General features: G+C 41.2%; 5 protein-coding genes and 2 long non-coding RNA genes across 8 annotated transcripts; 5 read left to right on the forward strand and 2 right to left on the reverse strand.

Moving 5' to 3' along the window:
* Nucleotides 1-24,463: 24,463 nt before the first annotated feature.
* GJA8 (gap junction protein alpha 8) lies at nucleotides 24,464-33,331 on the forward strand. Its single transcript, XM_059872507.1, has 2 exons — nucleotides 24,464-24,628; nucleotides 28,416-33,331. The coding sequence occupies exon 2, from the start codon at nucleotides 28,426-28,428 to the stop codon at nucleotides 29,623-29,625; it is 1,200 nt and encodes a 399-aa protein (XP_059728490.1). The 5' UTR covers nucleotides 24,464-24,628; nucleotides 28,416-28,425; the 3' UTR covers nucleotides 29,626-33,331.
* Nucleotides 33,332-37,613: 4,282 nt separating this feature from the next.
* Nucleotides 37,614-54,307, forward strand: GPR89B (G protein-coupled receptor 89B). The gene is made up of 14 exons (XM_059872522.1): nucleotides 37,614-37,737; nucleotides 40,208-40,267; nucleotides 41,039-41,142; nucleotides 42,652-42,758; nucleotides 43,544-43,645; nucleotides 46,448-46,568; nucleotides 46,816-46,896; nucleotides 50,112-50,221; nucleotides 51,157-51,245; nucleotides 51,627-51,719; nucleotides 52,053-52,148; nucleotides 52,705-52,794; nucleotides 53,451-53,516; nucleotides 53,665-54,307. The coding sequence occupies exons 1-14, from the start codon at nucleotides 37,696-37,698 to the stop codon at nucleotides 53,869-53,871; spliced, it is 1,368 nt and encodes a 455-aa protein (XP_059728505.1). The 5' UTR covers nucleotides 37,614-37,695; the 3' UTR covers nucleotides 53,872-54,307.
* Nucleotides 54,308-55,275: 968 nt separating this feature from the next.
* PDZK1 (PDZ domain containing 1) lies at nucleotides 55,276-62,392 on the reverse strand. The gene is made up of 8 exons (XM_059872534.1): nucleotides 62,183-62,392; nucleotides 61,264-61,504; nucleotides 60,095-60,231; nucleotides 58,695-58,890; nucleotides 58,268-58,464; nucleotides 57,603-57,797; nucleotides 56,526-56,819; nucleotides 55,276-55,565 (listed from the first exon to the last, which is right to left on the reverse strand). Exons 1-8 carry the CDS (start codon nucleotides 62,390-62,392, stop codon nucleotides 55,488-55,490), a joined length of 1,548 nt encoding a protein of 515 aa, XP_059728517.1. The 3' UTR covers nucleotides 55,276-55,487.
* A 16,798-nt stretch (nucleotides 62,393-79,190) lies between these two features.
* LOC132341181 (cell surface glycoprotein CD200 receptor 1-B-like) lies at nucleotides 79,191-96,862 on the forward strand. Of its 2 annotated transcripts, XM_059872541.1 has the most exons (8): nucleotides 79,191-79,630; nucleotides 80,193-80,301; nucleotides 85,452-85,533; nucleotides 86,263-86,571; nucleotides 87,408-87,656; nucleotides 88,689-88,784; nucleotides 89,561-89,607; nucleotides 90,842-96,862. In XM_059872541.1, exons 3-8 carry the CDS (start codon nucleotides 85,473-85,475, stop codon nucleotides 90,974-90,976), a joined length of 897 nt encoding a protein of 298 aa, XP_059728524.1. In that variant the 5' UTR covers nucleotides 79,191-79,630; nucleotides 80,193-80,301; nucleotides 85,452-85,472; the 3' UTR covers nucleotides 90,977-96,862. The 2 variants fall into 2 exon arrangements, with proteins under 2 accessions (XP_059728524.1, XP_059728532.1); XM_059872549.1 differs by lacking the exons at nucleotides 79,191-79,630; nucleotides 80,193-80,301 and adding an exon at nucleotides 80,335-83,369.
* Nucleotides 96,863-111,834: 14,972 nt separating this feature from the next.
* Nucleotides 111,835-216,429, reverse strand: HTR1F (5-hydroxytryptamine receptor 1F). Its single transcript, XM_059872563.1, has 3 exons — nucleotides 216,247-216,429; nucleotides 167,441-167,541; nucleotides 111,835-115,816 (listed from the first exon to the last, which is right to left on the reverse strand). Exon 3 carries the CDS (start codon nucleotides 115,776-115,778, stop codon nucleotides 114,675-114,677), a length of 1,104 nt encoding a protein of 367 aa, XP_059728546.1. The 5' UTR covers nucleotides 115,779-115,816; nucleotides 167,441-167,541; nucleotides 216,247-216,429; the 3' UTR covers nucleotides 111,835-114,674.
* LOC132324237 (uncharacterized) lies at nucleotides 170,074-175,879 on the forward strand. Its single transcript, XR_009485542.1, has 3 exons — nucleotides 170,074-170,226; nucleotides 174,206-174,290; nucleotides 175,722-175,879. It is a non-coding gene; the product is annotated as an uncharacterized LOC132324237 (long non-coding RNA).
* Nucleotides 176,836-212,668, forward strand: LOC132324238 (uncharacterized). Its single transcript, XR_009485543.1, has 3 exons — nucleotides 176,836-177,011; nucleotides 179,609-179,710; nucleotides 210,945-212,668. It is a non-coding gene; the product is annotated as an uncharacterized LOC132324238 (long non-coding RNA).
* Nucleotides 216,430-288,358: the final 71,929 nt, after the last annotated feature.

Below are 288,358 nucleotides of genomic sequence, written 5' to 3' on the forward strand. Positions count from 1 at the left end.
CAAGTCTCTTGATGTGCCTTCCCACCTGAATGATGCTATGCTTGTAAATTGTTGGGAGCAGATGGTCTGCAGCAGGTCAAGGTCACTGCAGCATCTTCTATACTGGTAAATCATATCAATGTACAGAATTTCTTCAGCATTTCAAGAAAAGTAGTAAAAGGAGAAATTATTTGTGTTATTAAAAAAAAAATCCTCAGATTAGGCTGTTAAGTGGCCTTGGTTTGAGAATGAAGCTTTGTTACAAATCATGAATAAGTGAAAAGAAAGAAATTAATGAAATAGTTTGCCAGTGTGACACAGAAAAAAAATAATAAAGGGACATATCCTAAAGGACAGTTTAAAATATATGGTAGCAACCTGAAAAGGAACAAGAACATGACCAAAACTGTAACTAGCACAAATGTATCTACTACCCATGTATGTATCTGGTAGGTAGTGTTATACATGGGCACACGTCCCACAGCATCAATAACATTTTTTATTTGGGGGGTTAAATTGCTCATTGAGGAGGTCTCTTCCACGTTTTAATACATATTTTATTTACTTTTCTAGTTGCATATCTGTCAGAGTGGCCTTTTTTGTTTTGCTTGCGTGAGTTTTCCTGGTTAGAAATAAAGATATCAACTTTTATTCATGGCTGGCTTTTCTCAGTAAGAAGAAGTCCTGAAAAACGGATACAGACATTCTGGATTTGTTTGCTTTCCCTGGAGCATTGTTCTGTGGCTGAGACTCCTTTGGCAGAGGATGCTTTGTCCCCAGGTTCCACAGGGACTATTCCTGCCTCCAAGTTCCCATTCCATTTAGGGAACAATTGCTGAAGTGCCTCGTAGATTGACATCTTTCTTTTCATGTGCCAGGGGGTTTCTGAGGCTTCCCAAAGAGCTCTGTCTCCTGCTCTGAGACACCATGGCACGAGTCCTGTGGGGCTGTAGCCTGGGCTCCTGTGATGAAGTAACCTAAAATGGCCAGGAGACAAAGCAGTAAGGTAGCAGTGGAAACCCCTGGCAGGAATATGAGCTGCTGCACTGGCAGAGGAAGTGTAGTGATCTTTAAGTACTCCAGGCTGCAGGGTAACCTTAACTCCTCACAGAAAAGCTTGTAGGAAGCATTCTTGTGAGCAGCTCCATGACAAGAGAGGCATGATTGCCCAAACACAGGGCTTATTGCTGGAGGTGAAAAGACAGTGTCTTAATATTGATGAGAGACTGCTCTGCTCATTTGAGACAACTGATGTGGCACAGCTCATGTCCATTTGGCTTTCCTCTGCCTCCCCTCCTCCCTCAGACCCCATGCTGGGTGTTTCTGTCCATCCTGTCTTGTGGGGGCTGTTATTCGTCAAGCCAAGCTCCTGAATCATCCTGGGAGAGCATCACTGGCCTGTGAATAAATGGTCAGGGAACACACAGACTGTTCAACAGTACTGGTGACAGTGGGATCAGACTGGAACCTGTGCCTTGGTCCCTTTAGTTTGTTAGTTTTAGCTGGACCTTCACTGTCTGAGAGCACAGTGGGTTTGGAAGAGAAGGAAGGTCACAAAGTAAGCAATGAAAGTGTGACCGCACCACTGAGCTCAGGGGGAGAGGAAAAATTAAATTCCTTAAATTCCAGCCTGCTGCATTTATTGGACTGCTTTTTGGTAGTGGATAAGGTGATGGATTCCTCAACTCCTGGCTGCCCAAATAAGTGGGTAAGGACATAATCAACACCTTTGCTAAACTGATGAGCTGATGCAGTGGCTGCTTTGTGTAGCTCTGGACTGATGTGCAGGTTGGTGCTGGAGTAGGGTTGGCTTTTGCAGAGCCAAGTGGCTCCGGCCTTTTGTGTCTGTGGCATCTCCATGAGCAGAGTGAGCCAAGCTCTGGGCCCAGAATTCCCAGCTGTGCATGGCTTGCTCTGTGCTGGGCACTGAGTACAAGCTGGCAGGGAGGCAGTCAGTCCTGAGACAACACATCCACCAGCTTTGAAAAACAGTATTTGTGCACTAACTCTGCTTCTTGTAGAAGGGAAGCCATCAGCTATTAAACATCTAAGTTTAGCTTGGTTGTCCACTTGTCACAGATTGGGGGAAGAGAATATTGGCTGATTCCTGACTGCTTTTCAACTTTGGGAAGGTGAAAAATTCGTGGAAAGAATGAAACTGGAGCATGGAAGCCTGCAGAAAAAGTTGGTGCAGTCACACTATTACCAAACTGTGCATTCTTACACAAACAATGTTGCAGAGCATTTTTAGATGCTGGAATAAATATCTTGTGTCTGCAGAGAGCATGTGCTGTGTCTGGAGATCCACTCCCTAGTGCACTGTGCTCTTTCAGTTGGGATGTCTTTGAAGTGAATTTGTATATTGATGTTTGTCCAGGCAGCACCTGAAGGACTTCCATTTTTAAATTTTATCTGAAGGGTGAAAATAAGGACCACCATGTGTATACATAAGGTGGTTACAGATGAGATTTTTTGCAAATGAAGAAAAAACCTACAAAGAATATAAAATCAGGAGCCAACAGCAGGGCTCTATAGACAGCCAGAAATATTTTGGCTGGCTGAAAACCTGGCTCTTGGTCACTGCTTGTCCTGTACTCAGCCAAATCAGAAGTGTTCAAGTACTGAACTGTGTTGCTTTTTAATGCACTGAGAATTACCAAGAAACCAAAGATTTTCTTTATTCCTGCCTGGAGCTCCCAGGAAGCTGTGTAAGTGTCTGTCAGTTCACTTGGTCAGGACTTGTGTTGGCTTGTTGGCTGGCTGCAGGCAGCTGGGTAATTGAAGGGGCAGTGATGTGTAACACCCCACAGTTGTTTGGTCTGTTGAACAAGAAGGAGATGCCCTCATCTACTGACATCATTGTGGTAGCTAGTGCAGGCTGGAGCCCATCCTGAAAAGAAATCCCTGCAAAAAACTGGCAAGAAACCTGCTCAGGAGGAGAGATAAGGACATTGGTGGTGAGCCTGTTATCTGTGCTGTGCCACACGAGTTACAGAACTCAACCGGCTTCTTTAAAAACAAGGTCTGGTAGGAGCAGTCATCACAGCAGCTACTGCATCTGAGGGAGAAATCCAAGAATTTTTAGCAGACACAGGTGCTTTCTTCCTGCAGCTCTCTGAACTCACCAGAACCTGAACACAGCTCAGTAGAAATGGTGGATGGGTGATGTGCTGCACAGTGTTGGTGTGCCCCAGGACCTCAGAGATCCCAGAATAAGGTTCTCGGTGTGAGTACATTCCCTTGACTATCAGACACAACCATCTCTGGTTCCCAGAGACCCCTGTCCTCAGCTCAGTGATAAAAGCACTTTTTAACACCAAAGCTGCTGTGTTCCCACGCCTGTGGCTGTCATGGGGGAGGCCGGTCTGGAACAATAGCAGAGGAATAAAGAATGGCCCTGCTAATCAATATCCTGCCCAGACGCTGAGTCAGGTGGCAGCTCGGGCCTCTTTAAAATTCCTACATTGTTCCTGATTTCTCATTTGACTGGGGTAAAGTTTTATCTTTAAGGAAAGAAAACACACAGGACCGAGTGTCTCTGCCTGCTCCACCATTCCCTTCCCACACCACCCCCACTCACTTTTGCTGCCTTTGTCCTGTGGACCCTCCAGCAGTGAGGGATATGGGTAGGATTTGCCAGTTTGGACTTGGAGCTGAGTGTGATGTGCTGTGGTCAGGACAACAAGGTGACTGTGGTCTGAGCAGGGAACCCTGAGTCACACACACCTGCAAGGCTTTAGATAATGCACTCTTTCACAGCCACATTTCCATGCCAGCTCATATTTATGTGTTTGGTTTTTAAATGGTCGAAAGGCAAGACAGGGATGCAGGCACAGGTTTCCAGAAAATTTCTCCACAGATGAATGTTTAGATCCCTGGCAGGATGCTAAGACAGTCTGTGTGTGAACAGACATTTGGAAAATTGACAGAAGTGATATTTGCTTAAACAAACTGCAAGATCCAGTAGCTCAAGCTCTTGAATCCACCTCAGATGCACTAAAAACATTTTCCAGAAGGAGAAGGGGGCCAGCGAGGCTTTTTGAAATCTCTGGATCTCACAGGACCTTGTGGGATCCACTTTGGGGGTTTCACCCAGCTCCTGTCATCCCTGAGCATCGCCCAGAGCTCCTCTCACCAGCCTGGAGTGGGGCAGAGGAAAGTGTGGCTCTGCTCCTTCACCTGCACCAAAGGCTGCGGAGGAGGAAGCTCAGAGACCTTCAGGATTTTCCTCAGGGATTGGGGGGGTCCCTAGGACATCTTTGTGGCTCTATGGCCCTGCTTGCCTCCCACTGAAAGGCCTCAGCAGAGGGGGAGAGTGTGGTCCTGGCTGTGCTGCTGGACAGGAACTGCTGGAGCTGCAAAGGGAACCGGTAAGGGTTACATTTGCGCGTGTAGATAGGAGATAAGAGCTGACCTACCCTTCACCCCAAAATGAACTCTCTGAAGCTCAAACAGGGTAAGCAAGTGCTTGTGAAAATGCTGAGGGGAAGCCTGGCAAAATTGCTGCTCCTTTCTGGGGCTGGAAGCAGACCTTCATCCACTATCCATGGAGTCCATGAGGAGCTTGCTGGGCTCTCGACTAGAACGCCCGAGGACTGATAGCACAGAGGAGTCAGGAGCTGAGGATGCCTGTCAGAGAGAGGGGTAGAAGTGGAGAGAGAAACAGAAACTACAGACAATGGTGAAATTATTTCAAATTGAGCTGAAATAGCATCTCCAAGATGTTTGAGCAGGGCCTTTCCTGCACGTAGTCTCTGTTGCTCAAAGATATCCCTACAGCAATACACATTACAGACACCATCACAGCCTCTTCCCCCTGTGCAAATGTAAACAGGTCAGCATCCCCATCTCAGTGTGTGACAGAGTTCCCACATAGGAAATCTCTTTCTTCTGGGAAAGAAACATCTCCCTTTACTGATATCCCTGCATGTTTAAGTCTCCTGGGAGCCTCGGATGCGTTTGTCACAGCACGGGAAGTGGAGCCTGCCAACACAAGCATGGTATGGCATGGGGAGGGCTGGCCTGGCCCAACAGCAAGCTCTAACCCCAAACCCTACGTGCCTGCTGTCCCAGGAGCAACAGGAGGATCTGCCTGTCCTGCTACTGCCTGTGAGGTGCATTGGTGAGATGTGTTTTGTCTTGGATCTCAGGGAGCTGGGAGAGACTCTTTTGCCCATGGTGTCTTTATGAAAACTAGGAAACAGAAGGCATGGATATCTCAGGAGGTGGTTTCCAAAAAGGACACACCAAGAAAAAGTGACTCTCTCTTCTCTCTCAGTGTAAATTCAGGTGTCAGAGGACCTCACAGCTGGGCTGGTTAAATGCTCAGTGCAGCTCAGCCTTGCACAGGTGGGGACTCCCTGGAGGTAAACTGGACATTTCTTTCAGACCTGGCTGTCTCTGCTGAAGCTGCTCATAAGGGCTTCATTGGCACCAGCTGGGAAAGGGAGCAGCTGAGCCAACCACACTCACCTCCTGGGAATAAAAGGGAGTCCCTTAGCTTCTTGCAGAGCTTGTGGGAGTTCGCTGTGTGTCTCTGCCTGGTAGCAGTGCTGTGGTGAGTTGGTTGCTCTCCAAAGTAGTGTTGCTTGAGCCACTGGGCGCTGGCTGTGGTAGCTCAGGTAGAGGGGATGTCCTTGGTACACCTTTGAGTCCAGATTTCTGAGTTACAGGCTGTTTTGAAACATTCCAATCAGTCTGTGGCTAGTTGGGCTGTCTCTGCTCTTGCCATGTGGAATTAATGGTCACTGTAGCAAGGATGGATCCAGGATGTTTTTGCTCCAGCAGCACATATTGCCCTGTGAGCTGGTTAAACCTCCTGTTCTTTTGTGGGACTCAGCTCAGGGACCGTGGGTGCACAACAGAAATAAATTTCTCATGAGCTTGTTCACCTTCCCCTGAAAATCTGGTGGAAAAAGACTTAAGTCCTAATCGAGCTGCTAGTCACAGCAGGTTTCCCAGGCCTTGGGGCTTGCCTGGGCAGGGGACTAATCTCTGTGGGGTGCATGCCAGGCATGCTGCTAGGGGCTCTGCTCCAGGCATACGGGAATGCTTGCCTGGGAAAGAAGTCACTTCAGGCAGCAAATCTTTCCTCCCTGGGAGGGAATAGTGGGCAGGCATGAAGCAACCAGGAGACACGTCCATCAGCGTGTTTGAGCAAGGAAAAATCTCTTAAATGCTCACCAAGGAATCCTCAGGCGTTTCGTATGAAAAAATTTGTTCACTGCTGGGCTGGAGTTGTGACAGCTTCCCGTGGAGATGGGATGGATGGATGGACAGGAGGCTGCACACCGAGAGGAGAGGGTGAAAGGCGCCTCCTTCCAAGGCAGCAGCTGGTGAGAAGGAGCCTGGGCTGCTCAGTGTCAGCACACACGTGGCCCTGGGGAAGCGTGAGCCCAGCTCCAGGCCTTGTCAGTGGCACCTCGTTGACTTTTAGCGCTTCCTTATCGTGTCCGTGCTCACCTCGTGCGGCGCCGATAAAATGCCGCGGCCGGGGGATCTGTGGGCAGCCCTGCAGAAAACCCTGCAGAGCATGGGAGCCTGAGCTGCCAGAGACCAGCCCCGGGCTCCAGGGCACAGCAAGGTAACGAAGGAACGCTCCCAACCTGGGGCAGGGCGAGGGCGGGATGATCCCCAAGGTGAACACCACGGGATGGGCACGGCAGCAAGTGAATTGTGGGGCAAATAGGGGTTTGAAAAAGTTGGGCTTGCTGGGACTTTCCCAGACCTGGCAGAGTTGGAAGTGTGAGCCATGTGAAGTGATTGCAGGGTGTTAGTTCTCAGAGCTATAAACAATAGAGTTGGGAAGGAATGCCCAGGTTTTTTTGGTGGTTTTTTTTTTTTTTTTCTTCTTTCTTCTCCAGTAATAACATTTCTTTCTCTTGGGGTATTAAGCACCTAAGTAGTTCTGGTACTTTTTTAGTTATCACTAAAAAAAGGTATTATTTTCCCACGTGTTACTGCTCCCTTACCTCTAGGCCTACCTGTGGGCCCACAGCAATTTAATTAATTTTTTTTTTTTAACAGGTGAGCAGCTTGCAGTGATACTCCTGGGAGAGTCCTCTTGATGGTTTGAACTGAGGCTCCCTGAATATAAAACCCTGAGCATCTACTGAACTGGTATGTAATTTTTGAAACCTGTAACTGCTGCCAAACTGGTGAACAGTATCTTGCCACTACAGGAGAACAACCAAATCTGACCGGCTGGAAAGAAGAATTTTCCTTCTGAGTGTGAAATTTAGATGTTATTTCCCTTTATTTTAATTTTAGTTTTATTTTGTTAAAAAAAAATTAAAGGGTCTTAAACTTAGTGTCCTTCTTCCTGAACTGGAGAGAAAAATCTATGATGCCAGAGTTCCTTGCTGAGAAAAACCTCTAAAGTTTTTACCACAGAACATGGAGTCAAAGTCCTTTACTTTTTTCATGGTTGAAGTTTTGACTTCACCTTTACTGGTCCAAATATTCTAAGTGATTAAAGGTGAAACAAGGGACTACTTTAGAGAAAGGCATTATAGTTAACAACAGAAACTTGCAGTGAAATCAATGAAAGGTTTCAGTTTGACTTGCTGTTCTTCTTTTATGTCTTATTCAGAAAATAGGCTAATGCAGCTCTTGGCATATTTTTTTTTTTCTTCTTTGGCTACAGCTCTACTCTGTACTATGTTTTTCATTGAATGTTATTAACCCAGATCTCTTATATAGCATTGCTCTTGGAATCATCCCTGTAATCACTTCCACATGCTGCAAACTTGCAGAATGGAGCAAACTCCTTCCATATCCCCTGTATTGACATGAAGTTTGCCAAATTCTTATTCTGCAATACTTGCTGGGATACCTCAAAGTTTATTTTCAAAATCATAGTCCCAGAGCTCTTCTCACAGGAATACCTAGTGTTGCCCCAGTCACCTTTAGGAGTCTCTCACTTTTTTTTTTTCACCAACTTTTATTTTTTTCTGTACTTTTGAAGTGTTCTCCTCTTCTGCTTTCTTTTGTTTCTGCCCAACATCTTGTGCTAGCATCTCTTTATTTTGAAGCCTCATCATTTCTCCAGTGTTCTATCATCCCCCACCAGCATCTGGAACTCTGTGTGGAAAACCTGGGCCTTTTCCCAAGAGCACCACTCTCCATCACCCCAAGCCCTTCCTCTCTTCTCCCTGACAGTGACACTCAGATCCCCACACCTGTTACTGTATCCAAGCCCTGCCTTGCATATGAAAATATGAAATCTCATCATTTTTTTTCCTCTGAAACCTAACTCTGTCTGTACTGTCTGATTAAAAAGCTCCTCTATGCCTTTATTCCAAGCCTTCAAAATTTATTATACTGCATGTCAATACTGTTGGTCTTTTTTTTTTTTTTTTTTTTGACTCTGTTCTTACTGGGCAGGATTGAGACCATAACACCCTGAAAGCAGTGAATAACCAATTCCCCTTGACATGGATACTGATGGTCTGCCCAGCTAGGAGTTGGGCAAGGGAATCTTATAAGGTGTTTGTTGCCAGTGTGCCACCTGGCACCCACTGTTAGCCCTTTGAGAGCAGTACTTGGGTTCACAGTGCTGCTGATGCCACTTTGTCTCTGGTCTCTGTCAGTAATGCCCTCAAAGTCTGAATTTTGTAACAGCCTGAGGATGGTATCTAGGTCTTGCTTCTCTCCACTGGGATCCCTCTGCCAGGGCTAGATCTCATACAGGTTTTTCTTTGACATTTTAAGGAGTTTCCACTTCAGATTTGAGTCAATTTCATTCTAGAATGTGCTCCAGCCTGAAGGGCAGAGCTTTTTGTCCAAGACACTCGAGGTCAAATGGAGAAAGTGTTGATCTTGACTCTTTTCTTTTTTCCCACATTCTAGTGAAATGTCCTAATTAGTGACCTATTGGGCCACATCACCACCAGCTTGACTTACTATAATTTTATCACATTTTTTTTCTTGAGTGCTTTATGACACCACTCCCCTGCATTTTGTACATAGACCAGGAAAGACAGTAAGGTGGTGAGTCCCATTTTCAGGATACACGTACTACAGGTGGGTGTGTGATATCCATGTCCTTATGAAACCATGCCCTCAGCAGCTGTTTTTCCATGGATATCTGATGTGGCATCCCCTAAGGGTGCTGGTATTTGCTGGTGCTCCTCTGAGGCACCCAGTGCCAGCCACCTCCACTCTTTGTGCAGCAGTGAGGGGGTGTGAGCTACCAGCTGAGCTGTTCCTGTTTGCTGCTGACCTGGTGAAAAAGTTCACAGTGCCAGCAAAAAAGGGAGGAGGAGGAGAAGAAAAAGAGACTAGAGAAAATAAAAAGCAGAGCATGAAGTTAATGAAAGTGGGGGAGTATTTCTGGTATTATAATTTTGCCAGAATTAGGTTTCTTTAGCTCCTGCTGTGCTTTGCTAGAAACGAGTCTAGTTAGCAGCAGCAGATGTAACAGCTGCACAACTGTCAGGGGAACAAGAGAAGCTATGAGAGCTCCATGAATTAAGTAGATTCTCTTACTTTCTTTGTGTGGAGGTCTTAGAAGTGGAAGTTTTCAAAGTGTGTCCTGCTGGCTGCTCATGTGAAGTGATTGGGATGTTGTAGAAGGTGAGAGAAGGGTACAGCAAGCAAGAAGCATGGTATGTTTTCAGTCAGGAAAGGGAGAGCATTTGGGGAATGGGTTACTGGAGCTGCTGGGGATGATGGGGTAGCTGGGAGGAAAGATGTGCCTCGGGAGTAGACACTAATGTTGCAGAAGTGGGGATGGGAATTCATGCAGCTAAGAATAAATGTGTTTGTGGAAAGGATACTGATGGTTATTTGGTAACCAGAAACTTAAGTGATCAAAGACTTTAGTAAGACCTTCTGACTTTGCCTTGCCCTTCCCAAAAATATATCATGGCTGTGTGGAAGGTCACCTCCCATCCCTTCTTAGATGTTAATCACCCCCTTCCGTATAGGTGGCCTATCAGATTGCATAGGCTGGGTAAACCCTGGGATATGTGATAGCATATTTGCTGGGCTGCAGGATCTAAAGGTAAGGCTGATCTCTGGAATGCCAAGATATTTGTGAGGGGAGGCAGGATTCCTGCTCTCTTCAGCTGCTTGCTCTCCAAGTGGAAGGAGGAGGCATTTCAAATTCCTGGCAAGCTCCAGGCTATAAACAGGCTTTTCCTGTGTGAAATAATGAGGACCTAACAGTACTCAGGAGCTGTCTGCTTTTCTGAACAGGTCTAGTACTACTGAGATATGCTTTTGTGGGGAGGATGAAGCCCATCACTTGTGGAGACAGAAGTGCCCAGTGCTACTGGTGTAGATCATCCAAGAAGATGGTATTGAAAAGAGAGGAAATCAAAGTCCCATCAAGGTGAAGCAGACAGAGACACAAAGGGGGAGGAGTCAAAACAAAAAGCAGGAAAGAGGAAGAAAATAATTAGGCAAAGGTGGGAGAAACTATTAGCATTGTTTTGCACAATGGAGAAGTGGCTCAGCCATTAAATACACTCCATGAACACTATTTTTTCAGCTAGCTAGGCTAAGGGCCTCTGTGGGGGCAAGTACACAAATGATGGGTCCCCAAGCCCTGCTGCTCTCTCAATGAGAGTGGAATTTATCACCTATATATGATCCTGAATTCATCTGGGGGGATGTGCTGTGGCTCTAGCATAGTCTGGCTCCTCTGTATCAGGTTTCTGAGAAGGCCTGTATTCCCCAAAGTAATGTGAAGGTTGATATGAGCAAGGGAATGCATTTGGTATTTTACTTTGTGGATCACAGGGCAAGTGCCACACGCAGTAGTCATGGGTGCTGTGTTTATCCTTACCCCTCTTGCTAGCTTGAAGACAGTAGTGCTGCAGCTTGAGTGTCTGAAGCTGTTCTTGGCATGTAGGCTTTTGGCATAAAAAGAAATCTCTGTGGGTCTGTCACCACAGGCCACAGCCATTCCTTGGGGTGCAGAGTATGCTGGGTGTTGGTGCTTTGGAATTACTTGTAAGGCATTGCTCTGTTTTGCCTGGTCCTAGTCAGGGGACTGAAGTGAAGGTTACTGAAATGCAAACCACTTGGATCATGCAGGAACACAAGTGACCCTTGCAGCTAAACTGAAATCTTCTAGGAGGTTGGTTGTTCTCACACTCATCAGCTATGACAGTGGGGGGAAAAGTGCCTGTCCAGGTAGGACCTGTTTCACCTGGACCCTTTGTTTACACAGAGCAAAAGCATGGGATTTCATACCTTCTTGTACTGAGATCCTACAGTAAAATGTGAAACTTCAGATATTCCTTTTTCCCAGATGGGAAATCTGCGCAGAAAGACTGCGCAGATCCATGAGCCCTTTTCCTCCATGGGATGAAATTCCATTTTTTTCCATTGTGAATCTTACCAGCCAAGGGTGTTGCCTCACCTTATTCATTAGCCAGCTAGTGTTGGCGTAATTAGGGGTAAGTAGATAATCTCAAAAAATCCCTTGGAAGTCAAGGAATCCATGTATTTGCTTATTTGTAACTTGTATACTGCACCTGAGGCAACCAGGCATGGAAATGTAATCCCATATTTGTGTATTTAACAACTGAAAAGATGATGTGAGAAGAGGTTTGGGTATACAACATTATAAAGAAAACTGTGAGTGTCTAACCTCCTGATTCACCTCCCCTGTGGTAGGTCATGCATCTCCCTGGTGCCCAGTCCTGTGGAAATCCTGTATTTCAGTGTGCATTGAGGCTGTTTTTTCTGATACAGGATGGAGCTGAGAGTGTGCTTAAGCTTGTTTTTGTCCCAGCCAGAGAGGGGGAAACTTTCTTCATTAGGGTCCTGTTTGTGGTAGGCTCTACAGAAACACTCATCAAATGTTGACTTTACTCAAAGCTCTGAGAGTCAAATTACACGAGGTAGGCTGAGGCAGGATAGGTGGTGCTGCTACAGTGCCTCTAGAAAGCTTTGTTGTTGCTGGTTTTTTGCAGTGCAGATGTTAGGACTTTCCGGGAAACCCATAAGTGCTCCAAATGGGTGGAGATGTGTAGTTGCAAGGAGGAGTAAATATTGGAAAGTTGGTCATTTGTGGCTCAATGCTATTGAGCAAGACAGCAAGATAGTAACTGACCAGTAGGAATGACTCAAAAATCAGTGATCTAAAAAAAAAAAAAAAAAAAATCCCGACCACAAACCAAAAAAAAACATTACTGCAATAGTCTGGATGACTCAGAAGGATGGGGCCAAGCATAACATTAGCTGCTGTAAGTCACATGTCAAAGAATAAGGAATACAGGCTACATTTATCAGTTGGCAAGTTTGTCTTGGGAAGGAGTGGGGGCTGGTGCAGCTCTCTGGCCGAGTACAGAATTCCAGGAGGATGCTGTAGCTGGGGGAACTCACGCAGATTTCAGTAAATAACCTCAAACTGAACGGTTCTAGGAAGGGCTGAGTGTGTGTGTGTGTGATTTAGCACTAACATGTCACTTCCCATGTACTCTGTTTAGTGCTTTTGTTGGTAATTCCTGGATGGAAGAGGTTTCAGGGACAATGCCTGAGGGTGTTAAAGAATTGGAAGTGTGCCTTCCAGTAAAAGAGGTTGAAGAGGTGGGGTGGAAAGGGAAAGCTGAAGGCTAACTTTTCTCAGTGTCTAGATATACCTACAAGGAGAAAAAACTTCCTGTGGTCTAGCAGACTGAGGGGCACTAAGACCCAAAAATAGGAATGTGAAACTGGATTTAAAAAAAAATCAAAAAAATGATGTGAGAAAACCCACTATTTTTAAACATCATCTGTAACTAACCACTAGAAAAGCTCAGTGAGGCTTTTGGAGGATCCTTCCCATGAGGCTTTAAAGTTGTGGCTGGATTATTGTCAGAAAGGGGACCCTTGTAGAGATGGGAAGGATTTCTGCCAAGTTTCCTGACCCAAGTTTGTGAAGATGTGGGTCTGGATGATCATGCCACTTCTTTCTGGCATTACTGTTGGATGTTGGCTCAGAGCTGTTGGCAGCTCTGGGGTTGAGAACTGGGACCTCAGGGGGCAAGAGGCAAAGGCATTCCCCCTCTCAGCCCAGGCATTGCTCCTTTTCACCCTGCCTCAAGCAAACACTCACCAGTGTTTGCTTCACCTTCTTATTGGATAGTGTTGCACTGATATCCCAAAGTAAATGAAGCTTCATTAGTGTCCAGTGAAGTGGTCAGTGATGACTAATTGTCATCTCTCACCGGTGCTTTAATTCTCTTCAAGCCAAATCAAGGCATTCCTTTTACATCCCATCATCTATGGCTCTGTCACCCATTTCAGACTTTAAACCTCGTTACTCTCTTGTATTTCTTAGCCAAACTAGAATGAGTTTTTCCTTCTGCTACCTCAATGAACACCTTAAATTTTTTTTTAATTTTTTTTTTTTTTTTTGGTGGAAAACCTATAGTCTCAGGAAGCCTTCTTACCTTATTCCCCTCAGACTTAAACTTTGTCAGAGGCCAAGTCTGTGCCCGTGGAACAATGAGAGGTGCAATGTGCCATTAGAAATGAGGTCTGAGAGCAGGAGAAGGATGGGTGTTGATGCAGGTGGAGGCTGGGACAGCATCAAGAGGTGCCAGCAGAGGCTCTGAGCCTTTGCACACAGCATGCTGTAACAGTGACAGAACTTCCTGGGAAACACAATGGCCACTTGAGAGCCAGCCCTAGCCCAGGGCAGCGCAGGAGAGCCAGGCAGGGCAGCAGGGCTGGCTGGGTGGGGCGTGTGAGGATCTGTGGATGTGACTGCCGAGGTTGTGCCGGGTGGGAAGCTTTTTCCTCCTGTGACTTCACCTGGACTGCGTGCCAACCTCGGCACACAATGTTATCACTGCACGCCAGCACGCGGTCGGGACGGCTGTGCTCGCACACAGGGCCCCAGGAGACTTTCTCCAAGCCTTGCAGCTTCTGGCCTTGATGGCTCTTGCCAGAAATATGCCACAGCTCCCTTCCCTGGTTTTGTTCCCAGTGGTACCGGAGCTGGCTGTGCTCCTGGTGCCACCGAGGTGGGGATCTGGTGGTGAGGAGTACAGGTGAAAGGTTTTGTCAGGACCTGAAGCAGGGACCTCTGCTCTACCCCACCCCTCTCTGGCAATCAGGGCTGCTCTTGGCTCTTTCCTTATCCAGGGCTTATTGCTGTGCTGAACAGCTGAGTTAATGAGTCATTAAGAACACTCTGTCCCTGCTGCATGGGGACTTTGCTGCCCGGATGGAAATCCTTCCCAAGAAATCATTCCCCTCTCTGTAGCAAACACAGCTGTTGAAACCTCTTGGATAAGTAAATGCAGTCCTTCAGGGCTCAGGCCCAGCCTATGGCAGTGGTTTCCATGGGCCAGGGATGAGTGGTCTGCCTCCAACCATCTTTACTTTTGTCACTGTTAAATACCTTGCCTAAAAGGGAGAGTTGGGCCTGGATCATCAGAATCTCTTGGCAGTTTCATAGATCTCCTTTCATGGCAGTCTACAGAAGCTCTAGCTTCTCTCAAAGAACACACTGTAGATCAAATGCTGCCTCTAGAAGTCCCAGCCTCAGCCAGCCCTCTTCCCTGCAATAGGAGAAACCCTATATTGTTTATTTTGTTCTGTTGTTCCATGAATGAGACCTTTCTACCCAGACAAGCTTAGGCATCCTTTCCTTAAACAAAGAACATTTCCTTAAATTCTTTGGCAGCCTTTGGTTTTTCCAGGACTGATGTTTTGAAGACATCCACGTTTTTCATGCTTTGACATTCAAAGAATGCAGCAGCACTGCAGTACTTGGCAGAAAAACGTGGTGGTTCCAGCCTTTGACCTCTGAGATTCATCACTGGCTGGTCTTTGGCATTAGGGAGATGCAAGACACTTGTTCATGAAGGTGTCTGTCCCCAGGTGGTCCAGAAATCTTTGCAGGTTCATCAACAGCTCTCCAGGATTGGTGTTTCTGCTCCAACGGAGTTGAAATGGTGCAGTAAACAAACAGGAGGCTGCTGGCACCCTTATGCTGTGTAAGAATCCTCAGGATGATGCAGCACTTCATCACTTGTGACTCTGCTTTCTGGGCTACCTCACAGATCATAAATTATTTTTGGGAGGTGGACTGGAGATGAGCAGGTTTGAACCCTTAAAATTACATACCAGCAGCCCATGTGTAGATCTGCCATCTCATGTGATCAGTATGAGGTAAGAGGACACTTCTGGGGGGTACCTTGACACCTTCTTCATTCAAGCAGGCAGGTAGTCCTTAAAATAAGCTGGCTTTTGAACCAGAAAATAAGCACTATTTTTCTAATTTGATGAATTAGGGGTCATGGAGAACACGTAACAGGAGCTTTAGACAGTAGAAGGCTTCCAAATTGGAGGATAAACTAGGCAGGACTGAGGTGTGTCCACCTCGTCTACAAGATGTGCGGTGGGAATTCATGCAGCTCCTCAGCTGCCTGGAGCTCAGAGCCTTCCAGGAAGTCACTGCTTCCTGGGACAAAGTTCTCCACGGCAGAGCTACAGCTGGTCTCCCTGCAGAAGGGCAGGAACTTCCCTGTCCCTGTCCCTTTCCCTGTCCCACCCTCTATCAGGTGTGCTCTAGATCTGCAGTCCCCTTTTTATGATCCACCCCTCTCCAGGACTTGGTGACTTTTGTAAAATGTTTGATGTTTTCTTCCAGATTATTGATTACTAAAAATATCCTGATGCCAAACACCCTCCAGGATCTTGGTACAAACGTACTACAAAAAACCCCCAATCACTTCTAGTTCTCAATTGTGTTCTGGAACCAGTCTGATAGGTCATTTATAGTGTGTTTAATGACTGCTGTCTTATTTTTATGCCAAGCAAGTTCTTTAATCATAGTGCCACATGACAGAAGGGAAACTGCCTTCCAGGATCTCAAGTATTTTGTACCAGCTTTGTTATATTTAACAACTGTACATGCAATTTCCTCAGAGAAAAGTAGGAACACAGTTCAGTGGGGGTGAATTTTCTATAAACTCGTGTTGGTTGCCCCTAGTTATGTTTCCCTCTTTTTATTCCCTGTGTTCTTTGTTAGCTGCTTCGTTATTTAGTTCAGGTCTAAGATCCCATCACAGGTCTGTAGTTACCTGTGAGTAATTATGAGAAAATTATAAAATATTTATGCCCTTCTACATAGTCTTTACAAAATGCCAGACTATGGGATCTCTTCTTCTCCTCCAGGACTTACCCATTGCACCAAGAAGTACAGAAGATCAACATAATAATGGAATTATGTATGCAGCTTATGAAAAAAACCCCAAAACTAAAGAAAGTTAGAAATTTTCAATGCCAGGTACCTAGTCCTGGTGATTTAAAATGCCTGATTTAGTAGGTGTTATTTAACTCCTCTGAGGTACTACAGGAATAGACATGTCATTACCAAGGTCTTCATCAACTACTTTCCTCTCAGCAGTAGGATAGGAGTATTTATTGATTTATTTTGTTCTCTGCATTGCTATTGAATAATCTAAGATTTCCATCTGATAACAGATCAATACTATGAGTCAGACTCATTCTGGTCTTAATTTACTTTTTGAAAAGAGACCTTTGTCAGTCTTTTTTTCCCCCCTTTCACCTCCATCTTATTTTTTATAATTCTTATTTTCTAATTTATATTCAGCTTCTCTCATACTGCTTGTTACATGTGTTATACCTTGCTTTAAGCTGCCTCATTTCAATTTTACATTGGGTTGTGTTTTTTCAGTTGCATTATTCTTTCTTTACTGGGGAGTTGTGTATTTTTGGTGCCTTGTAAGTGATTTTTAAGCAGTTGCTAGTGATTATTTATATTTTTGTATTTAAATGTTTTCTTTGTGTTTATTTAGCCCAGAATTCTCTCCAGGGCTGGGAAACAGGCCTTTTAAAAGCAATATATCTTTTAAAGCATTGCATTACCACTTTGGACCTCCTTCTGCTTTCACATAAGAGTGCAGCAAGTTGGGGATCAGTGAACTTGCTACCAGCCTCTCATTTCTGCCATCACTTTACCCATCCTGATAAGGGAAATACAAGTTTTGTTCAATTAGGATTTAAAGTTTGCCAAATGAGGAAGATGTTAAGAACATTTAAAAATCCCCAAGGCTGTTTATTGAGTCAGCAATATCATCATGTGTTAAGCTAAGCAAAACTTAAGTTTTTTCTTTGGTGGGTGCTTGAGTAACCTGTGCCATAGTCCAGTATTTCTTGGTTATCCATCCAAATCATCAATCTTGTTACTGAAGCACCAACTCACAAATATTGAATACTCATAACTAGGAAATTGGGATACAAAATCATAAACAAGCCAGCAAGTACTTTTATTTTTGCCCCACTCAGTCTGTCTTAGGGCTATGCCTATTGATTTTAATATTGTCTTACAAACCATGCCAGCATTTATTGCAATGTAGCTGTAGTCCCCTGGGGAGGCAAAGCCTTGATGAATATAAACTGGAAAGGAATGCCACAATTGTATGCAGCTAAAGAGGATGTACTGGAATGGACTCGACTTGTATATTGTGTTCCTGTAAAGGAAGGCACACTTTTGTGTGCAGAGTCAGGGCTGCAGCTGCATAAACTCAGCACTGCTCAGGGGGAGTAGAAACACACCAAACCTGCAGCACCCTGGGCCGGAGCAGGGGGGAAAACAGAAATATCAGAGCTCCTGTCCTTGCTTCAGAGCTCTGGGGACTGGAGAGACACAGCCCATTAGAAAACGTGCCTACATTTTGCTGAGGAGCTACCTGTTACAGCTGCATTCACTGGGATGGTGTGTATCAATCAGACAAGAATGGGGCCTCATGATTCAGGGCACGTGGAAGAGCATTCTACAGTTGCTGTACCAAGGTGGGATTTAGAAGTTTGGAATGGAATGGAATTAGCTCCTTAAAATTCTGCCAGGTTTCACATAGGACAGGGGACCCCCAGAGAGTCTTCATGCTTCTTTTAGAAGGATCCCAACATGCTTTAAACCATATTCCTCCTAAGAATATCATGTTGACTGAGCAGTAACAGGGCTGCAAGGGATTGAGCTTGCTGGAAATAATGAAGAAAAACATCTCCAGGCCTCTCCAAACTGGAGAAGCCCTTTGGCTCTCCCACCCATGTTTTCTGGCCGCTCTGTACGTAGATAATCCTTGACTCCCTCCATCTGGCTGTTTATTAGTTTGAAGCCAAGTTGTCTCAGTGAATGCTGAACCCCTCTGGATGAAGGATGTGTCTATGGGCAGGTTGTCTTCTTGATCAGGAAATGAGAATGAGTGGCTCAACAGCTTCCAAGTTCAATAACCTCCTTTACTTCTTAATGAATTGCTGAGGCATGAGAGGCTTCCGTTCCTTGCTGGCATCTTTTACACTGTGCCCAAAGAAACAATCATATCAGGCTCAGGAAGACTGAAAGGGCAGGGAAACAGGAACCATCCCCACGGATGTCCTCCCCAGAGAGGCTGGGAACGCGCTCTGCTGTGGGAAATGGGAAGCTGAGGTCAGCCAGAGTGCACAGCAGGTATGCACATCTCTTGGGATGGGAAGAGGAGATAATGGCCTGCTTTGCCATCCCCATCCCTGCCCTGGCCTGCTGGTGAGCTCTCCTGGGCCACCTTCACACCCTGTGTGCAGAGCACACCTCCACTGTGTGGTTCTGTGGTGTGGAAATGAAGGCAGGGAGATAAAGGTGGAGAGAGGGTGGTGACAACACTCCTGAGAGCCCTGAGCCTACCACTCAGCAAGGCAGGCCTTGGTCATGTGAGAAGAGCCCAGAAGAAGTGAGAAAGGAGTAGGGAATGAGCCCACATCAAAAACTGGAAGGCAAAAAACCCCATGGACAGTGAGGTAACAGGGGATGCTTCCAGACATGCAGACTTGTTCCCATCTTTCAGAAGCTTCATCCCTTCTAGCTCCTTCTGCCTGGGAATGTTAAGAGATTGCACAAAAAGTCTTGATAAAACAAACATATGGAGATCCCCTCAAGAGGCTGGGAGATATTATTAGCTCCTCTTTTACTGGCAGGCCTGGAGCAATTAATTACCAGAAGTATTATCAGGTACTTGTCACTGCTTTCCCTGGATCCACTTCACATAGCCCAGATTGGCTGTAAGCAACATGTTCCCTGGCTGGCCTGATAGCTCACAGCTCCTGATAGCAGCTCCTCTGCTCCTCTCCTGAGGATCTCAGCACTGGTGGAAGGGCCATAACCTCGAATATATGCTGAGAGAAATCTGAGTTCATGGACCACTTAAGTATGCGGCATGCCTGTGTTTTTAAATCTTCTCAGTGATGTGCTCTACCTCTGTGACCAGGGGGAAAGTTTTGGGCAGGAGGCAGACAAAGGGACAGGTAAGAGGAGGTTATATGGGGACCTAGGGAAAGGCATTTTGTGTATGATGGCTGCATAATGCATGTTTAACAATTTACTTATGAGTTCTGGGCCCTGTCCCAGCGCTGCTCTTCAGAAATGCCACTGCAGATGCTCTAAGAACTCAGAATTTCTAACCAACACACTCTTGTAAAGGTCTGTGCTTCCAGAAATAGTCTGGTCAGGTTTTAAGTGAAATTATGCTGATCCATGAAATGTGTCTAAAGGAGTACTCTTCTCTTCCTGGTGCTGCTGTAGTAGTACAGCACCTACCTTTGACACATGAGAATTCATCTTTTTTGTCTTACTTGTTCTTTGTACTTGTAATGAATTTTTACTAGTGAGGTACTTTTAGTGAAGTTTCTATTATTAACCATGTTATTGTTAAAGGGAAAATCATGCAGGTCTGCTGGTATACCTACGAAGTATTTGCTGGAGAAGGGATGCGGGTTCAGGTGAAAGTACACATTTTACTAGTAAAAAAGGTGCTTTGACAACAAACTTTACACTGAGTCTTCAGGTAAAACTGGAGGCATCAAAATGATCTTCATGTCAGTTTATCTCCATCTGTTTACCTGTTGTAAAAGTAAAAAAAAATCGTATTCAGTATAGTCATTACAGCATCACCTCTCATACAGCATACAACCTCTCATCATACACCTCTCCTGCGTTTGCCGTGCTTAGTTTTGTACCTACAGACGAAGCTTAGGAAGCGAGTGAAGAGGAAGGTGGGGTGCAGCCAGGAGAAGGCTCAGCGTGCCCGTGGCGCTGTCGGTCCCGCAGAGCATCCCTCGGAGCGGGCGCACGGATGAGAAGACACCGCCCGCTAGCGGCCCGGGATGCGGAGCCGCCGCTGCTCTGCTCCCGGTGCTGCACCGCGATGAGGTGCGGGGCCCTCAGGTCAAACCAGCCCCTCTGGGAAAGGCTGAGCTGGGCCACAAAACAGCGAATTGGTGGAAATGGGGTTATGGGCAGCAAACACCTCTAAATCGGCAGCACGTTCAGAGCCATCACTGGAGGCAAAGAACAGGTTTGTGACTGCCCCGAAGGTGCTCCGGGACAGCCCTCCTCGCAGGGATAGCTGGGCTGAGCAGCGGGCAGCAGGACGGCACCACCGTGCTTCTCACTGTCCCAGCTAATTAGCCCCACTCCAGAGGAGATAATTAACTCGAGTGCAATTCCTTGCTGGAACAGCCAGCCTGCTCCCAGATCTGAGCTGGGGTACCCCCAGGCTGGGTTTTCACAACTGGTGGCCACGTAGTTTTTTTTTTTTTTTGTGTGTGTGTGTTTTTCAACTGAAAATATTTCTCTGAGGTTTCTTCAGGCCTTTGGTCCTCCCCAAAACCATAGAGCCTTAGAAAGCCTCCCTCTCCCCTTGCTTGTTTTTCTGCTTATGAGGTAAGATCATCCTTAACAGATGTTTGTTTACCTCTTCATAAAAACCTCCTGTGATTCTACAGCCTCCCCAAGCAGTGTGCTGCTGTGCTTTGCTATTCTTGCCATTGCAAAGTGTTTTTCTAATGTTTAGCTATATCATCTTTATTGCAAATTAAGCTGATTATTTCCTCTTCTACTTTTGGTGAATGTAAGGGACAACTGTTTAGTCTCTCCACCCATTATAACAAATGTTTATGTGCTGAAAGACTGTTATCATGCCTCCCCTCCCGTTCTTCTTTTCCTAGAGAAAACAAACTCAATTATTTTATCAATTCTTTATAAGTCATGGGGTTTTTTTCCACCTCTCTTATCATTTTGCTGTTCTATTTTGGACTTTCTCCAACTTGTCTGCATCTCCTGTAAAATGTAGTGCCTGGGAGTGGACACACTGTTCCTGCTGGGAGCTCAGCAGTATCAAGTAAATGCACAAAATAATTGCTTCCGTTGCCTTATACACAAAATCTGCATTAAAGGACCTTAGAATGAGATCTGTCCTCTTCTGTGGGGACCTCAACAGACACACATTGGGTCCCCCCCTAGTTCTCTCTGCTGGATTGGTCACAATTGACTTTGGAGCAGCACACCTGGTATCTGTGCAGCCACCTTTCCTGAGCTAAATCTTGGTGCAGTCACCTTTGCAGAGGCAGCCCAGCTCCCCAGTGTCTCACATTCCAATCACTTCAGCCTCCTGCCTTCAGGAGGGACTGCTGACCCCCAGCCCAGCTGTCATCCTCTTCCTTTTGTCCTCTAGTCTGTTGTCCAAGACACTCAAGGAAATACTGAACAGCCCTGGAGGCAGAACTTCAGGGACACGATTCTCCCAGCTGGAAAAGTGAAGCCTTGATAATTACCCTTGATTATGGTACTTCAACCTGTTTACCTTCTGCATGGTGACTCTGCTTGCTGCCCTGGGAGCCTGTAATCTAGATATTTTCTTAGTTTTCACTGAAATCAAAGTATTTTACACCTACCTTTCCTCCTCATCTACCAGTCCTGTTAGTCAAAGAAGGAAATTAGCTTGGTTTGACATGATTTGTTCTTCAAAATTCCCTGCCGGTTGTTTCTTATCAGCTTATTGTTCTTTAGCTGCTTATAAATTGATTGTTTCATAATTGGTTCCATATCTCTCTAGGAATCACAGCTAGGCTGACTGGCCTGTAATTCCCCAGGTCCTCCTAGAACAGTAATTTTCAGAGAAGAACTGCATTTAACAGATATTGAAAGGCATTCCACATTTTTCCCTGCTTATCTTTATTAATTGTCTAGTTTGGTTCCATCCCTTAAATTAAAAACACGTTTCCCATAAGTATTCATCCTCCACTAGAGGCTCAGCACAACCCAGCCCTATCTTCACCTCTCCTGTGTTCCTGCCCTCCTGTTACATACTTCCCCAATTTTCTTCCTCCTTGATGCTTTATATCTTCCTCCCTCTCTTTTCTTTATGGTTTGCTTGCACCTCCCTAGCAAAATACATTCCCCAGCAATTCATATCCACCTGGTGCCTGGAGAAACTCCTGGAAAAACCTGGGAGTCTGGCCCTAAAAATGCAGGCAGTGACATTTGCCAGGCTTGCAGGGACAGGGTAAGGTCTGCCTAAAGATTTGTCCAGGGCTGGCTACACTTTACATGATTTCTGAGACCAGTAGGTGGCAGAGAGATGATAAAATCTGGGAGACTGATCCTGGTGGTGAGAGGATAGATCACTTTGGCTCTGGCATGGACAAGGACACGTGCTACTAGAGAGCTGGGTGAGTGTCCGGCAGAGGAGAGCGCTAGGTGGAGGTCCCAGCTTCTTGTAGGGAGGCTGAATGTGCCCAGTGCTCAGCCTCAGCCACGAGTGAGAGGTTTGTGTGCTCAGCAGAAGAACAGGAAGCGTGTGCCACTTCCTAGCTAAGCAGATCCCCAGAAGATAACTTTGTTTGAGGGAGGGGTATCGTTATCCAGGGTTGTGCTCTATATAATTGCACAATCTGCTATCATGCATGAACAGAGCTGTTCAATAGCATGGCCCTGCCTTGTCCTGACATCATGTCTGTGTTGGAAATCCATTTGGAATGAAAAATCCCACATTCCCCAAGTGACCTCGTAGTCTCTGAGCAAAAGGCTGAGTTGCAGTGGAGACTTGACAGACTCAGTGGTGCCAGGGACAGAAGCTCAGTCACCAGCCTCAAAGCGGATAAAGGTTGAGAAGTCAGCAATGAAGCAAACTTCTTTCCAAAAGAAAATAGTATTTGAAAAGTGTAGGAGATTCCCATGATTCTTTGAAGGCAAGAAAAGTCCCAAAGGCAAGGAAAAAGCCACTGTGAGTTAACAGTGTTGCTTTCACCAGCTGATACTATTTTTAGCACTGGTTTTTGGGGATGAAAGTACTCAACACACCTACAGGTTGCCTAATGAGAACATAAATACCAAGGTACACAGGTTCAAAGTGTTTGCCTTTCTCAGTCTGGCACTGTCAGTGCTGCAATTCTTTTGTAGACTCAGTGATTGTCACATGCTGCACATGAGGTCCAGTCTTCTCAACCTTTGCTTTTATGGTCTCTACTCCTTTCTTTCACAGCCACTGCTTTCATGCTACAAAGGTAGCCCTGACTTCCAGCATTACCCTGGTGCCTAAGAGAATCGAGTCTATTTCTTGTTCTTCTCGTGCTCTGCCTTCTCCTCTTCATGCCCATCTCAAACAACCACTTCTCTGCTTAGCCCCAGTACAACAGTAATTCCTCACTGCCCAGCTTCATTTTCATTTAGACCCTTTTCTTTGGGGGGAGGAGGCCCTAGTGAGCTGGAGAACCTGACCCAGAGCTCAGTGGTGCTTTCATAAAAGGCCTCCAGATGAAGAGACTCTGTGGTTTTCCACAAACCAGAAATGTCCTGCAAAACTGCATGTGCCCCATGCTAAAGGCTCTGTACTCTGTGATACCAAAGAAAGTCAGCCCTGATCATTTGGATGAAGGTAACACAGACCTAATAATCACAGACTTGAATGTAATTTCTGTATCAGTTGCATATTGCAAGCTGTTCTGCAACTTGTCAGACAATGTTTGATATTAGGACAGCATTAGCAAAAGGCAGATAGAAGGTTAATGGGAAAGGTCTCTGACAGTAGCTAGATGTAATTTAGAGATGGACTACAGCCATGTAGTTACATACCAGATTTGGGGTTTGGCTCATTATATTAGAGAAAAAAAGGCCTAGAAAGGGATATGCACATTAAGTTAGAGCTGAGTTTTCCAAAAAGACAGTTTTGGTTTGAAAAGGAATGGGCAGTTGACCATCTGAACCACCTGCCCTCTTTGATTCACCAGCCTGCACTCTCTAAAAGTGCTGGGTCCTCTTGATACTGTTTAGTCCTCTCTCTCAACTGCTTCCCAGAGAGGGGTTGAGGGTGGCAGTGATGACCACTCACTCACACATTGATACTAGTTTATCTCAGTAGTATATAGCAAAACAAAACAGCAAAGGTGTTCTTTCCTTCTCCTTACTAATTTATCCAACTGTGCCTTTTCTTATTCATGTTGTCTTGGGACTTGTGAATTCACCACTCTGTGTCCTCTCTCCAGGAAGGCTGTTCCCATGCTTTATGTAAAATTTGGCTAAAAAATATTCTGCTACTGCTTCTCTCTTGAGGAGAGTGATTTTCTAAAGGTGTTCAGAATATGACTTTCAGTCCAACTACGTGCATTGAGGGTGATTTTTCTTTTGTCTCCAGACTGGTTCCTCTTGCAAAATATGATTATTTTCCATCTCTCATGCTTTAGCTCTTTTGAAATCCAGTTCGAAAAACATCATCTCTGCCTCCAGTTGTGCTTTGGACCTTGGGGCTCTGCAAATCATCCTAAAAGCTGTTTGGGAAGACAACTCCTGAGATGAAGCTCTGAACTTTCATGGACACAAATGCCCAGAAACACAGAAGAGTGGCCTGAAACTGTTGGTTTGAAGGTACGAAATTTTGTGTCCCTCGTGTTTTAGTATCTCATTCAAATGACAGTATTTCTGGAGACAGAGTGTCTCCCAATGCCATTCTGGGAAATTAAATTCAGTGTTGAGTTTGCATAAAGAGAGAGGAGAGATACTTGCTGCTTCATCACTTTGAGCCTGGCATCTGTATCACTGCTTAGCAGATCTTGCTTCCAGTAATCCTCTTTTTCTTCAGAGCTGAGCACCAAGAGCACATTCTGAGCAATGCCTCCCGAAAGACTATAAAAACCATACCTCAGAGTAAGGTTATAGCCTTTGACTTGTAATTAAAACTCTCAGAGCATTTAGTTGTACTTGTGGATGCATTACTGAGCCTGTGGTCCCTCTCTTCTCCAGCCTCTCCAGCATTTTTGCAGGTGGCTGGTGGCAAGCGAGTGTGCCTGGGGTAACATTCCTGTGTGCTGGGCTGCTGGAATTCAACTATGGTCCTTAACAAAACAGTTTGGTTTAGACATTCTTTAAGCATGTGCACATGCAAGATGCATTTGGAGGAAAAACTAAGCAGAGCTGAGACACTGAGAGGTGAGGCTGTAAAATTAGTCCTTCTCAGCTTTGATAAATATTCACTGATAATCTTATTTTCCCATTCTGCTGCTTTTTTGGGTAAAAGATGTTAAAGAACAGACCAAAGTGTCTGATAATGCCAAATATAAACCCAATACTTCAGTATCTGCCTGAAAACCAGTAATGCAACTTGTCTGTCAGAGCTGAGTGTAGGGTAACAAATTAATTCAATTAATGCTGCCACTATCAGAGATGTTGGCATTCCCTTTTCACCTGCCACACCACAACACCTAAAGACCAGTGAGCGTGGGCACACACAGAGCTGTGTTGAACCACAGAGATGCTTTGGTCCCTGTTTAACTGAGCAAACTCCCATTTATGGATGTATTAGGTTTTCACTGCCTGCTGCCTGTTCCTCTCCCCCCTCTGCTTTTTCATGTTCAGTGGACTCTCCTCTCTGTGTCTCTGCCTCTCTCTCTATTTTTTTTCTCCCTATTGTTCCCCACGTCACTGACTGTCACTCACTTCATAAAGCCGTCTGGCTCGGAGCTTAAATATTGCAGGGCAACTAAAACCCACCATCAGAGCCAATTCAGTCATATCTGCTCAGTCGTGCGACAAGATTGGGGCTTTTAGGGTAGGGAAGAAGAGAGACAAAAGTTCACTCTTCCCTGCAGAGTGCCAAGAGAGGAGGGGGACACATTTCTTCGGTGGAGCCTCTGACAGCGGCAAGTTGCTTGCTCAACATCCTTAACCTGTTCAGCCTCTTTGGCCGGTAGCGGGCACAGGTGGCGACGGCTGGGAGCAGGGTGGGGGTCTGCAGCCAGCCCAGCAGAGCCCAGAACACCAATCTGTTGGCTCTGAGTGGGCTTAGGCAGAGTCCTGCTCTTTCCTCATGACAGGCAATTTCAGGGGAAAGATGGCTACCTAAATGCCTTGCTTACCCCCTTTTTTTTTTTGAGGCTGGAGGGGCTGAGTGCTTGCAGGTGGAACCCCAGACATTCAAACTGGTTGTGCTGCTCCTCATCCCTTCACCCAATATCGTTGCTTGCAGTTGAACTGACTGAGCAACCTCGAACTTGCAGAAACCAGAGGGGATGGGCATGGCAGAGTTGTGAAGAATGCGGCCAGTTGGAAGGGATCTCAGGGAGGGCTTAGCCAAAAAAGCTGCGAGCAAGATGTGTGATGGAGTTAGACAGGAAACATTTTCCCTTCTCTTGTACAGTGAGTTTTCCATGTGATGAGGTTTATCACACCTAGAATGTTGCTCTTGAGGGCTGCCGTGGAAATGCTCAAATGGTAGTGTAGATATCAGTGTGACTCACAGGGAAAGAAGGGGATGGAGGTAACCGAGGTGCCTGAGGGACAATGAAGCTTGTACTGCGTGTAGTCATATTTTATACTGAGTTGCACGTGATTGGTAACTGTGGGGTGTACTTTGCTCCGTGAATTTGCAGAAAGAGGATGTTTAAATCAGTTTAGATAATGTATGTAAACAGCATAATCTTCTGCTAGACTTGTTAATGTAAGCGCCGACATTAACACACTTCTTTACACGACTTTAATGACTGAGAAAGTAGCAATTTTCCTTGGTGATTAAATTATATGTTTGCCACTTATGTATGTGAGGTGTTTGTGCAAGCTGAAGGAACTGTTTTCTGTTCTTCATTTTCTAACATGGCTGTCCAGGGTAAAAATATTGTGAGGTTTGAAGGCAAGGAATATGAGTCCGTTCTTGCTTTAGAAAAATGCCATCATAAGTTTGAGGGGTTTTTTGTTGGTTTTTTTTTGATTGAAAATTTGTGAAATTCCCCCGAGCCACAGAATTCTCAATATTTTGCGTGTTTGTCTATGTGTGACTATGTACACAGAGTAGTTGAAACAGACTGGTATGCGTTGGTGTGTCATAACATATGGCATTACAAATATATCCCCAAATACGTCTGAAGGAGGAGGGAAATTTAGATACTCAGATTTTCATGCTGTTGACTGTACCTTCCTTTTCCAAGTGCTTGTGTATGTGTCTGCATTTAGGGAACTATAGATGGAGGTAGTATCTAAGAGATGAAATTCTAGATCCCTGTGAACAGCTATTTTATGAATAATGTTCCCTGTTTCACTTGTCATCCTCTATGAGTTGGTCTTTCTGGGCCACTGTAATATTCCACATTCCTCGGAGACTTCAGACTGCTGTGATGTGTTAAATCAACCCATACAAAACAACTTTCATCTCTATTTTCCTCATTCACAAATCTTCCCTTGCTGAAATTATATAGTGGGAAGTTCAGGATATGCAGAATGAAGCCCTGACCTAGGAATAATTTCTTATCATGCAGAAGTAATGACAGATGTATTATTTGACTTGCATTACTTGAAAATGGACGACTGCCTTAGCTTTGCAATAGCGTATCTGCAGCTGGATTCCAGCTCTGTGTTAGCCTGAGATAGTGGCACTGACATTCTAGAGACAGAAAATAGCATTTTAGATCCCAGTTAGAGGCCTTGGTGTTTTCCCCAGGTTGGTTCCACTGTGAGTGTGGTAACCGACTTCAGAAGGAGATGCAAAGAATAGCCCCGATACCACCAAATAATTATATTGCATATAACATATTCTGTCTAGCAAAACTAATCTATATAGTAGTTGTTAAGCTTATACAGAGTTACTACCACAGTAATGGTGTTATAATTGCTGTTCTTACCTTACTTCTACAGTGATTGCTAAAGTAGAATTGACATTTGCAACCTAGAGAGAATTCAGGTATATTTAGGTCAAGATGGGTGCAGATTTGAGATCTGTTTGACCTGAGATGGGTTCTGGTGCAGAAGTATTTGTGTGTTTGAAAGCTTCACCCTCTCTTCTAACCACTGCAGCTGCCTGCTGATAAATCTGTTCCACTGTATTGCTGGTGAGTGTTTGTACGTGTACAAAATCTAAGCAGACTCACAGAACTGAGCCTACAAGGCACCACAGAAGACTCTCACCTGCAAAAGGAGATAAATATACTCCCTGGCTGAAAAGTAATTGCCCATTTAGAGCCATGGAAGGAAGAATTTAGCAGGCAGCTTGCTCTGGCTTCCCAGCCTTTCTTCTGCTAATAAATCATTGTGAACAGGCAAATCAGCAAGCAAGCAACCGCCTGCCCTTCTGTTCTCAAAGCAACAAAAGACATCAGCGGGAAAACCTGTAATCTTTAAAATTTAGCATAATTTTTGGTCTTTCTCTTTTGTTTTTTTCTTCCCTTAGACCGTAAGAAATGGGTGACTGGAGTTTCTTGGGGAACATTTTAGAGCAGGTGAACGAGCAATCCACTGTCATCGGGAGAGTTTGGCTCACAGTGCTCTTCATTTTCCGCATCCTGATCCTGGGCACGGCTGCCGAGCTCGTGTGGGGAGACGAGCAGTCAGACTTTGTGTGCAACACCCAGCAACCTGGTTGTGAGAACGTCTGCTACGATGAGGCCTTCCCCATCTCCCACATCCGGCTCTGGGTCCTGCAGATCATTTTTGTATCCACCCCTTCGCTAATGTACTTCGGGCATGCTGTGCACCACGTCCGCATGGAGGAGAAGAGGAAAGAGAGGGAGGAAGCTGAGAGGCGCCAGCAAGCTGAGGTGGATGAAGAGAAGCTGCCCCTGGCTCCAAACCAAAACAAAGGCAACAACCCTGATGGAACCAAGAAGTTTCGCCTGGAAGGTACTCTCCTGAGAACGTACATCTTCCACATCATTTTCAAAACCCTCTTTGAGGTGGGATTCATAGTAGGTCAGTACTTCCTGTATGGCTTCCGAATTCTCCCCCTTTACCGCTGCGGGCGATGGCCCTGTCCCAATCTTGTGGACTGTTTTGTCTCCAGGCCCACGGAGAAGACCATCTTCATTATGTTCATGCTGGTGGTGGCTTCCGTGTCCCTCTTCCTCAACCTGGTGGAGATCAGTCATTTGATCTTGAAAAGAATCCGGAGGGCTCTGAAGAGGCCAGCAGAAGAGCAGCTTGGAGAGGTCCCCGAGAAGCCCCTCCATGCCATCGCAGTCCCCTCCATCCCAAAGGCCAAAGGCTACAAGCTGCTGGAAGAAGAGAAGCCAGTGTCCCACTATTTCCCTCTCACGGAAGTAGGGGTTGAGCCTAGCCCCCTTCCATCAGCCTACAATGAGTTTGAGGAGAAGATTGGGATGGGACCACTGGAAGATCTCTCCAGGGCATTCGATGAGAGGTTACCATCGTATGCGCAAGCGAAGGAACCAGAGGAGGAGAAGGTACGAGCAGAGGAGGAGGAACGAGAGGAGGAGCAGCCAGGGCCTCAGGAAGAGCCAGGGGTGAAGAAAGCAGAAGAGGAGGCAGTGAGAGATGAAGTGGAAGGGCCTTCAGCACCTGCTGAACTTGCCACTGATATGAGACCCCTGAGCAGGCTAAGTAAAGCCAGCAGCCGGGCCAGGTCAGATGATTTGACTGTATGAAGGTGCAGGATGCGGGGAGCACATGAAAAGGAAAAGGTTGAAGAGAAAAGGAGAGATAGAATCAAAAGATATTTTTAAGCAAAGTGCTAAAATGGCCACTTGAATATTATTTCCTTTTATGATTCTCAACTGGAAAGGTACTACCATGGTAACAGTGCCTTATTTGCCCCATATGTCCCTGTATTTCCCTGTTTCCACATGCCAGCTCACTCCTTACAGTACTATCTACACTGTACACATAACTGATGTATTTTAAAGCCTGACATGGCAGTGATACCCAAATGTTGCCACTGTGATCATATTTACTGAAAGCCTTGTGTTCCACATTTCTCTAGGAATGTGGGGTGGATCTGTCTTTCAGCCAGTGAGGGGAAAGACTGATCAACAACTGTATCTAGTCTTTCTCTTTCTGTTTCCTCCTATGGCTCACTGAGCAGATCTCCCCTTTGCTGTTGGCATGGAATTGCAGTTATTTAATTCACAAAGTGAATTCTATGCTTAGCATCAACACACTAAAATACTAAGCCCAACTTCCCTTCTTTATTCAGAAAATAAAGGCAAAAATGTTCCAAATTTCTCTGTGAATGCATATCTGAGTTAGGTAAATATATTTTCCCTGGTCAAAAATATTTCTACTCTTCAAGCAATATTGACAGTGGGCAAGATTAACAGTAGCTCTTTACTAGGACTTAGCAGATACCCAGAGATGGGTTATTTGTTCCCAAGAGGGTCATCCAGCCCTGAGACTAGTTCAGAATACTGGAAAGAATAAATTCAAGTGATATTTTTTACTTGTAGCCTTGTGACTTAAAAATTTGAAACTAGATTTAGCCAAGCAAGAGGGAAAACTTCTGAGAAAAGAGGGGACAGCTATAGCCCCCAGAGCATGAAATCAAATACAAGCCTTCACGGTATGATCCTGACAAGTGTTCAGTTCCTGGAGCTTCCAGGCTCCCAGGCACTCAGCAAATCTCAGGTACAGAGACCTGAAGGCACCTGTGAACCTAAACCAGGGGTCTAGGTAACTATGTGACTTTTTAAACTTCTAAATACAGAAGTGGTTGGTCAAGTTTGAAAAGACTGATATGGTAAAAGTCTTTTGATGGCCTTTGTTTTTAATTTGACAGACAGGAGCTATTCAGTGGGCTACTTTTCCATTAAATGCCAAAGTCTTGGTCAAGTAAGACAATGCCTTTCAAAAGATGACTTAGACCATTTATGCCAACAGGTCTGTACAGACTTCTCAGAGACTCAAAAATCTTTTTTTACAGAAGGCAGAAAATTATGTGCTTGCAAATGTTTAGATGTCTAATATAGATTTCTAAATTTAGGATTACAGCAGCAACTCTTGGCTGGGACAGTGCAGCAGTGAGTTCAAAAGCTTCAGGTTAACAGCTATGTCCCCCCAAAACTGAGCCCCATGCCAAAAAAGTGCAGGTATGCACTCTGCTCTGTTCTGCTCTGCAAACCTCAGACCCTGCCATCTCAGCAAATTCTTTCTGCCGGGCTGCAGCCCATCCCATTGTTCCCAGGGCAGGCTCTAATCCAGGTCAGAGAAAAAAAGATCTTTGGCACAATGCATCAAACTCATCCCGCCATTAGCTAGAAAAGACCCCCTGCAGCCTCCCATTGTGGCAGGTCTGACTCAAAGCCCAGGAAAGGCAAATGGGAGTCAGTGAGAGGCTTGGGCCCTGTCCCAGCCCCAGAACAGTCAGTCCTGTCGCTCCTGATCCCACCCCTTCGGTGGAGTTCCCTGCCTGGCCGGACTTCACTGCAGAGTGACAATAAGCTGTACATATGTAGAAAGTTTGTAGGGTGCATTGGGATTCTTCAGCCGCCACAGAGGTGCCACATATTGTTTTTGTTTTTTCCTTTTTTTTTTTTTAACACTATTCATCCTTTTGCTCCTTTTGGGCCTGTGTATTTTCCCAAGGTTTGCAGCCTGAGGTCAAAACCTTTTTTTCCTTAGACAAAGACTGTTGGGTGTCCTTCCTTGTGAAGGAAAACTGGAAGGTCCTTCCTCAGTTTTGGGAAGGAATATGACAAAGCAACACATGCAGAGAGAGAGCCTGGAGGCTACCATTTATCCACTCTCTTAATACAGAAATAGGAGAACTGTTATCACAACTGAGGGAAGAGAATGTTTTTCAGCAGGAAGAGTCCACTGTGCCCAGTTCAATATACTAGAACTAAAGAAAGGGCTAAGATTTAGATGAACAACACAATCACCACACTTAGACTAGATGGGATCTATTTTATTTTCTCCATAGAAAGAGACAAGAGTTTGAATGATTCTAAGCATCAACCAGCCCACTTGTTGAAGCATGGTTGGAAACATACTTTTCTGCAGGTAAAAACCACAACCTTGTTACAGTTTATATGAGGTATCTGCATCACAGCATCTGACCCTTCCAGATACCAAGATACTGGACTGGTTGAATCACACCCATCCCTGCTGACTTCGAGTTACTTGACAATTCCACTCCTGATCTCTGTCAGTCATACATTCATTAGATTACAGGACTACTTAAAGATGAGTGCTTGTTCATCAGGAGTACATGATTCATAACATGGCTGTCAGGCGGGGCAGTCTTTAATAACCACATGTTAATTATGTCCTTTTCCACTGGAGAGCCTCGGTAAAATGCACCATTTGCAGTGTGCTCCATGGACACTGTAGTTCTCTCACAGCTGCCACGGGAAGGCTCCTTTCTTCCTCTGGGTCCCAACAGCACAAGAAGAAGCTGGCATTTTCCTCCTGCATCCACTCAACTGCTTCTTGATTTTTTATTTTTTAAAGTCAGTTTTCAAATACTCTGCCTGGCTGGCAGTGAATCTGTAGCCACCAAGCTTGGCCACAGCATCAGGACAGTGTTGCTCAGCAAATGGGGCAGGGAACACTCCGGTCTTGTGGCACTCAGCCTCAATTCTGCAAGGAAATCTCTGTGGGACTGTCAGCAAGTCATTCTTTGTTCTTGTGCAATTGGGAATCATTTCCTACCTTACAATCATGATGTGAGGCCAGACATGTTGTGCTAGTTATGGAAAGGGAGGTCCTTGAATGGAAAGCCTACAGATGAGCAAAGGATTATTGCTATTTCTGGATGTGATAGCACATAAATGTGCTTTATTCCCTCTCAATGAGACAAACTTAATGGCTTATTCAAGAAATTCCTAGTGAAGTTGCATAACAGCCTCAGAGCTGTGGATTCTACTCAAAAAATAACTTAGCAAAACATAAAGTTATATATGATGAATGAGGAATATTATTTCCTTGGGAAGGGGGAAATCACTGGACAATTAGAGCCATGCCTGGATAATTTAAAAGTGTGTTTATCCCCTTGGCTCCCTGTGCAAATAAATTCCCAACTGATCACATGGCTCTCTGCAAGGAGCATAAGATGCAAGTGTCAAAATCACCAAAGGAAGTGAAAGTAGAAGAGCAAGGTAGTCTCTTAGCTTACAATAGCATGTGGGGGTTGGTGTTCTCTAGTGTCTAGAGCAGTGGACCTAGGATAATAATCTTAGATTTATTTCCAGCTCTGCTTCTGACTTGCTGTGATAATCACTTTACCTCTCGGTGCCTTTTTCTCCACCTGTAAAATGGGTGTAAGAATTTCTACCTACCTCACAGGGATGTTGTGAGGCTTCCTTAATTCTGTTTGTAAAGTAAGTAGGAATGATCTGATGAAAAGCACTGCGGAAATTCATGGTATCCTTGTTATTTCTTGGCAGAACTGCTAACTTGGGTAATATATGACTCCTCGACCAGAAGGGCAGTAGTTTGGAAATGTGAACACTGCACTGCACTGACAACATTAACATGGATGTGGATTTGCCATGGGTAAAAAAGACTTCATTGATTCCCTCACCCATGTGTCCCTCCTTAGCCAAGGCCATGTATGAAGCTGTGGTGACAGTGTGGTGATGTGGACCCCTCTTCTCCATGCCCAGCATCCACTCTGGGGCAGCATTTGTGCTTAAATAAGGCAGTTCCTGGAGCACTTGGTTCAGGTTGGTGGAGCTCTGACAGTTTTGAGGTGCTTGCAAGGCATGTGGGAGAGGGTTGTATCATACAAAATATTGCTGGGCTTCTTATTTTAAACCACTCAGAGCAACAGATACTGACACCCACAGCCTCTCAGTGCTGAAGCACACTGAGGTGCAGATTCCTCCTCCTGCAGGAGGGGAGAGATTTGGGGAATCTCTGCTCTCTAGGTCTCTGTGGGCATCAAATCTACTTAATGGTGGGGGAAGCCCTATCTCTCTTGCTGCTCAGTAACTCACTGACTGTGCAGTTTTACATTTAAAGAGCAGCTGTGTCACACAATGCTGAAAAAAAAAGTGGCAGTTTGCTGTTTTGTATAGAAAATGGCTTTTCAGGCTGACAACTGAAAGTAATCCTAGCCTAGGATTAGTTTTGTTTAGTAAAGACAGGAACATCCATGAGTACTACACTGAAGCCTTCCTGTAAGCCCAAGGCAGCTGTGATAAAACAGTATATGGTGCCAGATTTCCTGAGGGCCAGGGCTGGATAAATGTACCAAAATCAGGGGACTTGTCGAAGTATTGGAATAATTTTTCGCCCCTACAGAATCACATTGCCATTCCTTGGGCTCTGTGTGTGCTGTACCTTCTAACATGGCTCAGGAAAGGCTTTTTGCCAACACCAAATGTGCTCACACAGCTGAGCAGTAACCATGGCAAGTGAGTATGTGTCAGCTTTACCAAGACATAGCCTGGCACACAATCCTTTCCTTGCCACTAGCTTGGCACCAGCCTATTTCAGTGGAAGAGGCAAGACTTATGTATCTGTCAACAATTCAAGCTTTCCTCTCAGCAGCCTGCTGTACAAAGAGACACAGGAGGTTTGTTCAGCCTGGAGAGGAGGGGGCTGAGGGCATTGGAAGCCCTAAATGCTTTCTTCAGGTTCCTAGGGGGGGAGGAATTCCAGGGAATATGGAGGCAGACTCTTGACAGAGGTGCGAGGCACCTATCACAATGAGCAGCAAAGGAAAATTTTGCCTAAAAAAACTCTGACAAGATAAAAAATTGTTCGGATGGAGAGTGGTTCAGCTCTAAAGCAGGTGTCCAGAGACATGTGGGATCTTCATCCCTGGGGGATGAAGCTTGGCTGGGGAAAGCACTGAGCATCCAAATCTGTCTGTATTTAGCAGAAGGTTGGGCCAGGTGATGCCTTCCAGCCTGAACTATCTATCCCATGGGATATCCCATGCTGAAAGCTCAGTGCAGCCACTGCAGGGTGGAATGACACATATAGGACACTTCCTGCCTCTCGGGGTGCTCTGGTAGAGCTGGTTTAGGCTGTCCCAAAGGCCACACCACCTCCACAGGCACCAGCAGAGGCTGCTGCACACAGAGTCAGCTGGTGAAGTGTTCAAGGCCTGGCTGGATGGAGCTCTGAGCAGCCTGGTCTGATGGAAAGTGTCTCTGCCCATGGGAGGGGTTTGGAACTGGATGATCTTCAAGGTCCCTTCCAACCCAAACTATTCTATGATTCTGTGATTCTATGAAATGATGTTTGGTAGCTACAAAAGCTGCTTGAGGCCAGAATCGTGTTGTGTAACTGGTTTGGAAAAAGCATTATAAATAAAAAAAAAAAAAAAAGAAAATAGAGAGTATGCTTTTCAACAGATAAAATCATGGAAACATAGCAACTTAGGTCTTTCCATATTTTACCTTCAGCATCAAGTGTGCCTTTAAATCCATCTGAAAGTGCAGAGGACTGCATTTTAACATTCTGTCAACAAAAACCGGTGTGTTTTAAAGCTTGCTGATCTGGGATGAAGCAGCACTGAATAGAAATGGTGATTACAGAGCTACTGACAGAACATTTTGAAAAAAACAAAGAGCGTTGGCCTTTGCCTTGCTAGATCCAGCTTGGTACAGTGAAAGCAAACCAGGCATTTATTGGCTTCCAAGGTAGAAAAGCTATATACAAAAATGCTCAGGTAAGTTTTTCAATACATACATGTTAGTTCACAAAAGAGTCATAGATAACCCCGTAAAGGAATCCATGAATTTCCAGTGAGCATCATCACCTGAACTCATCAAAAATAAACTCAAAGGAAATGCAGAAATTAGAATGATGTGGGAGTGCTTCCAGCTTCAGAGTTCTTGTTTATGAAAACCTCTGGAGAGAAGAGAAAATGGGTGGCTGGCTGCCAGCTAAGGCTATTTGTCATAAATATGCCCTATAGCACCTTCTGGAAACCTGTATGATTTCTAAATATACTCTTGGCCATACCCCATGATTTAATTCAATGTTTTGCACATTCCTGCATTATTTAAAAGGCTTGATTTTGGTTCTCTCTACAAACTGAACATAAAATAGCCTCATTCACTATAATATGTGGAAGAATAACTACAACTGAGAAGCTGCCTTTGTACCTGTGGAGGGCCATGGACCCTTTTCCCCACACATGCACATCAGTGACTGTGTGAGGAAGAACAGCACAAAGTAAATTTCCCATTTTCTTTTCACATTTTTTGTCTTCCCTGAAGGAGAAGCCCTGAGGCTGAGAGATGGGTGTAGGGCTGAGTTTTTCCTGTAGGAATTATTGTTCCCTGTGTTTCTCCCAAGGCCCAGGGATCAGTAATTTACATCTAAGCACAGGCATGTTTCAAGCCTATTTCCAAACACATGCAAAGAAGAAAGTTTAAGACCTATGACCAAACTCTGCCCTGTTTTTTACCCTTGTGTGGAAGCTGAGTTGCTAAGGCATAAACAAGATCAGAATTTGGCTCTCTATAACTTATTTTTTTTAAAGGATTTCCTGGTAACCTTGGTCTCTAAAAGGCAATAAACAGCTAACCTTGCCCCACAACCTACCAACAGAACAAAACAACTACAAGTCCCTCCAAACTCAGAAATCTCACCACTTTAGGAAACAACATTTTTTTAAAATAGCAGATACAGAAAGAAAGAACAGGCAAGACCTGATCTCAGCTCTGCATTAACTGGCAGTGATACCAGAAAGGGTAAAACAAAAGGTCTCAGATCAGATACAATAACCTGGTCCCTCAGTTCATTTCTGCATGAAAACTGAATGTTTTCTTCTCTTTGCAATACTGCAGTCAAGGAGACAAATTTCAAACCAAGAAGTCTGAGAGCATGACAGAAGGCCAAACAATCAGAGACTGAGGGACTGATCTCGTGTCTCGGCACAACCAAACATAGATTTGTTTTCCTAGTGAAATGAGTTGTAATGAATAAAGTTTCCTGATTTTCAGTCAGCAGGGGCTATGTGCTTTGTTAAAACTCACAACTTGATTCTTCTCTTCCTGCTTATTATTCTGAACACAGAGAGTTCTGAGTGGCAATGTTTAGAATCATAGAATCAGAATCATTAGGGTTAGAAAAGGCCTCCAAGATCATCAAGTCCAATTGCCAATCCAGCGCCACCATCAAACCATGTCCTCAAGCACCATATCCATGTTTTTCAAATATTTCCAGGGATGGTGACTCCACCACTTCCCTGCGCAGTCTGTTCCAATGATTTACAATCTTTTCTGAGATTTTTCCCCCCCTAATTTCTATTCTAAATGTCCCTGGTGACACTTGAGGCCATTTCCTCAAGGTGTGTATTTAAGAGGAAAAAAGAAAAATATTCAGATGCCATGAAGGTCAAGTGGGAACATGACTGCGACATGAAGGATTGGATCTCACACCGAGAGCCATCAGGAAATTCCCCGTCTGCACTTTTGCTTCCCTTCTGGCCCCATTCCTTGAAATATTGTAATTGCAAGTCCTGAAAGGCATCCGCAGCCCAGTTCTCAGCGTGGAGGGAGGATGGAGAGGGCTCCAAACCAATCTCCCCTCAAAGAGATTGATCCATCCCCTCACGCCGTCACCCCACGTTCCCCTCCCAACGGCCCCTCCCTCCAGGGGCGGAGCCTCTCCGCCATGGCCCCGCCCCCAATGCAGGGCCCCGCCGCGGGGAGGGCGGGGCGCCGAGCCCGGGACACGGGCCCGCGCGCCTGCGCACCGCTGCGTCCGGAGCCGGAAGCGCGGCGGGCGGGGCGGAGCGAGGAGCGTTGGGCGCCGCCATGAGCTTCCTCATCGATTCCAGCATCATGTTCACCTCGCAGGTAGCCACCCCTTCCCAGCCGCTGCGGCGCGGCGCCTCCGGCCGGGAGAAGGGCGAGGGAACGGGGAGGTCCCGCCGTCACCGGGCTTCCCTCTCCCTGCGCCCTGTCCGTGCGGGAGAAACGCGGGGGCGGCGCCTGGGGGCGCGCGTGCGCAGCGCTCCGCGCGAGGGGCGCGCGGCCCCTCAGGGGCGGCCGGGCCGGACCGAGCCTCTCTTACGTTTAAATTTAAATCTCTCCAGTTGGGACAGACAGGGAAGTTTCACCTTGCTGGTCTCTACCGAGTGCTTGGTTTATTTCTGGTGTTTCTCAACAAGGCTGATCCTGGGCAGTTGGACTAGATGAAAATGCTTTTAAATGGATCGCAGAGGGATCTGATTTAAGCTCCTGAGCTGGTGTGAAAGTTTTGTTCTGTAGTGATGAGCTGAGGAAAAGGAACCTTTCCCCTCTCAGCAGCAGGTAGTTGTCTTAGACAGACTTCAATGCACAACCCTAATTCCTGACAATTTTCAGGACAGCTTCTGGCTGTTTCTTAGAAGGACAGTGCCCTTCTATTTAATAATGCTTTGATTTTTGCTTACAACGTGCTTTTTCACTCTTGGTGGCTTGAAGGTTAGGGCTTGGGTTAGGGTTAGAGCATAGCTTTGGTATTGTTAACAGTTCACCCAGAACAAAAACTCCCTTTTTTTTTTGCTTTGTGTTCTGAGCTCTAACTTATCTAATAGCTCATCCTTCATTTCTGATAGCAGCTTTGAAGCCCCTCATTACCTTCAACACTACCAAGCTAGATGTTCAAGTCGCTACATGTAATTGTCAAATGCTCAAGATTTTGCTGAGTTTACGTGTCACATTCATCTGCAGTGTCTTAGAGTGTGAACTTTTACCAAAATGTCTTTCTTTGCTTTTGTACAGTCCCTAACACAAGGGGAATGTAATCTTGTTTAGTTTTTGGTTATTATTGTACCTACTTATCTCTTCATCTTTTACTTCTTTTTGAAGAGTTTGTCTCTACTTTTTTCCTCCTTCTCACTGTTAAATGTGGAATTACTTGATGTAGGTCTCACTTGCTTATCACACTTATTTAGCTTATGACCCCTAGATAGGAGGCATATGGAATATTTTTCCTTTTTGCTTCAAAGTCTGAAGTCCTCATCAAACAAGTTTTGCCAGCTGTTACAAATCACTCATTCAACCTCATTCCTATTTCAGTTGTTCTTTCAAGGCAGCTGTGTTTGATCTTCTTGCCCAGCATTCCAGGTATTCCTTGTCTGTAAATCATGTTAGTGTGTTACCTTTGCCACTATGGTTACTCCTGAAGTGCAGGGAAGTAATCCACAATAATTCTTTTGGTTTTGTCTTTGAATGTTTTTCATCTCCATGGTTCAGGGTGGGCAGAAAGCTCTGGCCTTTTCACTGTGCTCTGGGGAGATACACTGACTTTATTCCGTGATGTCTGACATATACTGAATTTTGTCTTTGCCTTGGACAAAGCTACTTCTGTAAAAAACACTGAGTATTTCCTGAATTCTCTTTTTCTTGGGTTCTTTTAAATCATTACACTCCCTTTCAGTCTGATGAGGAATAGATGTGACTACCCACGGGAGGCCCAACAACATAGTCCCCTTTTACTCTCTGAAGACAGGTAATTGCAATTTTGGCCACCTTGTTCAATTTGTATTTACTTCATTTAAGTCATCTGCAAAATAGCTGTGATATTAAGTTGATACCTTCTGGAGTGTGAAGAAACTTTAACAAATTTTGTAATGTGCTTTCATGACCACTGAAATGCAAAGTGTTATTGGCTTTTTCTGCTTCACCTGCCTTGTCCATGTGGCTTCCTGCAGCTCCAGGTTGTGGTTTGAGGCATTCAGCACTGCCTTTTCCCCATCTTAGAGATCCTTGTAGCATCTTTCACCCCTCATAGACACTGACAATGTGTCAGTGTCTAACCAGATGTGCTGTAAAGACCTCTACAAAAATTAACATGCACTTCTACTCTACAAGAAACAGCAGATGTTTTTATAAAATTTAGTCATCCCTAGAAGATGTGTATTCAAGTTTTTGCTTTGCCTCCATTTCTGTATTTCCTGTAAAAAAAATCCATGGGCTTTAGTTCTGTAGATTACAAGAGTGAAACAAGAATCAAGAGTGTAAGGGATTTTGGCAAGTCAGGAACTGAGGAATTCTGAGAATTTAGGAACACCAAGATCTGTTGTCTTGACTATATCTTCTTTAAGGCCATCGCATTTTGTATCTGCTTAGATATTTAAAACACTTAGATATTTAAAACACTTAGATATTTAAAACATCATTTTTTCCATGGCACCCTGGCAAGTTTTAATCTTTTGTGGATCTTGGGTGCTTTGGGTTAGCTCTTTTCCTTCCATTTGTTTAATTTGCAGTCAGCAATGCAGTGGGTTTGAGTTTGGCAAGTTGCAGGATGCAGATGTTGAGTGCTTCATCTCTTCTGCAGGTGCTGTTCTTTGGATTTGGGTGGCTCTTCTTCATGCGAAAGCTCTTCAAGGATTATGAGGTGAGAAGGAACCTTTCATTACAAGTCTATATCTTAAAAAAAAAAAAGTATAAATACTCCTAATCATAGAACTGTTTTTAAAACTGCATTTAATCTTTTTCCTCTCTTTAATCCCTTTATCTTCTCTGCAGTCACTTTCTTTTTAATTCCCTCTTGTGCTTCTGTTTGAAAGACTCCTTGATATCTGAGGAAATGGGTTCTTCTGTGGCCAGTGAAAGTTTCCATACTGGCTACTGTTAAATAAAAAGAAATATGCAGGAGATGCAGGGGTAAAAGGAAACTGAGGGAACTGTTTTGCCTTTAAAAGGTGGGTAAGCCCACCTTATATAAGGTGAAATTTTTAAGACAAAATCAAATCCAGCGGTTAACTTTAAACTCAGTGAGATGTGTCAGATGCAGGTGAATAGGTTGTGAGGATTGGGTGGGATAAAAATGCCATTCTCTTGTCGGTAGTGGAGTACGAGGTTGTAGTCTAGGTCAGACATGGTTTAAGTACAAGCCAAATTCAGACCCCAACAGTTTTTCTGATGTGGATTTTGTTTTTAAATCTAAGGTTAATATCAAAGAGCTCTCTTAGTGTATGAGTTTGCCCTCTGTTTTCCAAGAGGCTTTTGGCTTCCTCCTAATTAGATAAAGGGCTTGGTGCCTTTAAGCAAGAGACCCAGTTGTGGGCCATCATACCTTGTGATTTGTTTTGTTATCTGAGGATGTCAGGATGCAATTCCAGAAATGTAAGTGCCTGATGTCTCTGGATTGTTCTCTGCATTGCAGGTGCGACAGTATGTGGTGCAGGTGATCTTCTCTGTGACTTTTGCCTTCTCTTGTACCATGTTTGAGCTCATCATCTTTGAGATTTTGGGAGTGCTGAACAGCAGGTGAGTTCGGGAGCCCACTGGGGACTGGCCTGCCTTGTGCTCTGAAGCATCTTCAGTCTAACTTCTAAATTAATGGATTAGTCTTGGATTGGGGAAATCACAGGAGAAAACTGTCAGCAGCTCAATGAAGATGTTTGTGCAGCAACATTTATTTGTTTGATAGAGCATGGGACTAGTAGTCATAAGCTTCCACTTTTCCATGCAATTGCTATTAACAATTGGTCTATGTCCTTTGGGCAGGGCTTTTGCCTTTGAAGGTCTCCATTTGTGAAGTTAAAAGAAATGATTTCTTTTATGGAAGTATTGTAACTCTTCAGATTGTGCTAAGAGCACTTTTCAGATGCTAAAGACTACAGAATGTTTAAGCACTCGTTTTTCTTTGGTGGTCAGAGGAGTGAATAAGATGTGAAGCTAATTGTAGAGTGAAAGGTGCATCTGTAACAATACAGGATTTGTGAATCAAAGATGAATCCCCCCTTTACAATAGGATGAGAACTTTCACATAAAGGGGATGTTAAAACCTGTCATCTTTGGAAGTCAGTAGGAAAGAGAAGATAGAACAATAACATGTAGAGGCTAAGTTGGGTTTCTTCTTACTCTATCTCATCATACAAGTATAAGAGAGCAGTCAAAGGGGTTGAAAGGCAAGAAGTACAGAACTGATGAAAGGTAATGTTAGTTCTATATGTTATTAATACATGGGGCTGGTAGCCAGAGAGATCACTGAGGAGAATGCTTTTATGAGCTTCAATAAAGGGCTGGACTTCAGTATAGATGAAAATGTTTGCTTCTGAATTCATTAGGAAAAGTGACAAGGATCCTTGTAATTTCTTCTTCCCTGAGCATAAGAGTTAATGTTGAGAATGGGGACATGTATTTTTCTGTTCAAGTAAAGTGAAAGGTCAGTTCAGCCAAGATGAATCTCACCTGCATTTTACTACTCTAATTTGGTCAGAAGAGTATTCATCGTGTTGATCTGTATATGTATTTATAAAACCTTGCTTTGCGAAGTCTTGCAGATGAGACAGTTCACTCTGAAGTGAAACATGCTGACTTACCAACATTAAATATTTTTAGTCTTTTCAATATGAATTAGCTCTTTTTTTGACTCAGCTGTTCATTAGAAAATTAATTACTGCTTATACTTAGTTTTGATTTACTGTTCAACTAGATGAGCAGTCAGTCACATGAATCATGCTGCAACTGGTATTAGTCACCATAGAAAGTACAGTACTTGATAAAAGACCTAGTGTGGTTTTCTGGATAGTTATTTCGTTTTAAATAGACATTCTTGACTTCTGTATTTAAGAATACCATACAAAACCCCAAACCAAACAACACCCTCTCTTCTACCCTAATTAAAAAAAAAAAATCCAGATTATTCCAAATGCTAAGCCAATATTGTTCATTGCTTGATGTAATTGGAAAGATTTCACTGACATGCAGTTTTCTTTGAGAAATTTGTTGTATTATGATTTTGTGCTAATCAGTATTTTGGCTTTATTTCAGCTCTCGATATTTTCATTGGAAGCTGAACCTGTGTGTTATTTTGCTCATCCTAATCTTCATGGTGCCGTTCTACATTGGTTACTTTGTTGTGAGCAATATCAGATTATGTGAGTACTTGGTTTGTGGCAGGCGAGCTGCTAATTTGAGACTAGGAATACAAATGAGAAATAATTTTGGTTACTGTCCTTGTACCTCCCTGCTTGCCCTGATTTTGTTCTGGCTAAATACCTTCTCTTTGGAACTTTATGCTTTATCATGAACCATTCATTGAACAGTCAGGAAATGCTTCACATGACCCCAGCAAATGCTGCTTTTCTTCATAGGTTTCAGCAGAAAGTTGAGCACTTTGGTGTAATATTACTGGGATTTGTTCCTTTGCAGTTTTAAGCTTGCAGCCAAACTCTGCAACCCTTGGCAGGTCTTTTGCTAGGGGGCAAAAGAAATGAGGCAGAGAAGCTCAATAAATCACTTCTGAAGCAGAAAAGCTCAGTAAATTACTTTTGCTGGTTTTGTTTCTGCTGTCTGGATGAGGCCTCTTCCATGGGCTAATGGACACTTAACCCCTGAGCTGTTGATACACATCACTCTTTTGTGTGAAGCTTAGGCACGTAGGTTGGGAATATTAAATATGTGGCTTTGCCATGAAGATGAAATATTTAAGATTCGTGTTCAAGATTGCACAAGGAAGAAGCAGTGAAGTGGTCCCATGTGGACAGCAGAGCCTTGTGTGAGGTGAAGGGGTGCACACTCCAAGCTGTAGCTCTGTCAGGTGACACCTGCTTTGTCCGCCTGTTCTCAAAGTAGTATTTAGATCAATGTAGAAATGTTGCAAGCTATAAAAAGCCCTAAAGGAAGAGCCTATTTTAAACACTCCATTTCTCCTCTCCGTTAGTGCACAGACAGAAACTACTTTTTGCGTGTGTTGTATGGTTGACATTCATGTATTTCTTCTGGAAGTTGGGGGATCCATTTCCTATCCTCAGCCCAAAACATGGTGAGTTTAATTTTCTTGCTGATTTCTTCCTTCCTGCAAATAGGCTTTGTTATTTCACTATTATTATCTCAGCTCTGCAGCTTGGACTGTAGAAAGCAGTTCCTGCAACTGAGGGTCTGCTCTGCTTTGAAATCTGCAATGTAAAGGTTGTCAGACTGACAGAAATGGGTGGATGCATCTGGATTATTTTTATTAGTTTTGTTTGAGTGCCACAGGAAAACTTGAAGTAAGTTCTAACTGAACTTAGACTATATAAGGACATGGTGTTTTTTTGAGGACACAGAAACTTTATCTCCACAAAAAGTTGATCACAATTTTTATTCACCTACTTATTTCTATTGTGGAGACTAAACCTAGTTTATTTAAGGAGCTGATCAACAACCAGTCCTTATTCTGATGTTTTTTCAGTCAGGTTTTTCTTTCTTGTGACTGAAATCAGATGAGTTTAGCATGAGTGGCTGTCCAGTTGTGTCCAAAACACAGCAGTGTGCCTAAACTCCAGAGCTGCACAGACTGTAGCCAGCAAGGGGGCTGGCAGTTGTGCTGGCTTTGGTACAGATTCCTGCTGTGCAGTTGCACGGGACTGGAGTCTGGGTTGGTAAGTCCTGCCGGATGCCAGAGCTGTTTGTATACAGAATTAGCTTGGGGATGTCTGTTGTGGTCATGAGTATTTTCAGTGTGAAGATCCTGTGTGCACTTGGGCTAGTTTGGGTCCAACAGAGTTGGCATGTGCCTGGCTGTGCTGAACCTTTGAGGCACTTGACTGTGCTGAAGGATTGTAACACTGTTAGAACCAGACTATTTGTCACCTCTGTTACCTGTGTAACTTACATTGCCCTTCTATTTCCCCTGCACTGGAAAATTGTTTGGATATTGTTCCCAACAGGTGGAATTCAGACACTTTCATGGGAATTGGTGAATATGTCTGTCTGCATACAAAATGCTCAGTTTAGTCCTTCTGTTCTGTGAGAAGCTGCTTGACTCTGTACTCATATGAGAAGTTGTGGGATACCAACTGGTGTAGGGTCTGTTCACCCCTTCATCTGTGATCCTAAAAGTTTCCTAAGAGAAAATGTGTGTCTGTCTTTTGTAATTATGTCATTTGCCTCTGAAATTCAGCAGCTGATGTATATTGCAGATCCCTCTGCCCAATGTTCCATTGCCAAGAAAAACTTGTGTCCATTGTGAGCTGCAGAAGGTGCTTGAGTTGGCAGAATGTAACAATCCAGTGGAAACTTAGCCGTGGGGTTTGGGTAATCCTCTTTAGATCACCAAAAGGTTCTGAGAGGCTGTGTAACACCTGCAGATTTCCAGAATGGGTAGTAGGGTGTTTTCTGGTTTTAATTGTACTTTACAGGGTGTGATACCTCCACTTAAGAGTTCTACAGTGCCTTATCCTACCAGGTGTAGACATGAGGTTAGAGCAAAGGATTCTACATGTTTATTCTCTGCTGTATTATTGTTGGGATGCTGCTGTCCTGCATGTACAGACAAGGCTGCAGTGGGTTTCTTCAGGGAGTGGTGACCCAATTCAGGCAGGTGGGGATGGGGATGGCAGTGTCCTACAGCTGAGAAGTGCATCATTGAGCAAGGGCTCCCTTCGACTGCAGCTTATCTAACAAACTTGAGTTTGGGAGCTTGTAGAAGGAAGGTTATGCCTAATGACACACCAGTATTCTAATAAAGCTCCTACCTCTATCTGAGTTGATGGAAAATTCATTCACTTTATGTGTGAGCTTCATGGGGAAGCATTGCTCCAGCCAGTGGAATGTCATTTTGAAGGCACCTCTGTTTTAAGTGCTGCAGTCTGACAGTGTGTGGGGCAAAAGGCCAGTGTATTGTAGCACATTCTGTAGCTCCTGTAAATCTCTGTGCAGCTGCACATGACTGGATGTCTCAGTTTCCCTTTGTGAAGTCTTTTTGCCTTGTTTTCATCATTCATTCCACTTCTCTGAAGCATGAAATGTGGTTTGGCGCTCAGCCATCTCAGCTTTGCAATCGTGTAAGCTCTAAATGTGCTGTGTGTGGCAGCTGCTCTATAACCAGCTCCCTAAAAAATGAGAGGTGTTTACTACACATGGCACTGTGTCCTGGAAAGGCAGGTTGAGGTCTGTGGTTAAGAATAAATGCAGCTTCAGTGCTTGGTGATGGTTACAGCACAGGCTTGATGTTCATGTTGAATTACATATTTTAGAGTCCACTTGGTGCTCAGGTAGAAGACCTTGTTGGTGGTCACCTCAACAAAGTGTTTGTGTCAACCAGATGAACACTGAACAGTCAGGAGCAGTTAAGGCTTCCCACCCCCACTGTCCTACAAGCACAGCTTGTATCTGATCTGGAAGGGTCGCTTCTAATGGGATGGGGGTTCAGACGTTTTTAGGCCAGTTTGCCAGGACCAACTGGTTTGGTGATAATTGCAGAAGTGCCTTTCTGGAAGACACTCCTTTATAAGTGTCTGGTGGAAGATCTGGGTTCCCACCTCAGCAAATGACAAACATATTTTATTAGTTTGGAACCAAAATATTGATATTTAGTCCTCTCCACATATCCATATCTGTCTTAAGCTTCTTCATTGCTGGAGTTCCCCATCCCTGTTTCTAAGCAGGGTAATGTGATTTCTGAGGGAGACTTCCTACTCCTTTCTTCTCCTAGTCCCTGTCTGTCCTTCCTGTTACCCGGGGTCATTGCAGTGGGAAGGCAGTCAGATTAATTAAGCAGCTCTGTGTTATGTTAGGAAGGCACCAAGTGCGGAGAAGACTGAAAAGAGCAAGGTTGCTGATGCCATGTTTTTCCCTCCCTCAGGAATCCTGTCTATAGAACAGCTCATCAGCCGTGTTGGTGTGATTGGGGTGACACTCATGGCTTTGCTGTCAGGATTTGGGGCTGTCAACTGTCCATACACTTACATGTCCTACTTTCTCAGGTAACTTCAGCCTTTTGAAATACTTGTCCAGCTTTTGGAGATTTTTTTTTTTTGCTTTTCCTGTGGCATTGTTGCAAGTTTTTTTGTTACTTTTTTTCTGAATCTAGCTGTTGTCATGTCTGCACGATAGAACCATTTCCACTGCTGCTGCATATTCCCCTTACACAGGCTCTTCTTTGCCTCATGGGCATGTGCGCATCTCCTCTGCAATGGGGTAGCAGGCCTAATTGGGGTCTTTATTTTGCAGGAATGTGACAGATGCAGATATTCTGGCTCTGGAGCGACGACTCCTTCAGACTATGGACATGATTGTTAGCAAGAAAAAAAGGTGAGAGGACAACAGTAGCACAAAATTACTTATCTCAAGGATTTGCAGTCAGTATGGTATAAGATGGTTCTTGGAACCTGAATTGGGTTGAGCTGTGTGGTGTTTTGTTCTGGCCTGATACATGACTGTTTTAACACTAAGTAGTTTTAACACTAAGTAGTTTAACACTGCAGTGGCGCAGATTAGGCTTCCAAGACCATTTATAACTCAATGTTGGCACCGTAACTGATCTGTAGGATGGGCGTCTTTCTCTCCTGCTGAGTCAGGGACCCTTAGGCCTTTACAGTCACTCCTGTAGTTTCAGAACAGAAAGTGGTTTGTACATATGGTGGATCCTGGCCAAGGCTGAAGCCGGGTAGTGAGCTGGTGTGGACACTGCTATGTTCTTGCAAAAAGCAGTGTTCATGTTGGTTAAGTTTTGCAGAATTGCAAAACATTGCTAATGTGGATATACTGTAGGACACCAGTGTGCCATCAGAACTCTGCTGGCATTGGTTTAGTTTATTCCATGTCCCCTAAGCTAAAAAAAACCTACTTTCAGAAACAATGTAATTTCATTTACACTGGAAAGATTTTTGTCTGTGTATTTCATATCAGTATTACATATTTCATGTCTTGCTAGTAGTGCAGAATAAATCCAGTTACTGGAGTTACTTCAAAGATGTGACTGTCTGACACAACAGTCTCCCAGACTTTACTTTTGGTGCCTTAGTGTTTCAATGGAACCTTTTAACATGTGCAGGGGAGCTTTTAGATAGCCTAACCTTGCCAAATTTATCACCATATATCACCATATATCTGCCAAATTTATCACCATATATCTGCTGATGAGTGGATGAGTGTTAGCTCATGGAAGTGTAGTTGAAGCATAACCTCCTTCCCCTTTGAAGATGTTAAGTGGTGAACAACTGTTAACTCTGTATTTGTGGTCATGTGTGAGATGGTAAGTAGTGAAAGAATTTAATTACTGAGGTTTAATTGACTGGAAGCACTCTAAAAGAATGCCACAGTTAAAAGATACTGTGTAGTGCTGTTTCTGACTCTGCTCTTTTGTTTTGTGCAGTGTTTTTGCATCTCTGGTTGAGGGAGAGTGATGGGGTAAAAGTCAGGATGCCAGAGGCTTGTAACTAACGAGCACATCCATGCCTTCCTATGGCCAGGAAATCTTCTGAATGTGGCAACTTCCCAACCATTATGAAGAGCCATGTATTAATCACTCGGGAATTATAATGAAACTCCTGTATATGTTTAAAAAAACCCAAGAAAAAACCCAAAACAATGTGCAAAATGAAGTGGTCTCAGAACTGTGCAAGAAGTAGGAGAAGCTTGAGTTCAGTAGATTCTTGTTCTCTTTTTTCTTTGGCAAGGAGCAGTGGGCTTGCATGATTGGACTATTTGCTCATGTAAAGCCAAATTTAAAAGGTTAGATATGTATCCGTCCCAATGCAACCAAGTAACTGGCAGAACAAGTGGGAATAGCAGTATTTTCCAACTCAGGGTAAATGCTGCAGTTCCATAAATTGTCAGTGATGTGCTGGCCACCTTCTCAGTACTACTAATAGTTCAGAACTTAGTGAGCGCAAGAGTTGTAGAGCAATAGAACATAAAGCTTTTTGTTTTCTTTACTGATCCTGACATTTCTTCTCATTATTCATGCTGGCTTTCCAGTCAGTAGGAGATAGCTGGTGAAAGTTGTTTGCCCTGATGGTTTTTGCACAGGAATCACTTTTCTCTCCTTCCTGAGCACAATCAAGTAAAGCCTTACAGTAACTCACCTCTAAGGCTGTCAGATTCTTTATACTCGTTCTTGCAGGTCTGACATAACTAATCCTCAGGTTTGAAATGCCAGCATTCTGATGGCATTGCGTCATTTGTGTCATGTTAGAGTCAGATCAGCTGATGTGCCACACAAATACCACCTAACATCATTACTAATCTACACGCACAGAGTGTGTGGGGTTTGCCTGTGCATCCTTTCTGTGAGGTCTCCAGAACTCCTGGCTTCTGTGTGGATACAGAGATCCCTGCTACCTCTAAAAAGAGAAGATTTGTCTTTGTGTGTCTATAGCCTTGTGTTTTACCTGGACATTGCTGCATTTTTGCTGCAATGCTGTGGATCATTTGGGATGGACCATGTGAATCTGTGTACTGTGAAGAAAGCAAGGATTAAAAACGCATTTCTTACATTTGGCAGCTATCAGGATTCTAAGATCTCTGTTATTTGTAGTCTGTGGCCATAAATGCTTTTATCTGCATGTAGGGTGCCCCAAGGGTGTTTCTTTTGCTGATGTCAAAGGAATGATGGAATGATTTTTAATTTTTTTTTTATTACACTGCTTATCAACATCCTTGTAGAGGGCTCAGTGCCAAATGTAGCAATGCTGGCTGCAGCTACAGGAAAGGAACTAAGCACGACAGAATCATGGATCATCCTGAGAATCCTGTGAATAGTTTTCACCTTAGGAATGGATAACTTGCCCACAAATTTCAGTGGGGAGAAATGTGAGGGAATGAGACCAGAAGCCAACAATGCTTGTGGGGATTATGCTGTGGTGCACATGGAAGTGTGAGGGACGATACGCAGCTGCTGCTGGAGTGTTGGAATTAACTTCAGGAGTCACGTTCAGATCGCTTGAAGCATCCAGTGGTTCGGTCCAAGAATGGATTTGTGTGTTTCTGCTTCACAGCAGCTTGTCATGCAGCCCAGCAGTGAGTGACAGCATACCAGAGAGTGCTCTGCACACCATCCAGAGCTCATAGCTCCATGGAAAAGGCGGATGTGCCGTGATAAAGAAGAGGTGTCCAAGGGGAGGGAGGAGCATGAGAAGTCTTCTAATTCCTGAGCTTGAGATAACACAGTCATTTGTTTGAGGAAAGGAAAGCAACTAATCATATGACTGAGAAATCCATTTGAATTCTGAATGTTTAACTGGGTTTAAATCTCTTTAGCGTTGAAACAGGATCCTGAATGGAAGACTTGGGAAGTGTCTCATTGAATCTCACTTGATTAGATCTGGGCTCTACTCCAGACCTAATCAGGATAATTTTATGTAGCGGGATTGGTGTTGAGGGGAAGAAATAAGGGTCATCTATTTTTGGTGAATTTAGTTTAACAGCATCTTCTAAGAGACTGGTTGGTTTTTTTTCTTTTTTCTTGTTTTGATTTTTCATGAAAATATTATATTCCTAAGGACTTGTGTTTTCTGTTCTTTCAGGATAGCAGTGGCTCACAGGACAATGTTCCAGAGAGGAGAAGTGCATAACAGACCCACTGGCTTCTGGGGAATGATAAAAAGTGTTACAACATCTATTCCTGGCAGTGAAAGTATCCTTCATCTGCATGCTGGCACCTGCCTTGGGAGATGGATCCAGCTTTCTTTATTTTGAGAGGTAGAGTGTTGGGATAGTCACAGGGCATTTGTGTTTCCACACATTTCAAGCCTAATTCTCCTGGGAAGTTTGTTCTTTAGCACTGTCTGACCTTTTGCCCAGGCCTGGGGCACAGTTTTACTGTGACGGGGGCAGAAGTTTTATGTTTCTGCCCTGCTCTATAAATGTTCTGTTGCATCACCATGGGTGAGGTGTACAGCGGATTAGTGCACACTTACTACAGAATATTGGAATGGTTTGAGTTAGAAGGGACCCTAAGATCATCCAGTTCCCTGTAGAAAGAATCTCTTGGGAATGACAAGGGGCTGTACTTCTCTAACAGAGTTGCTTACCAGTGATTTCTGTCAGACCACTTGAAGTGCATTTTGCATATTTGAGGCTGAGGACTCTTCTTCCTCTCCTTTCATGCTAGCTGCTAAAATCAGAATTTGGCTGTTTGACAGACTATTCATAGTAATCACTAATCTCTTGCAGCAGTTACTCAGCAGTTTTGTTTATGAAGATGATCTGAGATGTCATATTGTGAGATGCACTTCAGTGGCAAGGGACACTGATCAAAGGGGAGCAGCAGTTTTTGAGGGTTCTATTCTGTGATATGTTTCCCAGGCAAAGAAATAAAGAGTTTGTTGCACAACTGCCTAAATACTGTGTCCTGTCTACCTCCTTAAGCTGGAGTAGTGTGCATCAGGTTCATCCTTCAGATTTCTTTCTTGCTGTTTTAATGAGGACCATGAAGACTGAGTTACAAAGCTAATCTGGATCTAAGAAGAGACCAGACCATTAGATGTGGCCCTTGAGCTGAAGGTGGGGAAAGTTTTCTTAATTAAGAATTCATGATGTGTTCTAGCCTTGACTATGTTGGTTTGCCAGATCTGTCCCTTATCCAGCAAGAAGTGGATGCCCTGGAAGAATTGAGTCGGCAGCTTTTCCTGGAAACTGCTGACTTGCATGCAACAAAGGTACACAGCAAATAACTGCCCAGATGGGTGTTAGGGGGTCAGAGAAGTTTGAAAGAATACATGTGTTATGAGAAATTGAAACCTGTTCCATAGGTAAATGGTGAAATGTTGTAATGCAGTGGACTGAGGATCTGTTCCTTTAACTTTGGGGCTAGATGATAGTTCAGATCCATCCTTGAGTCTGCCCCATGGCCCTATAACTATTTACAAGCTTATGAATTAACACTTAAGAGTTCAGAAACATTTGAATTGAAATATGTTGAAAGATAGTGCTATGTTTGCTACTGTTGGTGCTCTTTTACAATTTTATGTTGTGGGTGATTGTGAAAGTGACATATTTTTTTAATGTTCTGCTCCCTCTCCCTTATTTTGTAATTCCAGGAGAGAATAGAGTATTCCAAAACTTTCCAGGGAAAATACTTTAACTTTTTGGGTTATTTTTTCTCCATCTATTGTGTCTGGAAAATCTTCATGGTATGTAAATGTATTTTTTTTTCTTTTTTTTTCATGGATGTGTGCAAATATACCCTGCATAAATTATGCTATGCATGCAGTTCATTAAGTAATGCTCTAGTTTCTTTAAAATCCAAAAATTCTGAAAGAAACTGGCCCTCGATTGAAATAAAGCTCTGGATCTGGCTTTTTCTACACAGCATTACACCAGTAATTCTTACATGCATGTGTTTTGTGTTGCCTTTGGCAATCTGACCACCCCCTGCCTTTTCTTGGTGGTACAATGAGCCTCACGTGTGAGAGTGAGAAATGCTTTTGCCTTTTTGCTTGGATGTAAATCCATCTCTCTTGCAGGCAACCATCAATATTGTATTTGACCGTGTGGGGAAGACTGATCCAGTCACAAGAGGAATTGAGATCACTGTAAATTACCTGGGAATCCAGTTTGATGTGAGCCTTTATTAATTCTTACAGCCTTTTCAGCAATTCATATCTTATCTAAATAAAATCATCCTGCTGCTAGGTAGGAAGTGATAGACCATGAGAATATGGCTTTGGCTTTTGACTTACTGAAGAGGAAAGGAAAATGTGCCAGGAATGTTGCTTTCACACTGATTTTATGCTGAGATGGGGTTGTGGTCTTGTCAGAGAGGCAGTGATTTGGGGTTTTTTTGTTTTGGAGAAATAGAAGCACTTTAGACAATCTGCTTAGATTAATACATTCAGCTCCAAATTTTGATTGTGTAAATGACAGAACAACTATATGCATTAAACAATCTATGAAAATGGAATTCTTTGTGATTGGTGTAAACTAAATCTCCTTCTCTTGTGTTTGGAGTAAACAGTTGCTAATACATTTTTGAAAATGTCTGTTATATAAACCTTGTCTACAATAGATATCTGTACAACTAGGAGAGACAAAGACCCTGAAGAATTGGCAGCTATACAAGGTAGTGTAAATGAAGTTAGTGTTTAAGTTTTAACTGTGTTCTTTTTGTTGATACAGGTCAAATTCTGGTCTCAGCACATTTCCTTTATTCTTGTTGGAATAATCATTGTTACCTCTATTAGAGGGTTGTTAATCACACTTACAAAGGTAAGAACCAGGACTCTTAAGTGGTTTTACACAGAGAAATTCATTATCAGATCTTTACCTTTTGATGGAGCAAGTACTGTATAAACTTTCAGTTTGTATTTGTGTTTAAATATCTGAATATAAATTCTTGCAGAGGGAGGAAGGTAGGAAGAATACCTTTTGCAGGCCATTTCCCCAGTCTCTGTCAGGAAGGGATCTAGCTGTTAAATAAGATGCTAAATGTATGCAAGGGTTCAAAATGCTGCTGTAGCCAAGGCTTAGTAAGGTTGATGAGATGGTGATTAAAAGCATTTGCATTACTTAATTTAAGCTGCTGGTAGGACTGAAAGGCATTAACTCAACAGACAAGTGACTCATTGACTTGACCTGGTCTTGATAACTGTGCTTAGACTTCTCTGTATTGTTTTGTGATTTTTAACACAAGGTGCAGCTGGCTGGGGAAGACTGATGCAGACTAGGGTTTATGAAAGTTTATGAAAGGTTTATGAAAGTTTGAGGTTTATGAGAGTCATCTATAGGTAGCTCTCTAGAATGCATGGTTTTGATGGGGTATTTTGAGATGAAAAGGTATTGAATGTTGTGTACCTTTCACTCTGTCCTAAGGCACATCAGACTTACCTGATTATTTCCAATGTTTCTGGTTTTTTTTCCCCTAGTTCTTCTATGCCATTTCCAGCAGCAAGTCCTCCAATGTTATTGTTCTGCTGTTAGCACAGATAATGGTGAGTATGGAGAACCGTGGGCAGACCCACGTGTATTTCTGCATGCACACCTTGTGTGTGTAACACATGGCAGTATCTTTGTGCGCTGCCCTGTTAGCCACAGAGCCTGAGGTGAGGCAGTAACTGCTGTCCCTGTTTTGACTTGCAGGGAATGTACTTTGTGTCATCAGTGCTGCTGATCCGCATGAGCATGCCTCCGGAATACCGCACCATCATTACAGAGGTCCTGGGAGAGCTCCAGTTCAACTTCTATCACCGTTGGTTTGATGTGATATTCCTAGTTAGTGCCCTGTCCAGTATCCTCTTTCTCTATTTAGCACACAAACAAGCCCCAGAAAAGCATATGGCCCTCTGAGGCAGAACTGCAGCCATGCACTGCTCTCTGTCCTGTCAGCTGTGCTGCTGCAGCTCCTGTGGATTGCAGAACTTGGAGAGACAGGACTGCTCTGTGTGTTCTGGCTCCTTGAACCTCCACATGTGTCATCATCAAGCTCCGTGGCTCATTTTGTTCAGTGCCACAGGTAGAAGGGGTGGGGGTGTGTGTATTAAACTTGAAACAGTTAATTGCCAGGCAGTAAAAGCAATGCTGGATACACCGCGATCCAGGGGCATCAGAGCTTGTGTGGTAGGCTGGCTGAGGGAACACCTCGTGCTGTTGGAACATCGTCTTCACAGAAGGCATCAAGAAATGTGATTTTTCTTTTGAAAATCAACTTATAATTGGAATTTGGAGGACAGCAATTCTGGAATTGAATGTTTGAGTCTGTGGAATTAAATAAGCTTTTGTAATATGCAAGTATCACAGTTGTTTTTTGTCAGTCCCAAAGATTTGGCTGGATTTGAGCCAGAAGGTGGTTGGGATTTGCAGTTCCAACAGGACTGGAGTGGAGAGAACTCCGTTTCTGTATGTAGTGTGTGCTAGTGTATATCACTAGCACCTACTATCCTTAGGATTGGAGATGTGCTTTCTCTTACCAAGTGTCAGCTTTCTTTTCTCTCTCTGCATAAGTGGAACTGGGGTTTTGGGTTCCTCTTTGGTAGAGTTCAGTGTTAAGTTGAAGACCGCTGCCATGTTTTGTTTACATTGTATGTTAGGAATTTTATTCTTCTGACTTAAACTTTTAGGTTCTCATGGCCACTTTCTGAGGCTTTGTTTTGTTATTGTTCTGGAACATAAATGGTAGGTGGTAAGAGTAAGATTTGGAGGGGGGAAAATAACCACTCTAAACAATTTATTTTTATATTGTCTTTGGTGTACAGCAAGGAAGCAAAGCGCACAGCAGCAGTATTACAGAACCATTTATGTCACATTCAGGACAACATGATGGTGATTTGGGATTAGACTCAATTACATACCCTATTCTAATCCACAGCTGTATGCAGAGGAGACAAAATAGTGATTAAACATCTTGAGTTTTGAATTACAAAGTTAGCTTAATGTTTCAAGGAAGTTTCTACAATGTTATCAGGAAAAAGGATCATAATGCACAGAGTACCTGGGCTTATGCCATTTCAGAGCAGCTGTACTGCTGTAAGCAAGATGCCACAGAGATTGAGGTGATGGGCTTGGATTAAGGGGAAAGCTGCCTTTCCTGGGAAATGGGCAGAAATCAATTGCTCTTTATTAAGAGCTTACCCATAGCAGCCTAAGATGCTTACGAATCTATAAAACATTTCCAGCTTCTGCTGCAGGACACTTAATGATAAAGTTGCAGTTCTTTAAGCCTTTTCAGAAGTGAGAGACTGAGTGCCCATTTCACAAGGCAGAAATTGTGCCAGTGGAGCACAATTGCAGAGTGTTAAATGGATGCAAGTTACACTGAAGTGTTTATTGCAGCAAGAGTTTGCAGTCCTTTATGGTTCTGGTACTCCTTGGAACAGCCAAGTTCTGAGAGGTGGAATAGCAGAGAAGAACTGAAGAAAAGATTTGGCAGGTTACTTTTTTGTTGTTCTTGGCGTAGTTTTGTCTCTTCACAGCTTTGTGTCATCACTGTTGTCACTGTCAGCTCTTGTGGAGGCTGCTGATTGGGAGGAGGAGGATGAGTCTGCCTGCAGAGGAGTAACAAAGATGTTGTGATTATTTTCAGTTTGTAAACATGTTGGATAGTCTGCACTGTTGCAGACTCCTGTTTTCATCTGCACTAATCACACACTTGTTTAGATGACAGAATGAACCAACAAATACCATTTTTGTTGTTGAAGGGTTTTTTTGTTTAAGTACATTTTCAGAGAATTTTGTTCAATAGAGGGTTTCTATTGTTGAATTCCCATATCTGCACAATTTGAACACAGAAGTAGTGCTGACTTCTGCAAAATGCAGCTTGGGTACTAAGACATTCTTGAAAAAACATGTAGACAAGGCTAATGAAAAAGGAATGGGAAACACTGTTGGTCTTACCTTGTCTGTGTCTTTTGCATGATCACAGAGAGAATAAGCATTTTTAAATTTAGGGCTGACCACAGAGGGTTAAAAGTGTTTCAAGAAGTAACACGTTCTTGCTTTTCTGACTTTAGTCATGCTTTGGATTCTTTCTAGTGTAAAGTAATTTCAAATCAGCACATTGCCTAGAAAATGTCATAACCTATCACTTGCTGTTCCTTCTCCAAAGTGATCCATTTTGAAATATTTCATGTGGTTTTTACAAACATTTATGTTTTCTGTTTAAGCACTGTTTCTGTTTTATTTAAGCACTTTCCCCTCCACTTCCACAATTGTATTGCCCGTTTCCCATCATTGGGATTACTGTATTTGGATTATCTTGTTCCATACAATCTCTTGTATGTGTGTTCTTTGTGTGATTTAATATTGCATTAAAGATACTCACCTGTATTACGTGTGGGGAAAAGAAGAGTTGTTGTGATAGTTAACAGCTTTCCTTTTAATAACTTGCAAAAGTCCAGGTTCAAGTTAACAATCCTAGCTCTGGAAAACTTACTACCTGAAAAAAAAGGTGTTTTTCCTATCCCCTGTGTGATCCCTCAGCATCTGCCTAATGCAGGATTACTCACCCTTTCCCTTGGCTCAGGTGAGTTCCTCTCTGGCTCTGGTGGATGGTTTTCTGTGTGAGAAGGAGGCTCGGGAGTGTCTGACTCTGCCATGGAGGCTGTGATGGGAATGTTTTGGCCTTGGAAGTACCTGTAAGCATCTTTGTTGCACACCAGCAGTGTCAGTCTGTCCCCAGTGCTTTGGATCCTTGCCACCACCTTGTCATAGGATTCGCTGGTCACATTCACTCCGTTCACTTCCACCAAGAAGTCGTTGTTTTCCACACCTGCTCTGCCAGCTGCTCCCTGGCTTTGTACCTGCAGAGGGGAGTTCAAAGCAGGATCTTGGCAGAAAGCTTGGAAAGATGTGTGAACAGCTGAGTTACTGCTTTCCTTAGAGGATGATGAAATAAGCATGGGGAAGGAGAGATTTGTGGGGCAGGAAGGAATTGGGATGGGTGATGGGCCCAGACATAATAAACATGGAACCCATCAGTTTGAGATTTTAGGATGTTTCTTGATCAACTTACATTATAAGAATGTGGCATGGTAGCACCATGCAGACAAGAAGAAAAACAGTTTTCTAACTATTTGGAGGTCTCTGTCCAATAACTTCAAAGTTTAGTACAATTCACAAGTCCCTTAGTAATAAGTAGAACCCCTCCTCTCAAGAAAGCTGAAGTTACAGATGTAACTTGGAACAGAAGGATTTTGGTTTTTGCCAGTTGTGGAATTCAGAGAAGGTGGGTAGAATTAGGGCAAAAGTGTCTCTTCTATAATGAAGCTGTTCTACAGTAAAAACCAATTCTGTCTGAAATACTAATTTGAGTGTGCCAGACTCATGAATAAAAACAAAAATTATGCCAAAGCTGAATTATTCTTCCCTCTAGATGTCTAACAGTAAGAAGGAATGTTTCCTGGTGCTCATTTTTTATCTTGGGCCAACAATGTTAGCCTGACTTAAACAATTCTAGCTCTGATCTGAGAACATTGGAAAAGAGACTTTTGTGGATTTTATTGCATTTGTTTGCAGGGTGGAGGGGAGGAAGCTGCCCAACAGACTACTTGAGCTTCTCCTTGCTTCTCGTTGTTCATTAGTACCTCAGTGATGAACAATCCAGGTTTGTTCTTGATCATGTTTAAACTGAAGCCAAATCCATTAGGTCCTTTCACCATCTTGCAGATCCTTGGCTTGTGGTTCACTTTCTGCTCAGTGTGCAACTCCACTCTTTCCTCCATTTTAGCTGGGGTTGAATCCTGTGCTTTGTAGTAGTATGAGAAAGGGGAAATTTGAGCCTGAAAAAAGTGAAAAAAATTACATTAAAATAAAAGTTTTTGTTGTGACATCTGTTTCAGGCTCTCATGCTCAACATATTTTGTTTGAAACTTTGTTAATGACTCAGACTTTAGCTGCAGTGAAGAATTCTTCCCTATTCTGATTGGAAAACTACAGTGTTGATCTATGCAAGAAGGAAAATTGTTATTTATAAATAGTTACACAGTCATGTAGTTCTGAATTTGATGTCTTAACAGCAAACCTTAACTTGTGATGTGTTTGAATTTAGAATTGTTGCAATAGTGTCTATAAAAATCAGGAAAAGGCCAAAGATTTGGGTGTTAAGTGACTTCCTGTACCAGTGTAAGTGGAGTTGCTGTAATACAGGTGTCTCTTAGACATTTCCTGCAAGTTGAAAAAGTGTCAGAGCAGATTGGCTGTTTGACTGTGATCATTTACCAATTCCTAGCAGTGGTCTGCATTTTCTTACCAGTTTGTACATGCTGTCAGTTTCCTTATCCACCACCAGCAGGGAGGTTTTTTCCCCAGACTGCTTAATTTTTCCCACTACGCTTTCGTGATCCAGCCCATCCATTCGCTCGCCATTGACAGCCACTAAGATGTCATTGTCCTTTAGACCTGCCATGGCTGCTGGGCTTCCAGAATTTACATCTTTGATTACGTGGTCTGAGAAAAGAAGGGGAGAAAGATTGCTATGAAGGCAGAGCTTGGTGAGCTTTAAAGACATTAAAAAGCATGGCAAATGTAAATGAATTGCACTTCAGGTTGAGGCTGTTTCCCCTGAGGATTTCTCCTAGATGGCCAGCAAGATGCCAAAGAGAATGAGGGCTGCAAACATCACATAGGAAGAAATGGTACAGCAAATGTCATGGCCTGTGTGTTAACCTGGATCTTACCACCAGTATTTTGTTCCATCCGTAGATAAAATCCATAACCGCTTTTTCCCTTCTGGATCTCAATAAGTCGAGGTTTGAGGGGAAGCAACCTTAGGCTGGCGCTCTCTTTGTTCAGTGCTATCCTCTGGCTTGTGAAATAGCGGTCTGTTTCTTCATTTGAAAGTAGAAACATAACATGATTTTCAGACTTCTTTACCTGTGACAGCACATGTACAGTCTCAGATGTCACCCCTTCAACAGCACGTGGGAATTGGGGATATTTGGTGACTGGTGCACTGATACATAGCAGAGTCTGGGTGCTGTTAGTTCAGGCCATGCTACTGTAAATTGATTTTTCTTTTCCCCCCTTCCAGTCAGAAATCTAGACCATGACAAAATCAAGGGTATGTAATGAATGAGGAAATTATCCATATTTCATACTGTGTTCCTGATGTGTAGGGATTTACCTGTAGGGCCATGGGGGTGGCATACAGTGCTGTAGAATCCAGGGAGCCTGAGCAGATAGTGTTTGGCTATTCTAAGTGTGAAACTCTACAATATAGACTTATTGTGCCATATATACCACTATTTTAGATTACAGTGACATGAGTCAAGTTTCTGTCACTCTTGGTCCTCTTTTGTCTCCCTGTATTACTGATTCTGAGTTGTGGGGTTTTTTTCTGTCCAACCTCTCCAAGTCTGTCTTTCTCTTAGTCCTTTCTGTTCTAATGGGTGCTCTTTTTACTCATCTTAACCAGTGTCACTGTGCTGCTGGTGTTGCAGTAGCTCAAAGAAACCCAGGTGGTGCACAATTCCATAGTTAGCCAGTGCCCTGAATGCTGCTGGAATGCTGGAGTCTCATGGCTCTCTGAAATCTCTTCAGCTCCAGCTGCGTTTTAGCAGTGCCAGCAGCGGAAAGCTGGAAGCCTCATTAGCATTGTTCTTTGCAGCCAATTATTGAAATTACTTGCACTGTAAATTTCATGAGTTTTGGACTTCTTCACAGGAGAAAGAGGACTACTGTCTAAAATAATGGAATCTTCCCTGCTCCATGCTGGCTCTATCATCAGAGGCTTCCTTCTTCTCGCCCTGGAAACCACATTTGATGACTTGCTCTCCTGCCATTAGCAGCATTTCCAGGACTTCTAGGGAATGGATTTATTTAATAGGGTTCCTGGCAGCAGTAGCCTTGTGTTATTTAAAATCCTTTGGCCTGTCTTGAAGGCAGTGTTCAGTGAGAGGCAGCTCAAGAGGCTGCTTGATAACAGAGCCAGCGCAGAGGGCTACGCTGATGTGCTGGTGGTACATGAACAGCAGCTCCCAAGATTTACTGTGAAGTGCTTAAATCAGCCAGCCTGGCCTCCTCAGTAACCCTGATAGGTTGCTGTGAAAGTAGGCCAGAACAGAAGATAAATCAATACCTTTTCCACCACTTCCTCGTGGGTGTCATTTTCCACATTTTTTCCATTGATTTCAATCAGGCGATCGTTATTTTGGACACCAGCCTTTGCAGCTGCTCCTTGTGATGAAAGCTCTACTATGAACAACCCCTTCTGTCCTAAAATAAATGAAAACTCATTACACAGGGTAAGTCACTGCAACAGGCCTGAATACAGCAGTTAAGGAAGCTCAGCACTGATGTCCTCAGAGATTCTTGGCCCCTGCTTGCATGCAGATTACAAGAGCACCACAAACCTTTCACACAGACACTCCTCTGTCTCTTACTCTGGCCTGGAAAAATCCCTTCAGTGGTGGAGGGAGATATTTGTTCACTATCTACAGCTCAAAATAGTGTTTATTTCCCTACCAGGAGTGCAAAGTGACTGATTAACATAGCTGAAAGAGATTTGATTCCTGTTCCCCCCCGCCCTCCTCTCCCCCATCATTTTGAAGCGAGAAGCTGCTTTTATGTTATTTTTTACATTTAATAATTTCCTGTGGTTGGAAGCCTTCTATGTTTGGTCCTTCAATTACATTGCATTCCAAAATACCCTTTAGAGGGCTCTTTAGAGGGGGTGCTTTCCAGAAGACCTCCCTCTTCCGTTGACTGGCCTTGGAAAAAAGGCATATATGGAGAAGGTTCAAAATCCTTTTATTTCTAAATGAATTAACTTAAAAATCAGGGAAAGTGTTTATTACAGCACCTCATGGGCTGATTCCTGAGGTGATTTTGAGGAATGGAACAGGACTTAACATAGCACATTGAGGGTGTATCTAGTGTTTGAGCAGCGACTGTAAATTTGGTTTTGTTAAGTGGGCTTAAATAACCAGCAGAAAATAGGTTATTATTTTTCTCTCTCTTTTTTTTTTTTCATCTGTTTTCCACTCCATGAGAAGCATGGTCCTCAGAAAACCTTGTACTCTATATGCTGTACAGAAATGTTCTGGAGATGGATCTGAACTCATCCTGCTACTTCTCACTTCCTTTCTGTTAGTAAGAGCAGTTTGTGTGTCCCCACTAGCCCCCACGTGTTAACTGTGGCTACCTCTGTCCCTGCAGCCAAATATATTTATATATATTTATATATAAATATATATTTGTATATTTATATTCATATGGATCTCCAGTTTCTTCTCTGCAGGCTCTCACCTTCTGTGCTTTTCAGGGAGAAGCCGTAGCCTGTCTCCTCCTTCACCAGGTAGCAGAGGCGGGGCTGTGGAGCTGCAGTGGCCGTGGATGGTGGGCACTGCTGCTCCTGCTGTTGGCCTGTGGATGTCTTTTGACCCAGCCCTTCCAAGTTCACTCCCTCCTTTTGTGCCTTTTCATAGGATGCATCATCCAGAACAAGGAGCACAACGGAATTCCCGCTGGCTTTGACCATCTCCACCACCTGTAATGGGCAAGGGGAAATGGAAGCAGGCATTGGAGTGATGGAGCTAAAAGCTTTCCCCAGGAAAAGCTGCACTGTCCACTGCCTTCGTTGTCTCACCCCCTGTTCATGCACTAGGGAGATGTCACCATGATATTTTCTGAAAAATCGTCTTTGCCCAGGATTTTCTCCTGGGAATCTGAGAAGCTTCAGAGAGGAATGAAAACAATAATTACCTGATTGCTGCTCCTGTATTTGCTGCTTTGGAATGTGGCTTGGGCATTGTTTACCACCACCTGAATGTTTGATTGGTTCCATGTGAATTGTTTTTTCTTAATGGCCAATCACAGCAAGCTGTGTCAGACTCTGAGGAGTCAGTCACGAGCTTTCATTATCATTCTTGTTAAACCTTCTGATGTATTCTTTCTCTTTCTTTAGTATAGCTATAGTACAGCATTCTACCATATAATATAATATCATAAAATAATAAATAAGCCTTCTGAGAACTTGGAGTCAGATTCTCATCTCTCACCTCATCCTGGGGACCCTCACAAACACCACAGGGAGGCATCCCAAAGACATTCCATGCCCGTGGTGGGTAATGAATGATGCTGGGGGATAAAAACTGGAAGAAAAAGCTTCACCCAGCAGCTGTGGGCCTGGGGCACGGTGTGGATCCCAGAGTGAGCAGATTTGTACCTGTGCATGCTCCTTCTTGTCCACGAAGACACCGTTAACCCTGAGCACTCTGTCTCCATCCTGCAGGCCAGCCCTGTCGGCCGGGCTGTCGCGCTCCACGTTCCGGATGATGTGTCCTGCCGTGTCCTGCTCAACCCGCAGGAAGAAGCCGTACTTCTTCTGGGGCTTCTTGGTCACTGTGCACTCTCTGGGCTGCAGAGCAGAAGTCATCTCTACCAGACAGGATGGAATAAATACCTGTGAGTAAGGACAGGAAGCTTACCTAGTGTATATTCCCTCTAATTATGTGTCAAGAGTGTTCGCTTCAGAATTCTTGGGTTGGTTTATTTTGGTGTGGATTTTTTTTTTTTTTTTTTTTTTTTTTTTTTTTTTTTTTGGTTTGGGAAATCCAGCTGTGCAAAGCTGAATTTAGTTAACAAGGCTATCAAGAAGAAACCAAACCCATTTCCCTGACCCTCCTTGCTTTTATTTTTGTCGCTGTATCTCAAGTGAAGTTAAGCAAAATGCAGAATTGAAATAAAAAAAGTCTGCCTGTGAAAACATAGTAAGGATTGAGGAGAGGGTGTAATACCAGGATTTAGTTTTACAGAGGAAATAAAATTTTGGGAAAAGGGAATAGAGTGAAGGGATTGTTCCCCTCCCTTTGACACTTGGGGGACCTCATGTGAGTACTGTCCCCAGTTTTGGTCTCCCCAAGTAATTGCCATGTTTGAGCTAGTTTGCAGAGGGAATTTTGGTTCTAAAACACTTATTTAAGGAGGCTGAGAGAGCTGGGTTTGTTCAGTCTTGGGAAGAGAAAGTAAAGGGAAGATCTTATTGATATTTTCCCACTGCCCAACTGGATTGTGTGGAGAACACAGCCAGACTCTTCTTGGAAATTAACAGTGGGAGGATGAGAGGGAACAGACACAGGCTGCAGCACAGCAAGGGAAATTCCAACCAGACATCCACAAGGATGCCCTCTTGGGGGCAGTCAGATACCCAGAAGTGCCCAGAGAGGCTGTGAAATCTCTGTCCTTGGAGATACCTGTATTAGGCCCTGAGAAACCTGATCTAAGCTGGCCCTGTTTTCTATGGGGCATTGCACCAGGCAATCTCTAAAAGTCTCTTCCTACCTAAACTGCTCTGGGATGTAAAGAAACTGTGGTTTGGGTGAAGCTTGTCACCCGGGAATAGCACATATGGATGGTAAACAACAGGTGGGACCAGGGAACATCTCCCAAGACGTTGTCCTGCCAGAGATCCACGAAGACAGGGGAACGAGACAAATGAAGACAAAGTCCTCCAGTTGGAAATTCCAGATAATTAGCAACCTTGGTTATTACTTTACTGGAAAGACTTTTTCTTTTCTGTCTCTTTACTGACAGAAGTCAGTTCTTTAGATCTGCTGGCAGCCAAATCCTTCTGAGAGAGCAGCTTAGTGCAGAGCCAGGGCTGTGGCTACCCATGGGGCAGACTCTTTGCTATGGGAGCTGAAGCTGCAGCGTTGATGTTACTTGGGCAGCACACGGAGCAGCATGGATGTGTGGGGTGAGTTTGGCACAGGTGTCACTGGAGCAGGAGAATACAGGAATTTCAGCTTGCAAGGATGTGCAGCCTGCAGATCATGATTCACTTGTAGTCCACGGTCAGGCGCCTTGAGCAGTTTTGGGTCTCTGTGTATTGCACTGACATTAACTAATAAAGGGATGGACTTTCCTGTTATTTGAACATGGTTTAGAACACATCAGACTGAATCAATTGCAAGTACAATTCAAAGCAGCTTTTCTTGACAAACACTGGGAGTCTGTGATCATTCTAGAAATTAACATGCAAAACCAGTACTACACAGAGCTGGAGAAACAGTAGGTTTCTATGTGAAAAATAATTTCTTCATATTTAGAAGTGGAGGGAAGGTTACAAAGCACTGCATATGACATCTTTTGATCCATGCAAAATTATTTGTTTTGCAAAAAGGAATTTACAAAGGAAAAAGGGATGAGGAAAAAAGGAATTTCTTACCTCTATGTAGAGCAGCCTTCACTGGAGTTCTTTTGCTGCCCCTCCTGTGGCTGTACGTATAAGTAAGACTGGACTTTGATTGAGCAAAGGTTGATTTAAAAGATGATTTATTTAACCAAGTTTTACTGGATGTGTGATACCTTGATAGGCTGTCTTGTCCTTGTGGATAGAAATGCTAATCACGTGCATTTCTCATTAGCTTTGCATTTTGTCCTACTGATATTATACTCAAAAACTCACTCAAGGAGGTCATCTGAGGCAAGCCTGACCTTTGCTCTGGGCTAGAGCCTTCTTCTGCTCTGAGAAATGTCTCAAAGGGAGCAGGTTTGGGTGGTGCTGGATTGACCTGGGCCAGCAACATTTGCTTGCAGGTTAGGAAGTTACTGGTTAAAATCTGTATACCCATTGTTGGATGAAAAAAAAAAAAAAAAGGACTCTGTCAAGTTAACCGTGACTGAGCCACTTTCAGCCCCTTCTTTTACAGGACATGGGGAGAAAATAGGATGAAAAAGCTTGAAGAATTCAAGATAAGGACCATAACTGGGACAGATGCATTGAAAAAAAAAAGAATTTGTGATTGAGGTGTGGGCCCTGAGTGTTGAGGCCATAACACATGTGAAACATGCATTGCCATCAAGCGACCCATGTGGGTAAAATCTCCCTGGAGCAGGTGGAGGGAGGTGTCTGTGATAGCAATATGGTGAGGCATGGCAAACTGGCCACACTGTAGGTGCACTGGGAAAGGCAGTGTGGGTTGCTCTGCCTTGGGAAAAGGAAAGTGCATTTATGGGATTGTCTTTGCTCAGAGACCCAGGTGCACTTGGTGCAGGAGAAAGTGGAAATCTGCTGTGTACCTCGAGGAGATTTATCCCTGGCAGAAAAGAATCCATTATTTGACTTGTATGGTACAGGAAGGAGTACAGCAGGAATCATCTGAATCAACAGAGAATGAACCTCACCAGGAGCCATGTGAGTGCAGTGCTGACCCACCCCAAGTGGTTTTGTTGCTTAACAATCCAATGTGGTGCTGTCCTGAGTGATCCCCTTGACAGGTAGGACCAAAGTAATTGACTGTTCTCATGGAAATTTGGGGGAGGGAGGGCATGGGATGGCAGAATAATATCTGTATATAAGTCAAGGGACAAGGTGTAGTGGTTCTAGAGGATGTGTAAACCTGACTGCTGGATGAAAAGATGGTTTAGGTACACAGTATAAGTTGTAAGTGTTGGTAAGAAGCAGTTTCAGGAAAGATAAATAGATGGAATGAAAAGGTTTGAGTAGGGCACAGAAATGAAGCAATGTATGAGTGGCACAGAGGATACTTTGCTATCTCAGATCACACATGATATGAATGGGTGGAAGGAGGGGTTGGGATTGTACTGTGCCTGAGGAGGAGTTAACTGTCCCCTGGCAGCCCTCGTGGTGCTGTGCTTTACATCTGTGGCTAGGACAGTGTTGATGCTACACCACTTTTTTGGCTGCTGAAGAACACTTCAGCAGCTAAAAAGTGCTGAAAGGGGAAGAAAAGTGAAGGGGAGCTTTTCTCCCCTTCACTCCTCCCAGACTACAGGGACGGACAGAGTGGTGACAGCTGACCTGAACTGTCCAAGGGGATATTCCATATTCTACACCCTCAGCATTAAAAGCTTGCTAAAAGGAGGAGGAAGGGCAGATGTTTGTGGTTGTGGTGGTCTTCCCAAGCAGCTGTTGTGCATGTTGAGCTTTCCATGAAGGTAGCTGGAGATCAGCCTGCTGATGGGAACCAGGGAATGAATTCCCATTTTTCTTTACTTGCATGTGCAGATTTCCTTTCCTCTCCCTACCAAGCTATCCTTATCTCAATTCATAAGTCCAACCTTTCTTTTATTTCGTCCCCATTCAGCAGGAGAGGAGTGAGAGGGAGTCAGGGTGGGTGTTTGGCTGTTGGTTGGGGTCAGCCTGTCACTAAGGCATATTTTATCCATGATCCATGAGCATGTGCAGGATGTACTTATGGACTGACCTGAGCATGTTTCTAATGTTTAGAGGTGGAAGCCTTTAAATTTGAGATACCAAGGTAATTACTAAACTGACTGTGTGAACTTCTTGTTAAAAAAGTCTAATTCAATTTTAAAAAGCTTTAAAACTGCTTATTTCTCTTGTTGGCTTGCTGTGGAATTGGATTATTGAAAGTAATACCTGTGTTTTCCCTGGCTCTCTGCTCTGACTGTTTAATTCCAAGGGAAGGTAACAGAAGTGATCATAACCCAAATGTGCTGCAACATGACAGTCATTGATGTTGTGAAAGCCTTACTGTAATCCACTTATCCTAAGTGGATTTGCAACCTGTTGTGGCTTGGAGTTGTTCCTCTTGGTACAACTTCAAACCCACAAAGTGAAGTAAGTGAGCCCTGGTGTTTTAAGAACCAGACAAGTCAAACCTGCCCTGTCCTCTGCTTGCAACCTTTCCCACAAGTCAGACAGGCTGGATGATGAAGGACATCAGAGTGCCTCATCAGCCGAGGTGGGAACTCTGCCAGGATCTCAGGTCAGCATACAAGGAAACAGCACCTGATCCAAGATTTGTTTTTCAATTGTAGTGCCACTGCCATAGTCAAGTGGGGTAATTTTGGGTCCCGAGAGGATTTTTCCAAGAAAAAGGTGCTACACGAATGTAAAATGTTAGTGAAGCTCAGAAATTCAAAAATTTTACTATCCTTCCACTAGTAGAATGAAAATTACTTGAGAGTTGATCACTGGCAGCTTGTATAAGGTCTCCTTTTCTGGCTCTTGAACCTTTTGCAAGAATGTTCTCAAGCGAATTCATACAGCTACAAAAACGAAGAACATAAAAAAAAGGAGAAGATATCTTACTTTTTAACACTGTGAAAAGTGGTAAAATCTGAAAAAAACCCTCTTAATTTACAATATTCCTAGATTGCAGGAGTTGGTGACAGTGACTTAGGTGGTGTGATTCTATTAGCGCAGGGACCAGACTTAGGGGGTCCGCTTTCTCCAAATTATGTCCCTGTCCAACTGTAGCCTGGTTGGAGTAATGTATGTGTGAACCTTTGTTTCTAGTGTCATGGTGTTATCCTATGGGATAACATTTACAACATATTTTCTGTAATTCTTTTTTGCCAAAGCTTTCCTGATGTTTGGTTAGAAAAATTTCTGTGAAACTCACCTGTGTTAGCAAAAATGGTCAGAAATAAGTGTTTTCTGATAATTCTAAGTGTTCACATTGTTTCCTCAGTGTGTTGAGTGAATGGAAGGAAGCACCTTTGTTCTTAGTTTTGGTACTTGTTGGGATCTCTGACTTTAGTAAATTCACAGGTGAAGTATATCTTTTATGTCTTTAACACAAGAGTAAATTTACAAAGTTCAGTTGACTAAAAGGTGCCTTTTGTTATTAACACCATTTTACAAGGTGTCTAGCCCTAAAACTGAGTGAATATACTTCATATGTTTGGTCCTGAAACAAAATTGTGCTCAGATGATCTGTAACACTGCCAGCATTGTTCTATTGACAGAAGGTTTCTGTGGCTATTTTGTTGTAAAAATGTTCCTTCTTTGTTATGGTGACTCACTTTCTTGCCTGGGAGCATGTACCTCCCTTAAAAATTGATGTGATGAGGGCTTCTAAATAGTGCTTGTTCACCTATTGCCTACTGTAGACTTGCTGACCACAGGCTCACTTCTCTCCTTGCAGTGCCATCCTTTTCTTGGGTTCATAACAAAGCAGGTAATGAAAATTCATGGTCAAATATTTGGAAGCATACTTTATTTGTTGCTGTATTTAACCCTTTCACTGCAGCCCTTTCCCTTTGCCCCTTCTTTTGCCAGTGATGGTTTTTCCACTTCAGTTTGGCAGTTGTTGTATAAAGCACCGTGTGATTTGGTAACAGAAATATTTGGTTCACTGAAGTCCTCTGTGCTCATGAAGCAAAGTCCATTTGAGCTACCAATTGAACACTCATCAGTCATCCTGTACAAAGCCAAGTGGTAATTAATTCTCTCTCTTCTGGTGACCACATGCTTCTGACATGGTGAGGAGAGCAAAAAAATGGAGGGGAAGAAAATGGTGCAATCCTACTGGTTTGCAGGATCCTAGAGGAAGGGCACAATGCCCCTCCTTTGAGCATTTTGGTCTTAACATCTTCCTAAAATCTTGGAGAGTGAAAAAAATTAATTTGTTGTCCCTGTGTTTGCAGCAAAGAGAGGTTCTCTACCCCTGGACCTGTCAGCAAGGAACTACATTGGCAGTCCTCTTGCCCCAGGCTTTGCTCTTTGTGCTTTAAATATTGAATTGTCTTCCCTAGTGCCCTTTTTACTGGAGAATATAAACTCTGAACAATGCTTTCTTCTCTAGAATGTTCGGTATTGATCATGAATTTGGGCTTTTAGGTGCAGAGTTTACTGCTGAGTGAACTATGAGTTCCTCCTTTGCCTCGTACCAGAGTGAAATCAGTGTTAAAACCCTGGAAATTTCTGTTGGCCTTAAAAAGGAGGACTTATGCAAGCAAAGGGGACTTTTTTGGTGGATTTGTTGTAGTAAATGGCAGTACACAGTGGATATATTCACATGCATGCACAGCAATCAGGCTGTGTGCAGCACTGCTTGGCTAACTGGAGCTGATATTGGTGAGATTAATGCTGCTTGAATGGAAATGCCTTTGGAATTCTCCTCTTCCCTCAGGCCCTGGTACCTTGAGAAGATTTTTCTTTCCAGCTCATCGCATTGGACATTTTCTGGATGTGTATTTCTTCAGTTTTGCCTTTCATTTGCTGAATCATTTGGTACTCTTTGGACATGCAGGATGCTGAGACATAAAAAATAATGTCATAAATTTACAAGTCTGGCTTTTCCCATCCAGCTCATGGATTTTTCTTTTTACTACAGTATGTACTCTTATACATTTTTTTTTTTTCCTCTTGACCTATGAAAGAGAAGTGTAAGTTACTTACCTTCTCTGTTGCATGTGCATTTCTTGCCCTTTGGAGACAGATTTCTGAATTTGACAGCAGACTGTGTTTCTTTTCTTTTAAGCTTTTGAAATGTAGAGATAATAACCATGTCTAATTCACTATTTTCCTCAAGGACTACGATGCAAAGGTGCTTATACAATTACCAGAGAAAGCACCTACCCTTGCTCCACAAATACAGCTCAGTGAGACAGGAAGCATCCAGGCCTAAGGCATTGATTTCTCTTTCTCTTCTCTTCTTCCATTCCTCTTCCTGCTCCCTGTGTCCTGTCTCGTCCCACTCCACCCCTAAGTCTGTAATCCTTCAGGGAAATGCCCCTAATTTCTGCATTAACCTGTCTGTAGTAGTCAGTGTTTAGTTTCACTTTGCCAGTAAAGACTCCATTCTGAAATTTCATTACCCTAAGATCAGGCTGAACTGATATTTGGAGTGCTTGGGTGCTTTAGCCTCAGCTAATTAGGACCTAACTTCTGCATCAAATTTCTCTTTGGGTGCACTCACTCTTGCAGCAAGAAGGATTCAAATTGGACTAACATTCATTTACCTTTCTGTCTGAGACCAGTGACCATAATGGAAAAAAAAATCTGAATGTAGCCTTGAAGGCAAAGAGAAATACAAACTTCCTGTAGGTTTCCATCTTCTTGGTTGCTGTATATTGGCTTTTGTGTTGGGAGAACTATTGTGTTCTGCTCTGATGAGGCTTTTGTGATGCTTAGAGAACTTTTAATAGAAACGTGAGGGTGGATAATGCCTGGTCTTTATTAGTTCTTGTCACTTTGTGGCTTTGAAAGGCTTGTTATCTGTTATCACAAAAAGGAAATGGCTACTGCTATGTTTGGCACTGCAGAAATGCAGAATGCAGCCCTTTTCCTGTGTAACTATTGAAAACCATTACTATAAGCTTTGGGAGTGATATAAATCTAGACCCTATTTGAACCCAAGATTAATAAATTTTAAAAAATAGTATAACATTAAATTATTTTAATATAGTGTAAAAGCCAGTAGAATTTGTATGAGCTTATATTTATTCTTTTAAAATTCCCTCCAAATAAGCAAGAGGGAAACCATGCCTAAGTACTAAGGACAGGATAAATCTCAACAAAATGCATACCTGGAAATAAGGTTGGTTTGATTGTAAGAGTAAAACTGGTTTTGGTGACAGCAGAACTCGTGCCTCTGATTTAACTGGAAGATGACACAAACTTCCTAGAAAATACCCACCTACATCTTAGCCTTCTGCCAGCCTTGAAAGACACTCTGATCATCCTGACATGACTATACCTAGGCCTAAAAATGTTCCTAAATGGGCCTGAAATGCTGAACTGGATTGAGAGCTGCAGCAAATGGAACATGCCTTTTCAAGAAGTAAAGACCAGAGAAGGAAAACCAAAAGATCCCATTATCCACAGGCACAACTGGAGCTGGTTCCTTGGCAGGTCATCCAGCAGAGGAAGAATTTACAGATCTCTGTCACTGGGGAAGCCAGCACAAGCCTGAATGCAAATCCTGTGTGTGGCAGTAAATTCAGGGTTTGAGTCCTTATAGCCAGTGACAAGATCCTAAGAAGGTAAGCAGTAAATAATTTATTCTGCTGCCTTGTGTATTTTTAAAAAAATATATATTTTTAATTTTTTTTTTGCTTTGCAGGGGGCACTTACACTGTTATCCCTTGGTTTTCATTTGTCTGTGCACATGAGAGATTCCCAGCAGAGTTCTTTAATGATTTCCTAAACTTAAACCAAAACTTCTCACTGAGTCAGATTTTCTCATAATAATGGTTGCATTTTAAGCTGTTGCACAACTTAACTATTAGATTTTTTTTTAAAGCTCACAGTGTCCTTTTGAAAAAGAGAATTATAGAGTAGGAACCCTCCTGTAATAAAAGGAAAAAAGTAGCTAGTGCACACTCAAGGTGCATTTATATTAAGTAAGGTAATTGAAAATGAAGGGTGTTGTCATTCTCTTAAACTCTCCTAGGGTTACTTTAGTGAGTGGCAATAATCTGTTATTTTAGGTTGAGGGCTTGATCACTTGACTGTGTTACTCTGTTGTTCCACTGTAATACTGTGAAGTTCTATATTTAATTAATTTAGCTAATAGTGCAGTCTTAATTTCTCAAGGTTTGCATACTTTTTATTTGATTGACATAATTAATTTTGTTATATTGATTTAAAAAGTGGTGCATCATTTGACTAAATGGTATCCTGTTTTAATTCAATATAGAACTCATGGGTTTTGATGTTAATTTTTAATTTTTAAATTTTATTTTTCTATCTTGATATCAGAAAGTAAAATTGACAGCCCATCTGTCATTTCTAGAAGCCAATGTATAAGAGATGTAATAATGAAGTGGTACTCTAGAAAAGCAAACCCAGACAACTAAGTCTGAATCTAAAAAAGTGCCTTTTGTCATCACTGAGTTGTTTGGATATGCATTTTTCCCATGATGATTCATTTTTTTTAAACAAAGTAGGATAAAAATATCAGGATATCAATAGCTAAATTTTATCACTGTTTAATCTTTTGATTTAATATAAACACAGAGAACTCAAACCATGTATTTTTTTCCCTCCTCTTTAAGGAGGAGTTGGGTTTCTAAAGCAGGACACATGTAGGATACACGAGGACAGTGGAGAACACACTGTCTGATCCTCTAATCTATGTTTTTCCTAGTCCTGGCTGCCTTGCAATCCTGTAATGAAATTTGTTAACTGTTGTATTGAATCTGATGGATTTACCAAAGCTGGGCTGTCTGAGGAGGTCTCACTTGCCTGAAAACAAATGGGCACATATTTGGATTTACTCATCAAGAGAAACTTTGCAATTTTGATATTTACTTGGTTTTGGTGGTTGAAATAGGAGATTTTTTCCCCCCTCTTTTAAACCCTCAGCCCGTTGTGTTCCTGTGCTACTCAGCTCCAATGGTGTTGAGAATGTGTGTGCAGCTCACAGTGCTGGCTTTGAGCCTCCCAAGGCTTTTCTCAGATGAAAAGGTTGTTCACTACCCTGTTTTTTGAGGGAACAACCTCAGAGACATGTCCAGTGCTGTTTGCTGGTGAGTATAAATCCAGAGGCTTCTCTGAGGAGGCTGAGTAACTGGGATTGCACTGCACTGAGAGAACCAGTGCTGAATGACCTTTGAGTGCACTGCTTGCTCTGCAGGAGAAGGGATGGCTTTGGGATTGCCCTGAGATGTGAGTGGAAGGAGCAGAGAAAAAAGCACCTTGCTTTGCTCTCAGAGTTGTGCATGCTTTGTGAATGGCTGCTGCCTGTGTCTGAGGTCTCAACTTTCATGTCTTCTTAAGGAAGTTTGGAAGCAATTCTGGAAGTGAATGTTTTCCTGCACAGAGAGTTTACCTTTTCAGTAAGCAGGTCTGGGACATTCAACTGCTTTTTGTTAGTAGTAAGGGTTTGGATTGCTTCAATGACTTGCAGAGGCTGTGGGCTGGCAGCTCCCATTATCCCCTTCCATGAACCACTGGGCTCTGTGCACATCTGGAGCTGTTAAAAGAGCAACTGAACTCATGCTTGTTTCCTGCAGTCTGAAACTGAAATGTCTTCTGAGTCTTTTAAGAGTCTGAAAATCACTGGGGCATCAGGGAAGTCTGAGCCAAGCTGCCCTTAATTAATAAAAGCCAGCAAAATCTCCTGGTCCTGGGTAGCTGACCCATAACTGAAAGTTTGACACCAGAGAGTGCAATGTGGACCCTTTTAGAGCCCCAACAGAGAGCTGAAAGATAAGTGAAAAATGCATAGAATGGTTAAAATAACACAGAAACCAACCAGACATTCAACTTCTTGCAAGTACAGCCTACACAGGAATTTCTATGCAGTATAGAAAAGTGCAGATAAATGCTTGTTTGTAATTTTTAATCCCATTTACTGTCCTCTCCTGCCAACAAGATCAGGGCATACCCAAAATAACTGATTTAACTCACACCAGCAGACAGGACACAAGCACGCAGCTTAAAAGGACCAGGCAATGAGGAACAACCAGAAATCTTTCCATGGCTAAGGTGAGAGGGGGAAAAAAAAATCAATCCCAAAGCAAACAAACACTTTCTTTTGATTTTTAGTTTCCTATTGAATCACAGAACCTCTCAAGCCATCTACCCATCTGGAAAAGGGAGGCCAAGAAAATCACTCATGTTTTCTCCTTTCCAGCAGTGCACCAAGTTCCACTTGCTGATCTGGCACTTAAAGATGTTTCTAAAAGACAGCTTTGTTTTTCTAGGAAAAAGAAAAATCTATATTTTGAAGTAAAGCGAGAAGCTCTCCTGCCTCTTAATACTAGTCTGAAACAGGAGGATGTTGTGGTAAGCACTATTCTTTTTTCTTTCTGAATTTCTCTATTTTTTCCCTGATGCTCACATCAGAATTCTTCCACTTAAAGGAAAGTAATTAAGAATTGTTTAAGTTACAGTAATAAGATTTTTTTTTTTCATCATTGAAAAAGAGATGGAGCATGTTTTTCTATATATTCATACTGGTGGCAATCTGACTCTTACCTCTGCTAGACAGATAATTTGATACAGGTGCTCTCTTGAGGAGGAGAAATAATTACAAAGGAGTTTTGCTGGCTTTTGGCTTTTTTCCAATCCAGTTTAGGAGTTCTTGGTGTGGCCAGGAGGTGCTGCCTGGGTTCTGGGAAAGAAGGAACATCTATTGCAATAAGCTTCTGTTGAGGCATGATGTATTTCAGTCTTTTGTTTTCTCTATGCTCAATTTTGCCCAGAGAGCTGGGAGGTGAAACCTGATCCCAAAAGAGAACTATTTTGAACCAATCAGTATTTTTAGATTATCTTTCAGTGGAGCAGCTCAACATTTGATAATAAGAAAAACCTTCAAATTGAAGAAATAAGAACAAAGAGCCCTCCCAAATACCCCTCTCCCCCGATGCTTTCACTTGCTTATTTTTTGAAGAGAGGATGCTTTCCTCATTTTCCATTTTAATGAAAACAGTAAAGCTTATAAAAAATATTCTGTTGGCTGCAAGATCTGTGTTAGGAAATAGATTCTCTGTCCTCTTATATAACGGAAAAAGTACAGTTTTCATTGTGTTACCTGTTCTCCTAGGTGCTCTGTGCACATCTAAAGCACAAGACAGCCCCTCCTTTTACAGTGCATAAACAAGTGGGGAAGAATGGGGAGGGAGGGGGATTGGCCTGGCACAAAGGTCAGCTCAGTTAATGTCTGCACTCTCCCACCACAGATCACAGCATGCTGGAAATCATTTATGCATCTGCCAGGAAATACCTGGAAGAAGGAAAGAACCTGGATTGGAGCTGCCTCATCAGGCACCAGCAGACTCACAAATCACAAATCGAGGCTCACGGGTAAAAAAGAGCCAGTAAGGACAAAGAGACTGGGTTTGGAAAGGAGATGGAAAGATTGCATCTCTCACAAAACTCAGAACCCATGGCAAAAGTCACGTCCTCACTGAAAACTTCTGAAAATATGGGCAGTCAAGCATCAGACAGTGTCTGCTATCAGTGCAGAGCCAAAATCAAGAGTATTTTCCTAATTGCTGTGAGCCACTTCAGTATGGTGAGTGTAACAGGTCAGCTCTATGTGTCCAGGGAGGTGACGAGGTGGTGCCTCAGCAGAAATTTCTGTGTGATAAAAGCCGTGTTCATGAAGATGTATCCTCTCCTCCTAGGGTGTGAAACTGAAATTGATTGCTGCCACACTGTGACATGTGCAATAAGTTTCATACTCCTCTGTCTCTTCACCTGTGTGTGCTAAATGCATGGCTGACATGTGAAAAATGTCAGGGATTTTAGATTGGCTGTGCATTTCTCTGAGCTAATGGAAACAGCCTCCCATGGGATTTCTACTCTGAGCACTGTTACCAGAGCTGAAAGAATTTGGGTGAAAAAGCCAGGTGGGAAAATGTGTGTTAGTCTCGGGTTAGATGCAGGTCTGCCCCAGCTCACTAGCATCTCTTCTGGGTTCACAGCCACAGCTGCATTCACTGGCAGCAAAGTTATTTTACCTAAAATTGAGATCTATGAATTTTCTTAAACTGAGAGCTTTGTGTGTGCAAACAGCCTGGCCTTATCACCTCTGGAATTCATTTCTGTGTAAGCAGAACTCAGGGAGCATTGGTGCTTAGGGCGAGTGGGACTTGAGGTATGGCAGCCACTGCTGGAAATTACTTGCTCTTTTAGAGGTGCCTTTTTAATTCTCCTGCTTCATTGGTTAGAAGAGAAAAATATATTGTGCAGAAAGGCTGGGGAGGCTGAAACACAGTGGCAGGGCCCCTGTGCAAGCATTTCCCTGAGTGACTTACCTGGTCACATGGCGTGCCGTCCTCTACTTGTGCCCAGTGACTTCAGCTCCATACCCCCAGCAAAAGGGAATACCTATTTGGCCTAAGTAGCCAAGGTGATGAGCTTCCAGAGCTTTTTGGGTTGATTCTGATGTGTGTTGGGCTGAGAAACCCGCTCACATTCCTTCCAAGCTGTTCCCCAGCTTTGTTAAAACGTAGGGATTTATATTCACCTTTCTTCTTATAGTTTTCTCCAAAATATTTTGACTAAGAATAAAATGAGAATTATGCCTTCAGTCATCTTTTTGACACCAATTTTTAGGTAAGGAAACATGCAGTTCTGCAGACTTTTATTTGCGTGTTTGTCATTGTAATATCAGGTGTGGCATTGCCAACTCCACTGAGAGTACAGAGGTTTACTTGGAATGGAACAAAGCTGTGAGACTGAGTTCTGGGCTGGAAAAGATGTGGGCTGTGGTCATGATATCCTGGATAATTTTCTGTATCAAAGGTAAGATATATACATATATTTTAATACTTTTTTCTGAAAATAAGGTGTATGATTGATTTTATAAAATCACAAGTCTCTTGGGTGGATTTCTGGAATTGTCTATATATTTATTGAAACCCCTTCCCCATTTTTTTTCTCCAGCTGTACTTTCTGGGACCTGCTTCCCATGCAGGGAGGTTTTCTCCTTTCTTCTGCTGCTTTCTGCACAAAGAAGGATTTCCTCTGAAATATCTTCTGGCGCATTTCTAGTCCATCCTCTGTGCTCTTCAGCTTGCTCTGAGAAAGCTGAGAACGCTCTCAGTGGGATGAGCTCAAGGTGGGGAATGCACAGGAAGCAGAAATGAAGTTAGTGTCAAACTCCCTCTTGTACAAGCAGAAACCAAAATAAGTTGTGATGTTTTACCCAACTCTGGTATTTTGAAAGCTTATTTTGTCTACAGCCTTTTAACACTGCTGTGTCCCTCTCCCCTTTCCCAAGTATTTGCTTTTTGTGAAAGGACTTCTCTCTCAGGCCTTAAAATTTGGTACCAAATGGCAAGGGGAAGATGGTTACACCTGTGTCTGTTTCTGTGGTGGCTAAGGCTTGATGAGCACTGCTGATCTCTGCCATGTGTTTCATACTTGGACATGCGTGTAATGCTTTTGAGTGTCAAAGCAGACACATAAACCAAGTGAAAATTTATCTCCTTGTCCCTTTGCAAGGGATCTGGTTGTTCATCAGTTCTGAAGGGCTGCAATGGCTGCTGCTGTGGGAGCCTTTCAATCACAGGCAGCCTGATTTTGGATTCCTGTTGAAATAAATGTGTAAGCCGCATCTGACAGAACCAGCTGCTTTCAGGGCACCCATAGCAAGCAGTAGGGATGTCTTGCTAGGGGGGAAGGGGATGTGGAGGGGCTCAGGGAGCACTGTATGATGCTGTGTTTTGGGCTCCAGTGAGCTGATTTGGACTGCAGATATTTTTAGCACCATTCTTCAGCAGGCAGCATGCTGTACAACTGCACATCAGCACCATGCTTCTCCCTAGGTTGGTGTAGCTATGTTTCCACCTCCTGGCAACTACGAGGAATAGCTGTGGAGAGACAGACCAAGGAGAATTTTTTTGTTGTTGTTGTTTTTGCAAGGCACTAGAAGATGAAGTAGGAATTTTAAAGAGGCAGTTCTCTTGAGCTCAGGGGGATTTTTAACTCCTTGGCATTCAGTATTCCATGCTGTGTATAGGCATAGAAGCTGCTTCCAAATATTCTGCTTTGCAACAACTGTGAATATGAGTCCTTGAGCTGAAGGGTCATAAAAACGAGGTGCTTGCAGCAGGTCTGTGAGTAATAAGACACCAGAGAGAGACACTTTACATTGAGGGAGGGAGCATCAGTGTATATCCATGGTAACTGGAGACACAAACACACCTAGTGAAATCCCAGCTCCAAATACCTGTGCATTCTGTATATTAGCAACATCAGCTGTTAGAGAGGCACATTCTGTTATGGGAGACACATAATCAAGACTAGGAATTCTGTGATGTGAGTAACAAGAAAATGCTAATGTTTTGTCAAAAATGAGTGTTTTAGGTGGCTCAAAGAATCAAAGGAATTGGCAAAAGCAGGTTTAATATTAAAGTGAAAAATGCATTGGCAAGGCTCACTCTACTGCTTACTAGATGGTTAAAGCACAGAGAAAAATCATGCTGAAATGTAAAATCAATCAATCTAAAAGTAAAATTAACCACAAATGATCTACACTGAGGCTGGGGAAGGCAAAAGGGTAAAGATAGGAAAATGTAAGGCTAGAAAGGAATAAGGAAAGCCTTCCCAATGTTCAGAGAGGTCTGCCTTGCCAAACTTAGGCTGGGACTCGGCCAATGGCTTAGGCCTAAACTCAGGTTGTTATTTGGGCAAGAAAAATAAATTTTCAAAGCTGTTTGTTAAAAACCAAAAGAACTAGTTCCTGGGAACAGACAGTGTTTCTGATAAGCTCAGCCCAGATGCAGCTCACCAAGGCCAAGGCTTAATGAGCATTTTTAAATCATAGTGCAGCCTGAGGAAAGTGGGGGAGGTGTTCTGTGGGTGTCCTTCAGTAGTAAGAAAACACTAATTTTCCCAAATAGGAATCTCTTGCACAAGTCAGTATGACCTCTCCTTGTCCTTGACAAAGGTAGAGCCAGAGCTGGGTTTTCTTTCAGGACCTGCTCAGAAATCTCTATTCCCGTTTCTTGTCCCATGCCAGGGCAATGCCATCTCCCTGTTTCACAGGAAAGAATGACAGTTCTTTATCCATTTGAGAACTGCCCTGTGTAAACAAGCCAAAGACAATTTTGAGTACTTTGTGCAGTACATGTTTCTAGAGCCTATAAAGAAATATAGGCTGTTAGTCCAAAGCTTCCAGATCAAAAGTTGTTTTCAGTGAAAATAGATTTTCACTGAAATGAATGTTCAGTTATGCATTCAGCCAGGATCCCTCACCCCATATCTTCCTTATGCCCTTGTTTACTGCATTAAAACAACTTTGGAGGAGTTTTGCAGCACAGGTGCATAACCCTGATGGAGCAGAGGTGCTGGACTTACTGAATCTGGAGTTTGAGTGAGGTTGTTTCCTTCATTGTTCAGTTGCAGGTATCCCCCATGTAAAATGCCACCAGTTGTCCACAGCTCATCTTCCTTCACATGAGGAATTACCTTATTTGGAGAAGATCATCCTCTTCAAAGAGGTTTGTTGGAAGCCTGTATAGTTCAAAGTTTCTTCTAGTTTATCCCTTTGGATGCATTTTTAAAATCACTTTTTCCAGAGACACTTTCATTACAAAGACATAAACTAGCTTTGACAACAAACCATGTGAAAGCAACGTGCAAAACTTGGATTCCTAGTGGAGGAGACTTTGCAAACAAGCCAATTAACTTTTCCTGCTCTGTCAGAGGGCTGTGAGTGCCCTCTGAGCTCCAAGTGTGTGCATAAAGTTGTACCTCTATATAATGATTGTTAAAAATATTCATGTATGTAGAAATACATGTAGACATGACACAGCACAGACACTTTTAGCAAATTGAGACATGTTTTTTCATGTATTTTAAGTGAGCCCTTAGCTGTGCACAGACACAGCCATATGGCTGTAGCCTGTGTATGCACATAGCCTATACAGGTCTGAGAGCAGGGGTGACAAAAAGGCTGTGGTCTGTGGCATGAGTGCATTCAGAGTCCTTGTGGTGGGGAGCTAGAGGCTTCCTGAGTCTCTGTCTGACACTTCTGCATTCTGTTTGCTAGATGTTGGTTGGTTTTTTGCATCTTGCTTCCCTTTCTCTCATTTGTGTCATAGAGCTGCGCCTCAACTTTTCACACAGTGCCTTTGGACATTGAATCAGGAGACAATGATGTGCATGTTCTCTCAGCCTGAAGGAGCTCTGCCACCCTGCCCTCAGGAGCTTCCTCTCTGGGCTGTACTTTAAGCCATTCTGGGAAGATGAGAAAATGAAGATCTTTTATCAGCAACACCCACAGTCCCATGACAGCATTAAAATCTGTGGGAGATGACCTGAACTTATACTGTGTTTTTCACCTGCAGACCACTGGACTACAAATATGGGGGGAAGTTTGCTTAGAAGAAACCTGAATAAGGACATGGTGTAGGACTCCTCCCACCTACTCCACTCTCCTGCCTCAAACGGAGCTGAAAATCTGCCAGGAGTGCTGGTAACCAGAAAAGAAATGAGGTGAGAAGTTTCACTGGAAACCACCAGGGAGAATTTTTCTACACCATTGACACAGAGCTACCTGGCTTCTGAGAAAGGGAGTCTGTGACAGCAAGGAAACCTACATGGTGAGGAAGGAAAAAGGACAAGCATCCCCCTTGGTGTATTGTGCCACATCAAAAGAGTGTTGGCAATGATAAATGGCATCCTGACCCTGGTGCCATGACTTTACTTAGTATTTGAGAGCTGGGATGTGCAGTTTTTTCAAATGTAGATGTGGGTTTCTATTTTAGGTACGTTTTGTGACACAACCAGTTTATTCCACTTTAAAAAAAACCCACAGAAAGGAAAATGAAAGGAAACTATTTCTCCTTCGCCATATAAGACAATATGTATTTCGCATTTGTGTTGACCTAGCTGCTCTATAAACACAGCGGAAAATATTTTCCCTTCCTTAAATATATAAATAAATAAAATACATATCTTCTTCTAAGTGATGACTCCAGTGAGGGTGGAGAATGCAGCTCCTTGAGGCTGGAGAAGCTGTCTCCCAGCTGATGGGGGCTCTTGGGGCTTCTTGCAGGATCTTCACAGCTGTCTGTGGAATGGGGAAGCTGTAGATTCCAGAGAAAATGATGTTCTCTGAAGTGTGAAGGGGAAGGAGCAGTGAGGAGCTGAAGGAGAGAGGTCAGGTAAGTCCCTGCTTAGCACTGCCTAAACCATGGTTAGTGACGCTGCAGATAGGACTGACTGACAGGTGAGGAAGGACTACCTGGGGTTTTATTTCTGCTCTACACCAGGTCTTTTGCTATTTCTGGGTTTTTTTAAGCAGGAATTACTTGAGGTTTTTGGCTTCTTTTTGTGCAGTTTGGGATGTGTGGTGCAATTCCATCTTATTTGCCTGTGGAGTGGGAGGCCAGTACCTCTGACTGAAAGATGAGGAGAAAACCTTCATCTGGGGAGACTGAGCTACATCCTGATGCTTACTAAAGGAGTTAAACATCAAGCTATAACCATCTCCTCTCTGTTCATCTCTGAATACTTGTATGGAAGACTTTTCCTCTGGCTATCCACAGCCCTGAAAGCAGTAATTAGACGTGTGGGTTGCTAATTCCCAGGTTTCTTTTTCTGGGAAATCAGCAGCAAGAAGCAGTAGGCCCACAAGGGGCAGGAGTTAAAGCAGTTAAGATGATGAACATATGTGTGGTAGGTAGATTTGTCTGCTGCAGTACTGGGATTGAGCAAGAAGCTCCTGAGGTTGAAGACCTACAAGTGATAAAGGGATTCTCTAGGGCCAGGAGCAGAAGTTGCTGAGCATGGCCCTGCTGGCCCAGTGCAATCAGCTACAGTTAAAAAAGAAATACATTTCCTTGATCTCTGCAAATTGTGATATAATTGCCTCTGGATATTTTAACAAGGAAGTATCAGGTTTTACAGGCTTCATTATCAGGAAGGCTTTCCCCCCATCTGTTTGCTGACATTGGTGAGAGCCACAGATGGTTTATACCTGGGAAAGTCAAGGTGTTAGGTACAATAACTGTTTTTTTTTTTTTTTTTCTGCATAAAATGGAAAATGTAAAGCAAATGTCTTCTCTCTTTCTGGAAGGAAGAGAATGAGCTACTAGGGGTGGTGGTGTTCTCATTCATCCTTTGCTCCTACTGCCCCTTCCCAACACTGGATTACTCCCTGAGGGACTGGCTACAAGGCAGCTACAGATGTGAGGAATATGCCTTGGCTTGTGCAATGACTTCATGGGACTAAACTATTTTCCAGATGAGCTAGTGATAAAAAGGTAAATATATCTGAGAAGAGGGGAGATGCCCAACTGCTTTCTGGAATTACAGCTACTTTGTATGACAAAATTTTTTTCCCCTGGAGAAAAATCCACACTTTATAGTGTTGGTATTACTCTAAATACTGCTATCTTGGTGAATTCAATAGATGGCACAAATCTCTGTCTTGCTGTGAAGGAAATTTCAAAACTGTTTACCTTTAGGTATATTTACCTAAACACTGTAATTTTACAGTTGTTTTGTATAACTTGCTTGTGATTGTTTTGAGAGCTCATTCTATTAGGCTAGTTATCTCTTTAAGAAAGCCATCCACCCTCTATTTCCCATTTTGCAGAGAAAGCTTTGTCATTTGGAACTGAATGAAATGAGCTCACAAGCTGGATCGACTAAATTTCAAATCATCTCTGGCTTCAACTGATGCCAGCACCTGTGAGACAAACAGGGAGTCTGAGAAGAAAATGCACCATGGAGGTTCTGATCCATCAGTCCCTGACAGGGCTAACAGTGTTCTGCTGTGCTAGTACAGGAATACAGAGGGCAGTTTTCAGGGTCAGGATATCTTTAAGAGAATAAAAATACCAGGAGGCTCTGAAGTCAAGGCAGAGGTCCATGACCCAGCAGCATTGTCAGGGGCCAGCCACATATGGCTGAGAACAGAGAAAGAACACAGCCTTTCCTCTCCCCCTAGAGCTTTTCAGTTTCAGCTTTGGGTGGGAGTATCTACCTGCTTCCCCTTTTGATATGTTTTGTCTTCCACCCAGGGCATTCTAAGTCTTGCTATATTTTGTTGCTTTCTTCTCAGTGGAGGGACTTGAGGAATTCCCAGCAGAGGACCATTGGTAGGGAGAAATGGGAGCAGAAGAGCCTGACCTGGAGATGTTGTAAATACAGCATAACCAGCATCTCTCACTTCAGAAAAGCTGCAGGCTTTTGAGTTGGGTGCTGTGTGGTCTTAGTGATGAGGTAGAAACATCAAATACTGCATAGAAGACACTGCTGCTGCTCTGACTGCCAAAATTGTGGGTTTGGATTTTAAATAATGCAGCTTTGATTTGCAGAGCAGTTACCTTATCCTTATAAGAGAGTTGATACAGATGTGTGCCACTGCTTTCTCTTCTTGCCATCCCTTGCAGCCCTTCCTTTCCCAAAGACACACATCTTACACAGAACAGAGAGCTTTCTAAGACAGAGTCTTTTGTACCCTTTAAAATGTGCTTTCACTTAAAAACAGAACCATATTTTGCTGAGGTAAACACAGGAATGGCTCAGTGACAGACTGGTTATCCTTTAAATGCTTGTGGTGACAATTGATGGGCTGATGGATACCTGACCTTTTCCTTTTTCAAGTTGTGTTAGCAAATATTTAAATCATGTTGGACATTGCATGTACTTGCCTGATTTTAAGTTGGTGCTTTGCATAGCTCAAGGCTTGTCACTGATGTGTGATGTTTAACAACAGACAGCTAAGGTTGTGACTTGTTTGCCATGTCACAAAGCAGTTTGTTTCTCTCAATTTAACTCTGCCACATCCTCTTCAGGGCAGTGTACCACCAGAGGGTTTTTTGACTCATCTCATTTGATGGGGGGAGGGGGGTGGAGGCTTTATCTCTCTGTAAGAAAAATCAGCTGCATGTTAAGGTCTCAGAAGCAACAAAAGGAAACTAATGAACCATACAGCTGAACACAGGGAGGCAATCTCCTAAACTGAGATATAACTACAAAGTAGGAACCATCTGGGCCTGTGGTGGGGACAGAGAGGGAGGGGAGCTCCAGGTACATCCCTGCAGTTCCCTGGTGTGCAGGAGCTGCCTCAGAATCATCCCTCAGCACTGGGATCCCCGTGGGAGCGGCTGCGAGTGCTGAAGTCTCCCTTCAAGAGGAGAATCGGAGCCCCAGAGCACGCTGGAACTGCTGCTGCTCCTCTCCCAGGCTCTGGGGTGAGGAGGGATCCTCTTGAGCCTGTAAAGTGAGTGGATTTCCCCAGCCTCAGCTCTCCTTGGGATGAATCCGAGCAGGAAGAGTGGCACGCATATAGTGCGGTCTTGTGCCAGCCACCACCACCGAGGCTGAGTAAAAAATTTAATTTATTTTAATGCAGCTGTTGAGGCATTTTAATTCCATCAAAGGCAATAACACAAGGCGAGCCACCAAATATTCATTTGCTACTTTTAAATGGGTTTGATTCATCTCTGCTTGGTTGTTCCTTTATGGATTTTGAGAGTTCCTTCTCGCTCAGAGGCACAACTGTTCAAGGGCTGTGAATTTTAAAAATTGGAGATTAAATTCTGCGTTTCACCCATGAATATTTAAACAGAGTCATATACTCTCTCCTTTCTGTAAGGTCCCACTTTTAATCATTAATGCCTGTTCTTTTGAGCAAATAAACCGCATATATGAGATTTCAATGCATTTAAAAAAAAAAAAAAGATACTTCTCTGGGACAAGTTGCAATATGACAATATTCTGTTATGAATATTTATGCACCCATCAAAATTGGTGAATACTGAATTTGCTGATAGAAATTGTGGAAGGTTTCTTGTTTTTTCTTTTATTTTCCTTTTGAAAGAGGCTGAGAAATTCTTTGCAAATTGGGTCAAGTTCAGTACATAAGTCTGGTCAAAATGTGTATTTTAATTTTTTTTTTGTTAAAAAAATCAGTTTTTAAAGATTCAAACTGTTTTGATTGAAGGCAACTTTTGCATGCATAATGTATCCAAATTGCAATGAAAAAAAATCCCAAAACTTCTGACAGCACTGAATAATATGAAACAAAACAAAATATTTCCTTTATGGCAAAGATTTGATGTGAATGAAAGTGAAATTTGAGATGTTTTTAATGCAAAAATTACATTGCTTGTTACACATTAGTAGCAGAATATAGATCAATGCGGTTGCATTGGCATTTTTACCAGGTGGTAATGAAAGATTTTCATCCAGGTGCATGACAATTCTTTGTTAGAGTTGTGAGCAAAACAATTCTTTGAGGAAAACAATTCTGTTGAGGGTGATGAGGCGCTGGAATAGATTGCCCAGAGAAGCTGTGGATGCCCCGTCCCTGGAAGTGTTCAGGGTCAGGTTGGATGGAACTCTGAGCAACCTGGTCTGGTGTAAGTGCCCATGGCAGGGGTTTGGAACTGGAATATGTTTAAGGTCCCTCCCAACCCAAACCATTCTGTGATTCAGTGACTTGAACACGCACTTGCATCACCCTGTGTCAAGGAAAATGCCATGTCCTGCATTTGGCTTGTGCCTGTGGCAGCTTTTGTTCTTCCTGTGCCACACGTGTGGCAGTGTTGTGGCTTCTCTCCCCTACACACCAGGCATCCTCTCGTGGTTTGTTTCACATTTAAAATGAAATCTTTGACTTGGGAATGAAAACATCATCGTGTCAGTATTTCCCATGGGATGGGAGCACAATTTCCCAATCATCTCTAGCTGTGGGTGCCTGGCTCAGAAAGTAAATTATTAAAGAGATAGAAATGGCAGCATTTATAAGACATGGTTTATTAAAAGGTTTAGATAGTTGAAGAATAGCAGCAGTTACTAGATGCCTCTTTATTTCACCCTGCCTATGAAAACAAGAAACAAACTCATATGGTTTTGATCCCTTGCAATAGGAGGGCTGCTCTTTTTGTTCTGCTCCAAAAGGGGAGTTACTCTTCAAGAAATTAAAAGCATGCAAAAGCTAGGAATAATTTCTTTGCCAAATAGTTGATGAAGTCTAGATTCTGAGTGGTGCCAGAGATTGAGGATTTTAAAAATCTGTTTGTAAACAGTAGCTTGCTTGGGTTTTTGTTTGTTGTTGTGGTTTTTGTTGTTGTTGTTGTTATTGTTTGGTTTGTTTTTTTGTCTTTATTTTTTAATTTTTTTTAAATTTTCAACCCTGTTTTTGCTTTACTTTCTTTGCTGTAAGAGTGGCACTTGACATGGGGTCTTGTTTAGAACTCCTGCTTTCAAAGGAAATGGGTTTTACTACATGTTCTCTTTGAAGGGATGAGCACAACCATTTGTGACTACATGCCATTTTCGTTGCCTTCATTTTCTGCAGTGCTGTTTCCTTCTGCTAAAGATGGCCCAGAAATGGGCAGTTCTGGCTGTGCTCCTTTTCTTGCCAATCAATCTGGTTGAAGGTAAGTGAGAAAGATTCAAAACTACACGTAGCACTGTTTGGTACTCTGCATTTCCAACTTGTCAGGACATTGAAAGTTCATAGCACACCAGAGCAAATTTTGCCTATTGTTCTGTGGGAATGGAAATAGTAATGTCACCTTGGCTGGCAAAATAATCGAGTGCCTTGCAGAGTATCACAGAATGATAAATCTGACAGGAATCCAAAACTGGTCATCTAAAGACACACCTGAATAGCTGGGACAATGGCAGGAGAGCTTTGATTTCTGGAATAAAAGGGATCCACATGTTTCTTACTAAACTTCTGCTCCAATTGATGCTGGTTTGATCATGCCACAGGTGTGTGTTCCACAGCTATACCGAGTTTTACTGGCACTTGAAGCAAGACACCTAATTCAGGAACGCAATGAATTTTTAAAAGTAGTTTCCTTTCCCTTAAAGAATGAATTTTGCTCTTCCCATCAATTTTTCAAAGTCTATATTAAAATGATTTTTGTTATCTAAAATAAAAGTGGAGGACTTGCAGCATCACCGTCCACAACAAAAAGGCACCATCTCCACTGCACTTCCAAACTTCAGGAAGGTGGATCTGGAAGCTGAATACTAATATGTGGCCCGAGGCTGCCAGTACAGTCAGGAAGTATGTTTTTAAGGGTGATGAAGGCAAGAGTTTCCTGTGCTTTTACAATGGCTGTAGCATATTTTTAATGTCTTTTTTTCATCTTATGCAGCTCACAACAGGGTGAGTGTAGAGGCTGGCCGTGAAGCTGTGCTGCATTGCCCCAACACTTTCAAGGTGCCTTCGCTGCTGGTGACGTGGAAGAGAAATTGCAGAAGTTGCTGCTTCTTATCCTATAGAAGGGATCACAATGAGACAAGCAGGCTGAACTGCAGTGAGAGGATCACATGGAAATATTCACCTGGCAGTGACCCTGCGCTTCGTATTTACCCTGTGGACCTCGGGGATGAGGGAATTTACACCTGTGAATTTGCCAACAGTGAAGGGAATTTTGATTTTCTCTCTTCTCTGACTGTGATAGGTAAGACTGCATCACTAAAATAAAAATGAAATTAGTCTATTCGCAACATAGGCAGGAACAAAAGAATATTAGGAAGCATAATGAATACATCAAATCACCTTTTTCATATAGTCAGGTAAATTATATCTAGGTTTCCATAAAAAAAAGGGGAAGATTTTTTGTTCTGTCTATGTTAGTTAAGCCATCTCAATATAACTAAAAATTATAAGAAATTAATTTTGCAACTCTGTAATTGCTGCTATTTTTTTGTTGTTAATTTGTTTTGGATTTGGGTTTTGGAGTATTTTTTGTTCTTCCCTGCAGAATTGTGCCTTTCTGATAAATGTTTAGGTATTGTGTGAGCCTTTCCCTATTTTGCCAAATGCAGAATATGAGTTGTTGGACTTCAAGCAGAACAATTTTGCCCAATTCCTCTTTTATTTCCCTGCTATGAGATTTTTGATTCTACATATCCAAACTCCTAAATATTGTAACTGAAGCTTCAGCAATCTGCCTTTTCATCAGTCAAGATGTAAATCTTTATTGAATCCACGCCTCTCTGTCATCCCATCTCCTGTTAATCTGTCATCACCTTTTGGCAAACAGGAGGAAGCAGTACTTTAGATGCAGCCAGGTAGTTTTTGAGGTGTCCACCTTGGACCTTTTGATGTATTGTTTTTCCTTTAAGATGTGCTAATATTTCAAATTATTTTAAAATCTCGCTAATTGGTCATGCAGTCTAAAAAATACCACATGGTTATCAGTTTCTCAGTTGGCGATTTTATACTAAAAATGAAATAGAAATAAAAAATATGAACAGAAATAATGGTTGTGGCTTTTAAAAATTTCTTCTGCAGTGCCTCCTACAGTGACTCTGACCCATGACAAGAGCAGGGTGGCTGTGTGCCAGGCATCTGCAGGAAAGCCAGCTGCTGACATCTCCTGGATCCCTGCAAGCAGTCACAGCTCTGAGGAAGAATTCCGTCACCCCAATGGAACAGTGACCAGAGTGAGCTACTTTGGCTGGGCCAACAGCTCATTTCCCTCTGTCACCTGCCTGGTCACCCACGCAGCCCTGAACCAGACTCTGGTCATGGACCTGAAATGTAAATAATGTTATATTGTGATTGCTTTTCATCATGTCTTGGGCTCCTCTCTGCTGTTCTGTGCAGCTGTTCCCACTAAATGCCAGGGCTCTGGAGCTAGGTTAGAGTGGTTATAAGGTAAAGTCTTAGTGCATGTTGAGAGATAAATTAATGATTTTGAAACCAAATGTTTTGTGGCTCTGTATGGAGAAGCTTTCAGTGTGCTTTTCTTTCAATTCCTGTTCTGTTTTACAAGAATTCCTTATTCTGCTTTCAGTGGGTTCACCTTGGCTGGCTGCCAGGTGCTCTCCAAGCTGCTCTATTGCTCCCTCCTCTTCAACAAGACAGGGAGAAAAATACAATGGCCAGCTCATGGGTCAAGGTGAAGACAGGGAGAGATCATTCACCAATTACTGTCAAAGGCAAAAAGAGACTTGAGAGAAAGTAATTTCTTGCCACTCAGATCAGAGGAGGATAGCAAGAAATGAGAAATAATCTAAAAGCATCTTCCCCACAATGTTTGGTCCAGCTTTTCCACATTAGTGATGGTCTGGAGAAAATTTCCTTGAAGCATGTCTGTCTGTGACTTGCAAGTGTTCCAAAGGCAGTAAAGGCTAAAATTCAGCTTCTGTGGCTGTGCTGGACCTGTTGGAAGTCTATCACAGTAGGATTTGTAAGAATAGCTAAAGATGTGCTCATATCACCAAAGTATCTCTGCTAGTAGAGGCAGGAAGAACAGAAATCAACATAAACCAGTCATTAATAACAGCATTTTGCAGGGATGGCTGCTCAGTTGTAAAGGGCTAGCAGTACTTGAAGAAAATGAGAATGTAAATGCGTTGAAAATGAAAATGTGTTTGTGCACACAAATGACTGTGAGTGTGAGGCAGCTTCTTATGGCTGGTTGGCATCCAGACATCTCATCTGTTTCTCTCTGCTTTTTTTGGAAGCAGAGGATTAGCTTTTTCTTCCAGATAAGGTAGGCAGTTATGTCACAAGTTCATGGATACTGACATCTAGCTCTGTAACTTACTCTCTTTTCTCATTGCTCAGACACCTCCTATAGGCTTCTCTACATCCTGACAGGAGCAGCTGCAGGTGTCGTTGCTGTCACTGGTCTGACTTTATGCTTGATTTTCGGGTGCAGAGGTGAGTCCTTTGAATCTGAAATATATTATAATCCCATTGCTGACTATGTGCAGGTACAAGGACATGCACTTTATTGCTGAGACTGAGGTGGGAGGCGAGGGTTGAGGAAAATGGTCATATACTGTCCTTTCGGAGAAGTCATAATGAAACAAGGGGTAGCAATTTAAATATGTCTGGAGTTTTCAAAGAGTTATAGGTATTGTGATATTAATGCATTACAGACATGGCAGAGATTCATTCAGGATGAAAAGAGTTCTCTCTGAGAATAGGGCAGGCTTTGAGATTTTAGAATTATTTTGTTTGTTCTGCATTTACTAGCACAGAATTCTATACTTAAGAATGGCAGTTCATAAACTAGTGACTAAACACAAACTATCTTTGTTTCCATGAGCAGTGATAAATTTTCCATTGAGCAAGTGTAATAATAGGCCAAATGTACATTGATATCTTTCAGATAATTGTGCATTGGGCATATTAGATAGCTGATTTGTTTAATTTCTCATACTAAATGCAAAAAACAGCTACTAAGAAAATCAACTCTACCCCAGTAGAAACCCGGGCACCTAGCATGACCAAAAGTTTCAATGAAGGGAGAAATAAAATAAGAGCGTGGTCAATAGCAGGATTAAAAAAAACCCCAACTTACCATGTGAGGGTAACTGTATTTTGAAGAAAGTCTTTCAAGAGCTGGGGGCAGCAAGAGGAGAGCCCCAGCTATAACAGCTGTGTACCCTGCACCATCAAACCATTCTAACTTCCTGACATCCTACTTTCAGCTTGCTGGTTACGTAAACGGGCACAGGGCCCAGCAGAACACTTTACAGTAAGTGGGCTTTGTGTGTGTGTGTGCTTTGCAGGTTTTTGTGTTTTCTTCACTAAAACTTGGATTTCTAATGTGTCTACTCTGACCTACTCCCATACATCTCTGTGAGCACTTGGAGGGGAGAATGGGGAACACATCATCTGTGAGAATGTTGTTTGGATGGCCCTATCTTCATGTATAATCAGGGTATTTGAGCAATTGTTTAAGCACTAGATAGAGAGTGGTGTGGTGCTTTTCCTGTCTATAAGTCGCATTTAAAATACAGAATTTTAACTCTCCCAAAATGTAATATTTTCATATTTCTGCTTCACAGAGTACTTTACTCAGACGTTTTATTTAAGCATGTGTATTCTTAATGGCAGAAGTCTGCCTGATTAAAGCTTGGGTGGAACTAGACATGCCTTTTACAATGAGGGGAAAAAGGTCCACTTTGTGTCACTGTATTGGAGACAAACACAGCTATGAAACTTTTATTTTTATGTGGCAGTTCATATACTTGTAAGCCAGGAAACACCAGGGATAAATCTGCCACCACAACTTTTACTCACTCTCTAATTCCTTTGTGTTGTGATATATATTTAACAAAATGAAAATGTGCTGCTTTTCCTCAGGGCTTCTGCCTCACTTAATGCACATGGAAAGACCAATTACTTCCTATTTTGTTTTCTGCTCATGATTTAATTAGTGGTTGTGTGCCCTGTTGGTTGCAAACCAGTCAGAGTGCTCTGAAGTTAGAATGATTCATTTCCTGATATGCTCTTGTGTGGCATTCAGGACAATTTCATTGATGAGAGGGGGAGTTGCAGAGATCAAAGACTTCCAATGATTTTAGGTGCCTAAATTGGATTGTTTGTGGTCTGTCTGTTTTGTTTTCAGAGAAGCTAGCATTATTCATTTAATCTATTTTGCTGTAGATACCAACATTTCAAAATTTGTTTTTGAAAAGACAATATTAAGAAAAAAACAATATTAAGAAAAAAAAATTCAGAGGCTCTCTTATTGAGGCTTTGTGAAGGCTGTTCTTGCATCTGTCTGCTAGTTCATGTTTCACCCTCTGTGCTCTACCCTTTTGCTCAGAGAGCTCAGAGAAATCACTTCACATTTCTTTTGCAACAGTAACGTTACCTACCAGGTCTCTTCGGCTCTTTGCTTTTAGTTTGGGATCTATAGGAATGACAGTCCCACAAAATTCTACAATGTAATACAATGGTACATGTTTTTCCTCCTGTTGCAGACTAGAGCCTGGAAGGTCCCACCTTCACATGCACCAAGAGCAGCAGGCAAGCCTCCTGACTTTCCAGAGAGCACCTATGTGAATTACAACCCAAGATCTATTTATGTATTCTTATCAGGGTGTAGGCACAAGTAGCCAGCTCAGCTACTAATGATACTCAGCTACTCAAACTTGTCCTCCAACTCTCAAGCCTCAGACCTTACCCCCCAAAAAACTTTCCTGACCTGACTATGGTGGGGCAGAAAGGCCTGTTTCAGTAAGTTCTTTTCTCTTTCTCGAAGTATCAGTACATCTCTAGAGAAAGTTGGAAATTTTAAAGATTGAATTTGGGAAATAGCTTAATTTTGTTAGAAAATGGACTCTGATGTATGGGCTGCCTTTCCTCAAAACAATAATGGACATATTTCTGTGCCTGAGTAAAAGACTGCTTGTGAAAATGTAGCACTTTTCTCTCAATTTTGACAACTGGATTCTCTGTAAAGTTCTGTGTCAGAAACTAGAAAGCGACATGGGAGGCCTCAAAACACAGAAGGTCAAAGCAGTACATCTAACAGAAATAAGAGAGTTTTAGGGTTTTTTGGTTGTTTTGTTTTGTTTTCTGGTTGCAATGACAGATGATCTCGTATTTGACATCTTTGTATTTTTAACATATTTCTTTTTCAATTAATTTTTCTGTTTGCATTGATAATTGATGGAAAATAAAACCAATTTGATATTATACTGGATATGGAAATAAGAAACAGCAATGGACAATTTTGGACACTCTTAATGTAAATATGTAAATATTTACCAGAAGGATTTTTGTGGTTATTAGGGAAAATGTTTTTTGACCAGTTTCTGAGAAGCTGAGAGCACATCATGGTTTTACTGAGAACAGAAGTGTAAAGTTGTATAAAGTGCAGGTGGTGTGCTTGTTTAAAACAAAGGAAAAAAAGACAACCCTAACCACACCATTTATTTCTTCTCATCTTATGTCCCCAAGATAAAAAAACCTCCACAGAGTGGTTGTTAATTTCAGTTTTCATTGGTCAGGTCTGTCAGAGCTTCCAAACACTAATGCAGCAGTAACTGAAATGTGTGTTTTGAAGAGCCTTTTCCTGCGTGTTTCTTCAGGGTCACCTCTGCTAAGTGTTCTTAGCCATGAGCATCTCCCAGTGCCTTTTAAATTGCACTTTATCACTTCTAAATAGACGTGGATGTCTGCTGACATCACTCCAGCCTTTCATTTTAGTCAGAAAGACATGAAGAATGACTCTCTGCCTTAAGGAAAAGGACCTACAGAGGCCATGCTGGTTTCCAGGCTTGGTGGACAAGCAAAGCCTTTCCTGTGGTGTTGAATGTCAGTGATGGGTTGCTCTCAGAGCTGTGTGCAGCATCAGCATGCCTTCTGTAGGAAGGGAGAGGCCCTTTTCATGTATGAAACCTTTGGGAGAAATAAGTGACAGCTTGGAAGTAGTGCAAATAGGTTTGAAAAGATGCTAGATAGGAAAAGTGTTTTGTAGCTCTAGTGAAATCCACAGCAGTGCCTTAGTCCAAGGTGCTGTCAAGGGGTCATTTGTGACTTGAAGCTTCTTGAAATAGAAGGAAGATCTCTTGTTGCTTAAGGAACTGCCCAGTCAGGTCTAAACCTGGGTTCCTGGACTGGTGTTTACTCAGTGTGGTAAATGAGCATGGATTGGTTTTGTGGACAGCTACAGCAATCTGTGCCTTTTTCAGAAGCTGGATCATTGCAGCCACACAGAAGGATGACAGGGCTGTTTAAATTAAGAGAGGCTGTGGAGCAGCCTGCTTCTGGGAATCACAGTGCATGTGTGCTGTGGTCATTAGGGTGTAATGTAATTTTTCCTTAATCCCTTTGCCCCAAGTAAGATGTTGAAGGGTGAAATCTAATAGAGACAGAAAAGATAGAACCTAGACAGGGAGGTGATGGTGTGTGGGGAGAAAGCTCTCAGAAGCTATCTGTGATGATCTGTCCTGGCTGAAAACTATGGTTTTCACACTCATATCTTTATTTTCACCTTTAATTTGCATTTGGTTGAATTGGCCCAGTCACCTGCAATGTGTCACCACTTTTGTTAACATAGAAAGTCTGAGCAGACTTAGTGCTGAAATGAGGTGCTCTGGCAATGACATGGGCTATCCTGGAATAAAATTAGCCCTTATGCTTTTTAGGCTTGTTGTGTATGATTAATAAAAGTTATCAGGCCAAAGAGAATCATGTGGCTATGGGAGTGGTTGTAAGAAAGGCTGAGACATCAATAAAGCTTTTATAGCTACTTTTACTGTTGGTTACGACTGGTAAAAGGCAGGGTTTTGTTATATGTGGAGCTCCTGGTGTGGGCTTTGGTGGCTTCCTCTCTGCCTGCCATGACCAGAGCCATGTTGCCATGCTTCTGGGCTGATGAGCTGATCTGTTGAGTATTTGAGAATGAGAAATAAATCACTTAAATATTTTCCATTATGCTGCTTTTGTATGGGATAGGCAGCTTGGTGTAACCCAAAGAACAACTCAAAATGTGTGTTTGGTGTCTTTTAACAACTTGGTCTCAAAAATAAGCAACTTGAAACGTTTTCATGAGTATATTTATCATGATTTTCCCCCCTCTTAATTATGAGTACATTCTTGGTGACCCTATACTCTTTTTATTTGCACTGAAAGAAAATTGAATCAAGACAGGTATTTTAGACTGCCAAAATGTGTGGGAAAATGCTGACTGTTTGTTGAATAATCATTGTGAGAGAGCTACTAAAAAGTTATGGGAATTGGAGTGAACTATTTGCACATTGTCACAAGAAAAAAATTTTTAAAAAAGCCTGGGAGCGTGACACTGCTGTTTCAGATTGACTGTTTAGACAAATGCACAGTTGACCGAATGTCACTTGAGCTTTTTAGCACCAGATGTGATTATAGATGAAAATGCTCCTGTTTATTGTGTGGATTTTCACTCACATTGTTCATAGGACACTCTTTGTAATAATGATGATGTCTGCTTTCTGATTAATCTGTGAACAATTTGTCTTCTGGAAATAGCAGGTGTTGTGATGCCTCTTTCTCTTCACTGAATATGGAAAAAATGGTGACAAAGCATTATTTAGAGTCTCATAAATTGGAATGTGATTGTTCAGATTATGAACAATATTTGTTTAAAATCACAAATTTCGACACCAGGATTGAAATGAAGAAGGTAAACAGTTTTCCTACAGACTTTGGAAATAGAGCAGATGTCCAAAGGGCATTTGCCAGTTCAGTGAAGAGCTCGATTTTCCTAAGTTTGAAGTTGCAGCTATAAGTTTTGTCTAACCTTCCTGGCATCAATTTGTCACAACTTTTCCTCTCTGATGAGAAAATAATACTTTCCTTGGTTCTCCTCTAGTAACTGTAACACCTGTGATGTCTTTGTGACCTGCTCTTTCTGACTTTGTGAAGTCTTTGCTGTTAATGATAACTTGTCAGCTCCTTGATTTTGTGTCCACAGTCTGTATACACCTGTCATATGCTCAAGACAGTGAAGAGCCCAGGAATTAACCAAGTGGGACTTTTTCCACATTTCCTATCACTTCTCTGTCCTGCTGTAGTTTGAACAAGTAACTACAAGCAAATACCTACTTTTCTGTTTTTCCTCCCCAATCTTTTCATGCACTAGTTTTCTCAGTTTCTTGATTTTTATGTTCTCCAAGTATTTTATTACCTAGTTTTATTTCTTTCTATTTCTGGCGTCAAATACAATTTTATTCTTCATTCTTTTGATGCCTTTTGTATGTGTGTAACAAGAGGTTTCCAATAGTGACTTGTTTTGGAATTTTTTAGTGCTTTTCACTGAACTTCTCCATAGAGATATGCTTACTCCAGGTCTCCTTCATTTCCCCCCCCCCCCCCCCCCCCCCATTGCATAGTAGGAAATCAATCACTCTTCATTGAGAAACATCTGTTCTTAGACTTCTGTGAATCTAAGCTCACTTACCAAATCCAAATGCATTATATGCAGCATTTTATTTGCTCTTGGCTGGCATCTGTCTAACAGAATCACGGAATTGTTAAGGTTGCAAATATCTTCTGAGATCATCAAGTCCAACCATTAACTCAGCACTATCACGGTCACAACTAAACTGTGCTCCTCTGTGACAGATTTACATGTTTTTGAACACATCCAGAGACGGTGACTTCACCACTTCCCTGGGCAGCCTGTTACAATGCCTGACCAGCTTCTCAGTGAAGAAACTTTTCTGAATATTTAATACACTCTGCAGCACCCATGAGGAAGAGGAGTGAGAAAAATGTGAGAGGAACAGCCCTGTAAACACCAAGGTCAGTGGAGAAGGAGGGCAGGAGGTGCTCCAGGTACCAAAGCTGGGATTCCCCTGCAGCCCATGGTGAGACCATGGTGAGGCAGCTGTGCCCCAGCAGCCCATGGGGGTCCATGGAGCAGTAGATTTCCACCTGCAGCTCATGGGGATCCCATCCTGGAGTACACTTCTGGCAGGAGCTGTGACCCTGGAAAGGGATCCGTGCAGGAATGGGTTTTCTGGCAGAAATCACACTGGTGCAGTCTGTGAAGGACTATCCCATGGTAAGGAACTTGCTGGAACAGAAGAACTGTGTGAAGGAGGAGTGGTGGAGGTGAAGAGGTATGAACTGACCCCCAAACCCCATTCCCCACCCTGCTGCACTCCTGGGGCTGGGGAATATGTGGTAAATCTGTGAAGAAGAGGGAGTGAGAGCAAAGGTGTTTTCAATTTTGTTTATTTGTGATTATCCTACTCTGTTATTAATTGCTAATAAAAGAAATCAACTTCCCCAAATCAAGTCTGCTTTGCCCATTACACTAACCAGTGATCTCCCTGTTCTTACCTTGACCCATGAACTTTTCCATCATATTTTCTCCCCCTTGTTACTGCTGAGGAGGGGCAGTGAGAGAGTGTCTGGCTGGGCACTGTCAGGTGGCAGCCAGCCAAGGTCAATGCACCAGGCAAGGCTTAGTCACCAGCAGAGCTATAATAGGAAAGAGGATGCTGTAAACATCGCATTCTACGTTATTAAGGCATTTTTATGCCAATGGTTCCTTTCTAGGTCTTCTGACTTTAATCTCATCACTGTGTACTGAGCTCTGAAAATTTCGTTTCCACTCATTCTATTCTCTCAGCTGTCAATAAGTACTGCTGAGCAAACAAGGCTAAGTGCTTTTGGGATTGATTTTTGTCTCACGTCTGCCACAGTCCAACAGTGTTTATATTGTCATATCATAATGTTTGTATCTAGCTGTGCTTGTATTTTAGATTTCCATGTGTGCATCTGAAAAAGAAACCATGGACAGCCCCCCTGAAATCGTTTCTGTGCTAGATTTATGATCTCTGAAGAGTACAACTCCCTCTTCTGTGTAAAACATGTGGCCACATGCTGCAGAACAACGTGCTTAGTACATGAATGTCTTGTAACTCACTGAATCTTGTGTGAGAGGAGTGTTGCGTGGAGTAAACAGATAAATGAGCCAACTACTGAAAAGCTCTGGTCTGGCTGCTCGTCTTTTTGTGCAACTTGCTTGAAATATTCAAATCAGGAAGATTGGTATCCAACACTACCAGTCAGTGTATTGTTAGGGCTGCCTCCTTAATCAGGCAAGTTAGTGCCTGCAAAGCTCTGATACCTTCAGGAGCACTGCCTGCTCCAGGTCTGAATATCTACCAGCTACACTTAATATCACATCCTTCATCATTGTCATTCCTGTGTAATCAACAGTGGCTGCCAATTTCATGCTGCTATAGATAGCAAAAATAAAAATGTACATCTATATGCAAACATCTTGATTCATAGGTACATTGCTGTGCGTGTGTGAAGCTGTGAATATACACAGGAAAAGTTATGGGTTTTTCCCTGAGAAATTAATTTCTTAATCAACAGAACATCTCCTTATATATAAATGTTGTGAAAGACCTTATAAGACAGATAGACATGTGAGGGATTAAAATGAAAAGTTGCTGTGGAAACCACAACCTGAAATAAATCTTTCTTCTGTGCACTCAAAATCCCAGTCTTTGTCTTCTATTAGAATATTGTTTGCATATCATTTCCCTCTTTTAGAAAGAATCTGAATTTCTGATACACAAATGGAAATGCCATCTTGACAGTGACTGTAAAGTGCATCTTAGACTAATGGAATTTTTTTTCCCTCTCCTGTGAGTATTTTAAGCCTTTCTCTTGTCTTGGTATCAGTCTGGTGTAAGGCAGAAAAAAAATGTAATTCCTGTTGGTCAGTACAGCCTGCATTATACAACCTGCAGCAGTTTTGAACTGATTATATTAATTGGACCTAATTTTGATGTAGGAGATAGCTTGGGGTAGGCTATAAAGGAGAGAATAAGAAACACATAGAAGATGCTAAGGCACAGAGGAAATGTTTTGCTAAACACAAAACATTCTTTAGCTCTCAGCTTGCAGCTGTCATCATCCCTCTATAGCACATTCTTAGAAAAACACATTTCAAATAGGGCCTGTCAAATGAGCAAAAAGAGATTTGAGCTCTGGTATGGAGAGGCTGGATCACGTTCTGTCCTTGGGACTCTCCTGCAGCTGCTGTTCTCTGCAGTCATCTGCTGGCAGATGCATTCACACAGTGCTAGCCTGGGTCAGAAATGTGCTTTTGAAAAGAAGCTCCTGGTGCTCCCGTGCTCACTGTGCGGGGTTGGTATTGTCCAGCAGCCTTGCAGCACACAGCAAACGCTGCATCTTTTCTGCAGCACCCCTGGGCTTCACCTAAAGCTCTCCAGCTGCTCATGGGTGTTCAGCTCATAGGATCAGACCAGAGCTAGCCCAAAATAAAATCCCCCAGCTCATGCTGTGCTCTGTCAAATCACTCCTGCTGAGCTACGCAGCTGATGAGATAAACTTAGCTTTTGTTAAACAAGCCCTTCCTGCAGTGTGATTTTTCTTTTTAATCTGTTTGTATGCAAGAAATAACTTCAGCATCAGCTCCAAGAAGGCACTGAAAAATACCAATTTGCAGTGTTCATGAATTGAAGATCTTTTTTGATCACTCAAAGGATGTGTGTGGAAAGGATGAGACCAGCTATTGAGTGTGTTCCTCTGATTCTCAGTCTAGCAAAAAGCATTGGGGACTGATTCTTGACCTGCTAAAACTGGACTGCTTGGCAAGAAAACATAGCAGATATGGCTTCATGCAGGCATTATTGCTGGCTAAGCCTCATGTTTTCTTCACAAATGCTGAAATAGCACAAAGAATGCTTAAAGAGAAATCTGCACAATGATTTGCAAATGCATTAGTCCCATTTCCTTTATTCAGTGGTTACATATATATATAAAAACTGGCATAGAATTTCTACTGTTATTGCACAACAGCTTGCATTTGAAAGGTCATTGTGCTTAAGTGCCAATGGAGAATTAGCATATCTGTAAAAAAAAAAAAAGGAGGGTATGTGCGTGACAAAAAAATGTGTAAAAAGCCAAATTCTTGGCATACATCTACTAGATGTAATGTCAAAGGCAGTCCCATATCTGGAGTTCACCCTCAGCAAACATTTTTGATACAGACACTGTCTGATGGGCAGGCAATTCTTCTGCCCTTCCAGTTTTAGTGCCATTGATGGAGAGCTCAGCCTGGTAGATTTCGATGGAATTGGGTCTGAATCAGTACCTGAATGTCTCTGTGGTGTCTTATGCCCTGCCCATGACAGGGGGGGCCGGAACCAGATGAACTTTGGGGTTCCCTTCCAACCCAAATCTTTCCATGATTTTATGATTTGAATGAGGAGCTGGCTGTGAAATAAGCCCAGACATTGAGAAACACATCTCTTTTTCAGCAGCTCAGAGAAACGTTCTGGAGATGGCTTGAGACTGTTTTAACTTTGTGAAATATTTTACAAGATGGTTCAGAATGGCCAGAAGAGAAAAGACCATAGGAAACCACGGCTATCTGACCCTTTGAAAACTTTGCTCAGCTTCTTACAGTCAGGGATTTAGGACTTTGTGAGATGGAGGTTGTGTTTGAATAATCTCGTAGCAGCCACTGATAAACCTGCCCTTCATAATTATTTCAATGTCTTTTAACCTTTTTAATGTTTTACATCTGTAAGATAACATCCAGCAATGAGTTCCACAAATTTAACTATGTTCTGTGAAAAAATATTTTTGCTGGTGATTGAAACCCACTTCTTGGTGGTTAAATGCTGAGAGGAGGAGGCATTACTGTGGTGAAGCTGAAGAAAACAATCAACAAGTAGCAAAAGAAATGTGGTGGCAAAGAAGAGGAGCAAAGCACCTCACTCCAAAAGAGAGGCAAGAGTCAGGAAGAAGGATAGTGGGGAGAGGACCTCAAAGATTCCCACCTGCCCCCAAAAGGGCACATCCAGGAGTGTAAACAACCCTGCTACGGAAAAATTGGTCATGTTTTCACTGGTGAATGGAAGACTCATGAACCACATCCCTAAGGAAGGACTAGGACAGGGTGTTGAGGTTGAAAAAGATTCTGAAGGTCATAGGAAGGATCAACAGTGGATTTTTCCCTGTTTAAAAAAACTGTCAGTGCCCAAAGAGAATAAAAAAAATTACCGTGTGAAGTGATATTCAACAAAGACTTGGTTTAGGTGAAATTTGGTAGGAAGGAAGGACAGAAAAGTTCCTCCAGATCACTGCAGTCAGTGCAAGGAGTGTGGTTGGAAGGAAAAGCCATGAAAAGGGGCAGCCCCCATGTGAGGGTGAATAATGCTGAAGACACAGCTTCCTGGAATCATACTTAACAAGGCTTATGAAAAGAAATCGAAATAAAGAAATGAATAAAATTGTTTGGAAAAGTAGTGAAGTCCTTAGAGGTATTTTTATAATACAAGGAGAAGGGGAAAAGGGAGTAAAACTGCTGCCAACTGTAGTTAAGTGGGCAGTATCAAAGTATTTACTTTGATATGCCTAGAAAGTATGGCCAGGAGACAACAGATATGGTGTTCACACCATGCAAGTGTTTATTGCAGGTGTTGTTGGAGCAGGAAACTGAATATCCTTGTCAACTTAATCAATTACATTGAGGTGGAAGAGACACAGGGATTATTACATGACAGGAGCAATCATGTTAGAAATGGGCTGTACAGAAATGATAGAATAATGATTTTAAAGGTATTGGAGGAGTAGAAACATATTTAAAAGATGTTAAGAAAAAAAAGGGAAATGTGGATAACGTAGATTAGTTTCCATCAGAATTATTCCAGGAAAAGATGTCAAAGGAAGCCCTCCTGGGATAGACTGGGGAGTTGAATTCGGATGCAAATAAAGAATTACTGAATGCTTTTAGAGAGTGAAATACTCCAGAGATTTGTGTCACAGGAAATTTTCTTAGTCATCCAGACTGAAAACCATTAGCAATCATATGCCATGGGAGTGACAACAGAAGATCTATTTAACTCCACAGTCAATGAACCAGGGACTGATATGACTTAAAATTTTGTTTCTGAGACTAAACATTAATAACTTAGAGGATATGTAGAAAAACTCTTGAGTGAGCAAGTGAGGTTGATTTAGTTGATGTGATCAGGAACATGGGTATGTGATCCCAGTTTAAAAAGGGAAAATCATGCATAACTAGGGAGAACTAAATGGTGAAGAACAGACCAAAAAAGCTCAAGATTTCATTTTAAATGAAGCTGGGAGTTCCTTTATGTTAAACATGTAGAGATGTTGGGGACTTCTCTCCTAAACCAAAGGAAACATCAGCCCAGCCAGCTCTGGAAATAAGGGAAAATTCAATTAAAATGGATATTAGGAACACGGGGAAACCCTGAAAGGATGGGGAAAGATGATTGCCCTGCAAAAAGGCCTGTCCTAAGGATCAAGAATCTCAGGGAATTGCTAACACCTGTGCAATTGCACAGCTGGTCTTGCAAAATACCTTTAATTGCTAAGCAGGGAGCTTGCTAGGTTTTGGACAAAAAAAGCTGTGGTGAGAGCAGCTCTGAGCCCTAAAGCTCTCATTGCATCCCTGTACTTTGGGAGAGCCAGAGGACCTTGAGGTGTTGGTGTTTGGAGTCATGGAAAGCCAGTGCCCTGTAGGTATGAAAAGGGTGTGTGGGGGTAAGAGCTGCTTCACAAAAACATTTGGAGTTTTTCTGTAATGAGTGGAGCATTTTGGTCCAAGTTTGCTTTTGGTACCTGGCAAGGTGGGCTGGGCCAGGATTCTATGTTAGCCCAGACGCTCCTGTGATATGAGGCACCGGTTTGAGGAAGAAGGGGCTCAGTCTGAGCAGTGAAAAGCCTTGAGAAAAGGTACAAATGAAGTCTTTCACTGCAAAGTGTTAGGAAATTTTAATTATCAGTCTCATCACTAATTTGATGTGTGATGGCTTCACATCAGAGGATTCAGCAGCTGTTTGGGCAGAGATGGAAATGAATCTGTGTTGATGCAAGGCAGACATTCAGTATGACTCCCTTACGTTTTTTGTGTCCATTCTTTGGATGTGTGGGGGGATAAATAGACACACCAAAAATCACCACTTGCCTAAGGAGGGTGTGCCCCTCCTCAAATCCTGTAGTGGCTGAATCTGGATCAGAAAACTACTGGATATGGTAAGAGGTTGACATCTGCTTGATGTTTGGAAGATCACACCCTTCCTCAGGCTACCAAGTGGCAGCCTGAGGAGCCATCTTAGTGTGATGTTGAATGGACAGAGTGAACATTTGATGGTGGCCTTCCACAGAAACCTGCTTAACATTTTTCCTACTGGCTTGATGCAAAATTTCCTCATGTGAAGTAATTTTTCACTTTCCACTATCTCTGAAAACATAAGCTGACTATGGCCTTGTTTGTTTTCACTGATTACTCACAGTGTCTCTGATGTTTTTTGCTTTGTTTTACCTTAAAATCCCCCTTGTTTGAGTCCCACTTTTGGTGTTTGGTAACTCTGTGTTCCTGGATTTTAAAATGACTGACAACCCAGTGGATCTGACACCACAGCTGTTAATGGCAAATTACGCAAACCTCAGTTGTACGATTTTTGAAGCCCCAGCTATGACTTCAAACAGTGAAGCTTAACAATAAGGAGACTAGCCAAAAATAATAAATTTTTATATTCTTTAATTAAATCTCTACTCTAGACCCTGCACTTTTATGTTAAAGAAGGTCCCTTGCTTGTTTCCTTTAACATTTTACAGACTTAAAAATGACATAATGAAGCCTAAGTAGAGAATCAAATCATGTTGTAGCAGGTGAGGAGAACTGGGTTTAGTTCTTTGTAGCTGTTTTGTTTTGTGATCTTGGGCAATAGTTTCTCCTTCTCTGTCTCTCTCTCTGGTACGATTTTTTGTGTCTAACTGAGGACACAGAAGAAAGGAAACTTTCTTGTTTCTCTTGGAGATGCATTCGTTTAATTACTATAAAAGACAATGGAGAGCTCAGACAGTAAAGCAAGGGGATTGCGTTAAATACAAGAGAGGCAGAAAAACCCAAAGCCACTCTGAGGCTTCTTACTTAAGGCTGGATTGTTTAAATATCTCTATCAATTTGTTGTGCCCTCTGTGAAGATGGGAAGTGAGAACACCAATAACATGTGCACCTTACTGGGTAAGAGAGACAACCTCTGCTGCCAACTCAAACCTTGGTCTCACTTTTACAAACATCTTTGCAACTGTTAATCTCTGATGTTGAAAATGACAGTAGAGAACACATCCATCAGTGAAATGGAAGTGTAGAATGAAATGGTATTTTCTTTTTCTGGTTTTTGGTAGCTTTTTATTTTTTTTTTGTTGATGGTATTAAAATAGAAAATAAGATACTTAATGAATTCATCTTGTCCTACTTGAGTTTTGTGCCTAGATGGCTACAGCTTGGGCTTTTTAACAACTTTGAAAAGGAGACGAGTTGATCAGCAAGGGAACGGCACATCACATTGACCTCCCATAACTATCAAGACTGTCCACAAATGGTGCTGACTGATACCTTTGGATTTGATGAACTTCAGGCAGAAGCAGCTTGGCAGGAAGGAGCTCTCCTGCAACATCTAGACAAAACAGCTACCTGACAGAACAAACTACTGGCTGATAGTGCTGTCATTTAGATGAATGTCTGGTTTATTGCCATTTTCTTTTTCTTTTTTTTTTTTTTTTTAATCCCCATTTGCTTGGGAAGTGTTTTTTAACCTTTTTGGGACAAGGTAATATCTGTATTTCTGTACTTGAAAAAAAGTCCAGGTGCTTGACCTTGCTCTTTTGATACACTTGGAAATGTGCAAATGGAAAAACCCACGAATTTGTGGGCAGTAATTCTGCATGTAGAAGCTACGTATCAGATTCTGGCTGCCCTGTGGTCTGTAAAGCCTCTCTAAGTAGTGGGCCACCTGTGAAGAAGAGGGTTGTACTGAAGCAGGAGGAGATCACGGTGATGGGGTTAGAGCAAGGAAATGACCACAGCGTGGGGGATGTGTGAAAGAAGGAAATAGAAATACACCTCTAAAGACCAGGGAGGAAATGGTAGCACATGTCATTCTTTTGCTGCATTAAAAAAATAATTGTTTTGTATTTTGGGTTACTAAGCCATGCTTTATATGTATAGATAGTCAGATCAGAAAATGTGTTGCTGAGGACAGTGATACTCCTCATCCCATTCTGGCAACAAAGGCCAGAGTCATCTGGAGCATATTCACGGTTGGCATTGTTTCCACAGCTGATGCCAAGCAAAGGGCAAGCTGGACTAATTGGTCAGCAGGGGACTTCCTTGTATGAAAAAGGCCCTCAAAAGGCTCAGGAGTGACCATACCTTAATGTCAGCAAACTGTCTAGTGAGCAGGGTTTGTATTTCAGTGGAAGGACTAAAGGGACACAGGCCTGTCATCTTCCTTGGCTGTGTTTGGGCTGCCCTTTCCCTGACTGAAGTGACCCCAGCCCAGTGGACCTGTGAGCCAGCCTGTCCCACACTGTCCTGCTGCAGCTGGGACACCAGCTCAGCTGAACACTGAGAGACCTCTTGGGAGGGTGCTCTCCCTGGGTGCTGGATTGCGGATTTCACTCATGCTGGTTGTGCTCCAAGCCACACTCAGCAGACTGGCTCACCATCAATCTTCCTTTTCCTTACCAGGGCCTGGGGAAGCTCCTATCCTTATTTGTTTCACATCAACTTGCTTCATTTTACCTTGGGGCCTTTGACAGGTACCATGTGTGATGCAGAGATGATCAATCACTCATCTGTGATCTCCTGAGGTGTTGGTGACAATGTTTGAACTTCCCTGCTACAGTAATGAAACTCCAGGAGATGCATTTGAGCAAGAAGACCTCCCATGCCAGAACATTTGTCTGGATGTTATGTAGTGACAGAAAGAAATAAGTTGAGGCAAGGGAATAAGGGAAGGAGTTTACTCCACACATGCTTATTGTATGATGAACTACTGCAGGTAGAAAGAGTCCTTGTGATATTTTTGCATCAAACAAATGTTGAATATTTTAAAGAGCACTATTTGGCAAGAGATCCTACCCACACGTTTCTGGGCAATTGAATAGGAGGATGTGGTTTGCACCGCATCATGGTGGTGCTGAATGCAGGGTTACTATTCATACACCTCTCCAAACAACCTGAAAATGTGAATTCTCTGCTAAAACTAGCTTGGCTTGAGGGTCTCTGAATATCTGTAATTACCACCTCTATAGCAATATATTCCACAGCAGAAGGGAATGAGATGGGATCATACTGCCACTGTGTAGTCCCTTGGAAATGCAGCATGTATAACTGTAACTGGCCTCACAGTTGTGATGAAAGATTTGGATTGATTTTTTTTTTTGATCCTTGGTTTGATTTTATTTTCCCCTCCCCCTAAGAATCCAACAAAACTTGGAAAGAAATTTCCAGGTCTGGCAAAGTTGCTTGTGTGGCTTTTTTTTGTTTGTTTTGTTTATTTTTTTCTTTGTTTTGTGTCTGTATGACAGTGAAGACAGGATACAGGACAGAAAAAAAAAGAGATGTTGACAGAAGCACAGGAGTCAAAAAATCTGTCATAATTTTCCTTTCTTAGCTTTGCAAAGCAGCTCAAGTATTTCTCTGGCTTTTGTGCTGCCTATATTTAAAAAAAGAAGAAAAAGCAAATTCAAACTGCAAGTGAATTGCATAAACAATTCTAGATTTACTTTTCCAGAAACAGGAATAGAATTGGACAGCTGACAAGAACCAGCTGAAGCACTTGGGTATAAATCAATGGTTAGGCAATGCATGAGAGAGAATTTCTTAACATGAAAAATGCCAGGGGAATTAGAAACAGCCCTTTCTAGAACAGTTCCTGAGGTCTTCTCTTGCTCAGAAAAAATATGCTGTCATGAATCCCTTATGTTTGGTAATTTCTAACTCTGAAAAGGACTGTTTGTGGCACTTTAGCTCTGTGTTCATGTACAAATATTTGTGTGGCCTACATGTATTTCTTTGTGTACATGTTCTGGTCTCAGTTGAGACTTTAAAGCTCCTCTCCTCAGTACTCAGAGTATGCACTGATGTACTGCTGCCCAGTATTCCAACAAATTCAGACATGCTGTTGGTAGAATTTCACAGAAAATGTATGAAGACAGTAAGAGTTCAGTTATTCACACTTCAGCATAATTCTTCTTTCCTGGAATGAAATTCCAGTCATTGGCCACTTTATAATTCCAGAGCATAACTCCCCACTGCCCTGTGCTTTGCTTTGTCCTTGTGCAGTATGAGAGGGGCTACAGATTTTGGAAATGAGGAAGTTTTGGCCACTTTGCACAGTACTGTGCAATATCAAAAAGTGGTAAAGAGCAACTGTGAACAAAACCTCTAGTCCAGTAACTACAAACAAGTCCAAATCAAAAATAGTTATTATAAATAGTGTCATTACCTTAAATAGGGAGCTAAGGGGCTATTCCTGTAGTACCTGCTATTATTGATGAGTACTTAGAATTAAATCCTGAGATAAACCAAATAACACATCAGAAAGAACTGGCTTCTCTAGAAACCCCCTTAGAAGCTTCTACCTGTCACTGAGGCCTTTATTATTGTTTTATCAGCTCCCCTGAGCTCTGATAATTTGTAGTTTTTCTCCCCTATGTACATTTTTCAACTGCATAGGTGTTTCTGCACACCATTTCAAACGACAGTATTTTCTGACCTTTGCTTGGGAGGTCGTACACACACTGCTGAATTCCCCAGGCTTGCCACCTTTAATTGGAATGCTCTGGAGTCCCATTCAGCTCACAAAATGTAACTTACTACCTCAGTCTTGAAGCAACCATGAGAGGGAGTAAATGTCTTGTTCTCTTTCTGGGAAACCTCCATGTCCTCTGGCACCTGGTTGTCCCAGGACCCTTGTGCTATGGGAGTTTTAACCCAGAGGAAAGCTCTAGTGCAGCTCCCTTGTTCACCAACCCAGCCTTCAACCCGCTCTGTGCTCAGTGGCTCCTCCCGGGTTTTTGTCCCAGTGATAATTCCTCATTTGAATCAACCTTTCACTGCAATTTTTCTTCCTTTTGTGTGTGTGGTGCACCAAGTCTCTAAATGAGCAGGAGCTGTGGTGCATCAGGCACAGCAGCACTGGCTGGTTGAGGGAGGTGATTGTTCTGCTCTGCGCTGGTGTGGCCTCACCTCAAGTCCTGAGGGCATTTTTGTGTGCCATGATATAAAAAGACATGAAGCCATAGGAGAAAGTCCAAAGGAGAGCCATGAGGATGGTGAAGGGCCTGGAGGGGAAGCCTTATGAGGAATGGCTGAGATCTCTTGGTCTGTTTAGCCTGGAGGAGACTGAGGGGAGACCTCATTGTGGTCTTCAACACCCTCATGAGGGGAAGCAGAGCGGCTGACACAGCTCTCCTCTCTCCGGCTCCCAGCCCTGAGGGAATGGCATGGAGTTGTGTCGAGGACGAGAAAGTGGCCTGGATATCAGGAAAAGGTTCCTTACCCAGAGGGTGGCTGTGGAACACGCTCCACAGGGAACTGGTCTCAGATCCAAGCCTGTGAGAGCTCAAGAAGGGCTTAGGCAAAGCTTTCGGGCACATGGCATGATTGTTGGGGCGTGCAGGGCCTGGGGTTGGACTCGATGATTCTCCTGGTTCCTCTACTACTCAGGGTATTGTATGACTTTCTGATAAACCCCCCTAGTGAACGGGGGTGCAGGTAGACATGGGGGTTCTGAAATTCTTACTGGTAAAGGGCGGGATCCCATGCTGATGGTTTCCCCACTTGTCGGCACGTTTGTTCCCCTGCCAGGGATGCCTGTCAGCCCGGGGTGCCATGCTGGGCACTCGGGGAGCGGGGCTTGGCTGCCAGCCGAGCCCAGCCGGGCCGGGAGGGTGTGCGGGGACGGCAGCCGGGGCTGTGACCCCCGGGCAGGGACCGGGAGCTCGGCCGGGGCCGCTGCCGGGCTCAGGTGCCGCTAGAGGGACCCGCCCGCCCGGGAAAAGGCTCCGCGGCCCGGCGCATCCTCCGGCACATCCCCGGCCCTGCAGCGAGCCTCCAGCGGCTCCGGGGCCTGGCACAGCGAGAACAACCCCAAATCGCCTCCCGTCCCTCCTGTTCCCACCCCTGGCTGCGTTTCTTGCCCGCGAAGAAGGGCTGGATTTGCCCTCTCATGAAGTGTCCGGGGGCTGAAGCAAAGCTGCTCTGTCCCATGAGAACCCAGCCCTCGGTGAGAGCCTTCCCTTCCTCCTTCTCTCCTTTGGTCTGTGTTTCCCTGTCTTCACCTGAGCCAATAATCCCTTGCTCCTCTTTGCTTTTCTTTGTATAGTTGAGGATGAGAGAAGGAAAAGCAGGTTATCATTTCACAGCCTTCCTTGTTCCCCTGAAGGATCTTTAAACGAGAGCTCTTTAGCCCAACTATACAAAATAAGTCAAACCTGCTACTGAAATAACTTTTCCCCTTCCCTCACACTGTGTAGTTTGTTGTGGGTGAGAGTGTGGAGAGCGGTGAATAGAAAGGGTGGTTCAGAGGAGTGTCACTTGATTTATTTTCTCTTAAATCTAGGCTGCTTCCTTCTATTTCTATTTTATGCCCTATTTGCAGGTTTAGAGCTTGGAGGGTGTTTCTTTCGCCTTTTGTTATTCTTCTCCAGTCAAGTGAAATAGAGGAGTGCTGGAGCAAATTGTTATGGAGTCCTTTAACACCATGTTCAGTGAGCTGGAGACACAGGAGAGGGCCAGGCTGGCAGGGGCTGGGGAAGATTGGCATACACTGGGGTATTTAGCTAAGAAGAGCAGGAAATGTGGTAGTGGTTTGACTGTGTAAGTTGTACTTCTGAAATATAAAGCAAGCTGAGCATCTATCCCTGCCACATGTAAAGCAAGGGACAAAGTCTCCACTCAGCTCTCCAGGTGCTCGAGGTAGCTTTTGAGAAGGTGGGAGGGCATTGGAATGTAGGTAAGATTTTAAGATATCCTTTCTTACTACTAATTTTTTTTTCTGTCTGCTGTTTGTACCTCTCAAGATCTCAGTACTTGCAGTTCCCCAGCCTCACTGGCTGAGCACGGCTGGTGCTGACCAGAGTTGTCACAGCAGTTTTGAAGAAGGATCATGTGTGCTGGGCTGTGCAGTGCTGCACTGACCCTGCGTGGGATGGAGGTGGCAAAACCACCTCCTCTCCCTCTCTCAGCTCCAGGAGGTGCCAGGCAGCTCCGAAGTGAACTGGCACTTCTGTTAGCTGGATCTGAGCTGTGTTAAGTTCAAGCAAGTTTACTTCAAGGCTGCCAAGCCCTATAAGGAGAAAACTGCTCAGTCTTTCTCTCTCCCTGTTCTCCTCCTCCTTCCCCTTCTCCTGATTTGCTTTGCTCCACAGGTCTCATTTTCACCCCTCAGACGGTAGCATGTGATTCCTTGTGCAGTTAAGAAAGGCCTTCCTGTTTTCCCTTCCCCTCCTTTCACCTCCCCTCCACCCCAGGATCTCAGGATGAGGTGCTGGCTGCCTTTTTCCCTTAGCTTTTGGTTTTCTGACTATAAAAATGAGATAAGACCTATCTGAGATATTTAATTAATTATTAGTATTTCTTCCACACTTTGAAAACCAGATGAAAGCAATACTTATCAAAATGGAGGAGACCATCAATGAAAGAGGTTTGAAACAGTCCAATAGTAACATAAATTTATGTGTGTGAAAAATGAAGTCCTGCTTAGCTGTTATGGATATGTCTTGCTTGAAAAACTGTTTTGGGTTCAAAATGAACCCAAACCAGTTTTTTTACTGGCTGTTAGATTTGGAAGACAAATCTCCAACCTGAAAGCATGTAGATTGAATTTTCTTATTTTAAATTCCAGTATTTTTGCATATATTTAAGCTGATGGATCACCTCAAGCTTCAGAGGTGAACTTTTTGATGACAGAAAATGCAAGCCCTGTATTGACCAGAGATGTTGAGGTAATCCAATGCTGTTTTGCTAATCACTGGCATTCTCCTTGAAGGGATCTTTTTTTATGTCTGGCTGGGGCGCAGTGCTGCTCTGTGTTGAGCCCACCTGGTCATGAGTCAGTTCAGCCTGCCTCCAAAGTAGTAGATGAATGTGAAAGATTTTTTTTTTTTCCCCGTGGATGCAGGCACAGCTTTGCTGCTATTGGTTAATGGTGTGTGTTTGTGGGGCAACTATCTTCCAGTGACTGCTAGACTAGAAACATCTGGAGTGTAAACTGGCTGATTCCTTATTTCATGGCTGTGGACTGTTTCATGCAGCTTTGTGCTGTGAAAGATAGGAAACCAGGCTTAGCCAAGAGCGAGTTGCTTAGCAGATGCTTGCTGTCATACAAATTAACCACAGCTTTTGCATCTTGGAGTGCTGCCAGAGCACAGAACCAGCTATTGCATTAAATGTCTACCACCAGTCATGATCTAAACTGAAAGTGAGAAGATTAATCCCTCTTCTAGCATTACCTTAGCAGTTAGTGCTTTTTGTGGTGTTAAACGTGTTTTTCATCTTTAAACCCAAACCATGAAATGCAGCTCTGAGTTTCAGATAAATGGGTGTACAAGGAGAAAGGAAAGATCTTAATTTAGTGAGGGGGAAAGTATCATCCATGTATAGGAGGTATCTTGCTTTAAAGTGGAAAAAGAGGCTAATTTTTATTAGTGCTGCCTATCTGGTGCATAGCAATGAATACTTTCAGAACAATATTTAAAATAATTGTAGGCCTATATTATATATATATAATAGTATTATATTATAAACAAGAATAGATACAATTGGTTTGAGCTATTAATGGATTAAAAGCAATAGTATTCGATAAGCAGCATCTTTGACTTTACAGAGCCCCAACCCCAACCAGGATTTGAAATTCATAATTGTACTGATGCACTTTGACTAATGAAACACAGTACTTTTTCCTGCCTGAAAATATTCCCTTCTGAAGTTTTCCTGAGTTGCAGAGTTCTTACTTAAGAAGTAACTCACTTGAATGTGAAGTAAACAACTGAAATTTATGAAACTCATACTTTGGTAAGTTAGGATAGAAAGTGAGGATATAAAGTTGCTTTCAGTCACTGGTGTTCATTATGTGTCGGGGATTTGACACCAGAAAGATTTGACTGTTTTGAATTTGGTAACCTTGGCTGTTCATAGCCCTTGCTGCTGACTTCTGTTTGTTCTGTCCTCTGTAATCTTTCCTCTTAGCCAAGATCAGTATCATCAAAGATTTCATTTTTTGGAGTTACTTTATGTGGGCTAGATACACTAAATCACAAAACCATTTATGTTTCTTTTAGACGTTTAGCTTTCCTGGTTGAAAAGTGAAGTAAGAAATTTGATCCTGGTTTTCCAGAAGACAATGAAAGATCTGAAAAAAAAATTGGTTTAATTAATTTCAGGATTTCACAGGGAAGGAGATATCAACATTTGCTGTTAATTTTTAGCAGTTATGCTATTGGTAGTAGGACTGACACATATTAGGATTCTTCTTAATCTTTACAGGGCTACTACAAGGGTTTCCTCTCACTTTCTTGTAGGATTTACTCTTTGGTGTGCAGAGTTACAAAGAGTCCTTTTTTTGTTCTTTTTTTTTTTTTTTTAAGCAGCAGCTACAGCAGTGATTTTCTGTTTCTCTTCTGCGAGGGGAATCTGACGTGCAAAGGTCGAGTAGTAATGTGTACTTGCCTAGAAATAATGTGCTGAGTTTGTAACTACTGGAGAAAATAATTTGGCACAGAGCTATTTCTGTGCACCTCCCCAGCACCGAGAACAATCAGGCGCCAGCTGAAGACAGTGACTGCCAAAAGCGCATTTGGATGAGGTGGGTGTTTCTGGGTGGTACAGTCATGTGTTAACAAGTGTGACTGCATCACTAAAACAAATGTATTTTTGAGTCCCCAAGCTCTTTGTAGGGGTATGCCATCCTCAGGAGGAAAGGACACCAATAAAGCATCTGGCAGGGAGGAAAGGCAAAGAAATGAGTACAGCACAACGAGGTGTATCTAACTGCTTGTTGTTTGCCAAAACCATCCACCTGAGCTGGATATCGTGTTCACGGCTGCTTCAGGAACAATTCTCTGTGAAAGCTGAAGTGGGAGTGGGTCAGCTGCTCCAAATCCAGTTCTCTGGGTGTTGGAAGAAATCTAAACTGATGGATGGGCAGCAAACAGCAATGGGGAGGGCAGCTGCAGCAGGGGTAGTGACCCAGGAAGCTTTGTGCAAACTCAGGAGGACATGTAAACCCTTTCTCTGAAATACACACACAGTCTTCTGGCGGAGGTGGGAAACCAGACACTTTTTTTTTTTTCTCTTTGCTGAGACTGAACTCTCACAGGGCACAGAGCTTGCAAAAAATCTTAGCTCCAGTGCATAAAATTGTGCTCCTTCAACCTGGTGCTAAGGTCCAGTGGTGGAAGCCTGTGTGCTTCACGGGGAGGGAAAGCAGCATCCTGTGGACATCTTAACGTCTATTCATTTTGAAAGGGGAATTCTTGTATTTTTATTGGATGCATCACATGCATGGGTAAATGCTAGAGATGAAATGATGCTGTGTGGGGAAGTGTTTGGCACAGTGGGTTCTGTAAGGGAACGAGTGATGAGTCGCAGTCAGACACCAAGAAATGATGGTCCACAAGCCGCAAGTGCTTTTAATGGAATAACTTCCCACTTGTTTGATCAGATTTCTTGTAGTTGCCTCTCCCACCGCTGTGCTGAAGGGTGAGCAGATACAGCTCAGTGAAAATGATACAAAAGAAACCACCCTGCATCTTGAGAAATGTTTAGCAGCTTAATTAATTTCAGAATATAATACTGTTAACAGTGCATAAATGACAGATATTTTCTGTTTATCTACATATGGTTCCTTCTTTCAGCTTCACCCATTATTATTTAAATGAGTATTTTAAGTATCTTTCCTCCTGAAAAGCAGCCCCTATTTTTCCTTCCAATTTGATTTCACAAGATATTGTCAAACATCTTACTAGTAAGAGGATAAACAATATAGTCTGTATTCCAGCAACCATAAAGGGAGGGGCAGGGGGAGAGGAATGGATTCCCCTGAGACACCCAGAGTTACGAATCAGGAAATGTGGGAAACAGAGGTCTTCAAGAGTGAATGATTTTGTGGGGTTTTCTGTGCTGCCTCCTGCTAATCTGCTAATCCTTTTGGAAAGCTAAAATTCATGGCTCTTTCTGGAGACAGTAGAGCACAGCTGATGCTGAGAGCAATTTTTTCTCTCAGCATAATGCAGCCAGTGCTGAGGTCATGGGGGCTGCAGAGGCTGTGCTCTGACTGCAATGGTAATAAAGCCTGCTGGCTTGCACTGAGCATGAGCCAATTCCTCTCTGTCGCATCCCAGTATCTTCAAAATTTAGCTGTGCCACTGCTGTGCTAGAGCTCCATGGTATGACAAGTGAGCTTTCCATTAGATTCCTGGCTGCGTTAAAATCAACAGCAAATGTACTGTTCCTGCTAATTCTGAATAGCATTTCATTTGGACCTTGATGTGAAAGCAGATTACAGTACGTTGTAAGTGACAGAAACAAATTAGTTCAGTATCTCAAGTTTCAAACCTCATCATCTTGCAGGAAACCCTTTTGACAACTGTTGTGTCAGCTGGTAGCCAGCAGGGAAAATACAAAAATTATTACAAACTCCAGAGTTTGTAATACAGAGGAGGGAGAGGGGGAGAGACACACGGCAGTGTTGACTTTTTTTGTCTAATACAAACCACTGAAAATCTCTTGGAAGAACAATTGCAAGGGCCAGTGACACCTTTCCCCAACTAAAGGGGACCATGGTGCTGTCATTTCTCAGTTCCTTTGCGGTGTTCCTAGGCTGGTGGCCCAGGTGCCAAACTGGAAAACCTTTGCAGGAGGTTGCTGCTGCTGACAGTGGGGTTTGTAATCCCTGTAAGGAGCTTCAAGTCCCTGTTCCTGTGAGGCAGCACTGAATGTCTGACAAAGAATTTGAATGTGGCTCTTAGTGACACAGCCTGAATCTGTTTGTCCTGAAAAGTGCAAAACCTGGGCTTTGGTGTGGCTCTGAACAGCTTCATGGTGTGGCATCTAGAGCATGTCAGTCAGGATTGGCCAAGCTGCCATCTTTCAGGCCTTGGAAGGGATTTGTTCATAGAGGTCATCTTTGACTAAATAAATTAGGATGGGCTGGAGTTCCTGTAATGCCTTTTTAACTCTGCTGGGAATGGGGATATGGATGGATGCTCTGGGAGAAGGAGGGGTTTAGAGGTGAGCTTCTCAGTGAACATCCCACAGGATCTCCTGCCCAGGTGTGCAGTGCATACTGAGGTCACTCCCTCTTCTCCTACTGCAGAAGGTGCTCCACAGCCTTTTCCAGAGACCCATGCTGCCAGCACTGTGGTGCTTTCTCACTTGCTTTGAAAGGGAGCACAGTCCTGGTGCTTGGGGCAGTTGAGAAGAGGCTCAGGGGAATCAGGCTTCTGAGGATGGAGGGCTGAACATGGTGAGCTGGGGCCGTCAGCCCCAGATCTTTAAACCTTACTAAGCCACTCTCTGTCAGCAGCGCTCAGCCCTGGTATGAGCTGTGGCTGGTTTGGTGCTGCAGGTCACAGGCTCTGTGCCTGGCCAGGTGTGAGGACATAGAGAAAGGGGAGTCTCCTTGTCTCCTGCTTCTCTCCCTTCTAATATCTCCACAAGGAGAACCACCTGTGCTTTATGAACCTTCCCTTTCCCACACAAGTGGTGTCTCAGAGCACCAGGCCCTCCGTGTTCTCAGCTCACTGGAGGTGCCCCAGATGTTTGGCTGTTTCCCTTGAGGTTATGCTCACATCTGCTGTGGGTGTGCAATGGCAGAGGGCTCCCAACACTGGCTTGCTATGAAATTGGTAACTCATGAGAGCCCCATGCCTGCTGCTGTGTAACACAGGGAAGTCACCTATGGGAAAAGGCAGGGCTGCAGCTCACTGACTTAGGATGATGGTAGATATGTTTAAAGCTACTACCCTTGGCTGTGAATGGCTTGGCTCTATGCTGCAGGCCTGTGCCAGACTGTTAAAATCATGTTGTCATTCCATGGTGTATTTTCTATCTTATATCAGTAGGGTTTAAAACGTGTGTGTGTTGTTTTACTTAACATTTCATTGATGACTGAGGGTTACTTTTTAAAAAGTTTTGTTTCTTCATCTACTTCAAGTGCATATTTTCTTCATATTTAAGGTAATACCTTTTGCTTTGAGCTAGGCAGCTGTGCAAATCCCAACTGGATCAGAGCGACCTCTTTTTCTAGAGCAAAACCAATCCCAGATGATCCATCTCTTTAAAACTTGGGCAATCAATGCTCCCAATATTACCTATACAAAAAAAGTCATTATAATGTTAATGCAGAGTCCTGGTGCTTTGCCTTAAATACAACAAATGCCATCTCAGTTATATAAATTTATACAGGTTAAAAAACAATGACTGTGTTCTCCTTATATGAACAAAAGCTCTTAAAGGTATTGTCCGCACCGCACAAGCTTCTGGAAGGCTTTCTTGAAATCTTCATTAAAGATTGTGTAGATTAAAGGGTTAATAAGGGAGTTTATATATCCCAGCCATGCTAGGAAATTAGACATGTCCTCTGAGATGTGACATGTTTCACAGGTATTAACAACTACTTCTTTTACAAAAAACGGGAGCCAGCAGATCACAAATGCCCCCAGGATCAAACCCAGCGTCGTTGCTGCCTTTCTCTCTCTCGTGCTGGAGATTCTCTGTTTTTTCCAGGACTTCTCATGCTTGGATTCAGACCTGGGACTTCGTAGGGTGATGTTGATTTTATCAGAGCTCACCAGGGGATCTGAGGTTTTCTCTGTTGTGCTGGGCATTGAAGCTGATTTGGTGCTTCTTTCACCTGCATCCAAAAGGACTTGTCCATTCACGCCCTCCTCCCTCACGATCCGGCTGACACTTCTCCTGTGAAATGTCTTTGCTGCTTTGTAGATCTTGTAGTAAAGGATCAGGATCAAGGCCAGCGGGATGTAGAAGGCGCCAAATGTGGAGTAAATGGTGAAAACAATGTGGTCGTGTTTGATGATGCATTCGTCCTCCCTGCTGGTTGTCTGGTGCCTCCAAAACAAAGGTGGCATGGAGATAAAAATGGATATGATCCATACAACTGCTATCATGATGCCAGCGTGCTTAGGTGTCCTTTTCCGGGCATATTCCACAGCATCCGTGATCGCTCTGTACCGGTCCAAAGCAATGGCGGAGAGGTGCAAGATGGAACAAGTGCAGCACGTGATGTCCACGCTCAGCCAAATGTCGCACACCACCTGCCCCATGATCCAGGTCTCCTTTACGATGTAGACAATGCTGAAGGGCATCACCAGGACCGCCACAAGGAAGTCAGTCACTGCAAGAGAGCAGATTAGATAGTTGGCGGGGTGGTGGAGCTTTCTTGTCACAATTATTGCAGTCATCACAAGAGAATTGATGGCCGTTGTCATTAGAGCGAGCACAGACAGGGTAATGGAAATGAGAATCTTGGATGTCGCCCATTTGAAAGGTTCTTCTGATGTGCTGTTTTGTTCAGTTGAGTTTATTAAATCCATGTTCCCTTTTAAAGATGATCTTTACCCGTAGCAGTTACCTGTTGGAAAAGTAAAAACATTCAGATGATGCACCCTTGATTTTTGTCGTCTTAAAAGACTATGGGCCCTAAGCTTACAAGAAGTTTAGACTTATCATTAGAAATTATTCTGGCTCTAAACTCCAGCCTGGTTCCTTGAGTGGCTAAAAATACTTACTTCCCTTACTTATTCTAAATGCTTTATAGAGGAGTCCTGAAACTGGTTTAATGTGAACAACCTCATCCTAAAGTAAACACTAATACTTCTTTTTAGGCTCATGCTGTCTGCTCCACTAAGCAATGTAATGACTGTTGAAAACATTAATGCAGCAGGCATAATGCTTATTTTGCCCATATAAACTCATTTTCCCCATCAATACATGACTCATTCCTCATGTATTAGCTAAACATGGGATTTCTTAACTGGGACATAGCTTTGAAGAGAAAACAGAAATGTGAAACATTGCCGTATGCCCTGGAAGTGACACCATACAAAAAGGAGAAGAAAAAACAGTGTGACAAAAGTGTCGTTTTACATCTTCCTCTTACACATCTCTAAAATGAAACATCTTAATATGTTTTAAAGCTTCAAATGGTTCACTTATTGGCTAAGTGAAATACTAGATGTACATTAGAGTCCTGAGAACATCTTTACTTTTCCTCAAGTTTTGCTGTTCTGTGGTTTCCTCCAAAGAAAACTGAGGAAGATTTGGGTGCTACTTGTTCTGCTAACGACTCTTTCTATGGAAATAGCCTAACTCCTCCTATGGCTATACAGGAAGAAAAATACAAAGAAATACTGATGAAACAAGTTCTTGGTTGCGTTCTGGGGATGTGTTCTTATCAAAAAGAGTTTCTGAGTACCCTGCAGAGTGCAGCTGAATTGGAGTTTCCAGCTTTTACTGTGAGTGACAAGCTCTGAAGAGGATCAGGTTTCATCCTCTAGTGAATGTTGACCTGCAATTTCTTGTGTAAGATCTACTTGATGAACACCTAAGTGGGGCCATCTTTCACAGATTTTTGATTGTATTGAGTGAATTGCACTTGTGTTACATTGGATGCCATAAGTAGGGAAATACGTGAAATTAGTGAATATTTTTTCTTTCAGAAATTTGGTTTCATTAACAAAACTAAAGCTTTTGGATATTATGCTGGAGTGGCTGAAAAAGAATCTTGTTTACTGTTTATAACCTTGGACCCAACTCATTCACTTGGTTTGATATTTTAATCCAGGCAGTGCTTAATATGCTACTGACTGCTCAAGAATGTTTTTAGCACTGATTGACCAACATTTAATTGAATGGAAGCACAAGGAAAGGAAATATATTTTATGTGGTGATATTTGCACATGCTTAGCAAATAATTGTCCTGTACATGAGCTGATCACAACATGTGTGTTCCTTTCTCTGAACTTGAAATATACTTTACAGATGGAAAACCAGATCTTTGATCATGTCAGTGTCACCTTAAAACCTTCTGAATCCACACTAATTTCTGTTTTGCAGATATTTTTGTCTATAGCTAGCTGCCTTCTAGGGAAAGAACAGACACATATGCTATTATCTGGTGAATGCTCAACCTCTGCTAAATAAATCTTTCTTTTCAAGCTTGTGCAAATACATAGGGAAAAAAAAAAGATTGTTGGGAAAAAAACTAAGATATCTGTTGATATTCAGCAATTGATCATACTATGGTTAATCACTCATTATGGTTAATCACCTTATAAATTTCTAACCCTTTGGATATTAGTCCTTAATTGCAAGCAAGGAAAAAGCAATTTAGAGCTAATGAAAGCTGATTAATCGTTTTTGAAAGATTCTTCAGTTTGAGACTGTGGAGTAAGGAAGACACTATGGGTAGATTTGTAAAAGTGGTGTGTAGGAATAAGCAGTTTCCTTAGTGCTGCTGTGATTTGGATGCTCTTTATAAGAAGCACAGTGGCAGAAATGTGCACATTTCTGTGCAGTAATTATGCCTCTCTGTGTGGAGGCAGAGCCATGAGGGCTGTGCTGCTTAGGACTGCCAGTCACAAAATTTGGTGGCTTCTCTGGTGGAGTGAGGTGGGAATCCATTTCTAACTGGTGCAGCTTTACAGGGTGATCATTACTGAAAAGATTGTTTTATAAATATGTGGAGGTGAAGCATTTGGCAGTATTTAAGGGCTGCTGCTTCTTTCTTTTTTGATAATGGCCAGAAGTGACCTAATTCTGGATTTCTTCTTAAGTGGAACTCAATTCAGTCAGTTGCTATGGCTGGCTTCTGTCCTCAGCAAGCAACCAACCCACTTTTAGGAGTATGAAGGATGATCCTGTAGACAGTGCACTGGATTAGAATGCAGGAGAGCTGACCTTTGCCCCTCTGCTTAAGCCTTTCCTTGTCAATTTTTGAGCAAATTCATTACAGTGCTTCTCCTAATTCACTGTAAAACAAGAGGAATTCCCTGGAACCTTAGTTTGTTTATTTTTATTTTTTTCTCTTTGTAGCATGATTTATCTCTTGTGGAATGGGTTTAGCAGTGACTATTTCAAGCATGCAGCTATTTTCAGAAGAATTACTACAGTCCAGATGTTTGTAAGGCTACTTTTGTGGAGTTGGCAGCTCAGTGCCCCTCTTGTAGAATCTATCAGCTCATCACTGATAACTCAAATTCCATGGCACCTGCTCTTGCTGCAGATGGAAGTGTTGTTTTTTATTATTATCTTTTCAATACTCAGCTGTTGTTCCGAAACTCTGGAAAGACCTGAAATTTTGATTGCATTACATTGTCCTGAATTTAAGACTGGTGAAAATGGTGTCTTGTACTTTTTATTATTATTTATGATTGTTGAACAAGAGCTCTGTAAACAAAGGAAGCTGCTGTTCACCTAAGATAGCATACCTCTTATCTTGGACACAGGAATATTATTATTTTGGAGGAATTAGCCACTTCTACAAATCTTTTTTCCTTCCCTTCCAGATCTGGCATATTAGGGTGACCTGAATGTAAATACTTCCTTGTCTGTAAACACACACATATATCATCTTACTGATCATGTTTAGAAGGCATGGGTGAAAATGTCCATGCAGCCTTATCACAAAAGTAAGCATTGAGTTTGTCTAGTGACCACTCAAGAGAAATGGATGTTGCAGTTGTTTCAGCTTTTCTTGAGCATGCCTGTGTGTTATTAAGCCCATAACCCACCGTTGTGATGAATATTTACAAAATAACAATGTAATTGATCTTGTTCAATAGCCTTAGTCTGCCCTTCCAGGTTTGGAAAACAGCACTACTCTGCCATTGAAAACATGAAAAATAATTAATGCCTAATGATGGAGAAACCTGACTGGGAATACCTTTGGGAAAGGCATCATCAGTCTGCTGTTTGGGGTTCTGAATGTAGATTGAAGTGCTAGAAATGTACAGCTCTTGATTTTTGGGCCTGTTTTTTTTCTTTTTTTTTTTTTTTTTAATATTGCTTTAAGCATTGGTGGGTAGAAAACTTGCAGATTAGGGTTTAAGTACTGCTTTTGAATACAGGTTTTCTGAGAGTACTGGGAAGGGTGGGAGAAGGTGTTTGCTTTTTTTCTGTGTCGGTTCATTAGGAAAATGTGTCTTGATTAAAAAACAGTAACAGTAATCAGACAGCAGAATAAGCCAGATATTGAATTTAGGGCATTTAAACTGCTACAGGCAGCCAATAGCAGCCTTTGTGCTTTAAGTAAGCACAAAGTTGTGCCAGGGAAGAGAAAGCTCCTACTTTTCCACCTTCCACCAGGCTTCAGCCAGCTTTGAAATGGAACACTTCACTTGCCAGCAGGTGTCTCTTGCTCTGTTGGCCACTCTGACCTGCAAGCCAATTGGATCTAAAAATTTTTATGAGGCTTTATAAAATTGTACAAATCCCTCCTAATGTGACTTCCTAACGTGTGTCTTTAGAGACTGACCAAGTGAGGTACTAAAGACAATTAGTTTCATCCATCATATTAAGTATGAGTAGAGGGAAGTATTGCTGCTTTGGATTAAAAAAATCCCATTTAAGAAAGAGGAGCTTCTACTTGGATCTGATAGGGGATATGTATTTTGATTTTGAACTTCCATGTCCCAACAGAGGAGGAAGGGTAGAGGGACACTTTCTCCTGATTCTTGGTATCCTTAAATTCTTTCCTGCCAATAACACTTCCTAAGGCTCCTAAAGCCACAGTGCATCCCTGGGACAAGGTTTGTAAGGGAAGTTCCTTGCCAGCTGAAGGCTGCTGCAGCAAGCCTGCCTTTCCTGGAATGCAAAGTAGATGTCTGTCAGGAGATTGAAGTGCGAAGCAGAAATTACAAGGTTGCCAACTCTCCTTACCCAGTCTGCATTTCTTCATGCTTAAAACGTTATTTTTTCTTTTTTCCCCCCTGTATCTGCCACTTAACTCAGAGGTAGAATTATTTCCAGTTCTTAATCTGTCAGCAAATATTTGTATATGCATGCTAAAGTAATGCTAAAGATTCCCTGTTTGGGTGATGCTATCTAGTCCATGGGACTGAGCACAGTTTGGACCTGAAATGTATTGGCAGCTGGAGGAATATCTTAAAAGCTGTTTAGTTTTTGCTGTATGAGTCTCCACAAACTGAAGTTATTTATAAATTCCACTTGTAAAAGGCCACAACAGACCTGGAAACACAGACAACAAATAACTGCAAAATCACAGATAAATCAATTGAACTAATATCAACTAAAGATAATGTGGAATTCTGTCTCCCAAGCATGCCTCAGGAGAAGCATGGGCAAATAAATAGGCTTAGCAGCATGCCCTGAATAGCAACATAACACAGGAAGGAAACAAATCTGAGTCCTGGAGAATAGGTATCTCCATGTCTGAGCACAGGTGCTCTGCTTTCTTACAGAATGGCAATGGAAAGTACCTTTCTGTGCCTTGAACCTGGATTTGGTGCTTTTCTTAGCAGTGTAACAGTCTTAAAAGTCCTTCTGTTGGCAAAATGATGTGCTGCAGTGTGCTTTGTGTCGGGCACAACAAAGATTATGCTTGCTTTAAATTTTCTGGATGTCTCTTTAAATTCGTTCTGCCAGCAGAAATAATCCCAAATGGCTAAAATGACAAAGTCTGATAGACTTAGCCCTGAAAATTTCCTCCCCAAATGTCTACTTTGTCATGTTATTGCAACAGAGATAGGTAGTGCTTCCACTGAAGCAGCTGAAATGCCAAGTCTGAAGCCTTCCTTGAGGTGCCAGGGAAGGGGAATTTGCCCTCTGGCCCTGGATGCTGACAGGAGAGATGCAAGCACCAACTCCAGCAGGACAGGAATGAAGACTGTGCTCTCTGGTAAAAGGGAAGCACTGGAATAGCTCTGTCCTCATCTCCTTGGTGTAATTAACTTACCTTCATATTTCCCACTGTGATTCCTTTGCCAGGTTCTCTGCTTGTGTGTCTAGGACTGCAGTGTAGTCCCAGACTGCCTGTCAAGCCTGCCTAGAGGATCCTCCCCTGCTTGTTGTCATCTTATCTGTAGCAACCACTGCATCTGCTTATGTGGAGGAATGTGATGTTCAGAGGGTAATTATGCATTCCTTGCTGCTGCTAACGTTGAAGTTAAGGGTTTGGCTTTCTGTCTCCTTTTGGAAAATTAGTCACTTGCCTGTGTTTGCTCTTTATTTCATGTCCCTCTGCCATCTATTTTAATCTATCTGAGGGGTGTGGGGGGGAGTGAAGGAGGAGCAGCAAGAACACAGGATGATAGACTTGCTTATATAACACATGAGTCCCAAATCCAGCTTCAGTTACTTGGGTGGTCACAGAGTGAACCTGTTATGATTTGATCATTTTTGGCTGGAGAAAGAGAAGATTTCATTCCTCTATTCATAGTTCTCCAGAAGATATGACAGTGATTTGTTTCTTTGTTAGGTGAAGGGATTTGGTTTCTTCCCTTATTTGAGGCTAATCTGAGCCCCTAGTCCAGATCTCTCAGAATAAAGGCCTGGCTAGTTGTCTGTTGTGTTGTGTATGTTGTGGAAGAGCCCCAGAAATCAGGTCCTGGACAGTTGTTCCCATGGGAGCTGTTTCCTGCCATCTTTGCTGCTGCTGATGCTCAAAGCTCTTTAAATAAATAACTATATATGAGAAATAGTGTTTGAGCACCCCATCCCCCAGTGTGAGCTCCACACTGAGTGGAATGGCACGTCCATGATGATAAAGACAAAATCTCCTGTAACCCTGTGGCCACCACCCTGTCCTTAAAGGCACATATCCCCTTGGACTTGGGGTTGGGCTCTGAACTTGAACCCTCCTTAACGTAAGTGGGCCACTCACTTCCATCTCCACTCTTTGGCATTCATCCTTTGTTTAGTTTGGATCTAACATGCCTGAAACGTTCCATTCAACCAAAAAATTTCTGTATTAAGAAAAAGTTTAAAATTTTTACTTTAGTCCTAGTGAAGAAAAAGCAAGGTTCCTGTTTGTTTTTACTTGAAGTTTTTTTTTTTCTTTTTTTGATTGATAGTGAATCAAAGAAGTGACTAATCACCCATTTTTTAATCTAAATTGTACAACTAGATTCTTCCTAAGCAGGATTGGCTTGTTTTCATTGCTATCATCTAAATTTGTACAGGGGGTTGAAAATGCAGAATGGTTTCCTTGTGTTCCAAAAAACCTGCCTTTTCAGGTAAGGGCTTGAAACCTGTAGGAATTACAAGGCAGTGCTGGAGCAAGGAGGTTGAGAGGCAGTTTTAGTTTGCTTGAACAGTCATAAAATGCAGCCTTGTTTCTCCCACTTCCTACTCATCCTTATGCTTTGAGGCCATGTGTTCTTTGACAGCCCTCTGAAAACACTTGTGTGTGCAGCTGCAAGTCCCAAACCTCCTTCACTGACAGACCTCCCTCTGAAACTCTTTTGCAAGAAGGAGGTTCAGTAACAAAACAATCAATATTTTCAAATGTGTGCCTGGAAAAGATCTCTATTTCAATCTATAACATAACAAAATATAATTTTCAGACTATACCCTGGTCCAACAGTTGGGGAATTATTTTTCTGCTCTGTGATCACCAGGACAGCTTTGAGGGAGAATTGGTCTCAGAAGAGTTTGCTGGAAGAGGAGTGAAGACGACGTGTCCCTGTGCTCCTCATCTGCAGCAGGATTCTGTGTGACACAAGAACAGCACAAGTCTGTGGCTGATCACTTACAGTTAGGAGAGATGGCAAAATTCACTTAATCTTTAATCTCATCACATCTCTGACTAGTTTTTGGAGACTGATGCTATTTTAGATAGTATTCGTCTTACTGCATATTTCCCAGTGTCTTTCTCTATACTTCTTCTCACTGTGTCATTTGTCTTTGTTCTAGTCCTCATCTGATCATCTTGGAGACTGAAGGTCATTTCCCCTTGATCTTATTATCCATATGGCACGGTATAATCCTATCAGATGCAAACTCTGCATTGGATTTGCCCTAAACAGCACTTCTCTAACATTTCCTTTATCAGGACTAACTGAGACAATTCAGGCTATTTCCCCTAAATGATGTGCATGTAGTCCTGGCCAAGAAGTACTTAAAGCAAAACAAACAAAACAGTCCTTTAAGCTGATGATTTTGGAATAGGGAGGGATATTAAGATCACCAACCTTTTATAGGAAGTAGAATTCAAGATTTTTATTTTTGTCCTGTCTCCAAGGGAAAGATAGGGAGGAAAGCTGCCAGAAAAGCGGGAAGAATTTGTGGAAAGCTTTCTCAAAGTGATGCATCCATGGCACAGGATTCTGTTGTGGAGGAATGTTTGGTTTTTTTCTTTCAGACAATGCTTTTCTGCCAGAAGATGACAGGCTGCCTTGCCTTGATGACTTCCACTCACCTTGATGACTTGTACACAGGTCAGGGCTGTAATTCTAAAATTCAGATTCTTTGCCTTCAAACTTAGATCTAAGTTAACCAGGACATGATGTTTGCTATACTCTGCATGGGGTGCCACAGTGCTGGTGATACAATACAGAGAACTGTTCTTGTACCTGCTTTCTCCTGCATGAAGACAGAGCATTAATGTGGGCAGGTAACTGATCAGACTTTCCATGAACACCACAGGATAACCAGAAAGTCCTCATTTGCTTCTTTCATGTGCTTTTCCTGTTGTGTGGAGTTTTTGTTGTTGGTTTTTTTTTTTCTGTTTGGTTTTAGGGATTTTTTTAGGGATTTTCTAGGGATTTAAATCCCTAAAAAAATATTTTTTTTTTTAGGGATTTAAATCCTAGCATTGACACAACTGAATATTTTAGCCAGAAGAATTATGCTCACGCAGTGAATTGGCATAAATGCTAATGACAGAAACCCCACTAGTTCCAGGGCTGTTTAAACCATCTGTGTCTTGAGATCTGGGATGCAGCTATGCTGGCAAAACTTCTCTAGTGCAGATTGGGCTTTAGCTTTCCTCCTTTTCACATTTTCCAAATACTCTGCAGCTCTTGAGCATGCCTTTCTCTTTGCTTCAGTTTCGTACTGCACTGCAATGTGATTCTCTTTAAAAGCTCCTGTGTTAGGCAGAATAAGTCCCAGGACATCCTGCATGCAATCAAGTGTGTGGTGAGGAGAGCTGGAGAGATAGGGGAGAGTACATCACATGCAAGAGTTGTGAGGAGCATTTGAGGAAGTGGAATGGCTGGGAAGGAGGGCTGCCGGAATAACCCCTGCTTAGTGTTGGCATGTGTCTGTATCTCACACTGGGGCTGAACTGCATGGAAATGATACAAATACAGAGCTAAGATGCATCAAACAGCACTTCCACACAGTGCTGTGGAGGTCACTGTTCGGGATTTCTGAGATTTCTGGCAGGTTTCCTTGGCTCAGTGTGTGTCTGCAGCAGCGAGGATGAGAGGAAGGCAAACTGGAGCAGCTGCCCCAAGCCCAGACTGGCAGCTGGTCTGGAAATGACTTGTGTGTGGTCAGAACTGGGAGCCCAGCAAAATCTCCCAAGATCCTATTTTGGCAGAGAATGACTGTCTCTGTGGTCAGCTGCCATCAAACTTGCTGAAGAATTCCTGGAAACATTCAGCCTTGGGTGTATTTTTAGGGGTACAACGCTTTCCAGAAAGCTTGTAGCAGCAGGACAGTGTCCAAACACAGAAACAAGGATTTATCTTCCTTAGGAAGCTCCCTGGATGTGCCAGGTCTCTTGTAGTAGATGCTGTGAATACTAAATCAGCTCTTAAGCTCTCTAATGCTTTGTGAACTCATTTTCATTTCTGATAGGAAAATAACAGACTGTCACACACAACTTTTTTCCTTTGCATAATTCAGATGTAGTTGTGACACTTGACACCCAGCACAGATGACTGTGAATGGCTCCTTAAAATTTAAACAGATGATTCAGAATTAATTATGAAAACTAACCTTATAGTTGTCCCAGGAATTCTATACAGATAATCATTGTCTAAGAAGATCACCCAGCTCCAGTTGAACCCCAAAATTTCTCATTGATAAAGCAGCTAAAGAATCTTGAATGATAGACTAAGGAAGTATTTAAAAGTTTTTGGTTTTCCTGTTGTTGATACTTTTTTTTCCTTTGAGAATCTATTGATGTTGGCTTTCTAAGATCTTTTAAAACATAACATTGTGACTATGAAAGCCTCAGCGCTGTACAGAAGTTTAGCTACAACTTTGTCCTAGGGGTTCTTGTAGGCAGCACTTTAGCTCTTCGTTTCCTGAGTTAAAATAAACTCTGCAGTTTCAAAAGAGGGTTGTGCAAATCTAACTTCTAGATTTAGGTTGTAATCATAGCATGAAGAGGAAATAATTATAGCAGCTGACTTCTCCTTAAGAAAAGTTCTCCTTAAGTTGTATTCTGAGAAAATGAAATTTGTGTTTTTATTTGATAAGAATGTTTCTTTGAAAACCTGGTGCACTTTTGCAATGTATTTCAATATATTTCACAACGACTGTTAAAAAAACCTGTTTGACTGTACTTGAACATGATAACATGAAATATTAGTTTGGTTGTGAAAAGAAGCAGTAAACAGACTGGGTCTAATTGCCCAAATCCACAGAAGGCAGGCACATCAGTGCTCTGAACTGCTGCAGGAGAGCTCAGAAAACCTCCCACTGATTCTCAGCAATTGCAGGCTTTCTGTGGCCCCTGTCGTTTCTGAGAGGGATCAAGATTGTAAGATGTGCTTTCACATAATAACATGGTAAAAAGCAAGAGTAAAGGACTGAGCCAGATGGTTAAAGTGCTGATCTTCAGAGACTGGAAAAGGCCTGGAGAAGTCAAAGGTGAGCCCTTGCTTCAGCATGATCTGGCTTGTTTGTTATGTATGGAAACAACAACATCATGCTTAGCACTGCTGGAAATGCTGAATTCCTTTCCCTGGGTTGCTTACAGCCCTACTGTCATATTGGGAAGCTGGAGGATTTCCCTATGGACTAGAGCATGAAAAACTATTTTTCTACTAGGAGATTGGAAAAGACCAAATTATAACTTCAAAGCTGTCTGCCCAAAAATGCTTTTTCAATTTTAACCTCTGAAGCTACTGAAATTTATGGAAAAAGGCTTTTAACATTTTAACATCAATGTACTGTGGATAAGCAATGAGACCTGTAGGACAGGTTCTGAATTGTTTGCCCTTGTGTAGGTACACATGTGTATATTGCATTATATTTTTCCCCATCATTTCTGTGTTTTCTATTTTAAGAAGTCATCATTGAAAACTACATTTCCTTAGTGTTCAAAATGCTTCTTTGCTCTTTGAAGCTGAAGAACGTTATAATGTTAACTCTTCTGGAAAGGAGCAATGAACAGATTCAGGCAAGTGCCCACTTCTGTAGAATACCTTGGGGTTTTTTTCCTCATTTCAAGTTTTCCCATTTTCAGCCACTAAATGCTGACATTACATTCTGTGATTCTTTTTCCTCTTTGTTTCTTTATTTACAGTCTTTTGGATGTGACTAGTTCATATATACCAATTATACACCTCCTAGTCCCAAGGGTTAGAGGCTTTCTTAAAAGGACACAGGGGGTTATCTGTGCATAAATCAGGAGGATGCTCTCTCTAATCAGTTGACCTGAGTATCTAAGGCTTCAAGTAAGACTGAAGAGAAGTAGTCAGATCACCAGCTGTTGGAACAGGAGAAATGGATGTGGTTGTGCCCGCATCTGAAAAAATTACATGTATTTTTACATGGAAGCTCCATCTGTGTGTAGTTGCTTAGCTCTGGGATTTGAGGTTGAAAAGTTCCAACACCATTAGCTGCAGTTCCTGGCTCTGCTGTTTCTTGACCTCTACTGCAAGGTTATTATCCTTTTGAAAATTCAAATGGATTGTTTTAGACCCAGGCAAGCAGTCACAGTATTTTCTGCCTGCAAAGAGTTTGAGTTTCTTTGTTCTCTCTGTTTCTGATAATGCCTCCTAATGAAAAAAAAAATCATTAGGCAATAATTTAGGCCATGCAGCAAACTTTATCTAAAATCTTAGAATTGGTCATGTGGGAAATAACATTATATTATACACTTACACTTTTTCTTTTGATTACTGCAGTATGACCTGGTTTGACCATAATATTGACTGTCAGTATTCACTACATAATAAGCAGCACTGCATGGAAAAAAACTGCAAAGACATAACCATTCATTTATCAACTATTCTAAGTCCAAATTAAATTTTTAATTTTGAAAAAAACTCCTATAACTAACAGAATAGAAGCTTTCATAAAATTTGTGGTTTGAAGTTGTGTTGTTCAAGGTAAAAATGCAGTGCACTGAAGTCCTTGCTTCCCTGTTATTTTCAGCTAGTAGTGGAAAAAATGGTACAGACCTTTAAATACCATGCAAGTTTATCTTATCTAAGTTGGAGATAAGATATTTTGTGAAAAGTAGGTGCAGAAGAGCACTGAAGAAAGAAGCAACCCCCCCACCCCAGCATAAAAAAACCTCAGAAAAATAGAAAACAACCACAACAAACCAACCCTCAAAAATAAAATTTGACTATGTCTTATAATCATCAAATATGGCAGAGGATCATTAGATTAACCTTTTGTTATGATGAAAAGCATTGCTGTAAGATGTTTTTCAGCTGTATTTAATGGGATCAGTAGGTTTATGCTCCTTATTACACTGAAACGGATAAAGATTTTAATTTAGATAAATGGGTACCTGACATGGTCTGTTGTTGTGGGTTCTCTTTTTTATATAACTGCTGCTTTTATGTTGGCTTCTGACTTCTGTGATGATTAACAGATAATTACTTTTCCTGTAGTGAGCAGTGCTGAATTTGGGTGGCAAGAAAGAATTATGTTCTTTGTGTGGATGTTGCAGCAGGAACGGTGTAGCCAGTGTCCATGTGGGTAATCCTGAATAAAAGCAGCTGCATCTGCCCAACTTGGCTGCCCTTTTTGGTTTGCCTCTGCCCGATTTAGAGAGCTGTGTCAAAATGTGCCTCTTCAGGCCTGTGAAACAGATGAATTAGTTTTAAATGCTAGAGGTTGTTATTCAGTTGGGAGAAGTTGTTATCAGTGCCAAAACTGTTTTGGAAAGGACCCTGTTGGATGTCGGAGCGGGACAATACAAATCAAATCAAACAACTGGGCTGGCCCCTTCCTGCCTCTCTGAACTGATTTCTCTCTTCTGTACCAGGGCACCTCTTTGCCACCTTGGCATCCACCCTGCATGCCCAGGATCCCATGTGCCCTGCAGTGTCCAGCAGCTGGTGCCAAGCAGGGTGGTGGGTTCCCTGCTGTTGCTTTGTGACTGCTAGGAAATCGTGCTTCATGATGTACTAAGAGAGTTTGGTGAGTGAATGACTTCAGTATGTAAAATGGACAATCCAGCACTTGTGTTTCATAAATATACTGAACACTGTCACCTCTGCAGATAGTCCTGCAATGGAAAGATTGAATTAAGGTGTAAAATGCATTTAGGCTAGAAAGTATCCAGCTCAAATAATCTGTTACAACTTCCAGCTGTTCTTCTTTCCGTCTGAGTGCAGGATACTTTAATCACATCTGTTTAATTTCATCCAAGGTTACTCGGATGCTGTGGTGTGGAGTGCCAGCGATGACCCCCAGAAAGTTGTGCTGCAGAACCACTCAAAAATAACAATGCTCAGTATCTACAGGTGTCAGCATGGTCAAATGGTTGCACATTGCTCAAGGTAAGCTTTTCAAAAACAAGTGATGATGAGAAGTTTGGGTCTCTGAAAAAGTGAATGGCTGAAGCCTCAGGGAGCTGCTATCAGCAGTGCTGTGTTCAGGGGCACAGCAGGTCCTCCTTTCTTCTCTCATCCCCTCCTGTTTGCATAATGAAATGCAGCAAAAAGGGGGTTTGCTCCTCAGATGCTTGATCACAAGGCAATTATTTATCTGTCCTTTTCCCCCAGTAATTCCTTTACAGCTGGGAAAAATAAATGCATTCCAGCCTGGGCTCCTTGCCCTGTGCCACTGACAGTCTCATACACATTTTTCCTGTGTTTGGCTGAACGATTGCCAGATCAAAGCTTAGGGTCTGTAAGCCTTAACAGGTTTTAAGATAAGAACAGTTTGATTGTTACTTAATAATGTATTTTTTCAGCCTAATATGATTAAAAATCTTTTACTGCCATGATAGTTGCTACAGAATACCCAGAAGGAGGATATTGAGCTGTCTTCAAATTATGAGAAGTAGGTGTCATTGTGGCTCTTCTTTTCCTCACATGTAAGAGTAGGTGCTTTTGTAGGGAAGAGGCGCTTTTGACCTTTTTTTCAACTGCTGGGAGTGTGCTTTCTTGAGTTTTTGTGTGGGTGGGAAGTATGCCTGAGAAGGAAGCTGGGCTGCGTCAGTGACAGCATTGTGCTAACAGAAGTCTGCAGAATAATTGCTGAGACATCCATTTAGGAAATTGGTGGCAGGGGGCTCTTCATTTGCTTGACTCTGTGGCACAACAAAGTTATTTTCCAGTCTGGAGCTGAAGGAAGTATTTGGATTTTTGACTGCCACTGTATGAGAGATTCATAAGAACAATAATAATCACAGCAGTTACTTCAGGCTTCTTCTTCTCCATGTGTTGGCTGCATTGCAGGTTGCTAATAAAAGTGGTGTTATAGATTGCAGTGGCTTATATGTGGGAATAGGTCTTTTTATATTCTCAGTTCACCATGGATGATGTTTACTGCATTTGCACTTTTAAAAGCAGTTACGTAACATCAGCAAAAGGTGTGTCAGAGGAAAGGCAATTGACTTTGAAAAGTTTCCATAAGCTGTGTTATTAATTATTTATCTGTGTGGTCTCAGAGCAGGTAGTCTGAAAAGTAACTGCCTTTAAGAATGTCACAAAGGCTGCTTGGAACTGCTGGGAGAGCACTATTTGGACCATTTATCTATCAAAACAAGAGACTGATGAGCACAGGAACTTTCTTCTGACAAGAGTAAAAATGTCAATCTGAGTAGTTCTTGCCATTTCAAGCCTTTGCTTTTCATTTAAAATTCTACTGCTGTTTGATCAGAACATTAAAGTCTTGCTCAAATTCTGTGTCCTGTTCAATCAGGAGATTTTTTTTATTCCTCTATGCATGCTACAGATTCTAGAGAACTAACAATTCATTTGGTAGGGAGTGAGGAGTCCACATGCCTCCTTCGGGACATGGTTTTGTGGGGTTAGAAATTATATTATATTGGCTATAAAGAAGCTTTTAGTGCTAATCCCGTAGTCATATATAGGAGAGTTTTTGAAAAGACAACAACCATACTGCCTATATTTATTGACTTTAGCCAAAAGTCATAGATTCAGCTGCTTGCTTTTTCTGAAGCTCTGTTTATGACCAGAGAAAAGCTCTAAGATCTCCTGTTTTAATGAAACTGGATAAAAAAACCTCATGCATCAATTTCTTGCGAAGCTCTTTTAACATTTAGGTGACTTCCTGCATACCTTTAAAGAACATTTCATCTTGCATTGATATTTAAATCAAATGAATCTCAACCTATAGGAAATACTACTGCAAAGTATCTAAAATTGAAGTGATTTAAAGGAATTAAATGTGGTTAAATAGTATTTTCCTATTCTGCTATATTGCAAACGTGTGTCAGGGACTGTATTTGCTTAATTGCATTTTTGTATCCTGTATTTAATGGTATACCTGTTCCTCTAGGCTCTACTGCAATTTTCCTACTTGTACATAAGGAGTTAATGAAATAAACCTTCTCTATCAAGGAGATGTAATCCTTCCTTCAGCTCATAGAATTATGATAATAATGATTGGCAATAGAATATTCACATACATATAAATTTAATTACCCATTTTTTGTCTTTGGACATCTGGATTGCCAACAACACAGGACACTTAAATTGGTTTTTGGGTTTCTTTGTTTTAATAATCATTTAGATGTTTGATAATATTAGCAGTAGAATGTCTATGAGTAGGGAGAGAAGTTGAATATTTCCTGGCCCCCTTTTCCTTCCTCATCTACTAGAAACACAGACACTAGTGAAGTTAAAGACAAGATTTTTACCTTTTTGCTTTAGCTGCAAAGAAATGTAAAAAATGGGTGACTTAATGCCCCAGGAGGGGTTGAATAAGTACTTTCCTTTTGCTCTAGTGGCAAAAATGTCTTGAAGTAAAGCTGAGCTCAGTCCCCTGTTTCATAGAGCTTTTAGAATATTTTTCTGTGCAATTTGACCAAATGCTCCCATTCGGCTGCCTTTCCCATTCCATACCCCTTGGCAGCAGCAAGTTGGTCACATTTCCCTGCCAATCTCTGCACAGTCTGCAAGTAGTCTGAGCCATGAGCACTGTCCATTAGTTCTGCAGCAGAGAACCCAGCAGCAAATCCTTCCTGATGCATCTCCTGGGGAGCAGATTTGCTTCTTGGGTCCACTGCTTCTGATCCATCAGGTAGAAATCCAGCCTAAGCACACTGAAAGGTTACAGAGGACTTTGTGAGCTCTTGCTTGAACTTCATGGGGTGATTTATTAAGCCTGGAGAGCCATTTGGAAATGTAATGAGTGTCTAGGATGCTGAAAAGCTGTCTAAGACCCAGAGCCTACCATTAAGGATGACATACTTGTTTCAGCAGCATTTGCATTTATAAGGTTTTTTACCTTGAAGCAATTATGGTTTCACCCAGCTGTGGTAGTGTAGGAGGGTTTTTGAAGGTGCAAGCTGGAGTCCAGGGTGCAAGCACTTTACACCCGTCCTTGGGAGCCTTGTTGTGTGCACAGGGTGAGCTGAAATCAAATGCTGATTGATCCTGTTAATTGATCCATCACAATTCCCCTGCCAAAAGGTGCTTTTTTCCAGGAGAAGCTATCCAAGTGCCTTAAACATCTAAAGCAGGAATTCAGACATGGCAAATCAACATGCTCACCATGACTTGCATAAGGATGCAGTAATTTTCTTAGTTGCTAGTGAACAAGAGAGCTGAGTATAAATAACTTAAAGACAATTTAGCTGGTCAGCAGCTGAAAACTTCTCTCCAAGTAAAGCCAAAATTCTTTGACTGAGTACTTCTTGGTGTGCTTCAGCATAACAAGACAGAAGGAGGTTCTTGGGTTTTCTTCTAGCCAAGGCAGAGCTACAGGTGGAAGATTCTTTACATAAAAAGGTGTAGCTCAAGGATGTATCCATAAAAGACAATTTTTGTAGTATTTCTTTCTAAGTCTTATATTCTCTAGTAAGAAAATATTTTTTTTTCCAGAAACAAGAGTATGGCTGAAAATAACTCTGCCATAATAATACCAAATGTGCTTCAAAGGGCAACAGTCTCCTCCTTTTCAAATTAACTTGATACTTAACTTGAAAGTTGATCCCTTTTGCATTTCACATAGCTGAAGTTAAACTGTGGGACATATTTGATTCCACAGCTGTTGGCAAGAGCTATTGTTTGGAAGCAGTGGGACCAGAAAAGACACTTTTCTGCCAATGATGGCAGATGACCCAGCTCCAGATGAGGCATTATCAGTGTTGTTCCTAGGGTAGATTATCCTTGCCACAAAGGGGTCGGGCATTATCCTTAGTGTACTTGGCACCTCAAGAAGCAAAGCAAGCAGCAAAGCTCAGGAAGGAAAGTTGGAGTAATCTGTGTAGTTGGTAAGCTGTCTTCAAGCATATTTTACATTGTCAGCTTTCTCTCTTAGGCTGAGCTTTTCCTCCATGCCTTCCACTGAGTGATCTTGTGTTTCTTAGCAGAAGGTACATGAAGGATTAAAAGTAATAGCATATTTTTTTCTGTTGGAGAAAGGTATCCCTAGGCCTAAGCTCTTGGTAGTGGAGAAAGATCCATAGCTGATGTTTATTCTGACACTCTGGTAGCTTGCTTGAGTGTATGGACAAAATAAAACCTGTCTGTGTCTGTCTTTACACTGATGACACGGGACCTGGGGACTGGGAAAGTGAGACAGCTCCCAAAGTGACCTCTCTGTTCCCTCTGGGAAACTGCCATTTATAAGCTGGAGAGGAATGATCTTAGCAGCCACCCCTATTATAAATCCCAAAGGGACAAGCTTCAGGGAGCACCCTGTCTCCTTGTCAGTGCTGGTCAAAAGGATGAAATGCAGTCACTCAGGAGGTGTGTGGGAGTGACAGCTGCCTCATGCACCTCTAGCATGGCTGGAGGTGGTGTTTGTCTTCCCATTGCTCTTTCATCTGTGAACTGCAGCTTGAAAACCCCATGAGGAAGCTCAGAGAAGCTTTTCTCCCAGGAGGGCCTTCTGCTGTGTTCAAAATTTAAAAAGTACCGTGCTGGAACATTAGAGAGCAAGCTGGAAGTAAATTATGACAAATCAATTAGCTACAAGTGCTATTTCGAGAGTGTTTTGGATTGAAATAGGCACCTAAGAGCGTGAAGTATTCTGTCAAATCCTTGAACATGAGGGTGAAAAATGGAGGAAGTCCATTTTAGTACACATGTTCAGCCACATTAATTAGAGCAAACTGATGATTTTCTTCCACTGGGAAATGTTGAGTCTGTACTCTCAAAAGAAAATCAGCTCTTTAGAAGGAAAACTCTCCAGCAGGTTATTGTGTACAGGCTCCACTTATGACCGTGTGAGATTTCCCTACCCATGTGTCATGCTCCACATTGGGAACACTGGGGGAAAAGAACATTTTAAACCATAAATGGTGGGATTTAAATGACTAAATGCAGCCATCTAATCCTTAATTGTCACCCTACACATGGAAGCCATCATCTCCAGGGCAGAGTTGTTCTCAGCCGAAGTAGCTGTCTCAGTTGAGTCAGGTGAATTATGCCTGGAGGTGCTTATTTCTCCCCAATGATTGTAAAGGGAGCCTGGGAAGACTGACTCAGATATAGAAGTGTGTAGTGTGGCCCTCTAGAGCTAAAGGAGAATCCTGACCAGGAGATCAATAGTAGAAAATCTAAAGATAAGATTTCCAAGCAGAACATTTGTCATGTCTGTTGTGGTGTTACACAGTGGCCAGAGAACACATGGCATGAAAATTTCAGAGCTGCAGTGGTTCATCAGTGAAAACCAACAAAGCAGGGCATGCAAGGAGCATTTTTTTAGGATGTTTGTAGTAATATCAACATTGAGTTGACCTGTGCTGGGGAATTTATCCCATTGGGGTTCACCAGCTGTCTTTACACCCTTGTAAAAGGCAACTCAGAGGAAAAGCAAGAGAACTTAGAATTTCATTTCATTTCAGCCTGTTTGTATTACTCTTAGAAGATAGGTGCTTTCCTGTAATACTTCTGTTATTAAAATTCTCCTTTTCCCTTTCTCTTCTAACTAGAAAATTGTATATGGTGCCACTTGGATTTTATCTTATTGGCAATGATCAGTTTCTCATAAACAAGAATATGGGAATATGAGATGTGAGGTAATGGCCCAGTTTATGGAACTAAAGAACTTTCAGTGAGTCTTCAACAATGTATTGCAGTCTAAATTCACACATTTTAAAAATGTACCATGCACATAGGGATGTGTTGAGGGCCTGTGTCTAGAACAAGAAAAGTTGGCTATTTCGCTATATTAAACTATAAAAGCACTTCTAACTTCAAGGACATGGAACTGCAGGCTGCTAAATATATATTTTTTTTTTTGAACCAATATGTGTCTCTATAAAGACAATGAATTGTGACTGCCTTCTCATCTTGTCCAAAGAACAATAAGTCTTAGAAGGCAGAAGCTTTAAAGATTGGTACTTAATTAGAAAGTGTCCTAAATGAAAAGTCAGCGTTTTAATAAATTTCCTCTAGGATGAAAGAAATGTCTCTCAAAGGAAATTGCAGCAGATGTGTGAGTATTTGGGATCACTGGGGAGACCTTGGCATTTGAAGGCAGAGAACTTGAACTGTGAAGAGTTTACTCAGTAGTTTTGAAAAATGTGTCTGTGTGCAAACACTGTGTGTGCATAACATTGAAAAATGTCTATAAACACATAGATATATAGGGGTTTTTATACACACTAAAAAATCCCAAAACAACCCCCTCCAAAACCAGGAATAGGCATCTTTCTGAGTAGCACTAGTGGGTGGGAGGAGAAGTGGTAGCAGAAGTTGTTGTAGGGGTTTGTGAGGAAATAGCACAGCCTGAAAGGGATAACTGGAGCCAAAGATGGGACCCCTGATTCCCAGGGCTGGGAATCGTGCATAAAATCACCCTTTCCTGCCTCCTTCATTGCTGGTGGAACTTTTGAGAGCTCAGTACATGCCATAGGTCCTTGACAAAACAAAAGCTGTCAGGGATGGAAGGCAGTGGGGAATCTGCTTCCAGCAGCTGTTCCATGGTCCTCTTAGACACCACGGCTTGGTGTTCCCAGACTCTGGGTTCCAGCCTGCCCTGGGCCAGGTGAGGTGCAGCGAGGAGGGGCCTGCTCCCTCTGCACTGCTGCCCCCACCTGCTGTGCCCACAGCATTTGGGGGAAGTCTAATGGGGCAGGCTAGAAGCCATACTCCCCATGTGGGTTTTGGTTACCTCGTCCTTCCCACACCAATACCACTGGGAGTAATTTCCAATAGCTCTCACATCCTTCCTCCTAAGTGATCCATGAATAACTTGGAAAAGCTCCTTTGGGCCATTATTTCAAACTGGCAGCTGTGAGTGATGCTGCTGTGGGAAGCTGGTACACAGTGTCTTGCACTCTCTTTATGACCCAGCTCATCCAATATGCTGGTGCTTGCAATGGGCTTCAAGGGACTTTGATGCTTAATCTGTGTTTGAAGTCATGTTTGTTCCTAGCATTTTTGTAATTGAACAATTACAGAAAGTTACTTTTGGTAATGTAGGCTGCTAGACTTTTTTCCTGATAGTTTCAGACCACTTAATACTAATTTTCTTAAATCAATGCAAAATTTGTTAAGTCCAGCAAAGTCCTGTATGAGTTTATTTCTCAGTTCAGACAGAAGTATTTTATAAACTCCTCTGCAGGAAATGTCCAATTGAGTTGTTAAAATTTCTAGCCAGGTTCAAAATTACATTAACTGTTTTACCAGCAGAACAGGGGATTGTTGAAGAAACATCTGTTCTGAAAGGCTTATCAAATTTTTACTCCCTCATCATCAGATTAGTTTGTTGTCTTGTTCATTCAGTTGTGTTGCCTGACAATTTACTGCAATTTTCTACTCATTTCTTTGACCTAGAGTTTGGGATTTAAAGGATATAAGTACTAGGCTAGTAGGAAGCATTGGTTTAGTAGGAGAGAGAGAAATATTTCCTGCATCATAGCACTTTTGATAATAATGGTAAGCAGAAGACTTTTCTTCATTATCAAGTAATGCAATGAATGTTTCTATCTGATAAGAGTCCTCAAATTGCTGCTCATACATCCTCAAGTTGCTGCATTGCAATGATAACTTTGTATTATGGGGAAAGACAACTTTGGGAGTTACTGTGTAGTCAGTTGGTGTTTAGAATGGATGGCTGGCAGGGATTTCCAAGACCTGTGCTCCCAGAAACAGGAAGTTTCACATTTCACAGTGTCACTGCCCACCTTGCTGTACCTGAACAGCAGCCTCTGCTTGGCCTTCCTCAAATGGGTTAGTTCCTCCAAAATACACTCCCAGAATTACCTGCCCTCAGGAGCCAACAATTAAGTGGGTGCTCTCAACCAGCACTGGAATATTGATGCTAATTTTCCATACTTTATAGAGATATCTATTCCTATATTTATATAAATATATGTACAAAATCATATGAACTTTCTGTGAATTCCCTGCTGATTTTGAGAATTACAGGATGATGAAGGCCTTCTCAAACATTCTTTTCCTTAGAGAACAGTCCAGTTCTCTAGAATTCCATCTGGGATACTACAGTGCAGTGCAGATGAGCAACAGTTTCTGCCATTATCATTTTAGTTCCGCAATAATGGAATTGGTTCATTAATAGAATATCAATTCTCTAATTATCTTATTCTCTCTATTTCAAATCCCATAAACCTCATTTGTACAAGAAAACTGATTAGCACAATGCTGCAGCATGAAGCTGTAACAGCACAACAATAAATGTGTTATGCATTTTCTTAGTAATGCCTTTTTTTGGTGATAAATACCTAGCTATTTTTAAAGCAACAATTGCAAGACTTATTGCTTTAATTTTTGTGGGAATTACTAAGGGATGAACGATTTCATTGATATAATGAATATAACCTTGCATACAGATAATGCTAAATGATTGGGGAAAGTGAGGTTATTTGAAAGATTTTGTGTACTTGTATACAAAGTAAGCGATCCTTAAGGACAAATAAGGAGAGAAATTTGCTAAGGAAGCAGGTTTTGCTGGCTTGATGATTTTTTTTAATTTGCTGGACTAATGGTTTAGGCGATCCATTAGGTATCTAATGGAAATGTTTAAACCAACTATTTTTAAAGGACATTTTCAGTAGTAAGCAAGTAAGTCAAGTACAAATACAGTATGCAAATAGAGTATGTTAATAGAGTTCATGTGGTACACAGCAAGTTTGGAAACCCAAACTCCATCCCATGCATGTCTATGTTTAGAGCAGGTCAGTGCAGTGATTCTAAATCTGAGCACAATGATACTATTCAGAACTAGAACAAAAAGAGTGAAATAAGACAGAACTCACTCATTCTTTGAAAAAATTTGCAGAAGTTCCTTAACAGAATAAATCACGTATCTTGCGCTTTGAACAGAGCACAAAGAAATGTGGGGGTTGTGACTGACAGGTTTCAGTCTTGAAAATGGTAAAAGTTTGAACATCTTTCAAAAAAGACTTTGAAAGTAAGAATGGTTGAATCATGCTGTTTGCCTGTCTTTTCCATGATAGCCAGCTTGAGCTGCAGAACACGATGTAGCTGTTTATAGTCCTTTTTAAAAGGGAATAGAGTATATGCACATAATGCTTTAAATATTTCTCTCTCTCTCTCTGGGGATACTAAAGTGGCCATTTTGGGAAGAAACAGAAAAAAGAAAAATAGAATTCTAGGTCTCTTCCGACTTCAGAGAAGCACTTGTTAAAAATAACCATTACATTTCTTCCTCAGAAACTCTAAAATCTGAGCAGCTTTGCCTTGCATTCAGATTACTGCAGTCTCAGCAAGCACAGGTGCAAATATGCAGCACAAAGGCCAGTCTCCCAGGGGATGCCAGTCTCCTGTATTTCCTCCCCAGCCCCTCCTGCTTGTCAGACTGTACTTCTCACACAGCAATTTCTTCAGTGTTACAAGAGCTGCATTTCAGAGGAGTGTTTAGAAAAGCAGAACAAACACGAGTGATGCCTTTCTGGGGGCCTCTGGGGGAAAAAAGCTGATGAACCACAGCCTTCCTCCCTCCATGCAGCTGGTGGTAGCAGCCAGCCCAAGGTGTACTAGCTGTGTTTACCTCTGGCAGAGATAAACTGGTCATACTTGGCAGCCTCATGTCCTAGGACAGTGGGGGTACTTAATGTTATAGCTGGCTGTGCCTTGCTGTGGGTCAGTAGGACAGGCAGGAATAATAACACAGATCTCTTGGAACCATCAGCTAAGAGCTTTAATGACCACGTAGCCAAGCAGCCAGAAACTTGTATAGAGCTTGACTGAAGAGTGTTCTCTTCCTATCTTGGCCCTAAAGAGTTGGGAAAATGGAAAGACAAGGTGCTGCTGAGAAAATAGGAAATGTAGAAGGTGATGAATGCTTCTTGTGCATCCGTTTTTTGAAATGTGATGAGACAGTTGCCATAGAAATGCTGTTCTCTGCTCAATACAATGGGTGCCAGTTCCAGGAAGCCATTGACAGCTGTCACAAACAGCTTTCCATGAATTTAAATATCTAGAGTAATGTAAAGGGAAATAAGTCCTTGTGTTTCCTTATAGATCAGATGCTGTAAGTTTTGATTTTACTTAGGGGAATATGACTGAGCAGAGCATCAGCTGTTACACATGGTCTGCAAAGCGAATGTAGCTGCAGTTTGGTTTTGCTGTAAACAAAGAACAGCATATGTTTTCCAGAAAGAAATTAACTTGCATCTTTTAAGATTGTTTTGATAGACCAGAACTTGCAACTATCTTGACTTACACTACCAGACTATAAAGCTACACAAATTAATTTGTTTCAGAAGACAGTTTTGGCAGTTTGAAACAATATACTCCATAAGAATAAAGTGCTCAGTAAGGAACAGTTTTCAGTTGTAAATAGCTTAGGATATCCAAACTGTTATGAATACAACTAGTAAGTGTATTATGAAAGGTCATTTAGCAAGGAAGAGGCTTCTTAGTTGTTTTTGTGGCCAACATTCCTTATCCCAGTTGTGTGCTCAGATACTGCAGGAGGTAACAGCAGCTGGGGGAGAGCACCGAGCACGTAGGATGAGCTTCTGGTCCACTCTTTTGGGTTATCACTTTCTTCTGCAGGCCTCAGTTGAAAGCAAACTCCTTTGGGCAGAAGTTACTCATCAGAGCAGTCAAAGTTGAGCTGCCTCAGGGGAAGAAGAATGAAATGTACCAAACAGCCAATGGAAACAATGCGTAAGAAAATGAAGGCTCTAAAAGTGTTTTGCAGATGAAAGAGGCAATTCATGGATACATTTAGTAGCTCAAGCTATTTACAAAATTTTGGTGGTCAGACGTGATGCTTGTAAGAACTTGTTTCTTTCATTATGAGATGAGAAAGATGAAAATTAAATTATTTTATGTAAGCAAATCCCTTTATGGAAGACTAGACTCTGTTACAAATGAAGAGAGGGCCAGTTCATTTTCTTTTCTTCAGAGCTTGCTGGACTGGAACAGCATCCTTAAACAGCCTTATAGTAATTTAAAAACTGAGACTGACTTATTTTAAAGAGACTTGCTGCTTTCCTTGTCTGATAGTTAAATTTGGGTATGCAAAAAGACATGCTTGTAGTAATTACCTGTAAAATTTATCTGTCCAGGTGAATGTGTTATGTAACCTACAGAGAGAGTGCTCACTGAAAACTGCAGCTGGAGGATTGTTACTTTGCTTCTCCTGCACTGCCCTTCCAGTCTAAAGGGACCTCTCTGGCCCATCACGTCTTAAACATTGAGAGTAGGATAGCTGCAGGCTAATTTATTAATTAATGGGAAGACTTAAGTCTATGTGAGAGTCTAGGTCAGAGATTTAGTGTTCCCTTTTCCTTTCCATGGAATCTGTCCAACAGTATAAATTGCCAAAATATTCACAGCTACTCTGGTGGGGAAAAAAGAGCTTAGCAGCAAGACAGCACCCAATCCACCCTCAGGGTGCAGTGATCTGGCACTTGTCTTGCTCCAAGACCTCTGTGGATCCAGCAGGTGAGCATCACAACCTTCATCTCAGACTCGGTGCCTCCCCAGGTTCTGCTGGCAGGGTTTCTGGCTCTGCTCTCCTTGTTATTAATTCCTGCTGTGCAGCAAAGGTGCAAGGAGAGCCTGCTCAAGTCCTAAGGGGGCAGGGAGAATAGTTAATGATCCTCCGTGCTAGAACTGACTGAACATCACTCAGTGGGCTGCAGATGCTGTACTGGGAACCTGGGGAACAAGGGGATCCCAAAATGACTGGGATCCAAGGGGATTCAAGGTGCACATCTCTGATTGAGAGTTGTGGTCATCCCTGCTGAGGGGACACGATTGCTCAGCACTTTGTGTCTTGGGGAACTTGCCAAGTTCTTGTTCATTATAGGGCAAACTTAATTTGGCACTACTGACTGCCAGAAGCCTGAAGTCACACTCAGGTTTAGTACTCTGTTTCCTGCAGCTACTGTAAACAAATATGTGCTGTCTGCTAAGAGCATAATGTACTGGTTCAGCATTAGACTTACAGACAGCTTTGTTCTTGGAGCAGTTCTTTTATTCATCACTGTATAAGAATTTGCAAACCTATTTTCTCAACATCAGTACTGATCCCGTTCTTGCTTTTCCATCTCTGATTTGTTGAATATCGTTAATCTTGGCAGGATTCAATTGCTTGAAATAATCATATTGTCTAGCCTGAAATGGCCTACTGTGAGGCTTCAAATTTGAGGGCTCTTAGAGCTGCAGCTTAATTTACATGATGCTGCTAGCAATTTGAAAGTATTTATTTCAGTTTGTAAACATTCGTGCTTTGATGAATGGCAGTCTATTGTCAACAATCCTCCACCTTCTTTCTACTTCTCTGTTTTCACAACCAGAGACAGGACTTATTTTACCCACACTGTGTGTGATTTTTCTCTTTAAAAACATATGTTTTCTTCCATTCTGTTGAAATGGAGAAAACTTCTGCCACTGGGTGTGTGGATGTGGCAGTAGTACTATCATCCGTGGACAAAATAAACACAACCTCTCTTGAAAGTGCACCACAGTATGAGGTTCTCATTTATGTCACCGCCCTTGGGAACCAAACCACTGCATGTCCTTCCTGCAATCCACAGCCTGTGCTATGAGATGGAGGTCCAGAAGGATCTCTCCCTTCCCATACTGTCCTGAATAATGAAACTTGAACCTGCTTGGACAAATTTCCCCCTTTATATGCTCAAACATTTTCTTCTTATGGTGATTTCTCTCCTCCCTGGAGGGAGAGGCAGTAAATCTACAGAAGATTTATGGCTTTCTGTCCGCTGAGGACAGCCTGATACACTGAAACCACTGTGATCTCTTAAGAAACATGGCAAGCTAATCCATTGAGTCTTGTAAAGCACACAGCTGTCTTCTCTTAGAGAGAAGGTCTTTTGGCTTGTAAAACCTTTGGAAATGAAGGATAAAGAGGGCTAAAAGTTGCCCAATTTCTGTGTTCTGGAAACTATGATAGATTTTAAAACTTTTTAAAGTAAATCAGTTACCTTTATATCTCTAAGTCATTGGAATTAAAAATATCCTAAACAATACTTACATAATGTTGCAAGATTTCTTACTCCCAACTCATTAAATGTTGTTTTATTCTCTGACAGCCAATGCCTCCAGTAAGAAATTCCTCCTTTGGGAGTGCCAGAGACTGTGCAGAGCGCAGGGCACAGTCCCTAAAGTGGATGTGTCTAGGTCTGAATTTAATGAGACTGATATTCCAGCTGGAGTGGGTGGTGTCTCAAAAACCTCAGGTAGGTAGCAGATGCATTATCACTCTAATGTCTTGGTGATGGGTTTGGAACGCTCTTCTACCAGCCTGGTTACAACAAGAGCATCAGCATTCTGAATTAAATTGCTTGAGTCATAGCAGAATGCATCAAGAAAGATTAATTCCTGTCCAAGAATACCTGATAGGTGATGAGTTTTGAAATTTTTATTTATTAAAAAACAAACCCCAACAAACCCAACCACATGAAACATCTCCCCTTTCCCTCTCAGCCAGTCCCCTGTCTGCTTTTTATTTTGCTGTAGCTCAAGACCCAACACCATGCATGCTGTGGTGAAAAATGTCACTGATATTACGTGAAGATAATTACTGTTTTCAGTGCTGCTTGGAGCATTTAATTTCATGTTCAATACAAATGAAACAAACTGCTTTCACAAAATAACTTCACATTTTCTTCCCTTTGTGTTTCCATGGAGGAAATCTCCATCTCTTTCTGGATTATCTATTCTCTTCAAAGAATAATATTGCCCTGGCTAAAAGTCCCTATGAGGATTGACCCTGACTTAAGGGAATACCGAGTGGGAGACTCTAACAGAATTGAGTTAGAGATTCTTTACTTTTAAATATCAGAAAGTAACAGAAGAGGAGGTTGCTTGAAATCTGTGTTAATCTGTTAGTCCACAGATAAAGGGTTTAATCTTATTCATGAAATTCATGATTCTTGTGATAATGACTGATTATTTGTCTTTTACCATTAGAGGCACAGTGTAGCTACTTGCTGCATGGATTTACAATCTGCCTTGCAAAGGGCAAGCCCCAAAGGGGCTACATTTCAATGAATTGGAAGGAAAGGAAAAGGACAGGTAGATGTGCAGAACTTCTGTACCTTTTTGCTTTCAAGTGCAGCTTCCTGAGTAAAAGGCCATCTGACCACTGCAGCTAATGGCTCTCAGCTCCAGTTTACCATCTCCTTAAATTGAGTCAGTGGTGATTGCAGGCATCTAAAGAAGAACTATAGGGTGCAGTTTCTTGCTCTAGAATATTGTTTCAACCTTGAATATTCTTTTAAAGCAGCAACTTTTGACTTTTTTTATGGCAATTCTAGAAGATTGTACAGAGCAATGGCAAAGCCTGAAAGGCCACAAAACTGAAATGATAACCAGGCATATAACTTAGAAAATTGTCTTCTTTCTCCTTTGCTGTCATAACAACACTTTCTTGTAGTTTTGGTAGAGAAGAGACCATGAGATACAAGTCTTCCAGCATGCAAAATATTTCTAGCACCAGGTAGGGCTTAGTCTATCTGCTGGAAGATCTGGAGCCTAGATTGTCTATGGCTTATCCTAATCCCGCAAGTAGAGAAAGTACAAGAAGGGAAAAGAGAGCTGACCTTAGTTTTGTTGTGAGAAGGACAAGGTAAATGCTGAATTCTGCCTTAGGGTATGACAAAAAGAGAACTTTTTGTGATTTTAAGATTGTTAGTTTGGGTTCTTGGGCAGTAGATGGCCTGGTAGCTCAGTGGTTTATCTATCCTGCGCTGGTTTTGTGCTGTGTGTGCTTTGCTAAACTATTGCTGAGCTTCTGCTCTTGTGCAGGGGCCAGATTTCTGCAAAATTATCATCAAACAACACCTGTCTGCCCCTTGGGGATCCTGTGTGCTCAGTAAATCAGTTGGTAGACTGTAGAACTTTATTAAAACTTAGGTTTTTGCAATGTCCTTGGTAGTTCATCACTGCTAAGCAGAAAAGCAGCCTTGTAATTTCATAAAGGCCAATTAGGCCTTTCAGAAATAACATCAGTAGTTATATTGATAGATCAAGTGTGTGATCTCTGGATATAAAGCATTGCTGTTCATCATGGGATATAAAAATTTATATGGAGGGATCCTGTTGTGGGAGACTTTCTGTCTGTGTTAAAGTGGGTTGGTCGAAGCTAGAATTTGATTATCTGTACCAGCACGTTTTTGAAGTGAGAAAAGCTATTTGCATAAAATACAATAATGCCTCCCACCTGGCATTTACAGAGGGAAGAAAAGAGTATTTTCCCAATTTTTACTACCCTTTGTTCACGGTGGTATCTTTAGCTACAGGCTTGTCTTGTTAATTGATTGAATTATTTAAGGTGCTGATTTATTTAAGTGAAGGCAAAATTTGTATTTTTGTCTCTGACAGCCATAGGGCTTGGAAGAATAGTCAAGGTATTTTTCTTGATCTTTCAGTGCATTACCCAAGAACATGTTTCCTGTGTACTAGATAAAAACAGACAGAGAAATCTGATTTCTTTCTTTTGAAAAGCTTACTTCATAGTCCCTAGAAAGTTCTCTGTACAGGCCTTTTGGTTCTTTCTCCCTACAGTGGCCTCCCCATAAAAGATCAGGATTTTTCTACAGCTCTGGATGAGCCTTATGAAATTATTTAGAAAGGTGCATGTTGTCCTATATGTTGTTGTGTGTAAGCCAGAATTCCAGTGTACGTATTTTGTGGGCATTTGTTCACTGTTTGTAGTGCTTGTCTGCACTGATAGTGTGACAAACTCTGATGTTGGCTCAGCAGAAAGTCCTTCTGGGTTTGTGTGCTGCTGCTGCTTCCTGTTCCTCTGGGTGAACAGCCCCCTCACTTCCCTCTCCCAGTCTGTCCTGTAAAAATGTGTGAGCTGCCTTTGTCACCCCGGAGCCCTTTCCTCTCCAAAGCGTGCACAACACAACAGCGTCTTGCAGAGGCACCTCCTCACTTGTAATTTATCCTTTCTTCCACAAGGAGCAACGCTACCAAGTCCTTTAACTGAGGATTAATCTTTCTGTCTTTTACTCTTTGAGTTACTGCCAATCAACTATTATTTATAAAGCACGCTCTTGGGTGATGATAGCAAATCTCATAAGTCACTGCTCAGTTTCTGCCATACCCAACTGAGACTACTAGCATAAATTCAAGTACGTTCAGCTACTCATTTGTAATTTGGTCAGTACTGAACAATTTTATTCCCAAATCACTGCCCATACTAGCACATCTAAGCAAGCAACCAACTGCCCCTTCATATACCCCCTACAGCTGTACAGATCAGAAACAGAGGGCAGGAGTTACCCTGCTGTGATCTCCTGGGAGGTTATTCTGAAATTCTATTCTACCCTGCAGTGCAGGAGCACTACTACTGAGATCCACCTTAGGAGAACTGGGTGAATTTTGGGGGAGAAGGAGGCTCTGAATCTCAGAAATGAGGGCTGATCATTTTGGAGATGCTAACAACGAGCTTCAGCAGTGTTTATATGGCTTGGCCTTTATTGCTCGTTCCTTTCTTTGCCTCTGAAGCTATTGCAGTATTGCTGATAAAGCCATCTTACCACACTAGTTCCAAGAGAGACGTAGAAGCAAGGAGAAAGATACATGTTATTTAATCTGTGGTTTGCACCATGCTTCAATCTCTAGATATGGGTGGTCAGTGTTGTGTTAGTCACAAAGCCTTGTGCCAAGGTGAACCTTGGCAATTTCAGATGCTTATGCAATGAATACTGGGTAAGTTGCTTGAACTTCTAAAACTTTCTGAGGAACAAGCTCTTTTTGGGATGTCAAATCTTGTACTTCATGCTTTAAGCTAAGTCTCATAGCCTGAAATACCTTCTCTACTGTTTTGCAACATTCCTGGATCTAGTGTTATCCAAGCAATGCAGAAATACAAAAAACCCCACCACAAATATGGGAGAGGAATCTGAGGATTCCATCAAATAAGCCTCAGACTGTTTTCAAAAAACCCTCAAACAATTTCCTTCCCTCCCCACCTTTTTTCTTTTTTTTTTTTTTTAAATTCTGGGCATATATTCAGATTACTTTCCTACTAAATATGCAGTTTCCACCTCCCATAGTGGACATGCACTGCTGGTTAAAATCCAATCTCATTTAAATTCGGTACTCCACTATCAAAAACAATTTAAAAAAGTACTGCCAAAGACTTGAGACCTACAGTTGCCAGTCACATGATGTCTAAGTCTATTTTGACAACCATCCCTTGTGCTTAGTTTGTTCTCCAGCCTGCAAAAACCAACTTGTAATTTACTGCTGCCACTAACTTGCTTATTATCTAGAGACTCCTAATGTAGCTGATGAATACCTGTGTTCTGTGACACATTTTAAAGGCTTTCTTCTTCCTGTTGCAAGGTGTGAGGCTGATCCTACAGATTCTCACTTTGAAGCGCTGTTTGTAATATTAATTTGGTGAAACAGAAAAAGACAGCAGCAAGCTTTTCTTTCTAAGTTACACAATCCATAGAAAGGCTGAGGAGATCTGAAGCTTTGTTTGCCCTTGCAAGTTCAGAGAGGTTCATTCACACTTCTTGATTCTGTGTAGGTACACTTGTCTTCCTAAACTCATTAATAGTGAGGATCTGTGAGTCACAGATTCACAGAGGTCTTGGTTGGATGGGGCAGGTGCAGGTTGCCTCACTCAGCCTCTTCTTTGTAGCTGGGGACTTACTGACACTAGAGACCAAGTCAGCCATGGCTTTGTATTTAGGAGTTCTGAAAATCCTCAATAACTGAGACCTTACAAGCTCTGTGGACAGCTGCCCTGTCCTGCCAGTGGGGAAGTTTTTCCTTGTGTCCAGTCTGAACCTATCAAGACTGTTTGTGAATGTTGTCATTCTTCATTATCTTGCCTGCCACTCTCAAAACCAGTTTGGTTTCATGGTCTTTAGCTTCCCTAATAGTACTTGCAGTAGATCATCCTTTTTTTTAGTCTGATCGATCACCCCTTCTTTGAGGGGGGAACAACCCCTGTTCTTCACCCTCTCTCACAAGCCATGTGCCCTGATCATCTCATAGACTAGAGTTTCTCCATTTTCTCCACATCCATCTTGATCTCACCCTTCTTTACAGGAGTGGCTGAAGTACTGCAAGTCTGACCTGGTCAGTGCTGACTGGATTGGGATAATGACCTCTTGCCCTGCTGGATATGCTTATTTTCATGAGGTCATTTTCTTTGTTTCTGACATAAGTGCAGTGTTGGTTTATATTAATCTGGCATCCATGGTAGCCTCAGGACCTTTTTGGCAGGGCTAATATCAGCCCACTTGATTTCCTGCCCTTGCAGGTGCCTGGGGTTTTTCTTCCCTGAGGGCATAGCTTTGCACTTGGCTGTGTTGAACTTCATGGTGTTTGTTTGCTCAGTCCTCAAATTTATGGCCAGCTCCCTTTGTGTCTGTCTTTTGTCATGTCAGAAACTTATAATCTATTATCCTAGAGGGTACAAAAAAATCACAGGCAAGTTTCTGCTCTGATTTATTCTTTTGGGGGAGATTTCTCTATCCATTAACTATAAAGGGAACCATGGAAGACTTATTGCCTAAGCTATGGTTGCCTTTTGAGAGTCTTCAGCTGTAGTTTCCAGAAGTGACAACAGTGAAACTACACAGAAACTAGTATTGTGTTTTCTTTTCATCCTGCTGTGCAGTGCCACGTCTGAATGGAATGGAATGGAACAAGAGCTTTTTTTTTTTTTTTTTTTTTTTTTTTTTTTTTTTTTGTTTGTTTTGTTTTGTTTGCTGTGATGTTCTTCTGCTTTGTATCTATTCTGCCTTCCAAATATTGTGTTTCATCTTTAATGGTTATGGCACCCATTAAGCCGAGAACAGTCTTATGACTGAACCATCTTCACAGACTGTTAGCCTCATTATAGAACCTTAACTTAATGTTCAGACTGTCAGTGCATTAATAATTGTTTGCTATAAAATGTTGGCTTGCCCTCCTGCCTATTCTCTTCTCCTAAGGTTCCATTATTTGTAAGTAGGGTAACCTGTAGCCAGTTAACCCATGGTGGGGTTTCCTTGTTACGCTTCCTGTTAACATCTGATATGCCCTAATTTTTTTTGTATTTTCATCAGATCTCCTTTTTATTTTATTTTAGACACTTTGTTTTAGACAATAAAACCCCAACAGATATGTTTCTGTGCATATTCTTCTCTTTTAATTTTTGTAGTCTCTCTCAAGGGTTATCAGCTTTCTGCTATTGACCATGCAGATATTACTTAGGTGTATTCAGCTTCTGCAGTAGTTTTAAACTTTAGGCCAATGTGTAGATTACTAAAAATCTTTCAGTAGAAATGCAGGTCCCCATGTGATAACTGATGTCGTGCAGTAGTAGTGTGGTGGGTTTGTTTTTTGCCTAAATGTTTTGAGTGGATCTCTTAGAAGCTGTTCATATCAAGGTTTACAGACCCCAAGATGAAAACAACCATTTTGTTTCATCTGATGGGAAAATAGAAAAGGAATAATCTTAGGCTGTAGCCTACAGTAGAGAAAGCCACATGGGATGAGTACCTGTAATAAATATCTGATATTGCCTAGAGGGTTCACAGCAAAACACACATTTGACTCCTTTGTTCACTAAAGGATAAAGGGCTAATAAGCAAAACCTGGTTTTGAGAAACCACAAAGATCTTTCACTTTGATAGACATCTTTGACAAAAACTTACAACATGAAGTCAGCATGCCTCATTCTGTTCTGTCTCAACTTGGACCTGGACTAGGTAAGAGGGACATTATTTTAACAGGGCAAGAGGTGTACTGTTGTTAAGGACAGCAGAAAAAGGCACTGGGCTGATGAGTGACTGACTTGCTCTCTCTCAGCAGCAGCAATTTCTCTTTTCAGCCACCAGCCATTCTGGATGCAGCCATATGAAAAGCCCACTGCTGAGGGGGAGTGAGTGTGACATTCTCTTCTGTGGAACTCAGAGCTAAATTAGCACAGTCCTCCTCCCCCATTTCTTCCTTCATGGATTGCAGTGCTGTGGCTGTGTTAATGAGGCATCAGCCCTGTGGAGTATGTCGTTCTGGTGCCAAAGTTCAAGACTGGTAAAAATGTCTGAAAATGTTCAGTTTTCTGCAGGTTATAATTTTTTACACAAAGATTCTTTCGTTTTATATTTCCTTTCTTGGTTGTAGCATTAAAAAAATTACCCATTTTATATAAAGAGGTGTTTAGTCCTTGCAATTTCATTGTCTTCAACTCTGATTTAGCTATGGATGAGTTTACCCACATCAGAGGACATCTCTGGTGGTGTTAATGATACCTAGTTTTTATGGATTTGGTGGTTTGCTGTATTCCCAGAAAGAGACCTTACATATAATAACCCTAAATGTTTCTTATATTATTTCCCACCGTGAAATGTGGGGTTTGTAGGAAAAAAATGACCTGAAACAGTTCACAGAGTGGTCTCTGGACTGGTGGTGGTTGAAGGGCTGGGCAGCACTCTGCTCCTCAGCTAAAATAAGTGTCTATTTCACACTGCTTTGTAAGGGAAGCCACCCTTGATTTCATCAGTGTCTTTTCTTTCAATTTCAAGGTCCTGATTTTGTTTGTCTCTAGGGCTAGACAATAAGCAGGAAAGTGCCCAAAATGGATGTATGGAAAATTCATGCCTGGAGAAAGTGCTTGTTCCTAACTGCCATGAGCTGCAGGTTGGCTGCTGGTTGAAGAATGAATAATTGCATTCCTTTTTAAATGACACACTTTAGAAGTGGTGTGGATATTCCCTTTTTTTAGTTAGTCACATGTCCTGATCCAGCAATGTGTTTTAGTTCTTTTTAAACTCAAATGATACTTTGAAATAAATAAAGCCAGCATGTGCTCCAACACTGTTCTCAGGCATGAGTTCATTCCAACATCCAGGCCCTAACTTATAAAAAATTGATAATTTCTAGGATAATTTCATGCATTCAGAATTCCTGTGGGCATTCAGCTGACGTGCCTCATGATAGACACCCAAAACCCAGAGTGTGTGTGATATGAGATAGGCAGGAACTGAGAGCTGACCCCCAGCTCAGTGCCTTAGCCGCAATTCCACTCTCACTGGAACTGGAGAGTGCACAGGGCAGGAAACAGAAATCAGGGCTGGTTAACCAAGCTGGTGATTTGAGGGATGAAGCTGATAGAAGAGCAGAAGCAGAGAAGTGCACGGAGGGGAGCAGTTTTAAATACTTAATTATAGAGTGCCTGAAGAAGGCTGGGCGCTTGCTGGAGCACAGATCAAGTGCTTTCTCCTCTGATGGGATTAGGCCACTTTGGCTACTTGTGTCAAGTCCCTTTCAGACATGACACTGCTTTGATTCCTCCCACTCTCCAGAGGACTGTAATTAACAAGTTACTGCCTCCCAAGTGTGCAATTATGTTCTCTGAAACCCAATCACTAGGCCTGAGTGTAAAACATCCCCTGCCTCCTGCATGAGCATCCTTCTGACACATAGGTACCTCAGCTTTGGTAAACTGCAGAGGATGTTTTGTCCCCAGACAATGTGTTGAATGTGAAGTGTTAGAGAGGGAATCAAAAGGAAGACGTGAAGTAAGTAAAACACAAATAAGGGTGTAAGTATACTTGGTAAGTATTTTTGACATAAAAGCTAGAATAAAAGCTTATATGAAAGTCTGAGTAGTTGTTGAGTTTGCCAGAAATGAGGAATGAAAGACTTCCAAGGACTGCAAGTTTGGGTTTTGATGTTTTGCCAGAGTCTCTGTGCTGTTGACAAAAATAAAATTCAAGGCGTTATTACCCCTTAAAGACTTTTATTTACGCTAGCCAAACACCCAGTTATGCCAGTCCCAATTTTAATCTTCTGTGAAGGCAAAACTCACTTTGAGAAAATAGTATATACAAGACGGAAATACAATCTGCTGGAAAACTGGTTTTGAACAGTAATCTTGAGTGTTTCACCATGCCAGTGTTACTGTCACATCTGACAAATATTTACGTTTCTCTTGTTTAAAGCACTCCAGCAATAGAAAGAAACAATTCCCAGGCACCATTTCCCAACACAGTCAGAATTTGGAGCTAAAACTCCCTTGTTGCCAGGCTTGCTGGGCTCTGGGTGGGCATGAAGCCTGTTTTTTGTCCCTCCCTCACTGCAACAGCCTTTAGGCTTCCAAATGTGCTTCCCTTGTTTGGACTGAAGAACTTGATTTGTTTGATATTTCTTCTTAGTCTACATTTTCTACTTATTTGAATCTTTTCCTTGTTCTTTCCTCTGTGCTTTTCATTATGACCCTGATCCTCCTAAAGTGGTCAAAAATGAACAGACTGGTCTGGGGTGATGTTTTATGTATTATGCTATAATATTTTGTGGGGTTTTCCCCCCCTCTCCAATAGCATAACATTGTTTGTGATCCCTTAAATTCTCCTCTGCAGAGTCCCTCACAGCCCTGCTTTGTACAGGTGATCATTCCTAACTCAGTGTAGTGCTTTGAAATTCACTATGGACAATGAATGAGACAAATGTTTCTGTTTCCTCCAGTTTGCCCACAGACGTTCTTGATCTAGGGCTGAGTTGTCAGAGCTGTGCCACAACCAAGGACACGTTTTACCAGAAAAAGGTAATTGTCTGTGCTTGAACTGTTGTTCTAGAAGAGGACTTGCAGCTCAGGAGATAGTAATACTATAGGCCTTCAGGGAAGGTTAAAAAGAATGAATAATTGCAATCCGAAGAAAAAAAAAAAAAAAGAAAAAAAGAGGAATATTCTAGGGGAAAAAAATTAGTATATAGTTTTAAATGTCAGGTTAATTGCCTAGTGTTTTTAAGTAGTATCTTTTCTCAGTTCTACACATCATGGCAACTTCAAATAAATTAAGTATAAACTTTTAGGCTACTTCCACACCAAGGATTAATGGCAATGCATTGAGAAAAAAACGAAAAAGTAAACTGAGCAAAAAATTAAGGAAGCACTTAACTTTGTTTGGTAGATGATTCTACTAAATTAAATTATAATTAATTTTACTAAATTCTGACTTAGCTAATGAGCATAGTTAACAAATATACAATAGAATCTTCAATTCCTTCACTTCCAAAATTACTTTTGGAATCATTCCCGCTCTCTACCAGCTGTTGTTATGTCTGAGCAATGAAGTCACTTGGAGGAACTAACCTGGAAATATGTTAGAAGTACTGCAGTTATTCCAGCTGCTTTGAGCAGGGAAAAGATACTAGATTAGTGTTTCTTCAAAATGTGTCCTGAGCATTGTTAGAAGCACTTGAAGCAAGACATGAAAAAAACCAACATTATCTGGGTTGCAGACTACTGCCTTCCAAATATAAGATGAGTTTGACATGAGTCTGTAAACCTTTTTTTTTTTTTTTTTTTGGGGGGGGGGGGGATATCTCTTCAGTTCTGTTACCTGTACCACTCGTTAATTCTTGTGTTCAAAAGGAATGGCTGAACAGAGTATTTTAGTTCTGGAATGTTCACATTTCTGAACAGAACAGGGAGCACTACAATATTTGCAGTAGTCTGGCTGTTTCTTAGTTAATTATAAACATCTGGTCAAACTGGCATCCCTATTACTGTGCATGCTGCAGAATATAGTATCTTCCTTCTGCATGCTGTTGGTTTTCATAGGGATTTCTATTTCCTACAAAATGTTTGTTAGTGTTGACAGCAGCTCTTTTTAGCTTGAATGTCCCTGAATGGATGAAAAGAATTTGCACAACAGAAGGTAAAAAATCTAATTTAGGCAAATATTTTAAAGTGCTGTTGAATATATTGAAAAACCATCCCACACCTAAAATGACAAATGCCTGTATAGGACATATCAGCACTCTGCTGTCACATTGCAATATGTTGTATGACATTATTGGATCTCCAGGTTTGCTAGAGAAGAGTGAAAAGGAAAATAGAATTGCTGTTTCATACCTTAGAGAGGAATGTAATCATCATGCAATTCATTCAGGTGCCTATGCCTAAATCTATCCATGTGTTTTCCACTCTAAATGTGATTTTTGACTTCCTGCAGCTTTGCAAAAAACAAACAAAAAAAACCCCCAAACTAAACAAAGGAGAGTTGGCATGCTGATTTTGTGCCTTAGGATGAATTGATAATGAAAGGGAAAAGAAACTAAAGGCTTCAGGATTAGACACTTGCCTCTGGATCTTAAAATCAGCTTTAGTTTTCTTTCTGTTCTAATATCAGTTACAAACTCTGAAGTCACTTAAGGCTCTTGTCCCTCTGTATCAATCTCTAATGCTTGACTTGAGAGCCCATCTCTGATTTGCAGGAGTGATAAGGTGATGTGAAAAGCTGATATCCAAGAGGGGAAGAGTAAAACGAGAGGGCTGTGCATTACTAAAACCTGAGGCCACTGCCCATGGGGGCTGGGACAGAGGCCTCACTGGATTTTGGAAAAATCTGTAGTGATGAAAACCACTGGGAAACACCATGAGCTTTTCTAACTCGCTGTGGGGTAAAAGTATTACCTTCCCAAATATGTCTAAATATGTTGCTCGTGTAACTTTTGTGTTTTTGCAATGTGATTGTTTTTTCCTTTAGAATTTTCACTATGGGTGTTTGCAGTTATTTATTTTACATTTCTTGGCAAGAGAAACCTATTTAACTCAATGTCAGAGAATAAATTAAGTCATCCTTCAGTGTGTCACTTTTAATCTGGAGATCACTCTGAAGATATTTTTAATGATTTTGCATCTAGAAATATCAGTCTGATAATTTTATAAACTCCTTGAATACCATCTCTTACAGATACACTTATTTAAGGAAACTTATGGTTTAAATTTTGACTGCACTGTATGTAAAATGTGTTTCTTAAAATTCTTCTTATCATTTACACAGATAAATATTAATATATCATTTTATGACCTTTACTGTTATCTTATTTGGAATCCTGGAAAAATCTGAAAAAACTAATTTGATTCAAAAATAATATATATTATTTTTATTTAACTAGCAGGGTACTATTTTTAAATTAGTGAAATTTAGCTGAGATGCACAATTTTCCTGTTTAATTCTGTCTTACCTACAGACCAGATAGATGGCTGCTTGAGTTCCTAAATTTTCATCCCAATGGGTAAAAGCAACCTCCATCTCTCCCCTAGGAGGGCTGGGAAAAGCTGTGGGATATTGTTATGCCTCATAAATCCTATGCTGTCATGGTTTCACTCCAGCTCTCTTCCCTTTTTCCCTCATTCTCCTGAGGAGATGCTGCCCTTGCACTCTGGTTGTGTTGCCTTTTTGCCTCCTGTTTTATTAGCCACGCAGTTCATACACTAAAATTGGCTCTCTTAAAGAACAAACCAGTTTCTAACAGGACAGACCTGAACACCAAAGCCTACAGTTTTATGCCTGAGCCTGCTGCAGAGCAGCAGTAATGACACAGGGCAGCTGTGTCACACACATCTGTCCCCGTCCAAGAACATCCTTTGTATCCAAATTCTGACTCCCTCATGCCACAGCACAGCCATGTAATTCAAGTGCTACGGTGTGAAAAATGTTACTCTGCCAGGTTAGGATGTGGGTTTTCATCTTTTTAGATTTACCTGAAAAAAACCCCAAGCCTGTGATAAGAATTATATATAATAACTATGTTTTGGTGCTACAAGAGCTACCAGCCTGAGGGAGAATATCTGAGAGATGATTATAGGCTCAAACATTGCTTTGGCCCTGAGTCATGGCTGCAGCATTTCCCACCAGAAAAAATTGGCAAATGGACTGGCCCAGCAGGTGCTGGAGATTGCTCTGGGGCTCAAACTTGGGGTCAGCTTCCTGTGCTAACCACGAAACTGAGTAAAATGAATTGCTGTGATGAATTGGGCCTTCCTAGAGAATCATCTCATTCCAGCTGCTTTCCTCTAAGCACACTCACACCTGACAGTCTTTATCTCTGTGCTTGGCTCTTGCAAATGAAGGGGTGATAAGAACTAAAGGGCAAAAACTTTTCCCAGTACCTATGGATAAATGTACAAATGCAGTGCAGGCAGCACTTCCCCCAGGAACTCTTGTGGTCCGCCTCATTTTCTCCTGGCATTTCAGGAACATCCTGGCCATGCAGAAATTTTCCATTACTTTCTTTCCAAAAAATTAGTTATTGTCAAATTATGTTTGCTCCAGAGAATGCCAGCTCTGGGCAGCCTGAGACCATCTACACCAGCTGGTTTGGTGGCTCTGTTTCTTTTTGCTGGTGTGCTGCACAGAGACAATTTCTATGTGGCTTCAGGTGCCTTTTCTACAATTTCAGTGTTTTCATTTTCTAAATGAAGACTAAATTCTAGATACCTACTTATCCTGTGTAGAAAATGACATATACCTCTGTAGGAATATCTTAAACTGGAATGGGAATTCCTGCTTTCCCTTAAGTCTGTCCTGTTAATTTACACCTTGGCCTCTGGTGACAATTTTTAACCGAGGTACTACACTTCCAATCCCTTTGGCTTCTTACATGCTGCTGAATGCTGGCCTGACTGGTGCATTTGGATTTGTAAAGGAGTCACCACAGAGCAAACAAGGTCAAAACTGTCATTGTTTCAAATGAAAAGTAAGATTTCAAATAAATGGGGAATTAACTTTGTCCTTTGAAAAGCAACTCTGTTTTTCAGGAATAAAATTCACCTCTAACTGCAAGAAGAAAATAATTATCACCAAGTTACTAATAAGAGCACTTCTGAAATGGGCATGCATTTGGATTGAGATGTTTTAAGTGTGCTTGAAATTTATCTTAATTATGGCTCTAAGCATGTAAGATGGTGAAAAATAGTATTTCTATTTAGTAGGAGTGGGTGGTGTCATCTATTAACATAAGTTTGAATTCACACAGTAACATTTAAAGTCTATTTATAAGTGAAAGACTAACAAACAGATGAGTGAATATAGGTCAGAGAGGGGAGTTAGAGAGAATGGGAATAATAACACCTCTGGCTACATGGGCTGATGAGGCACCACTGCTGCCAGGGAAAAAGGATCAGAAAAATAGCTTGGTGTCTAAGTAAACTGTGGCTGCTTGCAGCAGAACAAAATACCAAACATTCTGACTGAGCTTTACAGCCCTGCAGACTGCCTGAGGAGCTTTGTATTTCATCCCAGAGGCAGACATAGAGTGCTTATTATTCAAATACCCACCACTTATCCCTGATAATGCTTTCAAGACATACCTGCCTGAACTGTAAAAAACCCAATCTGGTCAAGTGCTGGTTTAATATGCACAGACACTGGCTTGCAAAACACCATGGATTGTTTTCATGAACTACAATCTCACTGTCAAGATTTAATTAAGAAATATATCAGAGCCTTTGGAATAAGGGGGTTGTCTGGGGTGTTGGACAAGTGCACTGTGTGACATAAAAATTTGTGTACTGACCAAGCTGCCTTCCCAAAAGTGAAAAGGGCCAGGATTGCTTAAAAAAGCCACCAAAACCATTCCCCTTACCTATAATGCACATTGTGCTTTTACATCTTTCTCATCACCGTGAGCCACATTGTGTAGTTGGGATTTGATTGTATTAACCTACATATTGCAGTCTTGAAAATCCTGGGAAAAGGACGCATTTTATGGCACTATAAAGTCATCATTTTTCTGCTACTGTATTAAGATTATTACATTCCCTGAAAATACATAACAGATTTAATCCAAAATGGGATGTATTATTTTTTTCCGTACAAGCAAGTTGTCTGACATGCAGCAGGAAATAAATAAAACTATTAAGTTTTAGTGACTTAAAATAATATTTGTATAAATGCATACACATAGAAGCACTAAAAAAAACCCACAAGAAAAAAATATTAAAACTGACATGTTGATTTTAAATTAAGTTTTGAAATAGTAAAGCCTAATGGGCAGCTAGACATCATTCACAAATACAAACTAATATAAATTAAGAAATGTTTCTTCTGCTCCAAACCTCATGTGTTAAACCTAATCAGTATTTACTGTATTATCTCTGAATAGAATAAGGACAGCACATTATCTGTTTCGGTAATGCAAAGTTAATTTTAGCTGTCAGAAGGCTGGAGTCAAAGACCTATAAAAGAATATATTTCCTGAGTGAAATCTAAAGGGACATTTTAATTTGTTTCTGTTCCATTGCTTCTGAATAAATTGTTTTGAAGCAGATAATGAATTCATGTAAGTGCTAGTCTTCTGTTCTGGTCCTAAAATTTCTAAAAGCTTTCCTAAGAAAGCTCTTTTTTCTTACTTTTAAAGTATAACCAAATACATTGGTTTTTTTTTTTTTTCAGTGTTAAAATGCCTTTGTGAGGGCAGTTCAAGCAAGAGTTTTCAAAGTTCAATTTACCTTAAGTAAAATTTATAGTTGTGTCAGACTTTTTAAAAATGTTAAATATGCATTTATGTATAATTTTCAGGGCTGTAACTATATTGGCTGTTCCCAGATGCTCACCACTGGAGAGGAGAATCCTAAACTTGAAGAAAGTTTCTGAATTTTAATTTCCACTAACAAAGTGATTATTTGAAGGTAAGTCATTTGAAGGTAAGTGATTTAGAGCTGTTGAGAGATGAAGTGTGCAAGCAAAAGCCTCTCCTGTATGTTTTCAACTCGCTATAATGCACATTTAGCTTCTGAGACTCAAAGCTGCAAATCTGTCTTTTAGCTGTGCAAGACAAATTACAGAGAAATTTCAGCGGAAGAAGCAGGGAAGGTATTTGCAAGTATGGTTTTAATAAAAACACACCCACCCTACTATTGAATTCATGAGACCCTGACTATGAAATTATTACAACTGCAGCACTGATCACCACAGGATGCTGAAACAGCCAACAATAAAAATAGATTGGAAACAGATCACAGCAAATTCATGGGTAAGGAACCACCACTGTTATTTGAACTCTACAGGTAACCTCCATCCCAGGAATTCCTAAGATGTTTTGAGCAGGACTATTCTGGTGTGGCTGTATTTAGAGAAGTCACAAAGTGAATGTTTTTTGGGTCTTAGTGAAAAATACCTGTGTAGTGACATGGAAGATCTTACTGGTTCATAGCAATGAATTATAAACAACTTAACAGGAACAATGCTCTGTTTAGTGCTTTGGGTTTTTTGCATGCAAGCTGGAAAGTTTTTACCAGACTGTTAATTGACTGAAAGGATTCCTCTGGCCCTGGAGAACCAGGCTGAAAAGTTTTCTGTGGCAAAGTAGCAGCTTCCCCTTGAGTGATGGATTCTGGGCCCTGATGAGCCAGAGGGCTCAGTCACTCCCCTCCATTGGCACAATGACTCATTTCCCTGGCTGCTGCTGTAAACTCTTGCCTTTCTTCAGCTGAGAATAAGTGAGGGCTGTGCTGTACCAGGGCTTGTAGCACACTGAGCTGTAAAAGCTGTTGCTAAACACAAGTCATTTTGTGTCTGAGGCTCGTGAGGGAATGGGAGGGAGATACAAGAGTTGGCAAGTTAGCCCAGCACTTCAAAGTACAAAAAGCCTCTAGTTAGTTTGACGTCCTTAGGTTTTCCTCTATATGCCTTATTTTTTTCCTAGCTGGATCCTCAGATAAACTCAGGAATGTGGATTCTTCCCTATTTTCCCACAAAATTATGACTTTCCTTTCTGTAGGATAACCTGTTAAATTTTGCCACTCCCTTTTTCTACCCCTGCAGTCTCTAAGATAACAAGAAATGTTCTTTCAATATCCTTCAGATTAGAAGGCTGATTTGTTTGAAACAGGCATGAGTATCCAGCTTTTGCTGTGCTGCACCCTCTGTGTTTGCAACACAAGTGACCTTAGCCCAGCCACACAGAACTGGCAGCAGCAAGGCACCAAACCCCCAAACTCTCACTTGCTCCCTTCTTCCAGAGATTGCAAACCCTATGGAGAGCACAGGGTTCCTTCAAACCCATGCAAAATTTGGTTGGTTTGTTTGTTTGTTTTCATCTCTGCTTTCCAATAAGGACAGAAGCTGGTGACAGCACAAAGCTGCCATGCTTGATGGAAAAGTTATTGAAAGCTGGAACCACAGCTTGCAGTCCCAGAGGGGGCTCTGCTGGTCTGCCTGCTTTTTATACCACAGAGAGGTTTTTCATAGTTGTGTTGTTTCTGAAGGGTTGTGAGCCCAAAACACAGTTTAAGCCGCTTTGAGTCAATACCTGAAGACAGCTGGGTAGGGGAGCATACTTGTGTTAGGTATAGAATAAAACAGCTACCTGTGAAAACATTCTTAGGGCTGCAAGTTTACAACTGAAGGTGTATTTGATGGGCAGCAAGTGTAAACTATTAAATCCCAACTTATGTGTCCTTGAATTGTCTGGCATAACTTCAGCTTTTGAAGGGCTTTAGTTAAATTGTTACAATTCATCTGGCTAAGACAGACCACAAGTGTTTTCAAAACCACTTTTCCCAAGCCTTCACTTTGCCTATTCATACTGAAAGCTCTCTAGCAAATGGACCACTTATTATTGTATTTTTGTTCAGTATGAGTGCCTGGGTTTTGAGGGACTGCTGCAGTAACACAATTATAAGCAAATAACCACACCAGGGTAATTCCACACAGACCTTCATATTCACATTTTTGTACCTCAGATACATTCACAGTTTACTCAGTGCATCAATTAATTAAGCTAATCTGAGCCTACTTATGACAAATGTCTCTAGCTTCCAAATCATGGAACTGTTTAACTTTTTGAAACCTAAATTGCAAGTGTTGAAGTTTGGGGCTTATGTTTGTGGGTGTTAAAGCAGTGAAAGAGATAGGAAAGCAAAAAGACCAAACCCAGCAATATTCTTGTGCTGGTGAGCAAGAGCAGCAAAACTGTCAATTTTTGCCCTTTCTTCTTATGGGTCAGTTCAAAATCCATCTCTCTGAGTAGCAGCTCAGCATCTGGCAATCAGACTTGTTGCTAAATAGTCCATTTCTATTATTTTAAATACCAGCCTGAATCCACAGCAGGTTTCTCAGCTGCTTCCTTATTTTACATAATTAATCAGTGCAATAACTGCTAAACTTTAGAAATCATTTTATGGAGGCGATGACCAAGACATCTGAAGGCATGAAGTTCAAATACAGGTTTAATGTCTCCTCCTAGTCAAACACAGCATTTTTTTTTGGTTTAGGATTGCCTTTTTGTAAGCTGCAATAACAAAATATAAACTGCTTACTGATGGAATTTGCCGTAATAATAATCATATTTAAGCAGGTGATCTTCTGTTGTTTTTTTGGTTTTTTTTGCTATCCTATCTTCTCTTTCAGATACAGCTGAAGGCATGATGTGTTTGTCCAGTTTAGCAGTATACATATTTATAATTTGAAACCAAATCCTGTTCCAAAGTAAAGGAAATAATATTCTCATAACAGACCTTAGAAAACTGGACCTTTGTTTACCTGGCCAAGTAAACACCAACTCACTGAAGGAGTATAGAATTAAATCTAATGTTCCAGCTTGGTGCAGGGATAGGTGAAGATCTCATGTTCACTGTCTCAAAATTTCCATTCCAAAGCCCTATTTCTCTACTGTTCTCTACTTCCTAAGCTAACCTTAACCAGCTGGTTGAAATTGCTGTCTGCCTTGGGTTATTTTCTTTTCAGTGTAGGAAAAGAAGAAAGAAACATTTCCAGGAAATATATGTTAGAATATTTTCCAGCAGTCATGTTTTTCAGAGGCAGAGAAAAGTTAAGTTGTTCTTGTCAATGTAAAATGTCTGTGAATATTTTTCTTGGCTGAGAAAATCTAGCTGTCTTTTATGACCCTGACATCTGACATAGGATGACCTTGCTGGTAGCCTTGACATCTTTGTGGAAGCTCAATTAAATCTGAGTAACAGAAAAATAAAATCACATAAGATGTACAGACTTAGCACAGACTTCATAGATTTTTGAGACATGAATTCTGTGAAGAATGCCAGTGCTAAGTTTTGTTTCCTCATAGGAAAACCACAATGCATTGTATTTCCATTCCATCTCCAAGCTATCATCAGTCTCTTAGGTGCTCCATCGTCTCCAACATGTCAGCAGCTGATTCCAAAGGATCCTGTTTTGTCAAACAGCTCTTTGTTAGCAGATTAATCTCTGGAAGCTGCTCTGGGTTGGAGGCACATAAAGAAATCTTGTATTTAGAATAAGTAATATTTTCATTTGGCTGCCTTGCATTTTTCTTTACAGAAATACTGATCTTTCTTTCCAAGAAAGGACCTGAAAGACCCCAGGGCAAAAGTTTCTAACGACAGGCTCAGATAAAACCCAACACACTCCTTCAGGACAACATTTACATGTAAGCTTTGATTTTTATGGATTATAGCCCTTAGCTGTCATGGGAGACAAGGCTCAAAACAGCACAGACCTTGTCAAAAACTCTGCAGCAAGGACACTAAAAGCACACAACAGCTGTCACACAGAGGAACCCCTGGAATTTGCTGCTCACTAAAGATTTGCCAGCATTTCTTGAACAGACCATGCTACCTGTTCCCCTGAACTGGGGATGTTGCAAAAGGCATTTGCTTATGTTAATCTACCCTGTGAACTAAAGCTTTTTTCCCCCACTTTTTCTTTCCTATGTTTCTGATAAAACTCCTCTTCCTGAAGTCAGCAACTCCTACTGAGTGAGAAAGTTTCATGCACCTGGTTATATAAAGGGAAATGAAACTGTCATTTTTTAAGTTTTTCAGCTTCTTTTAGTAAAATTCCTCTCACCTCCTTTTATGTCTCTGCCTAAGCTAAAAGCAATCTGTGCAAGACAGGTACTCTTTGGCACTTGAGGCACCCTTTCTGGGAAAGGAGTGAAGCAAATACTGGGGTGAGATTGTGCTGACCTATTTACACCAGATGCCTTGCACCTTACCAGTGTCTGCTTCTCTCTATTACTGCAACAAGAAAGCTGGAGTGATTGGTTCAAGATGTCTGTCTTTGGTCAGTTGAATTCTAACCTTTATTTGCAGGTACTAAGTGTTTAAGCTTTGACTGAGAATAAGATATATTAGGCAATTTTCTGGTGGGAAAGGTGGTGTTGTGATAGTCAGCAGGAATGGATTCTAATAGATTTTAATTGGTCCTACTACAGCATAGTCCTGGTGTTTAGTGTCCTGAGAATCTCACATTTTTGAAAGGGAAAAAGATGTCTCTTCCCTGAAGTAGATTGAAGTGCAAGAGAAAATTACCTTTAGTACTGATTCTTAAGTCCCGACTAAAATCCCAAATTTGAGCATTCATCTGCTGAGCTTTTAGAAAATGAATCTGCTGAGCTTTGCTGTACCCACCCTATCTGTACTAACTGAGCTTAGTTTAATTCAGCTAAGCACCTTTAGGTGATGACAACACTGTGTTCAAAACAGGACACAAACTTATATATTGAAGTTACCATCATTTTAAAAAACACATTTTCAAAGTCTGAACATTTCTTCCCCCTATTATTATAAGTGTATGCATTTTACTGAAGTAGCAGTAACTTGCTTTTCCTTATCTTAACTGTTAATGACCCTATTCATTTGTAGCTAAAATTGTCCTCCCCAGAGTGCACTGGCTTCAGCAGAATTACAACTTGCATGATTTTAGCTGATAGACCGTACTGCAGATACATAACCTAAAGAAGTAACATATTTCTGGCAATACATGATAAAAGAAGCACTTGGCAAAGGTCAGCTTTTCAGATGTCTCATGGAAATCTCATTAAGTACAGTCTTCTGATAGGTCCTCTTCTTCTGCCTCAGTGTCTGTACCAATTGTCCTGAATTTCTGATTGAGGTTTGGCATGTCAGTGACTTTTCTAACAAGTTAGAAGGTTCCAGTATAATTAAAATAACCTCAAAGTCAAATTTAACAGGTGAGAATTTTGATAAAACTCTGAATTAACTATATTGTATGAAAGTAAAACAATCTTTAAATTATCAGTCCTTCTGAATGTAGCTAAGACTGCTTAGACTTGAGTGAATGTCAGGCAAATTCCTAAATATTTGAACTAAAAAGCCTTGCTGAAGTAATTATTCTCTATTAATGGGAACTATGCCAAAATGAAACCCTTGTGCAAGCAGAGCCTATCTTCTTTTCAGTTTTCCATTTTAAATCCAAACTTTCCCTTCATTTCAGCTTTCCATTTGAAACCCTAACTTTTGTCTGCCATGATGGCTTCTTGTTAAGCTGCTGTTAAAAGTCTAGGTTGGTGCATATGTTAAAAGAGTGCAGGTAACAGAGATCAGAAATGAAAGTAGATGATCCAAAAATTGTGATGAACTCTAGCTCAGTGCTGAGGCAAAACTCACCACTATCAGCATTGTTTCTGCCTACAAACTTCAGAAAGTGTTTAAGCTGAGCCACTACAGAGAAACGTAAATATTTATGTGGTGACGTTTTGTTTGACCATCAAGCCAGTTTTCAGCTGACAAACTGCTATAAAATAAAAAGATGGACAGTACCTAAAAATGAATAAAATTAAGCTGTGTATTAGATATGAATCAATTACAGAGTAAGATGACAAGCTCATTCTCTTTCCTGCTAGAGGTGGGGAAGCAGAGTACTTCATGACCTTGAGGTTTCTTTCAGAGCACATTTGCTTTCCTTACATGCACAGCAATATGTGAGCTTAAAGGCTGGCTCTTAAAATCTGCATTGCATTCCCCTTTAGGAAGTTGTAAGTTACAGAGTCTTCATTCATGTTTTAGAAGAGTCTTTGTGCCTATTTTCTGCTCTTGTACTCATTCAGGATGCTTGATCCCAGATCCCAGCATTACAGAGATCCCTGCAACCTCTGCTGCATTGCAAAGGTCTTGGATTGAGATGGCTGCCAGAGGCTCAGCAGTAAGGAACATATCAGCTCCAAAGAGCTAAGGCTGAGTTCCATGGAGCACTGCAGGGGTCAAACTCACTGGCATCCTCTATGCTCATGTACAGAAGGACTTGTGTCATGTGAGCTTTTGGTCAGCACAAGCCTGCAGGATGCTCTTGCCCTCTTCAATAAACTTCAGTCACTTGTGTTGTACTGAACTGAGAAGAAAAGCCCTGCAAATTTGAAACCTAAAAGTAACCCCCATGAGACATTCAGCTATCCCAAATATAGCTGGGACAGCAGAATGTCTGGTGAGTGCCCCAGTGGAGGCATCACTCCATTGGGGATGTGCATTCCAGTGGAGCACCCTCAGCCTCAATCACAGAGAGTATCTCCTGAGACACCAAAGAAAAAAATTATGGAGTCCATTCAAAGGCAAGCAGGTGGTAAATGTTTACATGGATTACAAAAGATGAAGCAGCCCACTAGATGTTGGAAGATGCAAGTACTTAATCCATGGGAGAAAAAAAAAAAAAATGCAGGGATATTTCATGCTTCTGGAAAACTGCAGGACAGAGACTTTACAACCCAACTTCTGTCCACTGACCCAGCTTCAGTCTCAGCCTGATTGAGGTCTATGAGATATAGGAACAGTCTACCAATATGCTGGTAATTTAAATGATAGATGCTGATAAGTACTTTTTTCCCTTCCTGCCTGAGCTTTACTCAAATTCTTCCATTAAAATATATAATTGAGTACCTAGACAGTTGCATTTTGATTTGCATCTCTTGCCAACCCAATATATCTTTCAGATAAGCCTTTCATGCATTACTTTTAATAATAATGTCTTAAATTAAAAGGCTGCTTCCATCAGCATAATGAAGCAAGATAGCCAAGAAAATAGTTATGTGCCTGAGAAATTCATTAAAGTAAGAAAAAAAATCCATGAAAAAGGGATGATAATGAGAAAAATATTGAGCCTCAAAGAGGACAATACTGAAAGGAGAGACTGCATTTAGGGCTGGCTTACTGCATGGGAGGGGCTGTTTTCTCTTTCCAGAGATCTTGCCCTTTTTTTTTTTTTTTTTTTTGTTTTTAACTCTGACAAATCACTTAAAATTTTGGCAACTCAGTTACTTTTAAATTGCCATAGGCATATGGGAGTTTACTAGCCCAAAACCTGTGCCTGATAGTGCTATCAGGGATTATCCTTTATGCTACTTATGTAAGTGTTAGTTTTAATGACTTCCCTTCTTCCAACACTGAGAAACCTACAACTTAATAATGACAAACACCAAAGCTGCTCAAAGAAGGCAATTTATTGTAATCAAGATACGCCTTCTAATTATCCTCCTGGTCTCTATTTAAGTTGCAGATTGTGATACTTATATTTATCTTGGAAATGCATTGTCCTTATAAAATCCTTTTTTAAAAAGAAATATTTGAAAAGGTGCTGAAAAATATTATAGAGAGTAAAGGAACTAGCATAGTGAGCACTAATGAGGCACGTGCTTGCCTTTGAATTGCATTCCCTCTTCCTCTCCCTCCCATCTTTATCTCTTATCTTCAGGCTGCCAAGGCAGCGTTAAATGAGAAAACCAGTTCCCCTCTGACTCCCCTCTGCCTGTCTGCTGAGCTCTGCTGCTGCTCCTGGCATGCTGTGGGCACTCAGGGACACACAGAGGCTTTGCTGGAGGAGCTGACACACATCCAGTCTCAGACAGGTGTTGCAAACCTGCTCTCTGCTTGCCGTGACTACACAGAGACAAAAGGCTCTGCCTGGGACACAACAACCCTTGGCTGCTGGAGCACAGATGGTATGAAAGTGCTTTGTGTACACAAGGTGTTAGAAAATGCTCGGCTCACTAACATGTGCTGTCAAGACCTGTTTTCTCCAAGCTGCCAGCCTGTCATTGTCTTTTGGAAACCAGCATGGAGCCAGGAAAACCATTTCCATCAGAAACAGAAGCCCTGTTTATACTTCACTTTCATTTTCTCCTACCAGGTAATTTCTCTCTCTAATGTCACCACAGGTATTAGAGTAGAATTAAGGAACAGCCAAAATTTCTCTTTCATTACATAAAAAACAGTAACTAGAAAAGAGAAAATAGGTTTTATAAATGACAAGAATAAAGGAAAGAGAAGCTTTCAAACCAAGCATTCCCCACACCTGAATCTGCTGAACTTCCCAGATACAGTATAAAAGTCTTCCTTTTCTCTATGAAATGTACAGATGGCAATTGGAAGAATTCCCAGCCAAGGTAAAATCCAACTTAGAAGTCAGAAATAATACATTTTTGGGAACTTTGTCTTTCTATTTATGTTCTTCATGGAAGCAGCAAAGGCTTGTAAAGGCTGAAACTGGCCCCTATTCTGACCAATTTTCCCTAAAATCTGTATGTTTCATTAACAGTACCGTGAACCAACTGGGTGACTTTAGTCCATTTTACAGCTACCCAGTGACATTTTAAATTTTTTTTATTACAAATGCAGCAACCTTGTCTTTACCTCTTCCTGTAAGACTTTTAAAAGTGCAATTTGATGTATCTTTCAGAGTGTGGACGCAATCCTGAGATGATAGGGGTCAGAACTTGTGTAGATATAGATGAGGGTAAGGAGAGCTGAACATGGGAACACATCAGCCTTAATGGTCTTTTTCTTCCTCTAGCAAACAAAAAAAACCAAAAAAAAAAAAAAAAAAAAAAAAACCAAAAAAAAAAAAAGGCAATGTGATTAAATACCTTAGAAAATCTCTGAATGTCAAATGGTGGCACATGACTCTACTCTGTCTCAACATGTGGAATTTTCAAGTTCATTTATGAGCAATCAAATTTCATGTTAATTTGCTCAGGCAATTAAATGATCGTTGAAGATTTACTTTGTTTCTTTTTTGCTTTATTAATCACATATCTCAGTGTTAAATAACAATTTTTTTCTCATGATACTGTTGCAGGAAGTTTTACCCTTCTGTTTTTAAACATTTTTGTATTCAAACTAATTGAATACATTATCAATTAAATGTTATCAGTGTTAAGCTGTTATATTTGAATGACTGCAGGAAACAAGGATTTTGGGATTTCATCTTTGTTGTTAAAATTCTGCAATTAGGCTGTGGAAAAAGTCACTTGGTAAAACTGCACAATGCAAAACCAGAAATAAGATCAAGCATACAGTGGCTAATGCAAAAATTGAGAAAAGTCTTCTCACAAAATATCTTTGTGCTGCTGGGCTTTCCATCTTCAAAATGTCTTGCAAAGGTTAAGTCTTTAAAATATATCTGTGCAATGAAGCATTATATTGGCACCATTGTTTCTTTCCCCTCAGTTAAAGTAGATGTTGAGTGTTTAAATGTCCAAGGCTGTGGAGAAGGTCGCTCAGATCTAGGACTGCAGACTAAGCTGCTTCTGCAGTGCCTGAATTTCTCAGACTGGGCTGGACATTCCTCATTTATTTAGTCATCCTTCTGTCAGCCATTGCTCTTCTATTCTCAACTGATTGTCCTCTTTGACATCTTTTCCTGCAGCTTTCCACTGCACTGAGTGTGCTCAGATTGCCCCATTAAGCCTTCAATAACCCCACAGGTCAACTCTCACTTGGCTGGGTTTCCCTGCTCACACTTGAGGCTTTTTGCAGTGCCGACTTTTCTCTCCTCCTGTACTACTTTAAGGAAAGGTCAGTCTGGCAGAGGTCAGCAAAACTTTGTATTCAACCTGCTTTGCAGAATCCCTATGGAAGACCCAACCAAATGAATTTGAACTTTAAAGCAGGTACATCCCAAACACATGTATAAAGTCTCTGTGTGTCAGGGTAAAAAGCAACTCACCATCTCCTGTGTCAGGAATCACCTTGGAAAAGCTGCCTCTGGGAATAGGACTGGTAGTAGGAATTCAGTCAGCCTTAGCAACACTGGTTACTGCCAAAAACCTGCAAGAAAGGAGAAAACCAATATATAGGCTCTGTAAATGACAATGAATGATGTCTACTTCAGGGGAAGGAAAAGATTCTTCAGGCTTAAACTGTAGTTTTCAGGATCTCTTCAAATAGCTGGGAATGATTGTTTAAAAGCTTAGAGACCAGTGCCAGGAGCTCCCCCTGCTCAGAGTTCACACAAGAGCATAGCTGGTGATGACAGAAATACTTTGGAATGAGCTAATGACTAGCAAGGGCCTTGCAGGATTGGACACACCAGAAATCGACCCCACTTGAGGAACTTGAGAAATCGAAAGGTCTGACTTGTACTTTCCTGAAGATAAATGACCTGTTAAAGCAAAGGGGAAGGAAGTTTAGCCAAACCAGCAGTTTTAGTGTGTCTTAAGCTTTTAGCACCCGGGTGCATCTGTCAGGTGCTAATTGTCAACTCCCACTGGCTGCAGCAGGAGCCCGGGGCACTTGGCATTGTGCAGTATTAACCTGCTGTTATTAAGCTGAAGAGATAAACATGCCAGAGTATGTGATGTTTGAACTGCAAGGCATTGTTTCCTGCATTCACCCAACTTTAATATATTTTTTTTTCCCAGTTAGCAGTGTCTCACGGCAAGCAACTACCTAAAGAGGAAACATAATGCAAAAGAATATGCACTGTGAAAAGTCTGCACTGTGAAGTGCAGAAATATATCATTCTACCAAGAGTAGGCTGATTTAATTTTAAATATAAAATCTTTAAATAGCTAATGTGCTTAAAATGTAGAAAATCGGATAACAAAAGCAGTTGTTTCAGAGGAGAATAGCAGTCAGTGAGAAAAATGAATAAAAAGAAGACAAAGTGACAAAAGAAATAAGGAAATATCATTGGTTTTCTGGGAAAAAAAAGGATAAAACCTAATAATTTTTCACACATTATCAAATAACATGGTAATTTATTCAGAATATAATTATGCTAACATTTGGCTGTTACTTGGTATCAGATGAGTTCTTTCAGCTCAGAGTGTTCTGGGGCACGTTTTGAGGGTGGTTACAGACCTGTTTGTTGGGATTATGGCTAATATCCCTGGAGGTGTTCAAGAAATGACTGGATGTGGCACTGTGGAAGTGCTGTGGTTTAGTTGAAAAGGTGGTGTTTGGTCAAGGGTTGGATTTGATGATCTTGGAGTTCTTTTCCAGCCTTACAGATTCTATGGTTCTGTAGGCTAGGCTAGGATAGCCTAGATGTGGCTTCTTGAGGTTGTCAGGGCAACTTTGGGAAGTTCTGTTTTCATTATTGCTAAAGGAAGTGTGAGAGCATCCAGCAAATCATGAGTTACAACATCAGTGCTGCATGTTTTGCAAAAACTTGGGAAAGTAAAAGCTTTTATACTTTTGTACCCATTCCATTGGCAGATATAAGACATTTTTCAAAAATTAAGTCTCCTGCTTAGTACAGAACATTAACCTTCAAAATGTAGCTTATTGGCAGTAATAACAGAGTTTAAAAAGTAAAATGAGTGCCTGTGCTCTGTTTTTCCCTGCTCTCCTTTGTAATTCAGATTTTTCTCTCTCTCTCTAGGCAAGGTCAGAAAGGACAGAAGGCAGAGGGGCCAGCATGACCTGCTGTAGGAATAGGCAGCACATAATGATCCACTTTGTTGGATCTCCTTGAGCATCCACCAGATGACCATCAGTTACAGACAGAGGTAGAGGCAGAGTGGCCCTTTTGTCTGGTTTTGTTTGGAAGTTGGTGTAACCATTGCCTCCATCCTTTTCTCTCAACACTCCTTCAGATGTAGCAAAACTCTTTTCTGACTAAGACTGCAGGAGTGCAAAAGAGCTGGGATAATTTTAGGGTTATCTTAAAACGCTCAGAAGGATTTCCATCTTAAGGGGTGGATAGAGAGGAAGCTGGCTTTAGTTCTTGTCCGACATCTTGCACCTTCGTTCCCATGTAAGAAATTTTAAGTATCAGAATGTCTAGGCAGCACCTAAACACCTCAGGGATTTTATTTGGCTGTTTTAACAAATAAGAAGTCTCTGTTTCTTCACAAGCCAAGGTCTTTTTCTTGCATGCCTTGCCTCTGCAGTCTATCCTTTTCCCATTCTCTTTCAGCTTCTGCATCTTCACATTTTCATCTTCATCTCAACACAGCTCTTTGCATTCAGGCCATCTCCAACTGCATTCCCTATTTCTCTCTTGGTCCTCTAATGCAAAAAGGAATATTTCTGACATGCATATTGTTACACATGCAAGAATTTAATTGTTGGCACTGTCATCCAATGACTTCATTCCTGTCTGAATGGGGAGAGTGACCTCTGAAGGGGATCTGGAGGCCCCCTGGCTGCATAGATCACTATTTGCTCCCTGTTTGCTTGTTTGAAGTGCTGCCAGCCACTCCTGTGCAGGGAGATTTGCAAGCTGCCTACGAGCTCTTGTGAAGACCTTGTCTGAATGGGAAGGATGTGGGAGTCCTTGTTGATGATACAGCTGTATGGATGGATGTTTTACCTCTTCATTTATCATTATCATTATCATTTCATTATCATTATCTTATCATTTTCAGCTTAATTAAAATGTAAGCACCCTGGACCTAGAGGATCAGCACAGGAACTGAACAGACATCTCCAAGATGAATTTCACATAGCTGGAAAGCAATGTTCATATGGATTTATGCTTTCTTTTATGCATGAGAAAAAACTCAGGTAATGTACAATGAGTTAAGTGAGGCTGGGTTTAGAGTAGTGCTAAATGCAGCCCAAGACAGGGAAGAAGACATTACTGCAGAAATAATGATTTTTGGAACTACTGATAGGTAAATTGCAATTAGAGTAGTTGTTATTATGGTAGAACATCCCCACATAAACAAAAAAAAGGGGAATTACCCCAAGTCCTAAGAACTCTCTGTTTTATTTAATAAACAGAAGCCAAGCTTTTAAAAGATTTACAGTTGTTTTGTACATATGAGGACCTCGTATTTCTGAACAAAACCCAAACCTCTTTTTACCCGATATAAAATCATTTCACATCTTTTCAAAATTCCAGCAGTCTCAGTTTCTGCGTGGCAGCAACTTCCTCTAGGAAGGTAGTCCAGCAGAAGAAATTCTGGACCTGCTTCCATCTCTGAAACACATTTGTTGTCTCCATTGCTTCTCAAGTCTCAGGGTACTCTTACTTCAAGTCTGAATATTTATTATGGAGGTTGAAGTCTGCCAGTAACCAAAACCCAGAACTATCAATTCCAGCCCTCCGTCCTTCGCAAAGACATTGATATTATGAGGGCTTTGGTCTTGTGAAACACAATGGGAAAAATCTCGTGAAATGTGTGGAAGGAAAGCTTTTCTTGTGGTTAAAAATAGCATCTGCAATAATTCCATGGGAAGGATAAAAGTGACTTTCTTACCATGTGGAGGATGCTAAATAAGACTTTTTAAAACGGTACCTTTTTCTAGGATAATTATGGAAGAAAAACAGCTTTCCATGAATCTAACAGCTGTTTTAAAGGCTCAGCTGGCAGCATCATTTCCTATCATGCAGAAGATCTAAGTTCAAGATCACACACAAGTTTTTGTCTTCTCAAAAGGCAGCAGGAAGTGAAGGTGGCATAAAGAAAATTACAATCTTACTGCAACAGCAAACAGAAATCTCTCTGTGATCAAGAGCTGAGTTTTTGTTTCCTGTACAAAAGTAGCAAGGAGTTAGAAGCAGATAATACTCCCTAGAATGGCTTGACATCCATAGCTGGATGAAAATTCTCTTTTTCTTCAAATTTACAGTGGCTGCATCTGATGTTCCAGAAAATGATGGATCAGTACAGTCCTATAAATCCCAAACACATATGTAGTATATCTTTTCAGAAATAACTTACAAAACAGCCTTCCAGAGGAGGAGAGGTCTGCAGTAATGACAGCACACTGACAGTGCGATAAAGAGGAATTCATTATTCAGACTGCAGGGGTTGACAATGGCCAGAGGGCAAATGCATAAAATAAGAAGAAAGAGTCGATGCTCAAATGTCAAAAACTCCCTGCCACAAGTGGGGAAAAAAGAGAAATGTGTTCAAAATGTATTTCCTCTGTATAGGAATGATGGTGGGGATGATAATAATAACAACATTTATCTGAGTATGATAAATATTGCTAAGGGTGAAGCATTATATGACATCATCTATGTATAAATAAACTGTCCCTTTCCAGTTCCCATTGCCATAAAATTAAAAGAAACCTTTGCAATCTAGAAAGTGGCAGCAAACTAAAGAGTTAAATATGTAGGATGGTTCATTTTGTGAGTAATCCTTGTTGACGGTTTTTAAGCTACTGTTCAATTCTAGAAACAAATCTGATTGTTATCATTATTTCTTTTATTACCTAAAGAGGATAATACCTACTCACAAGTGCAACTAGTTCAGTATGAAATTTTGCAGGCACAAACTGCACCCTCAAACAAGATCTGAATCCCTCAAAGGAACAGCAATAAGCTGGGCAAAAGCCCAGTTGTTTTTCTGGAGTTATTTAGTTCTAAACAAACTTCCCTTGCAGTCTGTCTGTTTTTTATTTTTAGTTCCTTCTTCTTTGCTATTGAATGCTTTTGTAAGAAGGAAGGATTCTTGTTCTGTATTTTTCTTCCCCTGACATTTCCCATATGAAGTTACAATCCTCTGATGGCTTGTATGAAGAGGATTAGAAACATGTCATCACTAATTGCAGATGAGGATTTAAAGGAGGGCTGGGCAGGAGCTGCACAAAGATGAGATTGCCTGTCCTGTCTTGATCAGGCTGTGGATGCTTTGTGCCTTTGCTCCTCCAGGAAGTTAGCCTGCCTCCCACATCTGTCCTCATCTTATGGAAAGGGAAATTTGTTGGTTGTTGAACAGGATGAAAGACTGATTTCTTTACTGCTCCTAAAGACCCATTTCTGCCATCAGGACTACATAAAGTTAGTTGGCTCAGAATGCACTAGGGAGTATGAAGTTGCAAAGAGGAATCACTTTTAACTCAAAAAAAAAAAAAAGACAAAAAAAAAAAAAGGTTACACTTGTGGGATTGTTTCTTACTCCTCGACAGATTTTTTTGTTGTTTGTATTAAACTGTAAACTGAGTCACTGTATCCTCACATACACCACACAAGTGTGGAAATAGCAGTGGCTAAGCAAGCCCTTACCATCTGTGAGCATTCCCACTGCTAATGTCAAACCAGTACCAGTTTGCCTAACAAGGTTAAGGAATTACATAACTTAAGTGGAATTACAACAGAATTATGCCAGCGTGTATTCCCCTCTCTTTTGCTTGGGGAAGAATCAATTATGAAACATAAGTTCAAGTAATGGATACAATATTTATAATCATATAGGCTCCCAGGCATTGATTAACCATGACTGAGAGAGCTTTTCCTTGTGGAAATGAATGTTGGATCATAAAGAACCTGTAAGTTCCCATCTAGGGCTGTGAACTACTTGGAAGGACATTTTACTCTAGCCCTAGCATTCTTTGAAAGGTTGAATCTGAGGAGATAAGATGCAAGAAGGAAGGCCAAGTAGTCAGAGTTGCTTTACACCCATTGGTATGGATCATTCCTCAGTGAGTCACGTAAGTAGAGGAAATTTGATGAAGATGCTCTTTTGTCTACTTTAAAAAAACAATGTTACATTCTTCAGGCCTTGAAACAAGGTCAAAAGTCACTCAGGAGTTCCAAAAAGTGGTAAAGATGAGCCAGAGTGATATGAATTATCTTCAGACTTGTAATGGAAACCACAGAGTTTTGTCACAATTTTCAGGACTTGTCTGTCAAGCTTTGACAGATTAGGAATCTGAAAAGGATGATTTCTGGATTAAGACTGAAAATAAAGCCTGAACTTCATTATCAAGGAGAAAGTATGTTTATTTTGATTAATAAAGAAATATACAGTAAAACTACCTCCTTCTCTGCCAACAAAGTTATAACCACAATTCCACATCTCTTTCCCTCTCATGACAAATTTTGGGCTCTCATTTTGGCAATAAAAATTTATTTTACAAAGTCATTTGGAGAACAATCTGTGACTTACTTAAGGAAATAATGGAACACCTCAGTCTTCTCAGAATTAAAGGCAAATACCATTTTTAGCTGCGTTAATAGACTTGTTGATGTAACCTGCTGGTTCTTGGTCATCTAAGTTTATGATGTACACCAGGATCTTTCTGCAAAATCTCTGTTGCTAAAATGGGCTCATTTTCTTGTCATTTATTCACTCAGTCAGAGCACTTCTAGTGAGGAAAAACAGGGATTAACAGACAGAGGACTAAGTAGGGGATTAAAAAAATGTGCATGTTGTTTCTGGACTGGTACAACAGGCTGTGTGCTGTCTGTTTCACAGACAAATGTCTTACATATCAAAAGGTCACATCTCTAGAGCAGGCAGCCCTTCAGTCCTGTCTAACATTCTTTTAGCAAGGTTATCATATGGCTCAAACTTTCCTGAAACAGTCACTCTCATTTAAAGTACAGCTATTGGTGATGCAAGACTTAAGGGAGACAAAGTTCTTGGAAAATCAAAGGAAATCTTGCCATAAGCTTTACCAGTGGCTTGGCAACCCTTTGGAGACAGACAACTTTTTTGGTTCATCTTTACTCTCAAAGTTTGGGGTTCTGGACATCATGCTGTCTTACAGAAACATGTTGAGACTAACTCCTTTCTTCCTGATGCAGGTGCTGCTGCTGGAAAAGTTTTTGGGGAAGAGTTCTAGCTGTGAAACACAGAAATGGTGATGGATACAGCAGGGGGCCACTAAAGGTACTTGATTATATTTTACTTCCAGAGGAGGTCTGTAGACCTAACATAAATGTTTATATTATCCTTCACTGCTGCTTTCAATTAAATTCAATTTAAGAATCCCAACTTTTACACAATATTTTCAAAACTGGCTGGTGTTTGTGAGGCCCTGATGAATACAGCTCTAAAGGATGCTGCTGTCAGAGGTACCTTTTGAAACAGATGTGTTTAATGGTGATGTGCAGTCAAAGAATTGCTCTCCATGCTGCTAAATTACATTTCTGCACTCTAATCTTTAAACCATATCCAAAAGCTGGATCTGTTTAGGAAAATTCACTGGCAGCCTGGCTGAGATTACATCTCAAGCAATCATTTTAATATGTAGTTATAAATCACTTCTAACTTTCTGCATGTAGAGTGTTTTCTGTTGATGTATTTGAAAACATTGCAGAGAAGTTTGTAATTAAATGAGGAAAAAGTAGGACTTCTTTTATGAAGAAATAAATTTTTAATGCCATAGAAATAAGGGAATTTTGAAAATGCTGTGCACTCTTTATTTTGGCTTTGTACCTGAAAGTTGCTCAAAAGTAATTGCATTTCTCTTTAAAAGACAGTGGAAGGAGAAATAGCCAGCTTTCTTTTACATTTGAAATAAAAAAAAAAAAATCAAGTAGAGAGACCAAAGATTTAGGTAAAGATTTCTAGATTTTTCTACAACATTTTCAGGGACAAACTCTCCAAAATCTTTTGCCAAATTGTATACCAAACTGTATCTTTCCATGCATTAAAAGTGCCCATGCTGCACAGTAGGATTTAGCTTTAAAATGATGTGCTAGGGCTCAAAAAACCATACAGTTCAGTTTCTAGTACCAAATGCAGAAAATGCTCCTCTCTTCCTTGTCCTTTTCCAGCCCAGAGTGGCCAGTTTAGTGTTCTGTCTGTTTTTGATTAAAGGTGAGGTACCACTATGATCCTGCATGGTAATTACTGTATTCCAGTGTAAGTCACAGATCATTGCTGCTATTATTTATTCTGAGATGAAAACATTCATTCACCCCTCTCCAGCTACAGGCTGCAAATTCTTAATGGCTTGACTTTTGCTGTGAGTGAAACCACTTTATTTTTCATTTGCTCCAGTTGCTGAGATAGCTGCACTATCTGTTGTCCATTCTCTGTGGAAAGATTTGAAATTTGCCAGTGCTCTCTTTCACTATGGATCAGAAACCAGATAAGTTTTCAATGTTAAGGATGGTCTCTTGTACCTCATCCAGTTTCTCCAGGCTTAAATAAATGTGCACATTTGTCAGATCACCCTCTCTACAGAAATTTTCTTTTTTCCTTTGTGGAGTTGGTGGGGGTATCTTGCACACTTGCGCCTATATTGGCAAATTCCTAGAAAAAATGGATGATAGACTAATGAGTTTATTAAATATGTTTTTTTTTGTGAAAAAGGTTTACTAGGTTCACTTCATTTCGTACAAAACCAGAGGCAAATATGGAGCAGAAGTCTACACATAAGCAAAACCCCAAAATAGCCTCCAGCCCCACAACTTTTCTCCTAGAACTGTTTAATGCAGGAAAAAGCTGAGTGCACAAAGCCACTCCACTGCGAGCTGGTGAGTCACTGCCTTCAATCTGTGCCTCTTCGGTTCAGGCTGACGTACTTGCAGCTAAACTTTTTAGGCTTGCCAGTTCTCTGGAGAGGATGTATATTACAGAAAAGTTGGGAATTTTCAAGATACAGCTCATCTATTCACCATGTATAGCACTGCTGAGAAACCAAGCATCTAACAATAGGGAAAGGGAACGGAGCGGGGGAGACACGGATCTGAGTACAAGACCTGCAGAAGTGCTTTCAGCATGTTAGAAACTTTTAGGACCTAAAACTTTTTAGTATTTAAGTACCTGCCTTGAAGAAGCTGTAGGTAGCAACAATGGGTGAAAGTGCTTTTTTTAAGAAGCGAGTAAATCTGTCCCTTTCTTAATGGAAAAATCCACACAATCTGTCAAAAAGTGGTAGATATTCTTCAAAGCAGAAAAATACCAATGGCATGACATTTCCTGCCTGTCCTACTAATGAATAGGACATTCAGTAGAATCCTAGAATGGCTTGGGTTCCTCAAAGATCAAGTTCCAACCCCTATGCCAGGGGCAAGGACAGAAAGTAAGCAAGGAGAGGTCAGGGAAGGACAAGAGGCTGGAATGAGGTGTGCAGTGGAGTGGAAAAAGGTAGGCAAAGCTACTGTAACTTATCATACCTGAAACTGGATCTTTCACTCTGTTCGAGCAAACAGAAAACAAATTTTTCATTGTCCTCAGCATCCCTTTACATTGCAAATGACAGGAATGTACAGGTAGAAGAAAGATCAGTCTTCAAAATCTGAAGGTTTTAAAATGGAAAAATGCTATTGATTTTAAGTACACAGTGTTCATGCAGAAGATTAGATAATCAGTTTTATATTGAAAATATCAAAGTGCACACAGAGCATTTTTTTGGGGAGTAATAGAATATTTTCTTTTATAATCTTACGAGAATTCTATCGTGCTTGCTCCACCATAAATTTTCCACTCTTGTTTATGGACAGTTCAAGAATTTGAAGCCAAGATTTGATGCTGCAAAAATTCAGATAAAAGCCGAGAGGTAAAGGAGAAAATGTGCAGAACATCTCAGAATTTCCTATTCACATTCCCTCAGAGAAAAAAAACATCTTTAAGAAAGCTAGATGTATAAAGAAAAGGCAGGTAAGTGTTTCATCTCATTATTTTCCTGTCCTAAACCTCAGGCTCATATCTTCCCCCTTGGCTTCTGAAGACAAAACTGCTTACTTTTCAATCATGAGTAATGCTTCCCTAAAAACCCTTCTCCCACCTCTTAAAATAGTTTCCAGTGTTGGAGCAAGGTACAACCTCAGCCAGAAGTGGTGAGGTCTAACCAAATGTCTCATTATCCTGACTGGAGAGTTAAGGCAGAGCTGCAAGCTCAGCTAGCCGGGAGGAAAATAGTCTTACAATATCAAATCTTCTAAGCTAGGAGATTCAAACAGGAAAGATCCCAGGGTTTTTAGACAGACCCTGTTGTTTGAAGCCTCTCTTAGCCAATGTGGCACCTGTCAAGACTCAAGAGAACACCTGGCTGTGTGTTTACAGAGATGTGTCAGCTGATAGTCGCAGTTGTATCTCACTTCATGTGATGCAAAGGAGGTCTGGCACTTGCCCCAGGGTGGATCCTGTGGAGACTGTGACTGCCTCAAAACTGCTCCTAGCAACTGCTGCCATCTCCATCTCTGGCAGCATCTGATCTGCTTGTGGGGGCTGGAACATGAAGTAGGCTTGGAAAAATGCACCCATGGATGCTCTTCTTTGCCTGGGAAGGAGTGACTTGAGCCAAGATTCTCTTCTGCCCTTCTGGGCTTGGTCTTAACTACTTTGCAGGGCAAGAGACACAGGAAAAGAGGGCACAGCAATGGAACAGAGCTGGGCAAGAAAGGGGGATTTTGCTAGTCCCTCAGCTTGACCATAACCTTCAGGGTCTGGAGGATTCCACAGAAGAAAAGTTTGGATGAGCAATGCTGAAGATAAGGCAAATGGCTCATAACTAGCCATGGTCTGCATGGATGTGGTTAATTCTGGTAGTGGGTTTATGATTTGTGCTCAAAGAGCCTAAGCAATTAGATTTACTCCCAAATACCACAGGATCCATGTGGCTAGTTGAGCAGATGGGATTTCTGCTGTGGGAAAGGTCTCTGCAGTGACTAATACCTGGTTTATAGTGGGGATGGAAACAGCTGAGACAGAACACGCTCAAGGTGTGCCAGTGGTAGAGCCACAGTTGGTATCTTTGATCCTAAGGATGAGGGTCTGGTCTGGCCAAGATTTGGGAAGGGGAGTCAAAGGGAAGGATAGTGGTAGAATGGGGAGAAAGGTCACATTTGCTGCTCTGGCTGTTTTAGGGGAAATAGGAGGGAGGAGAATGACTCCCTGCATACTGAGACTCTGCACTTCTGGGGCAGCTAAATGGAATATGTGGGGATTCAGCACTGGAGCATACAATTTGTAATGCATACATAGTGAATGCCTACAGCTGATGCTGATCTAAAGACTAAGATTTACTGCTGGTTGGTGCAGGACCTTGAGGACTTCTGCTGATAAAACCCATTAGCATATGGATGCTTTTGAAAGAGGAAGGAGTTGCTGAACTCTAGTGAAGGCTGCATTTCAGGCAAAGATTACATTTAAGGAGCTTGGCAATAAGACTTCAATAATTATGTATATTTTTCCTTCCTAACATATTTGCTTGGCAGGTTAAGGGAAGGATTGACGATAATATAGAGCAGGTGGCTCCAGATGTGCCAGAAAGATTGAGAGGAGAGTAGGTACAAGGAAGGTGAATGCTGGATGCTGACAGCAGGAGTGGAGTTTCAAGGGAGGCTGCTCAGAGTGAGGAGAACAAACATGAGTGGAAGAAGGAAAGGGGAGGGAGAGAGTGTGAGGGAAGAGGCAAAAGCCAAAGGCAATTTCCAAAGGCTTCTCTCTTCATCCCTGTCCTCCTCCTCATCTTCTGGGTACACCGTGACTGAACTCATGCCCTCTCAAAAACTGAAGGAAAAACTGAAAGCTACAGCTCTTTACATTCACACGAAATGATTTGATGCCTGGTCAAGTGACCTGGCCAATTTCAGCATCCAGAGATCAGTGCACCTTTTTCACCTCTTTTTCTCCTGCTTGTTAGCAGAAAACAGGACACAGATGATTTTTTTTTAAAGAGTACTTTTGTTCTGAGCATTTAAAGTAAATATTTTTATATTGTGTATCTTAAAATTTCTGGATATTGGTTTTCATCATTCTCAGGCACAGGAATAGCAAGTTAAAAAAGTATCAGCTACTGCAGATCATGAAGAAAATGCATAACAGGGTATTAGATGTATCTATATCTATGTATATATTTGCATATGAGTGAAGGACTGAGACACCAAGAGTCTCCAGATCTCAATAAAAGGGTTGAATAAAAGGAGAAGCAGGATACTGACTGTGAGGGTGACATGATATTGTAACCTGAAAACTAATTAAGGAAAGTACAGAATTTAAATAACATTTGGATACAACAGCAGGAAATACAAGGAACAGGTGTTTAACAAGATTTCTTTTGACTGTTTAACCTCTTTGCTAATACCAAAAATCCCAGACTCTGTCAGACTTCAGCTTTACCTCATGTCAGTAGTTGTCCTTTTGGCTATTTCATGACTCAGAGCATTTATTCTGCTGTTAGTTTGTCTCTAGGGATCTGGGTCTCTGCCACTAAGTGGTTTTGATCTCCATTGCATGTGTTGTTTTCTCTTCAGGGAGCAGTGAGATTACATGGCTGCAAATAAGGCCCAGAATTTGTGACTCTGCTCTGTGGGCTCACAACAGTGTCTGCGGGAGAGATCGCCTCACAAAACTGGGTAGGATTTGTTTCCTAACACCTAAAATCCAGGGAAGGCTTTTCTTTGTGATCACTATAAAATACAAAAGCATAAATAAGTGTTTTGCAGTGTTTCAGGTATTGGTACAGTCTGGAGGGATAGCTGTTAAGAGAGTAGGTATCTGACACCCTGCTGAGTGACTGGGATTACATGATACACTTCATGTATTGAGATGTACACATCTCTTAAGAAGCTCCTTGTTTAAATGACCTTCTAGCAGTGAGCTCTTTCTCTCTTTTATATTCTGATTTCACACTGTTTCTTGGATTTAGAAAACGAAAATAAGCTCAGGTGATACCTGCTTTGACAGCCACCTTTTAATTGTGTGTTTACTTCCATCATGATTTTAAAAAGTTTCTTCCTGAATTTCTTTTGTTCAGTGTTTGAAGTGAAGAAATTGTTAGAAGAGTATCTCTGTAAAAGCATGCTTTCTTTAGGAGGGGGTTTCAACAACTTTAGACAATAGACAGAGTCAGTATTGGATGTCCAATTCTGCCTGCATGAATTCCCACCCCTCACTCTCCTCCTACACACATTTAGACCTCTGCATGGCAGGGACATGCATCTCTAACTCTTTAGGCTCGTTTTCAGAAATTGATTCCATTAGCTGCTGCTTCTTTTTGTTATTTTTCCTTTCATCTTCCTCATTGCTTTCCACCCAGCATGCAGTCCAACCTGCTGGCTGATGTTCTCTTTCCATAGAGGGTTTGACATTAGAATCTTCTACAAATAAACTGATCTATCTTTTCACCCCATTCCTCCAGTAGATGTATGTATGAGAAGTGCCTTTCTGCTGAACTTTGCTCTCCTGTCCCTGACTTCTCTCTCCACAAAAGAGCTGGACTCCCTGTCAGGACACTGAGGGCATCAGCACCCTCTGTCACCTCTCCCTTTGAGGGACTTGGCTGCCCTGGCTCAGGGCTGTGACATTTGCTGTCAGCTCTTTGTTGCTCACTGGATGTTATCTCCAGAGCTGATGGTGACTAAAATTCCCCTACCAAAGATCCTGTTTAATCTCCTTCCCTATTGTTATCATCAGTTATGATCTGTCGTTTTTGTGGTTTCTTTTTCCAGCTTCCCTCCATTTTTTGTTTTCCCCTGATAACAAGTTTAGCAAGGACACACTTGCAGTGTGCAGGGACCACCCTGATCTCCAGGATGGGACTGCTGAAAGAGGAAAGAACATTTCTGATCTGAAGAACCTATCAATAGATGTACCTAGCTCACAACTTCCCACAGATTCCCTAGCTTGAACATATTTTTCAACCTTGAATTTAAAAATAATCTGCAACACTTGGAAACAGGAGATCCATTGTGCAACATGGTCTGAATTCTTGCAGTGTCATGTCTGAAATCAGTGTTTCAGTCTCCATTTCTAAACTCCTGGGAAGCAGGAAAAGAACCAGGTTGAGTACAGGATGCAAGAGGCTGCCTGTATGGATGTTGATAGAAGGGTGGGCTTGAGTGCTTAGACAGGATTCAACCCATTAAGCAGACAGATGCTTTAATGTTTTTCACCCTAGAGAGTTGCTTCTTATACAATACTTAATCTTTTATGATCTTAATTAACACTAATTGGTAGATGATTGCCTCTAAAAGTACCATTCTATGGAGAAAACGAATCTCTGGTATTACAGTCAGTGATATTTGGGAGAAATCCTAAGGTACTGCAGCCCTATGTAAATGATCAAATAGATTTCTCTGGTTTGATTTGTATCTGTTTATATATTGTTTTCCTTGATAGTCTATATTGTAATCCCACACCTGGGGAGTTTCATCATGTTTTTTAAACCATAATGTGTGGCTAGAGGAGATCACACTTTTGAAAGCTGTAATGAACACCCATTATTAAATAAGGGATTTAGCTGTTTTCTTTTTTTTTTCTTTGTTTGCTTTCAGTCAGCATACTAATTCTGCTTTTATGTAGAATTTGCTCCTCCATTTATATGGTAAGGCAATTTAATTTTGATCTATTCCTATTTTGAGAAGGAATCCTCCTGCATACATCCCCAAGATCCTCTTTTAGTGAAGACTGTGATTACAGAAAAGTAAAAGCAGAGATTTTAGATCTTAGTAAACAAAATCAGAGGATGAATTAATGTTTGAAGCTGGCTGTGACACTGAACTTGCAATTCACTTATTATTTTTGGCAGCAGCGTGTCCAAACTGCCAAGACCATTCTTGGGAATCACAGCTGTGATGTCTATAATAGCTGAACTACAGGAAAGCTGCAGTTAGGTCATACTGCCTTGTCACTGCACATGAATAGTGCAAGTGATAATAGTTACCATTACTGCCTACTCATTTTGCAGCATGTTTTGTTCACTTAAAACAATTCCAATTATTAACAGCATGATAAAATTGTCTGCTGAGTGCATTCCCTCTTGCTCTACATGGGTGACTCAGGTAAGGAGGGTGGTGGGGGTAGATCAGCCCCAGCTGAAGCCAACTGAGCCCTGTGGGTAAGGGCAGAGAAAGGTCATGGAGTGGGCTGGGAGGGGAGGTCATGGGACTGGCTGGGGCCAGGTGGTTTTCAGAGGCCACCTGGGAAAGGAGAAGTTTCAAAATGAAGCTGGGGAGAGTCCAAGGCCAGTTAGAGCCATCGATGGAGGGGAAGAAGCTTGCTGAGCTCTCTGTGCAGTGAGTACTTGAATGCATTTTCCCAAGTAGGAAAAGGTCGCAGGAGTTTATTGTCAACCAGAACTGCTGGTCAAGGGGGACTTGTTAAAATTAGATGCTGAGCTGGAAGGGTGTTAGGAAATTGATGCTTATTACTGTGTTTTAGCAACCTAATTCTCAGAGTGAGTTATATAGGGCGTGCTGCCAATTATTTTCAAACAGAGCTTGAAAAGTGCTCCTGGCCTGAGGTAAATACTACCAACTTCAGAAGAGCTCAGCTGCTGTTTCAGAGCACTTGCATAAACATACATTCCACATCTACAATTATTTGTTTTGTAGGATTAAGTTTTTTTTAGATGCTATCAATGGTTTGGAAATCTGTGCCAGCCTCCTGCATGCACAGGCTGTTTGACCACAGGTGTCTGATTTAGAAGGTCTGCAAAGCATCTACTTTGCATGTTTGCAAGCAGTCCAGGATCAAACTGCTTGATAATGCTGTTACCAAGACAAGCCATATGTGGTAAAATGGCAGAAGCCATGGACAAACAAAATATTGCAAAAGCCTAAGTACTTGCAATAGTAGGTGATATGGTGCAAGAATTGTTCAGAGCTCCAAAAGATTCTCTGTCTTGTTAAAGGTAGTGAACTGCTTTTATTTTTAATTTTATTTTTTATTTATTAATTTTCTTTTGGCTCAGCTTTTTGCTTTTCTCAGCTGGTGCTGAAATGATTTGGCTTAGCCTGAGGGAAGTGTAGGGGATTTGCTGCTCCTAGACCTGGGAAATGAATTTTGGCAGGGAAGCTGGCATGTGCTACTCACAGCCTGTTTTGAGCTGCAGCCAGTCAATGGGGCCAACCTTGGGGCAGTAAAGCTGAATGTTGAAAGACACTGTAGACTTAATCTCATAGGATTTGGGGCAGGTGGAAAGAAAACTTAGAAAACAAATAATGTGTCAAAGGTAGAAAGAACTTTCTTGCTCTTGGCAGGTAAACAAAAATTTTGATGCAGAGGCTTAATACAGTACAGGTGTAAATATTTTTTTTTTAATAGTAATTGTTTTGGCTGTACTGCTGCAACAATAACTCAAGAACCTGTAGTACAGACTGTTTTTCAGTCTGCAGCAATTCTTAGGTTTATAAATCCCTGCATAATGTGATTGAACCATGTTTTAAAAGAGAGTTCCTCATCCCGACTGCTTTGTCTGAAAGATTGATCCAGAGTTTCATGCTTATCAGCATGAAAGCAATTTTCTTCCTTGCCCAGCTTCCAGTTCTATCTCATGCATTAAGAATTCATATTTACTTGAATTTTTACTGATGTCTTTGAAACAGATCTCATTTTCCTGTTTGCCCCTTCTCAAATTTGACATGACAAAACTGCCCAAGCTCTTGTAACTTTTCCATTCCTTTAATAATCTTTCTCTTCTTCCTCTGTACCCATTCTAACTAGCATTACTTTTTTTCAGAATGTAAATTACCAGAAAAGTAGTCCAAATAGTATTTCAGGGAAATTTTTTAAAACAGTCTTTTTCTCTTCCAAAATTATCTTGCCTAAAGTGTTTTCTGATGTCATTAACTTCTTCCACACCTGCATCACACCAACAACTCACAGCCAAATGCTGATTGACCAGTGCAACCTGACTTTCCTCCTTTTAGCCATCTGTTTGACATAATCTCTATAGAAATAGTATGATTTCTTGTTATTGATCCCTAATCAAACAGTGATTAGGGATCAAACAATTCTATCTCCTAAGCAGTAAAATATCTTACTATCTTCCCTTTTTTTCTGTGAGACTATGTTATTGCCTCTTGGCATAGAAACCCAAGAGCTCCAGTCATGTTGGGCAGCATTCTGTAAGGTCATATTTAAGGATAAAAGCATAAATCTCACTCATTGATCAACTAAAACCACCAGACTTTCCTGAGACTCATATAAAACCTAAAATGTGCCCCGTGCAGGTTGGTGATCATGGTTACAACAGCAAGACAAACCCTGACAAGGGTTTGGTTGCCAAATCCACTCTTTTGGATTAAAGTCATAAACAAAAAGGCAGAGCAAACATAATTAAGTTGGACACAATACTCAGACTTAAAAAGCTTTTATGCATTTAATATGTGCAAAAGCCAAAGCAAACAAGAATTTGAATAGAACAGAAATACTGTAAAGTGAAAAGATTTGATTGTGTAAACAATTTCATCCCTGATTTTTCTTTACAGTATGTATTTTCAAAAACAAAGTCAGTGTTAAAAAAAAACACTCCAAGCTGCCATAGAGGATGATCTGGAAGTTTTTCCTATAGCTTTGTAGTGAAACATTGCAGACCTTTCTCTGAGCTCCTATCTATAACCAGACTATTTATCAAGTAATGTTTAGTTACGGGGAAGAAGCAGGTAAACGTACAAATGGCACAATCAAACAAAACACATTTAATTGCAAAAGCTTAAAGTTATTCACTGTGTGGAAAGTGGACTATATCTAAGCCAAAAAGTCACTGTTCTATTCCCTAATAGTGACAGATTACAAAAAATTACATTCCACGACTCCCACAAGTCTACATCTGATGTGCTTGCAGGGACGAAACACAAGTCACTCCTCAGAGAATACTGAGCTGTGAGGGGATGCTGAGAAGAATGTGGGATGGAGGAGGCATGGGAAGATGGAGGGAAGAGCAGATGATGTTCTTCTCTCCCTGACGAGACATAAAAGCTGAACAGCCCCATTCTACACCAACGTGTCTTCAATACCTACACATTTTCAAAATGCATTAGAAAAGGATTGTTACTACGTCTGATGTGTGTCACCAAAGCACAGCTTGTCAGGGAAAGAAGAGATTCAGACAGCCTGAAGACAGAGAGAAGTGTGTTCTAATCACAACCTTGTGTTTCTTCAGAAGCTTTGTGCCATCTATTCTCCTCGGTATTTCTTGTAGTTAAAGGCACTAAAGATAGTCCAAAATCTGATCCTTGCAGTGTCCAAAAACAATGTCTGCAAAGTATTTTGGTGGCTGAAAATAGCACCAACTAAATAACATTTTTTGCCACTGGAGCATGTGCACCCAGGTAATAGAAGGAGGTGGGCAGTTCTCTGTACTAGACAAACAGAGCCTTGTGAAGTAAAGTTCATCTGAAAATTTTACCAGAGCTCAACAAATTCAAATGCATGAAAAGCTAGAGAATAAATAGCTGCATAGAAAATTAATAAGTGAAGTGCTGAAATAAAATGCTTATAGTGAGCAGAAATACTGTGCAAGGATAGTTTGGTGTGTCAAGAATTTCTTGTAGGAGTTATTGAAGGAGTAATATAAGTAAGGACAATTTGGGCTATAACAAGGAAGTTAAGCAATCAAGAGATGAGATCAAACAACTATCAAATGTCAGAAATTTATTTAAAAGCTACAATTGTGGCAATATCATCCTGAAGGGTGTCATATATCCATCTCAGTTGATGAACAACTAATTAATCTTGTAATGCTAGAAGCTAAAACAATCCCAGACAGTGGCATGGGTGAGGTATCTTTACATCTGGAAGAGAATATGTGGTGAAATTTAAAGTTTCTCAGATCAGCCCAACATCCTTTACGCTCAGTGTAGTGTTCTTCTCTCATATTATGCTTCCTTGAAATGAACTTTTTTAGCTTGATTATTTTTATAATAATTTTATTTAGGAGGAGTAAATGTTCATAAAATCCCTATTCCACTTTAAGTATCCTGAACCAGCTCAGCCTGTGACTGAGAGTATTTTTTCTGTAAGAGAGTCTCTTTACTTGAGGAAATTCACACAGCATTCCAGTGACACAATTCTGAGAGGAACATGATTTTTATATCACCTTAATCCATCCATTTAAAAGAAGCGATGCAGTTTCTACTTTTAATGGAAATTTAGTTCTCCAGCAGGCTTAAAACTTTCAGGGAAGACAGAAATTTCCTTAAATGTAGACACATAGAAGCGTTTAGACTTGAAAAGGTCCCTGAGTCCAAGCATTACCCCAGCATTTCCCAGTCCTCCACTAGACCATGTCCCTAAGCACCGTATCTGCACATCTTTTTAACACCTCCAGGGATAGTGACTCCACCTCTTCTGTGGGCAGCCTGTTCCAGGGCTTGACAGCTTTATCCTGACATACAATCTAAGCCTCCCCTGGCACAACTTGAGGCTGTTTCCTCTTGTCCTGTCACTTGTTACCTGGGAGAAAAGACCAACCTCCACCTGGCTGCACCCTCCTTTCAGGAAGTTGCAGAGAGTTATAAGGTTCCCCCTGAGCCTCCTTTTCTCCAGGATATACACCCCTAGCTCCCTCAGCTGCTCCTCAAAACCCTTGTGCTCTAAAGTCTTCCCCAGCTCTGTTCTTCTTTGGATGCATGTAATGCAAAGATCTATAAATTATGAGGGTTTGTGGTTTTTTTGCATTTTCTTAATGTTCAATAGTCTTTCTAGGCTGCAGTGCTTTACATCTGAAAGTAAAATGTCTGAAACAGATGAGAGGATTTTGTCTTTTTCACTTCATTGGCTACAAAGAGAGTGTGGGATGACCTGCCTGGATAGGTTTCTAAATTACATACAAAAATCTTGTCTCAATGGCACCAATTGATATAACTTCATTAAAAAAATAGATTTATGGAAAATATATGGTTGCTGCATTACTATCTTTTGTATGAATATCTGGCTGGACTGAAAATTGGTTGTGATAAATCCAGTGTGCTTTAAAGTGGATCAGCAATACCACTTGGCAAATCTCTCCTACTGAGCTATGATTTTTTTTTTTTTCCTACTGAGGAAATGGGGGTAAGGGAGTTCTTTTCTACTTAAACATGTAGTCCAGAGCCCACCTGCTTGAGGAGATGCTAGATAGCTCATATGTTTTGCACATCCCTTCTCTGAAACCTCCTGCAGCAGTCAAATACCTAAGGATCTACTTTTGGGTCAGTTCAGAGCTCTGAGCAGAGCCTACAGCCCTGTGCTCAGCAGCAGCTCCTTACCACAGGCAGAAGCCACCATCAGTGAAGTTTTTCAGGGGGCCTGTAACTGTCCCAGATCTCTGCACTTGCTGTAACTGGCTGCAATTCCCACAGTCCTGGAAAAGATCTGTTCCCTAATAGTACATCTCTTTTGAGGGTGTGTGTTAAACTACAATAGAGAGTACACGTTACTTAGATAATGTCTCAGGTGAGAATTTTGTGAACTGGATATAGACCTTTCCTGATCTGCGCACAGCACACAAAGGACTGTGCCAAATCTGAAATTACCATGACTAAACAGCTCTGCATTAATCATCTTGCAAATTTAATTTTAAAATGAGAACAAGTAGAACTTAAGCTCATCTTTTAGTCTCTTAGGGGTTCTTTTTTAAACTTTTTGTTCCCCATTCCTCCTTTTCCCTGTTCATCTACTAAAGAGTGAAAAAAGGACCAGAACAGTAGATTTCATTGGCTATTGATCCACTGTGTTAATGCTTCCACCACTGCCATTAGAGCTACTGTAGCTGGAAAATAAAGCAAAATAAATATTCTTCTTAAATTTCTTCAGCTGGTCTACTGGGTTTTCTGACTCCACATTCCTCTTGAGTGATAGAAGCTACTTTAAATTGCACAATATTAAGACAAGTAAAAAAACCCCACCCCAAAAGGCAAACCCACCAGAACCCCTTTTGGTAGCCAGAGGTGTGTAACTGTGCCATCCCCAGGCACCCCTGTGGTAAACCAAAAGTGAATGATAATTGGTTTGCCCTTACAAGAATCTTGTAATTTGTGTTTCAAGCACATAACAGCAGAAACGATGCACAGGCTAAATGATTTAACAGCTAATAAAATAGTGACTGTCCAGACTGCTTGTACAAATAAAAGGTTAGATCAAGTTCATGCTGGGTTTTCTTAGACATGCATCCAAAATGCAATAAGAATTCTGAAGGGAACACAGTGCTTAAAATACCAGTGCAAATTCAAAGATTCTGTTCTGCACCTGTGCTAAAATTCATGCTTGAGGCAATGCCATGAGAGAAACATAAGCTACTGGCGTGCATCAAAATGAAAACTTTAGGCTTCTATTTATGCACATTGATGCATGGTACTGATGCGTTATGTGCATCTGAAAACAAAAAACATTTTCTCTCCTCTTTGAATGTTTGAGGCCAGGAGGAGCAAAGAAAGCCCTGCCACAGGGGAGAGTTTTCTTGTGATTTTGTGGGGTTAGAAAGGATGGGGTTGGATCTGGGTCGGGCCCCTGTGCTTGGGGCAGTCCAGGCACCACCCCAGAAAACCCTTTGTCCTTGTTCCATCCCCCAGCATGAAATTCCAAACCCCCTGCTGACTTGATTTTGGCATTCTGAACTGAAAAAAAATGATGCCTTGGAGTACCAGAGGGAAGGGCAAACTGATTCCCTGCACTATCTCCTTTATCTGCTTTTTTTTTTTTTTTTCTTTTTTCTTGTCCCTGGGCTGTTAGGGAATTGGGAATTGTTAAATCTGATTCTTCAGGCTGATGCTTCAAATCCAGCCCAAGCTAACAATGGCTGTTTCAGTGTATGTAAAATTAACTTCTCCCAGGTTTCAGTAGATCCTGGGCTGCACCTCTTGAAATAATTGATAGTGCTGCCAGAAGTCTTAGCAGACAAGCTAAAGTCTGAAGTTGTGATGTCCCCAGAGATCTTACTGGAGATCTGAGATGCATCATTTCCAGGGAGCAATGGGAAGTAATTATGGAGTTCAGGTGCTTTAGCCTACATACATGTTTTGGAGGGAAAAAAAAAAAAAGCAGCTCACAGAGATACATTCCAGATATATTCACCAGGTACATGTCCTGTACACAAACACTGTTAGCAAAATTTCTAAAAGCTTGTAAAACAGTACAGCTTGCTACTCAGAGATGAACTGGCTGTGTAATGCCTCACTGGAGATCTGATGAGAATGCTACAATTGTATTTTACTGATTACTTCTGGCTTTATAGAAAAGCTAACACTTCTTTTAGTTTTAAGCCACAAAGCTGTGTCCAGCTCCGCAGGCCATAGTTTCTGCCCCATCACTCCAGCCACTCTGCTAAAATCTCTTGGTAAAGCAATTTTACATTTCTCAGAGGATATTGCAAAAGGGTGGAAGAAGAGAGCAGAAAGATGTAGGGTCTAAAAAATCTGAAATATGAGAAAATATGAAAATAACACTGAATCAAAACAGCACCACCTCAATGGTCCTTCCCTAATGGTTTAGTTATTAACCATTTATCTGAGAGCTAGATACACAGATGGAACTAACTCCCCACCAATGCGAAGTGCAGGATAAATGTCATGTTAAAATAATGTATTACTGTAAATTAATATCTAAGTTTCCCACAAAGTTCACTCAGTTTGCATGAAATTGATGTATTAATTTATTAATATTTAATGCTTCTACTCTGTGAGCTCCAGTAACAGTTTTCTGTAGACTGACTGTTATATACAGGCACATATAATTGCAGTCGACAGCAGGAATGTAAAAATATTTGCAGGTAAATTTAACTCAAATACAAATCTCAGCAACTTAAAATTATTTGAGGATGTTGAGGAATATATTTTAAATGTTAACAAAAGAGCAGTTAAACATATTTCAAACTGTCCCATCTGGAACAGCTGTAAATAACAATCTGTCTGTTTTAAACAGTCCTCTGTTGACTGTGTCAGCAAATGTTAGGATTATTTGCTACTAACTGACAATTTCATCTTTGAGTGTATTTATAAAGTTCTGCAGCACTGACACTAGTACATATATCATTTCTTGCAGATCGGTATAATGCTGAAAGAATCTTTGTGCAAACATACTTAAAGCTCTTCATCTTTATGTCTGAAGATGTTGATATGGATGGAGTTAGAGAGATTTATCATCATCTCCACTTTGATCCCCTTTCCTCCAAAAAAAGCAATAAGCTGAAAAATTCATGCATCTGGAGATGTAGGGAAGGCAGTTTCATCTGCCACTGAAATCACTTAGGCATGAGGGACTGGCTGACTTCTGGATGTGAGTGGGTACAACATAAATGTCTCACAGATATTGTGTGTAGCACAGTGGTCTCTCATCAGAGCAGAATTTATGGGTGTTTCCTAGCTACTAGATGAGTGGTGTGTAATGTGATTCCATAAATTACTGTGAAAAGCAGATAGCAGTACAATAAAAGTAAATACTGTTAGCAGGAACCAGTGTATATTACCCTGTGTGAACAAAGGAAAAACATGGAGAGATTACCTCACTCTTGCTCATGAGGGCTTTAATAGTGACCTCACACTGGCAGGGATTCCTGATCTTTGTTCCAAATGAAAATCAACATCTGGCCTGCTTGGTTGGATATAAGACAAATATTATGTTTTATGAAACACTTTTCATTCTTTAAGTAGCGATTATCAGTTTGTTGCTTCCAGTTTAAAATAACTGCTTATTTTATCAGGTAAAGAACACTCTACCTGTGCTACCATGCTGTTACCTCTGCACGATGCACATAAAACTTTCCAACTTTCTAAGGCCAAAAGTGGATGAAAAAACAAGTGAGAAGTTTAAGCACTAAAATTTACGCTGTTAAAGAAGAAAGCTAAACTAATTGTCTAATTGTCTTTTTCCAAACCCTGGAAACTTATTTGTCCTAGAAATTTCTTTCATGGGGTTGGGTAAAGAGGAGGTGCTACAACTGTTCAGCAAAGGGCAGAGCAAAATGAATGTGAAAGCAGCACTCAGTCCCAGGTATTTCAAAAGCTGCTCTGAGAACAGACTTTATCTAACATCTCCCACTTCGATGTAAAATTACCACCCACTCAGTATGTTATTTATGTGTATTCAAAGGCACAGCTACTTGCTTGCCTTTCAAACTGATGTTTTAACTATTTTCTTTGGTGTGCAAGCCCAGCACAGGAGATGTGCTGACAGTAAAGCAGGTTCAACATTTTCTTGTATGTCACTGGCATTGTTTGTGAGTTCTGGTCTGTGCTGTCTGTGCAAAAATATACTGGCAAGAAACAATGCTCAAGTGTCAGTGAAACAACTGGGCCAGAGGATTCCTCATTAAAGCTAATTATGCATGAGAAGGACTTTGCTTGATTGTCAGCTTGAGTTGGTAGCACTGACAGATTGGGGAAACCAAACCAAATTTAACTTGCAGATAATGTATACTTTACATGGAAATAACTGACAGACAACAACTTATAAAGATCCTGCCTGCTGCTTGCGTGACCACTTTGCAGACAGAACCGTCATTTAAATGGAAGTAGAAAGCACCACCACCCTCTCCTGAAGGTTTCATTGTGATCAAGCTAAATCTGTTTAGAATGGAATAGCTGGGTACAGAACACCTTTAAATGCATCATGGAAAACGTGTTGATAAACAGCCTGTCCCTGCTCTAAAACAGAATTGAAGAAAAAAACAGCTTTAATGGAAGGGTCTGTGAAATTTAGTGCCTGTGAGGTAGCCAGATTTAAGATAGACTGGGGTATTTTTGTTGTTGTTAGCTTTATTTAAAAACAGAATTTTCTTCCTAAAGTTGAAATTTTTGAAAGAACTGGTCTTGCATAAGCAGGAGAAACTTCATATGAGGATTGCAAAACTAAAAAAAAACCCCCTTGCCCAAAATTCTGCACCCTCCTCCATGTGGGATACATGGGTAACAATGTACCAGCACCCCTCCAGACCCCTTCATGCTTCAGGGCTAGAAGGAGAGGAGATTCTCTGGACTTTGCCACAGCCCCCTGTTCTCTTGTTTCACTCTGGTTTGTAGCAGTGTTTCAACTACATCAAACTGATGCTCTGAGGATGAGAAAAGAGATGCTGGCAAATTTCATTTCTAGCTTTAAAAAAAAGTCTGTGATCCAATTGAATTCCATAACTGCATATCAATTGTTATAAAGGCAAAAAAAACCAACCAAACAAACAAAAACCCAAACCCACATTAAGAAGCTTCAATAGAAAATGGAATTGGTTTTAGGGATAAATAAATACAAGTTAGCTACAAAATGTCTTTGTTCAGTGGGTTTGAAGAACAATTGAAGTGCAGACTTATTCAACAGCTGTTTTTTTTTTAAGCTTTCAGAAATGACAAACATTAAATTTGACTGAATGGAGAAATTACAGAATTGAAATTTGTGGGGTATATATATGTATTTGCAATTATTACTTAATAAGATGCATTCAGAAGTAGTAAAGATGTAATATGCACTGAAAATAGTAGACATGGAAGAAAATTGCATCAAGAAAATGAATTAAATTGGATTTCAAGCCATCCATTACACAGTGGAAATGAACTCAGAAGAGGAAGATATGGCTTGACATGCAAAATAATTATTTTAAATGTGTATATGCATTAAAAGGTTGTGTCAACATGCAGGCACAGCTCCAGTGACCTTGCCTGGTAGGGCATGGGGAATTTCACCATCAGACTGCTGCAGGCTAATTAGCCCTGCTCTCATTTTCCAAAAATAGAATAGTCAACTTTATTCTTTATTTGCAGAACCCTTTTTCTCTCGGACTATTGCAGAGCTTTTTAATAAGAAACCTTAAAGTGCATTTGTGAAATGAGTCAGATATTTTAACTGGGTGTGTTGAAGCAAATAAAAAGGGACTTATCAAAGTGATGTGTCAGTGGCAGAAGAGACCTGGCTGAAGAGTTCACAAACCAAACATACCCAAGTTTGGTTAAGCCCTTGGAGGGAATATCCCATTTACTTGAAACTTGAAAAGCATAACAGTAATTATCTAAAGATACTCGTGCCTTCCATTCTATTCTCATATTTCAACACAGTTAATAATTTGGTTTAGGTTTTACAAACTGCATAAGCTCTTTTAAAGTTAAGAAGTAATTGATTGAGGGAAAATAGTTGGTGGCTTTTCCCTAAGTGTATCTCTCATCTGGGCAGCATGGGTAGTCAATTCCATGAGTGGAGGGTGAGCCATGTAAGGATTTCAACCCCTGCTACAGCAGGCAGGTCTTCACTTTTCCATTTCCTCCCTCCTCTCAAAGAACAACTGGCAGAACTCAGTCTGTGCCATGCCAGCACATTCAACAGAAACCTTTGCCTTCTGAGAGAACAGAAAGAACAGACCTGTTTGTTTCTGGTCTAGGAATGGTCTCTCTTCTACCCACCTCAGGCAAATTCATCTCTAAATTAATTACCCAAACTCATCAATCTCCATTTCAAAATACTTCTATGCCAATTACCCTTAGAAAACTTAGAAAACTGTTCCCCAAACCCAACCTAATTGCACTGAAGGTGGGATATGTTCTTCTAAATTCATGTTGTGTTTTCTCTCATGGCAACATTACCCTTCAGCTAAAATATTATTTTCCCTTTTCTGGTTTTTACTTCAACTGTGTGTTTGTTGACAGAATGCTTATCTGCCAAAGCTGTTACTTTGGCAAACTCAGCAACCGCTTTGCAGTTGTATGGTCACTTAAGAATGGATTGACACAGCAGAATTATTGAAAGTATTTGCTCTACCTGCTATTTTGCATCCTGTTCTTTCAGAATTCTGCTGTGATGATTATTTGGTCTCAAAAGACCAAATAAGCTCCTTAGCAATTTTTCCTAACCTGATTCCTCTTGGCCATTCTGCCTCTTGTTCCATGTTCAGCATCATCTCTTCTGACTGAAATGAGGCACAGAGTTATTTACCCAGTTTTTGGGCTGTACTCAGATTATCTTTAATCTCTGTCCTTCCTGCATAACTCCATTCCTCCCAGTTTACTTTAGTATCCTTTGCCAAGTCTAATTTTCACTCTAAGTCTTCATTGCTAGTTTCTAACACACAGCTTAATTTGATGCTCAGTACTTTCTTGTTGGTTCTTCATACCCAACATCTGTTTTCATTGCCACTGTTCATCTGACTGGGCAAGCCTATTTACACATTTAAAAGAGCAATCAAAGATTTCAACGACAGAAAAACACATTTCCTAATTGTGGTACTGCACAGTGCTTCATAGCTTCCAGGTCAGGTTATTCTAGCAGCTTGTTTTTGTTGTCCTAAAGGAAACTCCCATTAGACAGATACAACACTCCCTTTGCTTACTTAGCATTGCTAAGTATGTTCCATTTTCTGTTTATATGTGGCTTTCAAGCTATATTCTGGGTGAAATACTCATTTGTGTTCTATAAAGATTTATGTGGCTTTATGTAGCTTCTATATTCACTCCTAAATGGTGATGAAATGAAACTTTTCTATTTACTCCATGGATGACATTTATGGACTAAGCAAAAATGAATGTGAAGTACTCTGGTAATTCAGAAGAAAAACACAACAGTAGTATTGGTTTCCTCAAGGAAGACATATTTTTGATACGGTGGTGTAAAATGAACACTAACTGGAATTTTCAGCAATAAATCAACTTTTATAACAAGGACAGTGCATTAAGCTTAGATATATTTATGCTAACACAGAAGTTTTCAACTCTGTTTTGTACATGTGTTTAGCTAATTTCATTCCTCATATTCTCCACCTGCTCCCACACATCTAATAACTCCTTATTAAGGTTGCCTTTTGTTGTCTCCCATCATGTTTCTCTTGAATTGCCTCTTTTTTTCCTACTGCAGTGTGTTTTTAGCTCCTACTTTTAGAGTAATTTCTTGTTTCAACTGGCCACTTTCATAAAACTAAGCAGCTTTTGCCTTGAATATTTTGTGATAGGCAACTTGGAGCACTGTAAGGTCTCCTGCCACCTCAGTGTGAGGGGAGGGGAAGCTGTCCTTTGCAGCATCTGTTGCCTAGCAATGTTTCTCAGGTGCCTTTAGCAGTGCTGCATTGTGATCAAAGCTGGAAAGGCTGAGCGTAAGGGAAAGCGAAAATGGGCTTGAAAAACATCGCAATCAAAGCACAGCTCGGTGCAACGTTTGTGATTTTTACATGGCAGGGGAGAGACCCCAGCAACACGTGCCATTATGTGCAAAAGGCTTAGCTCTGCTTCCCAAGTGCACAGCACTCCTTGGAGGAGAGAAAGCAGCATCACCATCCAGCAGCTCTCTGCTGGACTGTGTGGCACAACTCTGCCCAGTCAGGAGTCAAACTGATAGAGCTCAGCCTGGATTTCTGTTCTGAAATCAGCTGAGACATTTTCAGTCACCATCAGGTGGCATTAGAACCAGAGCCCAGGGAGGCAGTGTGTTTCCTGTGGGATGCATTGGTACAGGTGGGATGGAGCACCCTGAGAAACTCTACTGCTTTTCACCTAGGCGTTGTTCTGTGGTATTCACCTTCTTTGAACCTGAGAGAAGCAGTGAGAGAAGCAGAGAAAAGAATGATCAAAACAATTCTTATCTCATTCGCTGCTCCTGTGTTGTGCCAAAGTAGAAGGCAATATGGAGATTGTTTACCCAAAGTGATGGTGTTTTGTTTCCTTGGCCTGTCAGGGCCAAGCGTGTGTGCAGACTGTTGGTCAGCAGACAGTCACAAGATTCTGGGCACTTGAATTGAGTGCTTGTGCAGATTCAGTTTAGATGTAGTGTAATATAGTATAGAATAATATAGTATAATAAAGTAATTAATTAGCCTTCTGATATCAATGGAGTCCTCCTCATCATTCCTCCTGGATGTCAGGCAAAAATATCATTGATATTGTTCAAAGATCCAGGCATGGCTTTCATGTACCACACCATCACTGTGACCCATCTGAGCTATTTCATGGCATCCCAACTCATCCAGTCCAGCCCCTCACTAAAGGTGGGAAAGTTCCCCGTACCTTAACACTGACCCTGTTGTTTTAAGGCTTCAAGAATAGAAATTGTAGAATAAATCTTGCATAAGAAGGATTTGTTAATATGGATGATGCCGAAGTCACTGAGATGTCAGGCTAAGTTCTATTTGTGAGATGATGCTAATAACTTAGATGCAGTGGTTAGTAGCATTCTTGATGTTACAGGGAAAATGAGATTAATCATCCTTGCAAAACTAATCCTCTCTCAGTGACATCATCAGGATGGGAATATCTAGATTAAGACAGTGTGGCCCAGCCTAAGATTGCATTTTCCAAAACTGTGTTTTTTGTTTGGGTGTTTGGGTTATTTCAGTGTGACTAATAATTAATTTAGGCATTCATACAAGTATTTTATCTGTTAAATGACCCCTGAATAGAAACATGAGCATGTATTCTGTTGTTAAAAACTGCTTTCTCTGTGTGGTAGATAAAATTCCAGGGAAAAAGATAAGTAAATTATCCTAAAGACAAAATTTGTCAGAAAACCAGAAAGATTAGGGTACAGTAGCTAAAAAAAAAAAATCTCTTGGTAATCTCTTGTCTTTTTTTAAAGTTCACAAAATAAAGGATTTTATCACCCTGTCTTGCAAAAGTGTGAGAGGGAAATGTGGTAGAAAGATGATTTTGAATTACACTTAAAACTTTCAGCACTGCTAGAGAGTTAAGCAGATAAGTATTTCCCCCAACTAACCAGCTGCTAAGCAAGACTCTTCACAATGACATTTCATATACCATGCTTTTGGCATGTGAACAAAATCCATACACTGCTGCTTCTCCCTCTCCTGATACTTCCTCAATTAGAAAGATCTTAGTTATTTGTCACAGTTTTATGTATTATATTTCATAAAAAGAAAATCAAATTACTTTCAGGGAAAGGAGTAATTAGTAGCATACTCACCCAGCTCCATGATTGCTCCAGTATTATCAGACTTCAGCCATTCTATAATGCATGTGAATTTCAAGTTTAAACTGATCATTTATTAGATAAGATAATCTTTCAAGAAGAAGAAGATAGTCTGATGTTTTGTTGACTAGAAAAACTTTAATTGAAAGTCTTGATTTGCAAAGTCTTGATTTTTCCTTAACTTTCTGAGCTTGAAAGAGCAGTTTTTCTGCCCTTGTTTGGTGTCTGGTTTGAAGTTTTCTCAGAAAGGAGTTTCTACAGTTCTTCACAAGAAAGCAAGGGAATGAGCCTTCAGAAGTAACAGATACAGGACTTTTAGTCTGAAGCTATTTTCCTTTGCAAGGCTGGAGGAGGGAAAGGAGATAGAAATGAGATGATAACAGCAGAATTATAGTTGGACTGAGAGTCTTACTGATCCCTCTCCTGGTTTTGGACTTGCTCGAGCTTCCACAAAATATACCTTATAAATCAATAAATTAGTGAAGGTCTTTCTTCCTCTTTAAACTCTGGGACGGAAAACATTCATCTCCGACTTCTGAAGGCTTGGCTACAATGCAAGTTACGAGAAATTATGGTTTTATTTGAAAAGTTTTGCACAGCAACTAACAGCCAAGATTGGTCATTCCTTGTAACCCTTTGAAATCTGTGCTGCAGTGCATCTTTGACACCACAGCACGCAAAAATGTTAGTCCCATGACTGGTTAGTCCCTCTCATATTGAAGGGCTGGGAAAAATTTATTGTGGCTGTTTTTTCCCCCTAAAAGGGTAGTGAGAAACCACATAAGAAGATCTGGGAGTGCTGGGCCTGGAAACCAGCATAAACTCAAAAATCTTCTGTATCATTCACATGTCTTTTGTAAACCATGCCCATTTTCCAGTTGTTGTGTGGCAGCAGGGAAGGAAGATGGTGCAGTGGGGTGCTGCTGCCTCTGGGTGTGCCATGGCACAGATGGGTGGCCACAACAGTCAGTGGCTTTGTCAGTCTGGACAAAGGAGGATGAAGTCTAAGGGGCAGTTTTTGTGAACTCTGCCTGCAGCAAATAGACTGAGTCCAGCTCAGTTTCTGGGCTTAGGAAATCAGTATTCATTTTAAGGAATGGATGTGATGTGGGATGAGGATATTTAACAATGGTATGAGTGTGAATGTCCACCAGCCACATTTTGGACTCTTTTTACAACCCACTTTCCCTGTGACTGAAGCCCTGCTCCCTGGCACAGGGTGGCTGGGCAGGACCAGGCATGCTGCTGTTCTCCTGGGAGACACATTCTATTCTCTGCTCATCCACTGGTTTGTGTTGTCTTTTGCTGGTTGTGCAAAATGCAATTTCAGCTGTACCCTTAGTGGCTGCAAAGGAATGAGATTTTGGAAGGGTGGAAGGACAAAGGTGGTGCTTGCTGCAGAGCCAGAGGTAACAGAGCAAGGCTTGTTCACTGGGTTTTGCACAAGGGCTGTGGCAGCAAGAAGACAACATTTTCCATGGGTGAAAGGTGTGTTCAGAGACACTTTATACGCCTGGTGATGCTGCCTCTGGTGCCCTTGTGGGTAGTTGTGAAGCCTAGTTGATCATAAGTGCCTCATCTTCCTAATTTTCATCTACAAGCTCCACTGAATCTTTATTACCCTGCCTGAATGCTTTTCCAGTGTTTCTGAAGAAGGGCAGGGCATTACTTTTACAGCCCAAGTGATTTTATGGAAAGGATTGAACTCGGGTCAACAACAACTCATCCATAAGAAGTGCAAGCTTTAGGGAACTGAAACATAAACCCTATCAGAAATGGCACAACCACCTAATTCAGTGCAACCATGTGGATGTGGAAAACTTTCAAATTATCAAATTAATTCTAGCTTTTGCTCTTCCTCTGTGAGGAAAGCATGATGTTACATTTCTTTCCTAGAAGCTTTGCTTTTCCTCTCAGTGCTGAAGAAGAGAGGCTGTTGCATCCTGGAAGGAAGAGATTCAGTATTCACTGCTGAGTGAGCGCAGCCTGTGCATTGCTCTCTGTGAGGGGCAGGGCTTCATTATGGAATGGCAGAGGGTGATCATATGGTACCAAAGTATTTTCCAATTCTGTTTCTGCACTATCTTCAAAAGCAACTTTTCCATATCCCTGCCTCTTATAATTCTCTTTTTTTTTTTTTTCTTTCTAATTTATTTTCACTTTTCCCTGATTTTATCCTTTCCTTCTAGGAAAGGATTTCTTCTTTCTTTCTTTTCTTCTTTCCCTCACTTTTTTTCTTTTTCTCTGGTCCCTGCCCAGACTTCAAGTTCTTATGTGTTCTGCCATTCCCTTTCCAGTTCCTGGCCCAGAAATCTGTCAGGTGTGCTGGAATGTTGCTGGGATGGAACTGAAACAGTGGCAGAGTAGGGGAAGGAGTTAAAACTGAAGACTGGGAAGCTTTGAAACAGAACACAATAGTTATTGTGCTAATTTTCATCTCCATAGCAACACTAATGCAATGTTTTTCCCTCACTCCTGGAATTCCCCTCCAATGTCTCCTCCTGGGCTCAGCCTGGAGACCAGCACTGGCACAGAGACTGGGAGGGTGCCTGTATGGCTTTGAATTGTTGGAAAATGGATGAGATTTGAAGAAATCAGTAGTAACCTCCTGGTACAACTCTATGGGCTGCCCCTGAGGTGTGGGACAGATCTGACCAGGAGGTCGCTCACCAAGGAACATAAAGGGTCTTGTTGAGATGGCAATGGCAGCCGGTGCAGTAGACAGCAATAATTCTGTGGGGAGCTTCTTACTGAGGTTCTGTGAGGATGAGAGGTCAATGTCACTGTTATAGGTGACCCCTCAGAGACACACTCTTGCATTTGAATGTATTATCCTTGAAATTTGGGTTTAGGTCATCTAAAGGACTAAACAAATTGCAGAGCAAAAAATTAGACATTTTACACTATTTTTTTTCTGAATTCAAATCATTAATAGTGTGAGACTGTGATTAATGCAAACTCAGTATCTTAAAATCTGTAGGCATCTTTACATATCTTAGTTTGGGTAATGTATCTTGTCGAAGTTAAAGGTAGCTGAAGGCTCAGAGCATCATTCAAACTGTAAAGCAAACTACAATCTCAATTGCATTTTCTCCTATACCTGATATTTTGGTAGCCATGCTTGCATTATTATAAGCTTTGGGGTTTTTTTTAACCCTCGTGGTACCATCCTACTGAGCAAGAAAAATCTGGGAGGGAGGAGCCTTTTTGATACTTCACAAATGCAAGTGTCCCAACACTGCTGAACACTGCTGTGCCATTTGGAGAATGCCAGGGGGCAAACTTTGAAGAGGCATAAGAAGCACCAAGAGGGAGAAGAAAATGTTAGAAAGTGCTGTTGTGACAGATGGTGAGATAGTAGGCTGTTCTCAGATGGAAACATGATGAAGAGTTTTGCTTCTCCAGTCTGGACAGCTTCTTGAGAACAGGCTGGGGGCAAAAACATCCAGAAAGCCTCAGAACAGCTTTAATGTGTGAGCTGTAGCTGCTGGGGGAAAAGAGTCAGTGAGCAGCTCTCTCAGTAGCTGTAGTGGTTGAACATGTCCTGGTAGCAGTGCTGGATGTCCATGAAGATCCATCAGGAGTCCTGGCTGGAATTCCTTGTGCCTTGTCTGAGAAACATTAATGCTGTCCACAAACATGGGAATGCAGTGGTGATCTTCCTAATAATCCATCAGTGCCATTTGGAGCCAAACCAGCACCTACTGGGAGCCTTTTTTGTCAATGGACCCTGACTTCTCTTGCACTGGTGGAGTATCCGAGTGTTCCCTTCTTGACTCCTGGCACTGCTGGATGTTACCATCAGCTCTGGTGCTGCTCTGGCAGCAGGACTGAGCACAGAGCTGTTCCTTTTGAGAAGGTCTTTACTAGGATTCCTCAGGTTTGGACTAAGAGGAGATCTCTAGGAAGGTGTGTAGCTCTGCAGCTGGAACGCTTCAGTGTTTAAAGTGGGAGTGTCACACGGGCACCCCATGGAAACAGGGAACTTGCAGCTAAACTGAGGGCTCAGTGAAGGAAAGCTGCAGGAAAGTTAACTCAAAACACAGAACTGCTTTCCCTGTCAGCTGACTCTGAAGTTAAAGTGATGTCATTTTCAAGCAAGTGTTCCATTTCACCAAAAGTTTATACTTACTACTCTTGCATAGCCTTCTTAGCCTGCAGACATGAGGCATTTCTATTAAAAAAAAAAAAAATTAAAAGAGGAATAAACCTGGGCATCTTTTACTTTCTCTACTACCTTCTGTCCTTCCCTTCTGCCATCTTTAAATCCCAGAGCCTTAACACCCAAATTAGAGACCTTCCTCTCCCCACATATTCAGAGCCTGAAGTGTACATGTAGTTTGCAGAGCACTGAGTGGGCTTAATGTACCATCAGGCTGGAACGTGTTAGGAGCTAATTCTGGGATGCATGAGCACAGGAATTGTCATGGGAACACAGCCTATAATCAAGAAGGATAAAAATTCCAGTAGGAAACCAGGGTATGGGAGACTTCCATCATGTTGTTCAAAACAACCTTAAAGACAGAATTATTTTGCAATTATTTCAAAGGAGACACCATGCTGTGGAAACCCCTGACAAAGCAAATTGCCTGTAATTAACAAAAGAGGGAACTTTAAAAGAGTAATTTTTTTAGTTATGTCCAAAGACATAAACCTGCCCTTCTAGACCCACTAATGAGAAAGAAAAAACATTTTTCTTTCTTTCAGGGAGTCAGTTTCCCTCTGACTGAAACTCAGCTAGTAAACATTGTGTAAAAATATGTTTCCTCACTTTTTGTTCAACTGACAGAAAGGAAGGTTTGACTTAGCCTACCACATAGTCAGATGCTTCCTTTTAATCCAGTTTCCTTGGGAAATAACAGTTACAAGATTGTGCCACTGTCAGTCCCCATGAGCTCCTTTTGAACTCATTGCCCAGTTTCAACTAAACTTGCAGAGAGATCAAGAGTCCCTTTGCCTTTGATGAAAACAAGCAGATACAAGGCAAGCCCCTGTTAATGGAAAGGCCACAGCATGTGTTCAACATATTATTAGACATTAGAGAGTCTGTGTGAGGGAACAGAAGGACTGAAAACTTTTGTAAGAACAAAAACTACAGCAAGCAAGCTTTAAAAGTGTCACTGCTCAGATAACTTTTTGGGAGTTGCTGTACTAAGCTCCATGATATAAGTACTTGTAATTGTTTTCTAATTCCAACCTGTGCTGGGCCTCCTGATAATTAAAGTGTCAGCGTTTCAGTGATGAAAAGCCCCATTGAAAATCAATGTTCAGTTGCCATTGCTGCTTGCAGAGAAGACAGAAAGGTCTTGTGAAGGTCTGCAGAACCAGCTGTGAAAGCCTTCTGTCAGCTTGGTGGGAGGGGAGAGCTGTAAGACCAAACCACCATTTGCAAATTCTCGTCCTTTAAACTTAGGGCTGGCTATAGAGAAAATTAGAGGCACGTCTTTCATGTGGAGGCCTCCAGAACTGCATGTCCTGCTTAAAACTTATTTGCAGGTATTCTGCCTGTTCCCATACCAAGAGAACAGACTGAGTAACCCTGACTCAAAGCTGCAGGGAAGCTCCTCATAGGAAGATCTGTCAATGTAAGCAATGGCACATCCTCAGAGAGCTCAAATGCCTTTTACTGTTCAGTGCAGACTTTATTCCCAGTTCTTTGTTAATCAGGGGAATGCTCCTCACCTTGCTTTATGAGTCAGGACAGTGAGATGCAGGGAGACTAAATGGTGACACCAAGGTCACACACTTTGGCAGAGGATGAAGTTAAACCCAAACCCTCTGAGCTGTCGCCTGGCAGTGACTCTGAGAGCCGTGGGAAGGGGCAGCCTTGGGCTCTGCAGGGTGGAGCCTTTCCATGTACTCTGCCCTTCTTTCCTTCTCAAACCAGCTCTCTGATTCCTGCTTGCACTTTTCTGACTGTGCTTTGGCTTATCAGGTTTCCCAGAACTGACCATTATGCCATCACTTTTGAAATGGCTTTTGAGTATAACCCAGAGCAAGACTTGGTATTACAAATGGCTTGCTGCCTTTTCCTTTGAGCATTCATAAACTATGTCCAAAAATACTCCAAAGTAGGTGCTAATAGCCTAGATTGATTCTGACTGCATAAAAGACAAGTAATTTCAAATTATGAAAATTAACTACTTACATAATTTGATTTATTCAGTTACAGTCTCTGTAAGGATTTAATGATGGTGCCGTATTCCCAGCTTTCCTGCTGCTGCTGAACTGACACTATATCACAAGTGTGATTCAGAAAGGTCTAGCAAGAATGCTGGGGTGGTATGAGGGAAAAACAGGTAGATGATAGAGCAGAACTTAAATTTCAGTCTCTGGCTTATAATTATTCTATCTTTTTCTCATCATCTGTGTTTATCCTATTGCATTTTGATTTAGCAGCTTCTTTAGGATAATGTTTATTATGTATATTAATATGTATACTTGCAATCTGATTGCATCTTGTACTGGAATTCCTGGCTTAGACTTGCTGGACTTTTACAATCCATGAATGATTCCTCTGCCTCAGAAATGACTTTCCTGTATCCCGAGGAGTAGGCACAGCCCCTGAGTCCAGCCCAGCTCCTGCCTCTTGCTAAGGATGATGAACCCTGCAGCCACTTGCAGATGCTGGCATGGAGCGCGTTCATAAGTCCCTGACAAGGAGCATAAAGGGATGGTGGTGGTGTACCTGTGCCTGAGAGGCAGCAAGCTAACAGCAGGAAAACCTGGTTAAATAAGGATTTACTTCTGTAATCAGACACAGAGCCCCATGGCACAGTCTGTGGTACAGCCTCCTCCCTAACACAGAGAATCTAAATCTGAAAAGCAGAGACTGCACTAGGAGTATTTCCATCTTCACAATTTATTTGTGAAGGTCTTACCTTTGCTCTGATAGGGACCCTTCTACTTGGCACTGGCCTCTGCAGCTAAAATGGGGTAAAAAACAGACAAGCAGCAGTTGCACACAAAAAACATTGTGACTTGAGCAAGGGGCACTTAGAAGTAACTTGGAACCTAAATTTGCAAACAAACCTAAGGGATAAGAGTAGCTAGCTGGATAAACTTCCATAAGGCAGAAACATCTTTCCAGTCTCCTCTTTAGCTCCTTTTAAGGCATTATCATCACTTTGATCTAAATTGAATTGACTCCAAGCCAGTTTATTGCAATGTATGAGCTGCTCCCCTGTAGATGCTGGAGATGAGGCTCTTGCCTGAGAGCTCAGAGTGACACAGTTCTTCCTCAAAGGCACAAAATGAGAGGTGAGAACAGATTCCTGTATTTCCCTCCACCACAGAGACAAGAAAAAGTGATTCTCACTTTCAGGATAGGTTTTAGAGGTAGATGAGGATGCAAAGAAAGAAAGAAAGGTCTTGTTTACCCCTTCTTTTCCCCTCCCTACCCTCAACCAAAACTACCTTCTCTTCCCTGGCTGGGAGGTAGCTGTGTCTGAGCAGAACAGTTCTGCCCACAAGGCCCTTTCTACCCCTCCTGGCTATTTCCATGTTGCAATTCAGCTCTTTCTGGGCTGGCAGCAATTGCAGGCAGGAAGAGTCTGAAGAAAGGAGTGACAAAGTCTTCTTTGCTGAAAGCAAGAGCAATACTTCTTGATCCTTGATCATTGATTACAGCTCTTTAAAGGGCAGAACATCCAGCAATTGCATTTGACAGGTGTTGGGCAAGAAGATTTGTAACAGGAAACAAGAGGGGTATGATTTGTTCTCATTATCACAAAAGAAGATTTTTGTTTCAGTTGGAACAAACAAGTCTTTTATTTCCTGTCTTCTTTTATTACTTCACCAACTTATTAAATTCTTTATTTTTATTTTCTTAATATCTCTGCAATGCCTTAGCTTTTTAGGTCAGTGACTCATATCTTCAGCTGCATAAGAGCAAACCTCTTCATATAAATGGCTTAATTTTCAGGCTGACCATGTAATTTTATCATTCTTCAAATGATCTGTGCTTCTCTAGATTAAATGGATGAGTTTCCAGAAAGTAAATGTGTTTGGGCTGCACAGACAGAGCTTTATGTCAGGTTCCTGCCAAAGAAGTCTGCACAATATTGTCTCAATAAAATATGAGAAAGTAAAAATCATTTAGTCACAGGTGTACTACACATTAAGATGCAGAAAAGGCATCACTAAATTATGTCATTGCATAAGTACTTCCCTCAGTAACAGTTAAGGGAAGAAACTAGTTGGTCACAGCTAAGGAAAGTGCAGCTTTTATGAAAAGAATTGGCAATAAAAAAGTCAGAATTACACTTCTATGTAAGTTCTGATGAATTCAAGCAGCTCCTGCAGTTTCCAGTGCTCTTTCCTGTGTAAATGGTGCTTCATCCCATATGTATTTTCAGCACATCTCTCTGTCTGAGACTTTAACTTAGGTTCTTTGCTGTTGCATTGAATTTCAATCCAGATTTGTGCGCACTTCCACCAAGGTACCTCCCAGATTTATGAGAGAAGTGAAGATATATGTACTGTTCCCTTCTTTCTGGGTTACATACCTCTGTGATACATGGAGTACATTTCAGCAGACCGAAAAAGGTCAGAAAAATGGTTGCTTTGTCATCTTTCTGCATTTAAGTCCACTTAAATTCTCTATCTTCCCAGATAAATTCTGGCCAAACCTGGTTTTCCAGTATTTCATTAAGAGCTTTGTCATGTAACTTTTCTGATGGAGCAGAGATGAGCAATTTCTAAAAAAGGCTTTGACTGTTATGAGCTGATTGGGTGTGTTGCAATGACCCTGGTAACTGCAGAGGGTCACCACTTTATCCTCACCACGCACCCGAGAAGTCTGTCAGCATTGCTGCTGTATTATCTGGGGAGATGAGAGGCAAACTCCCTGACCTGCTATATCATCTTTGGCAGGGGTCTGCCTCTCCCTCTGAATCAATAAAATGGAAGGAACTGTCACATTTCCAGCCTCCCAGACTGCAGTGGGATGGACATTGAGAAAAACCCAGGTGATACTGCAGTAGTGGAGACCACATGAGGCTTTAAAGGGAGAGAAGCATCTCTGAGGGTCTGCAATGGAAAGCATTTTCCAAAGAGAATCAGGACCCATCCTCTTCCTTTTCCCTCCTTGCTTCAGGATATGTCCAAATCAAGCAGACCCAGCCCCTTCTTGCAAGTGGATGCAACACAGACCCCGTGCTTCTGGGGTGTTGTTTTCTCATTTATCATGAGTTGCACCCACCAGCCTTCACAAACAGCCCTTGACAAAGAAGATTTAATGAGATTTTTTGCAAAAACATATTGAAAAGGAATGAAGAGTTTGCCAAAAATGTGTTTCTCTCTTCATGTGGATGCAAATCAAATCCCTTGATTTACTTTCTATACTCTTTGATTCCAGCAGAGGTCAGCTCTGCCTGTGCTGGGGGTGGACAAAGCAGTTCAAAGTGTGGGCACCTGCACACCTTGCAACACCAAGCTCTGCTTGCTTCCCACTGCCCCTCACAGCACTAACTTCAGCCCATTTCAGGCCCTCCTCTTAAATGGAGATAAAAGGGCTTTGAACCAGAGCATCTCTGTCTCCAGGACTGCCATAAAAGCTGGTTAGAGAGCTCTTCTTGCTGCTGCTCTGTGGCTCCAAGCCTGTTTGAGAACAGCCTGTAATGAGCACAAGGAGCAGGAGACTGTGACAGTGGTCCTTGGTGAGGTTAAAAGTGTTGCAAGATGAAAAACCCCCAAAGAGCAAGAAGTTATGTCTGGACTGTGCTTTCCAATTACTGAACTATTAGGGAAACAGAAATACTGCCATCCTGTTGCAACTATCTTCCTTTGCTGCTGTATCAGGATTGTTAAAAAAAACCCCTAAAGCTGTGCTCAACAATGTTTGGTTAAGGTTTGTTCTGGCAAAAAAAAAATTGAGTGTATCTACAAAAAAAATTTACTTCTTTAAATGGCATTATTTTTGTGGATATATGGTCCACTAAAATTCTTATTTCCTCTATCAGTTACAGTGGTTCTTTAGCTCTTCACAACACGAGACAAGAAACATTTTGAAGCTGAAGGCAGAATGTGTTGACAAAAACTCTCTAGTCTAACCATATAAATCTGCAAATGTCCAAGACATGTTTTTATCCTCTCTTCTTTTTTAGAGATTAAATTATTGCTACATTGAGATTTTTTGTTATTGTCATTAGTGACTGACATACTTTACAGACTTTTGAAGCTAGAAATTAATTACTGCTTTTCTGAAATTAGATGTCATGCTTTTGACAGAAATCTTTCACGTAACCAGTGATGTGTGCCATTGAGACAGCAGCTGCTTCTGAAGGATAATATCTAAAAAACCCCAAAGAATCTCACTGTAAATCTAATGCTTGGTTTTCCTAAATAATACTTTTCACACTTTTCTGGTACCTTTTTTGAATTTAGCTTGTTAATACTAAAAACCAGATGACGTTTCAGTGCATCTAAGCACCCCTTTTCTTTGTTCTATTTGTAGATTGAAATGACTGAAATGACAAAATGTGGTTTGCTTATTTCTTATGTGTAGCTGTATAGAATAAGAAATGAGTGCCATTACTCTAACAAACTACCAGGGGAGCCAATAAATAATTTCAACACAAGATCAAGGATAGGACTAATGAGCAGCAGACTTGACTTGTTACCTGAGAATTGAGAGAAAAAACATAAGCCCACTAGAAAGAGGTGATTAAGATGCACCTTCATAGTGAACTTGCACTCTGTGGGCAGTTGTGCTGCCCAGCTCCAGCCTTTAGGAGTGTCAGATGAATGTTAGGCAAAGCAAGGAAAGCTATTTTTCATTTTAGTGCTTGTTCTTCCTGATGGCATTATCTGTTATAGGTCAGGCAGCTACAGCTGACAGCTTCATAGGTCATCTTAAAAACAAGATATACACCCAGAGCTGTTGCTGCTGATTAAAGATCACATATCTATGTGCAAATGACATTCCTGGCTTTTGGGTGACTACAGTGGATTTGGAATTCCAGTGTGAACAGCACATTGTGTCCCAATACCATGTACACACACAGTCCAGGCTGTTGTTCACGAGGGACTGTGTAACTGCCTCACCAAAGAGCAATCTGTGTTCTGGAAAAGTGACAGCAATTGTAAGGCTCTTATTCTTTGTTGTTACAAGGGGATCTGGATGGTCCAATACTTACAGGTGCTGGCTGCCACTACAGACAGTGGCTTCACACTTAATGCCCTCTTTGCCTGTCTGTCTTTGGCAGCTGGATCCAAATACAGGTATTTTGCAGGTCAGATTTGTCTTTACAGAGAGTTCAAAGCACCACTGACTTTTGTGCCAAAAACTAATGGATGCATCCTGGGCTCCTCATCTTGATGTTTCATTTTGTCATCTGTCCAGGGGTAACTGACTTGCCTTGGGCTAAGGAGAGCCTGATCTGCTTTTCCCAAGGAGAAATCTTAGGGTGTCTCTAGGCCACTGACAAAATCTGAAATGCAAACAAAAAACTTAATCCTGAATCACAAATCTCAGAAAAAGATGTCTCTCTTGCTGAGAGTTGCCTGCTCCCTAGCTGAAGTGGGGCTGGTGCCCACAGTATTCCTGTTAACTCCATCTAGAGCAGTGTGAACAAACAGCTGTGCCCACACTGTGTGGCCTGTAACACAGGGCCATGTGGCTGAAAGACATCATCACTGTTTTTTAGAGATTTTATGGTTCAAAAGACCTAAATTGACATGAGAGCTCAATCAGTGGATTGGTAGTTTGATAGCCTAATATCAAAAAGGGGGATAAATTGCACATCCTTGGACATGGTAGGAAGGTTTGCAAGCCCTTGAGAGCAGAAGATCTGCTGGAAGTGTGCTGGAGAACACTGTGCAGCACAGAAAGATCCCAATCTGGATATGGTCCTGGTTATTGTGCTTATTTGAAATGGTCTCCTCAACAAATCACCTCTAAATTCACATCTGGCTTTTGTCTCGAAAGGAACTGATTGGTTTTCTGCATAACAGGGTCCAAACAAACTCAAACTGATACAGCTTTGATGATCAGGAGATAGGGACTTAACAGCAAATCAGAGAAGTGACAGTGTAGACACAGATCCTTATTATTAATAGTAAATGGTTGTTTATTCTAGATGTAAACATCCTAAAATATTAATTAAAAAAGAAAAAGCCAAAACCCCGTAATCACACAAGGCTTTGGTCTAGATGAAAAGAAACACATTTTGCTTTTTACAAAACAGCAGGGGCCTTTTTTTGCCACTGGCAACTGTCAGTCTTCAGGTAATTTCATAATGAGACCTGCAGTACAATCTTGGAGAAGAGTAAGACTAGAATGGAAGCAAAAAATTAAAAGCTTTCAATAAAAGGCAGAGTGAGAAGGAGCTTGATTTATGACCCTAATGTAAAAATTCTTTGTGTGGAAGAGATGGTAATGATGCCATTATGTTGGGCAAGCCCAATACAGAAGATTGTTTATGTAGATACAAGTGTTAGGACAGAATGGAAGTAATTTCCCTAGGAATGAAATCAACAGCCTTAAATGCATCTTTTACAGAGACCAAAATGCTGTTAGACTTCTAAAGTTTGACTTTCCTCTTTTCTTGAGAGGATAATTATATTATTTGCTTGTTTTCTCTGGTACATTTGAAGTTTTTTTCTGTGTCACTAAATAATGTCTGTCGTATTTTGCTTCTGGCTGCTCCCCTGGGTGGCCCCTGGTTCCTTCCCTCACTGATCTGGGGTTGTCACTGGCCCCATTATGGGCACCTGGCTCTGCCTGCCTGTGTTTGGCTGCGTCCCCTCCGTGAGGACTTCCTGTGCTGGGGTCACCTGGGCTCCCAGCCCATGTCCCCCTTGCAGAGCAGCCCTGCTCTCCCTGTTCCCCAAGTGCCCAGGTTCAGGATGTGGATAGCCATGTAGCAGTTTTTCTAAAAGGAGTCACCAGTGACATCATCAGGACATGAATCAGCTCTGCCCAGCCTGTCAATTTCCCCTGTTAAATTTGCACTCCTGCTTGTTCCTGCCCAAGAGCATCCCTGATACTCATTCTATTCAACTGCATTTTTAAGACAGCCTTTAATTCTAACTCAGTTGTTTCATCCATTTGTGTTCCTCCCCAACCTTTCATCACCTGCACGCTTACCAACTTTGGAGGTTATTCCCTCAGCTCAGCTGTTAATGAATAATTAAACACTAATTTTTATTAAACTATTAATTAACACACTTCAGGGTACCCAGGAGAGTCTCCTGAACAATCACAAGTGGTGTAAGGTTTATAACTTGACAATAGCTATTATAATGAGCTATTTTTGATTAAAGCTTTCCAGACAATGGTACATACTCCTAGTATTTTCACCCAACACACATTTATTGCTTTATGTTTGCGGCACTGTTAAAAGCTTGTGCTGTATTTACCAGATTTTATTATAATACAAATTAGAGGAAGAAACTCTGATAAACTGACTGGGCTGCATCTCTAAGTAATACTGATGAGGTCCAAGTTAGCCTACATCCTTTAGTGATTGAGTTACCAATAAACCATGGCCTAAAAATCTCTCTCAAGGATGGTATTTTGATCATAGACCTCCCTGTTTCAGTTGTCTCTGCTGGTTTCAGAGCACCCCCTTCTCATCAATGACTCAGTGAGCCACAGTCATCGCAGTGAGGTGACAAACTTGTACTCCGTGGGCTCCACCACTGCCTACTGCAGTGGTTTCTCCAAGCCAGGCTAATCTTTTATAATCTAGCACAAAGCTAAGGATTGGAAAATGAATATTGATAGCTACTTCACCCCACCCTCCCTATTAAATTTAGAGGTAATCTTAGGCTCAATACAAATAAACTGGATGGATTTAATGCTATCAAATCAACAGTGCTAGGTAAAAAAAAAAAAAAAAAAAAGTGTTTATTTCGTCCTAGAGGAAGGATCACTCTTATACAGTGAAAGATCCAATTATGGCCCAAATTATGGCCATCTAGAGACTAGCTAATGTGGTTATAGTACAAATAAATCATCTGCACTTAAAACTGGAGAATGCTTATTTTGATGTATTACAGCCACCCTCCAGTAAGTGTCATGCACAGTGGCTTCTGGATTCAGGCAGAAACAACAACCCAAAGGATTACTGCTGCCCACACAGGAAGTTTTCCAGGCAGGGCAGTGCTTCCATGTGAGTGCAATCAGCTGCACTCCAGCAAGTCAAAACCCAGGAAACTCAAACAGAGGAGGATGAGGATGGATGGGCTGCCTGACACCTAATTGCTGTGAGGCAAGAAAAACAGCAGGACGGGGAGGACAGAAGATGCAAGGTGACGCTGAAGTCATGTTCTGCTGCTGGCCATAAGAGTGATTCACTGAACAGCGTGTCCCCTGTCAGAGGGAGGGAACAATAAGCAGGAACATTTGGCATTCCAGTCCATGAGAAGACCCAAGCCAACTGTCCTGCTCTGCTCACTCAGCTGCTGCAGGAATCAACGACAGACAGTTCTAGGAAGAAAGGGAAAGGAATGTAACTTGACTAATATGAACTTTTATTTCCACTGCTGTGATAAAGGGGAAAGGGGATGCTGACTCTTGTCGTTTCGCCTGTAATTGTTATTGCAGACACGACTATATACAGGTACAGTAATTTAATACTCTCAAATTCTATTCTGAAGGTCAAAGTGTTCTAACATGGTCATATTTTTGACTGTGACTTACAGCAGCAGAGTTTGGAAGTTCTCCTCAAGTCAGGAGAAGCTGCCAAATGAAACCACACTTCAATAGGTACAAAGTACCCTTTGGCAGAATTCCATCAAATTGAAATCCCCTCTCATTACTGCATAACCATTTCTGGGTGAGATAGCCAGTTCCAACCCTTCTCACCCATGTCAAAACTCTACATACTGGATCAGACATATCTGTGATTCCTAGTTTTCATTTCTGCTTTCCTTTCCTATTTCTCCAGCAGGTCATTGTCCCAATGTTGCTTCACATTTCACCAGAACTTTTTGTTCATTCACATGGGTTTTGTATTGGCCTCCATGGAGCTGTTCTGTGTGTTTGTGTACATATGTAAGCACAGACACCTACTTATTTATGCAAGTAGGCAGCTAAATCACCTTGGCCTCTCTTTGCACCTCACAGACAGCTCAATAGCAGGACTGTCACTCTGCAATCCACTATTCCCAGTGGCAGAGAATGACTTTAACAGTTAGGCACTTAGGGCATAACTGCTGTGTTTGTGCATGAGCCAGCTGACTGGCTGATTCTTTTTAAATGTCTTCACCATCAAACTATTCTATTTTCCATAATCAACACAAAACCAGTTCAGTCAAAGCCTTAAAACGTAACACTGCCATTTAACATAGTGGAGTAATGGTTTCTTACAAAATACAATTAGGCACAAGATTCTAGAAACAAATAAGAAAAAAACCCAAAAATCTTAGGCACCCATTTTTTCACTTTGATAAGCCTTGTTTTAAATGTGAGGGTGCTTGCCACTCAAAATTTTCAAAGCTCATCTTGCATTTTGGCAAGAAGAAACAATACTTAGACATAGTCAACAAGGCTACTTTTCTCATATACTGATAGAGCTGCTCCAATCCTCCCATTTTGCAGAGGAGCCAGTGATGTGGGAGTCCTTAGGTTGGACTTTTGGTAGTGCTGAGCAGCTGATGCTTCATGGCAGAGCAAGGCTGTTTAAAATTAGCCATCCTGCTTTTAATTTTGGGCTTTTGCCCTCTCCCCTATGGCAAACCTGCAAATGCACACACAGGGATGTGCACCTGTAGGAGGCAAACCCAGTTTCATAACTCTTCCATTTCCAAGCAAGCTTCCCAAATTACCATGTGACACACTCCTACTGCAGGCAAGGCAAATTTAAAAGTGTTTAGTCGATTCTTAGGATGTCTAGGTCCATATATTTCACTGTATTCCCATGTGCTTTTCTTCCTCCAGTAAGTGGAGAACTGAGGACCTAAAGAGAATGTGGAGGAAATGACCTCCAATTCCATTTTCTTACTCCAGCATTAATTTAGAACATGAATCATCAAGAAAACAAACACTTTAAATTCAATATATATAATATACATTCCCAATATTTTCTAAAATGTGCCCTGGTTTTAATTAAAATGTGAATTGTATAGGCAGAAGGACTTGTTCCTCTGCCAGGAGCAAATCTCCAGCTATGGACATCAAATGCTCATGGAAAAAATATTTTGTTTTTTTCATGCATTGAAACTTCTCCAACTTTATTACATTTGGAAACAGAATGTAATAGCAGAGGGCAACATTATGTCTGACATATATAATTAGTTTTAAAAAAAAAATACAACCAGGGGACACATTTTTGATAGAACCACTTTTTTTTCACACAATAGTTGCAGGATAATGGAGCACACTGATCCTTTTTGCTAAATGGTATGACAAAGAAAATGAGCATTTGTATAAAAATGCCATAACAGTTGAAGCTTGAATTAGGGAGTCTGTAACCTTTGCTTGCTTATAAATTACCCTGCAGATGAGAATGTGACATCAAAAAAAAAAAGAGAAAGACATCCAAAGCCAAGAGATGCAACCCATCAAATACTGAAATGCTTTATGTATATGTGTACCCAATGTTAATCACTTCAGATCCTATAGTACAAATTGCCTCCAGCAGTTTCTAAAGTTATATCACAGGTTAAATGGACACCCACAGATAGAGATTAGTCATTTAAAAGACAAAGGTATAAAAACTGATTTCAACTGCTAAAGCTGTCTTAAAATCAGTTTTTCATGCATTTTGAAGCTGTGCCTTTTTTACCCCGTTTCTGGGTGAGGGGTTAATAGCAGGGCCAAACACTGAATCTGGCAGCATTTAAGGCTTTTTTTTCTCCAGTAAATATCCTAGAGAAAATTGGGGCAAAAAGGTGTAACTCTTTCAGATCATATAAATTCAGTTGACTCTTTTAGCAGCTGTGCATCAGTAAGTCATTAAAAAGATCTGAATTTTAATCACTTGTGCTCTCTCAAACACTAGAAGAGTGGTATGTCACCCCTCAGATGTGAAATTAGCACAAAATGACATGAGAGATGTCCTGTACCCCCAGCTCAAGAGGAATCTCGGTACTGAGGAGTCAGATTCTGCATGCAGTGGGTGCCTCCTGCCTGACTGAATTCTGTCAGCCCTTTCATTTGCTGCCTGGATGAAAAAAACAGGCAATTTGGAGATCTCAGGGAAGGAAGGAGGAGGAAGCATGCAAGCAAACTTGCTTATTTGCAGGTTTTACTAGGGCAGAGAGAGCTGTAGAGTCTAAAACTTCTGGGAATAATAATAATAATTACAATAAAACTCCAAAACAAAGGCTTGAATAATCTCTTAAAAAAAGCAGACTTTTAGGTAAGTCAGAAATCCTGGTTTAGATATTGTATTAACTTTTCACAATAACTTGGAGCTGATTACCTTTTTCTCTCCTTTAACATTCCAGGTGCCTCAGTCTCCACAATCAAAAAGAAGAAACTCCTAGCTATTTATGACAGGCTTGGTGGAAATCTGAACTTTGCAGGAATTCCACCAAAGAAAAGGTGTGAATGGTAACTGTGAAGAGGCTAGGGTACCAAAAGCAGTTTACTTACTTATACTACCATAAAACAACCTGTACCTTTCCAAGTGTTCAGAAAGTAATAATCCTTGGAGTTACTAATGCTCTGAGCACTGCTGCTGACCAATCACTTAACCCCTTGAGGTCCTATATGCAGGAGAAAAAAATTACTCCTAATTCCATATTCCTGTTTCATGCAACACTGCAAGAAGTGAAGTGTGCAGCGTCAGCGCGCAGCAGTTTGTATGATCATAAACAAAAATAATTTTTTAAGCTCCTAAGCAAAGTACTTGTTTCTTGGGTCAGTAGATCTTAGAATTTAGCAGACCAAATTAACCAGCAAATGCATGTTTTATCCCATTTTTAACACTAACAAGATAAATGATGGATGAACATAAGTTTTTCGAAGATTACTTTAAACACAGATGTAATCACAGCAGGCAGCAGTTCAGAGCAGAAGCTGTGCCAAGTGCATGTGAGGTCCTGCCTCTCTTCTTTGACTACTGACACTCATTTCCAAGGCAAAGTCCCTAAAATACATGCCCAACAGCAAATATTGTAAATCCCTCCTTGCTTTTTCCTTTCCCCTGCATTGTTTGTAGTCCTCTGTGGCTCTAAACCTCAACTCTCAAGTCCTGCACTTGGACAGTATCAGGTGTGTGCCTGTGCAGGTGAATATGCTCATGCATGTATGAGTAGGCAGATTAATATGTGATTGACTTCTCAGAAAGGAAAGAAACAAAATCAATGAAGAGCAACAGAGCCTACCCTGAGCTAAGTTTTTCCCAAGTCAGACTTGGAAGTTTAGCCCATATTTTACAGCAAAGTTTAGGTCAGTAATTTTTATCAACTATGCAACTGATGCTCTCATTTTCTCTTGTTTGATTAGACTAAGACAGTCTTTTCTCCATGTATACATTGATTTTTTTAAACTAACCTCTCAATTTTATTTTCCTTAGGTAAATATCTGCTGGATTAATAGTCCAAAAAGAAGAATAGTTTATAGTAGCAAGCATAAGTATCTGTGGAATTATAATACCTAACAAAGACATTTAATTTCCTAAAGTTGGTTTTCACAATGTGCAGAAAGCCTGGGGTTACCCAGTCTCATAAAGCATCCAACCAATACAGGGACTGTATAAAATGAATATCCTCTCAAACAAAAGCCCTCTGAGTTATGAAGCTGTACAATTTGTGTGACCTGTACAAACGAGAGCATGCTTCTATCTCTGAAAAGGCAACGACATAATTAAAGGGCTAAGAAACACGACTTGATTTGGTTCAGATGATCTCTTGGCAGAATCCACAAGTTGAATTAGGATGAAAACAGAAGACAGTTTACTTGTTAACATCATAAACTAGAGAGATTCAAAGCCTAGTCAAAATCTCAGCTGTGAATGCCAGCATACAAAATCTATCAGCCTACAGGACTGCATGTGTGTAGCATACACACATCTTTGCTTTTGCTGTATTACTGGCAAAAATTAAAGGAAAAGCAAACTCAAGAGGATGCTGCCACTGGAAATCTCATCTATGTTCAGGTTGGTAAAGCAAGTAAACATATTCACAAGGCTGCTATGAACTAGAAACGTTTTCATTCCTCAGTCCAACTTTAGGAAAAAGCAGAAACAGAGTCCTCCTCTGTTCTGAACCCCAATATTTCAAGTTCTCCGGCAGTACAAGATCAGATAATCAACAAAAACCAAAGGATGACGAAATGAAGCCAGATAAATAACAAATATCTACACATATAAGCACACAGCAAGCAAGATAATGAAAAGTTAGCTAGATTTACCGTTTTAATTATCCAAGTGGGTGGTTTGTTTGGGTTTGGGGTTTTTTTGGGGGGGGAAACGTCGGGAGCTGTTTTCACGAGGATTCCTCCATACGCATCCGCACCGCGGCAGGCGCCGGTCCCGGAGCGCGGAGAGCAAAGCGTTTCGCTCCGCAGCCGGTGCTGCCCCCGCCAAAAATGAAACGAGAGAAGGCGGGGAGGGGCGGGGAAGCGGCAGCCGGCTGGTATCGCTCCGGCGCCGCCCCGAGCACTCCCTGTCCGGCGCTGCGGCCGCGGCGGCTCCGCGCTGCCCGCAACTTGCGGGAGGCGGGGGGCGGGCGGTGCCGAGGCCGAGCCGGCGGGATGCCCGGCGGGATGCCCGGCGGGATGCCCGGCAGGATACCCGGCGTGCTCCGCCCGCCGCTCCCGGGATGCGCCCACCTGCATCCCCGGTGCGATGCTGACCGCGGACCCTGCGCTTGTGCCGCCTCCGCGGCTCCAGGGCTGGGAGGGGCCACACGAGTCGTCCGGAGGTGGGGGGGGGACCGTGGCGTATCCTAAATTGGGTGGAAAGGTTGCTGCCTGGAGCGGGGATGAAGGGGGAGGTCTGTTTCAAGCCCCCGATTTATGTGGGATTTGGGATCTTCGCAAGTGCGGGCTCGTGGGTGAGGCTGTTTATCCGCTCCGAGATGTTACGACCGGGCTGTGAGGAAGGGGTGCCAGGGTGAGTGTGAAGTGGTGCAGAGGTGGACAAGCACGTGCTCAGCTCTTCTGCAGAGAAACAGCGCAGCTGTCAGAGTTGTGTGCTTGGTTGGACCAGCAGTAGCCGAAGTGGGTGATGGCTTGCCGAGGAGCTCAGACCCGCCTTGGAGTTGTGACCTGCTCTCCCTGGGCTGAGCCCCAGCTCTTCAGCACCCACCTGCGCTCGCACACCCACTCGGTGCCTTCTGTCCCCCTCTCCTCGGCGCTCAGCGCTGGGACTCAGACTCCACACCTCTCCGTGGTTGTTTCCAGCTCTTCATCAGAGGGGGCTGAGTGCCGCACACAACCTGTTTGCAGGCAGTGCTTTGAGCTCCCCTTTGCATGCTGCTCGCAGCTCCCTTCCATGGTGCACATTTTTCCCCTGGTGCCGAGTAATCCAGAGTGCTACTCAGTGCCCTTTCCTTTATTGTTTATTGTTTGCCTGGACCTCTACTTATAGAAGTTTTTGTTTCTGAAGCAAACCCAAAATATGTTTCAGTGAAACCAGTTCCTCCATCCCATTGCATATACTTACTCCACAAAAGCTTAAAATATTTGTAAGTACTAGAGGGTAATTTCTAATGTTGTTTATTAAGAAAAACAAAGCCTTTAAAGACAGAAGTTCTATAAACTACCTGCTTCACACAGCCACCTTGTAACTTCATCATTCTAATTAGATGCAGTTTCCCCATGTCATTTGGTGCCTACCAGGTGCTGAACTTACTGTTTAGGACCTGTCTTTTGCAGGCTTTTAAAGTTCCAGTTTTATATGAGCTGAACACTGGTTTTCCTTTTGCAGGTTTTGGCACTAGTGACTACAATCTCCTCTCTCAGCTACATGCATCACTGGCTACTGTAAAATTATACCACAAGTGACCTTAGAAGTGGCAGAAATAATAGGAAAACATTGCTGCTCTGTCCATTGGTCCTGACCAGTAAGAGTCAACTGTTTATGATTAATCTCTGCACTGTAGTCTGCATCTGGTGTTAGATTGATGCCATTATACTCAGTCCAGCAGGAATGTGAAAGTGCCTCTCTAGAACTGACAATTTATTATATTGTTTTTTTTTTCTGTGTCTGTAAACCTTTTAAATACATTTCTCCTAAGAAGACTGCCTGAGTGACATTGATGGTGGCAGAAACACTCTAGTAAGTCCCAAAACAGTATGCAAGGGCATTGGATGCCACAGTGAGAGCAAGTAGTTTCTCCATCTCCTTCAAATATCTCCTTAGGACCTCTTGCTTCCTGTGGTGTTTGCTAAGAGTTTGCTTATTGTTATTTTGTGTGCTGTTTTGGTTTCAAACTGTGGCTCATCCTCAGATTGTGTCCTGCTCAATGTAATGACATCTTGTTCAGCTGCTGTGCCTCACAGAAATAGATTTGATGGTAGCAAGGGGCTTTTCTGTTTTGATCATATCAGGCAGCAATTTAAAGCTTATTTTTTGGAGCCAATTTTTTTTGGTCATTGTCTTTTACACAGGAATGGTCATGCTGGGGCAGGCAGAAATTCTTTCTGAGTCTGTTGTTTTCTCCCTGAGGAGGGCTGGCTGTGGGTACTTAGGAAAAGAGTACAAGACCTGGGCAAATACGGGGAGATCTTTGTCCTGGGACACCCTCTCATCTGGCTGAGGCTTAGGCAATGCAGGTCTGAAACACTGCCTGTGCCTTTGTATCTTAACACCTTGAAGGATCTTTTTTTAAAGAGCGTCTACAGGTGGTTTTTGAACACATTTCTGCTTTTGGTATCTGCTCCATCACTCCAGCAAGGCATTCTACAGCACACATAGCCATGGGGCTTATGGAAAAGTATTTCTTTATTATTTTAAACTTCTTTCAATAAAAAGGTGTCAAACTGAAAGTTAAGAAGTGGTGGGAAAGTTTCACTTCGCTTAAGTGATATTTGTGTTAGTTTAGTTAAAGTTATTTAATCCCCTGCATGAAATTAAAAAGAAAAATAAACCAGAAATGGGTAATTGAACTGGAAACATCTGCATATAGGGTTTATTTGGGAAAGAATGTCCACACATCCTATGTACTTACATCTCAATTTTATGAGACAGTCTTTTTGCCCTGAATTTGCATGACACTTCCTGCATTAAAGTCTTGGTCCTGGACTCAGGTGCTAAGACATTATGACAGTAAAATTGTAATAGTGGATTGTTTGAATGGTAAATAAAAAGAAAATTTAAAAATTAAATGGTGGCTGGTCTCTGAGCTGGTGTGTAAAGCTGGTGTTGGAGAAGAGCAGGGTAGGAAACCCTCAGTTTAACACCTTGTTTGAAATTCCAGGATCCAGCTGTGAAGTCCACTTGCTTTTCTCTTTCTCAAATTCTGCCTCACATGATTATGTAGTGAAAGAAGGACTAGAGCTTCATTTTAAGCCACCAACATTTGTAAACTCTCCTCCCTTCTTGACAGTGTAGACTTGATACATCTGAAACTTTTTGGGGTTTCCATCACATTTAAATTCCCCTTGTGCAATAAATCAGGCGGATAATTTGTATTTCCTGTATGACATCCCTTTGCAGGCTCTTTTCCTTTCTGGAATGTTTCTTTCCAGGAATGTTAAGAACATTTAGTTGTCTCCTGCTTCTTCATCCTTTCCCATTCACTGATGTGGATCAGGTTGCTGGTTTGCTTGCAGATGCCTTTCCTCTTCTTCTTGCAGGTGTGGAGGTTAATCATATTGGGATGCTGGAGTTTTTTCCCTCCTGTTCTTCCTCCTTACCTCTCATATTACCTCCTTACCTCTGCTGATTCCAGCTGTGACAGAGGAACAAAGGAAAGTTTTACTGAGGTTTTTTGCAGTTGTGACACCATCAGATGCCCCCTGGATGCATTTGCTTTCTGGGGAGTGGAGAAGAGGCCCTGAACACATTTGTGTGGATATAACCAAAGACACCAAACAGAAGATAAAACAGCTTGAACTGATGTAAGAAATTAATGTGGCAGATACTGCTGTCAGAAAAATTTCCTCCCACTGGGTTTATGAAAGGCAAGTATAAAAGTGGCTGTTTAGTCTCTGGGGCCACACTGTCTTGTGTAAGAAGCTCCTCCTTGGCAGTGGCATTTATTAGGACAATAATTCAGCATTGCAGGGGATGCACATCCTTTTTTGATTTTTACTGCTGTGCTCATAGAAGAGATCTAGCTGACCATTTCCCCCTGCTTTTAAACTCCTCTATGGTTTTGCTTTCCTCTCAGAGCATATCTGTGCATATCCTGACTAGCTCTTGTGTGGTAAAGGGAGACTGAATCAGTGTGACACAGAGATTTGGGGCAGCCTCAGCCCTAGGACAAACTCTCCTCAGAGCAGTGTGAGGGGTCTCAGTGGCTTTGTGGACAGGAAAGATAAAAAGGAGCTGGCTGAACAGTTTTGCATCAGAGCCATCTTCTGTAGCTATTGCTGAGTCCCAGGATGACCTAAAGCCTGATCCCTCACAGTTCTTGCCTTTTTTACTTTACCATAAATACCGACGCATTTGGGATAAACTGTGCCATGCAGATGCCAGGTTCACTTCAGTTAGATGACAGGGGTTATGATATTATTATTTACAGTATGATGTCTAGAGAGGTGAGAGTTAACTCTGCACAGCCATCCTGTGCTCTGGTGTGCCCTTAACGAGGGTCAGAGGAGCAGGTCAGGGGAGCAGGGACAAACCATCTGCAGTTTGCAATACCAGGTGCTCAGCACCTCTCAAAGTCAGACCATTTGTTTGCATCCTTTAATTAAAACACTCTTAGTTCACTTAAAGGCCGATTATTAAGCGAGAATGAAGATTGCTGCTTAGGAAAACAGATGATCATTTCTGCTTAATGAAATGTGTGTGTCTCATTGCTATTCATCTATAGAGGGGAAAATGGGAAGATGTTTGTTCCCTGTAAATAATATTTACACTCCATGTATTCCAACCTGCTCTCATCACAGGGGCCAAGGCATCAAGCTCAAGAGAGCCCTCCAGCACATTTAGCAGGGGCTATGGGGCAAGGCATGGTGTGTTACTCTTCTTGAAAGAAAGCTGGAGAAGCTAAGGCTGCCTCTTAGGGAAAAAAAAAAAAAAAAAAGGAAATGCCACACCTATTATGTCAGATGGTGGGAAAGGAGATGGCCAGCACCTGGAGGCTGAAGAAAACAACTGGAATTTTAAAAACCATGAATGTTGCCTCACAATGGACAGGAAAAGCAGAATGCAGTGGGAAATCACTCAGAAGAAAAGCATGGATCTTACTGTTACCAGAAAAATTCATTTGCGTTTTCAGCATGTGGGAGCTGGATATGACACACAGCTGAAAGAGAGGATAAGGATGCTTATATCCTAATTAATTATGTCAGCAAGGAGTTTATTACCTCTTAGATTTAGTATCTTCCATTCCAGTTGTCCACTGGGACTTCAGTGGCTTTCTTCATGCCAGCATATACCAGAGTGTATATTCATGTACTGGAAGGAACTACAGAAGCTGCCAAAATCCCTATACTTTCCTCAGTCTTTCAAAAGTGAGGGTGTTCTCCATATTTCTAAAGTTCAGATTCTATGAAATTCAATTATTTATCCAAAGTGATAACTGTCTAAGAGGTAGGTGGATATGACAGCCTGAAATGACGTGGTGGTGTTTGGTCAAAGGTTGGACTCAGTGACCTTGGATGTCTTTTCTAACCTTAATGAGTCTATGATTTTATGGAATCTATTTTTAATTAAAACAAAGAACATAGAAGAACTTTAGATGAGAGCCACTAGAAACCTTGATCATTTTCACTGCTCCATTACTGGATAACTACATTTAATAGATGACTTATTTAGACAGATTGCTGTCTCTGGGAATGCATGTTTTTTGTCTTCTGAAAATTGTATTTTCCACTTGGCTGGGTGCTGCTGTTATGTCAGCTGCTGTGATCATGTTTGCACACATGCACACACACACAAACACACAGAGCCTGGTAGCAGAACAGCATCCCACTGGAAAAGGAGGAGTTTGACCAGCACCAGGGAAAATTCCTAATTACAGAGAAAAATGGTGTACAATATCCTGATAGCTAGAGTAATAGTGCCCCTACAGCACATCATTAAGCCCATTAAAATTCTATGATTTGATGAAGAGGTAAAAAAACCCCTAACACATTCTGATGTTATTACACTCCTTCCCTTTGGATAGTTTAGAAGCATTTTGTTCGAACTCCTGTCTAGAAAACCCAGAACTTCATTCCAGAATCATTTTGGTAAGAAGCACTCTGGTCTCTGCCCAAGGGTGCTGACCAGTTACTGGGATGATTTTGTTCTGATTCAGATTTGTTGAAGATTTACTGAAGTCTGTGGGGCTCAGTCACTTTCACTGAGAATGAGAGTCATTGTCATATTCAAGATAGTTTTAAAATGAGTAAAAACTTGCTGAAGGGAACACCTGCCTCCACCCTAAGAAAAGCAGGTCTAACAATGCCAATGTTAAGAGTACTTAGATCTGTTTTCTTCAGTAAAGAAAAAGTCATCCATATCAGTCAACAGACAAAGGAGGTTTCTGCATAACCTTATTCAAAATGAACCTAGGATCTATGCTGGAGAAGAATCAGAAAAAGCCAAATAGCAGAGGAGTAATAAAGCAAGTCTTCCATGGTGGCTAAATGGTGTGCATGTATTTATTTCAGTGCTGTCAAGTCTAGCATCCCTTGCTTTAAACTTTTTTTTTACACTTTTTATGGACATTTGTCATGATTTTGACTGAATGACACCAATATGACTTTTTGCACATCTAGATCAGTATTTGCTACTGTTTGCTTCAACCAAGTGCTAACTGCCACTAAGACTGCAGGACTTCTTAGTTTAAAAAATTCTTCTCCCCTTCCCTTACCCTTCTTAGTTCATTATATTGGGTTTGCATGACCAGGTTTTGCTGGTGGGGGTCTGCAGGGGTGGCATCTGTGTGAAGCTGCCTCTGTGTCCAACAGAACTCATGTCAGGTGGCTCCAAGACAGACTCACTGCTGGCCAAGGCTAAGTCCTTCTGGGATGGTGGAACAGCCTCTGGGATTTGAGTAGGAGGAGGAGGAAAACCTGCACAACAACCTGTGGCTGGAGAGAGAGGTGAGAAGGGAAGAGACAGTTCTGCAGACACCCAGGTCAGTGGAAACCTGGAGGATCCCACAGTGGAGCCTGATATTTAAATGTGACTTTGTTAGTGGATGCCTGAAATAAGGGATAAGGAGAACTGAGTACAGACACCACTCCCTCTACTCTTGTGCTGCTGGTGGGGAGGAGGGAGAGAAAATTGTGAGTGAAGTTGAGACTGAGAAAAAGGACTTTGGTGGGTAATAAAACAATTTCCCCTTGTCAAATCTGTTTTGCTGGTGGGTGATCTCTGCCTTTTCATATAATGACCTTTCTCTGTTTTCCAGCTGAGAAGGGGAATGATAGACCAGCTTCCATGGACACCTGGTGTCAGCCCACCACACCTAGAAAGACATTAAAAAATTTCCAACGCAGTTTGGCACTAAATAGCTTCTACTGCTTCTCTTAAAGAAATCCTTGTATATGGTTGGTTCTGATTGACTAAAAAATAAATAGCTACACAAGAGAAAACATTTAATATAAGTTAAAATTATTAGATTTGCTCAGATATCTCTGAGTCTTTTTGTTTTCTGCTGCTTTGATTAATATTTTGAAAATTGCATTGAAAAATAAATACCCTAGGGACATATTTATTGCAAAGGTTTTGAATTTTCCATTATTAAACAGCTTGACTGTGTTGCTCTTAAACAGACTGAGCTCAGGTGAGAAAATGAAGAATAGATGAGACAAATATTCTGATGACTTCTAAATAAATGCATCTTTCCGTGACAGTGTTTTCTTTTAAAGATCTCATTCTCTGAAATAGCTTCTTACATCCTTAGTGAATAGTGTATAGCTGGCTGATTGTCCCATTGTTTCCCCATAGAAAACCACCTCTCTTAAGTTTTCTGCCTGGCATTACTCATCCCTGTGCCTCCCCTCTTTTTTTTTCTGTGAGATGCTGGGATCTCTCTGTCACCATGGAGCTTTGAACATTTTTCTTTCATACATTTCCTGGGAGAATCCACTTTCTATCCTTCCATTTGTGTTTTTCTGTCTCTTCTACTGTGCAAACCCTTACATGCCTCCAAAACTATTAGACCTTCACCTTATCCCTCACAGAGAAAGATGCCTTCTGAGCATGTTCTTTCCTCTGGTTCCTGTGTTGTGCATGCTTTTTACTTTTTCAGTCTTTAATCTGATCCTCCACCTCTAACAAAACCTTTGATCTTAACATTTTGCAGGGACAACCTTTCAAAATAATTTTCATACCCTTAGGGTAGGTCTTGTTTTTTATTCTTGTTTTGTCTTAGAATAGCCTAGAATCTTTATGAGGAATAGTAAAGCATCATTAGAACATCTGTCAGATCCATAATCTTGAAATTTATTTGATATAGGAGTGACCAGTGTCTCATCAGTTTGTTCATGACATCATCTGTGTGGAGCTCAGCTACTGCTTTGCTTGAACTTTAATCCTTCTTAGTTTGCATTACTTTAATGAAACTGCCTTTGCAAGGAAAAAAGAAGTCTAGCATGAAAACTGGGATTCTTCCTGTGTGTTTTTCCTGAACTTTTATGCACACACATACATGCACACAGGTGTGTGTATATTTATATGTATATAATGAACATAGGAACATCATTCACCAGTCTTTTGGAAGGTGTTTATGAGGAAAAGCACTTGAAGTTAGTAATAAAATACATTCAAAACTATAAACACATTACTTTACATTCACAAATGTAACTATTGATCTGCTTTGCAGGCTAGGTGGGGCTTGAGGTGAGCTGACTTTGTTTGCCATTGGATCCAGCTGACTTTTGTTATCAGATCCTGGTGGGAAACAGGTGATTTCCATAAAGCAACAGAAATGAGGAGCTGGGTTTGCTTGGTTGGAGGAGGTGCTGGAGGGGGGGAGTCTGAACTGCTTTCAGCCTGCCTGGGCTGGGTGGTCTCTCTGCCTCAGCAGTAGAGGGTATCCTGAAAAGTAGCACCTTAGTGGCGACTCTAGTTCCTCTGGCTAAGTTGTCAGCTTGTTTTGGTGCTCTGCAGCTGAAAGTTTAGTTATTGGAAGAGAAGAAGATGTGAATTTGGAGCTGGCACCTGAAGTGGCAGCATTCAGTCTGTGGACAAAGGATGAGGCCTGGTGGACGCCGGGAAAAGGCGAGGGCTGCTGACTCCACAGAGTGTCTCTAATCGATCTCAGTGAAGTCCAGGTAAGGAGGTTTATGGCTGATACATTTCCTTTTTGTTCAGTTAAGTGCAGATAGCTCCTGGTATCTCCAGCAGCACGTGGTTCCCGTATCTGGAGGGTATCACCTGCAGGGATGGGCTGCAGCCTCACCGTGTGCTGCCCCAGGAGCCTCTCGGGTGAGCAGTCTTGTCTTTGCTGCTCATCTCTACCTCACTGTTGCTTGACTTTTGAGGTTGTTTAAAGAAACAAAGCTTTGATGCATGTTGTGACCCATGTATTTAAAGGGGAGGAAGTATCTGGTGTGGAAGACCTTGCTGTTGGTGGGTGCTGTGGCCTTGAATGGAAATGTTTGTGCCAATAACAGCAGTCCTGTTATTCTTAAGCGTTAGCTGAGCATGCTTTTGAGAACATAAAATTAACCTTGAGATAAACATTTGGAATTAAGGCAGTCAAATGCTTTGATGCTCTGAAAAGACATATCCCAGTTTTAACTCTTAGTGTGTGCATTTTTGTTCTCTTGTTATAATGTACTACTATTAGCCTAAATCAGAGCCCATGGAGATGATGAAAATAGGCATTAATTGGATTGTATATATTTTTTTTTTTATTAAATTGTGACATAATCTGTAAAGGACTTTGGTGTGGCATGATGGAGGTTGGGCAAGAATACTTGGTTCCTTTTCTGTGTAGCTGTTTGTAATTAATGACAGTATACATAAAAGTTTTGAATATTGCTGGAAATGCAAACCCTGCAGCAATGGCCTTTTCCCACACATATTTTCCTAAGCAAAACTGTCCCTTTGTGATAACTCCTCCTAATATAAGCTTGGAAAGAAACAAAAGATTCAGCAGAATAGCACCTGTGGTATTACTGAGAAATTGTTCCTGAAAGGATGCTGTACTCTCATGAAATATATTTAGTATCCTTCTGACTCTTCCTGCTCTCCCACTGTTTAAAGCTGACTTTTCTTTATGCTTTCTTGGAGAACTTCTACATACTGACCTTTAGAATGTGCTGTTTATTGATGATGATCCAACATGTATTTAAGAACATTTATTTTGCTGAATGCTAAGCTGAAATGCTACAAGTTTTGCAGAGAAGACCACAAAACATGTGCATTAATTATTTGATGTAAAATTCACCCAGTAGGAAACTGTTGGATGACCAATTCCTAACTAAAAAGTGGTGAATTAATTCCTTTGTCTCCATCTATGGCTTTTTCTTTCCCTATTTAAGTGCCTTTATCTGAACCCATGAGTTTTCTCACTTTTAGCTTTCTGATTCTCTCCCCCATCCCACTGTGGGGGAGTGAGTGAGTGAGTGGCTGTGTGGGGCTGGGCTGATCTTGTAAAACCACTATTCCCCTGAGAAGTACAATTAGAAACAAAGATTGGTTGGGACAGAAACCTGTGATTGCATTAAGCAGAGGTCATAAGAGAATGTCCAGGGAATGTTCATACTTGTAAACAAGTTTATTACTATCATGCTGCTGTTGTGGTAAACTCCTTTTCTTGAAAGGGGAGAACTGAAGAAGAACACAGTGTTCTCTTCTGTCTAGATTTAAGTGAGTCACCTGGTTGATGCCTTTACAGCAATAATATAACTGCCTGATAATGGTTTGTAGTTTTTTTTCCCCTTCTCCTTGACTCACTTAGAATGAAAACTGCTCTGCAGGATTAAAACATGCAAGAATGATAGTGGAAATTCTAATCTTCATGACTGGCTTAATTTCAGAATAGATGTAGGTAAATGGAATGCTGTGTGCAATTAATGTGCTTAAAATTCAATATCTATTTCTGATGTGTTAGGGAATGTTGGGGTTTCTTTTTCAAGGCTTGCTCTGAAGTCTGGAAATAGAAAAGCAACTTTTTCAATACTACAAAAGGCTGAACACACTAACTGTACCTCTATGAAACTTTGGCAATGACTTATTTTTATAACCCAGTAAAATAGAATGCATTTTTTTCAATTTGTTCTGCTTGCATTGTTGCAAAGTACTCCCACTTTTTACCCCCTCAAGAGTGAAAAAACAATTCCTTGTAAATGCTTTTCACTGAACAAACAGTTAGATATAAGTTACACCACTTGCTTTAAGCACCTGTCCAAGGATATGCACTGCTAATAGCTTTTTCCTAACAAAACTTAATCAATAAACATTAACTGGGGAATTGGAGAATGCAGGTTATTTGTTTTATTGTGTATCACTAAATAACATTTTCGAGTCTGACGATCAGCCTACCTTCTGAATTTCAATTTCTGCCAAGCCTGATTTATTATTGTTTTTCTTCCTCAAAGTGGTTCATATCAACATCAGGGTGGATTTTTCTACTATACTGATATAGCAGTTAATAAATTTTATCCAAACTTACAGAACTTGGTCAAATATATGCAAATGTCTTATTTGTATGCAGCAGAATTTGCACACTCAATTTTGTGAATGTAAAACCCAAATGACGCTATTAGAGTTTTGCTCAAGGCTGCAACACTACTAAAGAAACTTGGGAGACTTAGAGTTTTTGCCAAGTTTTTTTTCCCTACTATCTGTAAGTCTTGATGTAGCATGTCTACATCCATGTCTCTGTGTGCAATATTCACTATACTGTTACACTGTGCCTTCATACCAACATCTGTCTGTGCATAAATGGTCAATGAATATTGTGTTTAGCTCCAAATCCAGCACTGTCACTCCTCCAAGCTCAGGCCAAGGTGAGAGTTGGGAACTGCATTGGGAGTGTTTTGGGATTGATGTGCTGTCAGTAACTGCAGGGAAAGTGTAGAGGCTGTTTTGTAGCTGTCCTGGGCTTCTCTGGGGAGCCTCTCTGTGAGGCTGCAGTGCCTGACTCTGCACAGCTCCTCCCTCCACCACCAGTGTTCAGGAATCTTGCTTCATCCTAGTGAGTTCTCGAAGTGCTTCTTACATTAGTCTCTAAAATATTTATCATTTCTGTCAGCAGACAATTTGCTTTTGTTTTTTTCCCTTCTCTGAAAGATGTGCTCCAGTCAGGACCCCTGAATCCTCCACAGCTGGAGGGGATCTTACTGGGCTTTGGTGCCAGTGAGATGAGTGTCTGCCTAGCCCCTGGAGTAGCAGCCCGGCTCTTCAGAGGAGCTGTTCTCTCCCAGGACTGCTACAATAGCCAGAGATCACTCACTGATTATTAATACCTACATGAAGATTCTGTCCTAATTTCTCTTTTCCTGTGGAAAAGTTGGAAATAAGTTGTTTCCTGAGGAGGAGCCACACAATCCCCAAGTATTTGTTCAGGTGGAGGAATTCCTTGTGTGGTATGACCTGGAATAAATGTGAAATGATCAGCTGAACTTGCCTCATATGCAGAGAAAAGGAATTTTTCTTCACAAAGGCCTAAAGATGTGGAGGTGCTGATGGTTTGGGTAGGGAATTATGGTTTACAGAGCTGATCTTTACCCTAAAGTTCTCCTGGTGTCCTTGTGCAGGGTTATAACCAGTAACTAAATACAACATGTGGGATTTTTTTTTTCCTTTCCACTATGGTATGTATAATTTTACTTTGAGTTCAGTGACTTTGTTAATTACCTGCAAGTCTGAAGTTACTTACAGACAGCTTTAATGCAAGGTAAATAAAGCACTAGGCATAATGCAACTTTTGGATAATAGCAATGATGGTTTTGAAGCACTATGAAAGTCTCTTGACGCTGCAAACGGTTTTTTTTTTTTTTTGGTTTTTTTTTTTTTGTTTGTTTTTTGTTTTTTTTTTAATTACGGCAGAAACATAATTTTTCTGCATGGTTGCTATCTTAAGTATTTGAAATGCTTAATAGCTAACACTGTGAATAAAAGCTGGTGTCTGGCTTGAAAAATAAATCTATAATGAAAATGAAGCAACTTTATATAAAACTTATGCCCACAAACTGGAGACATTTCTTCCTTTCATACTTCATACTTTCATGTTTCCTTTCAGGCTTCTCCCTTGTGTTGCCTACTATTGTAACCTTTGATCTCAGTGACCTGTGCCATACTGGACATGCCTTAAAATGATCTAAATGGTCTTTAAGGAACATGTAACAATTATGTGGCCATAACTTGATAGGAAATAGTGACAACTGCAAGATGCAGGTTAGGTTCCGTTTTTAATATCCGAAATATTTTGGGAATTAATTCTTGACTTCTGATTTTTGGACTTGGAAGAGTTTTCAAGAAACAGCAAAAAATAAATCTTTTAAACCATGTTGACAGCTGCTACATGTAATATTTCCATTTTCTAATCAGTAGTCTAAATGGAAATTATTGGTTGCTTTTCTTCTTCCAGTAAGAGTAAGACATTAGTAAGTGAGGAATGTTCTCCTAGTTTTGCAAATAGCCTGTTTAATGCAGTTACTAACCACTGAAATAGGAGGAACCATCACCTCAGATCACAAATATCCTTGCTACAGCAGTATAAATGTGACAAAACAGATCTTTAGATGACAGGTTCAAGAGAGTTTCTCTTCAGAAAAAAAACACCTTGGTGAAATTCCAAGCTAAATCCTGAATGAAAAGCAGTTTGAGATATTTGAGGGGTAGAATTGTTATCAGAAGTGCTGCACAGTGAAGGGACAAGCTGTTCTGTAAGTTGCAGTACTTGGGCCTGCCCAGGAGTGTGGCTAGGATCAGTGAAGATGGGTTATCAACCTGATGCTGCATTTCTCTATTCAATTAAATATATAAACCATGAGCAATTCTTCATATCTGGTGTGGTTTGGTTTTGGTTTTTTGTTTGTTTGGTTTGTTTTTGTCTTTTATGTTTTTTTTTTCCTGTCTTCACATTAGATTGGGAAGTTTGGCTTTAATAATAATAATAATGTTCCTTTTGTGGTGTATGTGTGTGTGTGCAGGATTTGGTTGTAGAGCCAGGGTGTAAAGCCAGGGTTTGGCTGGCACTCTTGTGCAGGAGCAGTTAAACCAGAGATTTCTTTTATTTCAGTGACTGAGTGCTTTAAGAGTCAAGCAAAAGGCAGTTAGGAAGTAGTGTGCCATTTTTCCTGGGATGGTAATTGAGCTGTTTCCTGGGACAAAAGCCTCTGTGAATCTCAAGCTGTGGTTTAGCATGTTGCCAGCTGCTGTAGCACAGCCCTGAGGAGGGATTAGAAGATGCTTTGGATGAGGCAGGGCAAGGGCGATGCCTTGAGGAAGAATGAGTGTGAAAGATTCCCTGGTTTTAGTGTTGTCCTGGCAAAAACAAGGAGTCTTGGCTGTCTTGTAACTGTCATTGAAGAGATTTTCTTCTTTTTATCCCCCATGTGCTTGCATGTGAGAGCTCATAGTGTTTGGGCAATAAAATGTTGGTTTACTCTTTGCTCCTTAAGTGTGTGTGTGGTTCTCCTGAAACCACGCAGCCCTGGAACATCAGGGATGGTGTTGGCAGAAGCAGCACATGATTAAAATACAGTCAACCTCTCCTGCAACCAAAATCCTCTCTTGTAAATGCACACACTCCCTTTAGCCTGTGAGCAATTCTGCTTGCTGACTGAGCACTTGTGCTTTCTCCCCCGCCTCTCTCTGAATTACAGTTGGCTGTAATCTGACAGTCACCTGGGGAAAGGCAAAAAACGGTGGGGTATTTCTTCTTTTGTGTAATAACCACAAAATACAGCTTGCAGTGCACTCCATGTTTGACTGCTTTGGGAGGAGGGAAAACTTGCTTCTTTAGGGAGACAGGTGCCATTTACTATACAGGATGTTTGTGATAAAGTAAAGAAATATTGCACCCATGGGGACCTTGACTTTCTTTTCTATTTTAGAATATGGATATTTATAGCACAAAAAAGCTCTACCTACAATATGGGAACAGAAATGATGGCAAGAATTAAGGATTTAACTCTCTTGACTTTAATCAAAAAAGTCTGTTGAATAAAGAGAATCAAAACTGTAGGGGTGAAAAAGTAAAATAGAGGCTTGCAGGATGGTGACTTGGAGATTTAAGAGGGAGGAGTTTGCACTATAAACTGTAAACAGCAATGTTGCTGCGTGAATACCACAGAGGTTGATTTCAAGAAAACAGATTTTCTGCTGTGGGTGGAAACTATTTATTGTTTTGGGTTTGGTGGTTTTTTTTGTTTTGGTTTTTTATTTGTTTGGGTTTTTTGCTACTTGTATATCCAAATTTAATTAGTGACAATGAATTGCATCTTAGCTCAGCTGATAGCTGCAGCATCCACTTACAGCAAATAGTTGTCACTCCTGTTCTTCACTCAGTATAATTTTTTTTCAGTGAAATAGTCTCTGCCCTCTGTTTCACAGCACCACAGGTGAGGATATCACAGAGATTCTCAGCATTGTGCACTTTGTCTGTTTTATTATTGAAAAGAGGCCATATTTGGGTTAGCAGTAAAAGAAAACAATTGAAAATGCATGAAAGAGCCAGAGGAGATGGGAAGGCTCATAGTAGCTGAGGACAGATTTTTCATTTTAATGATATTTTATGGTGTGCTCCTGAATATGCATCAACAGGTTGTAAATAATCCAAGGAGAGGATTTGCACAGGCTCTGAAATGCTCTCAGTATCCCAGTTCAATTTCAAGCTGTGACAAATAAGCGTAAATACTGCAGACAGCATTTTGCTCATCTCTCTAGCATTCAATCACTTCTAAAACAGACTTAAACAATGCTGTGGAACCTGGCTTAACTGACCGCTGGGGAGAATGACAAAAAGTGGGAAATATCTTTTTAATGGATATTTTATAATTCTTTGGAATCCTTCATGAGAATACTTTTTTGATAGAAGGGTAACTTCTTGCATAATTCTAATGGATGGAAAATATGACTTATGGAAATAATGGCCCAGTTTTCCACCCGCTAAAAAACTTGGTAAGCAGCAGTAACTTCACAGTGACCTCTTTCTCTCACTGAGGTCTGCTGGCTGTGTGAGGATGTTTCAAAATAGTGGTGATTGTGAATTTGCAATAGAAGTTTCTCTTGGGTGCCAGTTCAGACAGGACTTAGTTAGGAAACTCTCTTGGGTCCTGGATAAAATTTCTGGTCATAGTTGGGAGTGGAGAAACACCTGCAATAGGAAATAGTTGGTCCTTGTAGTGATAAGGCTCTGTTAGGGGTAAATTAGAACTGAGCACAAATATTCTGACTGCATCATATAATAAGGATTTGTTTCTGTGTAACCAGTGGAAAAGCTTTGGGTTCTGCTCAGGATGGACAGGTATTTGTTTTAATGCTTTCCACAAGGTTTCATCATGTGGGGTTTGCTGAAGGGACGCTTGTACATCTCTTTAAAAGACCAAAAATCATCTGAGGCCTTTACTAGTGGTAGAAGGCAGAGGGTCTTCTGTAGTCAGACAACTGAGGAAGCCTTGGAAGCTGGAATATTTTCAGATTCATGTTCCAAATGAAAAATGCTGATTAAACAAAATGATTGATACTTTTAGAGACACAATGTAAATACACCAATGCACACAGAATGCCTGAACACTTTACATTATGGTTTTGAAAGCTGCACTTCCAGAATGGCACAGAAGATTGGTGAGTGTCTTTCTTTCTAATGATGATATTGATCAGCTTTGTGCTTCAAACCTTCAATTCCTCTTTTGGGATAATTAATTACTGGTCAGTCACAGAGCACCTGAAGCCTGCTGTTTCTGGAGACACCAGGTTTTTCCTCTGCTCTGCAGTGGAGGCAGCACTGCCCACTCTGGTGGGCTGTGAGAGTGTTTGTGTCTGTTTGCAAGGGACTGAGGTGATGGAGGAGTGACAGCCACCTTCCCCAGTGCCCTGTGAGGAAACTGGGAATGAGGAGAGAGGGAACAGCGTGAGGGCCAAGGCAACCAATGCTTAAGGAGAGAGTACTCTATACAGGGATTTTTAAATGGAGTTTTAAACAAGTCCATGTGCTGGCAGACAGAGCACTTAACCATGAGACACGTAAATCATACAAACCTTTCTCATCATCAGGTGGCTGGATTCACCATGTTGATTTTGCTGCTGAACCCTGTTGTGAGATGATGTAGGCACCACCCAATTCTTTGGTGCGCTCTTCATTTGCATTTCCTGAGCACCTCCAGGGTGCCAGCCTAGTTCTGAAGTGTCCTTAGAAACCTGAATGGACCAGAGGAGGCTTTCACTTTGTTTCCCATAGAGTGGGCTCCACACATAGGAATGTGCTTCCTGTGAGCTTCCTAAACTCCTTGCAAAACGTGAATGTGCATGGGCACACACTCAGCTGTCAATTTAATAAGAAGTTGGTGCTTCAGTTGTGAAAAACCTGATCTGTCCAGCATCTTGGATGTCTCGATGCAAAATCTATCATGCAGGAAAGTATCTGCTTCCATGCCAGGAATTAAATCACACTGCCTTCATAAAATCACATCACAGAGAAGTTTGATGAAGAGCAATCCATTTTTCAAGGCAAGGCACAGTCACTTGGCTACAGCCAGTGTCTGAAAGTGCAGCTGCTGCTGCTTCATGTGGCATCTGTGAGATGGGCTGGCACCATTAATTCTGTAACCAAATAAATGCAGATATTTGCAAGAGCTTTTGTTTTTATCCTTAGAATATCCAGAGGTCACACAGCTTCTTGAGGGTTGACTTCAGGCAATGTTTTTCATTGGTTTAAGGACAAAACTTCGTTCTTTGTATGAAATGCCCATACTGAAGATGGGTAAAATCCTGACATGAAAAAGTTGATTCTTGTTGTGGTATGAAATTCTGATGCTTGTGCTGGGTGATTGAAGGAGTGCTGCCATGTCCTGCCATTGTATAACACCCCTTTCAACTATGGTATGTTCATTTTTCCTGTGGACACAAGCAGGTTTTTAGGAGGACAAATGGTGACAGATGCTTTTCTAAGTTTGCCTGAGCTCCACACTTTCAGTGAAATATGAATTTGTAAACTCATGAAAATACAGGTAGGAGAATAAACAGCTGTGTAACGTGGAGGAAGATGGGAATTAATTGTGCTTGAAGGTGTTGATTGAAAAATAAAACAAGTCAAAGCAGTTCAAGGTCAACCAACAACTCTTTGCTTCCTTTTTTTTCTTCACTGAAGAATTGTTTCTTTTTGACCTGAAATCTTGAGCTCTCAGCTTCCTTGAAGTTCAGATTGTGACTTAAGCTGTTGAACAGTATGGTTCATATTTATATCTTGTGCTGATATGAAATCAGGTTCTCTGTTACTCCTTATGAGAAGGATTGAACAGCAATGTGGTAAATGTTACATTAGATCAATATTTTGAAACTGTCATTTATAGCAGGAGGCTGCTGTGAAACCATAGGGTAACCCCAGATTTGTTATGTTGGTTGTAATTCTAATTTAGTTACAGGATTTGTAGTTAGCTGAGACTTGCATTGCTTTATGCCATGTGTTATGCCCTGCTGAGCCTTCCTGTTAAAATCAAACAGATGCTTCCAAATATATGGGTGATTAGGTTTGCTCAAAATTTTGCTGTTCATCAGTTTTTATGCACCATATAATAGCTCTAATGGATTTTAGGTTGAATTACAATGGCAGAGGTATTCTTGGTGCAAATTGAAAAAGATGCCCACAGAACACTAATGCTGCTACATGGATATAGCACATGCTGAAATATCAGTCATGAATAAATGAGGCTGGACCTTTACAACATTATTGATACTGCAAGGTCCTAAATATAGGAAATTCAATGGCTCCACTTTCGTGGGGATCACTTACTGAAAGTATTTAGAATTTCAACTACAATATAAATATAGACGTTTTCATTTGTCTTCTGCCTTCTGATTTGGTAGGCTTTGACATTCAAAAAAGACCCTTTCTCTCCACTGGCCTCGTGTGTGTGTGTGTGACATGGTGACACAAGTCCTCTCTGGTGACAACCTCTTTGCTGTTGGTAGAGCTGATTTTCTGGTGCTTGGTGACCACTGCATAATTTGCATGAATAAAAATGTTGTTTCCAGCTCTGTGTACGAGTGCAGCGAGCTGCAGCCTTGGCCCTCAGCAAAAATCATCGCTGTGGAGATGTGGAGGCCTATTTTGTCTTTGCTATAAAGGAAATTAGATTTTTGAGAACTTGTATGGGTGTGCACATGATCACACATCTTTCTTTATGTTGTATCTTTTCTTTCTAGCAAAGTTTGTCACTTGTTTCTGGTACTCTCTAATGTAGGTTCACTGATAAAGTTCATTTTATGTAACTGAAATATTTTAGTCCTCTTCCGTTAATGGTAACGTATTCTACCACTTAAGTCTAAGAACAATTAAAATAAGTAATTCTCTCTTTATTTATACTAATATAATTTTATATTAATTTAAAATACACTTGGATAATGGGAAAGGGCTCATTGCCACTGGTGTTCTTCCACTGCAAGTGACACATCCATTCAGGTCTTATCAGAGGTATTTATTTTAAAGTCATATTTAGTGCTGATGTTATTGGCTGTGTTAAGAACATTTTCCTGTCATTCTAAATGCAATGAATTATTTGTCAGCAAACCTACTGCTGAGTTCTCCATCCCTGTACCCAGAAGGATATAGTAGTGGGAGAGCTTTGGGGGGGCTTCCTGTGCTGTGTTAGCAAAGGGACAGTCTGGTTCATACCCTGAGTTGGCTGTACTAGCTCAGATTTCAGTGTTTTCTCTCCTTAGGAAAGGTTTCTCCATGAGCAGAAATGAGCCAAGCACAACAGCTAAAAGTGATTTTGGTTTAGCTTTACAATAAGCAGCAACTTGTATGTGTATATATTGCTTTGGGTGCATGGAATCATGGCAATAGCTTCTGACTTTGAGTACAAAGTAACTTTCACAAAGGGCAGAAATGTTGAATTTTCTTGTTTTGCTTGCTTTCTTATACCAGTTCTTTTCTCCTTCTCATTCCCCAAATCCCCTTATTTGTTAGTTTTCCCTTTGATTCTTCTCTTTTACGCTGTTGCCTCAAAGAAAATGAAATCCTTTCTTATAAGATTGGTGAGACAGAGACAGATTTGCAATCACAGTAATGAGATGATGACACAATTTATTATGAGTGATAGTATAATTACTAGGAGATGTGATTTATTACAGAAAGCTAACTAGATACCAAGGCTGTTGGCATGAAGTCTCCTCCTCTTCACAAGAAGGACCAAAATACAAACTTGCAGTAAGTCAGCAGTTCTTCCCTGTTTTGACTTGGCATTTGCAACAAAATGGTTTATTTTCTATCTAATCCAGCTCTGGAACTAGCAATAGCCAAGTCCTTAGAGAACTTTTAGTAATGCTCTGGAGCAAGAGGAAATTATGCCAAAATTTTAATTTATATATATATATATATATAAAGCTTCATAAAGGGTTGTAAAGTTGCTCTACTCACAACTTTGTAATTTTTCATGTTTGGCATGCACTAGGCAGGGCTGCAGTGATATCTGTACAAAACACTTCTGCCTCGCTAAAAAACATAAGATATTCTTCTACTTCATTTTATTAGTGCAACTCTTCAGTTATAAATTATCCAGATTCTGCACTTTGTGAGAATTTTGCTCCTTTTGTATGTAGAGGAAAAAATTTATATTTTTCTTATGAGAGAGTTTGCCAAGAACTTTTGCTCTTTCAGTATTTGCCAAATGTTTTCAGTCTCACCTTGATATATTGGCTGCAGTTCTGAGGTACTTCAAAAACCTCAGCCTGTAAGTAATTAGTGAGGCCATGATTACCTTGCTGTTTTCCATCTGTTGACTGCTCTCCAAGAGTCACCTTCACAGTATTCACCAACTCTGACATGTTTCATTTGCTTTATGAATTATGTGTGACAAGAAATAATCTTGTTCACTGCACAGGAATGAACTCATGGTGCTTGTCTGCTGCGTGTGGCATTAACCTCAGCCACAGTTACCCCTAGAAATGTGTTTAGGATTAAAATGGAGAAAAAAACCCAAAAAGATGAATCAGGGAGAAAATATGCCTGAACAATGAAATGGTTTTGAAGAAGCTTTCATGAGACAGAAAACAAGATAAAATGGTATTTTGTTTTGGTGTATTCAGTCATTAAACTTCACACCTGAAAGCCCCTGTCTGATACCTCTGCTGCCTGTGAGGCATTGATAAATTATGAGCAAAGCACCCCATTAATTCTGGATGCAGTGAAGAAACCTTTGGAGCATTTTCATGAGATGAATGTATGGCTCAGATATCAGAGATCATCAGTGTGTCTCCAAAACTCTTTTGTGGGCTTTTTGTGTCTGTAGAATAGGTGAGAGCCCTACTGTTTCTGCCCTCACCTCTTTTTGGGCTTTTGAAGTGTGTGAAATTCTGATTTTGGTGATGCTAATGTGAATGGATAGGTAGCAAAATATGTCAGAGTGATATCTGAACCTAGTGGTCCCTTTCCTCCTTTCCTGTCTGCTATGGCTTGTATGGATATGAACCTAAGGAGATTTAGATGAAAACCATTTATCTCTTCAATTTTTTTTTTCCTTTTTCTAGTTCTCTTCAGTATCGCTGTGTGCTCACCCTCATGGTGAATAGTGGTAAACACAATTTTATCATATTTGAGTGTGAGTCTAAGGGGGACCTAAATCTTCTATAACAGGAATTCACTGATCTTTTCCATTTAACTGCATCCACTTTTTCTTGGAAGATGTACAGATGTTTGTTCAATGTTTTCAATTTAGTATCATAGAAGTTCATAAGAATCCTTTTCTAAGGAGGGTTAAAAAGATTCTGTGTTGATTTAGTATAATAATTTCACAGTTTTTTGTTGATTGTGATTAATCACATTCCAGGAATAGAAAGACTAGCCATTTTTACTTCCCAAGATATATTTATGAACACTTAATAACAACATGAATTATGAGATGGAAGGTCAATTTTTACCTCTATGTTGTATTCTGATCACTGGAAGATCTGAAAGAATTATGTGTAGCATGGAGGGAGGATAGAGTTGATGAGTGAATTGATTTGAGTTGGAGAACCAGAAATTTCTATTTGAAGTAGAAGACTTAAAGCCTTTTCTGTTAACTGAGAAGCTGTATCATTTAAATGAAAATTAGTGTGTTTGGACATTGGTTGCAAAAATAACTTGAACTTGGTGGCCTTTTCTTCACAAATATGTTTTAGGGTTACATTTTTCTTTTTGAGAAGGGATGATGTTTTAAAACTTTTTTAGGGAGACCTTGCAATTGGCATTTCTTCATCTTAAGCTCTTAAGAAAATGAAAACTGCTGTGTAAGTGTTATGAGTGCTGCTCAGTACTGTCAGAAGGTTTGGATAGTAGAGATGTAGCTTTGGACTGGAAGTGACTGCCAATTTGAGGTAGTTGGCAATAAAATAATTTCCAAAATATTTCCTCCAGTGAATTTTACTTCAACAGGATAGCCTGGTTTGTTGTTTTTCCAAGATAAGTTACTGCATGCCTGAAACTAAAAGTGCTTTTCTTACTGTCAGTTAATTGTTACATTTTGGCCTTTTTTTTTAACTTGTAGGAGTCTTCTAGTGCAGTGTTCATTGGCTTAGTTGTATGTAAATTAATTCAGTTCCATCTCTGTGAAGAAATAATTTTTTTACTTTCCCTCTAATTAAAAATTTGGAAATTTTTCTGGTTGCTGCTTTTCAAAATAATAAAAAATATGGTGCTTCTAATTAAACTTCCCTTTTTAACATTGTATTCTGCATGCAATATTTTGCTTGAATCTGTCATGTTTTCCTACTTATGTTACAGCACATGCCTCAATTTGTATCTTTCAATCTCAAGCTGTCAAATTAATTAGCTTGATTACACTGTATGTCATCAGACTAATAATGCACATCCTTGTCTATATCTGGATCTGAAAAGAGTGGTAGTTCAGCAATCAATATCTGTGGAAATAGTTTCATATTTTACATCAGGGAAAATATTTTACTTGGAGAACTTATGCTAATGATTATGAAAAATCTGAAGGTTGAATTATGGGGCAAAGAATCTAAGAGCTGATATGTTCATGCCAACATCTGCAATCTGGAAAACTGTCTGAAAATACCATTTGCTGAATTTGTGGACTTCTCAATTGGGGAGCAATAAGAAGCCTTTTCACTTTAACAATTTTTGGCACTGTTTTCTAGATTCAATTGTAAAACAAGAGGTCAGAGTCTGATGGAGTGTCTCCAGTACCAGTTTTCTGTGCTGAGGAAGGCTGAGGCTGTGATATTTCTGAGTCCACCTGGCTTTCAAACTCTCCTGGCAAGGCTGAGAGCTCCAGACCCTGGCTCTGAGTGGATAATCTTGCTAAGTGATACGGGATAGAAACCCTGCACAGAGGATGTGTTGTCCACTGTCTTACCATTTTCTCTGCTCAAATAGAGTTTTCAGTATCAAAATAGAGTAGATTCTGCTTTAATTCTTCCTGTTAGTGACTGATTTCTCCCTGATAAGAAAGAGTTTTGCTCTTGCATCTCAAGATGCTCTTATCTCTCTTTCCTGAGTATGTGAGAGCCTTCAGCAAAGTGCTCATTGCTTCTGTGTGGATCTTCTGAGATGTCCTGGCAAGCCTTGCAGTCAGACTGGAAAGAGAGAATGAAAAAGCTTGTAAGAAAATGAAAATCAGAGGGCTATGAGCAAAAGGAAAGATACTGAAAAAGGCTTTGAGAGTCTATTTTTGTGCCACAGCAGCATTTTAACCATGTCTAACTGGTTATGTTGATTCTGAGGTCTGGGTTTGTGCAGCTGCCCTTTTGATAAAAAAGAATCTGTGTAACTTTACTGAATCTTTAGGATTCTACTACAGTCACTGATCAAGATCCTCATGGAGAATCCCAATGGTTTTTTGGAAGTAAACAGGGAGGTGTCAGTTTGCTTTGTCCCACTGCTGGTGTCATGGCATGGGAGAGGTGACTGTATCCCAAGATACCCAACAGAGCTGTTTGCTAGTAAAAGTAGCTGTTACTTGTTCAGTTTCTTTTGTACAGCTCACAAACACAGGGAACATTGCAAAAGAAGCTGTTGCTAAACAGCTGAAAAACTTGCACTGTATTTCAAATATTTGAAGCTGCTGTGAGGCTTAAAGGATGAGAAGAGGTAGATGTGGCTTATCCACAGCAGCAATACAAGTGTCTATTGTAATTCAAGTGAAGGAGTATCCATTTGTGAACAGCTGGCACACATTTGTGAACTAGCAATTTATCAGGAGGGATATGGAACTGAACAGACACTTAGATGCCCCTTGCTCCTATTTCTAATGAGGTGCTCTCTGCATGGACTTTGTCATCACTTCAGGAAAGGGGAAAAACAAAATCTGAAGACGGTACTGGCCAGAAATTCTGTGTGATCACAGAAATGTGGTGTTAGCTGCTGCAAGCTGTTGCTCTGACGCAAATGTTGATAGAGGAGATGGTATCATCTTCCCTTTTGCTTAAGCAGCCACAGGAACTGTTTTGCAGAAGAGAATTTTTGTAATATTTTAGTCACTTTCAAATCCTGCACTAAGACTCTGTATGCAGTGTCATGGACACCTTTCCTGTAGGATGATTTTGGTAACTGAAGCCCTTGGTGGCCGACTCAGCCATGCCTGTAGAGTAGACCGTGGTTTCCTAGGGCAGGCTCTACCCCAGTGGGATCCACTGACTTGTAGTAGCCTATTTCTGGCCATAATATATCTTAAATCCTGGCCTGCTGCTCCTGCCAGCTGTATCTGCCAGCATGGAAAGTATGTTGCTGTAGTGGCAGTTCTGCCAGTATGGAGAATATGGCCTGATGGTGTTTTAAGTTCTGGTCAGCCCCAGCTGCTGGAAGAGCATTAGTCTAAACATTATTTGGTGCTATTAATGTGCAGCTGGCTGGTCATCTTCTATTAAAAAAAAAATCATTCACACTGTCCTGAGAGAGGTGAGATGGGAAATGCCTGCGGGAGTGAGACCTGTCTTCCCTCAGTGAAGCTTGGGGGATCCTCTGGCTGGGTCCAACCCTACAGAACAGGCTTAGGGATTGTCTTGAGACCCTGCCTTACCGTGCCTGGTGGTTGGTTTGCCAGGGACTTTTGTATTGATTTAATAGTGTTTGGTTTGTGTTTGCAACTCTAAAGCCTGAGGTTTATGCAGTACGTCTCAGGCTCTTCTCCTCCTCTTTGACACTAAGCATAGTGGCCACTTGTGTGGATGATCCAGTGTGTGGGAGGAGATTTATCAAAGTAGCAGGCTTGAAAACATTTCAAAGTACATCTTGTTCCTAGTGATGGTTAGATTTCTAGGAGAAAAGAGAGTTAAAGGCATTTGAGTTGATCAAGGAAGAGATGCTTGTTTTCATATCTTAACACCTTAATCTTAATGCTGTCTTATCATGGTTTTCACATCTAAACACCATCCTTCCCTTCCCACCAAAACCACAACTTGGGGATTTGCTAATCTTGTAAATAAATCTATGATTAGTATGTTTAAGTTTTGTATCCTGCCCAAAAGTCAAAACCAGCCCTTTGCTGGAGGAAATACTTCGTGGAAAGTTAATGCGCTCTGGAAAACAACTCACTGAGGGGAGGCAAAGCCTCAATGCAGCTTGTGGAGAATTTCTGTTCAGAGAGCAAGCAGAGAAACAGAGTTTTTTTTGAGCCAGGAGAGCACAGGCTGAGAAGCATGCTGCCTTAGGCAGAAAGGCTCAGATTGCCAGCAGGAGTGTGTGCACCATGAGGAGCAGCGTGTGCAGGAGTGGAGTTTACAGCTGATCTGTGAGGCTCTTGGAGGTGTTTTGCTCTCCCCACACACACTGGGTCTGTGTCCCCAGGCTGCCTGTCTAAATCCTGCCTGCAACCAGAAGTGAACTCGTGAGGCACTTCTGTGAAGTGGGGGATATTTTTTCTTACTGAGTATTTTGATGCAATCAGCTCTTAACTGGAAAGACATGTTTCGAACACTTCTGCTCAAGGAGAGCATGTAGGAGTTGGACCAAACCCCAATGCTGTGATAGCTCAGGGGGGCTGTATGTGCTCTGTGTTCTTGTTCTTTAAAGACTGGATTGTGCTGGAAATAAATCTACTCTAAAGCACAGCTTGGGTGCTTGTGTTGGGCTCAGCTTGTAGCTGGAAGATGGCTTATCCAAGGAGCCTATGCAGGGAGGAGAATGAGTGGAATAACCAACCCCAGTCCTAACTCAGAGGGCACCTTTGTCAGCCATATCTGTATGGGAGGGGTTGGTTATCACAGAATGGCTAGGTTGGAAGAGACCTTCAAGATCACCAAGTCCAACCCATGCCCTAAACACCTTAACTAAACCATGGCACCAAGTGCCATATCCAGTCTATTTTTGAACACATCCAGGGATGGTGACTCCACCATCTCCCCAGGCAGGCCATTCCAAAATTTTATCACTCTGTCTGTGAAAATCTTCTTTTTAACATCCAACCTATATTTCCCCTGTTGCAGCTTGGGACTGTTTCCTCTCTTTTGACTTGTTCTTCACTGAATTATATTTCCTGTTGGTCGCCTATGCTTTTTTTTCCTCCCCATATACTTTTTATTTGTATTTAACTTTGCTCCCCCTCAAATCCACAAATTCTTGATGTTATATGGTACTTGAGGAAGTAGCAAAGTAAGAAAGCTTTGATAATGTAAAGTAACTGCTGGAAAAAGAACCATCTTGATTTATGATGGCTTTATGAAACACAACTATTGTGCTTTTTAAGAAAATAGGTTTTGCTCTTTGAAGATGGAACAGGGCTTCCAGATTTTAGCCTATCCTCACAAGGAAAACTTTATCTCTGAGTTCATCTGCTGTTTTTAGCACTTGTCACTTTTAGTAACTGTTGCCCTCGTACAGGTTGCCATGGCCAAATGCTGTATTGTCACTTATGTGATCTTTTCTGAGGTGTAGCAATGTATTGCTAGGCCTGTGTATAATTGTGCTATAACAGTCATTAGAGAAAGACACAACTACAAATAAGGCTTTCTGACTTCTTTTTTTCTCACCTGTGAAACTGGTGATGAGGCCATTACATAAAGATTTCTCCTGGAATGAACCTCCAGTCATCAGAGGGACTGCAAACTGCTTTTTAAGCTGTGCATTTGGAAAGATTGCAAGGATTAATATAACTGAACTTGAGAATAATGACACATCAATGCTGTTGGGATAAGTTATTTTAAAAGTCTGAATCTGTCTGTAAGGCTTACGTGTTCATTTATTTTTTCATTAACATAAGAGACTAAATATCAATCTTTCCATGATAGCTGTGTTTTGTAGTGCTTTGTCAGGCAGTTAATTGAAAGCCAGTCATCTTTTTATCCCTTTTTGATGGATGCATGAGAGACTGGAGAACTGCAGGCATTTTGTTTTTTGCTTTTGCAGCGCTGGCAGTGTCTTGAAACATTACTATTTTTTGCAATTTCTAAAGATGTATGTTTGTGAAATTTAGATAAATGATGGACCATTATAATGAGAGGGGCTATTATAAAATATTTAGTTCTAGAAACAGTCTCTGCACCTTCATTCACTGTGATATCATTGAGTCAAGTTCATTTTTAGTGTCCCTGTAGCAACAAATTCTTCTGCTCAGGAGGTTGGTCAGTTTGTATTCTCCTAAAAGAAAGGATGAGAGAGCTTCCTTCTCCCTGCTGACCCCTCCCCATAATAATAATGATGATAATATTAAAAGAGTAATAATAATAAAAGAGCTTGGCTGTGGTACCTAATACACTATACTAAGAAAGACAAAACCTGCTGAAATGGATGGTGTGAGATATCTATCCTCAAGTTTGAAAAGCTTTTGTTTTAATTTGAAAAGGCATAAGGAGAATGGAACAATACCTTATAAATAGGTGTGATTTTGCTGGCATTCTTATGTTCTATTTGCAGTTTCATTATATGAAGTAAAGCAAGAAGGGAAAGAGCTACATTGTGCCATGTGAGGAGTACTATGGAAGAAATACCTTTTATTTATGGTGCAACAAAGATGATAGAGTTGAAATTATACTGGTCAGAGAAATGATCTTTCAAGATAAAAGTTAATTTATTAAGTTGTACTTTTTGAAGTAGTAAGACTGAGTCATATGTAAGTATCTACATCTTTTCTGTGATTAAAGATAACCCTTTAGCTTGCTCTGCTTTTGAACAGAATAGCAAGACAGTGGTACAGCAGCATAATGATAAGATGGGTATAACATAAAAAAAGATGAGTAGGAAAAGGAGAGGTGAGCTTGAAGCAATTAAAGTTTTAGTTGGTCCTTACTGTGAAAAGCTGTTACCACTGACACGGTGATTCTTCAGCTGCCAGAGCACACATGCTGTTATTTTTACTCTGCTACAGTGGATGTTGTTATCATGCACGAAAATATTTGACTCATCATGTCTTTGGGGAAGTTAATGATTTGGGCTATAATAGGACTTGTTTCCAGAAACAGGGACTGTATTTCTTCAGTGTTGTAGCGTTTCCAATTCAGTGAGTAAACATCCAGAACACCCAGTAATTGATACAGTACTTACAGGTTACTGCTGCCTGTCCTTGCAAAACTCCTGCTGCAAAACAAGGCTTTGCTTTTATCAAAGGGACCTGAGGGGATCAGGTTGAAGTGGATAATAATTTTGCTGGCTTGAAGTACCAACAGGACTTGTTCAGTACTTCTAGTGACCTTACTGTGTCTTCCTGACATCTGAGATGCAGATTCCTGAAAACCATACAAATGGGTGTGGAGTCACTGGTTGCAACCCTGCCCTGTCTCTGTCCCTGAGATGGGTACTCAGAAAGGTGAAGAAAGGACTACCCAAAAGTGAATGACTACAAAATGAGCCCAACGACTGTCACTTGCCCATGCAACTCACCACTGATGTACTTTTTTAAAAATGTGTTGAAGCTGTCTTAAATTCTGGTTTAATTTAATCCAGCCTTCAAAGAAGAGCTCAGGATAGGTGTAGTTGGCAGTCAGTCAGTGGTCACGCAGCAGATCTGGTAGGGGAGTGGCCCTGCTTGTAGGAATTAGTATGGCATTGACTTTGAAAGGGAAGGGGAGAAAGCACTTTGCCTAATCCAGGCTGTGTCAAAAATGAGGTGTCACACTCATACCTTTGGTCCTTCCTATTCCTAGTGAAAGAGATCTGAATTTGGAAATGACTGTTCTTACCATTGCCACAGTGGGGTTTCTATGATAGGGTCAAGTAGTTTGATAAGGCTGAGAAAGGTGAGTTCACAGTAGATTTGGATTTGTGTGCAAACACAGAAGTAATTTCTAGGAACGTCCTGTGCTGTGCTTGGAGTCAATGCCATCGAGCTATTGCAAATACAGATACAAAGCAGCAGAAGGCCTAAGGTTTCCACTTTATGAATAGACCAGATCCCCATGCTGTAAGTGATTTATTTTCAGGTAAATGTTAGCTAATTATCTTTAATGTAGCCATGACATGAGTTCTTGCTGAGGCACCTTAATAAATTCACCAATGGCAACCTGAAATGATGGAGTAAGTTCAAGCTCTCAGCTCTGATACTCAAGGCATCAAGAGGTAGTGGTTGCCTTGTCTGCATTTATCTTTTGCTGCATCAATCCAAATCATCCAGCACCTTGACTTTGAGAGTTTGTGCATAAAAAATGTATTAATTGTGAGAACAGTCATTAGGTACAAACCCCAACTCACTTTAGAAATATGAAGTACCACCAGGGAGAGTATTCTAGTGGTGTTTGATTTTTGCAAATGTTTAGAGCAGGTCAACAAACAATGCACCTGAAAGTTGATGTTACTTACTCATAATGGCTGGTTTAACTGGTAATGGTTCAAATGAATGAATCCTTCAGTCTTTCTATTGGTTCTATTCTTCTCTTCATGAGCCTGGAAAAGAGAAACCTCATCACAGTCTGCAACTTCTTCCTCGTGAGGGGAAGAGGAGGGGCAGGCACTGATCTGTTCTCTGTGGTGCCCAGTGACAGGACCCAAGGGAATGGCCAAAAGTTGTGTAAGGGAAGGTTTAGGCTGTATATTAATAATGCTGCTGTGCTGCAGTCTTAGTTCTAGTCTTAGATTTTAGAGTCGTCTTAGCTGTTAGCAATTCTTGAGTGACACAAGCCAGAGTTGAACATTATAAGTGGTTCAATTTATTGTTTTCCTTCTAGTTTGACACCATCTCTAGAACAACTGAGATGGGAAGAAAGCTAATAAATTATTTCCAAGTGATTTTATTTGATCAAGCATAAAAGAGAAATGCATTGAACTGATTACTATCTTGTGTGGGTGAACTGTGGCTTAGTTTCTGCATTCTACAGCAAGTAGATATTAAACTGAAATCTCTGCTAACAGTTCAATAATCCAGGACTTTCCAAGGTAAACAGCTCACTCATTTACTTCAAGAGATGTACCCAGAGTGCTGTTTCTTGTGCTTTCCCTGTAGCTGTAGAGCTTAATACACTCTCAGGTAAAGCAGGAGGAGAGCTGTGCTTCTGTAGGCACATAGAAACAGCTCTGATGCAGAAATCTGTCTGAGAAGCAAGTGTCCAATATTTTACTGGCTGATGCATTGCTGAGTGCTCCCAAGACAAGGAAATCTTTTTTCTGATGTAGCCAAGCAGGTTTAATTTTCTTTGATTGCTTCCCAGAAGTTTGGTTTGCTGTCATTCTCTCACTTTCTGCTGGAGTTTGTGTTTGTAGTTTGTGTGACCAGACTGCTCAGACTGCAGCTCTCTCAAGAACCTGGATCTATGTGTGCTGCTGAGGATGTTTCTTTCACTCCAGCAGTCTTGTGTTGCTTATCTCTCAGTATATAGTGTTTGTCATGGCATCAGTTCTGATCTTTCCTCACAGCTGGGCAATATTTCAGCCTATTATATGGCTTTATGGTTTGTTTTTCTTTGTACTCTATGAATTCCAAACTGAAACTGTTTGGAGAGAGTGGCGAGTGTTTTAGGTGTCCCTGGTGCATTTTCAGCAATGCTCTTGGAGGGCTTCTATCATGCAGAAAGAAGAAAGGATGGGTTTTCAGTGAAATGGCTTCCTTGTAAAAGTGCAGACCACGGATTTCCCTCTTCATGTTTCTAAGCTACTTGTCCTTGAAAAAAAGAAAAAAACACAGCCTGACACTGAAAATTAATGGCCAGGATATCATGGTGTACCATGCTGCCAGGACTCGTGCAGCAGGCATTTCTAAGCCTCTCTTCTTTCTGTGCTGCCTCATATAAATAAATATTCCTTAGGCCAATTCCCTTATAGATCTGTCTGGAGTGTTCATGGATCTGTCCCTGCTGACTTGAACCCTAATTTTTAAAGAGCAAATGTATATGCCCAAGTGCCCAAGGTGCCAGTTTTATCATCATCTGGGATTTACACAGACACTCTCTCCTTGTTTTTCAGCTTCTCCTCTGGAATAAGAGTAGCTGTAGGAAAAACAACTGAATCTGTCCTGCCTCCTTGCTTTTAACAAGCAACTGCATTTCAATGAAGCCCCAGGGAGAGATTCCACAGCTATAGAACAGATGCTCTCTTTGCTCAGAATCTGGGGTTTTATTTCTTCCTTAGATGTTTGAGCTGGCTGCTTATCCTGAGGTGTCTGCTTGTTGCTTCTGTTATAGGAGCAAAGAGCAAAGATCCTTCCTTGAATTGAGAGAAAATGTCCTTCAGCACAAACATCAGTTTGAGATATTGTGGATGCAAAAAACTAGGTGGAAATGTCCGTACAGATGCTAAACTGGATTAAGTGATGACTGAAAATATGGGAAATTCTCTTTTCATCTGAGTGATAGTTGTTGCCTTGGGTAATATTACTTTGCAAAAACATTTCTCTTGATGTAGTCCAAGGAGATGAAGTAACCATAAGCAGTGCTGGTAGAGTATTATTATTTTTTTTCCTATATTTCAACATAAATTAGCAGGGGACAGAAGGGGAAACCTTTTTTTTTTCTAAGACATAATCAACTATCTATAAAACAAATGAACCATGGGTTGTATCCTTCCTCTGAAATACAAATAGCATGCTTTTATAAGAAGGCTTGGGAACTGCTGGAGAAGGAAATCAATGCTGTATTTGAAATCCCCATGTTAGTGGTAGTCTGGTGGAGTTTGAAATGGTGTGGGGTGAATGTGGTGCTGTATAGACTCTATAAAGAGTCTATCAGAGCTGCCTGAGGATTTATTTACTGTAGTTGCACTGGGCAGAATGATGGCAAGCTTCTTGCAAGGCAACTCTAGCCTTGCATCCTGCTCTTGCTAACCCAGCTGGAGCAGCCAGCTATCTCTGCAGCACATGTGGAGTCCAAGTAAGGTTTTGATTTAGTGGGGTCTTGCAATTACAACAAGGCTTTTGAGCATTTCCTCAATGTTCTAGTTCTAAACTTCTCCCAATCCTTGACTTCTCCAGCTCATGGCTGTCATGTTCAAAGGATGCCTGGTAGTCTTTTTCAATATTAAGGTGTTGAGAAAACTTTTCAGGCATTTTATGGATTGTTCTATTTCTGAAGCATTTTAAACCTCAGCTATTTTAAGGAATTGTCCTGGATTTTTTCATTGGCTTTTGAGGCTTTTTTACCTTTTAGAAGAAGCTTTCTCCCCACGTTCCCCTCACCCCTCACCTTGTGTTTTCAAATGACCTTCAGTAGAGTTGGAAATATATTTGGGTTCTGCAATCTCCTAGTTGTGCAACCAAGGCATATGCAAAATGCCTGTAGAATAAAACTGATTTCTAGGTCTGCTTGTTTTTTACTTGCTGTTACTTCTGGTTGTTTCTTTTTCAGTAATTAAAATATTTTACAACTCCTCCACCTTTTGCCTTTTTTATATTCCTTTTCAAGCATTTTCATGCAAATGTTTAAATTCCTGAGTCATCTTGTGGAAGTGTTTCTTTGCCTTAGTTCTCGTTTTTCCTCTTGCAACACCCTCACTGTGTTGTTCTTTTACATAAATTCATGCACTTATGTGCTCACACAGTGCTATTGCTGGATAGGTGAAACATGCTAGTCTGAGAAATGAATTTTCTTGGAGAGATCCATCTCAGATTTAGCCAGGTGGACTTCTCAGTGTTTTTGATCATGCTGCCAAGTGGTCAAACATTGAGATTGCTATAAAGAGCAACAAATGCCCAATTATGGGCCACCTTTCTCATGTTGAATAGCAACCAGAGACCTTCCAGTGGTGTAGCCATCTACTGCCTACTGGTTTGTGCAGCTGGATGCCATTTGGAGATAAGCTAATGGATGTATTGGAAGTTATGTCTCTGAGGAGCATTTCTAGACAGAACCACATCCAGACATTGATCCTGCAGTAGTAAATATCAGGAAAGGGACTTGGAGCTTTGTGGGAGAGGTATAAATATCCTTGGATCTGCAGATGTGCCTTCTGCCTTCAAACTGAGCTGAGGTTCTTTGAATGCTCTGGGCTAAAGGGTGCCTCTGCATGTGCCTGGAGAGGCTGCACATACCATTGTGGTGGTGTCAGCAGACTCCAGTCCTGCTGTTCACTTCTTCTTTGTGCCTGCCTTCTCCTCACTATCCTCTGGAAAGTGCCAAAGTATACCAAATATACCAGGAAAACTGATGGAGGACGGGGTCCTAAAGGAAGGTGGTAAGCTATGGGAGTAAAAATTATTATTTCAGTCACATCACAGAAAATAGTAGGTCCAATTTCAGATAGTGCATGTTCAAGCCAGGTTTCTTGAACCCTGAGGCATCCTGTTTGCTGCTTAATAGCTATGTGCTGCACTAAGGAGCTTTGCAAGGACGTGGCAAAATAAAACAACTGTATAGCACATGGAAGATCAAACTGATCCTTGGTGTATGAAAGTTAATGTACAACAGAAGGAAAAATGTGTGCTGTTTACATTCTTTTTTACTGGCTTCAGTCCACAAATAACAAATGGTTTGCCACCATAAAGAAACATAATTGCCAGCAGGTTGTGGAAAGAACAAGGGAAATCATGACAGTCACCCTCAGTGTGGTGTGCAGCCACCTGGAAAGCAGTGTGTGCTTTCTTAGCCTGCTGCTGATGAGAGTGTAGAGATGGAGGTGGAAGAAGCAAAAATAATTAGTGGTATGGAAAGATTCTGCTAAGAGGAGGTGTGCAGAGTCTGGGAGCATTCTACTGGAGAGAAAATGACTAAAAGAATCACTGAAGAAAGCTCCGAATTGGATTGTGTGTTGGATTGCTGGACAATGGAAGTATTAACACTCTTCTCTCCCCCACCTTCTCGTGACTGCAGAATAACCCTTTCAGTTGCATGGACAGTCACTTTGTTTATTCAAGAAATGTGACAGGAAGTCCTAAGGATCCCGGGCAGCAGGTGAGGATAGTTGGAGGGGAAACATGGTCACAGAAGTGGAATTTGAACCGGTGACATAAGAGTGCTCCTGCAAGCAAGAGCTGCAGCAGCACTGTGGGTTGGCACAGTACTGATGATTGTCTGAGATGTACCTGGTGTCTGTGGTTGTGTTGGCTAAACCTCACAACCTCTGTGATCTGCAGCTTCTTTGGAAGTGTCATCTCCAGGTGCCACCTGGCTGGATGCTGCCTCCTGCTTCTTGGCTCTTCCAACCTGGAGGGCTCAAACCAGGCTCAAAGCTGCTTGCACTTTGTAACTATTTGAATTGCATGTTAAACGGGGGAAAAGTTCCTTATTTGGCTAATGCCAAATAATCAGATGAGGCTTTTTTTCCTCTAAATTGTCTTTTAATTTCTAGTTTAGAAATGTGAGGGTAAGTGGTTTCAAAGCTTGTGCCTGTGGAGTTGCTGTTCAGCATGGCCAATGCTGCTACAAGATGATGAAGGATGTTCCTACAGATGTGTGAGAAGTTATAGGAAATGTTAGCCTCAAGGTACTTCAGGAATTGCTGACTTGGTTCATTGACTATAGCTTGGTTGAAAGCCAGAGAAGACATGTAACCTTTTTTGACTGTGTTTGTAATTTTTTTTTGAGTGATGTGAGTGATTTTTTGGCAGGTGTAGTTTATTAGCTTCAAACAAAAAAGTCAATATTTTATAGAAGAGAATAAAAGGCCTCCCAAAAACCTCTGAATATTTCAATGGCAATTACAGGACTTTTTTTTGTTTTGCTTTTACATTCCGTGTAGGTAGGAATGATGTTTGATGTTTGTTTACACACTGTTGCAAAGCAAAAGACATTTTCCTTGTTTCTGATGCTCTTAACAGGATGGTAATGGCATGTCTTTGGGTTTCTATCAGAGTAGTTCCTGGTATACAAAAGAGTTAATCAGCCAAATTACTTAATGGCACGTGAACGCTTCTGTGACAGAACAGCCAAATCAAGTATCTAATTTTTCTGAAGCTTCTCTTCATGTCTACACAAAAGATATCACTTTTAATGTTTTATTTCATGATTCATAACTGCTTAGGAAGCAGTGTTCTTGGTGGTGCAGTCCATTTAATAACACAGCTGCCTGCTGCTCTGATGTGTATGTAATATGAGCATCATATTGTGGACTTTGCTCTGGAGCACTGAGAAAATGAGATAAGAATACATTGTTTGGTGATAAACTTACCTACCCCTATATTAATAACAACTGTATTGTCAGTGCTGCTGTATAAATCCATTTGACCTACTTCTACCCATAAAGCCACAATAGCAATCTGTAATGCTGCTACATAAACATACTGGCTTCTCATGACTAGCTGCTGTTAACAAAATTCACTGAAGACATTTCTTTAGCATAAGTTGTACTTATATACTGCAGCTGAAAGCTGCTTTAAGACTGAACATCTGTTTACAATTGCTTGTGCTTTATTACTGCTGTGTGGAGAGCATTGTGAAACATATTTCAGCACTGTCTGCCTTGCACCATCTTCGTGAGGTGTTTGTTTTTGGAAGCTGAGAACAGCCTGACCTTCTTATAACAAGACTTGCCTAAGAGGGGTTGGCTTTAGCCACAGGGCTAAATTTGCTTATCAGTTCATTTGTTTGGTCTGAGAGAGGCTGGCTGATCATTAAATGGGAGTTTTAGAGTAGTGGAGGAGCCCTCCTTAGGCATCCTGGTGCTGCTCCCATGGGTGGTAGGGGGGCCACTGGCAGTCACCTGTGGGGATGGGCAGGGACTCTGGGCCGTGGTGCCCCTTGGAAAAAAGGGCAGGGATTGCTGAGAGCCATCCCTCAGAAGGTGTTCAGCCATGGTTAGAGAGCAGTGGTGGGCAGGCAAGGATGGGGTGAGCTGCCTGGGGCACTGGTATTTACTCTCCTCAGGAGGAGTGTTTGCTGTGGCACAGCCTAAGGCAGTTCTGGGGGCTGAGCCAGCACTCCTCTCCTGTTCTCTGCAGAGCTTGTGCTATTCTACCTCTCACCCTCCTCCAGTGGAAGAAGGATCACTATAAAACATGTGGCTTCTGCATCTTCAAATTTACAGAATCCTTTTTAACTGTTCAAAAGTAGGTTTTCACTAGAGTAGTACTTCTAGATTTTCCTAAGTTATAGTAGAGGTGTATCAGAGGAGCATGGAAAGTATTTACTTACATCATTTATTCCATAAAATGCATAAGGGGCAATATAACTCAAAACTGATGAACACACTATGCATTCTGGCTTTAGTGAATTGAAACAGTTCAGTTATGTTGCCTGTAGTAGATGGTTCATAGAATTTTTAAAATCCATGGATGTTTTATGCTTGTAAAGTGCTCCAATGTTTGACTAAGATGCTAAGACTCCTCACAGGAATGCAAATATCATCTATTATTTGTTTTCTTATTTTAGCACCCCATCTCTCTCTCTCAATAAACACAGAAAAAATCTTTTTTTGTTTTATGGTAAGTACTTAATGTCTCAGGAAGAAAATAGCAACACCACAAACAAAAGGGAATTAATTCATACTTGATTGATATGGTGTTTCCTCTGCATCTAGAGAAGAGCTCCAGCTACAGAAATCTTTTCCCTGTTATTGCTGAGTGGCAAGGGTTGCTATTGTGTATGATGTGGCTTCTGCATGAGTAGTGTCATTCCTTGCTGTGTCACATGGATCTGCACCTGCCTGAGGTGAAAAGATTTGGGCTGAGATTGTTGGGGAGGTTATGTTCACAAGATCAAGACTGAAAGTCAGAAAGGAGACACATGGAAAATTGTGCCTTGAAGGTTTTTGTAAGACCCATTGCTGTAGCAGCAGAGTGCCTGTGCCTTTAAGAACTGTGGAATACATATTGCTCTTGCTGTGTGAATTCACTGTAGCATCAGTATGAAAGAACTTTAGAAAAAGCCTTTCATCTGAAAGCATGGCCTGACTCTTGAGAAGCATTGAAAACCCTCAAGTCCTTCTCAGAATCCTGCAGACAGAGGAGGTGCTTGAGTGGCACTGTTGGTGCCCACTGAGCTGTGTGACTCCTGCCATGGGAAGCTATGGAAACTAAAAGCTGAAGGAATTCATGGTGGTGAGGGAGAGGCTGTCAAGGATTATACAATGCAAAAAACCAGCACTGCTTTTTCAGAAGGTTTTTGTACCAAACAACAGCAGTACTTGCTCATAGGAAAATGTGCACAGCCATGTCCTGGCTTGGTGCTTTTTAATCATTAATAATGGCTAGTAGTGGCAACAGGCAGTGAGGGCAGGGACCTGTTATACTTGACCTGATTTAGTGTTTAATTCTCCTCTGTTTAAGTTAAAACAAGCTTAAAATGTGCTAGTTCACAATATCTTGTTTAGCTGAGCTGGTAGCAGTCAGTTCCCCAGATCTTTGAGGGACTGCTTCATGATTACAAAAAATTGATATTGAGATCCCATCATGGCATTGATCTGTTGAGAGAAGCCCTGTTAACCTTTTAACCTCTATGGAATTTCCAGGTTGCTGCCTCTTCTAACTCATTGCATTACAAAAATTGAGTTTCATGTGTAAGTGTGAAGTACCTTTCAGAGTACCTAGCAGAAATTTAATACTCTCACTATAAACTAAATATTTGTAATAAGTTTGCAATTAGTTTCTGTTGCTTCAATTACTTGTCATACTGGCAAAATTACAGGTTCTTAAGGCATTGCTTCAGCTTTTCCTGACTCCAATGGCTGAGGTCTTATTTTTTTTTCATAACAGCAATAAAGGCATCTCTAATTTAACGAAATCAAGGTCTGTAACAAAACATTGTACCTAAAATACTGGTGGGCAAAATACTGATGAGGCACTCTAAACACTTTCCTGTGAGTTCTCTATAGGAATCTGGGGAGTGGCAGACCTGAGTGACAAATGACTTTGTGTTAGGACAGCTGTTTGGAGATGGTGAATTCTGTGAAATATGGCAATGCATATGAAGTGGATTGTCTCCAGCAATTGTGGAGACAGCACACAAAATCTGTTTTGAAATTATTCAGCAGTGGGCCTGTGAGACTTTGGCAAAGTCTTGGTACAATAGGAACAATATAGAAGACTATTTTTCTTCTCCTTTTCTCAAGTCTCACATTCCAGGACAGGCTGTGTTGTACTGCTGCATTTCTACATGGCTGAGCTTGAATCTCTCCACTTCAAACACAAGACATGGTTTTCATCTGAATTGTGACAACCAGAACTGAGCAAGGCTCAATTAGGGGAGGCCAGGGTGGATGTGTGTAGAACTGCTGGGTTTAGGTAGCTTAAAAAATAGAAGGAAAAAAAAAAAAAAAAAAAAAAGAGCAGCAGTAGGGAAGGGAGCAAAGTGAAAATGGGAGAGACCAAGGAAGAGGCAGTGCCCACTGCTTTCCCTCTTGCACAAGATTCTGTGCATCCTGCCTAACTCACCCTATAGCAGTGCTGTTTTCCCTGGTTTCACTTCCAATTCTAGCACATCCCATTTCTGATCCATATTGTCCCCTGTTTCCTGACAAGGTAGGATCCTTCAGCCTTTGCCTGCCAGCTGAGTTTTGATCCTGTTTTCTTGCTCATCCCTTCCCCAGGTGGTCACTTTGCTACTCCATTGTTTCCTCCCCATCCTTCTCCTTCAGTCGTATTCCAGATCTGTATTTTCCTTCTCTTTTCCAAGTGGCTTTTTCTATTCTTCATCCTCACCACTACTGTTTTTCTCTTGGCTATAGGACTGAGTCTGTACCTGCTCCTAAGCAAATGTTTGCATGTTTGTGCACGGAGATGTGCCTGAGGAGGTTTGAAAGAATGGTCATGTAGATATTTTGGAAACATCAGTTTCAGTATCTGACCTAGAAACTACCTCAGTCTGCCAAAGCAAGATGGAACAGCAAGTTGAATTTTATCTGCTTAGTGAAAGCTGGGCAAAGGGGAAAAAAAAAATGCTGTTTTCTTTTTCTGATGCTTAAAGTTTTGGTTTTCTTTTTGTGCTATAGTGTTTGAACAGACTGTTCATTGAACTCTTCAGCATCCTGTCACCTTAATTTATCTGAAACATTGTGCAGCTCTTTCTTGTCTTTGTGCACTTGCAGTGGCATCTAATTACTTCTGTCCCTGGTGTGATACTGTAGGTTTTTAGAAGTGAGACTTCTTTACTAGGTAATACACAACACAGGGCAATGCAAGAGAGGGGAGAAACTGTCAAAATTTGTAGTGTGATCCTATCACTACTGTCTTTTGGGGTTTGTAACCACTGCACTATGCTCACTCACACACTCCCTCTGCAGAACCCCCAGAATCAGTTGTGCTTATGACCCTGCTCTTTTTAGAAGGTCTTTACAGATCATCACTTTAGGAGCAGATATGGGGACCCCCAAGCTTTTCTTTTTTAATGAGTTCCAGGAAAAGTTATTTCCCTTTTGCATAGAATGCCTCGTGCCAGGATTCTGTGCTGGTTTTGTATCGTTATAAATTCCATAAGTGAAGCTGAAGCTGTCATTCTGTGGTAGCTGTACCTTCAAGGTATTGAATATTCTGAAAATTGTGATTTAATGTTATTCTGAGGCACAGAATCTCTAATAAAACTGTGTACTGTGCAAAAAAATACACAAATAGGAGGGTTTCTCTATATTGGAAGTGCATTGTTCTGGTGAAGGGGTTGGCAGCTTTCCTGCAATATCTTTATGACAGAATAAAAGCAGGGGACCTAAGAAGTCCTTTTGAAAGGTAAGCTTCCAGCTGCTTGGAAATGTGCCTGGCATGGCTGCAAACAATTCTACTCATACATATGACTCCCACCAGCAGAAGAAAAGCCTGCCCTGAGGGAAGGAAAGCCAATGGTGAAAACTCCTGGACCACAGGAAGCTGGAAAGATTTTCCATTTCCAAAGGAAAAATAAGTCCCTAACTTGCCTGTAACCTATGGGCATTGACAGAGGGTGCATCAGTTTTTGCAGCATGAAGCTCAGCAAGTTCTCAGCCCTGTTCCTACAGGTGACCCTGACCACACACAGGTAGTTGATGTATCTTCAATCTCCCTTTCTTCACATTGTGTCCTTCCCAGATGGTGTATGTCGAAATCTTTTATGCAAATTATGGGTCTGAAGTAAAAAATCAGGGAATAAAGTAGTTTCTTATTTTTCTCCATAATGAACTTTACTTGCCATAGTCAAAGAATATTTTTTTTTTCATGTAGCATCATTAACACTTTTGTAAGGTGTCAAAAATCAATGAACCTTTAAAGACTCTTTTTTTCAGCAACATGAAAACACTGATATGTTCAAGCCTACTTTTCAATTGCAGAAGATTAATCTTTCAGTTTTGTTTCATCATCCCCTTGAAAACAGAAAAATTTTCTGATTCAAGAAACTTCCTGGACTGGATCCTTTGTATTAAATTTTTAATTTAAAAAAGGTGCCTAAAGAAATTTTAGATAAATTTTAGTCTGGTATGTGCATAGAGACTAGGTTCTTTTGTTAAGGATTGTTGCTTTAAACTAACCTGTAGGGCTTTGGTTTATTCTGGATGATTTCCTGGTAAAAGTTCTGTTCTCTTTGGTTTATGGTGGAAATATCACAATCAGGGCACATAACTTTATGAATATTTTTTTCTCCCTAACTAAAGTTTTGCTTTACCTGACATCCTGAACTTCCTAGCTATTAAAACAACTTTGAGTGCTGGGATCAAAGGAGTGACCTGCACTCTGAACTCGCATTTTGTGGCATCAAGTCAGCTGGACTTGGTCGTGCTTCAGGTTGAGAGACTTTATATGCACAAAACAATTTATCAGGGCAAGCTTTGTCCTTGAGCACAAAACTATTTTTCATTCTTTTGAGTTTTGTTTTTGCATTATATGACATCTCCCTGCCTCTGTATTGAGCCTTTGTCTATATTTTTATCAGCAAATGGTTAGAAATGCATAGATACTGGGTTCAACCAATGATTTGGATTCAACTCTAAAAAAAATACCCTTAATGTAACTTTGCTCAGAAAATGCATCTGTGTGGGCTGTTGCATTATCCAAGGTGTCACAGACAGGAGGGAGTGTAGGGATGAGGACAGATATATATTCTGACCTGAAACTGTCCTGGCTGTCAATTTTCTAGGAACATAGGGTATAGGTTCACTAAAGAAAGACAGGAAGGTCTGCATTTATCTAATCATTAGGTTTTTTTAAAAGTATAGCTGTACACTCTAATTTCCTGTTCAAATATTGTATGCCCAGTTTAATTTACCATCCTTGAGTAAATTTTATTTCACTAGCTCTAGTTAAACCCCAAGACATTTAACTATTATGAAAGCATATAGTTGATATTTTAGAAAACATCAGTTCAGGTTAGGTTGATACATTGGGGAGAGAGGGAAATGTCACTGATTGGTAAAAGCACTATTTTCTCTTCAGATGCAATTTCACAGTTCTAATACCAGGGAAATATTCTTTTGATTCATGGAAAATAGAAATATCAGAAGTCAAGTTTCATAGTATGTCAGTGAATGGTACAAAGCAATGTTTTTCAGCAACACTTCTGCTCCTTTAGAGAGAAGTCTCTGTATTTTTTTTTTTTTCAAAATCAAATTAAAGATTGTGTTCTTTATCAAGATCCTTCCAGCTCTATCAAAAATAGACATTCAAGACATTTAGTGGCTTTCTGAGCTTCGGTGGTAACCTGCTGGCGGGTATGGAAGGGCTGGAGGAAAATGTTTTAGTTCTGTGATGCCACTGATCCCTTTCTTATGGAGACTGCACTGCATTTTTGATTTTGCACAGGTCTTCATAGGGCAATTTCTCCACCTTCCATTCTTTCTGGGCTATTTTAGCCTGCTGTGTGCATGGCATGCAGAAGAGGAATACACCTGCTGAAAATACCACTCCTCAGCTTATATTGGAATTGTATTTAGTGGAGTAATTTTTCTAGGTGAAAATTGCTGAGTAATTGCTGCTGTGAAGGTTGCTCTGCAATGTTGTAGCTGAAGATTCATATAGGACTGCTCTGAGGTTTTCCCCATTGATAATGGTATGACAATCTCATTGAAAATAAAATTTTAGGCCTGAGATAGACGCAACATCTCTGAAAAGACACTTTTGGGACCTTTCTTTAAAAAAAAATTCAACTATTGTTAGAAGAAAAAGCAAGGAAAAACTGTTAGAGAGGCATCTTCCCCTTTTTATCCTCACAAGGAAATGTTTGATGACTGTACTCTGTGTTCAGAGAACAAGTTTATGGAGCGTTTGCTTCAGCTAAGTAAAAATTGCAGAAGATGGATGTCTGTGTTAAAGTGGTTCACGTTGTGGCCATGTTTCCTGATTCAGTATCATTTAAAGGGCTCACTGGCTGCCTCTGATATTTCCTTAAGTCTTTGTGTCATTGAAAAGGTGAACGCTAAAGCAAGAAAACTGAATTTAACTCAGTGGGAGGTTTTAACCAGAAGTATGTTCAAACTAAACATTCTGAAAATTCCTCTTCCCCCTTCCTCCACTCTTCATTATAATTCTCTTTTATTTAAATGATCTCAAAGTGCAGCCTCGTGTGTGTGTTTCCTTGCCAGTATATCCTGGGACTGTGAACCCAGGAGCAGAGGAAGATTTTACATAACAGGCAATAAATTCAGAGAGAACCTCTCTTATGTTGTGAGCCATGCTCAACAACAGAAAAAAGCTGACCTCGAGAAGATACCTGGTCATGTCCCTTTATTTATGGGGAGCTGTGGGTGGGTTGAAAACCCCTGGAATTACAAGCTTTGCTGCTGGGTGAAGCAGTGAGTGTGATTGTGGATAAAGGGCATTGCCCATCTTCCTTCCCTTGGCCTGAAGATTTTACTAGTTTGTATTTTTTTTCTCTGGTAGTGCAGTGTAGCAAAGGAGGGAATCTTCCCCACAATAAAACTGGACAATGACAACCTTCAATATCATGTCTGAGACAAAAATGTAAGTCAAATATATTTGCAGTCCCCAAATGGCTATTCATTTTATTGTTACTCACCCTTGGACTGAGGCACATACTGCTGTCCTTGTTCCAGAGACAGTGAAACTGGAGGTTAATTGATGTCCATGTGGTGCTGCTTTCTCCTTCTCACCATGCTCAGACATTCCTGTGAATAACTGTGACTGCATTTTCAGGATTTGTGCTGGAAATGCCTAAATTTGCAGATTCCCATATTTTCTTTTTGTTTACTTAAACAAACCAAATCTTCATCCCTGTGTCCCTGCAATATTTATCCATCTTTCAAGCTGAAGATCCAGTCTGGGTTTTTGCTATTTTCTACCCCAGCCCTGATCCTCTGATGTTTCCTTTAGTCTTTACCATTGAAAAGGTGAACACTTAAAGTAAGAAAAAGGAATTTAATTCAGTGGGAGAATTTCCCCCCCCAATCTGTATCCCAGCTGAAATCCAGTCCGGGTTTTCCCCCATTCCATATCCCAGCTGAAATCCAGTCCGGGTTTTCCCCCATTCCGTATCCCAGCTGAAATCCAGTACGGGTTTTCCACCATTCCATACACCAGGCGAATCCAGTCCGGGTTTTCCCCTATTCCCAGTTCCAGCCCCAATCCATTCTGGATCCTTATCTATTTCAGTATCCAGCATGTTTGCTATTCACCTTCAGCTTTAAATTTTTTTTTTTTATATACAACGATAGGTTTATGGAGTGTTTTGAGTCAGCTTTATGATCTATTAGAAAACAAACCTGTTTAAAATTGGGGTGGGTGATCTTTGCTTTACTCTCCAAGGCAGCACAACATGAAAAAAAGGTTGGGTTGCTGCAGAGATGTGCACTCTTCTTCCCAGTTAATTGATATGTTAATTGTTATGTTGATTCCTGTTAAGGATACTTGGTGGTGAGATACATTTTCACTACAGGTAGGGAGGAGGGGTTCAGATATGCATTTTTCTAGTAAAAATCTTCAGATTGTGATGTGCAGGCAGGCTCTCATCCATTCCTTGACTCAGGACTTTAAAAAATTGTGGTTTTTACAATTATGGTGGTAGGGGATGTATGCTAAACTTAGAGCAGCTACTTAATTTACAAAACCCAGTTACTCTACCTCAGTTAATCTTCCTGATGTAGCTATTCAGCTTGTGCTGCCTGCTTTAGCTTGGACAGCACTTCATTCCAAGTGTGTAATCTGAAATGATAGTTGAAAAAACTATGTGCTGTATTCTTTTTAAGGATTCTGAAGTTATTGATCATATTTTGGCTTGTTTTACCTTTGGAGTGAAGAGATTGTCGATTTTCTATATCCCTAAGCTACTTTTGTCCTTGAAATCTGAAGGTTGTTTACAATTCCTGATACTCAAATTCTTTCCTGCTGCTTCTGACGAGGAGGGTAAGGGTGCTGGGATTAATTTGTTTTCCCCTAGATGTATTAATACAGATAATTGAACTGACTTTCTGTAGCTTCTAGGGAAAGTGCAGTGGGTTTGCTTCATTTACTCAGCTCAGTTCCGAAAGAGCTTGTGCAGAACAGAGGTTATTCCAAAACTCTGCCTGGCTTCATCTTTCCCTTTGAGCCTTGGGGAATGCCTGTGCTTGAGGCAGGTGCTGAATCAGGCCCCACTTGTTCAGCACCATGTGTTGTTGTGGACTCTTCCTCCAGAGACAGGATGCTGCTGTGGGCTGGTGGAAGCCCAGAGCTGCATTCCCACCTGGATCTGATATAGTAATGCTTTGTCCTTACCCAACACTTTGTTCTGCTGTTGTCTTTTACTTTTCTCTCCTTTCCTCTCCCACATCCAGGTTGGTACTGAATCCTGCCAGTGGTACTTAATACAAGTACATTAGTGCTCTGTTGACATCCTAGGATCTGTTCAGACCTACAGCTTTGTCAGCAGCTATCATGCTGCTAAAAACAGCCACCTCCTGGTGCTTCACTTTCCTGGCTTTTTCCCTCAAGATTTGACATCATATGTCTTCTGGATATTGTTAATGCCAGTTCTTTATATAGCAATTGCTGGGTGAAGTCAGGTGGTTTCTTCTCAGTTTTTTTTTTTTTTTAAATAAAGTGCAAGTTGGATATTACCAGAAATCTAGTGAAGTTACAAAAAGGCAGATATTAAGGGACTCATCTGGTATTTTTGCAAAGAGCTCATGGTGGGGAGGGTGTATAATACAAATATTGCAACTTTCAGAACCAAAAATGCCAGCTTTTTGACAGTCTGATTATGGATGCCCAGTTGACGTGGACATATGCTCTGATTTGATAGTGATTTTCATTGAAACAGAAAAACCCCAACTTGGTGCTAAGTCACCTGGGGTTGGAGACAATTACAGGTTCCTCCATGTTGCTTTAAGGGAATATGAAGTAATTTGGAATAGGTCTGTCCTTGGTGAGAGAAGTCTGTGATACTTTAGAGGTGATAATCCAGGCATTACCTGAGAAGTTGCTGTTCTCTTAATTAAAATCCCAGCTTTCTTCCATGGTAAACTGATGGTGACTTTGGTTTAAAATGAATAAATACACAGCCTTAACCTTTGACAGAAATGCTTTGAATGACATTTCAATGTCCTCTTTGGCTGCCCTGCCTTGAGAGTGTAGTGTTTGGGATGAGTGTTTGAAACAGAGTGAAGTGGATCTCATCTCAGGAGAGCAGAAATAATATTGCTGTATGTAGGTGCTTTGGGCAGCCACAAGTGTGGCTGAAAATACCACTCCTCAGCTTATATTGGGATTGTATTTAGTGGAGTAATTTTTCCAGGTTAAAATTGCTGAGTAATTGCTGCTGTGAAGGTTGCTCTGCAATATTGTAGCTGAAGATTCATATAGGACTGCTCTGAGGTTTTCCCCATTGATAATGATACCTACTTTTGATTGATACCTACTTTTAAACTAAAGGATAATATTAAGGATAAAAGTACCTTGTTTCATGCCAAAATCTTGATAGCTTTCTTATTTAAGTGTAGATATTTAAATCAAATAACACAATTATATTTATATAAATAAAAATAAATAAATAAATAAAAATAACCCTGCCTTGAATAACTGTACAGACTTGTCAGGTGGCTCCTGGCTTGTCAGGGGCTCCCAGTCCTGGCTCACCTCCTACAGGATGTCTTGTGTTGGCTTAAAATTGTTACAGAGTGAAAGCTCTGTCCTTGAGCCAGGCATCTTGCTAATTAATTTTCTTTGCTTTCTATAGTAAGTACCTTCATGTAATATGGAATAGTTGCTTGTAGTTTCTAAAATTTGGAAGGTAGATTTAAAGCCCTTGATTACCAGAATTCTTTCCTTCAGTCAGTGCAATCCAATCTGCTTTGATCCATCTTTAGGTTAAACTATACAGGTTTTACCTGTACCTATTGTTGTCCTTCTAGTTCAGTGAAATGACACCTCTTTCTATTTGAATCACAAAGTGTAAGCATCATATTTTCATTTTCTGCTTAATTGCAGGGGATTTTTTTCCATGCTTTTCTGCATTTTCTGGTGCAGAAAGTGCTGTGAGAATTAAATAAAATAAAAATAATAAAATCCAAATTCCCTTAACTATTTTTTTCTTTCTGTTCCCTGGTATTGAGATGTACCTTGAGGCCTGAAACAAATAAAAGTTAGTGTCATCTAAGCTGACAGGTGAGCTATGATGGAGGTGTCAGGTAGAAGCTGCTGTTCCTGTTAGTTATGTACAAAGTCAGATAATCTGATATTTGGGGAGTACAGCTTGTGCAAAAACTTTCCTAAGTATAATGGGAGAAATCAAAATAGTCTTAGAGCTTCAGCAGTCCCCACTCCACAAACTTAGAAAAAACAAAAGAAGACAGACTGCTTGATGATGGGAAGAGGTGGGTGGAAAAGCATTTAACTAGAAGGCAGGAGATAAGGATTTTCTAAGCTGAACAATATGATGTCCCTGTGCTCATGGAGTGGAAGGCAGCCTTGCAGCAAGCAAATGCCTGTTTTATTGACCTCAATTAACATTCCTTCTGCTTTGCCAGGAATGGGTTTTGCTCTTCATGCCTCCTAGGTGTGCATTAGGTGAAGAGCAGACAAATGTAAATGACCTCATTTTATCACTTGGATGTCCTGAATGCCTCAGAGCCCACCTTTAACTGAATGAGAAGGCTGGAATGAAGAGCTGTAGCTCTCTGTGTGGTCCATGGGGAGAACTGTACTCCTGGGCTGTCCCAAATTGCCCTCTGTGTGCTCCACAGATCACGTAGGAACATCGAGTTACGGCTCAGCCCAGTGCCAGTGTGAACTTGCTCTTCATATGCAGTGCATCTCATGGCCAGCCCCAAACTTGTCTTTTAAATTATTTTATAAAATTATTTCTGGTGCTCTTTTATAGGAGAGATTTTTTTTTTTTTACAGTGACATAGCAAAAAACAAAAACCCAGAAATTTCAAACTGGGTGTCATTTTGCCTCTGTAATTCATGAGGAGAGACTGTACCTATAAATCACAAAAATGTAATAACTGCAACGAGATGGAGCACTTGTGTAAGCTTCTAACCTAAAATTATAATCTTTGGTGGCCTAAAATTCAGGTTAAACACTGTGCATATCACCATTATATGAATAGACTGGATCTGACAATAAGAAAAATGAATGCAAGTGCAGAGAGGGTCTTGAATCAATTTTCAATCTGCTTTTGTCTTGGTAATGCTTTTAACTGAAATTACACTGAAAAGTGTATAAATGTATTGCTGAAATACAGGTCATCTCTGAAAACTACCAGGTGGTAGCTTAGGTTTTCTCATCCAGCTTCCATGTATTTGGAAGAGCTACTTTTCTTTTCACATGTAAACAGTTAGTTTTGGTTGCAAAATATTGAAATGCAGCAAGAAAATGATAGACAAATTTTTTGTTCTACTATGGGAATGCAGCAGCTGCACAAATAACTTGGATTCTCTCTCATTCTTTATTCCTGAATTATTTTCAACCCTCAGCCATAGTTACTTGTTTTATTCTGTTATTTATTTAATATGCCTTTAAATAGGTAAAAGAATTGCAACAGGTAATATTCTTTACCATAGGTAAAAAATTACAATTTCCTTCAACATCAGCCTTGGCAAGTCCCAGATTTCTTAGCTAGAGACCCATGCCAGTGTATGAAATCCCTGCTAACCATAGTTTCACAAGTCCATGAACTTTCATTATTTTATTACTTTACAGTTAATGAAGATGCAGACAGAAGTTAAAAATTAGTATCTTGCTCACGGATCTTGATTTTTCTTCCAAATACTTCCCTGCTTTCTCTGCCATTTAAGCTTATGTTGGACCCCAGGTTCTGTTAAACCTCTCTGATACCTTTTCTTTTACCCACGATTCACATTTGTTGTTTGCATTCCAGAAAACTTAATTTCACTTAGACTTAATTTGATCCATCCAGATGGATTTCTTTTCAGTATGGATCATGGGAAAGGACAGAAAGAGATGCTTTCAAATTGCATCATATATAAAAAGGCTCCCTGTGGAGAAAGTCCTGGTTCCAAAAGATATAATTTCTCCCATGGCTGATTCCCTCAGGTATTAAATACCTTTCTCTGTTGCAGTCCATTTGCCTGAGTGACATGGAATATCATCTTTGTTAGTTCACCTTACCCTCACACTTGATAAGAGTCACATCCAGAGACAGAGGACTGTGATTTTCTCCCAGTTCTGTTGTCAATGCCTGGTTCCTTAGCAAGTAATCCCAGCTGGCTTCCATACCCTCTAATTCCTCATTCTTGCCTCCATTGTCTCAGTTTACAAGGACAAAAGCTGAAATCTTTTCATGTCTTCTGCAGTTTTCATTCAGGGATAGGGATCAAGTCATGGTCATCTCTTCTGTCTCCTCTTCTGGTTCTGATGATGGCCCTAAAAGTCACCCTTTTGATGGTCCTGCTTCTTCCTCCTCTTTACCCTGCCTGTCCTGCTTGACTCTTTCTGGTAAAGCTTTTTTACTGAGTGGCTTTAAAATTCTCCACTGCTGTAATGGATCTGGAGGACAAGGAAGAAAAAAAGAGGGGGGATAAAACAAAAAGTGATGCACAATGCAACTGCTCACCTTGTGCTGACTGATGCCAGAACCCCCTTCCTGAACCCAGGCTGGCCACCCTTCTGGGTAACTCCCCTCAGTTTATATACTGGGCGTGATGTTCTGTGGTGTGGAGTATTCCTTTGACCTTTGGGTCACCTGTCCTGGCTGTACTCCCTCCCAGTTTTCTTTTGTGCACCTCCTCAGTGGCCAAGCGTGAGACAAGGGAGGAAAAATTGTCCTTGACTTAGGATAAACACAACTTAGCAAAACCCCACAACATCAGTGTGTTATTAACACCACTCAGAATCCAAAACTCAGCTGTGCCTGCTACTCAGAAGAAATTAACTCTACCCCATCTGCAACCAGGACAATATCCACCCCTGCTCTGCCACCTGAGATAGCTGTCACATCATGTCTCAGTTTGGGGGTTTTGTGTTTGGGTTTTTTTTTTTTTTTGGTGTATATATACAAAATAGATATAGACATTTAGCAAAGATACAGAGTTGTTTATCTCCCTCTTTGGAAAACTGCACTCAGAACACCTCTAATGACCGTGGCATTCTGCTTAATGAGCAAATGGAGTACTGGGCCATATCTGATAATGAAAAGGAGACAAGCTTAATTAACTTAGCACCCAACTAATCAGCAGTTAATGTAGCCCTGAAAATTGATAAGTTATTTAGTCTTATAGGGCTGGAGTGTGTGTATAGAGAAGGGAAAAGCTGGCCTTTTTTATACCTTAAGCCAGAAGCAAATATAAATGGACAACAGAAATTGATGTGACCTGGAAGTTTCTATCAGTGGCGTGCCCTTGATTCATGCTCTCTTCAGCCATCCAGAAACTGTTTATAACTCTAGAATGAAGCTTTGTTAACTGAAATAGTGCAGGCAGTTTCTCTAGAGGATCTGTTGGATTATCAAGCAAATAGCCCTGCCATATGTGGACCAGCAAGTTAGTTGGATTCACACGGAAATAAACCACCTAAAACAGTGTTTTTCAGTTTCCCCATGTGAATATCCCAGAATAGCTCCTGGGATTTTATTCAAAGTAAGTATTAAGTTACAGTGCCTGGCTGGATACCTGCAGATATCTCTGCCCTGATTTTACTTGGATACTGACAGTGATTCAGAACTAAATATAAGATAATTTCTTCCAGAATCTTTGCCTCTCAGTAGGGATTTTTCTATTGCTCAGAGGAATGACTTAGTATTTGGAGCCCAAACAGTGATGTTTGAAGAGGCCATCAATTTAGTTCCCTGCACCACCAGGGATAATCGATGGAAGTCTTGCTTCCACTGTTTCTGTTCAGAAATCACAGGTTAGCAGAAGACTTAATACAGCAAGAATTCTCCTGTTCCACTTTTTCCATTTTATGAGAGCTGGGCTTCTTTTTGGCAACTTTTTTTTCTTAATTTTGAAATGTTAAATGGTTTTCACACAACATCTTGATCAGAAAGTTGCAATTAAGAGGATTTTTTTCCTGAGGATTTTTATATTTATTGGAAGAGCAGAGAGCTAAATGTGCTAAATGAAACAGTGGCTCTGTGCCCTGAATCAGGAGGAACAGCAGCAGTGCTTGGATGCTGTTTCCATGGCCTTTGACATGCTGCCCTGCCCCTGATTTTAGCAGCAGGTGTCTTTAGAGGATGCTGGTCTCACCACACTTTTCACTCCAGGAAAGCAGACCTGAGGAATTTCAGGCCTCCCAGTGGGATGGATGGGAGTGGGGAAGGTGAATCCTCCACCTCCATGTCAGGCCTGTGATTCCTTGCAGATGTAAATCCCTGAGGGTACAAACTTCTGCTTTCCTGTTATTGAAAAACTGAACATCCTACACAGTCTTGATACTGGGGAGCCACAGTTCAAATGCAGAGGGAGTCTACCTTCAGCTTTCTCCTTTGTCTCTTTTCACCTGCTTGCAAAAGCTGTCTGTCTGTAAAAATCATCAGTTATAAAACAATGAATTTTGTTTTATTAAACAAAAGTGATTTTTAAAAAATTGTGTCTGGGCTAGAATACTCTTCTCAGCTTTTGATTTATTTCAGTGCTATGATGTTTTGTGAGTTCAGGCTCTGCAGACCTACCCTAAATATATTCTGTATATATTGCTCCAAAAAATATCCTTGATCTGCCATCATCAAACTTCATTTAAATTGGCTTTTAACATGATCACCCTACCTCATCTAATGCATCAGCTGTGAATCTTGACAAACTTCAGGGACTTGGGAATTTGCTTGTGGAACAAAGGGGAGCTTTGCCAAGCCCCTTCTGCAAAGCATCCCGTAGCCTTTCAAGTGACAGATTTTACTTGGCTGTGTTGGATTTCTGTGCAGTCAATAATGTGCAACAAAGGCATTGAGAAAGCATCCTGTCCTCCAAGATGAATGTTTATTATAGTGATGTCTGAGATTTCAGCTTTTTGTCAGATCAGGACTGCAAAGGGTACACAGACGCTGACTGAATGGTTAGCAGGTGTTGTAAAGAATGCCCATGCAGTTGTTGTAGCAGTGGTGTTCTGAGAACAAAAGCAAGGCCAAGATTGCATGCAGAAGCAATACTTTTAGACTTACTGATGACTAGCTCTTTCCTGTAAAGTTCCAGAGTAATGCATTTCTGTTATTAAAAATATTTGGAGCCCAGACTAGGGATTTTCTGTAAACACCTGTAAATATGAAAGTTGCTTTAGGACAGAGCTTGGAAGGAATCCAGAAGCAGCCTTTGTGTTTCAGTTGTTATTCTCCACCCACTCTGCTTTGCTAACAGTGGCTTTAACCAGGTCCCAGTGGATGTGGGAAGTGCTGGGCACTTTGTTCTCTGTGTCACTGAGTTAATAATGTGTGTTGTGGAGAAAGGCACTGAGGAAAACACTGAATGGTGTGCTTTTCTTAGATATTCCTAAGACTCTTTCTCTCCAAGTATTCTGTAGTGAACACAATATCCATCCTGCTCAGGGTGGTGATGGCCTCTCACCCAGCTGTGCTGCTGGTGCTTGCTGGACCCAAGCAAGCTGGTGTTGAGTGTGCTCTGCCAGACTCTCCTGATCCACCCTCAGTGGGCATTAATTTTGATCCTTATGGGTGAAATGGATTATAAAGGAGGAATCTCTGCATTGCCTTTGGTTGTTTATCACTTTGAACAGCCTGAAAATCATGTTGATTTCCTCTGATATTTGATGGTCTCAGATTGCAGGGCTGGCGAGGCTGTTGCTAGAGAGAATCTGGAAGGAGGGAAACAGCTCCCCCTTCACTGCCACCAACATCCAGCTTTGGCACAGCTGAGCTGCATCCTTCTGCAATTTCCATGGTGCAGGAAGGCACTGGGCTGGGCTTGGGTGCCAAGCTGCTCTGGAACACCCTTGGGAAGATACCCAGACTTAGCCTACACTAAGTTTCAGTTTCCTTGCCTTCCTGTGAGGCTTTCTTTAATGGAAAGGGAAAGTAGCATGTCAAGGGAGCTGTGCCTCCTACAAGGACAAGAATACAGACGCCAAAATCTCTTGGATGCCTTCAGCGTGCTAAGGTCTTCTTCTGCAGCAGCAGCTGAATTGAGATTAGAAATCAGATCTTTCTCAGATGGACTGATAATGAGGTGAGAATGATTGATTGATTGATTGTTCTCGTTTCTAGGAGGACTTCCTTCTTCTCTGCTGTGGAAAAAACCCAAATAGGCAGTAAGATAACAGGTAGGGAGGGTGCAAAAAAACCCTCAAGTGAACACCTACTCCTGAAATGAGTGAGTTCAATGGTTACAGAGGTCTGATAAGGACTGAATTATCATTAACCCTTAGGTTAATATAATTAACCCTTCAGTGTCCAGGTTGGATTTGAGAGCACATATTCTCTGCCCCATATGCTTTGCTCCCAGTGATGTGGTCTGTTTGCTTCACTTGGCTAAATGAGCAAAAGTCATTTCAATAAAAAAAGAGCCAGGTGAACTCTTTAGAGGCAGCCCAACTGCAGAGAGATGTTTTTGTAGGGATGAAATCTTATTTGGAAAACTTACACACAGTATCATTGGTTTAGAATCATATCCAAGTACATACATGTAAACATGTTTATGTGTGTGTATATAGATATAGTTTCTGTTTGCATAGCATGGCTCCTGAACTCTCATGTTGTCATAACACCATTTCCTTAATAAAGGGGTCTTTCATGTGTGTCTGCACCTTTCTGTATTAATTCAAGCCAAACATCACTGATTAAAGGGTGTAATGTTCAAGATGAGCTCCCTTAAATCCTTAATACCATATTAATCCATCCTTCTGGTTGTCTCATACATTTGTGAGAATTGCCATTTCCAAGTCTGGTCACACCATCCCATGGCTGCACACCTGTTCTGAACCTCTTCAGCTCCTTTCAGCTGATAAACTCCCAAATTTCCTGCTAGAGATTTGCTATTAGTTTGCAAATATTGCAGTTGTGATTTTGTGTGGAGTGTTAAGTGGCTTTTAGTTGATTGGAAGGGTAAGTCAGGGAGGAAGTTCTTCTCTGTTTAATATTTCTCAATAGGTTGTTTCCTCAATGATAATTTTTTTAGCATAAAATGCAGGAATTTGCCTACACAAAATGTCCTATTAATTTAGAGGAACTAAATATGGAAAAGACTCCCACTTCCATTGTCTCTTATTCTGTTCCCTAAATGCCCCAGTTGGATTTCTAATGAAATATTTCCTCTAGCTGTCAGGAAAGTTTACACTGGGATCATAACTTTCTGTTTCCTAGCAACTCTGCATCCTCCTGCTCATAAAAGAGGGTGGCTTATAGTTTTAATTAGTGTAATTCTAAGCCATGGCCAATGAAGAGCAAATGGTGTGGAAGAATAAATGTCATCCATACTTTAAAGAGAAAGTAAAAAGTTCACATCATAATTGCTTATCTGTTTTAGCACTGCATTGGGTTTTGATAAAATGGGTATTTTTTATCATTTCCTTACATTTAAAATTAAGTTTTTCAGTTATGGTTGGCAATGTGGTTATGACTGTTTGGCTTTGGGATGAGGGATCACTGCATCAAAGGATTTCAAATGGACGGAATCCCTGCTCTGCAACACCTGTGTAATCCAACTCACTGAAATATTTGTAGCAGTCCCTGCATTGTGATATTTTCTTAGCCTTCCTCATGTGTAAAATATCATGCATTGAATTATTTTTCTCCATTCTCTCTCAATTCATTATGTCATTAGCAAGTTCTGAAACTAGAAGTTGAAATAAAATATTTTTAGCCATATTATGGGCAGCACATGGATGGCAGCTGTGTGGGAATTCTGCTTCCCCTAGAAATTTAGGAAGAGTTAAACATCTGGTTTGTATCTGAGGTTTCCAGAGTGACTGATGAGATGGCATGGAAACAAAGCTAAAGCTCATAGGACAAGAGGCAATGGGCAGATACCTGTGCACCTTAACATGAAGAAGAACTTTTTTAATGTGAATTTTCTGAGCACTGGAACAGATTGATTGAAGAGGCTGCGGAGTTTTCCTCACTGGAGATATTCCAGAACCATCTGGGCACTGTCCTGTGCCATGTGCTCTGGGATGACCCTGCTGGAGCAGGGATGAGTGGCAGATGAGCCACTGTGGTCCCTCCCAGCCTGACCTGTTCTGTGAAACCTGTGTGAAAACACATTGCTGAAAAAAGAGATTAACTGCACAGGGTAGGAGATGCTATGATGGCTTACAGAAGTAATATGTTTAGTCTGGGATCTTGTCTTCAACAGAGATAATAAGAAAGGGGAAAGGCCTTTTTTTTAAGTTTTGAATACCACAGCAAAAAAAAAAAAAAACACTTGTAGAGAATACTTTCTTTTGTATATCTTCTGCTATTCTAGTAATACCTTAATTCTTATTTATTTTAAACAACTGCTCTTTAAACACTAGCCTATATCAGCTCCCTCAAGTGTGTATGTGCTTTACAATTGCTCTTAATTATGAGGTCATATATTTCTTCCATGGAAGACTTTCTTCCATTTATGACTCATGAAATTGGTAAGATGGATGGCATTAAAAGCAAGTTGATATTAGTTTTAGATTTTATACTTTAAGTTGGCCCTCTGTGTTGTTCACATAGGTTATTCAAATCCTGATCTGAATAGAAAGTGCTTGCTCTAACAATGGTTTTTGGTAATGCTTTTATTTGTGGTATCTTACAAGCTTTGCTGCCACCAATGTAGCTCTTTTCAAGGTGAAGTGATGCCCTCCCATTTTGCATAAGTGGAATGGAGAGGCAGAAATAGCTGGATAAACACCTCCACTAAATTGAAAAGCTTGAGTAAAGGCCCCAAAACTTCGTCTTTCTGTGCCTAAAACACAGAGTATTATGCGCCTTTAAAGCAGACATCAAGTTCAAATTTTAAAGGCAGCCCATGGCTGCAGCTGCTGCAGAGTTTCTGCACAAAAGGGTTTTGCTATGACTGCTTCATCCATCAGCAGCCTCATTCCATCCAGGGGCTCATCCACCCAAAACCTGCAAAGGCTGAACAGAAATTCTGCTGATCCCTGTGTCAGGTCATCTTCAGTGGGAGTGAATGGAGCTGTCCCTTAGCAACCAAAGGCTTTCATGGAGTGGGCAGTTCCTCCACTAGTTAGGGAGGACATGCACCTTGCCAGTGAGGCTGAGCAGTGCTTGCTGGTGAGGGAGGAATGGTGCAATAAAGAAACTTTGAGCTGCAGTGAATGCTGAGGGGAGAAGCACAGGCTTGTTCCAGCACAGCTGCTGCCTTGGTGGCAGAATCTGAACCTCTTGATAAACACATTTATCCACACAACACCCAGGTAAAACAAATCATTGCTGTTATTTCAGCTGTACAGGTAGGGATGTGCAACAGAATTGAAGCTGTGTAAGAAGGTGTGATGAGACAAGTGCTATGAGTTCGGCAATTCCTCAGTTGTAATTACAGCTTCTGGTAGCCTTGTCACCATCCTTTCCTCTGTCCTGCCACCTCAGTCCCTCCACTCTGTGCTCTGGGTCCCTGTGCTCTCTGCTCCTTTGCCTTCCTGCAGGGAAGGGCACTGCACTCAGCCTTGCCTAGGTGCTGCACTTCCCTGCCTTCAGCTGCTTATTTTGCTGTACCACAGTTCCAGCCTTTTGGTTTTTGTTGGTTTTTTTTTTTTTTTTTAAGTGCATTTTTATGTACAGTATAACTCTTAATCACCATTGAGGGGTTTTTGTTTCCTGAAGAGGCAGCACTATTGCAGGGCAAACTTGGTCATGTGCCTGCCATCATTCTGCCCTTTGTACTATAGCAAATTTTAGACAGGATATGGCGAAAGGAAGGAAGGATGTAGAAGAGAAAATTTTAGACAAGATGTAGAAGGAAGCTGTTCTGCAGTACTTATAGTACCACCAAAACATCTACTTGTTGAAACTGTGTTACCCTGTAATTTTGGAAGTCAGAGATTAAAATTAGTCTCCTAGGTATGAAAGCTTTAATGGCTCCAGCTATTTTGCTTCAATCTTTTTTTCTCCCCTTCCTTTGACTGAGTGAAGTTTTATAACATGACTGCTCATCGGAATTTCTAACAAGGTAATATTGTAGGCAAATGAAGAGGGGTAATACCTCTGCAAGTGCTGTCTTAATGTGATGAAAGACAAGGTTTTTAAAACTCCTTTAAATAGGTATCCTGTAGGCATTTTTCCTGTCACTTTTATTCTGCTGTGTGGAAATTGTTAGCTACAAAGCACCCCCTTTTTTTCTTTTAAACTTTAGGTAGTTGCTACAACATATGGAGGTAAGGCTCTGAAACTTGTCAATTTCTGTAGCTTTATACAGTGGGAAATTCATAGGATAATATCTATATAACTTTACCATCAGAATTCCCATCCACACAGTCTCTCACTGGCATGAAAAGAAAATAATATCTTGCAGACAAAATTACTGCGTATTTGTAGTTGCTTTCTGTCTCAAATGGCTTATACAACTTCTGCAATAACCAGAAATAAGGTGGCATGTTTCAAAAAGGGCTTTGAAAGCTGCTTCAAAAGTCTTCTCCAAAGCTGGGAGGCAGGCAGCGTGGACCCAAAGACACCTTGTTCTGTCCAATGCTTCATCTCCATCATCTCAGTTTTGGTTGCTGATCTAGAGGTAGGCAGACAGATGGGTACATGACCTTTTGTTTCTTTACTGCAGTGACAGGACATCTCAAGTACTTTTGTTACATCTGTGATCTATTTGCTCAGCTGAGCAACTAATGCTTTCAAATTGCCACCCGTTTCCTGGTGCTTCTATATTCATGGCTAGGAAGTAAAACAATTTTTTGGTGATGCTGTGTTGTTGTTGATTTTCTGTTTTTTTTTTTGGATTTTTTTTTTTTGTTTTATCCAAAGCTATGTTTCCATGCACTCTCCCATCACTGAAATCAAGCTGCAGTTTTGGATGCTTAGGAGCTGTGCAACTTCATGGATAATTTCTGGTGTAAGGACAAATTGTTCCTCCTTACAGAACTTCCTGCAAGGCTGCAGTGTTGCACCCTCTGACAGAAGTTTATCATCCTGCCTGTGAGGTATTAACAAAGTAATGGATGCTACAATCCCTTTAGTCCACTCCAAAATATTTTAAAGCCAGGTATTTGATCACATAAGCTAGCACAATACTCCCCCAGTACAAAATCTTGCAGCTGAATGTCAAGCAGGACTAATTAGCTCTCAACTATCTGAAATTACTGGTTTTGTGATGTCTTAATTTAAGCTAGAGCTGAGGCAACATTTTTTGTTGCTGAATCTAGTCAGGAGGAGTTGATGGAGGGGAGAGGAAACTTGCACAGCTTTGATTTCATCATGACTTACTGTACAGAGCAGGATCTATACAATTATACTTGCAGAGTAGTATAGGTGTGATTTTCAGACAAAGGACCTTTCCTTTCAGCATTTTAAACAACTTTTGGTAAAAATAGTTACCATCAACTCTCTGGATCTTAGAGACTTGGAAAATGAGACTGCAGCACCCAGTGCTGACATTCTTCAGAAACATCTTTGAAGGAGCTTTGTGGTTTTCCTGTTTCCTGGTTTGTTTGGGGTTTTTTTTTTAAGATGTTTGGCTGTTGTGGAAGTGTGAGTATGTTATTTTTAAAGAAGAAAGCTGTAATTCTGAGCAGTCCTGCTCAGTCCTGACTGCTGTGAATGATTTTGAGTCAATTGGACAGTGAAGTCCAATGCTTAAAGAGAGAGAACTGCCTTCCTATAGCTTCAGATGGTCTGAATGTGGTGTGTGCTCATAATATGCTACATGGAAGAAAGCAGGGGGTTAAAATGCTCAATTGTAGCAGATAACATTATTTAGACCCTCTGTAGGTGCTTCTGAATTGCACGAAGTGTTGTGTTTGCATGGCCAGGTGTTGGTAGTGTGGAGACCTCAGGAGTGGCTTCCAGAAACTTCCCCCATGTCCAGCAGAGCCAATGCCAGCCGGCCCCAAGATGGAATGGTGATAAGGCCTCTGTGATAACATGTTTAAGAAGAAGAAAAATAGTTATTGGGCAGAGGTAATTGTGGCCAGCCAAGAGGCTCCCCAACTCCTATGATGCTGGAAATATGCTCTCTTTTAATTTTCTTTTCCCTTTATAATATTCCACCCATTTATACAGAAGTGCTTCTGAAGTGAAGTTTAGGAGGAGATGTTCCCACTTTGCTAGTACATGAGGTTTTTTTCCCAGTAGGTGTTTAACATTTTTTGAACAATCTAAATGTAATTTTTCTTTTTCATCCTCTCTGAAGTCTGGCTGCCAAACAGACATACCTATTATTCATGTGGTGTTAATCATCTGAGCTGGGAGATCTGGACCTAAAGATGAGCAGTGCAGGGAGAGCTTTGTGTGAAGTGCATGGGGGTGACACTCACACCTTGTGCTGTGCTCTGGTCACAACGGGCAGGATTCACATCATCACCATTATATCTGCACAGCATTGATGTCTTCATTTGGGCTCCAGCCAGTTGAGACACTTCACAGCCAGGGAAAAGCCATGGATGCTCTCAGGTCATGTTTTGTCTGACCTGGTTTAGATCTGGTGGATGCTGGGACAAGATGACTCACGCCCTGTGAATGCCCATTTTTCTCCACTGACTGGAAAGAGAACCAAGGGTGACTCTTGCAGATTTAGGCATCAGTATTTGGTGTGATCCTTCCTAACCAGTTTAGGTTAGTTATTGTGAAGGTAGCAGTATCTTTCTTCAGAAAATGAAGCAGCATATAGCAAGGAATGAAATGAGATGTAGTTTTGCATTTTCATAAAAGTATGGGCAGAAACTTGTTGATATTTGTGGTGTTCATAGTAAAAATTTAAAAAGGGGGACTAAAACTTTGCAGTGAACTTAGAAAATGTGGGACAATTTTCAACTCTTCATTTCCTGCCTCACTTGAAACATCTTTGTGGTCGTGTTGGCTCATGTCAGGAGTGGGACTGCTCTGTGTTTTTTACTGCATGCAAGGAATGTGTTTGCTTTAGCCAAAAGTAATTTTAAAAATCCAGTGGAGCTCTTTCACACCTATCTTTTAGCCATGGAATTCAGGGAATCAAGTAAAGTGAGTATTCATGGGAGAGAAGGAGGGCTATTACAGGTTCTTTCAGAACTGTGTCTTTTATCTTGTTTTATTTTCTTATCCATTTACTGGGTACTGAAGAAAATACTTTGGATATAGTGAGATATCTGTTGTTGTAGGTTTTATGTGATGGATTTGTGGCTGGTAGGATAATATCTGAGGAGGGAGAGATTTTAACAATTCTGAAATAAAATAGATATGCCAGGAAGATTAATGAAGGTAAAGGGGCTTATTCTTAATTGATTTAAGACAAGAGATATTGCTTTCATTACCAAAATTTTTGGTGAAAATGAAAGGAAATAATTCTGTGTGGAAGGGAATAATTTGTGTGAAACTGTTGCCAACAAAGCAGCAAATGTTTAATACAAAAAAAGTATCTTACCTGTTACTCAGCCACTCTAATTGAAGTAGCTTTTAGTCACCTATCAGTGAGACAGATGTTAACTTTTCTTTCTCTTTAGGCAACAAGTTGAGCAAAGATTTTGAAGTTATTTTTTTAATGTAGATTCCTCTGTGGTTTCTAGGGGTTCCACTGAAATATTGGTTCCAGCAAGAGGAAAAATAAGGTGCTGATTTCACAGGTACTAAGCTCTTCTCTCATATTTTTCTGACTCTTGTTTCTTGTTCAGTGCAGGCATTAGAAAATATGACATAATTGGGTTTGTGAAAATGGATTTGTTCTTAAATGTACTGTACAACAAGAAAAGAGGAAATTAAAGAGACTGAATATATGTCCACTGAAAATGACTCCTTGATTATTGATCATTAATAAGATTTTAATGCCAATAATGGTTGCTTTGATTGCTTTCCTGCAAGATGTGATGGGCATCTGGTTGAAAAGTTGCTGTCACTTTTGGTAAGATCACAAATCCTTTTGCCTGTTTGGTGGGCAGGTGTTGTGACTGAAGACAGAGTAGGTGAAGATTTTGGCTATCTTTTGTTACAATAGCTGTAAGTTAAATTCATCAGGGCTTTTCATGATGACTGACAGGAATGTGGAGTGGTAGAGAGCACTTCTGGTTTTATACCACTGCTTCAGAACAGCCAGCTTTTGGGGCTTGTGATCCTTGTGCCCTTGCCCTTGAGGAAACCTTTCTTACTCAGATATCTTAAATTGATCAAAACGCTTCTCCCACTGGGAATTCAGAACATTTCTTTATTATTGTGCTGGCTTGTGCAAGCTCTCCAGACATGGAAGCCTCCTGCTGGATGAGTGGATGGGTGCATGCCTCTGCCACTGGGGAATGCCCTGGCACCACAGGTGCTGGACTCTGCTCCCCAAGAGGCAGGAGGTGGCCTAGACCTTGTTTTCAGTTCTAGTGTTTTTTAGGGGGGCTGTCTCAGGTCAGACACAAGCTGTGGGAGAATGCTTTCTGTAAGGAGCATAAGCAGGGCCAGCCCTCTCCCATGGTGGGATGGACAAGACTCCAGCCAGGGGGAGATGTGGGTGCTCCCTGTAGAGCCCCAGCAAGGAGTGGCTGGAAGCTCCCTGTGAGATTAAGAGGCTGGACTGGTGTTGGGGCTGCTCATATAGGTGATGGTGTCCATGGGAAAGGGGCTGCTTGCCTTCACACACCAGGAAAAGAGGAAGAAATTCTCAGTTCTGTGTGAATCCCATCATACTGCTGGTTTTGTTGAGAAAATGCAATGTTTTTAGTTCAGGGTTGTCACCAGTTTGATTAATTAGCCTGATTATTTGCTACTGAGTTTTATTCATATCTAGACTTTCTGTAATCCTTTATCCTATTACAAATGTGTATTTGATTAGCTTCCTACTTCATAAAGCTGTTTGTTCAACTATTTCCTAGGCTGCATTTTGAGGAAAAAAAACCCTGGCAAATCACCTCATTGCAGTTGCATGGAATTACACAGATGATCCTGAGGGACTGAGCCCTTCTCTATCCACTACACAGAAGATTGATTTTTGTGATCCATCTCTTCTGATAAGCCATGCAGACAGTTAAACCTTGTTCTGGAGCTCAGTAAATGATGGAAAAATCATGATGGAAAAACCTGGCATGTGGAACACACAGGCAGGGGCGTGGTGGTGGCACTTGTGTGCCTCTTTAGGTTAGAAATGTTTAGGTTTTGGAGCTGATCTCAGTTTTGATCTTGAGAATCTGCAACCAGAGCCTTCTGTTGGTTCCTGTTCTAAGTTTTTTTCTAGTAGAAATATGAGCTCTTTCCCAATGCACCTGTTACAAATGTTGTGACAGTGTGAACCTGCATACTTCTGAATCCAAATGCTTTCAAACCAGTACTTTGTATTGTTTGTGAAGACCATGTATCCTCTCATGGTATCTATAATTACAGGTTATACATACTTGCATTGGCATTGCTGCTGTTGTGCTTTCTGCTTATCTAATTGGGATTTAGCAGGGGAAAAAAAGTTGGGATTTAGTGGGCACTGCAGCCAGAAGGTGCAAATCTCTTGATAGTGGAACTCAAGCTATTTATATTTTTATACTAAAAATATATAGCTTGACCCCAGCTAGCAGCCAAGCTCCCACCCACTAGCTTGCTCATTCCCCACAGCAGGATAGGGAAGAGAACTAGAAAATGAAGAGAGGGAAACTTGTAGGTCAAGATAAAGAGAGTTTGATAACTGAAATAAAAAGCTGTGTGCAAGCAACTTGAAGCAAAGGGTTCCCACCAGCAGGTAGGTGTCCAGGCAGTTGTGCCTTTTCACATATGGTGGCTGCTTGGGAAGGAAGGTGCCATAACCACAAATGTTCCTTTCTCTTTCCTTTCCCTGAATTGTAATTGCTGGGCACAATGAGAAGTGGGATATGGAATATCCCTTTGGTCAGTTCAGGCCAGCTCTCCTGGTTGTGTTCTCTTCTGACTTCTTACATCACTGGGGGCAGAGTGGAATGGAGAAACCTAACCTCAAACCCCCTTTCCTGCTGTGCTGCTGAGCAATAGCCAGGGCACTGGTGTGTATTAGGTTTAGACCTAAATGCAAAGCACAGCATCCTGCAGGCTGCTGTGAGTAATGTTAGCTCAGTCCCAGCCAGACTCAGTACAATTATGTACTCTAATTGTGCAGTTGTTTTACTGTCTGTTCATCACAGCTCTACCTGGTAATTTGGCTTTCCTGCACTTCTGTGCACATTCAAAGCTCAGTCAATGTTTGTTTGCCTCCTCAAAAATAACTTGCCTGTTTCCTTTGAATCTGTCACTGAAATAATCCAAAGCTCTCCATGCCAGTTGCTGCTTGTCTGATCAAGCTGTACTCGCTGAGGAAGGAGAGGATGTGTCTGATAATTCCAGACAGATGGGGTGGTCTTGTCACAGAGGTTACAGAGAGTGGCAACCAAACAGATTAAACTTGATGAAGTCATTGACAGACTCACACAATTAACATACTGATGCATATCTTTCTTGCTTCCATCTGCCAGCATGCCTAATTCAGTTCATTACTGTGAAATTCACTTGACATCCCAGGCTGATTTTGTACCATAATTTACCTGCTGTGATGCTCAAGCTTTTCTTGAAACAAACCCTTTGAATCAAAGCTGTTTGAGTTCTGTGCCACGATCCTTTCATCTTTAGAAGAAGTTTTACAGGCCTTAAAATTGCAACAGCAATGAGCTCAGTATTACAGTAGCCAGTGACTTAAAGGTATTTAAGTCCTGTCAGATATTAATCTTCATAAATGGGAGTAGTCATCATCCTAATGGTTTTAAGATTTTTCTGGTAGTTTTGAAACCATTAAGTAATAGCACTGATGTTGCCCATGGAGCATTTGCTGCTGCCAGGATGGTCTGACCAGAATTGTGGACTAATCCTAGAGCAACTTGTTTTTCATATGCAAGGTGAAACAGGGTCACTGCTGCTCTCAAGGACCCTCTCACACAAATTCTTGACTTATTCCTTGTGCTTGGAGTGCAGCAAAATCCATAAGTGCAGTGGTATAAAATAAGTTGGTTTGTTACACCAATTGTAATTAAGCATATTTCCAGTTACAAGCTGTGATGGATTAAGTTTTGCTTTTTCACTGAGATACTTAATTGCAATCTCTTTGAATGATACATTATTGCTTAATAAGAAACACTGATAAATAAATGATGTTGATCAAGAACTGCTGCGGGCTTGTTTGGGAAACACTTTGTGATATCACTGCTTGGTAACTCCTCAGGGAGCAGTTCAGCCAGGGATGGCTTAGCAGGAGTTTGCTTTCACCTGAATTAGCTGAAAGCCTCTAGAGAAAAAGGCCAAACCTTGGGGAAAGGATTATTTCATCTTTCCAGTGTCTTTGTATCTCTTTGGAGCTGGGCTGAGAGCATATGTCTTTCCTTATTTCAGGTATTATTTTGGTATTTAAATTAATCTCCAGTAATACTGGTTTCATTCATGGCTCCAGCTCACAGGCACAAATGGTGAGGGCAGCTTTGGGGATTGGGTGGCCTATTGCTGTCCTGTTCCAAGTCCTTGCTAGGCTCAGGACTTCACAAAAAGGGGAAGAAACCTTTTTCTTTACTTTTATAAAAATATATATTGGGGTTTTTTTTGTTAGTTTTTTAATTTAAACCTAATACTTTCCTGTAGCCCAAGAAGTTCCTGTTTTTTCTAAACATGGCCAAGTAAGAACTCAGCTACTGGGCCTTCAATAACGGGGGGAAACTTTTCACTGCCAGGCCAATGCCTGTCTTGAAGTTAGTCCTAACTTCTGGGGTTTAATGTTAGAGGTTCTTGAAAATGTCACTAAAATGTTCTCAAAAATTCATGCCCTTACATGTCAGGGGTTTTGAATGGAAAACTTTCACCGTGAACCTATCAGAGCAGGTCTGCTGAAAGTGTCACAATGGAATAGAAGCACACAAATGAAAGATTGTTCAAGTAGTCAGTGGCTTTGTGCTTGTGGAAACTGGGGATGTGGCCCTGCAGCCTTACAAGAGGACTTGGAACTGCCTTCTCTGGGTATGAATTGCTAGAACTCTGTGTTCAAACAGTTCTGTTCCTTCTTTTGCTCCTTAGTGCTGCCCTTACTCTTACATTGTCTCAGAAATATGAAAAAAAGAAATCTGGAGGAGAAAAATAATGTGAGTATAAATAATTTTTAGAAGTTTTTACATTCTGGGGTCCAGGAAGAGCAGCTGATATCTGACTCTGTGGTTACTTAAAACTCCAAGCCTTACAGATGCAGAATAAAGCTTAATGTAATAAGGGGGAAAGAACAGAAGATTTTGTACAGGTGGTGGATTAATTTGAGTAGTTATCCCAACACAACAGTATTATGGCTTCCATAATCTTAATTTCTTTTGTTTTGCCTTTTGAATCATAATCAGGGAACATTCAGGCCAGCCCATGTGTTAGATGGATCTCTAATGAAAAGGAAGAGAAGCATTGGAGGTTATTGAAGGAATTAGAATCTCACTTTTTCTCCATTGTGTCAGTTGCCTTAAATCCACAGAAACTTGGGCTTTCTGCTGTACAAGAGAGTTGAATGGTAAAACACCAAAGTTACATTTATAAATGCCTTATAAATACCCAGATAATTTCAGGTTAGGGGAGTCCTTCCAAATTTACCTCACAATTAGTAAGCTGCTTTTTATTTTGGTTTTCAGGCTCATAAACCACCTTGCAGATGTGTGGAGTGAGATGCTAGCTTGATCTCTGCTCTCTGGAGAGTCTCCTGCAGAAAGCCAAGCACTGACCTTCCCCTGCCTAAATTAGGAGAGAGAGTGTGAGTGCTTGTGCAGTGGCTCCTACCATTACTTGGTGAAAGAAATTGTATGGGAAGATTCAAGCTTAGAATTGCTCCATTTCAATTCAGCTTCCTAAATTTGAGGAAGCAAAAAACCTTCACAGATGAATCATGCTGAACATTAAGTTGCCAAGCTTTTAGGAGTCCTAATGGTAATCCAAATCATGAGATTAAAATATTTGCTCCTCTATTAGCACTTATTTTATTCTGATTTTTTAAAAATATTGCAGTAGGGGTCAGCTTTCAGACTTTGCTGATAGTCTGTCAGGAGATTTATTTTAGATAATCCCAAATCTTTAAGGATGAACTGTTTAGGTAGAAACAAGCAAGAAGAAAGATGGAATTAAAGGTAAAATCAAGCCTTGTGCTCCTTTATTGTATTCAAATGATCTGTTTCAATTTTGGGTTGCTTTATATATCTTGATTCCAGCTGGGCTGCTAATGTACCCATATTTCAAAAAGGGGACCTGCCTTTGAAGGGCAGAGCCACAGATCATGGGGGGATTTAGGCTCAGGATGTTTAATAGGTTCAGGGAAAGCTTCATTGGTAACTACATTATATGTTGCTTTGCTTTTTGTAACTTTTCAGTGCCTGGTCTCTGTCTGATATGAGAGTTTGGGCCCAAACCCCGTGTTTTCTGATGACACACCCTAGGGGAGTGAGGAGAAGGGAGTACAAATGGAATAAGAAAACTGGTGACCTGACAGGTTTATTTTAGATCAGTGTGATGAACATGTTGCTCTTGCTCCTTTGTCTCCAGCTGGATTTTGCATTGATGGATAACCCCAATACTGCCTGAAGTACTGTTGAGTAGGGAAATCTCCCCTTTTGTGTCCAGTGGCAAATGACACCAGAGCAGGCAGAGATAGGTTGGGTGTGCACAGAGCACACTGGCTCATCTCAGTGTTTCTTAACCCAGCTGTAGCTTCCTTCTTATAAACAAAGAAGAAAAAGGAAGCATATCCAAGAGATGATTGAGGAACATCAGCAATTGTTCCTTTTTCTGCTTCTATAAAGATGGTTGTGGGTACAGGTTTCCTCTCAGGAGTTCTCAGTGCATATTCTGTTTGGATTTGGGAGATACCTTTTGGGTTGTACTCTTTGCCTTATGTGCTGGCTGTTTGTGTTGTCAAACACTTTCCTGATGTTTTGAGATGACTTTCAGCTGGCAAATATTGCACGTTCTCTTGCTGAGATGATTCCCTACCACAATGGAGGCTATGCTGTTTGCCTGGAAATGTTTGTTCTGGAAATGATGTTATATCAAATCTGCTCCAGCCTGAGTTTGTGCTGGTACACATTTTGCAAACACCTGGCTCCAAGTGTTCCAAATATGGCTATAAAAAAAAAAAAAGGCAGCACACTTTATCTCTGACAGAAATTAAGTATACTGATAATCTCTAAAGACCCTATTCTGCCTCTTGACTTATGTTGCTGTTATTATTGAAGTAATTTTAGATATAGTGCTCATTGTGATCAGAGATGATACAATCTGGGCATAAATCAGACTTTATTAAACTGTGTCTGACTTTGCATGTGAATAAGCTTTGGACTGGTTTATCAAATGAAAATAAATGACAACATTCCAGAAACTGAAAACAGGAATTTACTGTAGTAGAAAGAAATTTGGAAACAAGAGTAGGCACGATTATTTCATGTGGATTTTATTCTCTTCATCAATGCCAATGTTACTATCCTCCTAGCAGGGGAAAAAAAATTAATTTGGTGTAAGATGTAGCAGAACATGAAACAAGCTTAAGACAAATAAATAGGTGTGTTATGTAAAGGATTACCCAGGGTTCTTCTTCTATTTATGACATTTGGTTTGTGAACTCCAAGTGGTACAGCAGTGAGCTCTGATACATTTAAATTATTCTAGGTTACTTAACATTAACATTTTCACAGTGACATTTGGGACAGTTCTGCAAGAATAAACATCAGCTTTATCCAGGCACATCTCAGGCAGTTATTGAAAAGCTATTATTGTAAAGTTACGAAGATTTTTATGAAAATTTCATTATTTTAACAATTTGTCATATTTTATACTATTTCAAAGTATCACATTACTCAATCACCATTTTGAGAACAGTTTTATAAGAGAATTGCTATGACTCCCTTGACTTTTTCTCTCTGTGCAGTGTTACATTCTCAGAATATCCTCTGACTGAAGCCTTGTTTTGATTAATGTCCCGCAGTTCACATTCTCATTTAAAAAATAAAACATAAATTGCAAAAAGGAAACAATAACTTTTTCTAGAAATATCTTTGGACTATTTAATTTAAAAAATTACTTCTGCCCTATGAAAAGCAGTCAACTAATTATCTATTACCACATTAGAAACTGAATGCTGTTCAATACCAGATGACATTTTTGTAATACAAAGGCTAATATGTATGAGGTAAAATCTAGAAATCATTTTTGCCAATATTACAAAGTAAATAATTTAGATAATATTTCTAAACACACTAAATTTTGTTTCAGCTATGAACATTTACTCAAAATGAAAAAAAGTAAGACAGTGCTCACTTGGAAGCTTTCCTGCCTTCAGATTGGAAGATAGAGATATCATGTGTTGTTATTAATTTTGTCTCTGAGAAAGTCATCATTTTAGAGTTAAGGCAAAATACAGCTGCCAAAGGTATTGCAAACTTCATTCATCAAAAGCTTTTTTGCGTCCTGATTTTCATGCTGTTTATGGGGTGAATTACTCCTACTTTATTTTCTATCTCTGTTGTGAACTAGAAGTTAAAATAAAAATCCCCATTCTTATTTAGCAATATCTTTATAACTGTTGTCCAAAACTAAACCATCAAACTCTTGGTGATATTTGCAAGAATGTAAAGAATGTAGGTGAATGAGCCTGTACTATTTTGAGAGAGGATTAAGCTGGGATTCCTACGTTGCTCTTTTTTTTTTTTAATTGGCTTTCTAATAATCATTTCACTTGAAATGTTTACCAGTTGTTTAAACAGGACTAGGCATAATGGTTCTATAAATATCATGGATCATGTCTTGAATCCTACAGAGCAGCTGTTCATGGCTGTATGAATAATTTACTGCTTAATTACACATATTTCTTTAAACTACTAATTCACAGCAGTTTGTTGTAAAGCCTTGAGTGTAATACCACATGACACTGACTCAAAGATCACAGGACTTTTTGAGACATTTGGATTGTTTTTCATGGTGGTGCCTTTATTTAGGAAAAGGTAATCCAGGGTTTATTTTTATCTCTCAAGAAGCCAAGACTGATTGTGTGACTTGTTTCTACCTTTCGTCTCCAGCTGTCACCTACTGAAAATATTGTAACCCCAGCAAAATAAGTTGAAAGACAACTTCTGGCAGCTATAGTGCAATCTTTTTTTTCCCCCTTTCAGTTGTAATTTATCCAACTGGAATTATTCTATCATTAAAAAAACTTAAGAAATAGAACTGTCTAGATAACCATGTGAAAAATTCTATTTTAATCGCTGTCAGTCTAAGTTTAAATTAGGTGAACAGACTGCAACATTTTTCTCGTCCCCCTAATGCATACAGATAGGTTTTAATCCACTGATGGCAATATTCTGAGACATTCCTATAGCTGAGTTGTTTTCTCAGACTTCCACTGCCTTCTTCCCACTCCTCTCCCCTTCCAACCAGCTTGACAAGGGAAAACTTTCTGAACCTTTCCAAAGAAAAGCCAAAGAGTCAAATTATGTGTTAGATAAGAGTAGGTAGTTGTCATGTTGCTCTGGCACATAATATTAAAACATGGAGGAGTTTTCTGAAATGGGAAAAATGGTTTGCATGGAGATTTGTTGAGCTGAAAAGAGATTTGCTCATGTCTGTTATTACATGACAATATGTGCCAAGAAAATGATTGTGAAGGACTTGTTTCCCATGAAGAATACAAAAGCCTGAGAAATCATCTGTGTATGTAACTATATTTCCAGTGGTCCATTTGCATCTCAGTGACATCAGTGCGTGGGAAAAAGCACTAGTCTGTACTCTAACAGAAAATTTCCCAAAAGAAAAGCAAAATTAGAAAATATGTCTGCAGAACGATGCTGTCCCCCTCTTGCTGTGCTGCTCACATCCAAAATGAGGGGATGTGTTGCATTTAGGAGGTGTATTATGTTCACATTTGTTGGTGATGTCGTTATTTATAATGGAGCTAGTTCACAAAATGGGTGGTGGTTTCTTGGGTTTTGGCTTGGAAATTATGCTCTTGAAATGAGATACAAAACAGCTTTATTTGCTGTTTGAAGCAGAAATAACAGGGTTATTTCCTTGCTGAAGCTTTCCCAGGTGCTCAGGTTTTCAGCTCAACGCCCAAGGGCTTCTCATTGCCATGCCAACTGTGGTGATACCTCTAGTAAATTAATGAATAATACAGCTCCTACAGGTGCACCAGAGAATTAGTGGAGTTGTTAAATTAACAAATAGGAAAATATTGTGGCTTATGGCAGTGTTGGACTGTTGCTGAATCTGTGTGTGTATCTCTTCCCAGTTTGCTCCCACCTACTCCTGGCCCGGAGTTGTGACAGATCCTGCCTGAAGGGTGTAGCAACAATCGTTAGAGAACTGCTCCATGTGCACATTGAGATTTCCATAACCAACGCCACAAGCCCTTTTCAGATCTTTCTTCTGCTTTCTGACCCTGTTACATGCTGTTTTGTTTCCACAGGGCAGATATTTTGGAGCTTTTATGTGTCTCAATCCAGGAGGCAAAAAACTCCCACCCTGGCATTCAGAATGCTTCATAAGCACTGGATCAGTTCTGTGGCATCTTATTTATTCAAATTTTATGTGCAGTGTGGCTAGTTGTTTAAAAAATGGTGAGTTAAAAGCCATGAACTTTGTTTTGACTGGAAGCTTTGGTATTTCAAAACTAATTATTCTCAAATTTGAATTAAAATTTTGACCTTTACCAGGTGGAAATAAAAATTTTTTTCTTGATGAAAAGCCAGCAAACTGCAGTTTGCTGAATTCAAATTAAAATGCTTTGGGTTTCATTTGATTTTTGTATGCAACTTCCTAATATTTAATGCATCTATTGTTTTATTCCGTATCATTAGCTGGGTTTAATTTCCAGTGGTGCACTTTGGTGTGTATTTACCCAGACACACTGTAAGCAGTTTAAAGGGGTACTCTCTAAGAGTTACCATTTTGTGGAAAATTACTATTTTTGTGGAGTTCCCATCTACCCTGTGAAGACACAGCAGAAAATGGGAGAAGATTCAAACGTCCCCAATTATTTCTTATAACCCAAGTCTTTCTACGTTACAGATTCAGCATAATCTATATCAAATCATGGAATGCTGAAGTCACAAATGTCCTATTTGTCACTGAGGAAGTTCTTTTTTGTAATTTCAGCTGAATTTTAATCCATATCTTTCTCAGTGGCTCTTTCAGATAAACCCAAAGGAACAGCTTCTTACCAATGTATAATTTAAGAACTGCACTTTCCATCTGCTGTAGGAGATGGCAATGTTTATATTGATCATACATTGAGCAATATAAACACAGTAACTCTTGCAAAGCTGTCTTTAAATAAGTGGCATTCTCAAAAGTGAGCAGAACTAGATCATGGTATGATGTGATAATATATGCAGTAAAATAGAAAAAAGAATATGGCATACTTGAGGCTGAAGGAATGAACTTTGAATTTAAGAAACAGCGTACTGGAAAAAGCATTTCTGTGGTAAGACCACTTCCAATTTTTATTTTATGTTTTGATTCCTCAATCATGCTGGCTACTCACAACATCCATTAGCATTCCCTGAATTTGTTACTGGGTCTTTTTTGATTTGGTAGGATTCAGAAGTTTTCTGAATAGTTGCTGTTTTACATCTTGCAAAAAAGAATTTTAGCATTGTTGTGATGGTCTTAATGATTTATAACATATTGTAGGAATTTCTTAAAGCATACTGATTATTTGGGATCACTAAAAAGTTGCTTCTGTAAAAAAGTTCTTGTAGAGAAGTTAGTTTCTTTTAAAGATACTGTTGTGATTTCCATGAAATTCAGTTGACAGGTATTTTGGAAGAGAGATTTTAGTTCAAGCTCAAGGAGTTTAGATTTGCAAGATATTAGATATTTTTAGTCCCACTAAATGGGCTGGAAGCTCTGCACTTTTAATATACTCCCATGGTGTTCAGGTTACTCTTTAGGAAGGAGTTAATTTTTTAATAAAAATCTAGACAAACAGCAGTGTGGCAGTAATGAGGACAAGGCATCAAAGCCATGTACAAAAATATGAAAGCACAAAAAATCTGTAAGAGAAGTGAGGCAGTCTCAAGGAGCTTGTGCAGCTCTGAGACCAGAGGCTGAGAGGTGCTGCGTGGGATAAATACAGCAGAGGTGAGAGATGTTATGAGAGCTGCTGGCTGTGCTGGCAAACATTGTCAGAGAGAGATAGTAAAGGTTAGTTTTGAGGAATAGGGTTTCTGTTTCCTAAACAACAAGGTAAATAACTCCTGTAAAGCAACAATGCTGAGCATTCAGTGACTGCCACTGTGCAGCTTTGGCACTTGGATCACAAGGAGCCAGCACTTGAAATAATCCACTGTGTTTTCAGGGGGACAAACATTTTGAAAATGTGGAACTCGGGTAGAAATATTAGTAATGTTTTCATTCTTCCCCTAATGGGTAGTGAGTGACAAATTCAACTTCCTTGCAAGGAAGCTCCCATCTTCTCAGCCTCAAAATGATTCTATAGCTCTGTATTTTAAAGGACTTGCTATGAATTTAACCTGGTATTTAATTCTTAAAATGTGAGATTAAACATTTCCTAGTGTCTCACAGGCAAGCTGACACATAGATTTTCCACAGTCTGGAAATACCAGTCAAATGTCATTGGCCTGAATCTGGGGAAAATTTACCTGACAGATTTTGCTGTATGT

This window comes from Haemorhous mexicanus, chromosome 2 (genome assembly GCF_027477595.1).
Source record: "Haemorhous mexicanus isolate bHaeMex1 chromosome 2, bHaeMex1.pri, whole genome shotgun sequence".
Classification (NCBI taxonomy): domain Eukaryota; kingdom Metazoa; phylum Chordata; class Aves; order Passeriformes; family Fringillidae; genus Haemorhous; species Haemorhous mexicanus.

Excerpts from the sequence above, each read along its gene's own strand:
- GJA8 (XM_059872507.1), top strand. The coding sequence starts at position 28,426 with ATGGGTGACTGGAGTTTCTTGGGGAACATTTTAGAGCAGGTGAACGAG.
- GPR89B (XM_059872522.1), top strand. The coding sequence starts at position 37,696 with ATGAGCTTCCTCATCGATTCCAGCATCATGTTCACCTCGCAG. Across the intron at positions 43,646-46,447 it reads TATCCTCAGCCCAAAACATG|GAATCCTGTCTATAGAACAG; the intron begins GTGAGTTTAATT and ends TCCCTCCCTCAG. Across the intron at positions 52,149-52,704 it reads ACCTGGGAATCCAGTTTGAT|GTCAAATTCTGGTCTCAGCA; the intron begins GTGAGCCTTTAT and ends TTGTTGATACAG.
- LOC132341181 (XM_059872541.1), top strand. The coding sequence starts at position 85,473 with ATGGCCCAGAAATGGGCAGTTCTGGCTGTGCTCCTTTTCTTGCCAATC. Across the intron at positions 85,534-86,262 it reads GCCAATCAATCTGGTTGAAG|CTCACAACAGGGTGAGTGTA; the intron begins GTAAGTGAGAAA and ends CATCTTATGCAG. Across the intron at positions 89,608-90,841 it reads GCCCAGCAGAACACTTTACA|ACTAGAGCCTGGAAGGTCCC; the intron begins GTAAGTGGGCTT and ends CTCCTGTTGCAG.
- HTR1F (XM_059872563.1), bottom strand. The coding sequence starts at position 115,778 with ATGGATTTAATAAACTCAACTGAACAAAACAGCACATCAGAAGAACCT.
- PDZK1 (XM_059872534.1), bottom strand. The coding sequence starts at position 62,392 with ATGACTTCTGCTCTGCAGCCCAGAGAGTGCACAGTGACCAAGAAGCCC. Across the intron at positions 58,465-58,694 it reads GATGGAACAAAATACTGGTG|ACCACGTAATCAAAGATGTA; the intron begins GTAAGATCCAGG and ends TTCTTTTCTCAG. Across the intron at positions 56,820-57,602 it reads CTGGATTGTTCATCACTGAG|GTACAAAGCCAGGGAGCAGC; the intron begins GTACTAATGAAC and ends TCCCCTCTGCAG.